This window comes from Taudactylus pleione, unplaced genomic scaffold (assembly GCF_031769625.1).
Source record: "Taudactylus pleione unplaced genomic scaffold, aTauple2 ptg000305l, whole genome shotgun sequence".
NCBI classification, from domain to species: Eukaryota; Metazoa; Chordata; class Amphibia; order Anura; family Myobatrachidae; genus Taudactylus; species Taudactylus pleione.
Window position 1 is genome coordinate 6,376,933 of NW_028284706.1, and position 288,358 is coordinate 6,665,290.

Consider the following 288,358-nt stretch of genomic DNA (forward strand, 5'->3'; position numbering starts at 1 on the left):
AATACTTTATCTTGAAATATTGTTCTAGCTAGTGTATTTCAGGAACATAACAATGAATTCACCTTAATGGCAATTGACTCTCTGTAATCAAATCTAAGTCTATTTGTCTATGAGAATAAACTACACAATAGATTAGAGGCCCATCACCAGCTAATGTGTAATAACTGCAGTAGGTAATATATTTTAGTCAATATGTGCCAGCATCCATATCTTGTTTTTGTTGTTATAGGGTTGTTTCAGGCACAGGTAGCCAACATCTAACAATATAGTCTACAGAGGTGCACACCATGACTTTAGCTTAGCCCCTAAATGTAATGCTTCTGTCTTAGCAGTACTATTGCATGCAACAGATCCATTTAACATTATGAACTGTGAAACATGCAGCATTTGCCAGAAACACAAGTATACAATTTGAACCTAGCAGCTGATTTGAATGTCTTTCTAGGCTTTTTAAAAGTAAATATAAATTGCTCTTTATTGAACTCAACATACACCACAGGTTGGTACGAGAACTTTTTATCAAGAATCACATAATAATAATAATAATAATAATAATAATAATAATAATAATAATAATAATAATAATAATGATAATAATAATAACAGACATGTTACACCTTTATTATTTGACATAGTGTCATTTACTATTTTATAATACAGTAGGCAACATATTGTAAGGAAGTTGCATTTTAACCAAATGAAGGAAGAGCAACTGTGGTGTAGTTCACAGCAACCAATCAGAAATGTACTTTCTTTGCATAACTTTGTTGTTGATTTGTGTTTATATAGTCTTATGGATTATTATTAATAATCAGCATTATTCATTCAGTTTCTTCTCTTTGTGACATTAAGGGACCAAATCAATCAGGGTCCATTGAGACCCGCGTTAACTTAACATGGATTTTCTAATTAAATAGAAATAGTCACGGCCGCAGGTTTTTACCCATGGTGACGCTAATTAAGGGACTAGTTGATTTTGAGCTTAATTGTGTTTATTTGTGTTTTGTAAATGTGGCATTTTTTCACATTTGTATTAGCCTTTGTAATCACTGCTTAAATTTTTAAAGATTTCTTGACACAATATAAATGTGTTAAAAGAAACAAATTTAAAAGAAAAAGTGTATAAAGAACATAAAGTATAAAGTTACAGATCTGTTATCTTTTAAAACTAATAGTGCAGTCTTATAAGCAGAATAAAATGTTCACAATGTTATATCAGTTTTATTTGACAAAACTGTCCTGCAGACTTATTATTTCCTACATTTGTATTTACAGCACAGATTATAATTCTTAGAAGTAAAAAACCATGCCAAGAAAACTTATTAAAAAAAAAAAACCTATTTAATTCTATAACCTGGCATATTTTCATACAGCCTGTTTACCTTACCTTTACTTCAGTAGTCACTTCTCACATATGATTAAGGATTCATGTGTAATGAAGATAAAATAGTGGCCTTAAAGTAAAACATTCACCGATCAGTAGAGTAGCCGAACCTGTCAGAGGAGAAATACAACATGTGCACTCTACCTCTTTTAGCCTAAGGAAGATGCTTAGAGAATGTGTTTCATGATTAAAAGTGACCTTTATTTTACGCAAGAAAAAGTCTAACATTTTTCACAGGACCCTAAAGCCATACTATATAAATAGGTTTTTTTTTCTAAGTTACATTAAAAGTCACCTAACAAGAATGTATTGAGTTACTCTTCAGTGAATTTACACAGAATATTTAATCACTTAACTGACCTATATTTTTTCTAAAAATGTCCCCAAAATTGTCTATTTTGTAATATATCATGTAAATACTAGATAATTAAATAAGATTCAATATAATTTTAACAAAATTGATGATTTGCTAATAAAATAGTACTGAATAAAGTTTAACTCGCTAATGATTATGCAAAGAGGAAAAGAATGGCAACATGTTTTGGAATTTTTTTTATACAGAATAAAAAAATCCTTAGGGGTATTGTGATAGGATCAAATTAGTGGTGCCCTCTTCTGGGGGAGATGGGCACTTACAAACACACAGCAGCCAGGAAACAGCACACCTGTCCAGAGTTTCCGTGAAATTAGCCAAAGCTAGTTTATTATGCACAAAAAGAAAAACAAACCTGAAATAAAATCCTAACCCATATGGGCTCTAACTAAACATAGAAGTTCCCTCTCTCATCAGTGGTAGGACTTAATGCCCCTTCCACAAATATAGGCACATGTACAGCACTCACTGTCATGAAATAACAACATCTCTTAACAAGCCTGCTGCCTCTTTCCCTAGGTAGTAAGACACTGTATAAAACCCTTGACACACTTTTAACAGCCTCTTAAAGGTGCAAGTGCTAATTAGCCTGTTCTCCTGCTAAAGATCCAAAATGGTCCTAATGGATGGAGCCCACCCTCACTCTCCATCCATAACCCCAGGAACCCTTAACCAGCTTTTACTAAATCCCACACACTATCAAGACTGATTTGCAATCACAGACATTTTTCTGGGGTTTCTAATCTATATAGGTCAGAAACCTGAGACAAATATCTCCCATGTATGACCTTACCAGTGCTTTTGCCACAAGCCCCCCCCCTTTGTTTTGACATATAGGGAGGAACAATTGCAGCCCCCAAACTAAAAATATGAAACACAGTGTCTGCATTGGCCAGTTGGCACCTTGCCCTGTGTTCCACTGAAAATTTAAAGTTCTGTAATGCCAAGAACCATCTTGTTATTCTATCATCACTTTCTTTGTTTTCCAACATCCATTTAGAGGGGGCTTGATTGGTGATCAACCTGAAGTGGCATAGTTTCTCTCATGGACATTAAACTTTCTGCTTAAATAAATAAGAGGATGCACTTCACACTCTTGGTTCTGGGAAAGGGCCACACCTATCCCTACATCTGATGCATCAGTTTGCACCACAAATTCACTATTAAAGTCAGGTGTCTTCATAACTGTTTGGGTATACAATGCTACCTTCAACTCATGAAAAGCCTTTTCTGCTTCAAGATTCTATTTATCAATAACATTATGTTTGCTCTTTGTAAGGTCTGTCAGTAGCACAGCAATGGTGTCAAAACTGGGTATAGACCTATAATACCCCATGATTGCTAAGAATGCTCTCACCTTTTTCTTATTCAGGGGTCATGGACAATCTTGTATTGCTTCCATTTTATTAAGTTGGGGCTTTATCAAACCTCTGCCACTGATGTATCCTAGATACTTTATTTCTGCCATTCCTAAACAACATATTTTGGGGTTGGTTGTCAATCGTGCCTTATAGATGAAGTCCAATACTGCTTGTAAAATGGGTAAGTGAGACTCCCAATGAGGACTATAGATGACTACATCATCCAAATGGCAGCAGCATACTGTCTATGGGGCCTTAGAATTCTATCAGTCATCCTTTGAAAGTTGGTGGGTGCCCCATGTAACCCAAATTGCAACATCTTGTATTAGCACAACCCTTGAGGTACAGAAAAAGCTGTCTTTTTTGGCATTATTTGTTAATGGCACTTGCCAATACCCTTTGATTAAGTCTAGAGTGGTTAAGTACCTTACTGTTCCTAGTCTTTCAATAAGTTCATCCAACCGAGGCAGGTAGGAATAGATATCGAACTTAAACACATTATTCAACTTACAGAAATCATTGCAGTAGTGCAAACTCCTGTCAGATTTTGGGATGAGCACAATGGGACTTGACCACTCACTATGTGACTCCTCAATTACACCTAATTTTTTTCTTATTTCTTTAGACACTGATTCCCGTTGGGCTTCTGGCATTCTATAGTGCTTTAGGATAACCTTAACCCCTGGGCCAGTGATTATGTCATGTTTATTGACTGAGGTTTTACCAGGTAAGACAGAAATAAAACTCTATTTCTTACAATAATTTTTTCAGCCTCCTGCTGGTTTTAGCTATTGTAACTATGGAAACCACTGGTACTGAGGGTACTGGAGTTGACTGATTGTCTGTAAGCTGCACGTGCATCTAAGTCGCACAGCACGTGTCAAGGTTACATTACCGTAGCCGCTAACAGTACATTTTACTCAGTGTTATTGACAATCAGAGAGCATTTGGTGAGGTAATGGTGAGTGACTGCTATCCCATAAACAACAAATATGGCTCTGGCATCTCAGTACACGCAGTCATTCTGAGTAGTCATACTCTTGTGCTTCATAATCCAGAAACACAGAGCAGAATAGTAATAAAGGTGCCCTAATCAATCATTATTACTCTGTTCTGTGTTTCTGGATATACTTTTTGTAGCTGGCAGCAGCAACCCTCCACAAATACAGTCATATTGGTACTATAACATCTACTGAGGCTATCAATACAACCTGTGTGATTAACCGATTCTCTTTCTCTCCAATAGTCATAGGGTTACACAGAAGGCCGATCATTGGAGGACCTGCCACCATTGCCACGTCTTTGTACGCTGTTATATGGATTTGCAATGCTGCCTGAGGGCATCTCAATGCAAATCCCAGCTGTGACATTTGCAGGTTTCTGCACAGCAGCTGCAATGGCATTAGTGTACATCTTTGAGTCAGGCTCATAGCCATTAAAGGGTTTAGAGAATTAGAGAAGATGAAAGTGTTGAACTATAATTAAAATGTGTTATTTTCACAGACAGTTTGAGGATATTACAGTACAAAATACATTAATTAAAAAGAGGGGTATGGAGTAATGAGACAGTCATATTAATAATGATATCTGATGCCAGAGAAGTTAGGAGGGGGGAATATACTGTATATTTACAATTCTTCCAATAAATAGTCAGTCACATGTGCAAGAAGTTTCCCTTTATTTACCGCACCAACAGAAATTCATGCTACAAATAGACAACAGATATTTTGTTTTTACAATGGACATAACATCTGAAAACCTTCAACTTTATAAGCATTTTCCTGTTCAATAGAGACTACAGCTCACAGGCAAAAATACCATAATATATATATATATATATATATATATATAGTCGAAAAACAATATACCATAGCTATCATAATGTCTTGTGCGAAGCAATAGAATAGACTGCATATAATATAATATAGTTTAGATTCTGAGGAATGCCATTACAACTCAAATTTATAGTATTACAAACTAATTAATTCTCTATTTTAGATTGTATATAGATATTACCAGTTGCTTCAGAATTCACTGTATTGAGTGAAAGCAAGAACTTAGCATGTAAGACATTACAATGCCTTTTTAACACTAACATATTAATCATGGTATATGTTTTAATCGAATTTGTAATTAATGAGACATGTATCAGTTATTCCTTTATATGTTATCCATATGCCTACTATGACTGAGCGTATTTTATTTCATTGCTCAGTGACAAATAGTGCTCTAAGCCATAAAGCAATGTCATTTTATTTTTTGGATTTTTAATATTGTTCTCCTATTACCAGGTTTGTTACTATCTTATACTATTGCTGGACAACTAGTCTGCCAAAGTGTTCCAAATCTTCTGCTACTGTATACAGGGCATTCCTAACACATGGAACAAAATAAGAACGTTATTAAAAAGGAAATGTATTCCATATACATTGTTCACAAGACTCTGTTAATTATGACTCTTGCTTGTGTTCTACTGTACATACATGGATTACAATAAAAATACTTTATTACATAATAAAATGACCTTAACTTCTAATATGTCTTTTATAAAATGAAATGAATGCTGACACTTTTAGTATACCCTATAGCAAGGAAGAATATGACATTTTACTATAAATTCTTTTGTTTGATTTGGCAAAAACAATAGTAGTAATTGATTTAGTGATTATTGAAACCCTTGGGAAATCCATCAGGGCCCAGCACAACAACTTCCTCAGTTGTAATGGTTGTTTTGGCAGAAACTGATTTAATCTTGGAGCAAGTGTTTTTAACATTGGCAGATATTTCTGTGACTGTGTTGATCTTGGCTCGTTCACTGCAGTAGGCCTCAGGATTAAAATTTTCTGGGTTTGGACTTGTGGTTTCAGTTGTTGTAGTCAGAGTATCTGTTTGGTTAATAAAAGGTTCTGCATCACCGATATGAAATAGGATTGACATTGGAAAGATTAAGTTTGTAGTTTTAATGTTAATTTTATTAGCACTGATGATCTTTATCTCAAAATTTATAGTGGAGATTTCATTTATTTCTAAACTTTTTACCTCTTTATTGTTTATTAATTGCGATAAAATATGAACACTTATTATACTTCTACTACGTACTGCTGTAATGGTTATGCTCTCTTCAGTGTAGACTTCTGTTGGTCTCACAGTGCTGGAAAGAATAGTTGTGTTGGTGGTTTTTGAAGCAACAGGGTTAGCTGGAACAGTGATAGAAGTTGGAGAATCTCTGTTAGTGGTCAGAGCAGCTGCAGTGGTGGTTGGAATAGTGATGGTAGCGATTGGACAAGTGTTGGTTGTTGAAGGAGCTGTGTTAGTAGACTTAGCAGCTGTGGTTGTATTAGCAGCAGTGGTGGTCTGTGCAATGGTGCTGGCGATGGATGAAGCAGCAGTTGTGGTTGAAGGAGCTGTGCTAGAGGTCTGAACAGAGGTGCGAATGCTTTTTGCTGGAGCAGTGGTGGTTGAAGTAACAGAGGTGGATGGTGTTTTGGTGGTGTTTGGAAGAGCTCTGCAACCCTTGAGAAATCCATCAGGGCCTAAGACAACAACTTCCTCAGTTGTAATGATTGTTTCGGCGGAAACTGATTTAATCTTGGAGCAAGTGTTTCTAACATTGGCAGATTTCTCTGTGACTGTGTTGATCTTGGGTCGTTTACTGCAGTAGGCCTCAGGATAATAATTTTCTGTGTTTGGAATTGTGCTTTCAGTTGTTGTAGTCAGAGTATCTGTTTGGTTAATAAAAGGCTTTGTGTCACCAATATGAAATATGATTGATGTTGGAAAGATTGAGTTTGTAGTTTTAATGTTAATTTTACTAGTGCTTATGGTCTTTTTTTCAAAATTTATAGTGGAGATTTCATTTATTTCTAAACTTTTTACCTCTTTATTGTTTATTATTTGTGATAAAATATGAACACTTAATATACTTCTACTTCGTACTGATATAAAGGTTATGCTCTCTTCAGTGTAGATTTCTGTTGGTCTCACAATGGTGGAAAATATAGCTGTACTGGTGTTTGTTGGAGCAACAGGATTAGCTGGAACAGTGATGGAAGTTGTAAAATATGTGCTATGAGCAGCTGTATTGGTGGTGGTGGTGGTGGTTGGAGCAGTGGTGGTAGCGATTGGATAAGTGGTGGTGGTTGGATGAGCTGTGTTAGTAGACTGAGCAGCTGTGGTTGTTTTAGCAGCCCTGGTAGATGCAGCAACAGTGGTCATCTGAGCAACAGCGCTGGTGATGGATGAAAAAGCATGTATGGTTGGAGTAGCTGTGTCTGTGGTCTGAGCAGTGTTGTGGGTGGTTGTTGATGCAGCAGTGATGTTTGGAGCAGCAATTGTAGTTGGAGGAGTTAAGTTAGTAGTAACAGAGACAACACTGGTGGTTGTTGGAACAGTGTTGGTAGTTGGAGAAGCTGTGCTGGTGATCAGATCAGCTGTAGTGGTGGTTAGAACCATGCTGGTGGTTATTGGAAAAGCAGTTGTGGTTGAAAGAGCTGTGCCAGAGGTCTGAGCAGAGGTGCAAGTGTTTGTTGCTGCAGCAGTGATGGTTGGGGCAACAGTAGTGGATGGAGTTGTGGTGGTGTTTGGAAAAGCCCTGCAACCCTTGGGAAATCCATCAGGGCCTAGGACAACAACTTCCTCAGTTGTAATGGTTGTTTTGGCAAAAACAGATTTAATCTTGGAGCAAGTGTTTTTAACATTGGCAGATTTCTCTGTGATTGTGTTGATCTTGGGTCGTTTACTGCAGTAGGCCTCAGGATAATAATATTCTGTGTTTGGACTTGTAGTTTCAGTTGTTGTAGTCAGAGTATCTGTTTGGTTAATAAAAGGTTCTGCATCACCGATATGAAATAGGATTGATGTTGGAAAGATTGAGTTTGTAGTTTTAATGTTAATTTTACTAGCACTGATGGTCTTTATCTCAAAATTTATAGTGGAGATTTCATTTATTTCTAAACTTTTTACCTCCTTATTGTTTATTATTTGTGATAAAATATGAACACTTAATATACTTTTACTTCGTACTGCTGTAATGGTTATGTTATCTTCAGTATAGACTACTGTTGGTCTCACAATGGTGGAAAAAATAGCTGTGCTGGTGGTTGTTGATGCAACAGGGTTAGCTGGAGCAGTGATGGAAGTTGGAGAATCTGTGCTAGTGGTCAGAGCAGCTGTAGTGGTGGTGGTTGCAGTAACAGTGTTGGTGGTTAGAGCAGTGGTTGTAGTGATTGGAGAAGTGGTGATGGTTGAAGGAGTTGTGTTAGTGGACTGAGCAGCTATGGTTGTTTTAGCAGTGGTGGTGATTGGAGAAGCAGTTGTGGATGGAGGAGTTTTTCTAGTTGCCTGAGCAGTGTTGTTTTTGGTGGTAGAAGCAGCAAGGGTGGTTGCAGGAGCTGAGTTAGAGGTTGGAATAGCAGTGGTGGTTTGATAAACAGTGGCAATTGGAGGAGCTATGCTAGTGGAAAAAACTGATGTGGTTGTATTAGCAGCAATTGTTTTTCTAGTATCAGTGGTAGTTGGAGGAGCTGAGCTAGTGGTAACAGCAGCAGTGCTGGTCTTTCTTAGGCCAGCAGTATTCAGAACAGTGGTGGAAGTTGGAACAGCTGTAGTTGGAGAAGCAGTGGTGGTTGCAGCTGCTGTACTAGAGGTTAGATCAGATGCTGTGGATGGAGCAACAGTGATGGATTGAGAAGAGGTAGTGGTTGTAGAAGCAGAAGTGGTTAGAGGAGATGACTTAGTGGTCAAAACATCTGTGGTTGTTTTAGCAGTAGCAATTAATGGAGTAGCAGTTGAAGTTAAAGGTGCTATGCTAGTAGACTGAGCAGTGGTGCAGCTGGTAGGAGGATTAGCAGTGGTAGTTTCAACAACAGTTGAGTTAGTGGTAACAGCAGCAATGCTTGTGGATGTTGGAACAGTGGTGGAAGATAAAGATGCTGTGCTTGTGGTTATTTCAGCTGTAGTGATGGTTAGAATAGTGGTAGTGGTGGTTGGAACAGCATTGGTGGTAGAAACAGTGGAGCTAGGGATAATTGGAGCAGCAGTTGTGGTTGGGGGAACTATGCTAGTGTACTGAGCAGTGATGCGGCTAGTAGTTGGAGCAGCAGTGGTGGTTGTAGCAGCAACACTTGTGGTTGGATAACCTTTGTTAGTGATTAGAGAATTGGTGGTGATGGTTTCTGCAGTGGTGGTGGAAGGAGCAGTAGTGGTTGCTGAAGCAATAGTGGTTGTTGTTGATGTTGTGGTAGTCACAGCAGCAGTGCTGGTGATGGTTGGAGATACAGTGGAAGTTGCAGCAGCAGCTGTGCTAGAGGTTAGAGAAGCAATGGTTGGAGCATCATTAGTGGATGGAGAAGCAGAAGTTGTTGGGAAAGCAGTGATAGTTGAAGGAGCTGTGTTAGTGACAAGAGCTGCTGTGCTAGTTTTAGCAGCAATAGCAGTTAAAGCAGCAGTGGAAGCTGGAGGATTTAAGCTAATGGTAACAGCAGCAGTGCCAGTGTTTACTGGAACAGTGGTGGAAAATACAGAAGCTGTGCTTTTGGTTATTTCAGCTGTAGTGGTGGTGAGAATAGTGTTATTGGTGGTTGGAAAATCAGTATTGGTAGAAAAAGTGGAACTGGGGATAAATGGAGTAGCAGTTGTGGTTGGAGAAGCTATGCTAGTGGACTGAGCAGTGATGTGGCTTGTAGATGGAGCAGCAGTGGTGGTAGCAGCAGCTGTGCTAGAGGTCAAAGCAGCAGTAGTGGTAGGAGCAGCAGTGGCAGATGCTGATGCATTAGAGGTAAGAGATGAAGTGGTTGATGGAGCATCAGAAGTTAGTACAGTGGTGGACTTTAAAGGAGCTGTGCTGCTGATCAGATCAGCTGTAGTGGTGATTAAATCAGTGTTAGTAGTGATTGGAGCAGCCATTGTTGTTAAAGCAGCAGTAGTGCTAGTGATCTGAGCAGCAGTGATGGCTGGAGCAGTGGTAATGGTGGTGGTTGTTGCAGCAGCATTTGTGTTTGGATAAGCTTTGCTAGTGATTAAAGCATTGGTGCTGATGGTTTTTGCAGTGGTGGTGGAAGGAGCAGTGGTGGTTGGAGCAGTAGTGGTTGCTGGAGTAATAGTGTTTGTTGGTGATGCTGTGGTAGACACAGCAGTGGTGCTGATGGTGTTTGTAGAAACAGTGGAAGTTGCAGCAGTATCTGTACTAGAGGTTAGAGAAGCAGTGGTTGGAGCATCAATAGTGGATGGAGAAGCAGTAGTTATTATGAAAGCAGTGCTAGTTAAAGGAGCTGTGTTAGTGACAAGAGGTGCTTTGGTTGTATTAGCAGTAATAGCAGTTGAAGCAGCAGAGGCTGTTGGAGGATTTAAGCTAGTGGTAACAGCAGCAGTGTCAGTGGTTGTTGGAACACTGGTGGAAAATGGAGGAGCTGTGCTCGTGGTTATTTCAGCAGTAGTGGTGGTTAGAATAGTGTTAGTGGTGGTTGGAACAGCAGTTGTGGTAGAAATAGTGGAACTGGGGATAATTGGAGAAGCAGTTGTGGTTGGAGGAGCAATGCTAGTGGACTGAGCAGTTATGTGGCTGGTAGTTGGAGCAGCAATGGTGGTAGCAGCAGCTGTGCTAGAGGTCAAAGCAGCAGTGGTGGTAGGAGCAACAGTGGAAGATGGAGATGCATTAGAGGTAAAAAAAGCAGTGGTTGATGGTGCAGCAGTAGTTACAACAGTGGTGGACATTGAAGAAGCTTTGCTGGTGATCAAATCAGCTGTAGTGGTGATTAAATCAGTGTTAGTAGTAATTGGAGAAGCCAACGCTGTTGAAGTGGTTGATGGAGCATCAGTAGTTAGTACAGTGGTGGACATTAAAGGAGCTGTGCTGCTGATCAGATCAGCTGTAGTGGTGATTAAATCAGTGTTAGTAGTGATTGGAGCAGCCATTGTTGTTAAAGCAGCAGTAGTGCTAGTAATCTGAGCAGCAGTGATGGTTGGAGCAGTGGTAATGGTGGTGGTTGTTGCAGCCACATTTGGGGTTTGATAGGCTTTGCTAATGATTAAAGCATTGGTGCTGATGGTTTCTGAAGTGGTGGTGGAAGGAGAAGTGGTGGTTGAAGCAGTAGTGGTTGGTGGAGCATTAGTGGTTGATGGTGATGCTGTGGTAGAGACAGTGGTGGAATACGGAGGAGATATGTTTGTGGTTATTTTTGCTGTAGTGGAGGTTAGAATAGTGTTAGTGGTGGTTGAAACAGCAGTGGTGGTAGAAACAGTGGTGCTAGGGATAATTAGAGCAGCAGTTATGGTTGGAGGAGCTATGCTATTGGACTGAGCAGTGATATGGCTGGTAATTGGAGCAGCAGTGGTGGAAGCAGCAGCTGTGCTAGAGGTCAAAACAGCAGTGGTAGTAGGAGCAACAGTGGCAGATGCAGACACATTAGAGGACAGAGATGCAGTGGTTGCGGGAGCAGCAGTAGTTACAACAGTGGTGGACATTGAAGGAGCTGTGCTGGTGATCAAATCAGCTGTAGTGGTGATTACATCAGTGTTAGTAGTAATTGGAGATGCCAACACTGTAGAAGCAGCAGTGGTGCTAGTGATCTGAGCAGCAGTGGTGGTTGGAGCAGTGGTAATGTTGGTGGTTGTTGCAGCTACATTTGTGGTTTGATCAGCTTTGCTAGTGATTAGAGCATTGGTGTTGATGGTTTCTGCAGTTTTGGTGGAAGAAGGAGTGGTGGTTGGAGCAGTAGCGGTTGGTGGAGCATTAGTGGTTGTTGGTGATGCTTTGGTAGTGATAGTAGTGGAATCCGGAGGAGAAATGTTTGTGGTTATTTCAAATGTAGTGGTGGTTAGAATAGTGTTAGTGGTGGTTGGAACAGCAGTGGTGGTAGAAACAGTGGAACTGGGGATAATTGGATCAGCAGTTGTGGTTGGAGGAGCTATGCTAGCAGACTGAGAAATTATGTGGCTGGTAGTTGGAGCAGCAGTGGTAGTAGCAGCAGCTGTGCTAGAGGTCAAATCTGCAGTGGTGGTAGGAACAACAGTGGCAGATGCAGATGCAGTAGAGGTCAGAAAAGCAGTGGTTACTGGAGTAACAGTAGTTACAGCAGTGGTGGACATTGATAGAGCTGTGCTGGTGATCAAATCAGCTGTAGCGGTAATTAAATCAGTGTTAGTAGTAATTGGAGAAGCCAATGCTGTTGAAGCAGCAGTGGTGCTAGTGTTCTGAGCAGCACTGGTGGTTGGAGCAGTGGTAATGCTAGTGGTTGTTGCAGCTACATTTGTGGTTTGGTAAGCTTTGCTAGTGATTAGAGCATTAGTGCTGATGGTTTCTGCAGTTTTGGTGGAAGGAGAAGTGGTGGTTGGAGTTGTAGTGGTTGGTGGAGCATTATTAGTTGTTGGTGATGCTGTGGTAGTGACAGTGGTGGAATATGGAGGGGATATTTTTGTGATTATTTTTGCTGTAGTGGTGGTTAGAATTGTGTTAGTGGTGGTTGGAACAGCAGTGATGGTAGAAATAATGGTGCTAGGGATAACTGGAGCAGCAGTTGTGGTTGGAATAGCTATGCTAGTGGACTGAGTTGTGGTATGTCTGGTATTTGGAGCTGCAGTTGTCGTAGCAGCAGCTGTGCTAGAAGTCAAAGCTGCAGTGGTGATAGGAGCAACAGTGGCAGATGCAGATGCATTAGAGGTCAGAGATGCAGTGGTTGCTGGAATAGCAGTAGTTACAACAGTGGTGGACATTGAAGGAGCTGTGCTGGTGATCAGATCAGCTGTAGTGGTGATTAAATCAGTGTTAGTAGTGATTGAAATTGCCATTGTTGTTGAAGCAGCAGCATTGCTAGTAATCTGAGCAGTAGTGGTGGTTGGAGCAGTGGTAATGGTTGTGGTTGTTGCAGCTACATTTGTGGGTGAATAAGCTTTGCTAGTGATTAGAGCATTAGTGATGATGTTTTCTGCAGTGTTGGTGGAAGGTGGAGTGGTGGTTGGAGCAGTAGTGGTTGGTGGAGCATTAGTGGTTGTTGGTGATGCTGTGGTAGTGACAGTGGTGGAATACAGAGGAGATATGTTTGTGGTTATTTCAGATGTAGTGGTGGTTAGAATATTGTTAATGTTGGTTGGAACAGCAGTGGTGGTAGAAGCAGTGGTGCTAGGGATAATTGGAGCATCAGTTGTGGTTGTATAAGCTATGTTAGTGGATTGAGCAGTGATGTGGCTGGTAGTTGGAGCAGTGGTGGTAGCAGCAGCTATGCTCGAGATTAAATCAGCAGTGGTGGTAGAAGCAACAGTGGCTGATGCAGATGCTTTAGAGGTCAGAGAAGAAGTGGTTACTGGAGTAACAGTAGTTACAACAGTGGTGGACATTGATGGAGCTGTGCTGGTGATCAAATCAGCTGTAGCGGTGATTAAATCAGTGTTAGTAGTAATTGGAGAAGCCAATGCTGTTGAAGCAGCAGTGGTGCTAGTGTTCTGAGCAGCACTCGTGGTTGGAGCAGTGGTAATGCTAGTGGTTGTTGCAGCTACATTTGTGGTTTGGTAAGCTTTGCTAGTGATTAGAGCATTGGTGCTGATGGTTTCTGCAGTTTTGGTGGAAGGAGAAGTGGTGGTTGGAGTTGTAGTGGTTGGTGGAGCATTATTGGTTGTTGGTGATGCTGTGGTAGTGACAGTGGTGGAATATGGAGGAGATATTTTTGTGATTATTTTTGCTGTAGTGGTGGTTAGAATAGTGTTAGTGGTGGTTGGAACAGCAGTGATGGTAGAAATAATGGTGCTAGGGATAACTGGAGCAGCAGTTGTGGTTGGAGGAGCTATGCTAGTGGACTGAGTAGTGATATGTCTGGTATTTGGAGCTGCAGTTGTCGTAGCAGCAGCTGTGCTAGAGGTCAAAGCTGCAGTGATGATAGGAGCAACAGTGGCAGATGCAGATGCATTAGAGGTCAGAGATGCAGTGGTTGCTGGAATAGCAGTAGTTACAACAGTGGTGGACATTGAAGGAGCTGTGCTGGTGATCAGATCAGCTGTAGTGGTGATTAAATCAGTGTTAGTAGTGATTGAAATTGCCATTGTTGTTGAAGCAGCAGCATTGCTAGTAATCTGAGCAGTAGTGGTGGTTGGAGCAGTGGTAATGGTAGTGGTTGTTGCAGCTACATTTGTGGTTGAATAAGCTTTGCTAGTGATTAGAGCATTAGTGATGATGTTTTCTGCAGTGTTGGTGGAAGGTGGAGTGGTTGTTGGAGCAGTAGTGGTTGGTGGAGCATTAGTGGTTGTTGGTGATGCTGTGGTAGTGACAGTGGTGGAATACAGAGGAGATATGTTTGTGGTTATTTCAGATGTAGTGGTGGTTAGAATATTGTTAATGTTGGTTGGAACAGCAGTGGTGGTAGAAGCAGTGGTGCTAGGGATAATTGGAGCATCAGTTGTGGTTGTATAAGCTATGTTAGTGGATTGAGCAGTGATGTGGCTGGTAGTTGGAGCAGTGGTGGTAGCAGCAGCTATGCTCGAGGTTAAATCAGCAGTGGTGGTAGAAGCAACAGTTGCAGATGCAGATGCTTTAGAGGTCAGAGATGACGTGGTTGCTGGAGCAGCAGTAGTTACAACAGTATTGGACATTGAAGGAGCTGTGCTGGTGATGAGATCAGCTGTAGTGGACATTAAATCAGTGTTATTAGTGATCGGAATTGCCATTGTTGTTGAAGCAGCAGTGGTGCTGGTGATCTGAGCAGCAGTGGTGGTTGGAGCAGTGGTAATGGTGGTGGTTGTTACAGCAGCAATTGTGGTTGGATAAGCTTTGTAAGTGATTAGAGCTTTGGTGCTGATGGTTTCTGCAGTGTTGATGGAAGGGGCAGTGGTGGTTGGAGCAGTAATGTTTTTTTTAGCAGCAGTAGCAGTTGAAGCAGCAGTGATAAATGGAGGATTTAAGCTAGTGGTATCAACAGCAGTGCTTGTGGTTGTTTGAACAGTGGTTGAAAATGAAGCAGCTGTGTTTATGGTTATTTCATCTGTTTTGGTAGTTAGAATAGTTCTAGTCGAGGTTGGAACAACAGTGGTGGTAGCAACAGTGTTGCTGGTGATAGCTGGAGCATCAGTTGTCATTGAAGGAGCTATGCAAGGGGACTGAGCAGTGATGCAGTTGGTATTTGGAGCAGCAGTGGTGGTTGTTGCAGCTGTGCTAGAGGTCAGAGCAGTAGTGGTGGCTGGAGCAACAGTGGCAGATGGAGAGGCTGTAGAGGTCAGAGAATCAGTGGTTGCTGTAGTAGCTGTAAATGGAGCAGTGGTGGAAGTTGAGTGAGCTGTGCTAGAGGTCAGAGCACTAGTGGTGGCTGGAGCAACAGTGGCAGATGGAGAGGTTGTAGAGGTCCGAGAATCAGTGGTTGCTGGAGAAGCTGTAAATGGAGCAGTGGTGGAAGTTGAGTGAGCTGTGCTGGTGGTCAGAGCAGCTGTTGTGGTGATTAAATCAGTGTTAGTAGTGGTTGTTGCAGCCATCGTTGTTGAAGCAGTAGTGGTGCTAGTGATCACACCACCAGTGGTTGATAAAGCAGTAGGGGTGGTTGAAGTGGTGATGGTGGTTTTGGTGGTTGGAGTGGTGGTGGTAGTGGTTGGAGTGGTGTTTGGAGTGGTTGCAGTGGTGGTGGTAGTAGTGGTGGAAGTGGTGGTTGTAGTGGTTTGAGCAATGGTGGATGTTGTAGTAGTGGTTGGAGTGGGTGTAATAGTGGTGGTAGTAGTGGTTGGAGTTGTGGTGTTAATAATGGTTGGAGTGGTGGTAGGAGTGGTGGTAGTTGGAGTAGTGGATGGAGTGGTGGTAGTAATAGTGGTTGGAATAGTAGTAGTAGTGGTTGAAGTGGTGGTAGTGTTTGGAGTGGTGGAGGTAGTGGTTGGAGTGGTGTTGGTAGTGGTTGGAGTGGTAGTAGTAGTGGTAGGAGTGGTTGTGGTAGTGGTTGTAGAGGTGGTGGTAGTGGTTGGAGTGGTGGTTGGAGTGGTGGTGGTAGTGGTTGGAGCTGTGGTAGTAGTGATTTGAGTGGTGGTAGTGGTTGGAGTGGTGGTTGGAGTGGTGGTAGTAGTAGTTGGAGTGGTAGTGGTTGAAGTAGTGGTGGTAGTGGTTCGAGAGGTGGTTGGAGTGGTGGTGGTAGTAGTGGTGGGAGTGGTGGTAGGGGTGGTGGTGGTAGAAGTGGTGGTAGGAGTGGTGGTAGTGGTGGTTCGAGTGGTGGGAGTGGTGGTTTGAGTGGTGGAGGTAGTTGTTGGAGTGGTGGTGGTAGTTGTTGGAGTGGTGGTAGTAGTGGATCGAGTGGTGGTGGTAGTAGTTGGAGTGGTGGTGGTAGTGGTTGAAGTGGTGGTAATAGTGGTTGGAGTGGTGGTTGGAGTAGTGGTAGTAGTGGTTGGAATGGTGGTGGTAGTAGTAGTGGGAGTAGTGGTTCGAGTGGTTGTCATGGTGGTCGAAGTGGTGGTGGTTGGAGTGGTTGTTGTAGTGGTTGTTCTGGTAGTTGTGGAGGTGGTTCTGGTAGTTGATGTGGTTGTGGAGGTTATAAATGGGGGAGATATTTCTGCAAAAAAATAAAAACATAATTAAAAACACATTATTTTGTATAATATATGTTAGTATTAATGCTACAGAAATATTGGGTAACTTGAGGTAAAATTAATAAATAATGATTCATCACATATCTGTTTTTTTCTGTCTTGATTACTCAGTGTGGGCATTTATGTAACTGGAATATATATATGAATATATATATATATATATATATATATAAATATATATATAGTAGCCACATGAAATAGGTGGCACTCACAGTCTCATAAACAGAATACCCCCACCGGAGGGATTTTAATGGGTCAACGTTTCGAGGTGCAGTTCACCCCTTTCTCAGGACAACAAAACATGTTGTCGAAACGTTGACCCATTAAAATCCCTCCGGTGAGGGTATTCTGTTTATGAGACTTCGAGTGCTGCCTACTTCTTGTGGCTACTGTTAATTTGGGGTGCTGTCCTCCTTGGAGGGCACAGGAGCAAGTTAAGGCTATATGCCTCATCACACAGGAGTGCCGGTGCATTGTATATATATATATATATATATATATATATGTATTTATATATATATAGTGTCTGTGGTCCAGCATTCACACCTAATATCATGTTGGGGTACTTCTTTAGAGTTTCCACTGAACTGTGGGTAACCCAATGTGAAAGGAAATCACATCCACTATACTAAGAGATAAAGGCATTTGCCAGACTTTTGAAGTTAAAGACATCCATTAAGCTTTATTAGCATGCACATAATCCATAGTTGCCAACATTTTGGTTCCACTCTGGAATCTTTGTCAAGGCTTCATAAGAATACAAAAGACTAAAACAGAAAAAAATAATAACAAAGAAATGTCACATAAGGCACTGTAATGCCTCCCAGGCCCTTATATGGTTATATTAGAACTTAAATGTCAATATGCAACGTACATTGTGGTATGTGTAACTAAAATAATACATCAAATCACATTTACCAAATATCAAATGAATATGCAAATGAGATGGAAAACAGCCTGTATCTTGGCTAGAATATTAGCAAATCAATGCTGAACTTCACTTACTGTATGTAAAATATGCTTAAATAGCATACATCAGCATATGTTAGCTAGAGTGAAAACTCATTTATGTAGCAAAGGCATACTGTATATTAATATATGCTAGCCAGAGTGTACAACCACTTATATAACAAATGCTCAGTTAGCACATATTAGCAAATGTTAGCCAGAGTGTGATGAAATCATACAAATAACAAGTAGTACTAAAAACAAAGGCTAGTATAACAAACAAGCAATCCATAAGAATTAATTAGTGTAATCAGCATTGTGTGATAACATGTATATATCAGTGCAATGATCTATTGAAAACATTGCTTAATAGATGACAACACTGTATATTTAGTATAATACATCACCAATGTGTATAGATTGCAAACAAAACTAATAATAGGGAGCATAAGAATACATAGGAAGAGAAAGAGCATAACAGTACATGGGGAGAAAAAATGAAAATTTTCTTAAAAAATACATATACCTGTGGTGTTGAAAAGTGTGTGTGTATGCTTGCATGGCTGTGAATGACAGGCTGCGTGTATTCAAACCAGGGTAAGCAGTGTTCTCCCCAGGCTGTTTTCTGCGGGCGCATTGACCGGCAGAAACAGCCTACCACCGGCACTTTTCCCCGCTGACTCCCACTTTGGAACGCTGACCTCTGAAGTGACCGGAGGGTAAAGAAGCCTCTGATCTCTTCAGAGGCAAGCGTTCCCAGTGATGCACTGCGCAGGTGATGTCATGACGTCACCAGCAACGTGAGTAGCCTGCCCAACGTGCCTGCTGGATCTACTTAGATCAAGTCAGCGTGAGGCAATGGGAGTGGGAGAGCGAGCGGCGAGTGGCCAGCAAGTAAAGGTAAGTGCTGGGCTGGGGCTGGGGCTGGGGCAAGGACCAGTCTGGGGATCTGCATAAGGGACCAGCCTAGGGGCACTGCATAAGAGACCCTTTAAACCTGGGGGCACTGCATAAGGGGCCAGCCTGTGGGCACTGCATAAGGGACACTTTAAACCTGGGGCACTGCATAAGGGGCTAGCCTGGGGTCACTGCATAAGGAACACTTTAACTTTGGGGTCTCTGCATAAGGGGCAAGCCTGGGGGCACTGCATAAGGGACACTATTAAAAGCCTGGGGCACTGCATAATGGGCCAGCCTGGGGGCACTATTAAAGCCTGGGGGCACTACATAAGGGATTAGTCTGGGGGCACTACATAGGGGCACTACTTCAGCCAGGGGGCACTGCATAAGGGTAAAGCTAAACTACAGAGGCAATGCATAAAGGGGAAAACTACAGGGGGCACTGTATATAGGGCACAAATACAGGGCACACTGCAAAATGGGCACTTTTGACTGAGAGCTAGTGGGGGAGCAGCCTGAGACCTGTCGGGCTGGATTGGTAAGGGAGATACCACTTTTCCGGCACGAGCATAATTGCGAAAGCCCCCACCCGGCTACTTTTGGATGCCACATGGCTGGAAAAAATTTGTATGGTGTTTTTCCCCTTCAGATTTGGTACCTGGAAGTGACATACTGTAAGTGAGGGTGGAACTGCAGTTTTCTGCCCATACTGTCCACCAAAAGAAGATAGTTGTCCCCTTACTGGCTTTATACACCTGCCATGCTTCAGGCTCAGTGGCTCGCTTCGCTCACCACAAGATTATATTCCCCGTCTATGTAGATGTATGGAATGATGTTGGACAGTCACTCATGACATCATGGTCAATCTACAGAAGGGGATCTAGCTGTAACCTTTAAACCAGCCATAACAGGAAGTGGTCACAAAACAGGAAATGTAGCTTAATTTATTGAAAAGTGCTTAAACTGCTTAATGTGACTGGCTTGTGAATAAGGGACACTACTCAATGTTATGCACTATCACTATGAAGATTTTTTAGAGTCACTTGTTATTATACTGTTGCTAGTTAGAGTGAAAATGAAGGAACAGGAAGTGGGGCATCTGAAAATAGTAAGTGTGGCATGTGTGTAAGAGGAAGTATATGACAGAAAGTGTGGCAAAACCATGTCCAAAAACAGGAAGTGTGGATAGGATCACACAAGTGCTGAAACAGGAAGTGGGGCTATGTTCTTACATGCATGACCGCTTTCGTGGTATATATGACTTGGTGCCCTTGTGGCCTGTGTTATATAGGTCAAACCACCAGAAAGTTCTGAGATAGAATGGTCTTGCACAGGTCAGCAATTAATCTGTCTCTTGCAGGTAGGGATATTGATCAGTCAGTAGCACAGCATTTTAAAACTAATGTCATACTCTTGCGGGATTAAAATACACTATTACAGATTATGTGCCAGCATCTCCACAGGGTGGAGATAGATACAAAGCCTTGCTTTTAAAGGAAGCAAGGTGGATCTTCAGATTACAGACCATGATCCCTAAGGGCCTTAATGATAAACTCAATTGGAACAGTCTATTATAGATATAATATAGTTAATACTTGTTGATCCATTGATGTTTTTTTCTTGATTTAGATAATCCATTTAACATGTTATATGCAGTGGGTTTTTTATGTAGTGAGATGTGCACTTTTCTCACAGTAGAGTGAGATGTGTATATGTATATGCCATTTTTTGGTACATGTTATCTTTATGGTGTTATTAATATGTACTGTTTGCCATCTTTCCCGCTCCATTCAGCTCCGACACAGCCGAGGTGGCTGCTTCCATGTCTGGACCACAAGCTGGTTGGTTGCTTAGCAACTCTGGCTCCTGCTTCCTGGAAGTACGTCATCAGATGGCATCTCAGTTTTGGCACAGAGAGTTGGAAGATTGTGGCTGAATACAAGCTGCATGGAGGATATACAGTATATGGTGGGTAAGTGTATGTTGTTGTTGTTATATATATTCTATTGGTGTGTCCTGACGAAAGGGCGTGAGCCCTGAAACATTGACATTCGAGAATACACTTTCTCTTTTGCATCTTTAATTGTGTCCCTGAGTGCCATTTTTTCCATTTGGAGACTGCATTTATTATTACAGGCACCGGGACCAGATGTCTATAAAGGAGTGCCGGCAGATTTGGCATTGCATAAAAATAGTGTTGCTTGTGTACAAGTAACATCAGTTGCAAGGCACCCAAATAAAATCTTTTGTTGGATGTACTTATACCTACAGTATGAAAATACTCTTTCTTCTGTTTGACTCGCATACCATATGAATTTCAACAGCTAAATCTAAAAGAAAAGGATGAATACTGGTGATGTACATGCTGAGACGCTGGACATTGCGGGCTGTCACAATTTTAATATACCAGCTTGTGAGACTTTTAGTTTTTCAGCTGCAGATGTTGAATGCTTCATTTTTAAACATGTCCTGAGTCTTACGGATTCAAAGCATAATGTGGAGGATATCTATCATCAACTTTTTAAATTAAGGAGACATGAGATGGACTATCTCCTACATGGAATATCACTGTCTAATTATGTAAGAAAAAGAAAAATCCCCCGTGGTTTTCGCATTCGTAATGTACCGACCATTGGCCCACATAACCCCGATTTCATCAGAAAGTGGGTTGGCGTATTAAATAAATGTGCTCTTGACCTGATGGTCTTAGCAATTGAAAAAGCAGGGTGTGAGTTGCAAACCACGAGATATAAAATTAAAGTATATGAGCAAGATCATAAAAGAGTTCTTGAAGATGAAGTTAATCAAGTCATGTTAAGGAAACTGGAACAATAATGTGACCAATACAAAAATGATCTGGTCAAATTCAAGAAAATTAAGAAATACACTGTAGACCTGGATTATGAGGAAAATCGGGTATATAGGTCGTTGATGGGCGGCACTACTGATAGACGTAATCAGAATCCACCACGTAAACGCAGACCCTGGCAATCTGGGAGATCATCAAGGACTCTATTTATTAACATTATTTTTACTAAAATAATGTGAAAAAGGTGTTTTCACACTCTTTTCACATTATTTTAGTATCACCAACAGTTACTAAAGGGCAATTGGAGTAGAATTCATAAAATTCTATTCCAACCCCTAATTTTCAATTACTTTTAGTATGCAGATCGCATTTCCCATAATTGTAATGGGAAATGTGATCTGACCAAAGTTACTAAAATGTGAAAAAATACCGGGGAAAGCCCTGTGATAATAACGCCATCTGGAGGTGGCGTTATCCAGGGTCTCCCCCAGTTACTGAACTCCTTCTCCACTCTAACAGGCAGAGCCCGTAGCCAGCCCCAGTAATCAGCTGTGTGGTCTAAACAGACCACACGCTGATTCACTGTAAAAAAAAGAAAAAACAAAAAGTAAAATAAAACAAACTTACCTGAGTCCAGGGACAAGAGTTCGGGGCTCCGGTGATGTCCTCCCTCTGGTCAGCTGGTCTCCTATGCTGCACTGGGGCCCAGTCATCACCTGACAGGGTCCCAGTGCAGTATGGGATGTCAGCTGACTGGAGTGATAGAGGACATCACCAGAGGCCCGATAACTGCAGGTAAGTGTAATTAAGGGAGAGGGGGTTGCGGGGGGAAAGGGGGGTCACAGAGGTCCGCAATTGCGGGGAGCGGGGATTAGCAATGAAGGCAGGGCTTGGCGACAGCGGGGGTAGCAGCGGCAGCCGGTCGGCGCATGCGTGGGGCACTTGTCATGGTATTTTTTTCGAAAATACCGTGATAAGGCTCCAGAGGGGGTTCACAGGGACAGAGCTTTCTTGCATGCTCTGTCCCTGCAAGAGATTTGTAGTAAATTCCTGTTATATTGCCTGAATTTGCAATGCGAATTCAGTCGGTAATATCACACTGCAATCTGCATTACAAATGCGGATTGTAGTAAATAGAGCCCCTAAGTCACAATCGTGATCAATCACATACTAGCAATACTGACAGTGATTTTTTTTTTCAGAATCTGAGGAAGCATCTACATCGCAAGGAGTCCCTTTAGGACGGGCTCTGTCAGAAAGCAACAAATCTTTAGAAGATCTATCATCCATCGAGACAGGCAGAACCAGAGGGGGCAAAAGAAACCCGTTGAGGAAAAAATGGTAGTATTTAATCTATCAGAGAAAATTCTAACTGAAACTGAAATTCAAGTCCTGAACAAAGGGCTATCTTTTGTCCCTACTAACTTGCACGGCGACTTTATCTGGAAAATTGATCACCATAGATAGATAAAAATACAGAAACAGATCCTTCCAGAATTTACCAATTTTTGAAAAAGGGTTCTAATTCTACCTGTGACCCTAGTTTCTATTAATCCTTCATTAAAGATCTTTAATAGACTATTGGATGGAGCCATATCCAGGATTGTGGCATCTACTGTCAAAGTCAAGTATTCTTCTACATCAGAGGCAACTGCTTTGCGTGATTTGGGAACATATTAAGACATTGTCATTAGGCCCGCCGACAAAGTGGAAGATATTAAAGAATATTGCTCTGAAATTGAATGACAACTTTCTGACACAGATGTGTATAAATTACTGAGATTAGTTCCTAATAAAGTATACAACAGGAATTAAAACAGATTTTGGACACTGCCGTTAAGAATAATCAGATGTCATCAGCACTAGCCCAAATATTATATAAAGAACATCCTAAGGTGCTGGTAGTATACATACTTCCCAAATTGCACAAGGACAGTACAAAGCCCCCGGGGGGACCGATTATATCGACTTGGGATTCGCTGATGCAACCTGTTGCCCAATTCTTGGACTTCTTATTACAACCTTTTTTACCTTTGGAGCAAACATTCCTTAAGGATACAACCAGTTTCCTGAAATTGTTGATGGAATTAAAGTAGATAGCAGCTGGTACTATTTTATGCTGCCTTCATGTAGGTAGCCTGAACACCTTGATATACCTTGATACCTCATGCTGGAGGTCTACAAGCTATGAGAAATTTTCTTCATAAATATCTAGCTCCTACTATGTTGGACCATGTCCTTTTTATGACTCTTCTAGAAATGACCTTATACAGGAACTATTTTTTGCATGATGGGCAGTACTTTTTACAACTCCGTGGATGTGCCATGGGATCAGCCCCTGGCACCTACATATACGAATATCTTTATGTTTAAACAAGAACATCAGATGTTTTTGTCTCACCCTGAAATTAGGTGTTTCATCAGCCTATACATTAGATACAGTACATAGATGATGTTTTTTTCCTGTAGACACGGGGGTTGGAACATTTTGAAGTATTGATGAAGGAAATTAATTACCTAGATCCCCCATCAAATTATCTTATGTATGTAGTGTAGAGTCAGTGAATTTCCTGGATGTAAAAATTGATGTGGTAAATGGTCAGTTACAGACAGATGTATTTTACAAAGACATATGTAGGAATACATCCAAAATTCAACATCCTCTGGCCCTGAAAAAGGGTTTACCTCTGTCCCAAATGATGAGAGTTGCTCAAATAATGAGCGATGAATCTGTGATTTCTGATCGACTACATTAATTAATTATTAACTTCAGGGATAGGGGTTATGACCTCAAATCACTAATTGAACATAAAGCACAGGTCTTATTGATGCCAAGGGCTCAATTATTACAGTCCAAACAGAGGAACCAGGATAACATTTTACCTTGGTCAAGTAGCTACACTGTGGCTAGCCCGGTAATCGGACATGCTACTAAGGCTTTATGGCCTATTGTGTCCTCTGACTCTACCTGCTCTTAGGAATTTAAAACCCATTACTGATTTTAAGAGAGGACGTAATATCAAAGATTGTTTGGTGATCACTGATATCACTGGCAGAGGCATACTGAGACGCCCAAATGTGTATATCCAACCACCAGGTTGATACTACATGCAAATATCTAGTACCTAGCAGATCATTGAAACACCCCCACACACAGAAAAATGTTGACATTCTCTATGTTCTTACATGCATGACCGCTTTCGTGGAATATATGATTTGTTACCCTTGTGGCCTGTGTTATATAGGTTAAACCACCAGAAATTTCTGAGATAGATTAATAGCTGACCTGTGCAAGGCCATTCAGTCTCTTTCAGGTAGGGATATTGATCAGCCAGTGGCACAGCATTTTAAAGTTAAATGTCATACTCTTGCGGGATTAAAATACACTATTATAGATCATGTGCCAGCATCTCCATGGGGTGGAGACAGATCCAAAGCCTTGCTTTTGAAGGAAGCAAGGTGTACCTTCAGATTAGAGACCATGAGCCCTAAGGGCCTTAATTATAAACTCAATAGAAACAGTCTATTATAGATATAATATAGTTAATACTTGTTGATCCATTAAATTTTTTTTCTTGATTTAGATATTCCATTTAACATGTTATATGCAGTGGGTTATTTTATGTAGTGAGATGTGCGCTTTTCTCACAATAGAGTGAGATGTGTCCATGTATATGTCATTATTTAGTACTGTACATGTTGCCTTTATAGTGTTATTAATATGTACTGTTTGCCACCTTTCCAGCTCCATTCATCTCTGACACAGCCGCAGTGGCTGCTTTCATGTCTGGACTACAAGCTGGTTGGTTGCTTAGCAACTCTGGCTCCTGGTTCCTGGAAGTACGCCCTCGGATGGCGCCTCAGTGTTTGGCACAGTCAGATGAAAGTTAGTGGCTGAATATAAGCTGCATGGAGGGTACATATGGTGGGTAAGTGTATGTTGTTGTTGTTATATGTATTTTATTGGTATGTCCTGAGGAAAGGGAGTGAACCCTGAAACATTGACAATGGAGAATACACTGTCTTTTGCATATTTAATCATGTCAGGACCAGATGTTCAGTGTATAAAGGAGTACCGGCAGATTTGGCACTATATATATATATATATATATATATATATATATATATATATATATATTATCTGTGGTCCAGTACTCACACCTAATATCTTGCTGGGGTGGTTCTTTAGAGTTTCCACTGAAATGTGGGTAACCCAATGATAAAGGAAATCACATCCACTATATGTAGAGAAAAAGGCACTTGCCAGACTTTTGAAGTTAAAGACATCCTTTAAGCTTTATTAGCATGCACATAATCCATAGTTGCCAACATTTTGGTTCCACTCTGGAACCTTTGTCAAGGCTTCATAAGAATACAAAAGACTAAAACAGAAAAAAATAATAACAAAGAAATGTCACATTAGGCACAGTAATGCCCCCCGGACCCTTATCTGGTTATATATTAGAACTTAAATGTCCATATTCATCATACATTGTGTTATGTGTAACTAAAGTAATACATCAAATCACATTTACTAAATATCAAATGAATATGCAAATGAGATCGAAAACAACCTGTATCTGGGATAAAATATTAGTAAATCAATGCTGAACTTCACTTACTGTATGTAAAAATGCATAAATAGCATATGTCGGTATATGTTAGCCAGAGTGCAAAATCATTTATGTAGCAAAGGCATATATTAGTATATGTTAGCCAAAGTGTACAACCACTTATATAACAAATGCTCAGTTAGCACATATTAGCATATGTTAGCCAGAGTGCGATGACATCATACAAATAACTAAGTACAACTAAAAACAAAGGCAAGTATAACAAAAAAGCAATCCATAAGAATTAATTAGTGTAATCAGCATTGTGTGATAACATGTATATATCAGTGCAATGATCTATTGCAAACATTGCTTAATAGATGGCAACACTGTATACTTAGTATAATACATCACCAATGTAATATAGATCGCAAACAAAACTGCAGTAATAAATAGGGAGCATAACAATACATAGGAAGAGAAAGAGCATAACAGTACATGGGGAGATAAAAGGAATATTTTCTTAAAAAATACATATACCTGTGGTGTTGAAAAGTGTGTGAGTCTGCATGCTGGCATGGCTGTGAATGATATGCATGTATTTATACCAGGGTAAGGTATATTTCCCCTTCAGATTTGGTACCTGGGAGTGACATAAGTGAGGGCGGAAGTGCAGTTTTATGCCCATACTGTCCACTAAAAGAAGATATTTGCCCCTTAAGGGCTTGCTATGCGTGCCATGCTTCAGGCTCAGTGGCTCGCTTTGCTCACCACAGATGGTAGTGAATGATGTTGGACAGTCACTGATGACATCAGGTTCAATCTATGGAAGGGGATCTAGCTGTAACCTTTAAATTAAACCAGCCATGACAGGAAGTGATCACAAAACGGGAAATGTGGCTTAATATATTGAAAAGTGCTTAAACTGCTTAATGTGACTGCCTTGTGAATAAGTGACACTACTCAATGTTGTGCACTATCACTATGAAGGTTTTTCAGAGTCACTTGTTATTATACTGTGGCTAGTTAGAGTGAAAATGAAGGAACAGGAAGTGGGGCATCCAAAAATAGGAAGTGTGGCATGTGTGTAATAGGAAGTGTCATGAACTGTATGACAAGAAGTGTGGCAAAAACATGTCCAAAAACAGGAAGTGCGGATAGGATCACACTAGTGCTAAAACAGGAAGTGGGGCTAGGATCTCACTAGTGTTAAATAAAAATACCAAATATTAGAATTAAAAATTGTAGGTATAAAATGCATTATCGATAAAGAAAGTCTAAGGGCTAGAAACAATCCATAAACAATGTTTTGATGGTATAATCTAACAAATGTAACTCATTGACCAAATACAAATAATAACAGTTCAAGCGCTCTTTCTAGGTACAGTATGAAGGATAATTAGTCCCGAGATGATGTAAGTTAGTCTCTTGAATATGTACAAAACAAAGTTTTTAAAATATAGTCACTTTTCTAAAGCCTCTACATTTTTCATTTGAAATTCCAGTTTTGTATGCTTCTATTGAAATATATGATTCTTTATATTGAAATATCTGATAACCTGGTTCCTCCAATAATAAACATTTTAGTTCATTACTACAGCCCCTCAGTGTTGCACACCTTGAAAAAGACCAGTGAATGGTTGAAACGTGTTTGTGCATGATCCTGAAGTGCTGCTTTCCTGAATCCATTCCTAGGAATGTACTTGCTCAATAAGGGGAGCCTCAATACCCCTATATGTGTCAAATGGTACCTTTCATAAAAGGACTCTGATGGTACGTGGCCATTTTTACTGTGTTTTTATTACATGAGTAAATGTTTTGGTTTTACACTTTTGTGTCCCCATATCTTGTCTTTCATATGTCTATTCTGCTATCACGCTGAAACTGAGGGGCTATAGTGTTGAACTAAAATTCATATGATTCTAGGAACCAGGTTATCAGATATTTCAACATAAAGAATCAGATATTTCAACACAAGCATACAGAACTGGAATTTCAAACAATAAACGTAGAGTCTTCAGAAAAGTGACTATATTTAAAAACTTTATTTTGCAGACATTCAAGAGACTAACTTACTGTACATCATCTCAGGACTAATTATCCTTTGTATTGTACCTAGAAAGAGCGCTTGAACTGTTATTATTCTTCTTTGGTCTATGAGTTTATTGTAATTGGTGATATTCACATTGGTTTAAGCTGCCTTTTGGTGCATGGTGCAAACGTGTACTCTTCTTCAAATAACACATGTAACTGCTTGCTTCAGGAAAGATTTTTTTACATAATGATGCAGAACTTGTAACTAATGCCAATACATATAATTAATTTGTAGTGGTAATTTTTAGAGATAACACAGGGGGCCAGGGTAGCAAATAAATTAGGATTTATCAAACACAAATATAGGTTATATAGCAGACCAATATATATCACATAATGACTATTACAATATTAATAACTTATCAATTGTACAACAATTAAAAAATAAATTATCGAAGCATCCGGAGTGGATGTCTGATTGCTAGGCTCCTGAATGCTTCTAAAATATAGCCTTTCTGGCACCCCTTGGGCATATTGTTGGGGACTCCCACTGGTGCCTGACCATTCCCTGTTATCTGCAGCTATTGGTGGACCAAAACTACAAAGCCAGGAGACACCTCTTGTATTTTTGTGCTGCTAGCAGCCTGTCCACCCTGTGATTGGAGTGCATCACTGCCGCTGATCAGGATCTGACCCCTGACCCCCACCTGCTCGCTGCTGTTGGTGGTGCTGCTCTCTTGACACTGCCACTACTCCCTCTTACCTCTGTCAGTCCCAGTGGTGGAACACCTTGTAAACAGCTGAGATCCCTGAACACATGTGGCTGTGGCACCCTGTGGTCTGCCTGAAGTGTTTGTGGAGCCACTGGATCTCTGACTCTCTTCTCTGGAGCCCCACTGGGTGAGCATTGTAGTCTGCAGCTCCGGTCTGGCAGGGGCTCTCTGGACTGCTTCTGGAGCCACCTGTGGCTGCCCTGTCATCCGGCAGCCATCTTGCAGGTCAGAGGGGAGGTGTAGAAGGCTGCTGGGAGCTTTACAGTAAAGTTCCCCTCCACTGGGGACAGGATATTTCCCTTATAGCTGTTTGGGGGACCCCCAAGGTGTCCAGAATACCTGCACTCCATATACAGATGTGTCCACATACACCTTTCTAAAAATGATGCCATGGCTCTCAATTTGGCATGACATCAATTCTCATATGTTGTTGTGCCATGCTGTCTGCGGTGCAGCAAAAGTGCAATTCATACTTTCACCACTGGGTGGCCAATGTATCATGTAATTTAGCAATTAATAGTGTTACACCTATATAGCAAAGATACAGTAGTGGTCTCCTTTGGATTTTAATAGAGGGAAAATGAGGAGTGTTGAGGAGTGTTTAAGTTAAGGTGCAATATGCATTTGCGGCTAAATCACTATACTAGCTGCTGAAACACTGTACTAGCACCAAAAAAAACTGTCACTAGGAATCTGTCATCAGTTCCTGAAAATCCACATTCTGTACTTCCCATCCACCAGTATTGTGGTGTAGTGGTAAAGTCACTGCACATCACACTTGGCAGTTAGGGTTTGAATCCCAATGTAAGCATTTTTATTTTGCTACAAAAATAAATTTATATAATTCAATATTATAATATCAATAATATTATTGTAATAACAATAAAACTTTTTAGAATAATATATTTAATTTAGAGAGTGTGAACATGGCATGTGTGGGTAGGGATTTCTTAGTGTAGAAATTTCCCCTTGAAAATATGGCTCAATATTTCAAATACTGAGCCATAAAATCACATTTTAGATAAACATAGAAAATAATGCTTTTAAATATGGCTCCATATTTCATATACAGTACTGGTTCTAGATATAAGTTATATTTAAAAAAACTGGCCAGCAGTAATTTACAGTTTGTTCATATCCTTTTTCAGAATAACCCTGCCCATTGTATATATGTACTATACATGTACTATATGTTTATGTCCTTCTCCAGGTAAACCCTTTGCTTTTCTCAACACAGAGGTGGAGGGAGGAGGTATTCATTTGTAAAGGCTGCACATTTTACATAGAAAACAAATCAAGTTTTCATTAGCCCTCCCCCTGTGGTTTGTTACTACTCATTAATGTTGCCCTTTGTGTCTAGAGACACTTTTGTACTTTCGGTCCCTCCCTTCCTCCAAAAACTGTACTCATTTTCCATGGTTATATTGTACATTCATTGACCAGTAATGTAGCTGGAAGCACAATGTTTTGTTTTCCACTTTGTTATTACAGTAAAGTATTCACAGTATGTCAGTTGCTATATATATATATATATAGAGAGAGAGAGAGAGAGAGAGAGATGTGCGCCAACCCTCATGTTTTGGTTTTGGTTTTGGATCTGGATCTCCCCTGGTTTTGGATCTGAATCTGATTTTGGATTTTTTTCCTTGGTGTTTTGTGTTTTGGTTTTGGATCTGGATATTTTCTTAAAATATCATAAAAACAGTTAAAATCACAAAAGGGGTCTGTTTTTTTCCTACACTATTATTAACCTCAATAACATTTATTTCCAGTCATTTCAAATCAATTTTAACCACTTCACAATATTATTTTTTTCATCTAGTTAAGGCCAAAAGGTTGCATCCAGCTAGCTGGCTGACTAAGCTAAGTGACACAGTAGGTGACACTAACATGTTGCAGTTCATCTTCCAATTTCCAACATGGATACAGTGTGTTATACAGTGTGGGTTGGATACACCAATAGTGCACTTACTGTGACAGCAGTGTTGGCATAGCAGGGTTGCTGACGGTGTCCACAGTACATGGAATGGCAGTGCATTGGTGCTGGCAGTGTCCTCAGTGAAGTGTACAGGCAATGTCAGCAGTGCCAGTGGTGTCTTTAGTGCTGGTTTGCTGGCTGCATTGGCATTGCAGGGGTTGCTAACGGTGTCCTCAGTATGTGGATTGTCCATGCTGTGGTTCTGGCAGTGTCCTCAGTGAAGGGTACTAGCAATGTAAGCAGTGCGGGGGAGCCAGCAATGTCCTCAGTGCAGGTTTGCTGACTGTGTTGGCAGTGTAGGGGTGTTCTCAATGCAGGGTGCTGGCGATGTCAGCAGCGCAGGGGTGCCAGTAGTGTCCTCAATGTAGATTTGCTGGCTGTGTCAGCAGTGTGGGGGTTGCTGGCGGTGTCCTCAGTACATGGAATGGCAGTGTTGTAGTGCTGGCAGTGTCCTCAGTGAAGGACACCAGCAATGTTGGCAGTGCTGGGGTGCAAGCGGTGTCCTCAGTGCAGGTTTGCTGACTGTGTCAGCAGTGCAGGGGTGTCCTCAATGCAGGGTTCTGGCAGTGTTGGCAGAGCGGGGGAGCCAGCGGTGTCCTCAGTGCATGTGTGCTGATAGTGTAGGGGTGCTGGTGGTTTCCTCAGTGTGGGACTGCCGGCAGTGTCAGCAGTGTGGGGGTTGCTGACGGTGTCATCAGTACACAGGGCAGCAGTGCAGGAGTGTCAGCAGTGGTGGTGTCAGCAGCGGGGGATGCTGCCAGTGGGGTGCCGGCGGTGTCGGCAGCGGGGGTGCAGGCGGTGTAGGGCAGCAGGGGATGGTGGGTGCCATCTTCTTTTGCTTCCTGTGTGCATATAAATGGGGCTTAACGCTGATTGGCTGATAGCCATGACACTCTCAGCAAATCAGCGTTAAGCCTGCTAAATACAAAACCTTGTGACCCCTCAACCTGGGGGGAGGGGGAGAGCTGCTTGGAGTGTGTGCAATAAGAATAGGACATAAAAAGACAATTTTGAAAGTACTGTACCAATGTTTTTAACATTAATTACAAAACATTGTTTACACCTAAACATTGGTTCTGAAACATCGATGTTAACTGATGTTAACCAATGTTTCTATTTTCTAAAGTAAAGTACTGTAACTGTAGGTACTTAAACATAATACACTAATAAACTTCTGAAATCATACTTATTTTATGTTGGCTTACAGTATGTATAGTCCCACATATATCACTCCCTCGGAATGGTGCTCTTTGTACCTGATTCAGAGATTTACACTAACCCGATGGTTAGCGCACATCTCCAATGGTGGGAGGACTGTGCATGCGCAGCCATCTGACTGCAAATCCACTTGCAGTGTCTCCCGGCCGCAGCCTGATTGACAGGTTGTGGTGTTTTGGAGGTGGAGCAGGGATGTTCCCTGCAGCGTTCCCGGAAACAGTTGCATGTTGCCCCTGTTTTCCAGGAGGGATGAGACCAGAGTCTGTATTGGTGCACGCAGACTTTCTGGTTCGCAAGCTGCCAGGACCCATCCAGGCTGTGGGAAGCTTTAGCTCCTGTAGCCTGGCCTAAGGAACATTGGCAACCATCAGTCACAATTGTTCTGATGGTGACACCAGGCTGCGGCCTCGGTCGCAGAGCTGAGATCACGCATATGCAGCAAGGAGGTGTGCAACACCTCCTTCTGCATTTGCATTTTAAATGGACAGAATTGCACAGCTGCTTGTGTGCGCTTATGTGCAGTTCTGCAATTCCATCCAGGCCCTTTGTGTTCTTTCCCTTTGTGTCCTTTATTTACCTCAAAATGATGAGAACAATAGGAAACAATCAAAGGCTCCAATTTATTAATGAGTTTTATCACCAAAACAAGTCATAAATGTCACTGTGTATGATAAATGTTGCTCAAGCAAATCAGCTCCCAACTGTCACTTTTCTAACAGTTGACAGTTGGGAGCTGATTGGCTGGAGCACCATTTATCATACAGGGTGAAATGTATCACTCATTTTGGTGATAAAACTCGTTAATAAATGAGGCCCATAGTGTAGTATTTTAAAATGATTGGGACACCGATGATGATGATAAAATGATGAGGATACCATTAGCAACCCCTGCACTTCCGACACAGCCAGCAAACCAGCACTAAAGACACCACTGGCACCCCCACACTGCTGACACTGCCGGTACCCTGCACTGAAGACACCTCCAGCACCACAGCACTGCCATTCCATGTACTGAGGATACCATCAGCAACCCCGCTCTGCCGACACTGCTGTCACAGTAATTGCACTATTGGTGCATCCAACCCACACTGTTTAACAAACTGTATCCATGTTGGAAATTGGAAGCTGAACTGCCACATGTTAATGCCACCCACTGTGTCACTTAGCTTACCTTTTGGCCTTAACTAGATAAAAAAAATAATGTTGTGAGGTGGTCAAAATTGATTGGAAATGATAAAATGTTATTGAGGTTAATAAAACTGTAGGAATAAAAACAGGCCCATTTTTTGTTATTTTTTAGTTTTTATGATATTTTAAGAAAAAATCCAAATCCAAAACCGACAAACAAAATACCAACGGAAAAAATTCCAAAACCAGATTCAGATCCAATATACTGGAGCCATAAAATCACATTTTAGATAAATGACATAGAAAATAGCACTTGGAAATATGGCTCTATATTTCATATGCTAAAAAAGAAACTGTTGCTATATTTCTAGCTGGAACTAGATGTTCAGCAAGCAGGAAAATGATATACTTGTGAGCAAGGTAAGACCAAGGGTTGGTGGTGGGGTTTGGGGAAGTTGAGTATAGAAAAGCTGTTGCTGTGTTTTGGGTAGGGGAGGAGGCACACAGAGCCAATGCAGCTACGATCAGAAAGGATTATAGAGGAGGAGAGCTGCTGCTATAACAATGCTGTGGGTGGGGAAGGGGAGCACACAGAGCCAATTATGGGGATTGGGGGAGGAAAGCTGCTGAGTGTGTGCACAAGACATAGGATATCAAAAGAAAACATAGGAACTGAAGTACCAATGTTTTTAACATTGACTACAAAAATTGTTTAAACCTTTAAGTAAGCTACTGTACCTGTAGGTACTTAAACATATAATACACTACTAGACTTCTAAAATCATACTTATTTAATGTTTATTTTATAGAGGCTTGCAGTTCCAGCAGTTCAAAAAAACAGCAGCACTCAGAGGACTTAAACATTGCAAAACTCATTTATCAGATCTGTAAAGACCTGGTACTTCTTAGCCAGCATACTACAAGCAGACCTCCTGACACAGTCAGAACCAGAAGTCAGAACCAGTGTACTTGTGCGAGTGCATGTATGTTTAATAAAATGTTACTGTCTACAGTGTGTGTGTTCTGTGGTTTTTTAATATTGCTTTTGCTGTGGAACTATGGGTACCAGCAAGCCCGTAATGTACCAGCATGCGGGGGAGTCTTGCTGGGACCTGCAGTTTCATGGCAAAAGAAAATATTTATAACTATTTGAAATGTGCTACACTACACTCTCGACCTACCCCTGGATAGGGAGACCCCTTTATTGGGGTAGGGTTGGCTCCAGGGGTATCGGCGTCCTGTGCTGGATAGGTAAAATGCACCCTTGTAATGTCAGGCTGGGGGTGAGCCCAGCACTTCATCACTAGCTGAGGTTCCCCCAGCCTTCTCCTTGCACTGAATGGATGCTGCCTGCATGTGTGCAGCATCCATTTAGCTACTCTGGGATCTGGCACCACCACACAGCTGCAGCGGTGGCGTTGCCCAACCTCCTGACCTGATCACCCATGGGACACTTCAACCCATGGGTGGAACAGCAGGAAAGTGCTGTCCCACTGAAAGGAGGATATTGGCAGGGGTGCACCCTCTATGGGTTGGCACCCCTGTTTGACCGCACTGGTCGAACACCCCAAGAGATGGCCATGATTAAGGGGTCCTTAGCTCCCCAGTGATACCCAGCCTGGCCTGATTAGCAGTCAGGGTTAATGCTTGACTGGGGGACCTAGTGAAAGGGCTCCCCTGGCTGTAACATTAGCCCCCTCGCTAGAAAAGTCTGGTGCTGGTTCTAAATAATACAGGGGGACCCTACTCATTTTTCCCTCTGTATTTCCAGAACCAGATCAGTGCCCAGTGCTAGTTGCGCACTGCCCCTGTGTCGTTTGTCCCCCGTATTTTTGCAACTAGGGCTGGTTCTAACTAGTCCAGTGCTTGTTGTGCTTAAGTACAGGGGACCCCTATGTAATTTGTCCCCTGTATTTAATCAAAACCAGCACTGGGCTCTTTTGTGGAGGGGGAGGCATGCCATTTTTTATTTATTTGTTTTCACAGGTTTTTTATTTTTTTACCACAGCAACACAGACGGGTCTCTGTGATACCGTCTATGCTCTGTGTTAATGACCCAGATGCATGTAGTATGGATCTCCTGGTCCATGCGTACATCTGTGTCATTGAAATACATATCAGCACAGAGGGGTCTCACTGATCCCATCCGTGCTTCTGTGTCAATGTTCAAAAGTGTCTCAATACACAAAGGGCAACATTAATGAGTAGTAACAAAAGACAGGGGGAGGGCTAATGAAAATGTGATTTGTTATCTGTCTGTGGAAAATGTGCAGCCTTTACAAAATGAATTCCTCCCCCCTCCCCTCTGTATTGAGAAAAGCAAAGGGTTTACCTGGAGAAGGACATAAACATATAGTAAATTACTGATGGTCAGTTTTTGAATTATACTGTATATATATTGATTAATAAAAATTTATTTTTGGAGAAAAAATAGGTTTACATTGAGATTCAAACCCTAATTTCCTGGTGTGATGTGCAGTCACCTTACCACTACCCTTTAACACCTACAGGGAAATACTGAAGTCTTTTACCTCTTACATAGTGAAAATGAACTGAAACTGAGCTTCTGTTCTAGATCCAGTTAGAAATATAGCAAGTTTTTTTTCAGCATATGAAATATGGTGCTATATTTCCAAGTGCTATTTTCTATCCTGTAGGACCTTTTACTGTATATGTAGACAAAGTATGCAGGGAATTTTGTAAGTCTGTCTATCACTGCAATTGGAGGCAGCTTACTGTATAGGATCTTCCTCTCCAGCTTTCTACTTAGGCAGCCACAGTATACTTTTCTAAAAATGCCACCTGCTGTCTGAAAAGTGGTACTACACTATATTTCACCCTCCTTACACATGTCCCGACATGTATATCTTGGCAGGGCCGGTCAACGGCTCAATTTTCACAAAGGTGTATGTGGACACATATGTATATATATATATATATATATATATATATATATAATTCCCATTGCTCATTTAATAGCTTCAACTATAAGGATACCTCTGGAGTTGGAGCTCCCTTCTGTGGCTACTGCACTAATTACATCCTACTGTTTTTCATCTATATTTTTTATGAAGTGACAGTATTTTGGACACAATATGTACCTAGTAGTCCTTTACCACCTCCTCATGTTCTTTGATATCTGAAGTGCTGTTTCACCTGCTTATGGAAATCTACTTCTGAACCTTAATCTCTCGGGATTTCCCCTGCAGTATAAATATGCTGTTGGGGTGAGTACTATACTGATGGCCTCCTAGTGCCACTATGGGGATTGATGGCTGAAGATGTCCAATACATTTACCTTTATACTGTATGTAGCTGCTATTACTATTTGTAAACCCTAGAGCTGATATTGCATAACTTGTGGACATATCTGCTCACTGCTATGATATTTTCTTTTTGTCAGCCCTTGCCACTGCTTGTGGGTGTTCCACTGGATTTGAGTCTATTCAACTGTGTGCGCTCTCCCAAAGACAAAGACTCTGTCTCTGGTTATACATTATCTATGGTATCGCCCTGCAATAGTACAATTTTTTCTTTATTTCATGAGTCGAAGGATGCAAAGATGATCAAAGGGCATATTTCATACTTTGGAGTCGTCATCTTGTACCGATCTTCGTCGCTCCATTTATTCCCAAAGACACTCTGATATACATGCATCCCCGGGTCATCTTTCACCTATGGCATCTGAGACACATGCTGAGATGGTAGAACTCTCTGTTGTTTCTTCTCAAGATGAGCAACCTGATATTCAAAATATTTTCCACCTTCTCAAGTCCCTACCCACTAATGCGGACATACCTACCAAGGCGGATTTTACATCCTTGGAGGGCAGACTACGTGAGGTGGTGCACTTGGAGGTCACCAAACTTAAGACAGTGTTGGTGCATCTGGGGTCTCATGTTATAACCATTGAGGAATGTGGGGAGGCAGCAGACACCTTCCAACATACTTTGGTCGACACTTTGAAGTCTCAGGCCACGGAGATACAGAACCTGTGGGAACACTTGGAAGATCTTGACAGTAGGGGATGCAGAAACAATCTGAGGGTTCTGGGCATTCCTGAGGATATCCCTTACCATGGTCTTCAGGATGTTCTCACTAAATTGTTCAACAAAGCTCTTGGACAAGATCCCAATGAATCCATCACTTTTGATAGAGCCCACAGTGCACTGCACCCCAGGGGCTTGCAATCTGATTGTCCACGAGATGTCAGTTGTTGCCTGCATTATTTAACACAAAAAGAGGAAATACTCCACAAACTTCGGAATGCAGATGGCTTGAAGTTTGATGATCAGCCCATTCAAGTGTTCCAAGATCTCTCCTGGCATACCCTACAAACCAGGCACAATCTGAAACCGTTGACTGATACTCTATGGTCTCACAACATTAAATACAGATGGGGTTATCCATTTAGCCTCACAGCTACTAATGAGGGGAAAACATTCACCCTACATTCTCCTGAAGATATTCTCCCTTTCTGCTCAAATTTGGGATTTGCACCAGTCCAAGTTCCATAGTGGCAGTCTATTCAAACTCGCCTTCTACCTCCGAAACCTCCCCCAAAGATGGCTCCTCTTCAAGTTGCAGGAAGCTCTTCTAGATCTCAGAGATGACATCATCCTTAGTCACCTTCATCTACAGCATTTCCGACCACATAGTCTTGACCGTAGGATGCCCCTTGTCCTTTTTTGCTTGTTCTGTAACCCTGATTATCCATGTATTGACCCTATATTGCTTATTTGCTAAGACTCTCATGACACTATAGTGGTACTGTATCTGTGGGGAAGTTGACCTGCCATTGTTGCTCCTATTCTGTTGGTCACGTGAGTATAGCTCCCTTGTTGGACGTTTCTCAACCTTCGATATTGTAAGTTTAGTTTAGGTCCCCATTTCTTTTGTAACTATAGTGTGCACTTTCAACCATCTGATTTAATTTGAACATTACAGGCGCTATTTTTGTTGCCTTATTGGGGTCCACTGTGGCTAGAAGTACCCTCCTTTTTAGGGTTTAGATATCTTTGGGGTTACATTATTGTAATTTTTTTTGCTTCTGCTGATGTTGATTAGATGTTAATCTAAAATTCTTGGGTTTACAAGTTCTCTTCTTTCTAGTGAATGTGCTACTGTGTGTAGTTTACTTATAATATGTACAATTATTCCAATTTATGTGTCAGTGTTTGATATGTCTGTCCCCTGTTGCCCTCTTAAACTGCCTACAGTGGTCCTGAGCCTAGCGGTGGGACTGGTTTCTTTACCACTATGCTGCTCAGGAGCAGTATTTTCTTGATTCTATTTTCTTGTTTCTTATATTTTAATCTCTGGTTTTATTTCTCTGTTCTTCATGTTGCTTTTTTTTCTTTTCCCTACTATTATATATGCCTCATATACCAGGGTCTGGATGGATGATGTTAGTTCTATTTGCTATACTGATTTTTTATTTTTCTCTGCCATATTTGAGATAGTTCCAAATTACTGTTTTTATGTGTGCTGCCTTTTGACCAATCTATATACACCTGATGGCTACTCTAAATATTGTCTCTGTTAATTTGAAGGGCCTCAATATTACTGAGAGACGATCACATGCGTTATGGGGGTTAAAAGCAGAAAATGCAGACATTGCCGTTCTACAAGTAACATTTTAAAGAGGGAGCTGCTCCATCTTTCAGGAATAGAGACTTCCCATGTGGATATTTTTCTTACAACCATGTTGACAAAACCCCTGGGGTAGCAATCCTGTTTGCTCGGCAAATCTCTATTACTGATATTGTTTGTAATCAATTGATCCCTGGTCGAGGTCTTTTTATAAAATGTAAAATATCTGCCCAGGCATTTACTTTTGTAAATGTTTATGCCCCAAATACGGACCAACCAGCTTTTTTTGATAGGGCGCTTAACCAAATCCAGACACATACTTAGGGTAATTTGGGGTAGATTTAAATTTGACACTAGAACCCTTTTTAGACTCCTCTAACTCAGAACCCAGATATTCAGACAAGTTTCATCGTAAGGTTAAGAAATGTTTACATGATCACCAGTTAGTTGACATTTGGCGCATTCAACACCCTTCCACATGGGACTACTCTTTTTACTCACACCCCCATTAGGTCTATATTAGACTTGATTATCTTTGTATCTCCCATATATTCCTTCAGCTTGCTATATCTTCCACAATAGGCCATATTTCCTGGACAGACCATGCCCCCATTTCATTGAAATTTGTTTTACCAACTTCCAATTCTATGTCTTATAACTGGCAGTTAAATGATCTGATACTCCAAGACTCATATTATAGACAACAGATTATAGAGGCAATTGATGATTATATTCTTATGAATGATATCCCGAGCACATCTAAAATCACAGTTTGGGAGGCACATAAGTGCATTATATGATGGAAACTTTTACAATTAGGGGCATTCTTGAAAAAACAATGTCTAGCTTCCAGGGATGACTTGTTGCAGTAGATTCAGGCTCTTGAACTCCTTCACAAGTCCTCCCTTTCCACTGAAGTTCTTAAATCCCTAACGATTGCCCGTATTGAACTACATTTGCTTATGTCGAGTGCCATCAAGTTGGATGCCTGGAAATGAACATAGGCCATTATTTTCTTTGGGACAATAAACCAGGCAAGATGCTGGCTAAAACTCTATGTGCCCAGCGTGCAGCTACATTTGTTGCCCAAATAAGTCTCATTCTTGGTCTGTCTGTAACTCCACAAAGGAAATAGCAGCTGCTTTTCAATCTTATTACTCCCAATTATATAATTTGAAGGACCCGGTGTCGGGAGTAGATGTGCAGTCTTGGAGGAATGCCATTAAAGCGTACCTGACAGAAGTGGGTTTCCCTACTCTTTCTGTGATGGAGATGGAGGCGTTAGAGAAGCAGTTTACTTTGCTTGAGCTGGAGGGGGCTATAAAATTAACTCCGAATGGTAAGAGCCAAGGTCTGGATGGTTTCTCCATCGGATATTATAAGACGTTCCATGAAATGTTATCACCTTTAATGCTTAGGGCTTTTAACGAAGTTTCTGAACAGTCACCTTTTTCCTCCCAGTCTCTTCTGGCTCATATCTCAGTTATCCCTAAAGAAGGGAAAGACCCAGCTCAGTGTTCCAGCTACAGGCCCATCTCCCTGTTACATGTTGACTTGAAGCTTTTTGCCAAGCTCATGGCCAATCATTTCAAATTGCTTCTTCCTACCCTAATCCACTCGGACCAGATGGGATTTGTTTCTGGCCATGAGGCCAGGGACAATACCACAATGGTATTAGATTTAATTTATGAGGCCTCTCATCAGAAGACCCCAGCCATTCTTCTTTCAACAGATGTGGAGAAGGCCTTTGACAGTGTGTATTGGGACTTCTTGTTGGGTATGCTGGAACATTTAGGTCTGGGACCAAAAGCATTAAAGAAAATTTGGGCTCTCTAATCAACCCCTTCAGCTCATGTGAAGATCAATGTAGACCTGTTGGAACCAGTTCTGATTGCTAATGGCACTCGTCAGGGCTGTCCTTTATCTCCACTGGTTTTTGTGTTATGCTTGGAGGCCTTGGCAAGGGCCATTCAGCAGAATGATCATATTATGGGACTAAATGTTGGAGATAAGGAGCACAAAAAAGCTCTATTTGCAGAAGACTTCACAGCTGTAGTAACTAATCATTTAACATTGTTTCCCAACCTTCTGACTAAGTTTAGGAGTTTTGGAGTCTTATCAAATTTTAACTTATCTAGATCAGTAGCTTTCAATCTGACAATGGATCAAGCCAGCCTCTGAGATGTACAATGTGCATCCCAGTTTTCATGGCACCCAAACACAAATTAAATATATTGGGGTGTTATTACATAAAGATCTTTCCCAGATCTTTTCTTCCAATTTCCCCCCGTTGTTGGCTAGTCTTCAATCAAATCTTCTTCCCTGGCGCACCAAGAGGATTTTGTGGATGGGAGGATAAGTGTCATTCAAATGAATATCCTCCCTAGAGTTTAATATCTTATGCAAACACACCCTATTGCAATTCACAACCTTTCCATCTAGTTCCCACCCCCTACTAGGCCCTACCATTTATTGCTGGCATTGCTTCCGTTTGCAACCAAATCTTTCTCCCACCCTTTCCCGTCTTACTCCATTATTTGGGAATCCTACTTTGCTTTCCCACCAGGAGTTTAGAAGAATGTGTTTCAGCTTTGGCTATCACATAGGATCACTAAGGTGAACCGATTGCTAGAGAATTCAGGTATTTTGTGCCTCCCTTCGATTCAAGCTAAATGGGATCTACCCAATTAAGAGATATGGAGATATCTTCAAATTAAACATTTTCTTCAGAATTTAGGTCCCCCCATGGGTTACTGTCATGGGAAGATTCCATTTGAAAATATGTGTACTTTTCAGGCGTACCCCTTGCAATCTGTCCTCCATTTATAACATTTTGGTACAACCCACTTTTTCCACTAATCCCAAATTTACTCGTGATTGGGAAATAGATTTACAGGGTTTGGTGGGAGAGGATGATTAGCAATAGATTTTCAATAATACATTCTCTAGCTAGTCGAATATGCTGGTAATGGGAACATAATAAAATTCTTTCCCACTGGTATCGCTGCCCCAACCTATTAGCTAAAATGTATCCTGGAGTCCCAAACAATTGCTGGAGATGTAAGATAGCAGTAGGAACTCCTTTACACATTTGATGGGAATGTCCCCTTATTTGGCCTTTTTGGAGTAAGGTAATAGAAACAGCTAGTTTCATTATCCAGGAAGATTTACCTTCATGTCCCAGTTTTTGATTGCTGAATCTTCTTAGGAGACCTCAAATACAATATAAAAAGTCACATCTTAGACATATACCGAGTGCCTCAAATGCAGTTATTCCAGTGCACTGGAGATCATCTTCCAACCCACTATGACTGAATGGTGTGCACATTTGGACCATAATATATCTATGGATGACCTTATACTCTCTTTATCAAACACCCACCAAGATTGTACAACAATATGGTACCCATGGCTGACATATAAAGAATTGGAACAATATAAATCACTGTGGGGTTGCGGGAGAGGTGCATACAGACACGAGAATAGTTCTCAGCTTTCCTACATTATTATGGCAGAGAGAGAGATTTTTGGTTATAATCTTATATATTTTATTTGACTATGGTATCAACCCTGGAACAGAGGTTTCCTTTTTTTTCTCCCCATTCTATTAATTTTTTGTTTTTCAAAAATATATTCACAAACATACAGTATACTGACCAAATGATGGGATTTGTTTAAGGTCAAGCTTATGTCATATTTGTTCTGCTGAGTTGCTCTGCTTTGTATCATTGTTCTTCTTATTTTATTTTTATTTTATGATATGCTGTACTATCTGTATTTTGTGTTAATATTCAATATATATAGTTTGCAAAAAAAATTTAAATTATCAGAGAGAGAAAAATATTTTTATATTTTTATAAAAATATATTGTAAGGATTATTTTCATTAAGTCCTCTAATCAAAAAATCCATTTACTTTCCTTGCATTTGAGTGCTAGTGCGCGAACACCTCCCCTATCATGCGGGGGTATCCAGTCTATGATCTTACATTTTAGAGATGCAATTTGGTATCCTTTCTTAGCAAAATGTATTGCTACTGGTTTTTCAGAGTCACCATTTTGTATAGCATCGTATGGAGGTGCGATGATTTGCCATGCATTCAAGCATATATCTCATAGTGAGGCCGACATAATATAGGCCACAAGTGCAGATTAATATGTAAATAACATTGTCTATTTTACAGTGTAGTCTCCATTTGATGTTAATGTTTTTACCACTGTGGGGGTGGGGGAAACTGGGTCTCGGAATAATGGCACTGCATGTAATGCAGCCACTATAGTTGAAGCATCCTGGTCAAAACTGCATGAGTTCAATGGTTGTTGTGGTTTTGTCTGCATTCATGGTAGGTTGTAGCAACATCTGCTTAACATTGGGGCCTCTCTTGTAGGCCATCATTGACAGATCTATTTCACGGAAAGGTAGGGATGGATCATTCTTTATAATAGGTCAATATGTTTTGATTGACCAATTTATAATATGGGATTTATTGTCAAAAGTTGTGACAGAGATTTTTAATTCTTTTTAAGGGTCTTGGGTTGGAAAAATGCATGCCTAGCTTTCTGTAGGCATTTAGTCAAAAGATTCTCACTATAACCTTGCTGTATGAATCATGTTGTCATTTCTGCAATCTGTACCTCCTGTCTAGATGTTGTTGAATTGTTCTTGTAGTACTGGCAAATATTGTGATATCAGGAGTCCATATTTTAAGGCAGGCCGATGATGGCTGGAGACCATCAAGCAAGTGGTATGGTCCATAAGCCTACGGTACAGTGTTGTATCCAGCTTTCCATCTTGCTTGTATATTGTAATATCCAGAAAATGTATACTAATGCCTGAGATACTCTGTGTAAATTTGATTGATTCATCAAGTAGCTTCAATTATGTAACCATGCTGCCAGAGAGTGAACACATTGTCAATTAAATGCTTACAAAATAGAATAAATTGGCCATAGATAGGAAAATAATTTTGTTCCTTGTAGATGGCCATGTAGAGGTTTGCTTATAAGGGGCCAGGTTCAACACCATCGCAGTTACTGATCGTTGTACACAGTATTCATCTTTGTACTTGAAATAGTTCAAGTTCAAAATGAGCTCTGCTAAATTGAGAATGAGCTGTGCTGGAGTATCATTAGTCTCATTTTTGGCTATTGCTTGTTTTATGGTGTCAAGACCACCTACATGTTGTATTGTTGTGTACAAATAAGTTACATCTAATGTTGCCAGTAAGGTACTTTCAGTGATACATATGGTACTTAATTTTACCAAAAAGTCACCGGTGTCCCTAATGTAGCTTGCACTGGCTTGTATAAGAGGCTGTAGATAATGGTCTACAAATATTGCCAAAGGTTGTAGAGTGGAACCTCTTGCTGATATTATAGGTCTACCTGGTGGATTGTTTAATGTTTTATTTATCTTAGGGATAGTGCAAATAATCAGGCATTAGGTTTATCCTAGAATATCTTACCCTAGATAACAGTACATTTCACCTTTATTAACTAATATCACATTAGAAGGCTGTGGTGGGCTCATCTGATCTATTATTTTTTCACTGGTTCTGGTGGATTACTGAGGGACTACTTTCACTAGACATACCATATGTATGTTTCCTGTGATCATTGAAATATTGCATCTTAATATGTGTACTAGGTAGGGTGGTACTTTGATGAATTATCTATTTCAATTGTGCATATATTTATAACTATACCCCCAGCACCATATGCACGGTTTCTGTGATTAGTGAAGTATCGTATGTGTACTATTTAGGGTGGCATTTCGATGAATTGTCGATTTCAATTGTGTATATCATTAGCAAATATTTATAACTATACTTCCAGTACTGTCAAATAGACCTGGATATAGTGGATCACTGTTAATAGATATAGTGTATCATACACTATTAATGTTCTTATTTGTCTATGCTGTCTTTGTATAATGAGTTGATTTCGAGTGTCTATGTTTCATTTTAAGAATTTAATAAACTTTAGTTTTAATATCAACATCAATACATCTATTTTCAGATATATTAAATGGGTAAATATATGGTAGTCTGTCTGCTAATTGAGACATTAATGTAAATTTCACATATGATCATGATCTCACTTAGATGTAATCAGTTTGTCCTATTTCTCCTATACTAATTTTGTAGCCATCAATACAGCACAGGAGTGTGCCCTGATAGGAGTCTTTTCTTTTTTTTTTTTTTTTTCTCTCCTCTTCTAAACCTTGATAATATTTACTCCTGGGATGCACCTCCAGTTTTTGAAATATACCTAGATACGTGTATCCAATAAATCTATAATTAGATCGTTAGAATTAACTGTTTTCCTGTGCAATCAATCTTCTTCCCCTTTTCCTGTATGACCAGACTTTATCCTGCCTGACTAACCATGCATTCTTAACATTTGGTCAATGTGATTTCATGTATTTTAGTTATGCATAAAATAATTTATGTTGCATATTGACATTTAAGTTCTAATATCTAACCAGATAAGGAAGGCATTATTGTGCACTTCTTTGTTATTATTTTTTTATGTTTTAATCTTTTGTATTCTTATGAAGCCTTCGGTTCTGGAGTGGTTCAAGTGACTAACATGCTTCTGTGTATGACTGTGTGTGATCAGATAAACACCTTTTGTATCAATAAACAAGTGTAAAATAAATAAGTGAATAAGGTTTAACACTACCAATAACAGAGTAAAAAACCAATCACAATTTATTCTTACATATAGTTGGTAAGAAGACTATATGGATGAACTTAAGACAATGCTGGTATATGGCCTAAACAGCGGGATCCTGAATAAAGAGGAGTTAGAATATTTGATGAAGACCAATCCCACTACCCCCATTTTCTATTTCCTCCCAAAAATCTATAAATCCAATGCAGAACTGCCAGGGAGACCTATAGCGGTGAGGATCGACTCAATGACCTCACACCTTTCTGTATATGTGGATGTATTCCTACAAAAATATGTTACAGAATATGAAATCATACCTAAAAGATACTATGAGTATTCTACAATGTGTACAAGAGATCCAATGGAAAGAAACATACGGATGGGTAACCATTGATGTACAAGCACTGTATACATGCGTAGAACATAACAAAGGTATAAGTGTGTGTAGAGAAGCTTTGGGAATGGATGATTCCATCAGTGCCATACTTTAAAAAAATGTTATGTGATCTTATGTCATTTATATTGAACCATAATTATTTAGAATTTGTAGGTGAGTTTTACTGCCAAAATTGTGGGACAGCAATGGGCACTATTTTTGCTCACAGTTTTGCTAACCATTTTATGGGGTGTTGGAAAAAAATGATGTGTATGAGAACAATACATTTAAGAAGAATATCATATTATATAAGAGATATACAGATAATAATTTAATTTTCTTGGAAGGATCTGAAGAGACTTTTAAACAGCTTTTAGTGCACATTGCAAACAATAATATGAATTTGAAATTTGCATTCCACTTTAGTACAACATCAGTGGAGTTTTTGATCTGATTTTAATGGGTAAAGAAGATAAGATTTGAACAAAGAACTACATTAAGGAAGTTGATACCAACAGCTATTTACATTACAAGAGTTGACACTTAAAGAAATGGAAAGAAAATATACCAATTCCATAGAATTAAAACTCAACTGCACCATGGAAGAGAAATGTGAAGAACAGATCCATGTATTCACAGAAAGATTAATGGAAAAAGATTATCTAGTAGAACTCCTATCAAAATCAGCAAACAAAAACAAAGGATTTGGATAGAAAAGAGCTATTTAAATATAAAACTAAGGTCTGTTGAAAGGACTTAGGCCCTCATTCAGAGCCGTACGCTCTGAGCAGAGCGCACGCTCTGAATGAGGGCCGCCCTCCATAAAAATGGAGCGTCCTCCAGGATGCTCGTATAGCTGTGGGTCACCACCCACAGCCTATACGAGCATGCAATTTGATGGCCGCGATGGTCGTGACCATCGCGACCATCAAAACTGCGAGCCGGAGCCTGCGGTTGAGGTTTTCAACCGCAAGCCCCGGAGTGATTTTGGCTCTATCAGAGCCAAAATCACTCCCACTGACATCACTAGTGATGTCAGTGAGCTGGCTTCTGATGGGAGGCGTTCCCGTGGGAACGCCCCCGTCAGGGAGGCACGCCCCTGGCACGCCCACCAAAGGGGGCGTGCTGTCAATCAACATCGACAGCACGCCCCCTTTGATCAGACACAACGAGTGAAGGACATTCCTTCGCTCGTCGCGTCTGGCGCATGCGCACAACGGAGCTCCCTCCGTCGTGTGCATGCTCAGTGCAGAACATCGACCCACTTGCAAGCGGACAGCCGCTCGCGAGTGGGTCTGAATCAGGGCCTTAGTCCCCTTCACCACTATCTACAATGGACATGAGAAAAGAGATCCTTACATAAACATTGGCACATTCTTCTGATGGAACCCATACTGAAAGAGGTACCTGAAGGACACTCTGGCACCCAGCATGATAAGCAGCACAGACCCCAAGTGCAGTGAAATCCTACTAAGGTGTTTGGGTTGCTATAAGTGTGGGTGAGATATGTACATCCACAAAGGAAAGCTTTTACAAATTTTAACAACTCCAGATAATTTAAGATCAAACATTATATGAACTGCAATTCAACGTAAATTATACATCTATTAGAATACAAGCGTGGTTTGAAATATGTAAGAAAGACCTCTTAAACTAAGAATACAGGAACACATCTGAAATATTAAAAACAAAGTGGAAGGACATTCAGTTTCAAAACACTTCAGCATGCAGCATGGGTCTAACCTGGAAGACTTAACATTCAAGGCCATAGAACAAGCCACTCTAGGTGAAAGAGGGGAGATTTAGGAAAAAACTTTTGAGGTGAGAGATGTATTGGATTTTTGAATTAAATACTGTACCTTGGCCCCACATGGCTTTAATGAAAGCTATGAGATATCTCTCTTTTTATGATGGATGAGTTGGAATGCATATTTGGTATACATATGTACTTACTCGATTTTGGAAGCTAAGCATAATTGGGCCTGGTCAGTACTTGGATGTGAGACCTCCCAAGAATACTACAGTAGGTTCTGTAGATACTACTGGACATATGTCAAAGGGTGTACCAAGGCATTACTGTCTATGAAGTGGCTAAGTGAGATCGCCAAGAAAGAAATGCATGCATTTGAACTTGAATACCATATATGAAGCCAAGTACCCAAGTCTCAATTTCCCCCCTCCAACCTCCTTTTTTCTTAGCTCTTTGACTTATACTTTTTTGATGTTTATTTGTACATTAAAATACCCTTATTTCTTGGCTTTTTGATTTTTTACTTTTCTGATGTTTCTATTTACATTTTATATGCATAAGGATTTAGGATATTTTTGTATTTAATTGTTAATGGCTATCAGGCCAGTTTAACAATATATATTTGTACCCAACTACTGGGCACTACTATTTGCAATACTATACACCAACCTAAAAATAATAAGTAAAGGAAGCACTGACAATTGTCTTTTAATCATAGTGAAACATGCAGTAGCTGTGGAAAAACCTAAGCTGTGGGTAATTGAGAGAGAAAACACTGCCCGGGAAATAAATGAAAATCGAGAAAAAAAGGGCAGATGTAAATTATCAACTATATCCCTGTGCAGTACATGAGAGAACAGTAAAGGTGATGGCCAGGAGGACCTCTGTGGTGGAGGGACCAATCTGAACAGCCTGTGAGAGAAGGGCAGATGTGACCTAAGGAGGAGAAACACATAGATGGCTACAAGGAAGCGCAGGCACAAGAATGTCTAGAAGATGCTGAGAGACTAAGCAGAAGAGTCCGGACACACATGAGTGTTCACACAAGACTGGGCGGATGTGATGTCACAGCCAGGCAGATGTAATGTTAAGACCCAAAAGAAGGTCCCACAAACATGAATACTGCATGTTCCCTTAAACGGTTTTGAACTTAGTATTATGGGGGACAGAAGGTATAATAGGCTGTAATTTAGCTAAACAATATGTGTTTGTAGTCAATGTCCTGGTCACTTGGGAATCAGAAATGAGGTCATAAGTGGACCAAATGATGTTCAATCAGTTCTGATACTGGAATAAAAATATGAGATACCCCATGGCTGCAGTTCCCCTGGATGAAGTCCTAGGTGGATGAAACACATTGGGAAGCTGCCTCCTCTTGACTCATAAACTACTTACACCGTAACCAGATACTGTATGCATTGACTTTTTAGATAAACTTTTTGCTTTTAAAACCTGCTTAAAAAATACCTCTTTCTGTTTTTAATATTATTGTGCTATGGATTTATAAGCATTAATTGCTGCCTATCAAAATGTATTTGTCACCTTAAAAGTTACATTTGATGGTGTATAGTTACTGTATGCATTTTTGCATAGCATTTAGCACTTTTTTTATATTTTGTACATTCATATGCAGAATAAGTGGCTACCTGTTAGGGGTGAGTTGAATTATACTGTGACTTATCTTTTAGTTGATTATAGTATTTTTATTGTGTGTTTTTACCAACTATATGTTAGAATAAATTGTGATTGATTTTTTTACTCTAAGTTATTGAGGGTAATTAACCTTATACACTTATTTATTTTATACTTTTTTATTTATTGATATCATATCAAAATACATACATTTGGTCACTGTTGCACTTTACCATATACACAGGGGTTTATCTGATTATACATGGTCATACACAGAAGCACATTAGTCACTTGAACAAATTCAATCTATTTTAATTTATTGGCATACAACCCAATGCTTTATCCCAATTGGTTTAGCTGACACCCACTAATCAGAGGGAGTGCAGTTAGAAATAATTTATATACTGTACATAGATATATTACAATAAATGACAAAAGGAAGTCCATGGGATAAGACATTACTCTATCCGGATGAAACGCATTTGGTGTATCTGCTGATCCTGTTCAGATAAGCTGTCATTTTCTCTAAATCATTGTACGAGCAGCCTCATATTTATAAGTATTGTCATTATTTGCAAAAACCATCTGCACTATGTATGTTTGTTTTCTCTTGTATGTATCTGTCAGAGTTTATTAAATCTATGAAAAACTACTCATTTTTTGGAAGACCTCTTGTGGACCCTTAATACTTTGAGATAAGCCCAATTTTATTATTTATATGGTACGGGTGGTGGTGGTGGTGGATCCTGACAAAGAGCTTGGCCGTCCTTCAATTAGATTTTCCAATGCACCTATACATTCTACAGACTTTTGATTTTTGAAATTCACTTTATATTGATGTTATATATTCTAGACTTTTGTTTTTTTGTAATTCACTTCATATTGTTGTTGTATACAGTTTTTCAGTGCTAATTGTGTTTTATATATATATATATATATATATATATATACACACACACATACACTGGATATTGCTAAATATTGTACATTTGTGAGTACTCTCTGGATTGGAGCCATTCCATACACACACACATTATATATATATATATATATATATATATATATATATATATATATATACACAGTGTTTTGGTGTTTTGGATACAATAACAAAGGGAAACAAGTATCAAAGGCCACAAATGGAGAGTTTTATGAGTACAGAGTTACCATTATAGAAGATAAGCATACATTATATTTATTTTATGTTCCCTAAACTGTTTCCCTTTGTAATCCAAAATAAAAACCCTTGTTCAATGTGCTGATGGGGGATCATTTGCATTTGATTTAAAGCTTGTTGTGGAACCATCCTGCACAGTACATATCTGTGGAATACTAAATGGATACCAAGAGACCTTTTGGAAATATATTACTACATGCTATAATTATAGCACTATCCAGTACGCCAGGCCTGGCTAACCTGTGGCTCTCCAGCTGTTGTGAAACTACAAGTCCCAGCATGCCTTGCAAGAGTTTTAGCATTCCCTAATAGCAAAACTGTGGCAAGGCATGCTGGGACTTGCAGTTTCACAACAGCTGGAGAGTCACAGGTTGGCCAGGCCTGGAGTATGCAGTCCTTATTCTATTTGCCACAATACCTGTGTAATAAGTACTACACTATATTATATTTTCACTTATGGGCTTGTATGAGCTCCTCTAAGGTTATCCAGCTGATGAGATCCAGAGTCCATTCCATTCAGTGTGAACTCTGTAAATTGGAATTCATATAAGCCTTAAAGTGTTTTCTTTTGGTACGCACATTTGATTTGAGCACCAGTTGCCATTTTGTTTGACATTATTACAGGGGCATATTTTTTTAACCTTTTTTCATATATATGTATATGTTTTCTTATTGGATGGAATTGTCTTTAAACTGTTTGACTTAGATTATGCTTGTTAAAATATGTTGCTTATGCAAATATACCATACAGTAGATACAATTTTGCCTGAGTACATTGATTCCTAAGATTATTATATTTTATAGTATTAAAGTGCAAGGAATATTAATCATATTGCATAGACGCAAAGTAAATAAATTCTTTGTGGGGCACACTCTATATTTGTATTTGTGTATATTTAATACATTACTTTTATTATTGTCCCTCTAAAAACCATAGCAATATAAATTTTACATAAAAATTTAACAAACGATATTGGTGTGTTGGATATATATCTTCTACATAAGAAAGTATTAAACCATAAGGGTGTTGTTTTCTTTCTTATAGCTTATAAGGGCATGTAATCCCTCCTCTTTTAATTGACAATGTTGAGTGATGAGGTATATTTATCAAATTTCGATTTTGCATTTGATTTGATGTTCTGTTTAGCTCACCTCAAATTGAATCAAATTGAATGTACAAATCCCTAATCAAATCCCATATTTACTAAATTGAAATTGATTTGGTTTGCTTTTGAACAGTGATTTGATGTTCGATTTTTGTCACTGATATGTGCATGCATTAGGGATGTGCATCGACCCCCATATTTTGGATTTGGATCTGTATCTCCTTTGTGTTTTGGATCTGGATTTGGTTTTGGCAAAACTGCCCTTTTGTGTTTTGGTTTTGGTTTTGTATTGCTTTGAAAAAAAACATTAAAACAGCTAAAATCACATAATTTGGGCCTGTTTTTGTTCCTACAGTATTTTTAATCTCAATAACATTTATTTCCAGTCAATTTTGACTACCTCACAGCTCAAAATATTGATTTAATCTACTTTAGGCGAAAAGGTTGCATACAGCTATCTGGCTGACTAAGCTTAGCGACAGCAGTGGCCAGCACTAACATGTGGCAGTTCAGCTTCCAAGATGGCACAGAGTGGCACTGCAGTGGTAGACAAGATGGCAGTTTAATGAACTATATGACCCCTAGGAAGTTTAAAAACCAAGAATGTGTTAATTAATCAAAAACTAGGTCAGAGACCCGAAGGAATTGGAATACGTTTATGGGCTGAAGACAGGGAAAGGACGGAAGTATTGATTAGTTTTTAATTTATTTTTTATTTTAATGTTTTGATTCTTAAGAAAATTTATGAGGGAAGATCAATGTAGGATCAAGTTCTAAAAGACATCTTTGATCTTGAGAAGGTTTTTTCATTTTTATACATCTAACAGAAATGAGGTGGCCTTGCTTGTGAAGGTGCTGCTAAAAACATATTGTAAATAGATGTTTACGTTGTACTCAGGAGGTTGTTAGGGATAATGGGACCAAAACTTCCTGTTTACATCAGAAGAGAGTGGCTGAACTAGAACTCCCAGCATCTGTGATGTTTGCTGGGCCTACTGGAAGTTATTTGTCAACAACAGATGGCATGATTCACATTAGCTCAGCCTGCTTTATGCACTGTATGTACGATGTAAATATGTATGTATGTGACTAATATACACAACAATTTTTTGTATTAAACATATATTTGCACTTTATTGCACACATCCTGGAAGGAAGATGCTCTGTACTGCTGCTCATATTTGCACACCCCATCAACTTGGAGGTTAAGAATTGTTTTTTAAAAAAAATGAAAGGGGCATACAGGAGATGCTGTCTGTGGCTATTACAATTTCTGGACATTCATAAACTATAAAATTAAAAATGTCAGACAGCAGTGCCCCAAACAGCACATAATGTAAAGAAAAGAGGTGCGATAAGAAATTGTCCTTGGGTCCTCCAACCCACCCTTATGTTGTATATATGATACAGAACATTCACAGTTTAACAAACCAATCACTTCAGTGACAGAGACTGTCACTTGTGGCTGAAATGATTGGTTTGGTTGGGCCCCCATAAAAAAAGCTGCCAATGCGAAGTGGACATTGGTGGCAATGATCCCATACACAAAATGACTTTACAACATAGGTAAGATCAGATGTCATCATCATCATCATCATCACCATCAGTGTTTACATCCTCTTCTTTACAAAATATTAATTTGTCCCTGCTGGAATGTATTTATTTACTTAATTGCTGGTAAAGGTCTTCCTTGTGGAATTTGTAGTTCATTTTGATGAACATCATCTTTTCCACATTTTGAGGAAGTAACCTCCTACACCGATTGCTGACAAGGTTCCTGGCTGCATTGAAAACTCTTTCAGAGTGCACACTGGAGGGTGGGCAACTTAAGTAAAGCAAAGCCAGATTGTGTAAGGGACTTTAAATTGCTTATTTTTCCTGCCAGTAGTGAAACAGTCTGTCTGACATGCCTATTTGGATGCTATCCCTAAATAATCAACAACCATTCTCTGAATGGTGACTGCATCAGACAAAATCATGGTAGACATGACTAATTACAGACAGTTCTTTCATAACCAACAAGATGCCATTAGGTTTTGCAGACTAATCTGGATCACGAGCACGGGGTCTCTTATTAAAATTTAGCTCTTTCCTGGCAGCTGCAGAAACTGAAGGAGGAGATGCTGCCCTGTCACATGCCGCTTGAGCTGACAATGTTTTCACCAACAGCTCTTTGCATCATATTTGTGTCCATCAGAAAGAAAGACACAACACATGACTTAAACCTAGGATCAAGTGTGGTCGCCAAATTTTAGTTATCTGATTTCAAGAGATCGATGACCCTTGGATCCAGATGAAGCAAATGAAGGGGTTGATCTACAAGTCCTACATACTTAGCAGAATTGCTCCATTTCAGCTTCTCCTTCAGATTCTCCAGCTGATTTTGTAAAAGTCTGACTGACTCAAGCTGGCAGTGTCTGAACTAACTTCACATGTGGCAAGTTCAAAGGGTTTGAGAACCTTGCACAACACAAAAATGATTCTCCAATGCACTTGACTAAGGTGCATTTCCACTTCTTTCACTATGTCATAGGCTGTTGTGTTGCCTTAGATGGCCTTTTGCTATTACTCCATCCGCTGAAGCATGTAGAGGATAGAATTCAACCTAGTTACTACATATTGCTTCAGCTAATAGCAGGGAAAATTCAACAGTACTTGCTGGTGCTGCAATCTTTGACATGCAGTTGCTGAATGTCCTGGGCCACCAAGAGCATCTCCTGCATGCCCCTGTCATTTAAAAAAAATGCACCACCAAATTTATTGTGTGAGCAAAACATGGGACATGTTTGAATTTGCCCAGATGTAATGCTCTCACAATATTGGTGACATTGTCAGAAATGACAAATCCAGAGGAGTATCCAAATGGTGTAAGCCATTTTGCAATGATTTCCCTGAGTTTGTCTAAGAAGTTCTGAGCAGTATGACTGTTAGTAAAACCAGTGATACACAGAGTAGGCTGCTTCTGAATGAGCTAGGAATTAATTAGATGCTGCTGCTGTTTCCACTGTTGGAGGCAATACACCTACCCCATGGGATCTCACAGTCATGTAATATTTAGCGTGCCCTGTCCCTCTTGTCCACATATGTGTAGTTATGTGGACAGTGGGTGCAATGGCATTTCGGAGGACAATAATAAGGTTTTTTTTAATGTCCTTATACAGACTGGGAATTTCTGTTCTAGTGAAGAGGAATCTAGAAAGGGCATGGTAGCAGGTACACAGGACCTAAATTAACTGTCTAAAAGCCACAGCATTAATGGTGAATGCTGGATGCATATCTAACACCACCATAGCTGTTATGGTATCAGTAATCCTCTGTGCAACTGGGTGACTGCTGTTTTACAGTATTTGTTCCCCCTTGCAAAGGATTTTTTGACAGTCAATTGTTTTGTTAAACTACTAAAAGTAGTATTAATCCTGGTCCCCTTTTGGGATGAAGATCCACTCACAGCAGCAACAGACGTAGCACTGAAGGATCCTTCTGAGGAATCATGGATAGGAGAGGAGTTAGTCATGCTCATGAAATTGTATGCAGCAAGACTACTTCTAATCATGATTGAGGATGTTGATAATGCAGATGGTGGTGGTGGAGATTGCAAGTGTTTGGATTCTACAGAAAGAAGGAAGCAGCTAGGTGATGCTGGACTTTTTTATGCAGTTTCTGAATTTTGCGAACACTTTGGAATTTGATGATTTTTCTGCAAGTTACGTAACATGGAGGAGGTTCATAGGTTGTTACGGTCCTTACCTCTACTCACTCTTGCTTTGTAATTGTTACAGATGACTTTATAATTTTTTTTTGTATTTGGGTGGAAATAATTCCACATATGAGAAGTTGATGTTTTTGTCTTTTGCCCCAGAATAACAATGGTCTTTTTCATACCATGGGCAACAACTGTTGCATGATTTACACAAACAACATCCTCAACATCAACATCCTCATCATCCTTTTTAGTGCCAACTACAGAAATATCCTCCTCAGCCTCCTGGTGCACTTCCACAGCAGCATCCTCAATTTCTACATCAGCATGTTGACATGTGCTGCTCATCCCCACTTTTGCAGAGGGCACACAAAGTGTTGGAAAGGTCAGGCTCAGATTTGGCAACCATGGATACCCTTGGACTCTCCTCTGGGATCTGTGACTTCTCAGCAGACAGTTGGTTCATGTGCCTTAGCAATTTTAAATTTTTTGACATTTCTAGAGGGAGAAGGGCTTATAACATTCTATTATGCAGAACCCCCAGTCATAAATAAATGATCATTTCCTTGTCATTTCATGTAGTACATGGAATATTGCCAATTTTTTGCTGCTCTGCAGCTAAACTTAGCTTTTATTTGTTTTTCTTTAAATATTGCTTGTTTAATTTTAAATGCCCTGACTTAAACCATTGGCCATCAACCTTTGTTGATTATGTTTATGGCCTTGTATCTTCATCATGACTGCTGGCAGCAGCTGCAGCACTAGTATGTGGTTCTTTCTCTCCCCTTATTTGATCATCCTCCATATCAACAAACTTACACTGTATTCTGACTGGCAGTGTCAATGAACAATCATATTTGTTTTACACTGGGGAAGAGCACCACTGTACAAGGCAGCAGCCCCTTGATGAACAACACAGCACCCCTTTATGGAGAACAAGCACTCCTGTGGAGCAACAGAGTGTGAATGGACCACCTGCAGAGTCACAAATACATGGATAATAAACTGTGGCTTTGCCTGCAGTGTCACCGAACAATAATAGCGTAGCTACTAGCTGCAGTAGCAAACACAAGAAAATCAAAACAAATCTTTTAATGTGGTATGATAATTATATTTAAATTTTATTTTTTAAACTCTGGAGAAGAGCACCTCTGGATTGACAACGCACCCCTGGATGACACAGCAAACCTTTATGTACTGCAACCTTATCCCATTGATGGACAGGACAACACAGCAGCACCCCTTTATGTACTGCAGCTCCCCTTTATGTACTGTAGTCCCCCTATATGTACTGCATCACCAGCCTGACAACACTGCACCCTTGTATAACAGCAGCACAGACCCCCAGCCTGACAATACTACATCCTTGAACAAAAGCAGCACAGACAGAGCACGTCTGTTCTGTAAACTCTCTACAGCCGGAGTGAAAATTGCATCAATCACCGGGACCAAGAATCAAAACCATGAGAATCCGACAGTGGATCATATTAGAGTTAGGTGGGAAAACTCAAACTGTACTTGGAACCAAGCTTGAATTGCGAAGTTCGGGTGGGTCCTGTACTCTGAAAACCAGATCCACTCATCTCTACCAGTAAGATATAGCACCACGGGAGGAGGGTTTAGATAATTTACTCAAAATTTTATTTTGCGGTATCTGAAATATAGTGGGACCAGTATGCATCAGGGCAAACCAATGTGTAAGTTGGAGAAAATAAATAATGTATAAGTTGGAGATTATAAAAATATGACATTTTAAACTGCATAGAAAGTGAGGCGAGTGCTGCCCATATTTCTCTATGCATATTGGTTTGCCACATAACCTAGGAGGACACTTTAGTATGATAGCCTTGAACCCATTAGGAGGGCTGACAGGGGGGTGCCTGGTCCAAAAAAAAAAAATATCAACACTCTGTTACTAAGCAAGCTGACTAGCCCCTGAGGAAAACTGGACGGAAGTTGAAACGATCGTAAGGCTCATGTCAGCTGATGCTGCGTGTATTTTTCTTTTTCATGTGAATAAACCCATGGATTCATCTAAACGTCAGTGCTGGTTCTTTTTGTCTACTTTGTGGGCTATCAGCTTGCTTAGTGACAGAGTGTTGATATATATATATATATATATATATATATTGCACAAGTATCCGGCACTCCATGTAGTTTAATACTTAGCTGGTTGCCCACACTTCCTCATAGAATACCATTCCATGTGGTGTGGCACTCCAAGCATACAAAAAATCACAGCTCAGTTGGTTAAAGTGATCAATGTTTCAATGCTAAAACAAACATTTTCTTCAGGACAATAATACATACATTTGTCCTACCTTATATAAGCATGAAGACACCCAGTGCACACATGCAGCGTGGCTGGAGCGGGACCACGCACCCGACCGACGGTGCATCCTTGATGACTTCATCACGTCACACTGCCAGTGAACCATCACCATAGTTACCAGATACTTAAGTAAAATGAGAATAGATACATGAGGACACAGCATTCGCATATAGCAAAAGACAAATACATAATACTATGTTATAAACAATCATATAGCAACTGCAGCAAAAGTACATAAATATTATATACACACTATCTCAATCATTGCATTATATATTCAAGGTCTAAATAGATAAATCCAACATAATGACTATAAATAGAAGGTACATTTATAATAAGCACCTACTCTATCATGGACATGAACTTTTGAAATAATTATAACAGCCTATCATATATACATACCACAAGGTTATTACAAAAATACAACAAGACTCAGTTATACATTAAGTCCCCCTGGGGCTAACATAGTTAAATGAAATATCCACCATGCCTCACATTCGATTAGTTTATTAGATATATTACCTCCCTTTTAGATGGGGGTATATGATCGATCATACAATATTTGAGTGAGGATAACGTATGTTTTGCATTTGCAAAATGTTTCACTACAGGTTGTGCACTCTTGCTACCATTGATGGCAGCTCTAATAGTGCTTCTATGTACAGCCATCCTTTCTTTGAATGCCCTCTCGGTCTTCCCAATATAAGAGAGACTGCAGGGGCAAACACTTTGATAAATTACATAGTTGGAATTACATGACAACTTATGGTGTATGGTGTATTTTTGTCCAGTATGTAGATGATAGAAACTATCACCCGGAATCAAGTATATACAAGTGACACAAGTACATATTATACATCCTGATTTGCCTCTAATGTTCATATCTGCCTTGGGAACAGTGATCAACATATCCGTTTTTACCAAAATGTCCCGGATGCTACTAGCACATATGTAGCATGACATAATCCTAGTAATCTGTAAATTTAATTCAGGGTATGATTGGTTGATGGGCCAGAGCTTTTTAGAGGTTTTATTAATGTACCCACTATTATGATTGAACTGATTAACCCAGGGAATAAATGAAGATTTGTTTTTAGGTTGTCCCTGTTTCAGAATAGTGGTTCTATCCATACTGAGTACATGTTTTTTTCGTATCTTCAAGATAATTACAATCATAACCCAGAGCTATAAATTTAGAGATCATCTCCTCCATTTGAAGTTCTGCTTGTAAATCATCTGACGTTATACACCTAATTCTCAATAGTTGGGAAAATGGGAGGCCGAAGATCAAAGGTTTATGGTGGCAACTATCAAAACTCAGTAGATTATTTCTATCAGTATCTTTCTGATACATGCTAGTACTAATAGTTCCATTTATGACAGAGATCTTAACATCTAAGTAATTAACATAATTATCACTGATATTCATAGATAGTTTAGCCGGACTTGAACTAGCATTATGTTTGTCTATAAGATCTATTAAAGCTTGTTTAGACCCCTTCCAGAATAAAAGCAAATTGTCTAAATAACGAGTATGGAATACAATATTATCAGCAAACTCACGATTATCGAAGAATAGACTTTGCTCAACTGTAAACATTAATATATATTAGCATATGATGGGGCTACACTGGACCCCATCGCACACCCGACTAGCTGGAGAAAGAAGCTGTTATCATATAGAAAAATGTTATGAGTGAGCACCAATTTCAATAGCTCAATAACAACGTGGACATCAGGTCCCTCGTATAGAGGGTGATCTTTCAAAAATGTTTCTGTGGCCCATAGTCCCTGATCATGTGGAATGATAGTGTATAAGCTCCAAACATCCAAATTACAGAGCCATATATTATCGTCAAATATCAGATAATTTTCTAAGCAACGTTGCTGTATCCAAGAGATAATAGGGATGGCTCTGAATGCATGGCTGCATGATGGAATCTAAATATATTGATGCTGCCTGCAATATTGAGCCCCTTGCGTTAATGATGGGACTTACTGGCGGGTCTATAATGGACTTAGGGATTTTAGGTGTACAATAAAATACTGGAAAAAAAGGAATCAAAGCATTGCGTAATGATTCACGGATGTATCCATGTTCTACTGCACAGTCCAAGATGTAGCTAAGTTCTTTCTTGACTGCATCCATAGGGTCCACCTGGAGTTTACGGTATGTTAATTCATCATCTAGATGTATGTTAACTTGATCTTTATATTTGCATAGGTCCTGGATAACCAACGTGCCACCTTTATCAGTTGGCCGGAATAAAAGTTGTGTTTTTTTAAATAGTTTGATTAAAGCAGAATGTTAATTTTTAGTTAAATTGTAACGTGGGGAGGGGCAACATTGCTAAGTTATTGTCCATTTTGAAAATTGTAACAGTCTCATGAAGGTTTTAATGGAGGAGTTAGTAGACAAAGGGTCAAATGTTGACCTATGTTGGAGCTTCTGTAGTTGCGGCGGTTAATAAGCAGTGGCCGTATTAGTAACTACTGGAGTTTTAGAGAAATATTCTTTGTTTCTCAATTGTCTACTAAGAGTAAATTGCTCAATCTGCCACTGTAAGGGATCCATTTTAACCATAGGTATAAAGGATAATCCCTTACTCAATACTGACATTTCTGTATCAGTTAGTTCATAGGTGGAATGGTTAACTTTTAGTTCTTGTGTGGCAGTGGAGGTTTTCTTCCACAACCTTTGCCTCTTGCATTGGCCTCCCCTTCATGTATAGTACCTCCTCCTACTCCTTCCTGTGACCTGGTTATAACACCTAAAGTGTGTACTTGTCGTTTAGCTCCCCGTTTAATTGCCAGTCTTTCATAATCACTTTCAGATGATTTATGATCATAAGTAGAATCAGAATCATATCTTTGAATGTGCTCTTTTCTAAAAAATGGTTTCCTACTCTCATTGCTGTTACTTGTCAATCGATAGACTGTATGTAATTCATAGTCCGTATCAACTTTAATGCATTTTTCTTTCTTATATTTAATTATGTTACATTTATATAACTATACTTGTGCATTCAATTTGTCCAGCCATTTAGTATCAGGATCATTTTCCAAAGTGGTTTTATGCAAATTATCAAATGTAGTATTTTTTAATTTTATTATATCAAGCTGTTTAGTTGATTGCTCCATGATGAGTAACATAAGGTCAAATGAGCATTTATTAAGTATACCCACCCATCGCTTGCAGAAGGTTGGATCGTGTTTACCAATGGTGGGGCTATTCTTAACTCTTAAGCCCCTGGGTATTTTCTTAAACCATGGTAGAAATAGTAAATTTCCCATTTCTTATATTTCAATATGTCATGGTACAAATCCTCCACAGCAGTGGGTTCCAATTGCTCTGATTGTATTTGCCCAAAATAGTTTCAGCTTCTGATTCAGAGTAAGAATGTATATCCCCTATAGGGTATATAGTGTGTGTATAGCCCATGCCATTTCATCCTTATACAAATCCATAATGATATAATCCACCATACAAAACCACACAAATATGTGCAAAATGATCTTTGTGCAAAGTTGGTAGTGCAAAATTAGCTGTGCAAAATAAGCGGTGTAAGTCCAGTAGCACTCATAAGGGTCACTGGCATTAATGTATACACAGTGACCTGTGCAAAATGATGCTGTATAGCAGCAAAACACTTAGCAGGTTTAGAAAAACTTGGAAAAAGTGCTCATAATTATAAATACTTTAAAAACAACAGGAATAAGTCACTGAATGAAACAGAAACATAGAGTAACAAGGTGCCTTATTCCTGTTGTTCTTAAAGTATTTATGATTATGAGCACTTTCTCCAAGTTTTTCTAAACCTGCTAAGTGTTTTGCTGCTATACTGCATCATTTTGCACAGGTCACTGTGTATATATTAATGCCAGTGACCCTTATGAGTGCTACAGGACTTACACTGTTTATTTTGCACTAGCAACTTTGCACAAAGATCATTTTGCACATATTTGTGTGGTTTTGTCTGGTGGATTATATCATGACAGATTTGGATAAGGATGAATGGCATGGGCTTTACACACACTATATACCCTATAGGGGATATACATTCTTACTCTGAATCAGAAGCTGAAATTATTTTGGGCAAATACAATCTATCAGAGCAATTGGAACCCACTGCTGTGGAGGATTTGTACCATGACATATAGAAATATGACTATTATATGAATATATTGACTATTTCTACCATGGTTTAACTCGTAGCGATTAAAATAGGGCTAAGAAAATACCAAGGGGCTTAAGAGTTAAGAATAGCCCAACCATAGGTAAACACCATCCAACCTTCTGCAAGCGATGGGTGGGTATACTTAATAAATGCTCATTTGACCTTATGTTACTCATCATAGAGCAATCAACTAAGGAGCTGGATTTAAGAAAAGAAAAAATTCCTACATTTGATAATTTGCATAAAACCACTTTGGAAAATGATCCTGATACTAAATGACTGGACAAATTGAATGCACAAGTATAGTTATATAATCTTAACATAATTAAATATAAGAAAGAAAAACGCATTAAAGTTGATACAGACTATGAATTACATACAGTCTATTGATGGACAAGTAACAGCAATGAGTGAAGTAAACCATTTTTTAGAAAAGAGCACTTTAAAACTTATGATTCTGGTTCTACTTATGATCATAAATCATCTGCAAGTGACTATGGAAGACTGGCAATTAAACGGGGAGCTAAACGCCAAGTACACACTTTAGGTGCAATAACCAGGTCACAGGAAGGAGTAGGAGGAGGTACTATACCCGAAGGGGATGCCATGCAAGAGGCAAAGGTCGTGGAAGAAAACCTCCACTGCCACACAAGAACTTAAAGTTAACCTTTCCACCTATGAACTAACTGATACAGAAATGTCAGTATTGAGTAAGGGATTATCCTTTATACCTATGGTTAAAATGGATCCCTTACAGTGGCAGATTGAGCAATTTACTCTTACTAGACAATTGAGACTCAAAGAATATTTCTCTAAAACTCCAGTAGTTACTAATACGGCCACTGCTCAGTTATTGCAGCAACTACCGAACTCCAACCTAGGTCAACATTTGACCCTTTGTCTACTAACTCCTCCATTAAAACCTTCATGAGACATTTACATTCCGAAATGGACAATAACTTAGCAATGTTGTCTCCCCCATGTTACAGTTTAACTAAAAATGAACATTCTGCTTTAATCAATCTATGTAAAAAATACACAACTGGTATTTCGGCCACCTAATAAAGGTGGCGCATTGGTTATCCAGGACCTATGCAAATATAAAGATCAAGTTAACATACATCTAGATGATGAATTAACATACCGTAAACTCCCGGTGGACCCTACGGATGCAGTCAAGAAAGAACTTAGCTACATCTTGGACTGTGCAGTAGAACAAGGATACTTCCGTGAATCATTACGCAATGCTTTGATTCCCTTGTTTCCAGTGGTACCAGTATTTTATTGTACACCTAAAATCCAGAAGTACATTATAGACCCGCCAGGACGTCCCATCATTAATGCAAGGGGCTCATTATTGCAGGCAACATCAATATATTTAGATTCTATCATGCAGCCATGCATTCGGAGCCATCCCTATTATCTCTTGGATACAGCAACGTTGCTTAGGAATTTATCTTTTTTACTGATATTTGATGATAATATATGGCTCTGTAGTTTGGACGTGGGGAGCTTATACACTATCATTCCACATGATCACACACTATGGGCAACATAAACATTTTTGAAAGATCACCCTCTATACGAGGGACCTGATGTCCACTTTGTTATTGAGCTACTGAAATTGCTGCTCACTCGTAACATTTTTCTATATGATAACAGCTTCTTTCTCCAGCTAGTCTGGTGTGCGATGGGGTCCAGTGTGGCCCCATCATATGCTAATATATATATGTTTACAGTTGAGCAAAGTCTATTCTTCGATAATCGTGAGGTTGGTGACAATATTGCATTCTATACTCGTTATATAGATGATTTGCTTTTATTCTGGAAGGGGTTTAAACAAGCTTTAATAGATCTTATAGACAAGCATAATGCTAGTTCAAGTCCGGCTAAGCTATCTATGAATATCAGTGATAATTATGTTAATTACTTAGATGTTAAGATCTCTGTCATAAATGGAACTAATAGTACTAGCATGTATCAGAAAGATACTGATAAAAATTATCTACTGAGTTTTGATAGTTGCCACCCTAAACCTTTGATCTTGGGCCTCCCATTTTCCCAACTATTGAGAATCAGGCATATAACATCAGATGATTTACAAGCAGAACTTCAAATGGAGGAGATGATCTCTAAATTTACAGCCAGGGGTTATGATCATAATTATATTTAAGATACTAAAAATGTATACACAGTATGCGTAGAACCACTATTCTGAAACAGGGACAACCTAAAAACAAATCATAATTTATTCCCTGGGTTAATCAGTTCAATCATAATAGTGGGTACATTAATACAACCTTTAAAAAGCTCTGGCCCATCATCCAGTCAGACCCTGAATTAATATTAGGATTATGTCATGCTACAAACGTGGTCGTAGCATCCGGGACATTTTGGTAAAAATGGATATGTCGAGCCCTGTTCCCAAGGCAGATATGAATGTTAGAGGCAAAATAGGATGTATAAGATGCAGTGGCATAAGTTCATCCCAGACGCCCGGAGGCAAATTATAATTTGGTGCCCCCCTATCACAGTCACTTACACTGTAATGAAGCAATTCGTATGCAGACAGGCTATAGATAGACGAAGGCAGCAGCTGATGGTCTGACATGGAGTTCTCTACTAGTGTATGGTGGCTTCTCAGGTGCCGGGAAGGGGTGCCATGTATTGGGCGGCCATAACGGTACACTCCAGGTACATAGTTACAGCCCTAAGTGGGGTGAATATGTTGTGGACAAAGGAGGAGGTGCCCCTTCAGTGCTGGCGCCCGGCGGCAGGTGCCTCTGTTGTCTCCCACAGTTCTGCCCCTGATAAGATGTACTTGTGTCACTTGTAGATACTTGATTCCGGGTGATAGTTTCTATCATCTACATACCGGACAAAAATACACCATACACCATAAGTTGTCATGTAATTCCAACTATGTAATTTATCAAAGTGTTTGCCCCTGCGGTCTCTCTTATATTGGGAAGACCAAGAGGGCATTCAAAGAAAGGATGGCTGTACATAGAAGCACTATTAGAGCTGCCATCAATGGTGGCAAGAGTGAACAACCTGTAGCGAAACATTTTGCAAATGCAAGACATATGTTATCCTCACTCAAATATTCTATGATCGATCATATACCCCCATCTATTTGGAGGGGGGGTAACAGATCTAATAAGCTATTCCAATGTGAGGCACGGTGGATATCTCGTTTAGGTACCTTAGCCCCAGGGGACTTAATGAACAACTGGGTCTTGTTGCATTTTTGTAATAACCTTGTGGTATGTATATATGATAGGCTGTTAGAATTATTACAGTAGTTCATGTCCATGATAGGGTAGGTGCTTATTATAAATGTACCTTCTATTTATAGTCATTATGTTGGATTTTTCTATTTAGACCTTGAATATATAATACCAGTGATTGAGATAGTGTGTACATAATATTTATATACTTTTGGTGCAGTGGCTATATGATTGTTTATAACATAGTATTATGTATTTGTCTTTTGCTATATTCGTATGCCGTATCCTCATGTATCTATCTCATTTTACTTAAGTGTCTTGTATCTATGGTGATGGTTCAGTGGCAGTGTGACGTGATGAAGTCATCAGGGATGCGCCTTCGGTCGGATGCGTGTGTGCACTGGGTGTCTTCATGCTTTTATAAGGTAGGACGAATGTATGTATTATTGTCCTGGAGAAAATGTTTGTTTTAGCATTGAAACGTTGATCACTTTAACCGACTGAGCTGTGATTTCTTGTATGCTTGGAGTGCCACACCATATGGAATGGTATAAATATATATATATATATATATACATACATACACACACAGTATATATACACACATATACAATTATATGGACAAAGTATTTGGCCACACCTGTTAATTTTTTAATTGAGGTGTTTAAATCAAACCCACTGCCACAGATGTATAAAATCATGCACCTAGCCATGCAGTCTCCATTTGTAAATATTGTAATACAAAACGGGTTATTCTGAAGAGCTCAGTGAATTCTAGTGTGGTACTGTGATAAGATGCCAGCTTTGCAATAAGACGGTTTGTGAATTTTCATCCCTACTGTATATTCTACTGTAAACTGTAAATTATATTATTAGAAAGTGTTTAGGAACAACAGCAATGCAGCCATGAAGTAGAAGACCACGTAAAATCACAGAGTGGAGTCAATGACTGCTAAGGCACATGTTGGGTAAAAGTCACCAATGCTCTGCTGATTACATAGCTGAAGAGTTCCAAACTTCCACTGGCATTAATGTAAGCACCAAAACTGTGCAGCAATGGCTGAATGGAAAGAGTTTCCATGGCCGAACAGCTGCATGCAAGCCAAACATCAACATGCCTAGCGGTGGATGGTTTGGTGTAAATCACACCCACACTATCATTGTGTCTTTGAGCCATTATTGGAAGGTGAAAGATGTGACCCTCCAGTCCTTTGGCAACCAAACTAAAATCATATCTGCTGGTGGTCTGTGTAGCAGTGGAAACATGTACTGTGGAGTGACAAATCATGCTTCTCTGTTTGGCAGTCAGAAGAGTGAGTATGGGTTTGGAAAATGCCAGGAGAACATTACCTACCTGACTGCATTGTGCCAACTGTAAAAAATGGTGGAGGAGGGATACTGGTATGGGGCTGTTTTTCAGGGTTTGGGCTAGGCCCCTTATCTCCAGTAAAGGGCAATTTTAATGCTTCAGCATATCAAGGCATTATGAACTATCTATGCTTCCAACTTTGTGGCAACAGTTTGGGGAAGACCTTTTTTTATTCCAACATAACAGTGCCCAAGTGCACAAAGTAAGAACTATAAAGAGATGGTTTGATGATTCTGGCATTGAAGAACTTGACTGGCCCACACAGAGCCCTGACCTGAACCCCACTGAACACCTTTGGGATGAACTGGAATAAAGATTGTGAGCCAGGCCTTCTCGTCCAACGTTGTGCCTGCCCTCATAAATGCTCTACAGAATGAATGGGCACAAATTCCCACAGAATCCCTCCAAAATCTTGTGGAAAACCTTTGAAGAAGAGTGGATGCTGTTATAGTTGCAAAAAAGGGGACCAACTCCATATTAAAGTCTTTGTATTTGAAAACAATGTAATTACATTCCCTGTTGGTGTAATGGTCAGGCATCTGAATCAGTGCTCAAAGTGTGCTGGTATGCAACAGTATTGCATACCGGCACTTCAAGCACTAAACATTTACTTTTTCCACAGCAGAACCGAGGGCGGATGGCCAGAGACAGGCAGAGCCATGGGGCAGATATACCTTTAGGAACTTAGGACTGCACCAGCCAGGAGGCAGGCAGAGGATACTCCCCAGGCACAATCAGAGTGGCCGCCCAGTATTTTCTGCCTGTCCCCCGGACACTGCTAGCGATGTCCAAACCATGCTCCACTGACCATTGCCAAGGAGTTTCTAAACATTGAATGGTGGATAGCATCAGCCATCCACCAATCAGGGAAAACTGTAGTAAGATGAGCTCACACAGGGAAAAACATGGTAGGATCTGCAGTTAAGCAGATCATATTGTTTGCAGTTTCCAGCCTTAGAGGGGTATTCAATATGGGAGCGAAAAGTCCATGCTGGACTTTTCGCTCCACATCGGAGAATTTTCTGGGATAAAGTATCGGGCGCGCGCCTGCTTTATCCCTGTATTCAATATAAAACCTCCGAAAACGGAACCTGGCGAAGTGGGATTTGCGTAAAAAAATTAATTTTTCATGGAAAAAATTGTAGGACCCCCCTAAAGTTGTAAAAACATGGGGGATCACAATGGGTCCCCCCGTTTTAGCCTGCAAATGAAAGTCGGGGATTTAAACAGCTGCGGCAGGTGCTTTTTTCCCCACATTGAAGAAGTGATGCAGAAGAGCACTTAGTTTATTTTTTTCATTTTTCTAAGTGGTCCCATCAAATTTGGGGTACATGAAAATTGGTACTAGCATATTTTGATGTCCCTAAAGTAAGTTTTTAAAAATTCTGCAATTGTGCACCTGCCGCTATAAATCTATTCTAGAATACACCGGCCGCATACCTGCAGAATACCCTTGAACCTATTTCCCTAGTTAGAATTTACCTTTCTCTTGCAAGGTCCTAGACAGTGGCATGCACCCGCAAAAAGAAGCATGATTTAGTGTGGAAGGAACATGGCCTTACAGCACATAGGCTATCAGTAGCACCATATAATGTCGATAGTTTTGGAGTGATCACCATGTAATGTAGAGAGCATTACAGTCACCAAATAATGTACATAACATAGTAGAGAAAATCACAGTGACCACCATTTTAACTATTTCCTTTCACAGTTAGAAAAGTTAGGGCCATTTGCATGCATTTGCCCACAGGCTAAAAGTTTCCAGCCAGCTACTGGTGGAGGTGTGGATTCATCACTGAGCTGGAAAACCACATGCATCCACCCAATACACTGATGCTACTCACAGGCTGTCAGTCACAAAACAACAGCCCCTAGTTCAGCCCCTAAAGCCAACTGCAGGAGGGAGTGAAAAGAGTAAAGGGTGAGAAATGGAAGGAGGGAGTGAGAGGTGCAAAGTGTGAGAGATGAAAGTATGGAGTGAGAGAGTGCAAAGAGTGAAAGATGGAAGGAAGGAGAGATGGATGCATGACATGTCCCTGTTTTGAGTGGCCACACCCCTCATGAGATATAGACACACGCCTCAGGTCACAAGGATATGCCCATTTTTGTGTGTCCTCAGCTTATGCACACAGAATATCTCCACAGCCCTGCTTTAAAATTCCCACTTCGACCACTGGTCTAAATATATATATATATATATATATATATACACACATATATATATATATATATATATATACATTTAATATGGCAAGGGCTCTGCTGAAGATACATAAATGGAAGGGTGGGTGAGTATATGCTGCTTACACCCGGTGACTGCATAGCGGACGGTGCAGCCACTGGTGGCCTGGTGACGGGCTGTCTCTAGCAAGGCTGATGCGGTGCAGGAGGGGGGGAGGTGGTCTGTGTGCTTCTTCTGACTATTTGCCCAGTGGCTGCTGCTTCCTCTCTGCAGCTTCCGGATTGCCTCTAGCTAGGCATTTGTGGTAGTAAGTGGCGGGGATGGAGAGGGGTTCATGAAGGACAGCAGGCTGTTAACTATTTTCCCCGTTGGCTTCTCTATCCACTCTGCAGCTGCCAGGTGTTGGATCCATGGGACTGTCTTCTCTAGCAAGGTGGCGGGGAGTAGGGGTGCTACAGAAGGACAGTGACTGTATTTGTCTGTTTTCGCAGTTTCTGCTCCTTCCTATCTGCAGGTTGTGGGTGCCACTGGGCTGTCTCTAGCTAGGTGGCGGGGGGTGGGGTGCTAGAGGTGGACAGCGGGCTTTTACTTTATTCCCTGGCTGCTGCTCAATCTCTTCTACAGCCACTGGATGGGATTGTGCATCTAGCAGTGATCGGGACAGGGGATAGAGCAATGGTTGCAGAGGGACCAAGAGGTCCCTCTGAGATTGGCGGCTGCTGGAAGTTAACTTCCAGCAAGCCGCCTACTGGACATTTCTGACTGGTTGCATAATAGATAGATAAATGGTAGCGCCATTAGCCTTTCTCGGATCTGAGATACACCAAATACACATATAATATAACAATATATTTAATTGCAATAAAAAGAACAAATGCTTTAAAAAACTATTTTCTTATTTAGTAAAATGACTATAATCATCCTGTTCTGGTATCATATAAGGTGCAATACCATCATTAAAAAGCTCAGTTCTCAACAAATTATAATTCAATGATATACCAAAATCACCAAATTCTACATGCAGAAAAAAAATATTAAATTAAAAAATAAAATTAAAAACTAAAAAATTAAAAATGTAAAAATCAATTTGTAAAACTTCCACAAGTACAAATATATGTGGAGCATCAACTGTACACTCCACAATTATGTGAATGAGAGTCTCTGGTTGTCTCTATTATGTTCCTTGTTCTCTGTATGAGGTATGGAATACAAAGACGCAAGTGTGTATATCAATGTTACACTGCAATCACACAATGTATCCAATCAGGGTTAATCCTAGCCACTCCTTTGCGGATCTCCAATACTGTTCTGCTGGCCCTTAATGGGCAGCTGCTCCAGTAAAAAGTTCCTATTGAAAAGACAAAAAAGAAAGAAAACTCCCTCGTTAGAGGCACACTAGGTCATGTATATTGTTAAAAATTAACTTTTATTATAGCACTTAAAATAAGTGGAACCCAAAAAAATGAATTATAAACTCCTTGATAAAGAGGAAAAAATTACACAGCTATGTCCTGTGGAATATACTCATATATTTTCTAGAAGTGTCTATATGTTTTAATAAGTAGACAAATAGTGAATAACAAATTGGATAATAAATGAAAAAATGTGTATATGCCTTACGAGTGTATCAAAACAATACACATGCAAGGTATATATGGGATACGACAATTGTTTAAATTAATAGGATAGACACATATAGCAGCATTAGTATTAAAGTGCTAATGCATAGCAATCCATCTGGTGTGTGCAAAATTACAAAAGTGCAATCATATGGACAGGAAAAACCATAACTTTTGTTAAATGTAAAGTGCAGAGTGCAATAAATATATATAAATAATTAAAAAAATTTGCCACAATAATAAATATTGAAACGGTGCAAGATATTAATCGTGTATACATAAACCGCATAATATGCAAATGCATATACACATCAAATCAAACGCCATTTAATTAGTATGCGGGTAGAACAGCGAATCAGAAAAAATATTTTTCCAAATATATAGCAGTAATTGATCTTTATACTGCTGATGTAGTCAGTCTGTTATGTGCAGAAAGACACACCATGCAACCACTAATGGATCTAGATTACTAAGTGCCAGTTATTCATAAGACAATTAAGAAATGAAAAATGACAAATATATACCACATCTGAATATCAACCATTGTCACTTAATGCATAAAGAGAAATATCTTATCATATGAGTACATTATAATGCAATATCTTATTATGTTAATAAATATGATTTGATGCAGGCAGAAATTTTGTAAAGAAAAATCATAAATATCAATCATTAATAACAACATAAATAGCTGCTTAAATAATGCAATAGCACCATGCATATCACTATTAATTGCATGAGGCATCCCTCAATATGTTTAATAATGTCCTCGGATAGAGAATGCTAAGAAATGAATTATGGTACTTGTGTACTTAGAGGAGCAGAGATCTACTTTTTCCAGTCTTACTTGTTGCATTGGGCTGGAAATGAGATTCCCTGCCCCAAGGCACAGTGAAGAAACAATAAGATACTATCTCTGCTGTCAGATGCGGGCAGTGTGCTCACCCTGTTGCCATAGCATTGCAGGATTGAGACACATAGGCGGCATTTGATGAGAGTCAAGTGGAAGACAAAATAGACACAGTAGCTGTCAGCAGAACAGCGGGGAGAGGGTGTGCATGCCTGAGGTTAGTATCCATAGTGTAAGGAGTGCCCGTGCGCACAGTGACTCCCTCTGGAACGTGGCCCAACATAATAAGATATTGCATTATAATGTACTCATATGATAATATATTTCTCTTTATGCATTAGGTGACAATGGTTGATATTCAGATGTGGTATATATTTGTAATTTTTCATTTCTTAATTGTCTTATGAATAACTGGCACTTAGTAATCTAGATCCATTAGTGGTTGCATGGTGTGTCTTTCTGCACATAACAGACTGACTACATCAGCAGTATAAAGATCAATTACTGCTATATATTTGGAAAAATATTTTTTCTGATTCGCTGTTCTACCCGCATACTAATTAAATGGCGTTTGATTTGATGTGTATATGCATTTGCATATTATGCAGTTTATGTATACATGATTAATATCTTGCACCGTTTCAATATTTATTATTGTGGCAAATTTTTTAAATTATTTATATATATTTATTGCACTCTGCACTTTACATTTAACAAAAGTTGTGGTTTTTCCTGTCCATATGATTGCACTTTTGTCATTTTACACACACCAGATGGATTACTATGTATTAGCACTTTAATAGTAAATGTGTCTATCCTATTAATTTAAACAAATGTCACATCCCATATATACCTTGAATTTGTATTGTTTTGATACACTCGTAAGGCATATACACATTTTTTCATTTATTGTCCAATTTGTTATTCACTATTTGTCTACTTATCAAAACATATAGACAATTCTAGAGAATATATGAGTACATTCCACAGCACATAGCTGTGTAATTTTTTCCTCTTTATCAAGGAGTTTATAATTCATTTTTTTGGGTTCCAATTATTTTAAGTGCTATAATAGAAGTACATTTTTAATAATATATGTGACCTAATGTGCCTCTAACAAGGAAGTTTTCTTTCTTTTTGTCTTTTCAATATTAGCTTATTACTCCCAGGTAGCACCTAGTCATTCACCTCAGACTTTGGAATCTTTCCAAAACAAATCTCTCTTATTTTGCGAATATATCATTCACCTACCTGTGCTGCCCTCTTCTCCCACCATTCCCCTTCCCTTCATACTTGCCAGTAGAAAGTTCCATAAGAAAATAGTTAAAATATTGTGGGAAGAGCCGCAATTCTTTACTTACCACTGCACACAGAGTGGTCAACAGGACCAGACTTAACAATTACCGTCAACACCCGCTGTCAGTAAACGTGACCGAGGAGTCACTGCACGTATGTGTGCTCACTCACCTGGTATTTGTAATCAGCAGTGGACACCAGGTACCGTTGTTATTCCTGCTGTCGGCAGGATGCTGTGCTTTGAGTTAGCCGGTCACCAGCTCACTAAGTAAGGGTGAGGGTTGTGCTCACAAGATTGTCCACTCACCTAATACTCACCAGCAGTATGTGCTGGCTTACAGTCCCACAGTCACGGACTCTGAATAATATCCAGATGGATAGTAACCATAGGGCAGGCAAGCACAAGATAGAGTCCAATAGTTGGTATAAAAGCCAGTATATATGTCGGGAGGATGGTTACGGCAATATCCCACACAATCTTTATAGCTTCCTCATAGCAACAGAAGTCCAGACTAAATCTAGGGACACCCTTAATGCATTTTTTTCTCTGTAAGAATTTCTTCAGAAGGATCATATGCAACCATGTCAGAGAAAGCCCAGCCTGGTGTGATTGCATCTGATGCAAACATGCTTGGCAAGTGGTTAAAATGCTGTTATGATATGGTCCATTTGCACAATAGTATTCTTTGAGTCTGGGTTCAGTCAAAACTAAACCTTACTGTGTCACATAGGGCTCTTTTTTTACTAAAGTAATATGAAAAAGGGTGTTTTCACACCTTTTCATATTATTTTAGTTTCACTGAAATGTATCAAAGGGCAATTGGAGCAGTTTTCATTAAAAACTACTCCAAGCCTATTAATTTGCATTTATTTAGCAAGCAGATCGCACTTCCCATAATTGTAGTAGAAATCTGCTTGAAATTTACTAAGGAGGAGCGGTCCCTGGGGGGTGACTGTGGATGGGGGGTAGCACATGTGCGGAGGCACTCATAATGTATTTTTTGTAAAAAATACAGTGATAATTGTGCTGTGAGGATTCGCAGGGACACAGCTTTCTCATAAGCTTTGTTCTTGCTTTATAATATTGATACATTCTCGTGATAACTTTAAGTGAAATTATCACTCTACACTCTGCATTAGAAATGCAGATTGTAGTAAATATGGGCCATACAAAGTTTAAGATGTAAGGTTAAAACACAGGAGCATATGCAATTAGCCGTGAAAAGTCGGCAAAGTTTTGCCTCCTGGACTTTCTGCCTACATCGCGTGTTTTTGGCAAAAAGTAGTTTTGTGCGCGCGACCACTTCTCCCCCAATACAATTCCAAAGGACACGAAAACGGGACCCGGCGATACTCAAACAGGCAAAAAGTGCTGTCAGTTTTGGAGAAATCAGCTTGCCACCCCCTAAAGATGCAATGACATTGGGGATCACTATAGATACCCCCAAATAGCCCTGCTGAAGGTATTTGGGGTACTTAAATGATATCATTAGCTGCTATTTAGCGTCTTTGCATAAGTGGTGAAGAATAGCATTTTGCATTTTTTTTGCAGAAAATAAGTAGTCCCACCAAAATTGGGGTACATGAAAATTGGTGCTACCATATTTTAAAGTAGTTACCCCCTGGAGACGATTTCACTAGTTTTTAACTTTATTCCCCAACTTGTTTTTTTTCGTCCCCCAAAACAAAAGTTTTTGGGGTGTTCTCAAGAATTTTTTAATTTTTTTTATGCACTTTCCCTTTGGGGGACTGTCCCAAGGGTGCTGGGGAGTTTTCAGAAGTGTGCACCTCAAAACCGCAATTCTGCACTTTTTTTCAAACCCTATTCATAGGCGAATCTTTTTCACCAATTCCAATGCACTGACTTTCCGCATCGGCGAAAAGTCTTTGGAATTGGACACGGAGATTAGTTTTCACCTGGAAAATGACATCACCAGCGAGAACTTTTTGCCAAAAACGGCTTATCGTGGGTAATTGAAAATGCCTCAGATGCCCAGAGTTGAGGTTGCCTCGTCACTTCTGCTGTTTGCTGTCATGCATATAATTACAGCACCTTGTGTTCCCAGGTGCCCAGGTGGTCTCCCATCCAAGTAATAACCAGGCCCAACAATACTTAGCTGCCAAGATCAAACAAGATTGGGCATATCCAGTGAGGTATGGCAGTAGGAAAGCATAGGACAACAAATGAGAGAGTATCGATTGTCACCACTTTGGCAGAAAATGGTAGTGTATGTTCTTCTACTATCCAATGTTAAATGCTGGCTATTCCTGTTACTAACTAGAGCATTGCAGGAATCATTTTCAGCAAATTGGATGAGAGAGTACATGAAACAAGTACATATATTAGTAGAATATCAGAAGTAGAGCTGAACTTTCACTTTTTCTTTTTTATTGTTATACATAGGGCCTGATTCAGCTTGGATCACAGGTCTGTGTTCGCACACACCCGCTCTTTGTGAAAATATGCAAATTAATGAGATTGTACAGAGATCACAGCACTATAAAAAGATGCCTACTATCTTAAAAAACCGCCCACTTCCCATTACATACAACAAGTCAGCGAAAACATTTGTAACATTGAGTAACATCGGACCCATACACAAAGTTATGGTTGAGCTTGACATAACTCACATCCTGCAAATCTTCCTGTCACTATGTAGACCTCAGGCTGCATATGCCTTCGCAGGGGATTAATTATGCACCTGTAATGGCGTTTAAATGCACAGGAATGCCTGCATTCCTTCAAACACCCCCTTCTCCTCCCCTAAAGGGCACTTCCTATCAATCATTTCTCAGTGGCTCTGCGTATCCACTGCATTCGCTTTTGCAATCGCAGCAGCCATTTAGCATACAGGAACTGCGGTGCATACGCATGCGCTGAATGCAAACATCAACCAGTTGCATGTGAAAGCAGACTTACGAACTAAGCTGAATCAGGTCCATAGACCCCACAATAAGGTTTAGTTTTGACTCAACCCAAACTCACAGAATACTATTGTGTGAATGGAACATATCATAACAGCATTTTAAGACTAAGGGACCTATGTATCAAGCCATTTTTTACGTAAACTTATGCAGTTTCTACATAATTTTATGTAGTGACTTCTGTGAAAGACTTCTCCTAAAAGCTGGGTATATAACTTGTGAGGACAGCAGTTACCACAACCACTGTACCTTCGAGTTCCCCGTAGTACATAGCAGGGATATGTTTATTAAAATGAGAATATCCCGGCAAGTTAGGTAGATAATAATCACGACTGGTCTGTGATTATTAGTTACCCAACTGTACTCAACTAGTTGTAGAAAATGCTGTGTAACTTCAATATATTGTTATATTGTAATAGTATAAGCTTTTATAACTGTTACAGATTGATATGATACACTTTTTTTGATGTAATTTCAAATGTATATTTATTTTGGCAATACTTGTGCCTTGCAGTTTTGAAAATTGTAGCTGTGCCGGCTTATTTCAGAAGAGGGTAAATCTTTTTTAGCCCTCTTAATTTATGCTATGAGAACAAACAGGCAAGTAAACATTTTGCTGAAGACATACTATTAACATTGGGGGTCATTCAGACCCACTCGCGAGCGCCAGTACGCTCGCAAGTGGGTCGATGGTCCCCACTGCGCATGCGCACGACGGAGGGAGCTCCGTCATGCGAATGCGCGAGACCCGGCGAGCGAAGGACTTTCCATCGCTCCGGGTCTCGCACCAAAGGGGGCATGCTGTCGATGTTGATTGACAGCACGCCCCCTTTTGGTGGGCATGCCGGGGGCGTGCCTTCCAGACGGAGGCGTTCCCATGGGAACGCCTACCATCTGAAGCCGGCCCCACTGACATTACTAGTGATGTCAGTGGGAGTGATTTTGGCTCTGATAGAGCCAAAATCACTCCTGGGCTTGTGGTTGAGAAACCCGACCACAGGGTTTCACTCGCAAGTCCGATGGTCGCGATGGTGAAGACCATCGCGACCATCTTGTTGCACGCTCGTACATGCTGTGGGTGGTGACCCACAGCTATACGAGCGTCCAGGAGGACGCTCCATATTAATGGAGGAGGGCCCTGATTCAGAGCGAGCGCTCAGGTCAGAGCGTCCGGCTCTGAATCAGGGCCATTGTCTGTTATAAGAGTAGGGATTACACTCAATTATAACCTATAAGAAAGGAAACAAAGACACCATTATGGTTTAATACATTCTTATGTAGAATATATATTGAATACACCATTATGGTTTCATTGATTTTTATGTTGAATATACTGCATATTGCCATGGTTTTTACAGGTACAATAATAAAATTATGTTTTAAATATATACAAATATAAAGCATGCCCCACAAAGAATATTTATTTGTGTCTATGCAATTTCAGTAGTTGATTACTTATAGCAACTGGTCGCTGGTTTTCCCAGACTTTGGTATATCTACAATAGAACATATGGCAATTATGTTGGTTTAAACAGATTTGACATAAAAAAATTATGTTTTGAACATATGCAGATTCCTCTGCAGGTATTTGAATAGAACAACAAATATATCAGAAAGCCTCTTCAAGAGCCATAAACCGATTATATTAAACAGCCATGTCTTTGCTGTCTGTTAAATGTTGAAGAAAATTCAGAAAGCGCTAGCAATCCATGGTTAATTTTTTTAAAAGAACATAATTCAGATAAAATTTTGATGAAACAGGCCACAATTGAAAAATACTAATAGATACCCCCAAAAAAATAAATAAAATGGATTGTCTAACCAGTCCATGCATAATGAATGGTTTGGCTCCTCAGATTGAAGCAATAATATCAATTTTTTGTATATCAGATCGATCAGTTATTTGTTAGTTGGAAATGGTATGTAGCAGTTCACTGAGTGATAACACAATGCCCCATCTTCGCCAGGGATTAAACAAGTGTGTAGCTTATTTAAACAGAGGGCTACTATGACTACAATGTTGCTTTCACCACATCCTCAGTAGTAGCACATACGTCCTCAGTAGTTGCACATTGATGTACCTCCAAGCTGCTGGTACAGTCCTAGAATTCAGCTTTCTCTCTAGGGTTAAGTGTCCAACTACTGCAAACAGTTTCTCAAAGACATGTATAGTTAAAACCAGCTGGTGCTTCCTTGTGGCAATGGCACATATCCCCACCACCACAACCAGTCAGAGGCTTTATCAAAGTGTATTTTCACTGGTCCCGGATGTCTGTCCTTATACCTGCTCGCCTTCAGCTTGCACATGTGTGATACCCCAGTGCGAGTAGATTCTATATAAAATGTTCTTATATGTCTTTTAAAAGGGTATTACAATTATATGCTGTTTTTCCTATAAGACTGAGTGGGGGTTCTGAATTCCCAATATGGTAACAGGGAGCTCACCCTTTCAAATGGCCCTACACTTCAGCTGACAGCTCTAAACAACCCCTTATCAGCGGCTGTGTAAGCACAGAGAGGCTCTATCAGTGTAGGCTGCACAGCCCCACAGAACAGCTGTAGGGACAGAAAGCAATAAAACTTAACCAGTTAATGACAGAATGTTCAGAGTGCAGGTCAGACTTTAATTACACTGCTCACCTTATTACAGTGTCCCTGTATACTATAGTAGCCTGTAAAGGACTTTCTGGTACAGTATAGGACAAATGCAGGCAGGTGAAGACAGACAGCACAAACTTTGAAACACTCCTTAGGAAAGCCATTGAAAGAAGCAGCATAAGTAAAGCTATTAAGCAGCTATCTCATCACTGCAGGCAGGAAAAAGTTTGCTAAGTCAGTATATACTGTCATAGTAGGATTACCTCCAGCTGGAGGAAACTGGATGTGTCCTTAATTTAAATTAGCCCGGGCAACAGTCTGCAGCATGCCGTCAGCCAATGCTTATACAACCAACTAAAGTAAATTAATGTGCACCACCTCTACCGAACACGCAGGAATATATTTCTGGCAGTAATTTATCTGTATTTAGGTAGATAGGAAATTAGAGTTCTGAGAATACTTAGATAAGAGAAGTGTTTTGTGAATCTTGAATGTAAATTGTTCTCATACATTCATCCCTGTTTATAGTAGCGTATGATATACGTTTAATTATATGTGCTTGTTGTGTTAACCTACTTGACTTCCCCAGTATCTCCACTTTGCTGTTCTCATCATTGAAACGAGTCCTCAGCCATTCAAGTGTTCCAGCGAAATAAAACCTTATTATTCACAGTGTGATTTACTAGTAAATGTACTGATTGGAAATTTATATCTTCTGAGTTTTTCTCATTGTGTGAAATTGCCTGATTAATAAATTCTAACTCTTATTTGAAACTAAACTGGTGACCATCTGTGCCTGTATCTCCTCCTTACCTCTCTAAACCGAGAATGAGAACCAAGAAACCCAAGATCTGGTGAGAGTTGAGGCACCATCTAACACAACACTCTAATTAATGCAAAGTATGAGTTTGGGGTACCACACATGCACAGTGTGTTTGATTTGCAAGCCTCATTTTTGCTGTGGACCGCATGCGCGTGTGCAGACAGCTGCTATGCATTCCACAGCTCTTTTTGTGGTTTGCACCGCCCAGCATCAGCACACAGTTTAGGCTCTAAGGAATTCCATCACTTATTGAGCATAGGTGTGTCTCCATCATATATAGCTGTCTAAGATAACTGTTATAAAGTGCTTATTTCCATTTCAATAGGTGTGTACATATTTAGTATTTCTTGTGTATGGTGAGGATACAATCCAAGATGTTTCACAGTGCTTATCTAAAATATTGCACTGATATGTCTTACTTTAACAGAATAAGAAAAAAAAATAGAAGTACTTTATATAACAAAAATTAGGAAGGATAAAACAAAGGGGAGCAATCCAATAAGAAAAAGGATATCAATCATCTCTTGGAGAGTTAGATAACTAGGTGTAAAAATATAAGGCTAAATAAATACTAAATAACTCAATAACTGTATTCTAAATGTAGTTAAAAAGGGTTGGGAAAGGAAATAAGAAATATCATGGTTGTAATCTAGAAGTATTATATTATAGATCAAAATATAGCAATTCACGACAACAATCACATATATACAAACTTGCTTAGTTTTGAAAAAGCATTTCAAGGGAGATTATAAAGTAACACCTTTGAGTGAGGCAGTAAAATGGGCATGTACTTCTGTATTTGAGAGGCGTGTCATGAAAGTGACACATCCAAATGTAAATTAGCCTCAAAGCAGTTAGTAAGATCTATATCAGGGACAGTGCCAGATTAAGGTCTGCATGGGCCTGGAGCTGACATTTGAGAAGGGCCTATTGTGTGCTTCCACATGAGGTGTGACCCACAATGTGAAGTGGAGGTATGACTAGTGAATGAGGGTGTGACCACTTCTGCATACACAGTGTAGCGTGTTGCATATCTTTGCAGAGGCATGCTTTTTTGTATTTGGAGAAGCTGAAACTGGTCATATATAAAAATATATATGTTAGAAATATACATATTTGTATATACACACACACACATACATACATATATATATATATATATATATATATATATCAAGGGTGTCGGAATGATTTTATGTTGGGTGGCAACAAAAAATCATTATAGCACCCCTTCACCTCTCCTCTCCTCCCTATCTCTCTGCTACCTGACTGAGCAGCAGGCACCTGGCACAGACGGTCAGGGGCTGTACTTTATAGAAATATGCTGCACAGCCTCTGCACCCCACAGAGGAAGAGATGTAATGTGCTGTGTTCCAATTTACAGACCACACATTACACTTCGTCCTCCATGCGGTGCACAGCCCCTTACTGTCTGCGGCCTGTCACGTTTGGGGGGGAGAGGGCGAGCCGCGCCCCACGCCCATGATATATATTTATATATATATATATAGTAACACTCGTTGGACCGGCAGTCCGCTGGACTATATGAAGAATTAATCCCGTGCCCGCAGAAAATAAATGTAAAAAGTAGCACACACTGCGGCACTTGGAGATTTAAAGAATCATTTAATGTGTTCCTCACACATGAATGACTGACGTTTCGGAGCTGCACGCCCCTTTGTCAAGGTGAATAGAGACAAAGGGGCGTGCAGCTCCGAAACGTCGGTCATTCATGTGTGAGGAACACATTAAATGATTCTTTAAATCTCCAAGTGCCGCAGTGTGTGCTACTTTATATATATATATATATATATATATTATATATACACACACACACACACAATCAAGAACAGCACACACTTAATGAAAAAATGTTCAGGTGCTGAAATCCCATAATGAATAAATATAACAATATCCCGTGACAGCAAAAAAAGACCAGCACACCTCTTATTATATGCAAAAAACTTTGTAATCACTGTGTGATATGTATCAAAAAATAACAGCTTGGCAAATCCAATAATGCATGTCACAATGTACACAGGCAACATGTTTTTTACATATAATGGGGTAGATGTATGATAGCGGCACTTAATGTGCCGCTATAACGCTTCCCGCTTCGCCTCTTTACCGAGGCGAAAAAGGGAGCACTACCGATGAGATGTAAGAACATCTCATCAGCCAGAGAGGGGGAGCGTTAACTCCCCCCTCCGGCGCTACCCGCTAGAGACAACAGCCCTGTGTCTCTGTCCCGACCAGCTCCACTGAGCATGCGCGGGATCTCGCAAGTATCGCGAGATCCCCGCGTGCAGCTCGCAGCTCTGGAGCCGGCAGCAGCCCCAGCAGGGACAGCACTGTCCCTGCTGTGGGGATAGGCTAGCGCCAGGCTGTAGCTGTCGATAATGACAGCTACAGCCGGCAGAACGGTCATGCGGTATGACCGTTCGTACATGGCCCTGCCGCTCGGCGTTGCTATCTTGTAGATAGCAGCGCTGATAATGGCGGGAGCATAGCACCTCTGTCATTTACCGCTCAGACCTCCGATCATACATCGGGTAGAAGCGGTATCAGCACACTTAACGTGTGCTGATACCACTTCTGGACTTCATACATCTACCCCAATATGAGGTGTGCTGGTCTTTTTTTCCTGTCACAACGGGATATTGATATATATATATATATATAGATAGAAATATATATATATATATATATATATAGATATAGATATAAATAAACACATATATATATATATATATATATATATATAAATATATACAGTATATACTGTGTATATATAGATATATAATTTTGTTTTGTTATAAACAATAGATTTTCCAGTAACTTACGTTTTTACTTGAGTGCAAGTAACCACCACCCCATGGAGCTCACCTGAGGTGGGGGGCTGGCGTGGCTCAGAGTGGTTAGGGGAAGTTAATGAGTCCTGCGGTGACCATATCACATTACAGTGGGGGTCGGAGAGTTCAACTTGTAGGCTGGCCACCAGCTGCCGCGCTGTGCATACTGCACATCAAAGTACTGAGGTGGATGTGAAGAGAGGAGCTGGAAGTGGAGGGCAGAGCCCCAGGGGCTGTCAAATTTCGGCGGTGAGCAATAACTAGTTAGGGGCTGCCCGATCCCGGCCGCCTGGGCCATGGCCCTACAGTAAGAAAAGTTGTCGCACATAGGTACTGCCACTGGGTGGTACTTATGTGATATCACGTGGTGCAGGGAGGGAGGGCTTGCGAAGCCCTTCACTGACAATTACTGTACACTGTTTGTAATGCACGGCCGTGACATGATTGCCGAAAATGGAGCTTTCCTTGGCGGGCAGGGGTGGTCTGGTGGTAGGGTTTGTAACTGCTGGCAGCCGTGACAGGAAAGCATTTTTTTCCTGTTAACGCTGTCAGTCTCCTGTGGGCCTATTTTCATGAGGAGGCCTGGAGCTGAAGCTCCACCCGCCTCATTGTTAATCCGGCCCTGATCAGGGAGATTGTTAGACTCTTCAGTTAGTCCCCCTGACAATCACAAAAAGTTGGCAAATATGGATATATATCATCAATCAATTACAATACATTTGTGCCAAAAATAATCAACAGCCGGCAGCATGTCCCAGAGCGACCTCTGGTGACAGGCTGATGGCTAAGAAGATTCTGCAGTCAAATATACTTAGACATAGATGATCATCATATGGTGAATATTTAGATGTTTATAAGTTCAATCATATAATTTAAACCATGGAGTATCAAAGAACCCAATCTATATATCCAGTATGATTCTCATCTGCAAAGCACCCTGAATCTATCTCCTCTCCTACTTGTTAATGTGATCTGCTCTATTGCCTGTCAAAGTCAAATACCAAAATGTAATGAAGTACAACACAAGAAACAACTTTCTGTACGTTTAAATCATATTTTATATTTTTCTATAAATCTAAATATTGTTTTTCATTTATCACGCATTGTTATATATTAGTGTTTATATTCTATACGAACGTTTCACAATTTCCAAAATAACAGTATGTAAATATAGCACTGCAATTAAATATATTTGATTTTGTAAGCGATCACAGATTTGTGATCACTTATTTTATTCAACATTGTTTGTAGTTACAGCTTGTTTGGTAAATGCATATGCTTTCCATAAGAACCTGTTTTTAACTGTAAACTGTTACCCGTCACCTTCCCACTTTGAGTGGCGAGCTCCTGACGACATAAGCACACATGGATACGACAATGATGACAAGCAAGATGTTACCTCAACTCTGGAAGACAGTTTGAAAGCTTGACCAGTTGCATTGTTTGACCTGTAATCTATTGTGTAGTGACCAGTTTATCTAAACTGTAATATGTGTTACTAAGGCTACTCCTGTATTGTTTGCTGTGTATAAATTATACCACACTGACCCTGCAAGTCAGTGCGTTCTGAATTAAAGCGCATTGTATGGGCGGTACTCTTTGTATTTCCTTATGCAAATAAATCTTTTGGACTTTGGAACTCCAAGAACCTGAGCGGACTTCACAATTATTTTATTTTAATATGCCTTAACAGATAATTTCTTCAAGAGTTCTCACTTTGGGAATCTTATTAATGTTTCTCCAGTGTTCCATAAATCTTGCATGTAATGTGCGAGTCTTCTGACCCACATATTGTTTTCTGCCACCACACTCTATTTTACACTAGCTGAAGTACCCGGCATTGCCTGGGTTTTAATCTTAAAGTTATTAAGTTAGGCATCTGTGAAGGAATTAAGATCTTATTCCCATAATGGCCACTTAGGAAGCCATCTTCAGTCAATGTGTATATTTGGAGGATTAGGTTTTCTTTGCTTAGACTAGATATTAAATCAAGTCAGAATATTTACAGTATGTTAATCAAAAGTAATTATCCTTTGATCTACAGTACCTTGAGGATCAGACAATAGATCTATTTGTTCTCTACAACATGTTCACTTTGGTCAAGTCATTTGTGGAAGTCTAAATATGCTAAGTCATTTGGCAAGGCCTCATTGCAATTTAATATTCAAAAACAAGAAGGCTATTATCATGAAGTCTTAACCTAAATTATGATTCTAGGTTTCATTAGTGTGAATGCTAATTGGTTTATTTAACAAAGTTGTGTCTCAATAGAATAGAATAAGGGTATTCCTTTGAAAAGAGTAATTTATACATACCTTAATGTACAGAACAAAGAAAATACACAAAGGTTATGCCAGTTTAAAGCATACCATGAGAAAAGCCCAGGTAGAAAAGATTAGGGGTATAAATATGAGTTGCAGTAAGGAAGAGGGAGGTATGGCGAGTATATGAGCAGAACAAGATGGACAAGATGGAGGCCAGAGGAACAGAGATGGTAGATATGTATTCTCTCTTATTTGGTGTTTACTCCCCTGAATATATATTAGGTATGTGATCTATGTACCATGCAATGTTCACTATCTCAAACACCCCAAAGTACCCTAATACTAGATCATATCATCTCTCTCTCTCTCTCAATAAGAAACATTTCTACACAAACACACACACTTATAGTTAAAACATATTGTAATATTGAATTGTAATTGACAATGTGATCATATTGTTTTACATACAATATACAGCATGTGAATATTATAAATTAAGCAATTGTTTCTGAAATATACTTCCCTACTTTATTTCATACTTGTTTGTAATCATTCTTGAATGAATTATCATAATGATTTAAAGATATATTTCTTGGGTAGAACCTTGCAAGTAGGTTATTAAATGATTTATAATTAATTATTAATTATGATCTATTATCAAATGATAAAAATACAGGAGTACATTTGCTTCAATGATATGATATTAGTAGAATAAAAAGGAGAAAATGAACTACAACCTTTTACCATCCTTTTACAGCATGCCAGACCAATTGCCACAACTTTGTAAAGTTTTCCTCCAAATCTGTCCAGTGGAAGGCCCAATACAGGCTCTCCAGATCAATGTTCTTCCCAGTGTACACCAAGTGGAGGTCCAACTGGGACCTCAACCCCCTAATATATCTTCTGAGATCCAATATTACCACTGAGTTTTTGTACAAATTATGTGATGTTGTCCAAATCCATCCAGTGCAAGGCCCAGAATAGGTTCCCTGAGTCAAATTCCTGCCGAGTGTACTCCATCATTAGGTTCAACTGGTATTCTAACCACTCCATTAGGCATCCCAGACCAATTGCCACCCCTATGTAAAGTTTTATCCAAAGCCATCCAGTGGAAGGCTCAGAATAGGCTCAAAAATAATGTTAAAGTTCTGTCCAGATTCCCTGGGTCAAAGTTCAGCTCAATGTACACCAACAGGAGGTCCAACCAGGACCTTAACCACCTAGTACTGTATGTCTTCTGGGATCCAATGTTACCACTTTGTGAAGTTTTAATCCAAATCATTTTCCATCCTTTGGAAGGCTTAGAACAGGCTATATAGGTCAAATTTCTGCCCAGTGTTCACCAATGGGAGGTCCAACTGGGACCTCAATCCCCTAGTATGTATTCTGGGATCAAACGTTACCACTGTGAAATATTTGTCCAAGTTATGTGATGTTGTGAAAATCCATCCAGTGGAAGGCTCAGAACAGGCTCCCTGAGTAAAATTTCTGCCCAGTGCACTGTGCCGTGAGATTTGTCTGGGAGTCCAACCACTCCATTAGTCATCCCAGACCAATTGCCACCACTATGTGATGTTTCATCTATTTCCATCCAGTTGGAAGGCAAATAACTGCTTCCCTGGGTTAAAGTTCTGCCCAGTGCCCCCGGGCTAATGTTCTGCCCAGCATACACCAACTGGAGGTCCAGCAAGGACATCAAACCCCTAGTATGTCTTCAGGGATCCAATGTTACCACTCTGTGAAGTTTTTATCCAAATTCTTCCAGAGGAAGGCTCAGAACAGTTCCCCGGGTGAAATTTCTGCCCAGTGTACACTAATGGAAAGTCCAACCAGGACCCTAACCCCCCTAAAACCTGTGAAGGTAAATAGAGGTATGCCCACCTCCTGGCACAGTCAGAATAATGGAATAATGTAAAGATAAGGTGCCGTGAGACAATGATACTTTCCTTAATAGGTGATTTACTTCTCTTGAATGCAGTTAAAAATTCATATGTGAAAGAAAGAAATGGATATATATATATATATATATACATATATATATATATATATATATATAGTGTGTGATAATGTAAAAACAAATGTTCTTGCAATTTAATGAAATAAAATAGAAACAATAAAAGTATGTCCATGGTTTAGGTTGATATTCAGTACACATATAAATTTTCTGTTATTATTTTTCTTTATTGCACTGAAGTACAAGTATAATTTTTCTGTTATTATTTTTCTTTATTGCCCTGAAGACAGTGTCATTATTCAGTACATGTAACACTGTCATTGTGTACTTACCATTATTGTTTGGATTTTTTTCTTTTTTTCTTTTTCATACATATTTTCTGTTTTGGGATATCACTTTGTTTCTCACAGTGCAAACTACTGATATTATATGGCAATTTAATATATGCATTTATCACTACTCCAAGGTGTACTATTCTTTACCTAGCATATCTGCTAAAACCAATATGAGTTAACATACTTGGGATAAAAGTCCTCCCAAACATAATCCTCTTAGTTATATGGGGACACAGACTTTATCACTATCAGCAATGTCTATATATATGTACTGATATTTAATTACAATATATATCCCTCACTCAACTACAGGGGACACAGATTTCAAAGCTGCTGGATTAGCCTAATAAATCATCTTTCTTAGTTCTCATAGTTTGGTTTCTTACAATATACAATTGTTTCTGACCGACTATCATTTATGTATATGTCGATCACAACAGAGATCTAATTAAAAACTACTATAGTTTGCAAGATATGTACTGTATGAAGTAATCATATGTGCCTTCCTGTAGATTGAATTAGGGTTAATTAGAATATTCATTACCCTTAACAGGAGCTGATTACTCATTGAATTTTTATCAATAATAAATAATAATACTCATTTACACTTCAAAGGACGTTTATATTGTTCTTTTTTATCCTTAGTAGATTTTTATGTTATATCTACACATCACTCTCTGGGGAGAACTTCCTTTTAAAGGTGTATATTAAACGTTACGTTTTATTCATACTAATCATTCCATCATCATCCATATATAAACAATTATCTGTCATAAGAGTGCCCCTACAAAGGCATATTTGTCCTTTTCATCTGATTCTAGCAGAAAGTACTTTTATATATGCCAACCTCTATCTGGGGTGGTGGGAGAGGGAGATACTGTTCAGTGAGTTCCATGATACATATACCTGACATATTCTATTGTACTGTCGAAGCTGGATAATTGGCTGAGACAAGATCAGTTTAAAATTGGATCGCAGCGACGCCATCTTGCGACTGGCCGCAAGACACCATTTTGGAAATGAGATCGCAAGACGCCATTTTGCGAATGGCCACCTAAGCGCCATTTTAGATAAACTCACAATTTAGTACATGTGGCGATATTACTATTAGCATCATGCGATTGCATCTTACACCATTTCTCATGCACACATTAATATGCACAATAGCGCTGTTAACTAGTCGCATATTAGCGAATGCATAAGATTCTGTATGAAAACGCCAAATATTAGCTTCATGCACATGCATCTGCCCCAAGTTAACTAGCGTCTTTACATCAAATCCCACATACTCACACATTACATATTCACATACAAGGTTCCATAAGCTTTAAGGTATAAGATTCAAGTATGCACATTTATTATAATTGTTAGGAAATAAAGATTATTTTGTAACTAAGGTTTTATATGTGATAAGTAAGCCATGTTTGGTATTATACTAATGCATACTCTACTGCATACAGTATTCCGGTAATATCGATGGAGAGATCGCAACATGCATTCTCAACTTATGGACCGCAGAGACTTCAAGCAACAAAATGTACATTATATGAACAACTGTTAGGATTTGCATGAGGTCGGAAACCAGAGACCACCAGTTGTTAGAGGCTGGATTGTGTCTATTTGAACCAACCTGTTAAATGCCTTGTAACATATGCACTCTCTTTTAGGACCAATGGTATTAGCAACAAACTTCTCTATTGTGTTGTTTATTTCTGGGGGGTATAAACATGTGTGCTCTGACCCTGGGTTCCTAGTCTTCATGCTGAATGCTGATAGACGGGGGTTTCTTGCTGATGCCTACATCTGGACCAGAGAGCGCTGCGTATGTATAACTGTACTTGGGTCTGTATAATTTCTTTGTGTTAAAGATTATATGAGGATCATAGCATGTAACTGCAGTACTTTTACTTGAATAATACTTTGTGCTTTGGAACCACAGGTTCTAGGTCTGGAGTCTTTATTTACTGTATGACTGCATATGCAAAATAGCGTAATCCTTAGAGGTTTATAGGAAGGATATTAGAAGGTATAGGCAGTGGTATTCATCAGGTTCAAAGGCAGTATCATTAGTTCCGGGCTCGTACTGAACTCACTTACCCACTCACATGGCACTTACGGTTATCGATTTCTCACCAAAGGGTGGAGTGGCCACATGCAGGGTTCACCTGCAACCGCTCAGTGCTGAGAGATCGCTACCCATTTTCGTGTGAGCCAGGGATGCTGACTAGAATGCAGGGACAAGAGAGGAAAAAGTTTGTTTTCCTTTGTTGATAGAACCTAACATTTAAAGGGTGCCGCAGTATTGAACACACGGCTGAGTCGCAGTTTTGCGCACAGTAAAGACACACTTTTGTGTACGCAGCTAAAGGTTGTCATACGGTTGTATGGTAGTCGCATTATTGTGTATGCAACTAGTCGCACAATAGCGTATACGTACTTCCGGTTGTGCTGCCACGTGTTTGAACAAAGCCGTTGAGGTTTACATTCTTTTCAATTGTTGTCAATATCTGGGTTAACGTGTTTTTTTCTGCACAGGAAAAAAGTGTGTAACTGAGTATTTGTTGGTAGGGGTAACTTGTTCCCTAAAGTTAGAGGTACCATATGACCTTTAAGGGCTAAGTGCTAGCCGCTCAGTAAGCAGCTTACCGTTCTAAACACAGTAGCAGGTGTACATGTTGTCTTTGTTGTAGAGAGGTGCGTGGAAGTAGCCGACTTAAACTTCCATAGGTGTGGAAGTTGTCTTCTTAAATCTTATCCGGGTGTGTGGAGTAGCCTTCTTCAAATCTTCACAGGTTGGTGGGCACTGTCGTTTAAATCTTCCACATGTAAGTGAAAGTATCTTGACTGTCTTTCACCAGTTTAAATCTTTATTGAAAAATGTAGGAGTTGTCTCAGAATGGGAGCCATGCAAACAATAGAGATGTTAGACAATGATGTGCTGCTAATGGAAGCGCCGTTTGGATTGGCCCATGTATTATGCATACTAAGTACGGTACTTATGCAATAAGGTATTGTGATGTATGGTTTAAAATGACGATGAAGAGTGTTAGACTGTTTCCCAGAATTGGTAGTTTTGATAAAGATGTATTAGATAATGTCTGGGATCATATCAGTTTGATGCGCTCCCGAGAGAAAAAGGTCAAATATTATGAATGTTTAAAGTTGTAGCAGCATGAAGGGGAAGCATGGCTTAAAAATGCACAAGCGACGCAAACTAGCGTTGCAAGCGCATTGCCAGAGAATACATCCGCAACGCTGAATTGCTATGCGGGCGAATCGCAAAATGGCGCGCACATGCAGCAAGGTAGAGTTGCGGAAGGTATTGCCAGCAGTTCACGTGCACCACCCCCACCTTATGTGGATGGAGGTGCAAGTACAGTTATCAAAAATACCCTTAAAAATGTAACAAGCAATTTGTACCCTCTCTTAAGCAACCATAAGGAAAATGTTTATGATGTGGATGATGAGCCTATTGTAATGTCTGCCATTTCCCATGTTGTACAAATGGTAGATGCTATGCCACGACAATCATGAGTGGTGCTGCCATCTCCATCGGTAACAGCAAGGGAAGTGCTAACACCCTCTGCACCCATAGAGAAAGTTGTTAATACCATACGTAGCAGCAACAGATTAAACCCCCAGCCAGGTAACAAGGTCAAAGGTAGCAGCGCTACCGGTCTGCATCCCATTCGGACAATAACTGTTCAGAATGGAAATGCAGATGCAAACGGTGTAGTACCCATGAGTGAAGTGGTAACGCATTGTCCTTGGACAAGAGCAGAACTAAATTCCATCATAAATGATTTCCCCAATCCCAAAAAGGAACTAGCCAAATGTCAGAGATTTTTGAGGAATTTTTGGGTAGTTCTCATAAGCCAACTAATAATGATTGGCGTGTGGTGTTAAGGGCCTGTCTACCACACAATACTGACGTGATAAAATTTATCACAGATTGTTTATTGGATGGTGACGTTCCCTTAACGGACCAAGTAAACCAAGGTAACATTTCCCGCATTGTAACTCAATTGGGTATATATTTTTCGGTAGTAGTTAACTGGAACAAAATGTTCACCATAAAGCAAAAGGAGAGTGTATCTGCAGAAGAGTATTGTGACCGAGCTCTGCAGGCTATCACCCAGTACACTGGGATAGAAGATATTAAAGATAGCACTCACCACAGGGGAATGATAGTCACGGTACTCATGGACGGTCTTAAGGAATACTTAAAGACTCGGGTTCAGACCTCACAACCTGGCTGGAGGGGAGTCACAATAGATACACTCACAGAATTTGCCATAGAACATGATAAGAACATCTCAAAGAAGAGAGAGACCCAGAGCGAAAAACAAATGGCTGTCAGTATTCAAGCTCTGGAAGGAATGACGGTAACATCACAGCCAACAGACACACTTGCATCTACACACACACCTACACCTGAACAGTTATATATCCACACTAATCCCACGCAACAACAAACACAGCTCTATTCTACTAACCCTACACAACCACAGGTCCCACACTACTCACAAACTTTATATCGCCCACAATTCCCTTATCCTCCATATCCCTACCCATATCCACCACCTTTTCCCCCTGCTCAAACCTCACAACAACCAGTGTCTTCATCCGATCCATGAATATGTTTTAATTGTAAACAGCCAGTACATTTAAGTAGAACCTGCGGAGTAAAAAGGGTAGGACCCCAAACCAGAGAGTACCTGGATATCCCCATAAGGGATATGCACAGAGATCAGCAAATCTCCAGCAAGCACCAGCTCCAATTGTGGCTGTTAATGCTTTATTGGAGAATCATAGCCAACGCTAGGGGTCAGATCATACCTGTAGTCTACAGATAGTCAGGTTAACGGGAAGTACTAGGGAAGAACCGGTCATGATGGTTGATGTAGCTGGTACCGCACGCTCTGTGCGACCGGCTCTGAATGAGGTCCTTAATCTCTTCCTCAAAGCCCGATCGTGTCATACACACAGAGGAATCAGAGCAGGCTTTCCTTAATCTTAAGGATAGTCTGACCAAAGCACCTGCATTGGGAATACCTGATTATGAAAAACCTTTTGATTTGTATTGTACTGAAGCCGATGGTTGTGCTGCAGGTGTCCTTACACAAAAACATGGTGATGCCAGTAGGCCCGTAGCATACTACTGTGCCCAGTTGGACACTGTGGCAAGATCACTCCCCACCTGTTTGAGAAGTGTAGCAGCTACCGCTTTATTGGTGAGTAAAAGTGAGGACATAGTATTGGGTCATGATATGATTGTATACACTCCCCATGCTGTATCTGCTCTGCTGAACTCTGCTCAAACCAGACACATCTCTTCGGCTAGGTTTACCAAGTGGGAACTAGCTCTAATTGCACCTGCAAACATCACTGTTAAACATTGCAACACGCTGAACCAGCAACATATTTACAATATGTACAACATGATGTACAAAGGGTGGAAGGAGGCGAGTTGCTGGTGGAGGGTGAGTTCAGCAGACATAATGATACGCACGATTGTATGGAATATCTGAATCAGGCCTTTACTGCTAGACCTGACATACACGACACACCTTTAGAGAATGTAGATGTGACTTTTTGCATGGATGGGAGTTGTCATAGACAAACAGACACAGGTGAATTATGTACAGGTTATGCTGTTGTAAATGACACAGACATCATAGAAGCCAAACCTCTTGGTCCTCCTCACTCAGCCCAAGTGGCAGAGTTAGTAGCACTAACTAGAGCATGTGAAATGGCAGCAGGCAAATCTGCTAACATTTACACTGACTCAAGGTACGCGTTCGGGATGGTGCACGATTTCGGGGCTCTATGGCGTCTGAGAAATTTTATGACAGCAGCAGGCACACCAGTTGCACATTCCCGACACATAAAACATCTTTTAGAAGCAATCCAACTGCCCAAAGCGGTGGCAGTAATCAAGTGTAAAAGCCCATATATGTGAGGATGACCTGGTGTCACTGGGCAACAACAGAGCCGATGAAGCTGCAAAATGGGCAGCAGGGTTAAAAATATTTTCTCCCACTGAAAAAATTATGTCTTGCCAAACAATTGATATGCTGAAATTAATTGAGATGCAAAATTTGTGTTCAATTCAGGAAAAGTCCACTTGGAAGTCCAAGGGGTTTGGGCAAGAGCCCTCTGGGCTCTGGAGGGACAGACAAGGTATGTGCAAGTTGGTGAGAGCATACTGGTGCGAACCAGGTTTTTCTTCACAAGCTGAAAAGATAGCAATGTCCTGTCTGACCTGCTTGAGGAAGAACATAGGGAAAGCGATCCCTACCGAACCATCCCACATTCCACCGACTGATGGACCTTTCCAGGTGATACAAATAGATTTCATCCAATTACCACCCTGCAGGAATCTTAAGTATGTATTAGCGTGCACTGATGTATTTTCTAATTGGGTTGAGGCCTACCCAGCGGCCACTAATACTGCTGCGTTTACTGCCAAAAATATAGTAAAGGAATTTGTATGCAGATACAGTATCCCTAAAATCATCGAGAGTGACAGGGGTACTCATTTCACAGGTGATGTTTTTCAAAATATGTGTAAACTGATGGGTATTAATAGTCGACTTTACACCCCCTGCCGACCGCAAGCCAGTGCCAAGGTAGAGAGGATGAACGGGACTATTAAAAATAAGTTAAGTAAAATCATGGCAGAGACTGGACTAGGTTGGCCAGAAGCATTACCATTGGTCCTGCATAGTATAAGGACCACTCCCAGGTCCCCTCTAAATCTGTCTCCCTATGAAATACTGTTCGGTAGACAAACTCATTTGATTACAAGTCCACAGGAATACTTGAAAGGTAACAACGAGGTAACTGTAAAGTATCTTATATCAATGAGTAAGCAGTTAAAACAACAGCAGCAGAAACTGAAATTGTTGTCCAATGATATGCCTGAAACTAAATGTTATGATGTTGAACCAGGAGAATATGTTATGATCAGAAATTTCTTGCGTTCAGGTTGTTTGACTGATTTGTGGAAAGGTCCGTACCAGGTGCTGCTGACAAGTACTACATCTTTGAAGGTGGCTGAGAGAGATACCTGGGTTCATTCCACTCACTGCAAAAAGGTCAACCAACCGGTGGAGAAATGAGTCAGAGACAAGGCTGATAGCGTGAACCTGTCGCTCGTCAGCTTGTTTTCGGGAGGATTGAAAAGGTCATAGTGAGATACCTGAACTAAAAGAAATCTGCAGGTCTTGTTGTGGCAATGGACAGGCCTGCTGTGTTCATTTTCATATTCTCTTTTAGAGTGTTCACCATCCTGGTCGGTTCGGGAATGTCCGGTTTCTGTGAAGGGGGACCGATTGTGGAGAGGGGAGTTGATGGCAGTGCTGATGGAGTGGAGTCAGAAGGAGTGCAATGCCAATCAGGGGAGTGTCTGACCAATCTTAGTACTGTTATTGTTAATAGAGCTGTTATTCCGGATCCTCGGGGACGGTGTGGAGGTTTATCATCTGAAGTTTCCTGTATTTGTGAGTTTTGTGGGTCCCTAGTTGATGAGAATTGTATCCAACGGTGCCAGCCTAAATATAACCCGTACTGGGGTGGGTATCCTTTAGAGGATTATCATAGCATGGTAGGCAAAGTGGTAAATCAAACTGATTGCTGGGTGTGTTCACATGTGCCACAGGGACAGCATAATATAGGGTTGTTGCCATTTCCACTGAATATCACAGAAATTTTAGAATTACAGAAAGGGAAAACATTGGATGGAAAATTCCTCTCATCCAAACCACCTCATTTCAAACTCTATCAATTCCAAGTAGATAGATCACTTTTGTGTTTAAACATAACCAACCCCAATAAACCCGGGAGTTGGGAAGTGACAGGAAATAATCAGATGATGACCTTCTCACAAAGAGCTGATAATGAGTCCATAAACCATGATCTGTTACACTCAACTAAATCTAGTGGGATACATTTTAGGTACCGGTAGGCATTGAGTTCCACAAAAGAAATTATTGGTAAGGTGCCAGATTGTTACTGTGCTAAAATAATACAGCCAGAAACTTGCATGTACCAGATGGAAGACCCAGAAATAGGATTATTTGCAAGGGAAATGTGCTTAATGATAATAATGCATACCATTCCTTATGTTCTCCCTGATAATGTATATTTTATATGTGGAAGAAAAGCGTCTCTCCCCGAGTTCAGAAGGTTTGTGTTACCTGGGAAGAGTAGTCCCAGAAGTAATGACCCTCACACATGTTGAAATGCTTGGTATACATAAAAACACACCATCACCATATCTTCACACACAATATGAACACAGAGGCTAACGAAATATGATACCTGGTGATGTGCACAAAGCCACTCAGTTAATTAGTGAGACAACTGGCTTTCAAGTTTTAGTCGCATTGGATCCCACCAGGATCACTCGGGGTACATTAAACTTTAGACATATTCTGGAACTTGCTAAATTGATAGATAATATCACCAAGATGTACGATGACACATTCAGGTATACAGGGAGAGAATTGCAAGCATACAAGAAAGAACTGGTGCAACACAGGCTAATGTTAAATTATTTAACTGCTGTTACTGGAGGGTACTGCGTAACTTTGGCCACCCAATTTGGAGTAAAATGTTGCACCTATTTCACCAATGATACCAGCGACCCCAAGGAGGTGATAGACCGAAAGATGGATGAAATTCTGCAGCTAAAATGGGAATTTCGTAAGAACCATAATGCTTCAGTGGCTGAAGTAGGGGAGAAGATAGAAGGATGGGTTTCATGGCTGAACCCAGTGAAATGGTTCTCAGGTCTAGGGGAATGGGGCCAGGAAGTGATCGCCAGCATAGGCAAATTCTTAATCCTTATACTGATTGTCATCATAATAATATGTGTCCAATGTGTTCCTATTGTGTTGAAGTGTGGAAAATGTAAAAATAGAGTAAAACGAAAGAACAAAATTATGATGGTGGTCAGGATGAATACGAGGTAAATACAGAACTGCATTACAACCCTGAACTAGGAAATACCATCATTTAATGTATTATATTTAGACCTGCATAGAATGTATTATTGAAATGTTATTTTAAAACACCTCAGATAATGTAAATTAAATTTCCCCTTCAAGACTGCCTTTATAGGACTGGTGTATCCCCACACCTTTCACATGATCTTCTAAGATCTGCGGTGTGACCCTGGGTTCCTAGTCTTCGTGCTGAATGCTAATAGATGGGGGTTTCTTGCTGATGCCTACATCTGGACCAGAGAGCGCTGCGTATGTATAACTGTACTTGGGTCTGTATAATTTCTTTGTGCTAAAGATTATATGAGGATCATAGCATGTAACTGCTGTACTTTTACTTGAATAATACTTTGTGCTTTGGAACCACAGGTTCTAGGTCTGGAGTCTTTATTTACTGCAGGACTGCATATGCAAAATAACGTCATCCTTAGAGGTTTATAGGAAGGATATTAGAAGGTATAGACAGTGGTATTCATAAGGTTCAAAGGCAGTATTGTGAGTACCTAGGGTACATAGATGATATCCTCATATTCTGGGATGGTGTACAACATCATTGTGAGACATTTGTTGATCTTTTGAACATGAATGATTTGAATTTAAAACTTACCATGGAAAAGAGCCAGACTGAAATCAACTTTTTGGACCTGACGATACAAGTAGGAGAAGAAGGAGTGATATCTACAGATTTCTATAGAAAAAGTACTGCCACAAACAGTATACTACATAGTAGCAGTAATCATCTACCAGCAACTGTTAAAGCCATTCCAAAAGGGGAATTGTTGCGTGCCAAATGAAATTGCTCACAACAGGACACATATGAACAAAGCAGTAGACAAATATATGAAAGACTAGAAATGAGAGGCTACAGTAGGAGAATAATCAAAAAATCAGTTAAACAAACTAAGAAGTACCCTTGAGAATACCTCTTGATACCCAAAGTGAAAAACCAAAGAGAAGAACCAGTCAGGTTTGTTGGGACATACAATAGCCAATGGAAACAGATAAATCAGATTCTTCAAAAACACTGGCCGATCTTACAAACAGATAAAGATCTGGCCAGAATATTACCACCAAGAGTCCAAACAAGAGAAGATCACGGAACTTGAAGGACCAACTTGTCCAAAGTCTTTTAACGACAATTAAGAATCCTCGCTTTAACAAAAAAGGTTCCCACAAATGTGGTAATTGTAAATCATGTGAATACATGATACAAAAAGAATGTTTTGTTGACAAATATGGTAAAAAATGGATAATAATGGATTATATCGACTGCAAAACCTCCGGAATTGTCTACTATCTGGAATTTCATTGTGGAAAAAGTTATATAGGGAAAACTATTAGACCCCTAAAGATCCTAAAGATCAGGATTTTGGAATACGCAGGTACTATCAGAAATGCCTGATCAGACAATCAAATTTAAACCATTAACTCCTGTGACAAGACATTTTCATAAATACCACAATGGTAATCCTCATGGTTTGAAAGCATTTGGCATGAGAAAAAATAATTTTGGAATTCGGGGAGGCGATTTAGATCAATAATTGCTTAAATGGGAAACTAAAATGATCTTCCTTATGGACTATATGTGCCCAAAGGAATGAATGAATGTAACAATTACATTGCATTCCTCTAAGAATAAGTTTGAACCCCTTATACTTATTTAAAATCTTGATCCTTGAATAACATTACTAATGATGTACAGAATTTGGACAATACCACTATGGATGTGGTTCAATAGTCTTACTGAATAATAGATGAATTCCTAATATATAGATTTTATTTAAAAAATCTGAACCCCCTATATAAAAGGATAGGATAATTATCCGGAAATCTATTATAAATCCTGACCCTTGAACAACCATTATATAGTGCAATCAGATATCGACTATCACCACTCTCTTTTTATGTTATTTTTATAAGGAAACCTTAGTTAGAGTAAGGACTTAGAACAGATCAAAGCACAAACAATGCACCAACTAAAGTTATACACCAATTACTCATCCTAACATCTCACATGTATCACACAAGATCACCATATATTATAACATATGTCCATCCTAGCTATACACTAAGCCCTTATTTTTTTTATCACATTTGATTGGTATTTATTATCAGATTTTTTTTCTCCTTACAAGTTTTCTTTCTTAATTATAATTTAAGCTCATTTTTGTTCTTGTAACACATATTAATTTTACATATTGTAGTAGTTATATTTATATATAACACACGTATCATGCTCAATTAATAGAGGATGAGGATACACGGAAGTATTCACTTAAGATTCAAAAATAATTAAACTGCAGAGACTTTTGTATAATAATTTATATTTATGGATTCTTATATTATGGGTCTCAATATAATATATTTTTTACTAATAATAACAATCAAATTAAAATATATTATTAAGGTAGTATTATTAGAAGATCAATTTAAAAATATAGTAGCCTTTAATGAATTACAGTAATTGACTTATATTTGGGTTATGGATTCAACAATTATATTAATGATTTTTCCACTATGGATAAATATATGAATTCACATGTATGTATATATATATATATATCTATATATATATATATATCTATATATATATATATATATATATATATATACATATATATATACATATATATGTTGATACACAGAGAAGTGCTGGTGCCAACTTGGAGTTGTTTAGAGGTTGTATTACAATATATATATATATATATATATATATATATATATAATATACGTACTCCCTTAGTGTAAAAAGGTGTCAGATGAGCCCAATGTAATAGGACTTGTGGAAGAGCCCTTAATAGTGGAATGTTGTCAGTGTATTAGGTGGTGAGCGACTGGCATATGTTAGTGCAATTATTTGTGAGGTGTGCAATTTATCCAGCAAACATAGTACGCAGAATGTATAAGTTATAGATAACTAAATATATCTCAATTTAATAATTAAATTAAATACATAAAACATACATACAAATAGATACTACTAGTGTGAGGAGCACAGGTTGTGCTGATGAGTTAATTATCCACAATGTGCAAAAAGTGCTAATAAATATTATAAGATGATGCTAGATGCAATTCACACATTTAAAAACAAATGGAATTCATATATTTAAAATAGAAAGTAACACAGAGGAAGCAATATGTAAAAACAAGTAAAAAGTAATTCTAAAAAGTTCCAGACTTGTTTCAAAAGTATAAGAAGTTTCTATACAATATAGGACCTCATTCAGAGTCGGTCGTAAGTGGCCGCTCTGTCGTACGCCTAACGACCGCAAAGCAATCGCACGGCCGGTCAGTCGCAACCAAAGTGACGCCCATACGTGAACAATTCACCTCCTCTAGCTAGTGAGTGATAGCAGCTAGCAATCGAGTCAATCATTGTCAGTCGTTGTCAGTCGCTGTATGTTAAATTTCTTCTGATGGTTGCGGCCGCTTGTGTTGAGTGCAAATTACACCAAAAATTAACAAAAAAACTCATAGAATAAGCCATCCCCATGAAATGTATTTATTCTTATTATTCGCTAATGCAAATGCAACTGAATCAATTACGAGCCAATTAGCAGTGTTATTAGCAACAACAAACAATTTTTAGTTGCTTGCATTGTGTGGCACAAAATAGAAACATCAAACAGAAAATCAGTCACATTTGATAGTATTGATTGTACTCTGGGGCTTGAGAGAGCACATACCCAACCTCAAGCTGAACGATCAGTCAGGCCTCTAACCTACTCGCAGAGTGATGTTTTACTACTTCTGGCCTTCTATGTTGGTCGCAGCAGGAAATTTATGTACGCCCCTAAAACGCCCTGAAAACGGTGAGGAACGCCTGCGTTTTTAGACCACCACCCCCGTCAACACCCAAAAACGGCCTTTCATGTCAATCAACTCTCGGAGGCCACTTCCTGCTCGTAAGCCGTAGGATCTACAGCATTTTGGATTGCAAAGCCTCGTACGCACATGTGCACAACTAACCGTGCGCATGCGTGGCTTGGAAACATTGGATGCGTATGACCAAGCGGCCACTTACGACCGACTCTGAATGAGGTCCATAGTACTTATCTGTAATAGTTCATTCAGGCAATAGCTGCCTTTGCCTGAATTAACTATTACAGATAAGCACTATGGGCCTGATTCAGAGCCGGACGCTATTTGCGCTCGCTCATTCAGAAAATAGGGGTGGCTATTCAAATGAACCGTTCGCTCTTTGCGGTCTGTTCACGCCTCTATGTCTGAACGAGTGAACAAAACTTGCGGTCGTTTTTTGAAAAAATACGCCCCCTGGCCGCTCGCATCCTACGTCATGTCCACTCTTTATTAGATTTATCGAGTACATCGACCAGGGTATGAACTGCTCGCTATTCTTGTGGTTGGTTTTTGCTACCACAATTTTGCGAGCAGTTCTGGCTATAAAATAACCCAGTGACGTGGTCAATGACACTGCTGTATTAATTATGCACACCGTTAAAACGCCCGTTTTGACCTTTAAGCACGCCTGCGTTCAGATCTCCACTCCCCATTTTCAAGCACCTTCCCCTGTTACCACCCACATACGCCTCATTCTGTCACTCAAAATAGCAGGCATTCGCTATTTAGCGAACAAACGATTTTCGGCCGCACTGAATGGTTCGCGCATGCGTATTACGATCCATTCGCATGCGCAGTTGGGCGAACATTGCTCGGAGCGATCGAGCGGCTCTGAATCAGGCCCTATATTCCATAGAAATTTCTTATACTTTTGAAACAAGTCTGGAACTTTTTAGAATTAGTTTTTACTTGTTTTTACATATTGCTTCCTCTGTGTTACTTTCTATTTTAAATATATGAATTCCATTTGCTTTTAAATGTATGAATTGCATCTAGCATTATCTTATAATATTATTAGCACTTTTTGCACATTGTGGATAATTAACTCATCAGCACAACCTGTGCTCACACTAGTAGTATCTATTTGTATGTATGTTTTATGTATTTATTTTAATTATTAAATTGTGATATATTTATTTATCTATAACTTATACATTCTGTGTACTATGATTGCTGGATAATTGCACACCTCTCAAATAATTGCACTAATATACTTCAGTCGCTCACCACCTAATACACTTACAACATATATATATTTCTCTTTTTACATGTTTTTTATACATTGGTTTTGTGTACATAGGCCCTCATTCAGAGCCGCTCGCAATTAACGCTCGCTCGTTCATAAAAAGGGGGTGGCTATTCAAATGAACCGTTCGCTCTTTGCGGTCTGTTGCCGCCTCCATGTCTGAACGAGCGAGCAAAACATACGCTCGTTTATTAGATAAAAACGCCCCCTGGCCGCTCGCATCATACGTCATGTCCGCTATTTATTAGATTAATCGAGTACATCGAACAGCGTATGAACTGCTCGCTATTCTTGTGGTTGGTTTTTTCAACCACAATATTGCGAGCAGTTCTGACTATAAAATAACCCAGTGACGTGGTGAATGACGCTGCTGTATTAATTATGCACACCCATAAAACGCCCGCTTTGACCTTTAAGCACGCCTGCGTTCTGATCTCCACTCCCCCTTTTCAAGCACCTTCCCCTGTTACCACCCACATACGCCTCATTCTGTCACTCAAATTAGCAGGCACTCGCTATATAGCGAACAAACGATTTTCGGCCGCACTGACTGGTTCGCGCATGCGTACTAAAAACCGTACGCATGCGCGGATGTGCAAATATCGCTCGGAACGAGCGTACTGCCGCTTACGAGCGGCTCTGAATGAGGGCCATAATTTGTTAGGGTACAAAAATGCACATATGTACTTGGTATTTAATCAGAATTGATTTTCCGGTGATAATAATAATATATAAAAATAAGATATGACACTAAGGATGGGATCTATGTTTTGGATTGTTAATTACATATAAAATAAGAAACTGTATATCAGTGAATCGATAACACCAACCTATAGCGGTACACGAATTTGCATGCAATTTACATATAAGGGCTATGATGGGCCTATTTTAAAACACGTATATGGTGCAGAATAGCAACAACAGCCGGTAATCGGATCCTGAGTTGCGACTGGCTAGAGTAACCATATGACCTGTTTAGCTATGTGGATTAGTTTGCTTATGGAATATAGGGCAGCAGGAAAAGGCAATCTGGTCAGCCTTGACAAAGCAACTTACCAGCGAAACGCACGTTGGCGGCATTCTCACTGCTAACATGAATTATATCTGATTTATGACTTTGTATGTCTATGTGTGTTGATATAGCGGCCTCGCAATCAATGGAGAGCTGCACATAGCAGAGTTATATGTAGCCATTTACCACAGATTCTATTGACAGGGTCTATACTGTTTATTCACAGAGTTACACTGTGACATGAATGTAAAACATAGTGGATATCAGTACTGTGTTGAACCTCTTATTATACCATGGGAAAGTTTCAACTTATGATTTTCTCTCATCAAGCTACATTATGATACAAACGTGATACATTCTGTTATAGATACTAATGTAACAGTTCACTAAAGGGATAGCAGAATATATCACTACACTGAAAACAACAGGCAGATGATAACTTGTATTCATAGAGTGTTATAATAATAACATCCAGTTACAATAACAGGGAATTGTTATTATTTATTACTAGGTGAACCAAAGGCTACATTGATAGAACGCATTATAGCTGCTAGTACAGGTATATACTCAATATATATATGTACTATAGGTGATAATATTTGAATTAAATAAAATCCAAGGTACTTTATAAAATATTATCACCTACAGTACATATAAAGCTATGTATGATTGGTATGGATTACTATTATTAACAATATAAACCAATCATATTAGTGTATCTTACCTACAAGTGCCTTTTAATATGGAAAATTTTCACCTAAAAAATTATGCTTTAATGTACCAATACACCTGTTAAACACACACCAGACCAATTTGCTTGTTAAACTAATCAATAAATACGCAGTGAGACTTTTTGTTTTTTAATCACAATTGTCTTTATTTTAAACAATTCACTCATTTATGTTTGTGAATATATGCCCTTATATTTCGCTGTCAAAAACAATAATTTTTAATAGTACAAATAATAAAGGTTATATTTTATTTTAGTGCGCCATCTAAGACAACACCTCTTTTCTCTGTTTTGATATTATTTCCTATGTAAAGTTGTCAACAGCAACACCCCCAGGATAATATTATCAAAAAAATCACCAACTGCGGATTTATATGGGGTTATATCTCAGAATAATGAAGATAATAATATTACTGGTGCAGTAATCAACTCTATTTCTCTTGTACATAATTGGTGCAGCCCCTGGCTCAGGAATTAATAATTGGTGCAGCCCCTGCCTGAAGAATTGATAATTGGCACAGCCCCTGGCTGAAGAATTGATAATTGGTGCAGCCCCTGGCTGAAGAATTGATTACTGGCGCAGCCCCTGGCTGAAGAATTGATAATTGGTGCAGCCCCTGGCTGAATTGATAATTGGTGCAGCCCCTGGCTGAAGAATTGATAATTGGTGCAGCCCCTGGCTGAATTGATAATTGGTGCAGCCCCTGGCTGGCTGAAGAATTGATAATTGGTGCAGCCCCTGGCTGAAGAATTAATAATTGGTGCAGCCCCTGGTTGAAGAATTGATAATTGGTGCAGCCCCTGGCTGAATTGATAATTGGTGCAGCCCCTGGCTGGCTGAGGAATTGATAATTGGTGCAGTCCCTGGCTGAAGAATTAATAATTGGTGCAGCCACTGGTTGAAGAATTGATAATTGGTGCAGCCCCTGGCTGAAGAATTGATAATTGGTGCAGCCCCTGGCTGGCTGAGGAATTGATAATTGGTGCAGTCCCTGGCTGAAGAATTAATAATTGGTGCAGCCACTGGTTGAAGCATTAATAATTGGTGCAGCCCCTGACTAAAGAATTGATAATTGGTGCAGCCACTGGCTGAAGAATTGATATTTGGTGGTGCAGCCACTGACTGAAGAATTGATAGTTAATAGTTAATTGTTGATGCAGCCTCTGGGCTGAGTAATTGTGGAATATATAGCTATGATTAGGAAGGAAACCGTATTGCAACAGCCTTGAGGCCTGGAACTTTGGCAAGTTGCAGCCATTACAGCCTTGAGGGCTGGTGAGGAGTGATGACAGGTGGCCTTTGGGCCATGAAGCAGCCTTAAGGGCTAAGAACTCTTGGCTGAATGTCACTGTTGTACGACTTGTGCCATTGGGTTGACACTACAAGCAGCAATTGGTTCAGAATTTTCTTTAAAAAAAATGAAAGGAGGCATGCAGGAGATGCTGTCTGTGTCATAAATCATAACATTAAAAATGTCAGGCAGCAATGCCCCAACCAGCACATAATGGAAAGGAAAAAGGTGCAAGATGGCATTGTCCTTGGGCCCTCCAACCCACCCTTATGTTGTATATAAAACAGGATGTTCACAGTTTAACAAACCAATCACTTCAGTGACAGGAACTGCCACTTGCGGCTGAAATGATTGGTTTGTTTGGACACCCCACAAAACAAGCTGACAATGCGAGATGGACATTGGTGGCAATGATCCCATACACAAACTGGCATTACAATACATTAGATGTCATCATCATCATCCTCTTCAGTGTGTGCATCCTCCTCTTCTTTACACAATATGAATTTTTCCCCGCTGGAATCCACCATTACAGAGTCAGATGCTTCTGTATTTTTGGTACTTAAGTGCTGGTAAAGGTCTTCCTTGTGGAATTTGTAATTCATTTTGATGAACATCATCTTTTCCACATTTTGGGGTAGAAACCTCCTACGACGTTCACTGACAAGGTTCCCAGCTGCGCTGAAAACTCTTTCAGAGTACACAATGGAGTGTGGGCAACCAAATTGCCTATTTTTCATTCCAGTAGTGCAATGTACTATCTGACATGCCTATTTGGATGCTATCCCTAAAATAGTCATCCACCATTCTCTGAATGGTGACCGTATCAGCCAAAGTCATGGTAGACATGTCATTAATTGCAGGCAGTTCTTTCAGACCCAACCAGATGTCATTAGATTTTGCTGACTGATCTGCATCACCACCAGCAGTGGGTCTCTTAGGAAAATTTAGTTTTTTCATAGCAGCTGTAGAAACTGAAGGAGGAGATGCTGCCATGTCACATTCCGCTTGAGCTGACAATTTTTTCACCACAAGCTTTTTGCATATTTTCAGATTTATGTCCATCAGAAAGAAAGACACAAGGTATGACTTAAACCTAGGATCAAGTATGGTTGCCAAAATATAGTGATCTGATTTCAAGAGATTGATGACCCTTGGATACTGTCGAAGTGAATGAAGGGCTTGATCTTCAAGTCCCACATACTTAGCGGAATCACTCCATTTTAGCTCCTCCTTCAGTTTCTCCAGCTGCTTTTGCAAAAGTCTGATGAGGAGAATGACCTGACTCAAGCTGGCAGTGTCTGAACTATCTTCACATGTGGCAAGTTCAAAGGGTTTGAGAACCTTGCACAACATGGAAATTATTCTGCACTGCGCTTGACTAAGGTACATTCCCACTCCTCTCCCTATGTCATAGGTCATAGTGTAGCCTTGGATGGCTTTTTTCTGCTCCTCCATCTGCTGAAGCATATAGACGGTAGAATTCCACCTATTAACTACCTCTTGCTTCAGCTGATGGAAGGGCAAATACACCAGTTATTGCTGGTGCTGCAATCTTTGACACGCAGTTGCTGAATGTCGAAAATGTCCAGAAATCTTTCGTGCCACCAAGAGCATCTCCTGCACGCCCCTGTCATTTTTTAAAAAATGTTGCACCACCAGATAAATTGTGTGAGCAAAGTTTGGGTTTGCCCACATGTAATGCTCGCACAATATTGCTGGCATTGTCAGAAATCACAAATCCCAAGGAGAGTTCAAGTGGGGTAAGACATTTTGCAATGATTTCCCTAAGTTTTTCTAAGGTTCTCAGCGGTATGCCTCTTAGTGAAACCGGTGATGCACAGAGTAGCCTGCCTCTGAATGAGCCAGCATTTGTTAGATGCTGTTGCTGCTGTTTGCACAGTTGGTGGCAATACAACTACCCAGTGGGCTGTCACAGTCATGTGATCTTTAGTTTGCCCTGTCCCACTTGTCCACATATCTGTGGTTAAGTGGACAGTGGGCACAATGGCAATTCGGAAGACATTAATAAGATTTATTTTAATGCCATTGTACAGAATGGGAATTGCTATTCTAGAGAAGTGGAATCTGGAAGGCACATTGTAGCGGGAACACAGGACCACCATTAACTGTGTAAAACCACTGCATTAATGGCGGACACTGGACGCACATCTAATACCAGCATAGCTATTATGGTGTCAGTAATTCACTGTGCAGCTGGGTTTATGCTGTCATACTTGTTCGCCAATGTAAGGGACTGTGTGTTAGTCAATTGTTTTGTTGAACTTCCTGAACTACTAAATATAGGCTTCTTCCTGGTCCCCTTCTGGGATGAAGATCCACTTATAGCAGCAGCAGCAGGCATAACACTCAAGGATCCTTCTGAGGAACAACGAATAGGAGAGGAGTCAGTCCTTATGATATTGGATGCAGGACTACTTCCGATCATGAATGAGGATGTCGATGATGATGCAGGTGTTGGTGGTGGATATTGCAGGTGCTTGGATCCAAATAGAAGGGAACAGCTTGGTGACACTGGACTGATGATTGTTGATTTTTTTATTGCCAAAATTTCTGTACACTTTCCACTTTGATGAATGCGCTTTAAGTGATGTAACAGGGAGGAGGTTCCAAGATGGTTATGGTCCTTACCTCTACTCACTGTTACTTGGAAAATGGTTACAAATGGCTTGGCAAAGGATGTCCGGAATTGGATGGAAATAATTCCACACATGAGAAGTTGATTTTTTGGTCCTTTGCCTAGGCATGGCAACAATGGGATTTTCCCACCATGGGCAACAACTGTTGCCTGATTTACAGTTTTTACACAAACATCCTCGCCATCAACATCCTCATCATCATCAACATCCTCATCATCCTTGTTGTTGTCGCCAACTACATAAATATCCTCCTCATCCTCCTCGTGCATTTCCACAGAGGCATCTTTGCTTTCTATGTCAAGAGGCACACAAATGGTGGAAGGAGGAACCTCTTCAAGTACAGTATTACTAGAAAGGTCAGAAGCATACATGGCAACCACAGACACACTTGGACTCTCCTCTGGGATTTCTGATTTTTCTGAGCACACAGTTGGTTCTGGTGTCTTACTCATCTTAACAATTGTAATTTTTTTGTACCTCTCCTACCATCAGTCATAAACACAGACCAATGCCTTATCCATTCCTTGCCACTTTGTGTAGTGAATGCCATATTGCCAATTTTTTGTTTCTCTAAAGCTGACTTAGCTTTAATTTTTTTTTGCTTTAATAGGGTAAAAGTTGATTTTTTTAAGCTGACTTTTTGGCCTGACTTAAACCCTGGTACATTGTCTTTCATAGATGACGTTGACAGCCTTGCATCACTATGATGACTGATGCCGGCAGCTACAAGACTGGTATGTGGATCCTGCTCTCCGGTCATGTGACTGTCCTCCATACTCACTACGCACACAACCACACACAAAAAAAATTGTTGGTTTTATTTTTATTATTTTGGGCAGCAGCCGCTTGACAGACAGCAGCACAGCACCCCTGTGCAGCTATGCCAATGACAGTGACAGCCAAGTGTGGCTGACACACACACAAAAAAATTGTTTATTTATTTGTTGGGCAGCAGCCCCTTGACAGACAGCAGCACAGCACCCCTGCACAACTACATCAATGACAGTGACAGCCAGGTGTGGCTGACACGCATACAAAAAAATATATATTTTATGCTTGGGCAGCAGCCCCTCGGCAAACAACAGCACAGCACCCCTGCACATCTATGCTGATGATAGTGACAGCCAGGTGTGGCTGACACACACACAAAAATTTTTGTTTTTTTTGGGGCGGCAGCCCCTTGACAGACAGCAACATAGCACCCCTGTGCACCTAAGCCGATGACAGGTGTGGCTAACACACCACACAATTTTTTTTTTTTTTAACATTGGGGTGAACCCCTGAAAAGAGGCAGCAGCATCTTAACAGACAGCAGCACAGCACCACTGCACTATTGACAAGTGTGGCTAACAGTGATTTTTTTTTTTTTCACACTAGCGGTGGGTGAAGAGCACCCCAGAAGGACAGAGCACCAACTGGACAAAGCAGCACAACAGCCATCCAGCCCCTATGGACAGGACAAGTACAACAGCCAGTCCCTATGAACAGGACGACAGCCAGCCAGCCCCTATGGACACGACAACAGTCAGCCAGCCCCTCTATAGACAACAGCCAGCCCTTATGGACAAAAGTAGCCAGCCCCTATGCAGAGTGTCAGTGTGTAATTAACAATAACTCAACAGCACATCATAGCTCCCAGCTCCCTCCCTCTTTGCTCTACACAGCTGGAATGAAAAATGACGGCAAATCACGGGACCTTTATCGAATCCAAAACCCGCGAGAATCCGACAGCGGGATGATGATATTTCACCTTATTTTCAGATCCCAGTCAGTCGGAAAAAACCGAGCCGACTCGTATCTGCCTCGGATTCACGTAATTCAGGTGGGTTCAGATCTCATTGAACCGAACCCGCTTATCTATATTTAATAGCACCAGGTTCTTCTGTTTTTCCATGTTTTTTTCTATGAAATGTGTTGGAATATTTTAACATATTTGCAATAATTCAGTGACGGAATTTTTGAAATTTGATAAGTGAATGTAGCTAATTTAGTCTTTGAAAAAGCAGCTATGTACTAAAAGAAAGTACTTAATTCAGGAATAAAGGAAAAATAAAAGTTGCTCAAAGAGGAATACAGTACACAATGCACACCAGCCCAAACAATTAACAATTTGATATGTGGCCTCATACACCTGCAGTATTATATTTTTGTGGTCTTGCTTTTGCTTCTTATACAGTATGCCATGCCTAAATGCATCATGCTGTACTCAGAGCATGATTCAGAGATTTACACTAATGCATTGGCAACTGCGATCACTAACAGAGCACAGTTGCTAAAATATGCTAATGCCTTCCAAAGTTTAAGGACCCCATACATCAGAGATGGATCGCCACAATCCTGCAATTAATCCACTGGTCGGAAATGCAGACCGGCGGACATTGATGTTCTCTGATCTGTCCCATAATTGGTGAAATTCTACATGTCAAATTGCACAGATGTGCCAATCACAATAATTTTTTGATTGTGATCGGCAAATCTGTGAAATCCAACATGTTGGATTTCACTGTTCGGCATCTCTCGATCGCCGGGATCCAGTGATCCAAATCTGATGTATGGGGGCCTTTAGCAGGGCATAGGGACACCTACTGCTGCCTTCTTATATCCATCTGACAACCTGCAATGTCATAAACATAAGTAACATTGATGCACATCAGGCAGTCATGAAGCAGGTAAGTCAAGTCTGACCAGATACAAACACTTACTAAAGTGAGAGTTTCTAGAAGAGATGTTGCCTATAGCAACGTATCATATTCAACTTAACATTTATCTAGCACCTTCTAGAAGACAATAGCTAGAATCTGATTGGTTGCTATGGGCAACATATCCATTTCTAAAAACTCTCACTTTCGTAAATTTACCCATCAGAGAGCTCTCATTCTGTGAAGATGATCACAACGGCTATTTTATGCATGCTATGAAGTGGTGTCTAAACAGTCAGACACACCTGCGTTATTCTGACCACCCCCCCTTTCCACCTCCAAACAATGACTACCAGTCACTCACTTTGCGAGGGATTCCTATGTATAAGTATAATAGCAATGCAATTGTTACACATGTGCAATGCTGCATTCATGCATGTGCAACAGCAAACAATCGCTCGTTTTGCAAATTATCGGTATTGCGTCTGTCTCTGAATCAGGCTCTAAGTCACAGCATAACATGCTAGGCCACAAGAGAGTGTAATATCACTTTTAATCCACCAGATGGCATCTTTCCAAAATTACAGCATACTGTGCATGATGCAAATGGAATCAGTATGAATGACTGCCAGCCGCAAATCCCTACAGCGGAAGCCTGGCAGGGGGAGAAGATCCCGAAGCGAAATAAGGTAAGTATAACTAACCCTATTCTACTCCCTGACCCTAACCCTTCATTATGGGTGCCTAACCCTAACCTCCACCCCAAATGCCTAACACTAACCACCCCTAAGTGCCTAACCCTAACCCCCCCTTTCCCGCAGCCTAAACCTAAGTCTCCCGGGGGGGTGCCTAAGCCTAACCTCCCCCCGGGGGTTCCTAACCTAACACTGCCCCCCAGCAGCTGTCTGCACCCGGCGCCCGGCTTACCTTTGATTGGTATGCCGGGTGACGGGCTCCCGGCATAGGTCTAATGACAGGCGTCGGGATATTGACGCCTATCAATTGTACCTTGCCGGGATTTGAGAGTCTGGAAGCCGGTGGTTGGCATTGTGACCATTGGCTTCCTGACTGCATCCCATGCAAACAGCTAATGATAAGGAATAAAGTGGTGCCAAAGCAATCCAGTCACAAGGAAGCAGCCATCATGTAAGCATCTTTAATGCATGGACTGCAGCTACCATTTACTGCATATTAATGCATTGCTAATATTTCCCCTATTATTTTTTGCGACAATTTGCATAAATATATCCGAAAAATGTAGCAGTATAATAAATATGTGTCAATGTCACTAGTTGTGAATATGGCCATACTGAATGTCCAGTTCACTGTTGTAACCACACTTTGACCAATCAGTATGGCTCCATTCAATTCAATGGAGAGTGCCCTCAAGTGATCTCTGATTAGCAGTGGAGTCCTGAAAGGGACAAGGGCCCTCATTCAGAGGCGGTCACAAGAAGCGAGCGCTCGTTCTGAATGATGGTGGCCACTCCTTTTTTTAAGTGCGGCCTCCTGGTCGCTAGCTAAGTTGTAGGTTACCACCCACAGCTTAGCGACCAACCAGGGTGATGTTCGCGAGGGTCAAGACCATTGCGACCATCGGGGCTTGCAATGAGACCCTAAGGTTGGGGCTCAGCAACCGCAAGCACCAGGGAGCTTCCTGCTCTGATCGAGCAGGAAACTCCCCACTGACATCACTGCTGATGTCAGTGCGGCCGCCCACAAATGGCAAGCGTTCCATCAGGAACGCCTCCGTTTGTGTAGCCACCCCCCGCCCCGCCTACAAAAGGGGCTGAGCTGTCGATCAACATCGACAGCCGGCCCTTTTGTAGTGAGCTCCGGAGCGAGAGAGTTTCTCTCTCGCTCCAGGGCTTGCACATGCGCTGTGCTGACGCTGCGCGTGCGCAGGACCAAAACATCGAGCCAGTTGCGAGCGCTCAGCACTTGCGACCAACTCTGAATGAGGTCCAAGGTGCACATATGAAATGTTTTTTTTTAGCAAGGACCCCGTAAAATGCCAACTGTATTTGGAGTAAAGTGAACATTTTCCTTTTGATTGTGTGAGTAATAAATTGCTTAATGAGGGTGTGTGGGGGAGTCTTTATGTGTGATCTTATCTTTCTTTTATTATTATTGTTTATTTAGTTCAAAGTGTATCAGACAAAACAAATAGATGTGTCATAATTATATGTAAGCAGGTTCAGTTCTCTGGGAGCCAGACCCACCCGAACTTCCAGATCCGAGGCAAGAACCAAGCTAGTCACGGGTTTTCCTACCTGACTAGGATCTGAAAATGAGGCAAAGTGCTTCATCCTCCAGCTGTCAGATTCTCACGGGTTTTGGATTATATAAAGGTCCCCTCGATCGGCACCATTTTTACTCCGGCTGTAGAGAGTGAAGCTAGCAGACGGAGTCAGTCACTGTCACTCAGTGTGTGTGACCAGTCCCGACTGGTCACACACACTGCTTGAAGGCTGCTGCTGTTTTGTCAATAAAGGAGCTTAGGCTGCAGTATACAAAGGGGGGCTTCCTTCAGTGGGTGCTGCAGTTGCTGTGTCACTTGTCCTGTCAATTAACTGTGGCTGCTGCTGTGTTTTTGTCCTGTCCATCAAGCTAGTGCTGTAGTCCATAAAGGGGTGCTGTGTTGTCCAGGGGGGGGGTTGTCTGTCAATTAGGGGTGCTCTTCCCCAGTTTAAATAAAAATAAAAGTACTTTTTTTGTGTGTTAGCAACTTAGCAGTGCTATTATTGTACGGTGACACTGCCGCAGTTTATCGTCCACGTATTTGTGACTATGCAAGTGGTCTGTCTGCACTCGGCAGGGATGCTTTGTTGTGCATAAAGAAGGGCTGCTGTCTGTGTTGTTTATCAAGGGGCTGCTACCTCATTCAGGGGTGTTCTTCCACAGTGTAGAAAAAATAAAAGTGTTTTTTTTTAAGTGTGTGTTAGCAACTTAGCTGTGCTATTATTGTATGGTGACTACTGCCACAGTTTATCATCCAAGTATTTGTGTTTCTGCAGGTGGTCTGTCTGAACTTGGCAAGGGTGCTTTGTTGTGCATCAAAAAGGGGTGCTGTCTGTGTTGTTCATCAAGGGTCCGCTGCCTCATTCAGGGGTGCTCTTCCCCAGTGTAAAAAAAATAAAAGGGAAATTAAATTAATAATATCAATATCAATCCAAAAAATATATATATTGTTTTGTGTGTGTGCGTTACCAACTTAGCAGCACTATTATTGTTTGGTGACACTGCCGGCCAGACCACAGTTTATCATCCACATATTGTGATACTATAAGTGGTAGCACAGTGTGTTATTCTTATTCATAAATAATTAATTTGGTAGCGCAGGCAGTCTAATATTCAACTTTTCACTTCTTTCCTCAATTGTGAATAAATGATTAGTCTACACGTCAACTACAAGATCACAATAACGTGCTAAATAACATGCATTATATATAAACCATAATGACATCACTGTAAGTGGTAGCACAGTGTGTTATACTTATTCATAAATAATTAATCTTGTGACACCGTAAGTGGTAGCACAGTGTGTTATTCTTATTCGTAAAAAAATAATCTTGTGACACGGGCCCTCATTCAGACCCACTCGCGAGCGGCTGTCCGCTCGCAAGTGGGTCGATGGTCCGCACTGCGCATGTGCACGACGGAGGGAGCTCCGTTGTGCGCATGCGCGAGACGCGATGAGCGTAGGACTTTCCTTCACTCGGAGTGTCTCATCAAAGGGGGCATGCTGTCAATGTTGACTGACAGCACGCCCCCTTTGGTGGGCGAGCCGTGGGCGTGCCTGCCAGATGGAGGTGTTCCCAAGGGAACGCCTACCGTCTGAAGCCAGCCCCACTGACATCACTAGTGATGTCAGTGGGAGTGATTTTGGCTCTGATAGAGCCAAAATCACTCCTGGCCTTGCGGTTGAAAAACTCAACCGCAGGCTTTTGCTCGCAGATTCGATGGTCGCGATGGTCAAGACCATGCGACCATCATCCTGCACGCTCGTATATACTGTGGGTGGTGACCCACAACTATACGAGCGTCAAGGAGGACGCTCCATATTAATGGAGGTGGGCCCTGATTCAGAGCGAGCGCTCTGGTCAGAGCGTCCGGCTCTGAATCAGGGCCACTAAGTGGTAGCACAGTGTGTTATTCTTATTCATAAATAATTAATCTTGTGACACTAAGTGGCAGCACAGTGTGTTATTCTTATTCATAAAAAAATAACCTTGTGACACTAAGTGGTAGCACAGTGTGTTATTCTTATTCATAAAAAATCTTGTGACACAGTAGGTCATTGATACCACAGTGTAATATTTAAAATTGGTACAAATTGATGTGTGTTGTATTCCACTTCATTCATGTTTGTTGATATGGAGAGCGATCAGTTGACACTTGAAAGGAGAGCAGGAACCACATACTAGTGCTGAAGTTGCTGCCAGTGCCACCAGGCATGACAATACTAGTCCATCTGCATCATCTACTAAATTTGATGCTCAAGGGCATACAGGGCTTAAGTCGGGGCATCTAAAATAAAGAACCAATCTTTTAAATAAGAAAACATCAAAAGGAAAGAAAGCTGCAAAAAGACATAAAATTGTCAATAAGCCAGTTTCACCACATGAAGTGGCAAGGAAAGGCTAAGGCCTTGGCCTATATTTATGACTGGTGGTTCTGCCTCTTATGATGATGTATGCACAAGTAAACATGCTGACATAGATGAAAATCCACTCCCTGCAGTAGCAGCAGGCATAGTGCTCAAGGCTTCTTCTGGGACAAATATTTTTTGTATATTCCTCCCTCATAAATTTGCTTCAGAATAAAAAAAATTTAATTAAATAAAATTTACTACCAATAAACCCTATCTGTCCCTGAATTCAACTATATACATAATCCAACTCCCTCAGGCCTTTTCAATAATAAAACATTCCTGATATGCCATGTTGGAAGTTGAACTGCCACTTGTTTGTGCCGTCCACTGCAGCAGCTTAGCTTAGTCAGCCAGCTAGCTTGGTGCAAATTTTGGGCCTAAACTGGATGAAAACAATATTGTGAGCTGTGAGGTGGTCAAAATTGTCTGGAAACGAGTGGAAATTAATGTCATTGAAGTTAATAATACTGTAGGAACAAAAAAACAATTATGTGATTTTAGCAAAATTTATCAATTTTGAAAAAAAAAAACAGATCCAAAACCAAAACACACAAGGGGCAGTTTTGGCAAAACCAAAACTTGGGGATCGGCGCACATCCCTTAATATAACATATTATCTCTCAAGAACCGATTTGCTTCCGGGTATGGTGTATCATTGCCAGTCCAAGGTGTATCATATAGCACTCGCATATCACATATATATGTACCAGACTATTAGGGGAGTGATGCAGCAGCCTAACAGAGCCCTGACATCTGCAGATATTGGAGAAATAGCATTCCATCACCCTAATTCAGCAAGGATCGCAGATGCGAATGTGTTCCCAGTCGGCTGATTGTTACGCACTGCATATGCATCAAAGCCACAGTGCGCGTGTGCTACCACTGAACTCCGATCACACTGCATACAAGTCTGAAGATTTACAGTAAAAAGGTAGACAATATCTAGATAGATTTCTTTGTAATAGGAGTTCATCATATCCAGTTATTTTTTAGGGTTAGGTTTAGGGTTAGGTTTAGGGTTAATGTTAGTCACTTAGCAGAGGGTTAGGCACTTACCTCAATGGTCAGGGTTAGGCTCTTACCCCAACGGTTAGGATTAGGCACCAGGAGGGAGGGATAGGCACTTAACAGAGGGTTATACACAAGAAAGGATGGTTAGGGTCAGGCACTTACCCCAACAGTTAGGGTTAGGCACCAGAAGGGAGTATTAGAGTTAGACACCAAGGGGAAGTTTAGGGTAAGGGTGAAGATGAGGGTTAGAAAAAAAATGTGTTGACCATTTTTGTGTCCATTTTCATGCCAACAATTTGACCATGTCGACCATTTGTACCTGTTGACCTTCTTACATGTTGCCCTTTAGTGTTGACCTTTTGTCCCTGTTGACCTATTGACTGTCTAATATTTTGTGTCTATCTAGACATTGTCTACCTTTTTACTGTAGATCTTTAAATCCACACTCTGCGTACATGCAGAGCAGGGTAAAACATTGCACAGAGAGTGACAGCCAGAGAGCATTTAGGGGTGGTGATGAGGGGGTGGTCGGAGAAAAGCAGGCATGCCAGGGCATTTGCATGCCATTACAGGGATGTACATAAATTTATCTCTGTGATGGCATAACCAGCTTGAGTGTTCACTGCGTACAAGAAAGTTAGGAATTTAAAAGTGAGGTCTGACTTGCTGTAGTTGTGCATGTGGCTCCGATGTTACTCGATGTTAATGATGTTTTGCAGATGTTTTGTAAGGATTGCAAGGTTTTACGGATGTGAGAGAGGGGAAGTGGGTGTCTGCTTGTTGTCCATGTGAATGCTTTGCGATTGCAAATATTAACATACTTTCGCAGCAGACCTGCGTACACGATTGCACCCGCAATCGCATCAGCACTCCTTGCTTAGTGCCTGATTCAGCACAGATCGCAAGTGTTAATACACATGCAGATGGCCAATTGTTGCGTACTGTGCATGCATATGCATTGCAGTGCACATGTGCAAACTCTTCAATGCAATCAAGCCTTCCATCACAGTGAGTATGCAGACCCATCACAGAGTGATTGACAGGAAGTACCATTGATAGCTGGTGATGGAAGGGTGGTCTACAAAATGCAGGTATGCCAGTGTGTATGACTTTGAATGCTGTTACAGGGGCATGCATAAATTACCCACTGCGATGGCCAGAGCCAGAGCTCTCACTTCGTACAGGAACCAGAGTAATTTCTGAGTAAGGTATGACCTGGTGTAATTGTTCATGAGGCTCTGAGGTTACCAATGTTTTTGCAGACATGCAAGGTGTTACGGATGTGAGACAGAGGAAGTGGGCATCTTTATTTTGTGCAGCGGCAGCATTGCGATAGCAGTTATCATATTTTTGCAGCAGAGCTGCATGAACTATTGCAACTGCGATCACAACTGCAATCCATACTGAGGGCATGGTTCATTACAGATCCCAACTGCATATGCATTAGCGATCGTGCACGCAGTTCAACAACAATAGTATGCTAATACATTGTTAATACATTGCGATCACAACACTACACAGGGACGCCCACTTTACTTTACACACATCTGTAATACTTAGCAGAATAGCAAAACCATTGGAACAATTGAGTACCATCGCAGCCTCACGCACAGTTGTACAAGCTCTGAATTGTTAACAGCTATGCATGCTATGAGACCTCATGCTGCGTAGGCTATCACAGTGGATAATTTATACACGCCCCTGCAACAGCGTGCAAACATACTGGCACGTCTGTGTTTCTCCGACCATCCCCCCATCACCACCCACAAACGTCACTTCCTGTCAATCACTCTGCGATGGGTCTGCATAACCTCTGCAATTGCAGTGCAGATTGCAGTGGCTAGCTTGCACACTGTGATGCATATGCAAGCACAGAATGCAACAATTGGCTGATAGTGTGCTTAATTGCAGTTATGATCCATAGTAGGGGTGTGCACCGGCCACTTTTCGTGTTTTGTGTTTTGGTTTTGGATCTGGATCTTTCTTCGTGTTTTGGATCTGGATTGGTTTTGCCAAAACCACCCTTCCGTGTTTTGGGTTCTGGGTTTTGTGTTTTGGATCTGTATTTTTTTTAAAAAAAGCATAAAAACAGCTAAAATCACAGAATTTGTTGGTTTCTCTGCTCCTATGCTATTATTAACCTCAATAACCTTAATTTCCACTCACTTCCAGTCTATTCTGAACACCTCACACCTCACAATAGTGTTTTCATGTCCAAAAGGTTGCACCGAGGTAGCTGGATGACTATGCTAAGCGACACGAGTGGGCGGCACAAACACGTGACCCATCTAGGAGTGACACTGCAGTGGCAGACAGGATGGCAGTTAGAAAAACTAGGCCCCAAACTGTACATAATGCAAAGAAAAAAAAGAAGTGCAAGATGGAATTGTCCTTGGGCCCTCCCACCCACCCTTATGTTGTATAAACAGGACATGCACACTTTAACAAACCAATCATTTCAGCGCCAGGGTCTGCCACACAACTGTGGCTGAAATGATTGGTTCGTTTGGGCCCCCACAAAACAAGCTGGCAATTAATGTGTCCCTGCACAAACTGGCTCTACGGAGGCAAGATGTCATCCTCATCCTCCTCATCCACCGATTCCTCACCCTCTTCAGTGTGTACATCCTCATCCTCACAGAGTATTAATTCGTCCCTGCTGGAACCACAGGTCCCTCTGTACGTTCTGGAGGCTGGTCTCCCTGGAAGAGTTGATAATTCATTTTATGAACATCATCTTCTCCACATTTTGTGGAAGCAACCTCCTACGCCTTTCGCTGACAAGGTTCCCGGCTGCACTAAACACTCTTTCGGAGTACACACTGGAGGGGGGGCAACCCAGGTAAAATAGAGCCAGTTTGTACAGGGACCTCCAAATTGCTTCTTTTTCCTGCCAGTACAGGTACGGCCTGTCTGACATGCCTACTTGGATGCTGTCACCGATGTAATCCTTTAACAGACAGACGCACGCTTGTCGCTGCTGCTTTGAGGATTCAAGTGCGGCTACAGCCCACACAATTCACAAAGACAGAAAAAAAAAAAGAATATTTTTATTGTTTGTGGAGCACACTTTGAGGGTTACACCACCCTTTAACAGACAGACGCACGCTTGTCGCTGCTGCTTTGAGGATGCAAGTGCGGCTACAGCCCACACAATTCACAAAGACAGAAAAAAGAAGAAGAATATTTTAATTGTTTGTGTAGAACACTTTGAGGTGTCACCACCCTTTAACAGACAGACGCACGCTTGTCGCTGCTGCTTTAAGGATGCAGGTGCGGCTACAGCCCACACATTTCACAAAGACCGAAAAAAAAAAGAACAATATTTTAATTGTTTGTGTAGAACACTTTGAGGTGTCATCACCCTTTAACAGACAGACGCACGCTTGTCGCTGCTGCTTTAAGGATGCAGGTGCGGCTACAGCCCACACAATTCACATAGACAGAAAAAAAAAGAACAATATTTTAATTGTTTCTGTAGCACACTTTGAGGGTGTCACCACCCTTTAACAGACAGACGCACGCTTGTCGCTGCTGCTTTGAGGATGCAAGTGTGGCTACATCGCACACAAGTCACAAACACATTAAAAAAATAGTTTTTTATTTTTTGGAACACTTTGAGAGTTACACCACCCTTTAACAGACAGACGCACGCTTGTCGCTGCTGCTTTAAGGATGCAGGTGCGGCTACAGCCCACACATTTCACAAAGACCGAAAAAAAAAGAACAATATTTTAATTGTTTGTGTAGAACACTTTGAGGGTGTCACCACCCTTTAACAGACAGACGCACGCTTGTCGCTGCTGCTTTAAGGATGCAGGTGCGGCTACAGCCCACACATTTCACAAAGACCAAAAAAAAAAGAACAATATTTTAATTGTTTGTGTAGCACACTTTGAGGGTGTCACCACCCTTTAACAGACAGACGCACGCTTGTCGCTGCTGCTTTGAGGATGCAGGTGGAATCTAGACGGGATTTGGAACCGAGGACACACTACCTCCATCAATTGTCTAAATCCCACTGCACTAATGTCGGATACCGGACGCACGTCTAACACCAACATAGCAGTCAAGGCCTCAGTTATACGTTTTGCTTCAGGATGACTGCTGTCGTACTTCATCCTCATCGCTAGGGACTGTTGGAGGGTCAATTGTTTAGTAAAAGTAGTGATGTTCCTACTTCCTCTCTGGGATGATGAACAACTCCCAGCAGCAGCAACAGCACTAGGAGGAAGAGGTTCTTGATCTTTCCCTATTTTATTTTTATCGGAGAAAGTTTGGTCCTCCATTTATGTTATATTGATATATATACGTGCGGCTAAAGCGCACACAAACACAGAAAATATTATTTTATTTTTGCTGGAGAGTAGTGCACTTTGTGGGTTACACCACCCTTTAAGAAATGAGCCAGCCGGCTCTTTACTTATGGGACACAGGCGCACGCTTGGCGCTGCTCCTTTGTTGATGCACGTGCAGCCACAGTGCACACAATTCACAAACACAGAAAATAATTTTTTTTTTGGTTTGGACTGGAGTGTACTTTCGGGGGTTACAGCACCCTTAACGGTCAAGCCAGCCGGCCCTTTACTTATGACACAGGCGCATGCTTGGCACTACTTTGTTGATGCACGTGCGGCTACTGCGCACACAATTCACAAACACAGAAAATAATTTTTTTTTTGGTTTGGACTGGAGTGTACTTTCGGGGGTTACAGCACCCTTAACGGTCAAGCCAGCCGGCCCTTTACTTATGACACAGGCGCACGCTTGGCACTACTTTGTTGATGCACGTGCGGCTACTGCGCACACAATTCACAAACACAGAAAATAATTTTTTTTTTGGTTTGGACTGGAGTGTACTTTCGGGGGTTACAGCACCCTTAACGGTCAAGCCAGCCGGCCCTTTACTTATGACACAGGCGCACGCTTGGCACTACTTTGTTGATGCACGTGCGGCTACTGCGCACACAATTCACAAACACAGAAAATATATTATTTTTTTAGCACTTGGGGGGAGCACCCCTGATGGACAGAGCACCCCCTGGACAACACTACAGCACCCCTTTAGGACTGGGACACTGCACAGGACTTTGGAGTGGACACAGCCCCTATGGAGAACTGACTGCACAACACAGTCCAGCCAGCCCCTATGGACTTTGAAGTAGTGGACACAGCCCCTATTAACAACAGCAGCACAGCACAACACAGCCAGCCCCTATGGACTTTGAAGTAGTGGACAACAGCAGCACAGCACAGCACAGCACAGCACAACACTACTCTGCACTACACTACACTACACAGCCCAGCCAGCCCTAACTCCCACCCTCCCTCTTCACTGTCCACAGCCGAGTGAGAAAATGGCGCCGACGCAGGTACCTTATATAGGATCCAAAACCCGCGAGACCCGGAAGGCGGGATGATGACGTTTTGCCTCGATTTCAGGTCCGAGTCAGGCGGGAAAAGTCGAGCCTGACTCGGATCGGCCTCGGATCGGGGGGGCTCGGGGGGGTTCGGATTTCAGAAATCCGAACCCGCTCACCCCTAATCCATAGTGAATCAGACCCTTAGTCTGTTAAGATAATACAAACAAGAGTAAAGGGGTAGAATGTGATTGTGTGGGCACTTCCAAGGTCAGAGCGAGCCTAAATATGACTGTGAGTACCCTAGTAAAACTCACAGGGATGTCAATAATAGCAATAGAAAGGTGTCATAAATAAATGGTGCTAGCCCAATAAACCATGCAAAAACATTTACTAAAACATGAGTTATTAAGCCACAAGTGCATACATATAAAAATAAAATGAGTATAAGTAAATAACAATTAATATGGCAGAGAATCAGGCCAGAAACAAACATACACATAAGGCAGCTAAATATGCCAGAAATCATCATAAAAAAGCCTCTAAAATGAGAGGCTGAGAGGGAGGCTGAGTTCTCCATAAATAAAAGCAGTATTGAGAAAGCTTTAAAAGTTGTGACACATAACAAAAAATGAAGAAGTTCCTACCACACACTGTGAAGAAGAGATGCAGGTGTTAGACAAAAAAGCATGCAAAGGCACTGGTTCCGCTGCATGTGGCTCCTAGGCTTTGCCAGTGGTGGTGTGTCTTTCGCTGCATCAATTGTCCAGATAGCACGGGGGTAATCCAACGCATTTCGAGATGCTTCCTGGTCTCTTTCTCAAGGCCTATACTTACCCGTGCTTGTGCTGGTCCTATTTATACCGGATGGATGACCAGGCACTGGATCATATTCCCAGATCCTGTGTGCATCCGTGTTCGTCGCAGAGAGATGACATCAATGCTAATGAGCCAATGGTGATGCACACAGGAAATGTTGTTCATTGTTATGGAGAAAAACTGTAACCAGCAGTGTCTCTATTACTAGAGGACTATAAAAGAGAAGTCTTTAGACAATTAGCAGATGACACCACCTATCAAAAACTGGAAAATTACCCCTCATGAACATCGGTGGCAAAAATCCAAGTCCTCTCTTCTGGGCCATAGCCCTTCCAATCAATGAGATATTGAAGTCGCCCATAATGACAGCGAGAGTCCAGGATCTTTTTCAGTTTGAATTCTTGTCCACATTGAGTATGGACACTAGGAGACTTGGGGATAACTCTCTGGAATTTGTTCAAGATTAACGGTTTCAAAAGTGACACATGGAAAGAAGAAGGTAAAAACAGAAGGTAATTTAAATTTGACAGCCACAGGATTAATCATTATTTCTACAGGAAACGGGCCAATAAATCGCGGAGCAAACTTCATGAATGGAATCCGAAGTCGGAGGTTCCGAGTAAACAACCATACTCTGTCACCAAGTTGGAATTTTGCAGTGGCCCATCTCTTTCGATCTGCAAATTTTTTGTAGCACACAGAAGCCTTCAGCAGCGAGGAATGCACCTTACCCCAGATAGCTGTGAGATGTTAAAGAGTATCTTTAACAGCTGGGACGTCAATAGCTGGTAGCAATGGGAAACCAGGCAAACGAGGGTAACAACTGTACACAGTATAGAATGGTGTATTCTCAGTGGAGGAGTGGTAACAGTCAGCAGGCAAACTCAGCCCATGGCAGAAGCTCCAGCCAGTCATCTTGAGAGGATGAGATAAACAAGTGAATAAACTCTTCAAGATCTTGGTTCACCCTCTCCGTTTGCCCATTAGTCTGAGGATGATAGGCCATAGAATACTTGAGTTTCACTTGAAGGCCTGAGCATAGAGATCTCCAGAATTTAGCCACACACTGAACTCCTCTATCTGTGATAATTTCTTGGAGAAGGCCATGTAAATGAAAAGTCTCTTTAAAAAGAGTTGTGCAAGCTGTTACGCATATGGCAGACCTGTTAGGGGAATGAAGTGAGCCATTTTAGAGAACCTGTCAATGATGACCCATATGGTATTGTGACCCTGAGATGGTGGTAATTCCATAATGAAGTCCATAGATAAGTGGGACCAGGAGTGTTGAGGAACAGCCAATGGATGCAGGAGACCAGGAGACATTCATCTAGAAATCTTATGTTGGGTACATTTAATACAGGAAGCAATGAAGTCTTGAATGTCAGCTTTCAGAGTAGGCCACCAATAGGATCGTTGAATAAACATGACAGTCTTCTCCACACCAGCATGTCCAGAAAATTGAGAGCATGAGCCCAATGGAGTAACTTCTTACATAGATCTTGTGTGATGAAAGTCTTTCCCCATGGAGGGTCAGGAGTGAGCTTAGTAAAAGTAAATGACGTGGGATCTAAGATTGGAGGAGAGAGTTCCTGGACTTGATCTTTTTCTGAGTTCAAAGAGCGAGATAAGGCATCTGCCTTAGTATTCTGAGGACCAAGACGATAGGAGAGTTTAAAATCAAATTGAGAGGAAAACAGCGCCCACCTGGCCTGTAGGGGATTCAAACAGCAAGCTGTTTGTAAATAGGGCAAATTCTTATGATCAGTGAAGATTGAAATGGGGTACTGAGCCCTTTCCAGCAGATAATGCCATTCTTCTAGGGCCAGCTTAATTGCTAGCAGCTCTTGGTTTCTGATGGAGTAGTTCCTCTCTGCAGGTAGGAATCTAGAGGCATCAACTTCCAGAATGAAAGGATGAGTCAAATCAGGTTGTTTCTACACTGGTGCTGGATGTAGGCTTGTTTCAACTGATGAAATGCAGAGGTAGCTTCTGGAGACCATATACTGGGGTTTTCTCCTTTCCGAGTAAGAACTGTAATAGGAGCAACCAGGGAAGAGAATCCTTTGACAAAATTGTGATAGTAGTTAGCGATGCCTAAAAATCGCTGAATGGACATTAACGTGGTAGGCAATGACCAGTCAAGAATGGCCTCTAGTTTCTGTGAATCCATTTGAAGTCCAGTTCCAGAAATTATGTATCCAAGGAATGGAAGGACGAAGTCTCAAACGTGCATTTCTCCAACTTGCAGAAAAGCAAATTTCTTCTTAACCTGAGAAGAACTTCTTTGACCTTGGAGCAATGTGACTAGAGATCCTGAGAGAAGATTAATATATTGTCTAGGTAGACTACGACAGATTTGTAGAGAAGGTCTCTAAAGATCTCATTAACAAAGTGCTGGAAGACAGCTGGGGCATTGCTGAGGCCGAAGGGCATAACCAGATATTCATAGTGCCCATCCCTGGTGTTAATTGTAGTCTTCCATTCATCTCCATCACGTATGCTTATCAAATTATATGCTCCTCTTAGATCAAGCTTGGTAAAGATGGAGGCACCTATCACTCTGTCAAATAGCTTGGTTATGAGCGGAAGCGGATACCAATTCTTGATGGTGATATCATTAAGTCCATGGTAGTCAATGCAGGGGAGAAGTCCACTGTCTTTTTTTTTACAGAAAAGAACCCCACTCCGGCTGGCGAGTTGGAAGGATGAATAAACCCTTTCTCCAGGTTTTCTTTGATATATTCAGACATGGCTTGAGTATCAGGCAATGAGAGGGGGTAGATCCGTCCATGAAGTGGAGTCTTTCCTGGAAGTAGGTCAATGGGACAGTCCCATTCATGATGGGGAGGAAGAGTGTCAGTACCCTGCTTACTAAAAACATGACAAAAGTCTTGGTAAGCTTTAGGGCGACCTTCTAATGGTTTCACAATAGTTTCATACAGGAACCACTTGATGAAGACAATTCTGAGAGCAAAATGGACTCTAGGAGGTAATCTCTAAGGAAGCCCAATCAATATGGGGATTATGTCTTTGAAGCCATGGGAGGCCCAGAATTAATTCATGAGTGGCTTTAGGAACCACAAGATAAAACAAACTTTGTACGTGGAGCGCCCCAACTTTGAGCATCAAAGGTTGGGTGCAACGCGTAATTCTTCCACCAGCAATTCGACTACCATCTGTAGCAATTAATGACACTGGATGTGGCAGCCATTCGGTAGGAATGCGATGTCTGTGAATAAAGTATGCAGTGAGGAAATTACCGGCAGCTCCTGAGTCAAGCAGAGCAGGAACACTTAAATAGACCTGGTTCACCTCCAATAAAGCAATAAGGGTAGGATCAGTTTTCTTATGTGATTCCATGGATACTCCTAACTTAACCACTCTATCATAAGTTAGGAGTGGGCATTTCCGAGACAGGAATGACAAGACTTGAGATAATGCTGCAGAGAGGTGCAGTACAAACATAGGCCCTCATTCAGAGCCGTACGCTCTGAGCAGAGCGCACGCTCTGAATGAGGGCCGCCCTCCATAAGTCTGGAGCGTCCTCCTGGACGCTCGTATAGCTGTGGGTCACCACCCACAGCCTATACGAGCGTGCAGTTTGATGACCATCGAAACTGCGAGCCGGAGCCTGCGGTTGAGGTTTTCAACCGCAAGCCCCGGACTGATTTTGGCTCTATCAGAGCCAAAATCTCTCCCACTGACATCACTAGTGATGTCAGTGGGCCGGCTTCTGATGGGAGGCGTTCCCATGGGAACGCCCCTGTCAGGGAGGCACGCCCCCGGCATGCCCACCAAAGGGGGTGTGCTGTCAATCAACATCGACAGCATGCCCCCTTTGATCAGACACAACGAGCGAAGGACTTTCCTTCGCTCGTCGCATCTGGCGCATGCGCACGACGGAGCTCCCTCCGTCGTGTGCATGCTCAGTGCAGAATATCGACCCACTTGCGAGCGGACAGCCGCTCGCGAGTGGGTCTGAATCAGGGCCATAGATTTCCTAAACGTCTTCTCTGATGTTCTTCAGTGGTCAGCCAGGAGTGATTCACTTGCATGGGCTCATCAGGAGGAGGAGAAGAAGTAGTAATATGTGAAACAGGATGACACTTGGCTCAGTCGAATCGACTTCTCTCTATGACTTGCTCTCTGTGTCGCAGGTCGACTTTATTACACAGAGAAATCAGACCATCCAATGAAGTGGGCAATTTTTGGGAAGCTAGATCATCTTTTATTCTCTCAGATAACCCATTCCAGAAAGCTGCTGTTAAGGCATCTTCATTCCAGCTTCCGTTCTGCCATATTAATTGTTACTTACTTCATTTCATTTTTATATGTATGCACTTGTGGTTTAATACCTACTATGTTTTATTAAATGTTTTTGCATGGTTTATTGGGCTAGCACCATTCATTTATGACACCCTTCTATTGCTATAATACAAACAAGGTTTAAGAAGGGAAAATTGCCCATGCATTCATCTTGCTGGTTTACCTATTATAATATTGTGGCTACAGTATATACAGTACAGCATTTGAATATCCCAGAGGATACCAACATCTATTATGCTTGGAGTTAGAGCCCACAGTTCTCAGACCACCCACAATAATTCTACTGCAAGTATGTAATGGATGATGTTGTATCTTTCTTACAGACAAAGTATGCTAATAAACAGTAAATAGAGAAGGTCACTTAACCTCTATATTACACAGACCTATTATGAATACATAGAAAGTTGAATAAACTGAGTCAGCCAATATGACCATTTATTATCATGGAAGACAAAACATTGTAAACTGTCGTACTCCAGAAGTAACCTATTACACATGTAGTTTTAAACATATAGGAGTCACCTATTAAGCATTTGGTATTAAACAGATAGTTTTATGTACCATTACTGATAAGGTACAGGTAATGTAGGTGTGAATGTGAGACTAGGATATAGAAAGTTAGGTTATAGACTGTAATATACAGGGTAGTCTAAACATATTGTTATACCCAGTGGGATCACCTGATAAGTTGTATGCCAGTAGATGTTATCAATATATATCATTATTCATGTCTCCACCTCTGATATCTAGTTTAATTTTTTACAGGCCGTATGCCTTGATCTTTTTGCCATCATTTCTTTCGGTCACATAAATGTGTCTTGCAACTGATGTTAGATTTTTTTCATACAAATTGGTCTTTATCAGCATTTGTATTATTGCCCATATATTCTAGAATATGAGTTTTCAAGGTACTTGAGGTCACCCAAATATACTTTATGCTGCATTCACACTTCAGGCAGCATATCAGTACATTTCCAATATACAGATTACAAGGTACATTTCCCCTCCTCTCCCTATGTCTTGGCTTGTTGTATAGGTTTCGATGGCTTATTGCTGTTCCTCCATTCGTTGAAACACATAACGGGTGGAGTTCCACTCTGTCACAGCATGCTGGGTTCCTGATCCCTCTTACTGGATCTGGCTCTGCTGGCTCCTTACAGGGTCAGTGAATCCGCAGCAGGGAGAAGTCCATCAGCAACTGCCATGGGGATTAATTGCTTGCTGGCAGCAGGCAGGAGGTCTGAGGCCTGCTTCTGCAGCTGTTTACTGTGGTCACTACACCCATAGGGAGGAGTACACCATGCTGTATTTAGTTTAAAGGGCCAGATATGCTTAGGGTGTAGTCACTAGAGCACTAATTATGAAACCCCTCCTATATAAGATTGGCTCTGAGTACTATTCACTGTTAGGCTCCTGATCCATACTCCTGCATTCCTCTTCTCTAGAGATCCCCACTGCTTGTTTCTGACCTTGACTTTGCTTCTGACCTGATTCCATCTCCTCCCTGGTACTGTGCTTGATAATTCCAGATTGACCTTAGTAATTCTCAGTGGCCTGTCTCCACCTGATTCCTGGTACCATATAGTCTGTTTGGTTCTGACCCAGCTAGTCGAATATGCTTTGATCAAGTTATAGAAATACTCCTTTGTAAAAATGGAGATGGAATTCCTGGGATACATCATTTCAGGTTCCAGTCTCTAGATGGATCTGGATAATCTTTAAACCATTGTCAATTGGTCTCATATAGTGGGGTTGAAAGTGAAACAATGCTTCTTTGGCTTCTGTAACTTCTATCGGCAGTTCATCTGGAACTACTTGTTTGTGGCAGCTCCCATCACAACTCTCACCAAGAAGGGTCAATATAGTAGTGTATGATCTCCTGAGGCAGAAGAAGCATTCACTCATTTAAAAGTATTTAATCTCAGCACCCATTCTAATAAATCCTAACTGTGACCAGCCTTTCTTCTTGGAAATGGATGCCTCTACAGTTGGTTTTGGGGTGGTGCTCTCGGAAAAAGAAGACAAAGGGAAGTGTTACTCTTGATGTTTTTTATTTAACAATTCTGAGCTCCAGAGAAGAACTATGCCATTGGTGATAAGGAACGTTTAGCCATCAAGGTGGCCCTTCAAGAGTGGCGCTATCTGCTAGAGGGGGAAAAGTCCCTTGCCACAGGTTTTACTGACAACAAAAAGCTTATGTACCTAAAGACAGCTCACTTTTTGAACTAAAGTCATTAGGGTCATTATTCTTTGAACCTAGTGATAACCGGGTAGCAAAAACACCAAAGCTTATGCCTTGTCCCAGGCATTCTGTTTCACTGAGGAAGATGGGAGGGAGATAAGCCTATCCTGGACCCTTCATGTCTTATAGCTGTAACCAAGGTCAAAATTCCCATGAGAAATTCATTTGTAGCACCTGACCTCTGTGCAAAGTTACCCCAATGGGCACTTTGTTCACACTTTACTGGTAATGTGAGTGTGAAGAGGACCCTGGTGTTAATCTTCAGGAATTATTGGTGGTCTACTGTCCATTAATATGTGAAGGGCTTTGTGGCATCCTGCACTACCTGTGCTCAAAACAAGATACAAACTCACTCTTCCTCAGGTCTCTATGTTCACGATCAGTGCCTGATCATTCTTGGTCCAATATCTCCATCAACTTTGTGACAGATTTACTATCCTGCCAAGGCTTCAATACTATTTGGGTGGTGGTGGACAAATTTTCCAAGGTTGCTCACTTCATTCCATTAAGAGGCTGAAGCATTTATAAGGGAAAGGTTCAGAATCCATGATACATCAAGTCATTCTCCATTCTTCATTGAGTACAGTCTACAGTACATCATGTATTACCAGAGTTGTCAGCTTATCAATCGGTATCACTCCCAGTAGTTCAAAGTACTGTGAACCACTTCCTTAACATATGGAAGGAGGAAAAGTAGAATCTGTGCAAGGCTTCGTCACAGTACAAAACTTTTGCCAATAGAAAGAAGAGGAAGTTTCAGTTGCTGAGTCTGGGTGATAGTCTGGTTATGAAACAAACATCTGCACCTGAAAGTGCCCACCATGCATTCTACATCCAGATTAATTGGTGCCTTCCAGACCTATCAAGTGATTAATCCAGTGGCATACCGGTTGAAAATTTGTCACTTTATGAATACCTAATTTGTTCCATGTCTCTCCTCTTGATTCTCAGTTATCAATCAGTTTTCAAACTCTTGTAATCCTCCTTTGGCTATTCCAGTAGATCACCAAGAGGAATATGAGGTGAATCAAATCCTGAATCCAAGAGTGTCTCGAGGCACAGTTCAATTTCTAGTGGACTGGAAAGGCTATTTTCCTGAAGATTATTGTTGGATCAAGACTTTGGATATTCTTCCACCTCAACTGCTTTGGAAATTTCAGCAGATGTTCCTCAACAAGGTATTTGTGGGGTGTTTGATGCCCACGCATAGAGGTGGAGGGGTAATGTCACAGCATGCCGAGTTCCTGATCTCTCTTGCTGGGTCCAAAGATACTGTGATAGTAACTCTGCAGTGGAGGATGTCATTAGCATCCACCGTGGGGATCTCTTGCTTGCTAGTGGTGGGGCAGAATGTCCTAGGTCTGCAGCTGTTAATAGGGAGGCATGTGGTGTGCTGTATTGAATTTAATGAGCCAGGCACTCTTAAGATGACATCACTAGGGTGCCAATTTTGAAACACCTCCTATATAAAATTGGCTCTGAGCACTATTTAGTGCCAGAGTTTAGGCTCCCAATCCATACTCCAGCATTGCTTATCTATTAGGATTCCCACTGCTTGTTCCTGATCTTGGCTTTGTTTCTGGCCTGACTCAATCTCCTGCCAGGAACTGTGCTTATTAATTTCAGACTGACCTTGTCTATTCTTAGTGACCTTTTTCCATCTGATACCTGGTACCATATCACCTGTTTGGTTCTGATACGGTTTGTCAACTATGCTTTGTATGCCTTCTTAGTACATCCCACTACACTTCAGTGAATAGGGATCAGTGACTACAGAACCTAGTCAGAGGCTGCAAACTGAGTGTTGGGCACAGCTAAGTACAAACCTCCTTGCAGGGGTCTCTGGAGAATATCACTGACATGTTATACTCTGCATCTATGAATTGGGTCTTAGCCAATCCTAAAATACAGACAAGCATTCACTATCTATCCATGAGTTTGTGAAATCACCTGGACACTGCCTCTTGCTTCAGTATGGGAAATGACAAATTCAACTGATCTTGCAATTGCTGCAATCTTTTGTTGAAGAATGCTAAAAAAAGTCAAGAAATGTTTCTTGCCACAGACAGCATCTTCAGAATGCCCCTTTCTTTTTAACCATCAAGTTTATTATGTGGGCAAAACATGGGAAGTGTTCAAATTCACCCAGCTGTAATGCTGTTACAATGTTACAGTACATGCATTAATGGAAATGACAAATCCTGAGGAAAGTCCTAGTGGGGTAATCCATTTGCTATGACATCTCTGACTTTTTCTAACAGGTTGACATCAGTGTGCCTCTTAATGAAGTTGGTGATACAGAAAGTAGCCTGCCTGTGAATGAGCTGGTGTTGTGTTTTGGATGCTTTTGATGTAAGTGATATACCCACCCAGTGGGCTGTCACAATCATGTAATATTTTATTTAACCAATTCCACTTACTCACATATCTGTGGTTAAGTGGATAGTGGATACAATGGTATTTTCAAGGCCAATAACTAGTTTCCTTTTACCATCCCAGTACAGACAAGAAATTGCTGTTCTTATAAAATGGAATAGAGATAGAATTTGGAAGCAGGGGCACAGGTCTTCAATTACCTATCTAAAACCAGATGCAGATATTGGAAGCGGATCTAATGCTAGCATACAGTAGCCTTCATGGTTCCAGTGACGTGCTGTGCCACTGGATGGCTGCTTTCATACTGTCTTCTCTTGTAAAGTATTGTTTCCCAATGAGCTAAGACTAGTTTTCTTGATCTTCTTCTGGAATGAAGATTCACCTCCAGCAGCAGCCCTACTGCTCAAGGATTCTTCTGGGGAATCCTGGTTAGGGGAGGAGTCAGCCTTCACAAATGGGATACAGGAGGAATAGGTCTGATCATTAATGAGGAGATTGATGATGAAGCTTTTGGAGGTGAATATTGCATAAATGGGAACTAGCTAAGAGCTGGGAGCTAGCTGATGCTGGACTGCTTGTTGTTATTTTGCCAGATTGTTTCTGAATTGTTCAAAAACCTTTGCATAAATTTGCTGTAAACATAAAAGGGTGGAGGTTCCTAGATGGTTAACATCCTTACCTCTAATTATTTTAGCTTTACAAATGCCACAGATGGGTTGACATTTGTTGTCAAGATCTGGATAAAAATAATTGCACACATAAGAGGTGGATTTATTGCTCTTATGCCCATACATGACAATGGCCTTCTTCTTATTGTGGGCAAGAACTGCTGTCACTGGTGCCTGACATACACAAACAAGATCCTCATCATCAACATCCTCAGAAATTGCATCAGCTACACATATATCCCTCTCAATCTGTTGAACTTCCACCATAGCATCATCAATTTATATGTCACTATTTTTACTTGTGCTGCTTATCCCCACATTTGCAGAGGGTGCAGAAATGGTGGAAGAGGAAGGAGGCTTCTCTACGAGTACAGTATAACAAATGTCAGACTCACACATAGCACTCGTGGACACCTTTAGACACTCTTGAGATATTTGTGACGTTTCTGAACACACAGTCTTAGTGGGGTTTTCTTGTATTGATTTAGGTATTTTAAATTCAACCCCTTTTCTAAAATCTGAGTGAGAAGCTGGTGCATCGTCATATGAGGTTACAGAAGAAGATGCCTGACTGACAGTAGTTCTACAACCACTACTTGCAAATATGCAAGGTCTGAGCTTTTCCTTGCCATTGTGTGTGATGTATGGCAAGCTGGCAATTTTATGTTTTTTGGCAGTAAACTTTAATTTTATTATTAGAGTTGATGTTTTTTTCTTTACATTGTAAATATTGTTTTGATTTCAAGAGCCCTGTCTTATATCTTCTATGCTCTTGAGCAACAGCTTTGGTAGATTTTAAATACTAGTGTCATAATGACTTGCAGAAGCTGCAGCACTACCACTTGGTTGCTGTTCCTGCTCTGATTCATATCAACTCACAGTATTTACATTAATAGTGGAATGGCACCTACTGAATTTTTTTAATACAATCCACTACCTGAACATGCACAAGTTTTAGAACAAAAAAGTTTAGTTTTTTTTGACAAATGATGCAAGTTCACTCTACAACTCACAGCACTTATATTAACAGTGCAAAGGCAAATACTGAAAACTATTTTTTAACAGTGTGCTGCCTGAACACTCACAAGTTTTAGAAAACAAAGAATTTTTTCTTCAGCAAATGACACAAGTTCACACAGCACCTGAATTTAACGGTGGCATACTGGAAGCCATACACAGTCTAACACAGCCACAGCAGCGCTTGTACTCCACAGCCCTACACTAACGCAGTCAATAGTGCTGAACTCCACGGCCCTTCACAGTCTGACAAAGCCACAGCAGTACTTCTACCCCACAACCCTTCACTGACACAGTCCTTAGTGCTGCACCCCACAGCCCTATACAGTCTAACACAGCAACAGGAGTAGCTCCACACAGTAGAGTTTGCACACCACAGCCCCTCACTGACACACCCAATAGCACTTCTTTGACAGTGCTGCAGGCCAAATTCAGGTGGGTTTGGTTTTCAGAAAACCAACCCCACTAATCTCTAATATAATATTTATTGATGTGTGTATATATTTATTGATGTGTGTCTTTATAGAAACAATTATTTATTCCATTTATTCTATACAAAAGTGCAATTTACAGCAGATGAATATATGACATAAATACTGTAATATCCTTGAAGAAGTACGGGAGTGCCATCCTTATCTTTTCACATTATATATATATATATATATATATATATATAGTGATATGATCGGGGTAGGGAGTCCCTCTCCTGGAGTAGATGGACACCTGCTTACACACAGCAGCCAGGAAATAGTAATCCAGTCATGGATTTTTATACAAGCTGGTCGGCACCAGTTTTTATTGTGCAACATCAATAATCAAATAAACAAACATAAAATAAATCCTAACCCGTCTGGGCTCTAACTAGACAGTAAGTTCCCTCACTAACCAAACACTGAAATTAGTTCACATCCACAGTACCTTCTGGTTTGTAGCAAACGGTGTCTCAGAGCAAGCTAACCTGTGAGCCTGCTCTCCCAGGTATGAGACACGCAGCCTCAAGTAAACCTAGCTAATCACAGCCATTTCCATGTGCAAGCCCTAATGATCTGCTATCAGGCTGAAAGGCCCAACACCCAGAGTGGCCAGTGGATGGAGACCTCCCTCTCCTCACATCCACACCCCCAGGACCCATTCCGGCTTTTCACAAAAGCCAACATTTCTAGTCTGCTTTGTCCAACAGACTTCTCCTGGGGTTTTTAAAACACATAGGACACGAATCTGGGACAGATATAGAAGCCATTCCGCACTTCTCCAGTACTTCTATCACAATATATACATACAATCCAAATATCATGCAATACTCAGAGACAAATAAATCCAATACCCTCACCAGAGGGATTTTTATTGTGGGTCGATGTTTTGGGGTCTTCACCCCTTCCTCAGGACAACATATTAAACAATCACACTTACCCCCATCCCTCCATATAAGACCATGTTTACCTGGCCTACGTCCAGAAGTCACACTTCCAGACGCGGCAGCTTCGCAAAACCGGAAGTGACATCACCCAGCCGGGAATTGGTGCCATGGAAACCTGATAACAACATCAGGATAAACATACCAAAATACTTGCATAAAAACTCATCATAATGTGCATTGCATGTGCATCAAAGTGTATACATCAATTTCTATAAGCTCAGTGTAAATATGACATTAACAAAAATACTCTCATCTTTTATAAAAACTGTGTGAAAACACCTTAAAAACACTTATTTATTAAAATATATATAATTATAGGCATGGCTACCCTGTAATAAATAGAACAATCTGTTAAGTATTATAATGAAAGGATATATGAATCTATTACTGACCGAGAATCACTGCATCTGTGGAAAGCAAATACCAGTGTGTCATCAACTGGTGTAATACTGCCCTCTAGTGGACTAAATGTAAAAATAAGTGTATAACATCACTGAACTCATATCTTATAGAAACATAACTTATATATCAAGAATCATCATTTTGTAATAAAAATAACCACACTGGTCAATTTAAGTTGATTCATAAAAAAATAATCAAACCTAAAGATTCATTGAGACCATGAGGGGAGGATGTCTCTAGTCGATGTATCCATCGTGACTCTAATTGAAGTAATTTCTTACCCATATCTCCACCTCTGAATGTTTTAGGTACATGGTCGATAATCTTATACCTTAAAGTGGCTATATTATCTTTGAATTTAGAAAAATGCCGGGCCACTGGTTGCTTACTGCTGCCAGATACCAAAGCTGCTCTAGTAGCCGATTTATGTTGTGCTATTCTAATTTTAAACTGGCATTTGGTTTTACCGATGTAATATAAGCCACATTGGCATATAATAGCATACATGACAAAATTCGTGCCAATGATTTTATATCTTTTACCTGAGTATGATCACCCATCAATAATTCATAAGTCTATGAAATATTGATGTGAGATCCCACAGAGACATGTAAAAAAGAGCTGGAAACAATATTTGAATCAGCAGTAGAGGAGGGAATGATTTCTTTAATCATTAAAAATAAATTGAATGTTGCATATCCTGTGGCACCTATATTTTACACATTGCCTAAGACTCAAGGACACACAGAGGCCCCCGGGGAGACCGATCATCTCAGCCCTGGGGTCTGTGTGTGAGCCAGTGGCCATATTTTTGGATGCGTACCTACAACCACGCATACAAAGTATGTTTACTCATTTAAGAGATTCCAACATGCAACTTAACAAATATGTGTGTATGTATGTATGTATGTATATACAGATCTGGCCCTAGGCATAGACCAAACAGACATTTGAAAGGCCTAGGGGCATGCATTCCAAGGCTAGGGCCAACTCAGATTGACATTGGGCATCTGCTATAGCTGCCCTACCATGTTTGGTGCTCTCAGATTAGCTCGGATTGGGTGGCAGCTCATACAGCCAGAAGCAGCGGGAGCAGGGACAGTGGGGGCAGGGTTAGGTCTAAATTCACAAAACTTTTATGTCACATCTAGCATCAACCATGTGGGCAGCACACAGTAACAAAAATATCCACCGGAGAAGGGCTGCTGCACATGGGCCTTTGCAAAGTCCAGCAAGCTGTGCCTGTCTGTAGGGAGCCACACAGTGCCAAGCAGAGCATAGAATGAGAAGTGCAAGCATGGTGTTGTCAAAATCTTCAGAGTCCAGGCAGGCTGAGGTGACATTATTAAATAGAGACAATTTCAATAACGGTAATACATTGGAAGCAATTGACTCTTTTGTCTAACCTAATTACTGTGGATCATCAGAAGGTCTCTGTGCATAAGGATTTTTTTAACCCTTTTAATCCTCCAACCACTGGCCAGTGTTTTTGTTCATACCAATCTAATACCCTGACGTTCAGGACTAAGTATCAAAACAGGAGAAATTTACTTATTCCTATCTTTGCAACCAAATAACACTGCAAACAGAAACTGTTAACAATATCTGGCATTCTGATTAGAATTGGCAACATAGTTGCTGTTCAATACGATCCTGACATAGAGGACAAACAGGGTTTTGAATACTGTTTTTTACTTTTATTTATTTTTCTTTGTCCCTTTATGTGTTTTTGACCCATTTATCAATGCACCAGGTTTTGTACTGACTTGTATTTATGTTTTAGTGTCTATACAAACACCCATATCTTTATTCTGTGGTTATAAAACATTCCTGTATTGGTCTTTCTTCTATTGTTTTTCAAAGCGATCCTTTTTAGTTTTATATATTAAATTGATGTTTTTTACATTCCATTGCTCAGCAAATTATTTAGGAAGATTGATTGCATATCAATCATCTGTGGTACATTGTGTTCTTTAGAGGTAGCACTCCTCAACTGTGTTAGGCTGAGGTGACAGTTTTATTGGCCGGGTGAGTTCTGTGCAGGGGGTGTGAGGGGTTGAGGTGTGTAATAATGTTTGGCATACTGTGTAAGGGGCACTACTGTGTGGCATTATGTGTATAAGGGGGCTATTACTGTGTGGCAGTATGTGTACAAGATGCACAACTGTGTGGTGTAATGTGTATAAAGGGCACTACTGTGTGTAGTAATGTGTATAAAGGGCACTACTGTGTGGTGCAATGTGAATAAGGAGCAATATGGTGTGGTGTAATGTGAATAGTGGATACTACTGTGTGACGTATCTTGAACAAGGGGCACTACTGTGTGATGTAACGTTAATAAGGGGCACTACTGTGTGATGTAACGTGATTAAGGGGCAACACTGTGAGGCTTAACATGTATTAGATAAAGGGGTACCTGTGATTTTAAAAGGGTAAAATGTGCCCTGTCCTGTTAGTGCCGCCCCGCCAAAATAGCTTGCCCTGAGAGCCTTCCCCACCAGTGGGCCTCAGTGTCACACAGTTGGGAAAAGTTGCGGTGACCGATCAACATTGGGTGAATAGACGCCATGCGCGTGGCATCTATTCATCATGTGGGGAGAGCTTGGGGGAGTGTGATGAATTGGGGGCAGGTTACAAGGACATGCTCCCTCACCAATCAGTCACACCCCCTTTGAGGCATGCAGAAGATGCTCTCCCTGCGCTCTGCCCTTACCACTATCTAGCAGGAACACTAATATTACTGTGTGGTGTAATGTCAATAAGGGACACTGCTGTGTGACATAACGTGAATAAGGGACACTGTTGTGTGACATAATGTGAATAAGGGACACTGCTGTGTGACATAATGTGAAAATGGGACAGTATCCTGTGATATCATGTAAATAAGGTTGCATGACTGTGTGGCCCGAAGGAATGCCTGCCGTTTGTGGACGGCCCTACTGACATCATTCATGATGTCATCATACTGGCATCATTCATGATGTCAGTAGTGAACTTCCTGCTCTATTAGAGCAGGAAATTCACTCAGGCTTGTGGGAACCGAGACCCTACCATAACGTTCTCGTCGCAAGCCAGATGGTCGCGATATTCGTAACCATCGCCAGGCCGCTCACAAAAGCTGTGGGTGGTCACCCACAGCTATGCGTGCGGCCTGGAGGCGGATTTTTTTTTTTTAAATCTGCCCTGATTCAGAGCAAGCGCTCGCAAATAGTGAGCGCCTCTGAATCAGGCCCTTAGTGTGCCTGGAGGCCAGTGTCTAGACCACAAATCTCTAAGACTGTTTGTGGAAGTCAGGCCAGAAGGCTAGTGTCCAGATCTGCAAGCTAGGCAAGGAGAACCACAAGAGAGACTTTGTGTGAAGGCCAGGAGGCCAGTATTTATATATGTAATAGATAGGACTGTGACTTTGAGAGACTTCAGACTAGCTGACCATAATAGTCAGGGTTCAAGAAGTGAGTTAGTGCCCTGAATGGGGGCTAGGTGTTTGTTATTTCGTTCCTGAAGGCTGACAGTAAAGCTTCATTTATTTTAATTTAAACTTGAAACGCTGCATGTGTACCCTCATTATGCACCTAGGCACTGCACCACTGACCTCTCTACTGATTTAATTACGCCACATTATCTATATATATATATATATATATATATATATAGATAGATAGATAGATAGATAGATAGATAGAGATATATATATATATATATATACATATATATATATATATATATATATATATATATATATACACACACAGTTATTCAGGACAAGTGTCTAAGTATCTCCATGGTTAGGGAAGTGAATGCAGTTAAATAATTGTATATCTAAAGGTGAAGCTGGGGGAGCTTCCTTGCAAATTACTTGCATGATCCCCAGATACAGTACACGATGGATTAGCAGCACTAAGTAGTAGGATCATCAGCTATCCTGTAAGCACACCCTGATTTGTATCTGAATCTACAATTACCAAAGTTCCATTAATGACTATTTGAATTGTATATTATTATTTACTAGTTGGGATACCCAGCATTGCCTGGGTTAAAGACTAGAATCTGAAGTACACCTTTATTTGTTTATATTGTCCTCACCTACAACCACTTTCCATTGATCCTGAAAAGGACCCCACTCTTTTCTAACATGCATGCAAACAGTGGTGTAACTACCATGGATGCAAGGTGTGCGGCTACTATGGTGCCCGAGCTACCTCTGTGGCCTGCCGTACCCCTTCGCCCAGTCACACAAACAAGGTGGGCCAGTCCAGTCATGGACATCAAGGGGGGCCTGGGTGTCAGCAATGTTGATTTAGTGCTGGTCCGCTAGCTGGTTACAGCTGGCGCACTGGCAGGCAGTTATTGAGAGACAGCACCGCTGGTCGCAAGGCAATCAAAGCTCCTAGACTGGCAGCCAATCAGCAGTGGTGGCTTCTGATTCACTGCCATTCCACGAACTCTGATTGGCTCATGACCGGTGCCAGATTCAAATTGCTCCAAAGCTGTCTGTTCATGTCTGCTACTTCCTTAATGAGCTTGTGGCCTGGCCCCAAATCCACACCTGATGGCTGTTGATGGCACATAGGGGGAGGCAAGAGGCTGCTGGAAGAACATGAGGAGGTGAGTTGCTGGGCAGGCATAATGTGTAAGCACTACTATTGTGTGGAATAATCTGGAAAGGGCTTTACTGTGTTGTATAATGTGTAAGGAGCATTAATTTGTAGTGTGAGGGGCATTACTGCATGGCATAATGTATAAGGGGCACTACTGCTGGATGGCATAATGTATATAAAGGGTACTACTGTGTAGCATAATCTGAATGGGCTTTGTGTGGGGCAAATGTATGTGTTTTTTTTATCTCTGGTGGAGCCCAATTAAGTTCTTGCTATGTGGCCCACTAGCTTATAGTTATGCACTTGCAATCAAACACAGAGGCTCTGGATTTAACATGAATTTGCATGTGTCATCAATTTTCCTCAGACTGAGTTTAAAATTATACTTTTGCAGCTTTTTCACAGACTGACAATTTCTAATGGAGACAGCCCTGGAACCTGTGTAATGTAAGAGTGTCCCAATTTTTAGTGATTGTGAGACAGTGTGTGGCCCTGACAAAATTGAACCCTGGACAAAAAACTTATCCTGGTCAAACTACACCACCATGCCAAATTTGGTAGAGCTACTATAGGTACAAAACTCTGGCCGTGCATAAAGGACAAAAAGACGCACAGACAGACACAATTTCTCACTTATTATATAGATGTCTACTGTATTTCATTGTTTATATTGATATTATTTTTTGTTTTATATAATGTAAAGTCTATGGTTCCCATAGTATAAATAGCAGTGAGTGTGCAGGGTAAATGAATTGTAGGTTTTAGGGGAAGTGGAAGGTAAATAAAGTTGAGAGTTGCATAAATAAAGGAATTGTAATTATTGTAATTCTAAAACCAACCCACTACTCCTTGGTCCAAAAAATACAACCCAAGGTCTGGTTGCAAAGACTGCCAGAAGAAGATCAGACATTGGATGATGATAACCCTTACCTAAGAACATTCATTGTTCTGCAGAAGGTGAGCCAGGGTTACAATAAATGAACATTAAAAATATTGCAAAGTGCAGGGTTTTTTTTAACAATTTTTTCATAAAAGTAGCCTAGATACATCTACCCCTATGCCCCTCACATCTCTTAATTAGATTTCATATTTTCTTTCCCTCCCATCTACACAAAGCATTTTTCCAGGTGCAAATGTTATACCCAGTGCTTGCATTTGCTCCTATATCTAAATTAGCCACAATGGGTGTAATAATTGGCGAGTTATGAATGTATACAGTATTTTAAGAAACAATGTACACCTAACTGTAAAATATTAAGAATTATTTATATATCTGTGACATGTAAAAAAGCATTTTGTATACAGTCTTGTGTTGCTATATGGTACTGTATGCTCCCTATAATTTTCAACAAACAGTTAATTATTCCATATATATCATTGCGGCACAAATACAATAATGTAAAGCAATGTTTTTATAATGAAATTAAACTCACCTGTGCAATAGACATCAGACTGCAAAAGTCCTGCAAACTTGTACACATAATACCCTCCAGGACAGGCTTTTACTGAAATAGTTGGTCCTGATGTGCAGCCCGATAGTGAATTACTGAAAAGAGCAACTGATGTCACACCTTCGCTTATAGTTGGGTGGCTACTTATACTATAGGGCTCAAGGGAGCCACATTTTAAACTTGCAACACAGCCCTCCCTCATTCTTAGGCCACCTTTGTAGCGGAACCAACCAAACTTATCTTGGTCCGAGGAGAATCTTCCAACAGAGTCCATACTGTAAAGGCAGTTTGAACCATCCAGCTCTTGGAAATTTACACAAGGATCAGTGCATTGAAGTTTGCCATTACTAGTTTTTACACAATCTCCACCAAAGGAACAGGCACTTGTAGGGCATGCTGGGTTAGTAGGCTCATTACACTTGTATATGCCATCCAAATTCTCACAATCGGATGCAGTGAGACATGTGTTCAATGAATCACTACTGCATTCATCAACATCGGTGCATACCTTATTTTTATTATCCCAGGAATACCCTGATGGGCAGCATTTAAGGCTGGAGCAAAGTTTCACTAGTGTGCAATTCAGGCCATTTCCGACATAATTAGCATTGCAGAAGCAAACTGCGTAGTCTTTTTTCTGGTTGCAAGCACTTTTCATTGGGTCACATTCATCACATGTTTTTACATCTGTGAAAATAAAAATCATAGGCTGTGTAAGATACTCATGGGTATATATGGAATACAATTAAGATTTTATACTAGGTACAGTTGTACAATCACATTGTATTAAGTGTCCCAGAACAAAGGAACAGAGCATTACAAGTTTTGATGTGGAATATATAACAATTTTTTTTCCATGTAATAGCACTTAAAGAAAATGTGTGAAAAAGCTAGAAAGAAAGTGATATGAAATCTGTTAAATGTGACATAGTATCTCTAAAGGTGCCCATCCATTAGAAGACATGAAAACGACTGCACGATTACGACATTGTAATCGTGCAGTCGATTGTCAGTCTGTGATGTGCCTACACTGAGCGAGCAGTCATTCAGTGTAGGCACATCAATCATTTCCTAACATGATGAACCTCACGTTATCATCAGGTTGTCCAGCATGTTCGCCCGATGATAGATGTGTAAACGACCAATGGGAGCGCGCATCGCTGGTCATTTAAGACATTTTTTGCAAAGAATTTGCAAATGATTTGCAAACAATTTATGAACGATTGAACGATAGCGATATCGTTATTGTTCAATCGCTCAATAAAATTGTCTAGTGAAGGGGCACCTTAACACTAAGGACATGATTTAGAGATGGATGCAATGCAGATATTTACACAGTTGGTTTGCTACTGCTCAAAAAGTCTAGAAAACTCTTACTGTGCAGGCATGAAGCAATGTGTAAGGTATTGCTTACACTTTGGAATTAGTATGTGATCCCTGGATGTATCAGTGTGATCAATGGGAGGCAACCTAAAGTGAACACAAAAAGGATTAGTTTCATGGGCCTGATATGGACGTGTCACAGGCGTGTCTCAGAACGCTGCTGCATTCCCAATCCAATGCTTCAGAGGCCATGTCTAGTTGGAATAGAAGTGAGTATCTAGCCCCTAGGCTACTGCAAATGTAAATGCTACAAGCACTATTGCATCAGTGTTGGTGTGTTTATAGACAGACCACTTAGCTTGAAAAGCTCAAACAACATGCTTTTCTAGATGAGGAAACCCAATACATTTATAATAAGAACAAAGATTATGTATTTACTAAGGAGGCAAATACTATTAATAATTCTGTTATGGAAGCAATATTATTCATATATAAGAAGACAAAACTAATGTTTAATTTTTCTAACAGAGCATTATCATTTGTTACATTTATTGAAGGACAATATTACTTTATTGGCAATTGGTGTAAAATGTATTTAGAACTGGGGCAACATTTCCAGTTGGATCCTGACCAGGTTTTAGTGGGGTTAGGGACCCAGTCAGACCTGCCATTGGTGTACGCTGGGCAGAACTTTGTCCTGGGGAGCCTGTTCTGAGCCTCCCATTGGATAGATTTTGATGAAAACTTCATAGAATGGTAACATTTGATCCCCGAAGACATTATAGGGGGGTTGAGGTCCCAGTTGGATCTGTTGCTGTACTTTGGGCAGAACTTTGACACAGGGACACAGGGCAGAACTTTGACCACGGGAGCCTGTTTGAGGGCTTCTACTGGATGAATTTGGACAAAAACTTCACATAGAGGTGGCAATTGGTCTACTTTGCCTAATAGAGTAGTTGAAGTCCCAGTCAGACCACACGGAGGAGTGTGCTGGACAATATATGTACATATCAAATGATATACTTATTATAGGGGGGCTAGATAGTCCACAATGATTCAATATACAACTTAATTGTAGTGGCAGATACTTAATTACAAGAGCAATTCAGTAATGCTCTGGTATGGGGACAGCTGCTTTGAAATGCAGCTGTCTCCCTGATCTGTTATACAGCTACAGTGTTACTTACAAGGAAGGTGCTGGCAGACTGCACATGCTTGACATGAGGTCATGCATGTGTACGGCCACAAGACACTCCTCTTAAATAATCTGAAATCCCTCTTTGCAACCCCAGACCTCCATTCAATAGGAAGAAGCAGAACTCTGGTCATCAAGGCCATCTGAAGATAGCATTGGTTTCCACAGACAAACTCAGAAAACTTTCAGTTTTCAGAGTTTACTGAATATCAGGCAGCCCCATCTGTCCCCTAAAAATTAAAGAGGAGCAGTTTTTTCTGATGAAAACCGAACACACACAAACTTTGGGGTTTAGAGTCAAACTGATTCCCAGCTCGGGACACTTTGGAGGCTTTGAATTAGACCGAGTCCCAGCTTGAGTCTTCCTACATGTTGGATCTCTGGGCCCGATTCAGACCCACTCACTAGATGCGTTCGCATGCAGCCAAAGTATGCAAATCCTGCAATCACACAGCAAGGCATTAGTGCGCCCACTATGTCTTGGCGTGAGATCGCAGGGTGTATTTAGATGCCTACAAGTCTGTATTAAGATGCCCACTTATGCACGTCGACTCCAGGAAGTGTATGCAAACATCGGTAACATCGGAAGCGTTCGCAGCACTTGTGGTTGCTCATACCCTACCGCAAGCACTGCGAGTGCTTCAGAGTGAAATTCAGCCATGTGACGTGTACTATGACGCTGCGTCTTAATTATGCATGCCTCTTAAGACGCTCAGACGCCTGCATAAGCACAAACACACATCTGTTTTCATCGACAATCCTCTGTCACCTCCCATAAATGGCTTGTTCTGTCACTCATTTAAGCGAGCTGGCTCTGCGCAGCAAGCATACGCTTCCCAATCGCATGGACTAGTTCACGCACTGCGATGCATACGCATGTGCACATTTTGAACCATCGGCAGCTAAAAGCGAATGCAGCCTAGCGAATGGGTCTGAATCGGGCACTCTGATCAAAAAATCAGACCTTGCTTGTTTTTGATTGCATGCAAGTCCCTTCCTTATGATTTTAGGTGACACATTTGGTCAAAATTAACTGGAAATGATTGGAATTGCATTATGTTATTGATGTTAATACTACTGGATCAAAATCAGATTCAAGTTAGTTGTTTAAATAATTTTTAAAGAAATCCAAAACCAAAACTGAAACAAAACCTAAACACTTGACGGTGTTATATAACCAAAACACTATGATGATTTAGAACAAAAACCAAAACACAGATGTTTGCACAAATGTTTACTAATAACAGGCCAGTTACTTAGCATTTCTGCATGTATAATGTTCCCATTATATTTATAAGTAAAATCATTCCCTGATCCAAATACGTTAATCAAGCAAACATAATGTCCTAATTTTGATTGCGCTCTGTGGCATGTGCATGTGTGTGTATATAAATATATATATAAATATATATATATACATATACCTTAATCCAATAAAGGAGAGATCAGCACACCATATAAATGCAGCAAAAAATTGGTTTATGTAAAGTGCATGTAAGCCAAAACACCCAGCATCCAGAGACAATGTTCAGTCACATATTATAAAGTGTATTAATGCAAAAAAATACTCATCAATTTTCCAAAGGAGCGCACACTGGAGCCATTCTTGGCAGCAAAACCACCTAGTGTATGGACAGCATGACGACCGTTTTGGTGCTCAGAAGCACCATCATCACGGGGCACAACACCAACTATATATATATATTAGGGGTGAGCGGGATCGGATTTCTGAAATCCGAACCCCCCCGAGCCCCCCCGATCCGAGGCAGATCCGAGTCAGGCTCGACTTTTCCCACCTGACTCGGATCTGAAATCGAGGCAAAACGTCATCATACCGCCTTCCGAGTCTCGCGGGTTTTGGAACCTATATAAGGTACCCGCGTCGGCGCCATTTACTCACTCGCCTGTGGACAGTGAAGAGGGAGGGTGGGAGTTACGGCTGGCTGGGCTGTGTAGTGTAGTGTAGTGTAGTGCAGAGTAGTGTTGTGCTGTGCTGTGCTGCGCTGTGCTGCTGTTGTCCACTACTACAAAGTCCATAGGGGCTGGCTGTGTTGTGCTGTACTGCTGTTGTTAATAGGGGCTGTGTCCACTACTTCAAAGTCCATAGGGGCTGGCTGGACTGTGTTGTGCAGTCAGTTCTCCATAGGGGCTGTGTCCACTCCAAAGTCCTTTGCAGTGTCCCAGTCCTAAAGGGGTGCTGTAGTGTTGTCCAGGGCGTGCTCTGTCCATCAGGGGTGCCCCCCCAAAGTGCTAAAAAAATAATATTTTTTGTGTGTTTGTGAATTGTGTGCGCAGTAGCCGCACGTGCATTAACAAAGTAGTGCCAAGCGTGCGCCTGTGTCATAAGTAAAGGGCCGGCTGGCTTGACCGTTAAAGGGTGCTGTAACCCCCAAAGTACACTCCAGTCCAAACCAAAAAAAAAATTATTTTCTGTGTTTGTGAATTGTGTGCGCAGTAGCCGCACGTGCATCAACAAAGTAGTGCCAAGTGTGCGCCTGTGTCATAAGTAAAGGGCCGGCTGGCTTGACCGTTAAAGGGTGCTGTAACCCCCAAAGTACACTCCAGTCCAAACAAAAAAAATATATATTTTCTGTGTTTGTGAATTGTGTGTGCAGTAGCCGCATGTGCATCAACAAAGTAGTGCCAAGCGTGCGCCTGTGTCATAAGTAAAGGGCCGGCTGGCTTGACCGTTAAAGGGTGCTGTAACCCCCAAAGTACACTCCAAACCAAAAAAATATATATTTTCTGTGTTTGTGACTTGTGTGCACTGTGGCTGCACGTGCATCAACAAAGGAGCAGTGCCAAGAGTGCGCTAGTGTCCCATAAGTAAAGAGCCGGCTGGCTCATTTCTTAAAGGGTGGTGTAACCCACAAAGTGCACTACTCTCCAGCAAAAATAAAAAAATATTTTCTGTGTTTGTGTGTGCTTTAGCCGCACGTATATATCAATATAACATAAATGGAGGACCAAACTTTCTCCGATAAAAATAAAATAGGGAAAGATCAAGAACCACTTCCTCCTAGTGCTATTGCTGCTGCTGGGAGTTGTTCATCATCCCAGAGAGGAAGTAGGAACATCACTACTTTTACTAAACAATTGACCCTCCAACAGTCCCTAGCGATGAGGGTGAAGTACGACAGCAGTCATCCTGAAGCAAAACATATAACTGAGGCCTTGACTGCTATGTTGGTGTTAGACGTGCGTCCGGTATCCGCCATTAGTGCAGTGGGATTTAGACAATTGAAGGAGGTAGTGTGTCCCCGGTTCCAAATCCCGTCAAGATTCCTCCTGCATCCTCAAAGCAGCAGCGACAAGCGTGCGTCTGTCTGTTAAAGGGTGGTGACGCCCTCAAAGTGTGCTACACAAACAATAAAAATATTGTTCTTTTTTTTCCGGTCTTTTTTGAAATGTGTGTGCTGTAGCCGCACCTGCATCCTTAAAGCAGCAGCGACAAGCGTGCGTCTGTCTGTTAAAGGGTGGTGACACCCTCAAAGTGTGCTACACAAACAATTAAAATATTGTTCTTTTTTTTCTGTCTTTGTGAATTGTGTGGGCTGTTGCCGCACTTGCATCCTCAAAGCAGCAGCGACAAGCGTGCGTCTGTCTGCTAAAGGGTGGTGTAACCCTCAAAGTGCTTCAAAAAATAAAAAACTATTTTTTTAATGTTTTTGTGACTTGTGTGCGATGTAGCCGCACTTGCATCATCAAAGCAGCAGCGACATGCGTGCGTCTGTCTGTTAAAGGGTGGTAACACCCTCAAAGTGTGTTACACAAACAATAAAAATATTCTTCTTCTTTTTTCTGTCTTTGTGAATTGTGTGGGCTGTAGCCGCACCTGCATCCTTAAAGCAGCAGCGACAAGCGTGCGTCTGTCTGTTAAAGGGTGGTGACACCCTCAAAGTGTGCTACACAAACAATAAAAATATTCTTCTTCTTTTTTCTGTCTTTGTGAATTGTGTGGGCTGTAGCCGCACTTGCATCCTCAAAGCAGCAGCGACAAGCGTGTGTCTGTCTGTTAAAGGGTGGTGTAACCCTCAAAGTGCGCTCCACAAACAATAAAAATATTCTTTTTTTTTTTTTTCTGTCTTTGTGAATTGTGTGGGCTGTAGCCGCACTTGCATCCTCAAAGCAGCAGCGACAAGCGTGCGTCTGTCTGTTAAAGGATTACATCGGTGACAGCATCCAAGTAGGCATGTCAGACAGTCCGTACCTGTACTGGCTGGAAAAAGAAGCAATTTGGAGGTCCCTATACAAACTGGCTCTATTTTACCTGAGTTGCCCCCCCTCCAGTGTGTACTCTGAAAGAGTGTTTAGTGCAGCAGCGAAAGGCGTAGGAGGTTGCTTCCACAAAATGTGGAGAAGATGATGTTCATAAAATGAATTATCAACTCTTCCAGGGAGACCAGCCTCCAGAACGTACAGAGGGACCTGTGGTTCCAGCGGGGATGAATTAATACTCTGTGAGGATGAGGATGTACACACTGAAGAGGGTGAGGAATCGGTGGATGAGGAGGATGAGGATGACATCTTGCCTCCGTAGAGCCAGTTTGTGCAGGGACAGATTAATTGCCAGCTTGTTTTGTGGGGGCCCAAATGAACCAATCATTTCAGCCACAGTTGTGTGGCAGACCCTGGCGCTGAAATGATTGGTTTGTTAAAGTGTGCATGTACTGTTTATACAACATAAGGGTGGGTGGGAGGGCCCAAGGACAATTCCATCTTGCACCTCTTTTTTTTTCTTTGCATTATGTACAGTTTGGGGCCTAGTTTTTCAAACTGCCATCCTGTCTGCCACTGCAGTTTCATGCCTAGATGGGTCACGTGTTTGTGCCGCCCACTCGTGTCGCTTAGCATAGTCATCCAGCTACCTCGGTGCAACCTTTTGGACATAAAAACACTATTGTGAGGTGTGAGGTGTTCAGAATAGACTGGAAATGAGTGGAAATTAAGGTTATTGAGGTTAATAATAGCATAGGAGCAGAAAAATCTACAAATTCTGTGATTTTAGCTGTTTTTATGCTTTTTTTCAAAAAAATACAGATCCAAAACACAAAACCCAGAACCCAAAACACGGAAGGGTGGTTTTGGCAAAACCAATCCAGATCCAAAACACGAAGAAAGATCCAGATCCAAAACCAAAACACAAAACACGAAAAGTGGCCGGTGCACACCCCTAATATATATATATATATATATATATATATACATATATATAAATGAACCAATAGATGCTAGCACTCCAGTGTATATTCAAACAACTGCGCCTGGGGGCCTTTACTGTATGACAGAGTTAATCTTCGAAAATGTTGGCATGTTAATGCTGTTGTGAGCATGGTTTATTACAGCAGATTAGCCGAGAGTGGTGTCCACTCTAACTTTGAAGTGTATATTTTATACTGTATATACATATATCAATTCAACAAGCAGCCCTCAGGGTTTTGAAAAACATGACAGACACCAGTCTATGAAGAGGGCAACGGGGTAATGTATTGCTCTTCTTAGTGAGTGCCAGGTAAATGTTGGATTATATATATATATATATATATATATATATATATATATATATTAGCTGCCTACTTTTGAAAACCACTTTCAGGGAGATTTCAGGTGGGAGTACTATGGGCATATATATTTCTATAAACTGAGACCCTAGCTCCCCCACTGATATTAATATATCCCTGCCCTGCCACATTCACATTAATAGATCCCACCTCACACACATTCACATTACTAGATGCCCTACACACACACATTACTAGTTGCCCTACACCCACACACATTACTAGATGCCCTACACACACACACACACACACACACACACACACATTTGCATTACTAGTGCCCTACACACACAAAAATTCAGATTACTAGATGTCTGCTGTCACACTTTCCTAAGCCACAGAACAAATCACTGGTAGAAATAAACTAATTAGGAAGCAGCCAGAGAGATGTGACCGATAACACAGAGGGTCTGATTCAGAGCCGGACACTATTTGCAGACGCTCGTTCATAAAAAGGGCCTGGCTATTTAAATTGAGCGTTCGCTCTTTGCGGTCTGTTTACGCCTCTATGTCTGAACGAGCGAACGAAACATGTGCTCACTATTTTGAAAAAAACGCCCCCTGGCCGCTCGCATCATACGTCATCTCCGCTATTTATTAGATTAATCGAGTACATCGAACGGCGTCTGAACTGCTCGCAGTGCTTGTGGTAGCATTATCCTACCGCAATCATGCGAGCAGTTCAGACTAAAAGACAACCAAGTGACATGGTCAATGACGCTGCTTTCTTAATTATGCACACCCTTAAAACGCCCGTTTTGACCGTTTGGCATGCCTGCGTTCGGATCTCCACTCCCCGTTTTCAAGCACCTTCCCCTGTTACCACCCACAAACGCCTCATCCTGTCACTCAAATTAGCAGGCATTCGCTATTTAGTAAGCACACGATTTCCGACTGCACTGACTGGTTCGCGCATGCGTACTACAACCCATATGCATGCACAGATGTGCGAACATCGCTCGGAGCAAACGAGCGGCCGCTTACGAGCGGCTCTGAATCAGGCCCAGAGACATCAGCTGATGGTGGACTACAGCTCTCAGCATGCCCAGTCACCAGCTGGGAGTTGTAGTGTAGCAGCATATAGTGATTTATGTCCTTATAATCTACTGTAACATATATATATATATATATATATATATATATATATGTGTGTGTACAAAATGGTAAAATTCTGCTCTCTACACTATAGAAAATACAGCTTGATTAATATGTGGTCCCCACCACACTGAAATGCAAAATCAACAAAAAATATAAACCCAGCGCAAAATCAATTAGGGTACTGTATAATGTCCACTTATGTATAATGATCAAAAGTCAATAGTCCATTTATATCACAAATCTTCTTTCAGCATGTATCTTCTACCAAATTCATATAACTTTGGAATAAACGTCTTTCTCCCGTCTCTCCGTTTGGAACTTTATGACTTGTAATAGCACCAACTGCATTTATTTGATTGAATGCATTTGTGGCCTACAATACATAGGCAAAACAAAGAGGAAACTCAGAGACAGGTGGTCTGAACATTTGTGCAATATTAGGAAGGGTTTTGATAAGCATTCTGTATCACAACATTTTAAAGAGATACATAATTGTTTCCTATCTAATATTAAATTTATGGTTGGTATAAAAAAAGTAAACGGTAATTGGAGAACTAAAGGAACTGAAAGAGCATTAGCCCAAGCCGAAATGAAGTGTATATATGATTTTAAAACATTGGAACCTAAAGGGTAAAATAATTATATCAAGTGGTTTCTATGAGCTTTATGATTGGGTTTTATTGTGGATTTTTAAATAGTTTCTCCAAGCTTGTTTTTATGCTTTTTATTTTATTACTCCTCATATATGTAATGTATGTGGTATTACTAAGTGTATATTTGCTGCTGTAATGTTTTTTATTAAGTTTTTATTGGTATGTAATTGCTGCTTTAAATATGCAAATTAGCAGTTTAGTCATACACATAAAGTTCTTCCGGATTTAAGGATGTGTTTGATAATATGTCTGCAGAAACCGGATAATGACATAATGATGCCATTTCCGGCTTGAACTGCAACCTATGAGATTGTCAATCTAATCAATATGCTACTTAGCCAGCTGGCACCAATTTGTGAATTGGATGGTGCCAATATATACTATTGTTTGGCAGTTGATCTGGCAGCTTGACAAAGGGCATTCTGTTGACTGAAATGTTGCTGTTTATTTTGTCTTGGACCAATGTCCTAATAAACACTTACTGCAGGTGTTTTGTATTATTGACTGGAGTGCCATTTGCTTCAACTTTGTATTTCCTTAGCTTGGCCCCCGAAGCTACTGATATTGTTTTGGAGTGTCCATTTCCTTGATATATATACAGTATATATACAGTATATATATATATATATTTTTTTTTTTTTGTGTGTTAACAAATATATCAGTACTCAAGGATTGAAACCACGTTTTCATGTAATAAAATTTTTACGAGGACAGTTTGCAGATAAAAAAACAGTCACTTTAAATGTGCTCCCCTCTACCATGTCATTTTGTTTCCACCCGCGCGTCTAGCCGGTGGGCATGGCCAGATGACATCACCACATGTGCACCAATAACGAGAGCCGTTACTAGACTTTTTGGTGCCCTGTGCCAGAAAGAGCATTGGTGCCCTCCTATTTTTCAAATAGTGACATAAAGCACCAGAAATAGGGGCATGGGCTAGGGCCAGGGAAGAGATAGGGGAGGCCAGTAGATGCTGGGGATAAAAATAAGAGGCAGCTACAAGTAAGAATTATAATAAACAGAAAATTGACAGGCCCAACCAGCACCCCCTGCCCTGTGATGTCATGGCACTGGTCATACTACCCTAGTTACGGCCCTGCCCATAACCATCCAGTAGTTACAACAAGATGCTTAAAAGGATGTAAATACACTTATACCAAAAAAGCTATGTAAATTACTTAATATCTTAAGCACATGCTGATGCAACATCTTAGCAAAAAAGATAGTAGAGTAATACATATATTTAAATCTTGTATTCTAATAAATTACTATATCTAATATGATAGTGCTGAAACAAAGTCCTAATAGAGACATCTAGTGGCCATAATAGAGAGTATCAAAGAGAATGGTATAATAAGCAAATAATTCTATTGTTTATTAGAGATTAGTGGGGTTCGGTTTCAAGGAAACCGAACCCACCCGAACTTACCTGATTTGAATGGATTCGAGCCGGGACTTGGATCTTCCTGTCATTTGTAGATTCCAAAATGCAGCAAAACATAATCTTCTTGGTGTCCAGACCTTCCAAAATTTAAGCGTGGTGAGGATTAGACAGTTGCGCATGCCCCAAATAAGGGGGTGTGCACTATCTGCAAGGGTCATGGCCTCATGGAATATCCCACGCCCACAAACAATGCCTCTGTTTCTGTCCATGCTGGGGGCTTGCCCAACACTCCAGGAGCTGCTGGACAGTCCCGCAGCCCTCACAAGAGCCAGCACTGTGTATCTGGATGACACACTCAGGCACGCACCAACCAGTCACCGCTGCTCAGATATGCAGAGCAGCAGTGTTAGCAGGTCCTCCCCAACCCCCCCCCACCCGTAGGAAACTGCGGCCTGTGGGTTGGACAGCGGTACAGTGCCTCTAAAACAGGACTGTTCCGCTGAAATCAGGACGGTTGGGAGGCATGTTGGTGTCTGATTTGGCATTTTTTGGATTTGATATAAGTGCCTCCCACAGTAATTAAAATGCCATTTGACACAGGACCGCTGGACGTGTTGGATGCAACTTCTATAGGAGGATTGAGGACCCAGATAAGTGGAGTGAGGACCCATATGTCCTTTAGTGTAATACTGGCCAAGCTAGTGCTTGATGTAGAGGAAAACTTTGCTTTTTATTTTTAAAGTGCAGGAACATATATATATATATATATATATATATATATATATATATATTTTCAAATATACATACATATAATAGCCAGGCCCCAACACTACTGGTACACAAGTTCAGTACTTTTGCTCTGGTGCCCTTCTAGAGGGTTGGCCCCCTCACAATGTATAACAAAAGGTGGTACTCAGAGTCTTCTTAATCAAACAGTGAACCCCATAACAAGGTGTTTAATAGTTCAACGTTTTGGGAACTGTATCCCCTTCCTCAGGACAGCATGATGTTGATGTTGTCTTGAGGAAGGGGATACGGTCCCCAAAATGTTGACCTGTTAAACACCCTGTGATGGGGTTCACTGTTTGATTAAGAAGACTCGGAGTGCCGCTTTTTGTTAAACATCATTATATATATATATATATATATATATTAGGGATGTGCAGGCTCGGTTCTACTCGGTTCCGTTCGGTTCTTTTTACCGAATCTTATTGGCTATCCAAAACTCGTGACAGCTGAAACCCAATAAGATCCGGTAAAAAGAACCGAACGGAACCGAGTAGAACCGAGCCTGCACATCCCTAATATATATACATATATACACACACATCTTACACTAGTACACTACCCTTCAACATGACCTCTTCAATGCTCTCCTCCTGGACTTCCCACCTAAATTATGAATGCAGTCACCTGTGTTGAACTAGGTCAGGGGTGTCCAACCCATGGCTCTCGAGCTGCATGTGGCTCTTTCTGTGTTGTGCAGTAGTTGTAATTGCTATGCTACTGCAACTATTATTGCTGGCCTTTAAAGTGATCAGAGGCTAAAGAAGCCTCTCATCGCTTCAGAGGCCAGCGTTCCCAGTAACATAGTGTGCGGGTGATGTCATGACATCACCCACGATGTGAGGATCCTGCGCACCTGCTGGATCCAGCAGTCAGTAGCATTGGGAGTGACAGCAGGAGTTCTACCCAGAGTGAAGCCCAGCATGAAGTCAGGTAAGTACTGGGGGTACTCCATAAGGTGCACTACTTTAGAGGGCACTGCATAAGAGGCTCTACTACAAGGGCACAACTACAGGGGTAACTGCAAAAGAGGCACAACTACAGGGGACACTGCAAAAGGGGCACAACTACAGGGGGCTCTGTATAAAGGGCACTGCTATAGGGGGCAATCCATAATGGGCACTACTGCAGTTGGTATTACATAAGGGTCACTACTTCAGGAAGTCCTGCATAGTGGGCACTACTACTGGGGGCATTGCATAAGGGGCACTACTACAGGGGTGTGACACAAGGTCATGCTCCTGCAAATGTCATACCAAAGGCGTGCGCACAAAAATGGGACATGTCCTAGATATGATGTCATCTCCAAGCTTCTGCTCTTCCTATGTAGTGTTAACGAGACCTGGGTCACCCGTTCACACTGTACCAAGAGCCAAGTTGAACACATGTTCAAACCTTCTTATGACCATCAGGGCTGCTGACAGCTTTGCTGGGCCCAGGTAAAAATAAAATCTCTGCGTCAGGGGTGTGCAGGTGTCCAGCAATCACTCCCCCCCACATATAATGCCAGGAGACAGAGAACTGACTGCTGCTGCCTCGCTCCCTAACCCAGCACACAGCGTGACAGCAGCATGTGTGTTGGGCTGAAGAGAGAGGCTGTTGTAGTAGCCACGGTGGCGAGGGAGGGGGCAGGCTGCAGGACCCAAGCCTGCAGCCTGCCCTGGCCTGGTTAAATAGTATCCACTCCCCCCTCTCTCGCCACCCCTAGTGACCAGGGTTGAAATGTCGGATATCTCTACCTGGCATATTTCAACCTGTCCCTTTCTCACTGCACAGTAACCTGGGTTGCTGTGTATTCACATGCAGTTACCCAGGTTATTGGAGCAAGAGTGAAAGGGTATAATTGACTGCTCACTAGTGTGATGTGCATGACATGAGTTGATAATTGAAATGATTGCTTTAATGTACTGGCTGAATCACAACAGGTCGATCTGCTAATGCATTGTGACAGTATCACCAGAGATGGCATTGGTGACCAACAGATTCTGTGTGGCATTGGAGTGATCCTCCCACATAGGGTAGAAATACTGAGTTGTGACACACCTGGTGCTGCCTTGTGGAGAGAGCTCAGGTGTGGGCTGATGAGAAGACAGACCAGTCAGGCTGCTTTTGGAGATGGTCTTTGTGGGACTGTGGCAGCCAGAGAGCCCAGGGAAGCTAAGTAAGCCATTGGGGTCCAGGAGGCCTGTGTCTGGACATTGCAGGAGGCAAGGTGGGACCATAAACCTCTCAGACTGTGTGACATTTAAGCAGCTGGGCTGCAGGCTGAGGAAGCCAGGGTCTAAACCTGGAACATGCTGGGAAGGCCACCAAGACTGACTATGTTGCATATCTGTGGGAGCCAAGCCAAGCCTGGCTGGAGCCAGCAATAGACCTGCAGAGAAGCAGGCAGAGATTTTATTGGCAGACTAGCTGCACCTTGATAGAGAGTGGTTATGAAGTGAGCTAGTGCCTAAACAAGTGCTAGGTTGTTTGCTATTTTCTATTTCTGTTTCCTGATTTCCATGCTTGAAGTAAAGCACCATTTTTGTTTATTTTACTGGAATCCCATGTGTGGACTCTAATTCTGCACCTAATCACTGCACCACTGACACCAATCTACCGAGCTAATTACCCCAAGTTATCACATCATGTTTAGCAGACTATTATAGGAGACATAAGTTGTGTGAATAACCAATAATAACCATTCATTGTTTTTTCCCAAATAATACCAATCATAAATGTCCTAGAGGAGTTAGATTCATGGTCGTCAGCAGGGGGTGGACAGACGGGACTGACGTCCTGGACTCGGAGAGAGAGGGGGACCCAGGTGAAAGGGTGTGAATTTGAGCTTGGTGTTTTGAATTGAAATGGGCATGGAGCGGCCTCGTAACTGCTCTCACCGCTTATATGGTTAACTGGAGAATCACACCTAAGCGCCACTAATAGAAGCCCATATCCATATACTGTATATATAAACAGATACTTATCTTTCCAAAATAATTTGTTTCATCCTGATCACGTCTTTTCAGATGGGAATGGTGATATGCTGTTGCTTACAATGCACATAAAAACAGAAAATAAAAAAGAGAAATCTAGTGCATATTGTTTGTATTGGTAATATTTTAAAACATTCCCTATGCTCCCCTATATTATCTTTGAGATGAGGGGTTTGAAGATGGAATTTACAATGTTCCCCTGTATTTTCAATGCACCTTGAAAATACATTCATGTACACGATGTTATGAAGAAATACAATGTTCTCCTGTTTTTTCTATGCACCTTGAAAATACATTCATGTACACAATGTTATGAAGAAATACAATTTTAATGAGAACTTTTTGTTAAAACATGATAGTCTTATTATGAAGATGAGGATATTGGAACAAACGGGGTGCAAGTGAGAGCAGCTAAAAAAATCTCTACCAAATCTTGCCCAAATACAAGAAAAATTAAAACATTCAATACACAAAGTAGGTAGTGTTCTTAAAAGCGGCAGGTAATTTTCAGTATTTATTCAAATACACAAAAGACATCAAAAACACAAATGTAGGCACACAATCCAAAAAGGTTAGGGGAAGCAGAATTTTCACAATATCCAGGCACAATTGTTAATCACTATGGTACATTATGTATAGAGCCGTCCGAAACAGTCTCCAAAAAAATGTACTAGAGTACCGATCTCTTACCACCCCCAAAATGTCCTTATTGGTGATGCACAAAGTCCTCTCATAACCAACGCGTTTCGATCTATTGATCTTTTTCAAGGTGTAAATGAGAGGTGCATCCTACCTGTCTATTTGAATAAATACTGAAAATTACCTGCCGGTTTATTTGGAGACATAATAAGGAATTTTTTGGACATAAAGAAACCTTAATGTGCTTCATGCTGTGTTTGTCCAAGTGAGTTGGGTGCGTGTTCCAGTATTGAAAAGATACCTTTATGCATTTTTCCCTACCATTGTTAATGTGAGTAGGGTACGTCTAACCCTTACATCTGGTCGTATATTGTGCCCAAATATAAGGAAAAGATACCTTTTGGGGTTTAAATATATCTATTTTCATGTGAGTGTGGTACGTCACCTTCCCATATAGAGAAAAACCACTTCCCATGAATACTTTGTGTATATGAAAACATCAATGAACTTTTCAGATCATTCTACACAGATATCCCTTTTTGTCTCTTTTGTTTTGTATATTGCCTGAGGAGGAATCTTTTCAAGAGAACAACAAGCCTAAAAGGACTGTTATGAGTATATTTTAATTCTAAATTTTATTTTATGAGCGCTTTTAAGAACACTACCTACTTTGTGTATTGAATGATAGTCTTATTATGCCCATCCATCCAAAAAGATTCGCAATTGCATATAAATACACCAGCTATGGTGAAGCTGGACTCATACCAGAATCAGGTCGATAAACAAGCCCATAGTAAGCTTAGAGGATGTTATATTCCTGGGAACTCTAGCCAACCCTCAGGTACTTTTCTCCAAACCGATTCTTGGATATGGTCCCGAGGGAAACATTGTAAATTCCATCTTCAAACCCCTCATCTCAAAGATAATATAGGGAGACATAGAGTATGTTTTAAGAAATTACCAATACAAACAATCTGCACTAGATTTCTCCTTTTTATATTCAGTTTTTATGTGCATTGTGAGTAACAGCATATCCCCATTCCCATCTGAAAAGAGGTGATCAGGATGAAACAAATTCTTTTGGAAAGATAAGTATCCATATATATAGGTGTGATGCTCCAGTTATACATATTTTCAGTTAATTGCAGGAGTGGGGTACATCCTATTGGGGAATCTGACCCTAGCAGCCAAGGCACATCTATTGAAGCACCTTATTCTAATTAAGCTCTCACTGCTTAGTCACATCACACACATCCTGCTCTGCCACGGGCAGGCATGATCACCTGCTCTGAGAGGGAGATGGCCCAGAAGAAGCTGAACTAGCTGCACCAGGCGAAGTTGAACAAACAGCACCAGAGTATTCTGTTCTGTGTGGCGCAAGGATGACAAGTACTGCGCTGACTGTGCAGCTACAGGTAAGTCCCATGGGGCCACAGGGGCCCAAACTCCTGCCATGGTGCTTGTCACTACTACTCCCAGCACCATCATCCTGCTGTGATGTAACATATGCTGCAGTGTGTAGTGTCCGGGCTGTCTGGTGCAGCTGCTATGGCAGTTCGGTGTATTCACCCATCTAGCTGCATCCCATAATCAACACACACCCACAAACCCCTGCCTGTCATCTCCACACATTGTTTGTCACTCAGCTTGGCCTGATGTCCATGATCTGATATCCCCATACAGTGCTGGGTCTCCTTTCTGCGTATATCACTGGTAGTGACATGTTGCAGTGCTGGGGCTGGTCACCACCTCTATTCTCTATCACCATGTGAACATGGTTCCTACAAAGAAGCTCAAATAGCTCTGTATATTCTGTATGTGATCTCTTGGTATCAGAGTCACCCCACCCCTCCCAAAAAAAGGTTTCTTTAATCTGGTAAACTTTCTTAATGCTGCCATACACCCACTGTTGCTCCACCCACATTATTCACAGCTCCACACCTCCCTCTTTCCTCCATCCATCTTCTTAAGGGGGGCCCTGCCTATTTTGTCAGTACCGGGCCCCACAATTTCTGATGGCAGCCCTGGTTAGATTAACTAACTACAGGTAATTGTGACATGATTATATGAACAAGTTCACCATGAATTTATTTGGCACAGAGAGGTCGTTTCTTTTTCCCTATCAAACTGCCTTAAATTGAGGAACAATAGTAATTAAGGGAATATATATTTTTGCAAATCAACTCATTTTAGAAATACAATTGTTGTGTGAAGGGGATAGGACACAATTTAACTTGTATATAAATAAAAATTTCCTATTTATACTGGCTTTCAGATTTAATATGTTTGTATTGGTATCTTAAAGTATTTTCATTTATTCTAGAACCTGAGGTTCTTTTCTCTTTTTTTAGGATTATTATTACCTATTAAAAGTTATGTTTTAAATTTTGTAAAATTATATCATGATTATTTTGTTACAAAGTGTCCCCCAGTAAAATATTTTTTTGTCTCGTTTTTGCTTCTTTGAAAACCAGATTATGCATTGCCTACAGATGCTCATGCAGTGAGTCAGTACCAACCAGCTACCTCTGGTACAACCAACACCACCTCCTGTGGCAGTCATTTAAGCTGGTGGTGCATCTGTACCAATATAGATTCCAAACCCCTCAAAATTTGAAGGGGATTCCAAAATCTTTTGGGCTTTTCTGAATCAGTGATTGATGCAGTTCATGGTTCTGGCTGTGAATTTCCCCTTCAAGAGGTGGCTAATGTCATATCACTGCTGTCCGTACAGGCCCTAGCATGGGCTTCACTAGTGTGGGAGAGAAATGACCCTCTGGTCAATAGCAATGCTGATTTCATAGCAGCTATCTGTAAAGTCTTTAATGAACCCAAATTAGTATCCTCCACAGTATTGGGTATTCTGCAACTAAAGCAAGACAATCTGACTGCTTGACAGTACATAGTGCAGTTCTGAACCCCTGCCTCTCAGCTGCGGTGAAACAACAAAACCCCTGGTAGCTGTCTTTATGCAAGGGCTTTCTGTCATAGCCTAATTATTTTGTAGATCTGGCTCGGGACCCCTGGGACTAGCCGGCGTGCATGTCAGATGAGATGGCTTGATCCAACTCTTGATCATGAGTTAAAACTGGTAGCTAGATACTAATTCTAGTGTAATAACCACAGACTTGTGATATGCAAGAATGTTAAACTGGATCTGAGGTGAATACCCAGTCCACTGGGCACTCCCTCACCTAGTGACCTCAGGAGGTCAACCAGAACAGGGATATGCTCCAAAGACTAGAGTGATCCTGGAACTCAGAATAGCATAGTACTGGTAGATAGGAACTCAGAACTCAGAACAGGAATTGGTGCATGGTTCCAAGATGGTGAATAGCTAGAACACTGTAATGCTGGCAAAGTGAAAACACAGCAGCAGGAGAGCAGCAGGTCTGTGCGCAGCATGGGAGCTGCAACACTGACAGAATGGGAACACAGCAGCAAGTGGAAAAGAGGATGCTAGCATGGATGCTGCAGTGCTGGTAGTTGGTCTTATCCCAGGAACAGATGAATAGCAGGTCTGTAGCAGTGTGGATGCTGTGATGCCAGCAGGTGAGCGATACTCAGTGAATTATGATAACTAGCTGGAATCAAGAAAGTAGCAAAGTGTCACAGGTGACACAACACAGGATACAGAGTACTCCTGGAACCTTGAACTATCTGGTTTAGGAACACTTTGTTCAGGCAAAAGGTTGCACATAGCAGTTAGTTTAAATAGGGAGTGGTCTCTAGACATTGGGCTAACAGACCTGGTGACCACAACAGATGCAGCAATAACACAGGGAGGCATCCTTGTGATATTTTGAGACAGAGATGAATGAATGTTTAATTTAAAATGGAATGTTTGGACCCCAAAGCCTGACACTTTCAAAGCAAATCAAAGATGTGCTGGTGTCCATAGAGCTGCCAATGTCCCTAGACAATTAAATATCCTTAGGTAACCAGGTAGACCTTCACCAAAAACAAAGGGCATGGGAGAGTGACCAGTTATGGTGCTTCAGCTTCAAGCCCACTACTCAATTCACAGCTCCTGTTGATCATCCTGAAGAGCCCTTACAGATGGAAAAGTCACCTCTCCCTGCCACAGACAGGGAAAGGAGGTTCATGTACAAGCTGTGCTTGTACTGTGGCAAACCAGTATACCTTCTCACTGGTTGTTCTAAGTGCCCAGAAAACAAGAAAGACTAACTGATTAAGGGGTGGTCAGATTATGTGCCTTTTAGCACACCCCTAAAGAAAAAGCTTCTTCCCAGTTTTCATTCCATGTGACCCCCTGCTTCTAGGGAAAACCTCTGAAACTTTCAAGGCCTTTCTGGACTCTGGCACTGATGGCAACTTCATCACACCCAAGAATATTCAGGAATTAGGATTTCCTAGTGTGCCTCTTCAGACTCCATTCCTAATCATCAGAGTGGATGGAAATAAACTTCCAATGGCTACCATTCATTCCAGGATTTCAAAAGTTACCGTGCAGACTATTTCCTTCTATATACTCCCATCAGCTAACAGTCCAATCATCCTAGGTCATCCATAGTTAAGCAAGTATGCTTCCACATTAGACTGGTGTGAATGCCATATGTTATAATGGGGATCACAGTGCCATCAGAGGTGCTTGTTGAAAATCCAACCTTAACATCATGTCATCCAGCGTTTGAACATCTCTCCACATGAACCTCTTCCAGCTCCGTATCAGTCTATCAGGGATACTGTATTTTCAGAAAGAAAGCTATCGAGACACTATCACCTAATAAGGAGTGAGATTGCACTATAGACCTATTACCTGACAAAATTCTTCCGCGTGGAAGAGTCTTTCGTCTCTCACTTCCATAATTCCTGGATGTATCTGAATATATCAAGGAGAACCTGGAACATGAGGGTTAAGACCTTGAATCAATTACTGGGGTTTGAACGCTATACCAATCAAGAATCGGTGCAACCTACCTCTGATCTTATGTTCAATCAAATAAAAGGGGCACAATTTTTTTTTCCAAGCTAAATCTCCACAGGGCCTATGATCTGATTAGGATCTGGTCTAGGGATGAGTAGAAGATGGACTTCAACACTCATGATGGTCACTATGATTACCTGCTCATGTCTTTGGAAAACAGCAGGTACATTGCTAAACCAAAAGCACATGAATAATATCTTCCGAGACCTTCTATAAGAACATGGTAGTATATTTGTATAACATTCTACTTCTATGAGGCTGTAGCGAGTCATTGCAAGCACGTGTTAGAGGTACTGTTATGACTCCAGAATAACCAGCTCTTCTGCAAGCTAGAAAAATGTTCCATTGAGCACAAGGAGCTGGCATTCCTAGGATACATAATTTTTGCTTATGATCTCCAAATGGACCCAAAGAAACCCTCAACCATTGTCAAATGAACTTGTCCAATTGGGTTGAAGGTGATACAATGTTTCCTGGAGCTTCCTGGGATTCTGCAACTTCTAAAACACTGCTCTCACCAAGAAGGGTCAAGATACTATGGTGTTTCCTGCTGAGGCAGAAGAAGCAATTGACCGTCTAAAGCAGCAAATTATCTCAGCAGCAATTTTAAGGCAACCCAACTGTGACCAACCTTTCTTCCTGGAGTTGGACACCTCCACGTTTGGGGTTGGAGCAGTGTTTTTGCAAACAGATGAAGAAGGGAAGTAGTGCTCTTGCGGCTTCATTTCCCATTAGTTCTCAGTCCCAGTAAATAATTATGATGTTAGAGATAAAGAACTGTTAGCCATCAAGCTGGCCCTGCAAGGGTGGGAACATCTGTTGAAGGGACAATATTTCCGGTGGTGGTTTGCACTGACCACAAAAACCTTGCATACCTCCAAACAGCTTACTGTCTGAACTATTTTCAGTCCAGATGGTTATTATTCTTTGATTGTTTTAACCTGTTTATCATCAACCGGCTGGGTAGCAAAAATATAAAAGCTGATGCTCTGTTTCAGGCATTCAGTTCAACTGAGGAGAATGAAGTATGGGAGGATATTCATAATGAATACTGTTTGCTTTATAGCAGTAACCAACAAGGTCAAGATTACTATGAGGATAATGTTTGTAGCACCTAAACTCTGTGCAAGCTACTTCAATGGACACATTTGTCTCGCTTCACCAGTCATGCATGTGCTAAAAGAACCTTGGAACTTATCCACAGTGTTTACTATGTTCAACGGTTCATTAAGATGTCAATGATTTTGTGGCAGCCTGTTCTACCAGCGCTCAACACCAAGTTTTGCAGCACTCTCTTTCAGGTTTTCTGCTTCCACTGCCAGTGCTGATCATCCTTGGACTCACATCTCCATGAACATTGGGACAGATCTGCCTTTTTGCCAAGGTTTCAATACTATCTGGGTAGGGACTTTACTTTACCTTCGACTAAAGGGTTTCCCTTCAGACCCAAAATTGTCAGAAGCATTCATAAAAGAAATATTTAGGTTGCACGGGTTCCCCAACGACTTTGTCTCCAAGTAAGGGGTAAAATTTACTTCTAACTTCTGGAGAGCACTATGTATGTGCTTTGGTTTCAACCTGAGCTTCTCTTCAGCTTACTATCCTCATAGTAATGGACAAATGGAGTGAGTAAATCAAGATCTGGAGAAATTTATTTGGATTTGCATTTCTGCCAATCAAGATGAATGGGTCTTCCTGCTACCACGGGCTGAGTTTGCCCACAATAATCTGTTCCATGAGACTTCTGGTCACTCTCTTTTCTTCATTCAGTATGGTCTACATTATGTATTACCAGAATTGACAGCCTATTTGTCAGTATCATTTCCAGCCATCTGTTGTAGCATGGACCATTTCCTCAACATCTGGAAGGAGGCAAAGAAGTGACTGTGTAAAACCTCATTACAATAGATGTTGGCTGATAAGAGTAAGAAGATTCCTTTGCTGAATCCTGGTGATAAAGTCTTGTTATCAACCAAACATTTATTATTGAAAGTGCGCACCATGCAGTTTGCTCCTAGATTCATTGGTCCCTAACAAATCTTTCAAGTGATCAATCCACTGGCATATCGTCTGAAGTGTCCTGACACACAGGATACCTAATGTGATCCATGTCTTCCTGATCAAACCTTTCAAATCATAATTTCTTGAGACACTTCAGTTTTTGGTGTACTGGAAGGGATATGGTTCTGAGGAATGCTTATGGGTCAAGGCCTTAGATAATCAAACACAAATTTTATCAGAAGTTCCCTGGAAATCCATTTGTGGGATGTTCAGTAACCCTCCCCTCGATGGGATGTAATGTCACAATGTGCTAGATCCCAGTGCTTACTTATGAGGTTCAGCAGCACTGGTCAACATCAAGGCAGTGGGCAGGCAGTCCCCACTGTAGTTCCCAGCTCTCCCTCTGTTGCTGGCTGCTTCTCCTCCTCATGGCTGCAGCTCAAATAGGGCTTCATGCGCTGATCAGAGATAAATTAAAATGGACAGATGCTCTTATATTGATGTCACTGTGGGTAGCAATTTTGAACTTCACTATATAAGGAAAAGCCTGAACACTTCTCCTTTGCCAGAGAATAAGCTCCCAAACCATACTACAATGTTCCTTTTCACTAGTGATAACTACTTGTCATTCATGACCTTGGTTTTGCTCCTGATCTGATTCACATCTCCTATCTGGTACTGTGCTTGGTATTCTGGATTAACCTTGGCTATTCTCAGTGACCTGTGTCCATCTGATCCCAGGTTCCATATTATCCATTTGGTTCTGACATGGCTTGTTGACTATGATTGTACACCTTACCACTTCTCTCCAGTGTACACCAGCACCTGTACTAGGGAACCAAGCCAGAGGACCGCAACCTGCATGTTGGATGTAGCCAAGTCCAAATCTCATTGCAGGGGTCCCTTGTGCATACCGCTGGCATGTTGGATCTGTGCCTCTCTACTGGGTCTTAGTCAATTCCCATAAACATGCAAGCATTCACTATCCATCCATGAGTTTGTAACAGGAATTGGCCAAAGTAATCAAATATTCTGAATTGCATAATGTCTTTGACTGGCTGATGGGAGGTGCACAAGGTGGATTGCAACGAGGTAACACAAGGATTTGACATGTAATAGATTAGACTCATGAAATGTGTTGGGAATGTTGACAAGTGAAATTGTTAATAGAACAAGACATACTAACAATAATGAACATCTTTTCCCTTTAGGGTTAATCACACAGCCAAAAAATTGGCAGAAGGCTTATGTTCCTCAGAACAGGTGGCCAGTGGAGAAGGCAAATCTAAAAGAAAGCCCACATTGCTCAGGAAAAATGTTTTTCATTATTCATCTACTCATCTGATAAAGGTAGAAATCCAAGTGTTACAAAAAGGGTTATGTTTTGTACTCCACACCACCTTTTGATTCCTTCCTTTGGAATAAATAAATATTTAAATTACAAAGACAATTAAGAATTAAAGACTACTTTGTGAGGGAAGCAGTCGGGAAGCCGCATGTTGCAATGCCAACCGTCAGCTTCCCGACTGCTTAATCCCGGCAAGGTACAAATGACTGGTGTTGAAATCTCGATGTCTGCCATTAGACCTATGCCAGGAGCCTGACACCCAGCTTACCAATTGAAGGTAAGCCGGGCGCCGGATGTGGACAGCTGTGGGGGGGAGGGTTAGGCTAGGGGCTCCCGGGGGGGATTTAGCATTAGGCACCCCCCGGGGGGTTAAGGTTAGGCTAGGGGAAAGGGAGGTTAGGGTTAGGCACCCCCGGGGGGAGGTTAGGCTTAGTCACCCCCCGGGAGACTTAGGGTTAGGCTGCAGGGAAGGGGGGTTAGGTTTAGGCACGTAGAGGTGGGTTAGGCACTTGGGGGGAGGTTAGGATTAGGCACCCCCAAAGGACGGTTAGGGTTAGGGGGGGGAATTAGCTCAGTTATACTTACCCTAAGGACAATCGAGATGTCCTCCTCTGTCGGGCTGCCGCTGTCGGGATTAGAACCGCCGGCAATGCGGCCGGTGGTTAATCATACTGATTCCCTCTGCGATCCACACTTAAAGAAACTGAGTTCTTTTCCAGAAGAACTAAACAAATTATAATAAAAATTTGATTCCCAGTCATCTAATGTGATTGGTTGATGCAGCGGGTATACTATGAGAGACTGGCTTACAAATGAATTGCAACAATTTGACAAGACCAGAATTTAAAGCCCTTAGAATAAAAAGGAGGATATCATTATCAGAACTGCAGACTATGGTGGTTACATTGTAATGCAGGATCCAGATCATTATAAGAGGGAAATATGCTGTCAACTTTCACAAAACAGCACATATAGGCTTCCACAATCCGAATCAACAATGTGTTTTAAGAGGGAAGTGGATAGGTTACTACAAAGAGCAGTAGATAATGTGGTTATTACGTCCCAAATATAGACAGCACATGTAAAGAATTTCCTATCAATCCTTTACTGTACACAGTACACAAGGTGCACAAAGATATAAAAAATCCCCTGCATAGACCTATCAAATAGCCCTAGGGATCTCTATTCCACTCTATTTCAATTTACCTGAATACATATCTACAGCCCTGTGTCCAGAGGGTTAAATCTTTCCTTATAGACACCAACACACTTTTGTTAGCCCTTAGAGAAATTAACAATATTCATAGGAAAAACAGAAAGAGGGGATGGCAATGTATAGATGAGCAATCTGTGCAGCCATCCTCTCTGAAACAAGTGTCCAAACAGTGACAAGACATTTTGCCACTGCTGGTCATACTTTTACATCTATGAGACATACAGTATTTCATTCTCTTTGACATTCTCTATTCTTTCAAATACTGTAGATGTCTCTACTGGGACTTTATTTCAGCACTATGCATATTACACATCGTTATTTATTAGTGCACAAGATTTACATATATGTACTCTATTATCTTTTTTACTAAGATGCGTTAGGATATACTTAAGATATTAAGTAATTTACATTACACGTTTTTTATAAGTGTATTTACTTCACATGGAATGATGTCATCTAGCCACGCCCACCAGCTAGATGCACAGGTGGAAGCGGGAGGACATGGTGGATGGGAGCACATTTAAGGTAAGTGCTTTTCATCTGCAAACTGTCCTCATGGAAATGTTATTACTGTAATTTGAAATGCTGACTTCAAGGAAGTGTACTTGTCTCCTTTCAATCACTGAGTGCTGCAATCTTTGTTTGCATGCATCTCCACGCTATACAGTCTGCTACATAGAGGGAAACAGGGTGAATTCCTTTTAAAGAAAACAGTGAGTGCCAGATAAGATTGTGCAAAAATAAAATTATATATATATATATATATATATATATACACACACACACACACACACACACTGTGTATGTACGTGTCTATACATATATATATATATATATTTATGTATATATACAACTTCAATAAAAAAGATAGGCACTCAAAGGCATGATTTATGATCCAAAAAAAGAAGTGTATTCTTAAACTTCAACGTTTTCGGGACTCCATCCCCTTCATTAGGACACACTTAATTACAGAGTGTCCTGACGATGGTGCTGGTGCCCCGAAAAGTTCCATAATACACTTATTCATTTTTTTTTTGCATCACAGTATATCGTGCCTTTGAGTGCCTATCTTTTTTTATTGGAAATGTGCATGCTACACTGATATGGACACTGAGGCCAGATGTTTAAAAATGTGTGTGAGTGGCAGCAGTTTTGAAACAGTGTGTGTATATATATATATATATATATATATTGAAACAAGTCCCGCACTCACATCTATAACAGTCACAACATCGGGGTGCATTCCAGCCAATTTGATCCCATCCTGGGGTGTTAGGCAAAATATAGTTATCCAGAAGGACGCACTCACCAAGGAGACTTTCAAGGTAGTTTATTCCAGCATCAAAGTAATGTGAAGGTAATAGGTTCTAGTAGCAGCATACAATTAGCAGCGACGTTTCGGTCCAATCAGGACCATTATCAAGCCAGCAGCATATCACAACAACCTTTAGATATTTCAATGGCATATCCTCTGTCCTGTTCCTCTGTCCTGTTCCTTGTCTCCTATCTTGTCATAACCATATACTTGTGCTTTTTCATCTGTGTTCCTGGTCGAGTATCTCCCAGTCTGCTGTGATCATAATCTGAGGGCTGAATCAGAGCTGCTCGTAAGCAGCCGCTCGTTCGTTCGGAGCAATGTTCGCACATCTGCGCATGCGTATGGGTTTTAGTACGCATGCGCCAACCAGTCAGTGCGGTCAGAAATCGTGTGCTCGCAATATAGCGAATGCCTGGTAATTTGAGTGACAGGATGAGGCGTTTGTGGGTGGTAACAGGGGAAGGTGCTTGAAAAAGGGGAGTGGAGATCCGAACGCAGGCGTGCCAAACGGTCGAAACGGGCGTTTAATGGGTGTGCATAATTAACAAAGCAGCGTCATCGACCACGTCACTTGGGTGTCTTTTAGCCAGAACTGCTCGCATGATTGCAGTAGGAAAATCCAACCACAAGAATAGCGAGCAGTTCATTTGCCTTTCGATGTACTTGATTAATCTAATAAATAGCGGAGATGACGTATGCGAGCGGCCAGGGGGCGTTTTGTATAAAAAAAAGTCTGCATGTTTTGTTCGCTTGTTCAGACATAGAGGCGTCAACAGACCGCAAAGAGCGAACGGTCAATTTAAATAGCCTGCCCCTTTTTCTGGACGAGCGAGCGCAAATAGCGTCCGTCTCTGAATGAGGTCCTGTGGCCCAGCCACAATACCAGCCGTGTGTGGCACAGCCATGTTCAACTGGGAACACCTGTGTACAATCTATAATCCTGATGTGCTCTTATAGAGTTGTTTACTGTGGATGTTGCAATGTGATCCTATGGAAGTGGTGAAGTGGTGAAGGGGGTGAGAGAGCCTGCACCCTAGCCACATTTGTCCCAGCTTTGATACAAAGGAGAAAAAATGCCAGCACTAACGCATATCACTATATTCTAATAGATACAGTCAAATGGACAGTTTCTATTATAAATCATGCATTTATTACAAAATACTTGACAGAATTCATCTAAACGAGAACAACGAGGCCCCTATCGGTCAGATTTATGGAGCACCGTATAAACATTATAAATCAGAATAGATTGCATAGTGTCTCATGGCAGTTCCTTAATAAATATGATAGTAATCCGACAAGTCTATCAATTGTAAGTTTAGAATGCATTCCTCCTATGGAACGTGGTGGCAATAGATTTAACAAATGATGCTGTAGAGAGGTGTTCTGGATGCTTAAACTTAACTCTCTTCACCCGGATGGATTGAATGAAACAATATAATTGAATTCAGTAATCCAGCACTAAGCTTAATTTTATTCCATTACTTTAATCGATGTGTCTCTACTTTCTAGATCTGAACTAATGTGGCCTGTCCTTTCTTCTCTCCCTTTTTAAATTATATTGTATTATTATTATTTTCTCTTTCTAATGATGCCAATTTTTTATGAAGGATTAACATGTTACACTTTAAATGTATATTTTTTAGTGTCACGGATATAGATAACATTGAGATATTTACATTTTTTTAAAAAATCAATATCCTATTAGAAATATGTGACTAGTGATCGTCTGACTATATTGAGAAATCTATACAAACTTACCTATTTCATTTGGAATCAACATGTTTAATTTAGGTCACAAGATCGGGAACAAACATGTGTTCATAATTATTTATATGAGGTGATGCTCATATGTACCCTTATCCGATATTAATTCCTTTTGGCTTATACAATTTAATATTGTGAAGTTTACAAACTTCATCTAATATCTAATTTACTTACTTGTTTCCCTTAACAACGATGCTCACTAATGAAAATGAATATGACATGGTAACCCTTCAATTGTTTATCTGTAACATGAAAGTTTAGTGGTTCCTTTAGTGACATGTTACTCACGATCACATGATTCGCGATCACATGATTTTGCTCAGTAAAGTAGATCATGTCATTTCATCTATCTAAAATGAACACGGCTCTTCCGGGTCAGGTGATCGGAAGGGATCACGTGGACGGACCCCGTACACTGTGCCTAATTACGATTATACTTATAAGACAATGCTTATCTGTGGGTGTTTTTTTGTCTTGGATTTTACATTTTTTCTGACTAAGTAGGATTGCCTTGATATTTGTTTTAGATTTTGAGCTTTAATGGATGGTTTCTGTGATTGTTTTTAATTGAACACAGATGTGACTAATTAAAGGATCTGTATTAGGTTTATAAAGACCATTTGGGAGCGAAATGCATTGAGCGCATCACTGCATAATTGCTATTGGACCTACCACCTCAAACTCCCTCTATATTCCCATTCATGACTTGGACTTAATTACCCTCAATATTGGCAGCTATAAAGAAACTTCCAGAGGATCCAAATCAGCCTGGATATTTGCGGTCAATACTGCTAAGGACTGTATGAACTCTGTGATTCTTGAACCGGTAACTCTCTGCTCCTCATTTGGGTTGTACAGATACAAAGGAGTTTCATTAACTTTGAGACTCAATAGTTTCTCTATGTGGGGGTCCTTATGCAATCTATCCTATACCCAATAGGTCTATTTAATTGTTATTCATATATGTTCTCATTTAGATGAATACTGTTAATTATTTTGTAATAAATGCATGATTTGTAATAGAAACCATCCATTTGACCTTATCTATTAGAATATAATGATATGTGTTAGCGCTTGTATTTTTTCTCCTTCATTAAGTATTTTAGTGAGGTTAGGGGTTGACACCCTCTTATACTAGCTGCTCTCAGACAGGGCTTTGGCTTTTATTACATATTTTCCAGCTTTGTTACCAGCCTGTGGTCCAGCCATGTTACCAGCCTGATTCTTTGCCATATTATCAATCATCTGTACCTCAGTCTACAGTTCAGCTGCACCATCTGTAGCCAGACACTATTCCTATCTGCAGAATTACCATCCTCACTGGCAACAGGGAACTGCCCTTCCTGTTGTTCACCTGCTGGTGTATTAGTTCTCACCAAGTCCATCGTTGGGTATTCAGAGTCACCTTTGCTCAGATCGAGATTGCTAGCTCAGGTATGTCCCAATTGCATACTAACTGTAACCTGAAGGTGATAGTAGAATAAGCCCACACAGACCTGGCTGCAGCTTATGTACCAGTGTGCATATTATGGGCAGCACAGATGGTGTAATGGTAGCATTACTGCCTCACAGCACTGAGGTCGTTGGTTCGATACCCACTACGGCCCTAACTGTGTGGAGTTTGTATATTCTCCCTGTGCTTGCGTGGGTTTCCTCCGGGTTCTCCGGTTTCCTCCCACACTCCAAAAATATACTGGTAGGTTAATTGGCTCCTAACAAAAATTACCCCTATTGTGTGTATGTGCGTGTGCATGTGGTAGGGAATATAGATTGTAAGCTCCACTGGGGCAGGGACTGATGTGAATGGCCGAATATTCTCTGTAAAAGCGCTGCGGAATATGTGTGCGCTATATAAATAACTGGTAATAATAATAATAATAATATTCAGTCGCTAAGGGATCAACAGGTTGGTGTTATAGGTTGAAGATCTCACTTAGTGAATCTGTGGGTTTATCTTGCATCACACTGTAGTGTCATAACCAAAGTTCGGTGTAGGAGGAATAGATGTAGGTGCCACAGGGGTCCTGTTCCTGCAGACAGAGGTGGGTCACATGTCCCCAATGCATTTTAGCCAGTATGCCTTTATCAACGGTAATGATTTAGACTGGAAACATGAGGTAAATGCCCGATCAGAAGCTCTGTGGACTTCTCCTGTGTGTCTCTTTTGTTGTCATGGTGATGCCACCTGTGTGATAATGATGTATATGTCCCAGGGTATTTAACTAATATGGGAACACTTGTGTACTGTCTATAATCCTGATGTGCTATTATAGAGATGTTACAGTTGATGTTGCAATGTGATCCTATGCATGTGGATTTAGAGTATGGAAAGTGTGCAGGTGAAGCGGGTGAGAGAGGATGTGACTGGGAAAAGAAGGGGGGGGCTGAGGTGAAGAGAGTTTGGAGAACCGATGTGTAAGGAAAATAGTGGTGGTATGTGAGGGAGATGTTTCAGTTTTGCATCAGAGCATGGATAATAAATACTGTGCGAATGTTGTCGAAGCTGGATAATTGGCTGAGACAAGATCAGTTTAAAATTGGATCGCAGCAACGCCATCTTGCGACTGGCCACAAGACACCATCTTGGAAATGAGATCGCAAGATGCCATTTTGCGAAAGGCCGCCTAAGCGCCATATTAGATAAACTCACACTTTAGTACATGTGGCGATATTACTATTAGCATCATGCGATTGCATCTTTTACCATTTCTCATACACACATTAATATGCACAATTGCACTGTTAACTAGTCGCATATTAGTGAATGCATAAGACCCTGTATGAAAACAATGAATATTAGCTCCATGCATGTGCATCTTCCCCACGTTAACTAGCGTCTTTACATCAAACCCCACATACTCACACATTACATATTTACAAACAAGGTGCCATAAGCTATAAGGTATAAGATTCGAGTATGCACATTTATTATCATTGCTAGGAAATAAAGGTTATTTCGTAACTAAGGTTTTATACGTGATAAGTAAGCCATGTTTGGTATTGTACTGATGCGTACTCGCTCAACAGTATTCTGGTAATATCGATGGAGAGATCGCAACATGCATTCTCGACTTATAGAACGCAGAGACTTCAAGCAACAAAATGTACATTATATGAACAACTGTTAGGATTTGCATGAGGCGGAAATCCAGAGATCACCAGTTGTTAGAGGCTGGGCTGTGTCTATTTGAACCAACCTGTTAAATGCCTTGTAACATATGCCCTCTCCTTTAGGACCAATGGTAATAGCAACAAACTTCTCTATTGTGTTGTTTATTTCTTGGGGGTATAAATATGTGTGCTCTGACCCTGGGTTCCTAGTCTTCATGCTGAATGCTGATAGATGGGGGTTTCTTGCTGATGCCTACATCTGGACCAGAGAGCGCTGCGTATGTATAACTGTACTTGGATCTGTATAATTTCTTTGCGCTAAGATTATATGAGGATCATAGCGTGTAACTGCTGTACTTTTACTTGAATAATACTTTGTGCTTTGGAACCACAGGTTCTAGGTCTGGAGTTTTTATTTACTGTATGACCGCGTACGCAAATTAGCTTCATCCTTAGAAGTTTATAGGCAGGATATTAGAAGTTATAGGCAGGGGTATATAGAGGTTCAAAGGCAGTATTGTTAGTTGGGGCTCGTAGTGAAGTCACTTACCCACTCACACGGCACTTATGGTTATCGATTTCTCTCCAAAGGGTGGAGTGGCCACATGCAGGGTTTACCTGCAACTGCTCGGTGCTGAGAGATCGCTACCCATTTTTATGTGAGCCAGGGACGCTGACTAGAATCCAGGGACAAGAGAGGAAAAAGTTTGTTTTCCTTTGTTGATAGAACCTAACATTTAAAGGGGTGCCGCAGTATTGAACACGTGGCTGAGTCGCAGTTTTGCACACAGTAAAGAAGCACTTTTGTGTACGCAGCTAAAGGTTGTCATACGGTTGTGTGGTAGTCGCATTATTGTGTATGCGACTGGTCACACAATAGCGTATACGTACTTTCGGTTGTGCTGCCATGTGTTTAAACAAAGCCTTTGAGGTTTACATTCTTTTCAATTGTTGTCAATATCTGGGTTAACGGGTATTTTTCTGCACAGGAAAAAAAGTGTGTAACAGTGAGTATTTGTTGGTAGGGGTAACTTGTTCCCTAAAATTAGAGGTACCGTATGACCTTTAAGGGCTAAGTGCTAGCCGCTCAGTAAGCAGCTTACCGTTCTAAACACAGTAGCAGGTGTATGTGGTGTCTTTGTTGTAGAGAGGTGCGTGGAAGTAGCCGACTTAAACTTCCATAGGTGTGGAAGTTGTCTTCTTAAATCTTATCCAGGTGTGTGGCGTAGCCTTCTTTAAATCTTCTCAGGTGTGTGGGCACTGCCGTTTAAATCGTTCACAGCTAAGTGAAAGTATCTTGACTGTCTTTCACCAGTTTAAATCTTTATTGAAAAACGTAGGAGTTGTCTCAGAATGGGAGCCATGCAAACAATAGAGATGTTATACAATGATGTGCTGCTAATGGAAGCGCCGTTTGGATCGGCCCATCGTATTATGCATACTAAGTACGGTACTTATGCAATAAGGTATTGTGATGTATGGTTTAAAATGACAATGAAGAGTGTTAGTCTGTTTCCCAGAATTGGTAGTTTTGATAAAGATGTATTAGGTAATGTCCGGGATCACATCAGTTTGATGCGCTCCTGAGAAAAAAAGGTAAAATATTATGAATGTTTAAAGTTGTGGCAGCATGAAGGGGATGCGTGGCTTAAAAATGCCCAAGCGACGCAAACTAGCATTGCGAGCGCATTGCCAGAGAATACATCCATGACGCTGAATTGCAATGCGGGCGAACCGCAAAATGGTGCGCACGTGCAGCAAGGTAGCATTGTGGAAGGTATTGCCAGCAGTTCACGCGCACCACCCCCACCTTATGTGGATGGAGGTGCAAGTACAGTTATCAAAAATACCCTTAAAAATGTAACAAGCAATTTGTACCCTCTCTTAAGCAACCATAAGGAAAATGTTTATGATGTGGATGATGAGCCTATTGTAATGTTTGCCATTTCCCAGGCTGTACAAATGATAGATGCTACGCCACGACAATCACGAGTGGTGCCGCCACCTCCATCGGTAACAGCAAGGGAAGTGCTAGCACCCTCTGCACCCGTAGAGAAAGTTGTTAATATCATACATAGCAGCAACAGATTAAACCCCCAGCCAAGTAACAAGGTCAAAGGAAGCAGCGCTATCGGTCTGCATCCCATTCGGACAATAACTGTTCCAAATGGCAATGCAGATGTGAACGGTGTAGTGACCAATAGGGAAGTGGTAATGCATTGTCCTTGGACAAGAGCAGAACTAAATTCCATCATACATGATTTCCCCAATCCCAAAAAGGAATTAGCCAAATGTCAGAGTTTTTTGAGGAATTTGGGTAGTTCTCATGAGCCAACTAGTAAAGATTGGCGTGTGGTGTTAAGGGCCTGTCTACCACGCAATACCGACGTGACAAAATTTATCAAGGATTGTGCATTGGATGGTGACGTTCCCTTAACGGACCAAGTAAACCAAGGTAACATTCTCGCATTGTAACTCAATTGGGTATATATTTTCCGGTAGTAGTTAACTGGACCAAAATTTTCACCATAAAGCAAAAGGAGAGTGAATCTGCAGAAGAGCATTGTGACCAGGCTCTGCAGGTTATCACCCAGTACACTGGGATATAAGATATTAAAGATAGCACTCACCACAGGGGAATGATAGTCATGGTACTCATGGATGGTCTTAATGAAAACTTAAAGACTCGGGTCCAGACCTCACAACCTGGCTGGAGGGGAGTCACAATAGATACACTCATAGAATCTGCCATAGAACATGATAATAACATCTCAAAGAAGAGAGAGACCCAGAGCGAAAAATGAATGGCTGTCAGTATTCAAGCTCTGGAAGGAATGATGGTAACATCACAGCCAACAGACACACTTGTATCTACACACACACCTACACCTGAACAGTTATATGCCCTCACTAATCCCACGCAACAGCAAACACAGCTCTATTCTACTAACCCTACACAACCACTGGTCTCACACTACTCACAAACTTCATATCCCCCACAATACCCTTATCCTCCATATCTCTACCCATATCCACCACCTTTTCCCCCTGCTCAAACCTCACAACAACCCGTGTCTTCATCCAATCCATGAATATGTTTTAATTGTAACCAGCCAGGACATTTAAGTAGAACCTGCAGACTAAAAATGGTAGGACCCCCAAACCAGAGAGTACCTGAATATCCCCATAAGGGATATGCACAGAGACCAGCAAATATACAGCAAGCACCAGCTCCAAATGTGGTCATTAATGCTTTATTGGAGAATGGTAGCCAACTAACAAAGTCCACAGAGGTTACTATTGGGCCGTTGCATACCAGGCATTCTTTCCTTCTGGCTGCTGTGGCTCCTACTAACCTACTGGGTAGAGATTTGTTATGTAAGATGGGATGTGTCATATGTTGCACACCTGATGGTGTATTTCTAGATATCCCAGAGAGAGTTACGCACGAGGTGCGGGATATGTTGGACACTCCCCAAAGGATAATGTATCACTCTACCAGTTTAAATGAAAATCCATCTCAGGTAGATCAAATGAAGTCCCAAATTCCAGATTCCCTGTGGACTAAGGATGGACAGGACACTGGATTAATGGCAAACGTAAGCCCCATAATGGTAAATTTAAAAGGCGGAAGGCAAGCTCCAAAAATTCCTCAGTACCCACTAAAACAGGAGGTAGAATTAGGGGTTTTTCCAATAATTGAGAGATTATTGCAACAGGGAATTTTAGTTCGTACAGCTAGTGTAGCCAACAGTCCCATCTTTCCAGTGAAGAAGAGCGGTGGGAATGGTTACACAAACCATTTCACTGTCATTGACCTCTGTTCTGCTTTCTTCTCTGTGCCTCTCCACCATGACTGTCAGTATCTATTCACATTTACATACAGAGGTGTGCAATATACATGGACTAGGTTGCCCAAAGGTTTCATAGACAGCCCCAGTATCTTTTCCCAGGCATTGCACGACTGTTTACAATCTTTTCAACCTGCAAATGGATCTGTTCTAATTCAATATGTGGACTATTTATTACTGGGTTCTGATTCGTTTATGTCATGTTTGAATGATACTAAACTTTTGTTGCTTCATCTCTCGCATACAGGACACAAGGTGGCTAAGGACAAACTACAGCCATGCCAATCCAGAGTAAAATATTTGGGACAATGCCTAACCCAGGGGTTAAGACATCTCAAAAATGATAGAATCCAGGCCATACAGAACATGACACTGCCGCAGAATCAACAGCAAATTCGTACCTTCTTGGGAATGTGTGGATACTGTAGAATGTGGATCTCAGGTTTTTCTGTTTTGGCCTTGCCTTTACAGGACTTAATCTGTTCCTCAAATCCAGATTGTGTCATACACAAAGAGGAGTCAGAGCAGGCTTTCCTTAATCTTAAGGATAGTCTGACCAAAGCACCTGCATTGGGAATACCTGATTATGATAAACCTTTTGATTTGCATTGTACGGAAGCTGATGGTTGTGCTGCAGGTGTCCTTACACAAAAACATGGTGATGCCAGTAGGCCCGTAGCATACTACAGTGCCCAATTGGACACTGTGGCAAGATCACTCCCCACTTGTTTGAGAAGTGTAGCAGCTACCGCTCTATTTGTGAGTAAAAGTGAGGACGTAGTATTGGGTCATGATATGATTGTCTATACTCCCCATGCTGTATCTGCTCTGCTGAACTCTGCTCAAACCAGACACGTCTTTTAGGCTAGGTTTACCAAATGGGAACTAGCTCTAATCGCACCTGCAAACATCACTGTTAAACGTTGCAGCACACTGAATCCAGCAACGTATTTACCATATGTACAACATGATGTACAAGGGGTGGAAGGAGACGAGTTGCTGGCGGAGGGTGAGTTCAGCGGACATAATGATACACTCGATTGTATGGAATATCTGAATCAGACCTTTACTGCTAGACCTGACATACATGACACACCTTTAGAGAATGTAGAAGTGACTTTTTACATGGATGGGAGTTGTCATAGACAAACAGATACAGGTGCATTATGTACAGGTTATGCTGTTGTAAATGACACAGACATCATAGAAGCCAAACCTCTTGGTCCTCCTCACTAAAGAGCATGTGAACTGGCAGCAGGCAAATCTGCTAACATTTACACTGACTTGAGGTATGCGTTTGGGGTGGTGCACGATTTTGGGGATCTATGGCGTCTGAGAAATTTAATGACAGCAGCAGGCACACCAGTTGCACATTCCCGACACATAAAACATCTTTTAGAAGCAATCCAACTGCCCAAAGCGGTGGCAGTAATCAAGTGTAAAGCCCATACATGTGAGGATAACCCAGTGTCACTAGGCAACAACAGTGCCGATGAAGCTGCAAAATGGGCAGCAGGGTTAAAAATGTTTTCTCCCACTGAAAAAATTATGTCTTTCCAAACAATTGATATGCTGAAATTAATTGAGATGCAAAATTTGTGTTCAATTCAGGAAAAGTCCATTTGGAAGTCCAAGGGATGTGGGCAAGAGTCCTCGGGGCTCTGGAGGGATGGACAAGGTAAGCCACTAGTCCCCAAGGCATATTAGCCCAGCCTGGCTGCAGCAGCACACGGTCTGACTCATCTGTGAAAGCAAGGTATGTGCAAGTTGGTGAGAGCATACTGGTGTGCACCAGGTTTTTCTTCACAAGCAGAAAAGATAGCAATGTCCTGTCTGACCTGCTTGAGGAAGAACATAGGGAAAGTGATCCCTACTGAACCATCCCACATTCCACCGGCTGATGAACCTTTCCAGGTAATACAAATTGATTTAATCCAATTACCACCCTGCAGGAATCTTAAGTATGTATTAGTGTGCACTGATGTATTTTCTAATTGGGTTGAGGCCTACCCAGCGGCCAATAATACTGCTGTGTTTACTGCCAAGAAAATAGTTCAGGAATTTGTATGCAGATATGGTATCCCTAAAATCATTGAGAGTGACAGGGGTACTCATTTCACAGGTGACGTTTTTCAAAATATGTGTAAACTGATGGGTATTAATAGCCGGCTTCACACCCCCTACCAACCGCAAGCCAGTGCCAAGGTAGAGAGGATGAACGGCACTATTAAAAATAAGTTAAGTAAAATCATGGCAGAGACTGGACTAGGTTGGCCAGAAGCATTACCGTTGGTAGACAAACTCATTTGATTATAAGTCCACAGGAAGACTTGAAAGGTAACAATGAGGTAACTGTACAGTATCTTATATCAATGAGTAAGCAGTTAAAACAACAGCAGCAGAAACTGAAATTGTTGTCCAATGATATGCCTGAAACTAACTGTCATGATGTTGAACCAGGAGAATATGTTATGATCCGAAATTTCTTGCATTCAGGCTTTTTGACTGATCGGTGGGAAGGTCCGTACCAGGTGCTGCTGACAAGTACTACATCGTTGAAGGTGGCTGAGAGAGATACCTGGGTCCATTCCACTCACTGCAAAAAGGTCAATCAACTGGTGGAGAAACAAGTCGGAGACAAGGCTGATAGCGTGGACCTGCCGCTCGCGAACTTGTTCCGGGAGGATAGAAAAGGTTGTAGTGAGATACCTGAACTAAAAGAAATCTGCAGGACTTGTTGTGGTAATGGACGGGTCTGCTGTGTTCATTTTCATATTCTCTTTTAGAGTGTTCACCATCCTGGTCGGTTCGGGAATGTACAGTTTCTGTGAAGTGGGATTGATTGTGGAGAGGGGAGTTGATGGCAGTGCTGATGGAGTGGAGTCAGAAGGAGTGCAATGCCAATCAGGGGAGTGTCTGACCAATCTTAGTACTGTTATTGTTAAGAGCTGTTATTCCGGATACTCGGGGATGGTGGAGGTTTATCGTCTGAAGATTCCTGTATTTGTGAGCTTTGTGAGTCCCTAGTTGATGAGAATTGTAACCAATGGTGCTAGCCTAAATATAACCCGTACTGGGGTGGGTATCCTTTAAAGTATTATCATAGCATGGTAGGCAAAGTGTTAAATCAAACTGATTGCTGGGTGTGTTCACATGTGCCACAGGGACAGCATAATGCAGGGTTGGTGCCATTTCCGCTGAATATCATGGAAATTTTAGAATTACAGAAAGGGAAAACATTGGATGGAAAATTCCTCTCATCCAAACCACCTCATTTCAAACTCTATCAATTCCAAGAAGATAGATCACTTTTGTGTTTAAACATAACCAACCCCTATAAACCCGGGATTTGGGAAGTGACAGGGAATAATCAGAGGATGACCTTCTCACAAAGAGCTGATAATGAGTCCATAAACCATGATCTGTTATGCTCAATTAAATCTAGTGGGATATATTTTAGGTACCGGTATGCATTGAGTTCCACCAAATAAATTATTGGTAAGGTGCCAGATGGTTATTGTGCTAAAATAATACAGCCAGAAACTTGCATGTACCAGATGGAAGACCCAGAAATAGGATTGTTTGCAAAGGAAAATGTGCTTAATGATAATGATGCATACCATTCCTTGTATTCTCCCTGATAATGTATATTTTATATGTGGAAGAAAAGTGTATAAGTGGCTCTCCCCGAGTTCTGAAGGTTTGTGTTACCTGGGAAGAGTAGTCCCAGAAGTTATGACCCTCACACATGTTGAAATGCTTGGTATACATAAAAACACACCATCACCATATCTTCACACACAATATGAACACGAAATAGGATACCTAGTGACGTGCACAAAGCCACTCAGTTAATTAGTGAGACAACTGGCTTTCAAGTTTTAGTCACATTGGATCCCACCAGGATCGCTCGGGGTACATTAAACTTTAGATATATTCCAGAACTTGCTAAATTGATAGATAATATCACCGAGATGTCCGATGACACATTCAGGTATACAGGGAGATAATTGAAAGCGTACAAGATAGAACTGGTGCAACACAGGATAGTGTTAAATTATTTAACTGCTGTTACTGGAGGGTATTGCGTAACGTTGGCCACCCAATTTGGAGTAAAATGTTGCACCTATGTCACCAATGATACCAGCGACCCTAAGGAAGTGATAGACCGGAAGATGGAAGAAATTCTGCAGCTAAAATGGGAATTTCGTAAGAACCATAATGCTTCAGTGGCTGAAGTAGGGGAGAAGATAGAAGGATGGGTTTCATGGCTGAACCCAGTGAAATGGTTCTCAGGTCTAGGGGAATGGGTCCAGGAAGTGATCGCCAGCATCGGCAAATTCTTAATCCTTACTGATTGTCATCATAATAATTGGCATATGTGTCCGGTGTGTTCCTATTGTGTTGAAGTGTGGAAAATGTAAAAATAGAGTAAAACGAAAGAACGAAATTATGATGGTGGTCAGTATGAATACTGAGGTAAATACAGAACTGCATTTTAAAACACCTCAGATAATGTAAAGTCTCAAATTTCCCCTTCAAGACTGCCTTTATAGGACTGGTGTATCCCCACATCTTTCACATGATCTTCCAAGATCCGCGGTGTGCGTATAATAGTAGTTTTATGTCCCCACTCAGAGACACATTATTGATCGATTAAGAACCACCTTGTGCCATCCCATAATAACACTAAATAGTATATAAATGTAAGCCTAAATTATATTTTAAAATCAGATTGTGATAGCATGTTGTTCGCTATCAAAGGGTGGACTGTCGAAGCTGGATAATTGGCTGAGGCAAGATCAGTTTAAAATTGGATCACAGTGATGCCATCTTGCGACTGGCCGCAAGATGCCATCTTGGAAATGAGATTGTAAGACGCCATTTTGCGATTGGCCGCCTAAGCAGCATTTTAGATAAACTCACACTTTAGTACATGTGGCGATATTACTATTAGCATCATGTGACTGCATCTTTCACCATTTCTCATACACACATTAATATGCACATTTGCTCTGTTAACTAGTCGCATATTAGTGAATGCATAAGACCCTGTATGAAAACGCTGAATATTAGCTCCATGCATACGCATCTTCCCCAAGTTAACTAGTGTCTTTACATCAAAACCCACATACTCACACATTGCATATTCACATACAAGGTTCCATAAGCTATAAGGTATAAGATTCGAGTATGCACATTTATTATCATTGCTAGGAAATAAAGGTTATTTCGTAACTAAGGTTTTATACGTGATAAGTAAGCCATGTTTGGTATTGTAGCATACTCTCTCAACAGTATTCCGGTAATATCGATGGAGAGATCGCAACATGCATTCTCGACTTATGGACTGCAGAGATTTCAACAAAATGTACATTATATGAACAACTGTTAGGATTTGCATGAGGCGGGAAACCAGAGATCACCAGTTGTTAGAGGCTGGGCTGTGTCTATTTGAACCAACCTGTTAAATGCCTTGTAACATATGCCCTCTCCTTTAGGACCAATGGTAATAGCAACAAACTTCTCTATTGTGTTGTTTATTTCTTGGGGGTATAAATATGTGTGCTCTGACCCTGGGTTCCTAGTCTTCATGCTGAATGCTGATAGATGGGGGTTTCTTGCTGATGCCTACATCTGGACCAGAGAGCGCTGCGTATGCATAACTGTACTTGGATCTGTATAATTTCTTTGTGTTAAAGATTATATGAGGATCATAGCATGTAACTGCTGTGCATTTTACTTGAATAATACTTTGTGCTTTGGAATCACAGGTTCTAGGTCTGGAGTTTTTATTTACTGTATGACCGCGTACGCAAATTAGCTTCATTCTTAGAAGTTTATAGGCAGGATATTAGAAGGTATAGGCAGGGGTATATAGAGGTTCAAAGGCAGTATCGTTAATGTAAATATACGAAAATTATATTCAAATTCAGTCATGCTCTATGTTTGCATAAAAAGTTATTTTTTTGTGACATGCATCCATCCTTAATTATTAAAGTCACGCCATGCAATGGAGATGTAACTCATGCTGCAGTAAGGCCTATTTCGAGCCGCCATATTGTCAGGAATTAGTAAGGATCAGGATGGCAGGACACAGGATGCAGGATGTCAGGACGCAATGTGTACAATACAATGTCTATTGCATTGCTTTTTAGCATAAAATTGAGCTGGATAGCACAAAGTAGCATAAAAATTCCAGGTGGTGGGAAGTTGAGAGCGATGTATTGAATTCAGTAGAGTTTATTGAACGTCAATTGCTCTGTCTTTATTTAATGCTGGGTGTGCGTCTTCTGGCCAACATAGATACCTTTTATGTATTTTTATAAATGATAGAACTCACACACCAAGTGATTTATTTTAATTCTGTAATGAAGATTTTAAAAAAAAAAGAGAAAATATTGATGACCAAAATGCCAACGTTACCTTCTGGGTCTTGAACATGGGACGCCCACTCTGTAAGGCACTCATCTTAACCACTTGCCCACACATGCCAGCCATATCAAGACCCATACCTGTCGTGTATGTTATGTGTGTGACTTTACTGCAGGGAATGTGTGCAGTATCGTATGATGTCAATAGCAGCTTATAGTCTAATGAAGCTGGATGTCATAATAAGGAGATGAAGGGATGAGTAAAGTGTGGAGCAATGCTTAAAGTTGAGCAGAGTACTTTAAAAGTTTTGAACCTGAAATGTTCTGTCTTTATGACCAGGCATCTTTACACCATGTATTGACAGTATACAGTACGGCTGGCCCATAATACAATAAGTTTGAGATAGGTATAATCAAATATGAATTTGCCATTATACCCAGTGTGAGCTACTTGAGAAAAGCACCATAGCTATTGTATTCGTTTAGGCCACTTTGGGTTAATGTTCCTTTTTTCAGAAGTTCATTATTTAGATCCCCTTCTTGAATTCCTAACTTTATTTTTTTGAGTCCAAAGGCTTTAATCTCCTTGTATATTCCCCTGTGAGTTAGGTGTAAATGTCTAGCTACAGATGTTAGCTTCTTCATTCTCTGTGATTTTTTGGCTGCATTCCAAATATTCGGTAATACTGGGTTTGGGATGCGCTTCGGGGTGGTGGTGGTGTTGTGGGATATAGGAGGTTTTAATGATGGAGAGGGGGAAGGTGTGAGGACAGAAAAAGGAGGGAGGGGGGAGAGAGAGAGAGGGGGGGCCAGGTGTGGATGGTGCTGCACCATACAGTAGGGGTACCTGATCCTACTAATGGATAGATATGGTAAGATTGGAAGGTATGTGTGCTACTTGGTTGTGTGTGTGTGTATTGGTGGGGAGAGGGTGGAGGGAAAAAAATGGCTGGATGGATGGTGGAAGAAACAAATACATTTATTTGTATCTGTGTGTGCACATATAGGGTGGTAGTTGCTCAGTAGGAGGCACAGTGCTCCTGGAAGATAAATGTCTCTTAGATGGTTTGTGGCAGCACACACTGCCCAGTTGTTGGTGATTTGGGGTGACAGGTCATATCCACAGTGTGGGGAGTAGGGTCAACCCTTTCAGGGGGCTCCTTGACATGCGGTCCTGACTACTTCCTGACTACATGCTTCCCAACTGGACCTATGGTCGACAGACTTCTGAACTGGGATGCCCTGTTGGAGGTGATCAGGGGTGCTCCCACTTTGTGGTGTCCCGCACTGGTGAGGAGAAAGGGTGCTGACCTACTGGTAGGTGCCCAGGTCCCACCTACCGGGTGGTGACCACTGTCCGAAAGAATGCAGCTGTTTACGTCAACTTGTTTGTGATTGGTTTTGGTGTGGATCTTGTGTTCTTTGATGAAGATGTGTAGCACCAGCGGCGCTTAACCGGACGCTGGTCCCCACTCACACCAGCCCCAGCCTCTGCTAAATTACAGCGCTGCATGTGCTCATCACACCACCGCACGTAGCACAGGTTTCACCTGCACTGCAACCACAGACATGAGCCACTGATACAGTGCATGTCCCCCACCGCGGCATCATACTGGACTTTGAGAAGATCTGATCCCACACCAATGGACCTGGGCACCTACCAGTAGGTCAGCACCCTTTTTCCTCACCAGTGCGGGACGCCGCATAGTGGGAGCACCACTGATCACCTCCAACAGGGCATCCAAGTTCAGAAGTCTATCGACCATAGGTCCAGTTGGGAAGCATGCAGTAGTCAGGACTGCATGTCAAGGAGCACCCTGAAAGGGTTGACCCTACTCCCCACACTGTGGATACACCCTGTCACCCCAATTCACCAACAACTGGGCAGAATGTGCTGCCACGAACCATCAAAGATACATTTATCTTCCAGGAGCACTGTGCCTCCTACTGAGCAACTACCACCCTCTATGTGCACACACAGATACAAATAAACGTATTTGTTTCTTCCTCCATCCATCTAGCCTCCAGTATTTCTGTTCTACCACAACACATCCACCACAACACACAGCCATCTGCTCCCCCCAACCTCCCCCAATTTTTTTCCCTCCTCCCTCTCCCCACCAATACACACACACACACAACCAAGGAGCGCACGTACCCTCCAATGTTACCATAGCATTCCTAATATTGCCAATATACTCTAGAATGCGTGTTACCAATGGTCTAGTCATAATGCCGACATATCTCTTACCACGTTTGCATTCAAGGCAATAGATGGTCCTCACTGTGTTGCAGTTGATATTGTCTTTGAGTTCCACCTTTTCTCCATATTGGTCATACGTACTGTATATTCAGTCTTTCTTATATAAGTACAATCTTTGCACGCACCACACGGATATGATCCTTTCATTTTCGGTTACATTTTTTTGTTTTTTCATAGTGACTTCTCATCAGTAGGTCGGAGGTTGGTTGATCTTCTCCATCTTACTGATACCTTTGGCTGTTCCAGTCAGCCCAGATCATTGTCCAACAAGACAATCAGCCAATTGTCCTGAATTACTTTATTGCTCCACAAATCTTACTGATTTTGTTTTTCCTCTTTTCTAATATTTTTTGGGAAGATCAAGGTTTCTCTTTTGATGTTGTTGGTAAGATAGATAGCCTTCTTGATGCTCCTGTGGCTGTAGCCCCTCTCTCATAGTCTCTCTGTAAGTTTTCTATATCTGATCTTAAAATCGGTGCTGTTAGAGCAGTTCCTTCTTAAGCGTAGAAACTCTCCCTTCGACATATTGCAAACTGTAGGTGGAAAATGGGAGCTACTGCTGTGTATTGTAGGAGGCTGTTTGTCGCAGTACTTTTCCTGTGTAGGTCTGTTTTGATTTCATTGCTCTCATCCCTTGAGATTTTTAAATAAAGAAATGTGATTGTGTTATTAATGATTTCTAATGTCAGTTTCAAGTTGAGATTATTCTGATTTAAACTTGTAATAAACTCCAACAGTTGTTCCTCTGTCCCCGACCAGACCAGGAGGATGTCGTCTATGTACCATAGCCATGAACTGACAAATTGTGTAAGGTCCTCATTTCCTTCATTGAATACCAATTTCCGTACCCACCAGCCAAGATAGATGTTGGCATAGGTGGGAGCACAAGATGAGCCCATTGCTGTACCATGAATTTCTAAAAATAATTGGCCAGGACTTCCGGTTGGCGGGGCACCCAGAGTGGCCGCATTTTTCATGGGCTCCAGTCTTTGATCATCAAAATTGCTTTGTAACTGGTTCTTATCCTTCAGACTTACCCTACATTGTGGGATACAGCTGCCTCAACATCTTGGTGGGTATTTTGGATTTGCACACTGAGTCTGGAGACCCTTTATCTACCCCGGAGTCAAGTCTGTAACAGTGCAGGCATTTATGAGTGCCCCATGCTATCTTAGGGCGCGAAAACTGGGAGAGAAATAGAGCTTGTTGTAAATCTGCCCTTTCCCTAATGGACTAATCTTGGAGAGGTCTGCGATTGAGACTCCCTTGTTCTATTAGCGCTGCTGGACTTACCTCCTGAGACATTGATCCTTTTTGGAGTGTCCTTTGTAACCAGCAAGCGTCAGATCTGGCTTTGATGTGATTGCTGAATTGAGTCTTGCCTGGGGTTTCTTGCCCTGCCTTTCATCGAGCCTTCTGCAAGTTATCTCTGAAGGTGCTCCTGTGGAAAACCCTCAGCGATGCTGATCTCCAGCTCTGAGAGTGGTCTCTGGGAGCTGAGGGGAGACTGGGTCCCTTCCTGCGGATGGTCCTGCTATCCATTTTATATAGACCTGTTCCTCTGTGCCAGCCTTTGAAGTAACCACTTACTACACTTTCCCACACACTGTTTCTCTGCATCATCTTCATCCCTGCTTTGGTCGAGACATTTCTTCTGTGGCTGCTTTGGCTGGGTCTGCTGCTACCACGAATGCTGCACTACATATGTCTTGACTGGGTATAAGCTGCTTCAATTATTGCTGAGACAGTCTGCGGTAGCTGGGGTTCCAGGACCACAGTGAGGAAATCGAGTAATTCCCCTAGCAAGAACTTTGCTTATCTTATTACTGTTATTTGTTTATATCATTATTATATATTGTTGGCCCTCTTTTTGTACTGATAATCTGCTCTTTTACAATTTACTGCATGAGTCTGTTTTGTTTCGTAGCTCAGTGCTCTTCAATTGTATATTATAATTTACAAGTAAGGCTTCATATTGCCATCTAGTGGAGAAACCTTTACTTGCAATCTGTAGAATATTCAGTGTTCTATAATACTGTATTTGGTAATTTGTGAGATCTATTTTTCCCCCTCACTCCACTACCTTCCTATTTTGACAATAATAGAGCTCAAATAATCCATATCAGACACTAAAGTCTTTGCTACTCAATTGGCAATGGAGTTATCGAAGATCCTTATTCCCTACCTAGATGACTGGTTTAATCGCTTGTAGTCTCTTTTACAACTTCCCAATATTTTGCACTTTTTAGTTTTGAGAGGAGCCCTGCTTCCCATTCTTTTGCATTTTCAGACTTAGATTGTGCGCTGGGAACATCACCAATGTATGATGCACACACTTTGTCCCAGGGGAATGGAGACAGTGGATATAATCCAAATTTGACTGCTCTCTGCTCTCTAATGTTTAATTTACCTGATAAGCTGTTGCATTTGTTTATTAGGAAGAAAACAGTTCAAAAGCCACAATTATTTACTTGGAATCTAAGATTACCCCCTGCTGTCTATATACCACAGCTGTTTCAAGGCCCCCTAGGTGATGTTACATAAATGACATGTTATTTACTCATGCCTTTTTGTCCTCTTAATATTACACCGCTCACCTATACTAGCTAGTCTGACTATGACAATTGATTACTAATATTTTTACTGGTATTAGGTTTTTTTCATGTTTGTCCCCTACTCCCCGTTTCCTGTGTTGTTGTTTTTTTAAAACTCTGTATAGTTTGTCCTTGTGAACTATCAGTACTATTCTCACATCAGTTATTCTGTATGTACAACTACAGCTACTTTTGATGGGTAAAGCTAGGCAATAATGGACTCTGGGCATGATTCAGAGCTGAACGCTCTGACCAGAGCGCTCGCTCTGAATCAGGGCCCTCCTACCTTTTTTTGGCGTGTCCTCATGGACGCTAGCATAGCTGCGGGTTACCACCCACAGCTATAGTGAGCGTCCATGATGATGGTCTTGACCATCATGACCATCGGGCTTGCGACGGAGACCCTGCAGTAGGGTCTTGCTGCCGCAAGCCCTGGAGTGATTTTGGCTCTATCAGAGCCAAAATCACTCCCACTGACATCACTAGTGATGTCAGTGGGGCCGGCTTCAGACGGTAGGCATTCCCATGGGAACGCCTCGGTCTGGCAGGCACGCCCCCGGCACGCCCACCAAAGGGGGCGTGCTGTCAATCAACATCGACAGCACGCCCCCTTTGGTGCGAGACCCGGAGCGACAGCTTGGCTGTCGCAGTCCGGGTCTCACGCATGCGCACGACGGAGCTCCCTACGTCGTGCGCATGCGCAGTGGGGCAACATCGACCCGTTTGCTAGCGTCCTTTGCTCGCGAATGGGTCTGAATGACCCCCTCTGCCCATATTACTTTTATTTTATTTTTATCAGTGATTGTTATACCCTATATTTCCCTTTTGGGGTCATATTATAGTTAAATTCAAGTCATATTCCAGACGTGGGCTGCACTAAAGTGGTGGCTCATGTCTCACCCGTTAATGGTTTGGAAAATTGGAAAACTGAGGCATTTGAAGTATTGCATCACAATAAGGGCCTGATTCAGAGCCGCTCGTAAGCGGCCACTCGTTCGCTCTGAGCGATGTTTGCACAACTGCGCCCGTGTATGGGTCGTAATGCGCATGCGCAAACCAGTCATTGCGCTTGGAAATCGAGCGCTCGCGAAACAGCGAGGGGCTGCTAATTTGATTGACAGAATGTACTGTTTGTGGGTGGTAACAGGGGAAGGTGCTTGAAAACGGGGGAGTGGAGATCCGAACGCAGGCGTGCCTAACAGTAAAAAGGGCGTTTAATGGGAGTGCATAATTAGTAAAGGAGCGTCATCGACCACGTCACTTGGTTGTCTTTTAGCCTGAACTGCTCGCAGTGATAGCGGTAGGATGAACCTACCACAAGCACTGCGAGCAGTTCAGATGCCTTTCGATGTACCCGATTAATCAAATAAATACTGGAGATGACGTGTGATGTGAACGGCAAAGGGGCATCATTACAAAATTACGAGCACATTTTTTGTTCGCTCGCTCAGACATAGAGGCGTCAACAAACCGCAATGAGCAAGCACTCATTTAAATAGCCGGCCCCTTCTTTGGAACAACCATCCACAAATAGCGTCTGGGTCTAAATCAGGCCCTATGTCTCTATGCTAACCATTTGTTAAATCTTTGTTTTCCCTCTTGTTACTTATGTGGGTATCTATTATTGCATGTTGCACGTTATGTGTCTTCTCATGTGTCAAACTGCTTGAGAGATTGCACCTTTATTATAACTGCTGTATACCTTTCTACATGTTGTTTGCATTATTTTTATCAAGCTTGATGATTATTCTGATAAATGCTTCAATAAAAAAAAAAAATAATAATTGGCCAGCAAAGGTGAAATAGTTTTTCTGAGTATGAATTCCAGAAGAAGAACAGATGAAAGTCTCCAGCATCCTCCATTTTTAGGAAATACTGTTCTGCTTAAGTCCCCCTTTCATGGTTAATACTCATGTAGAGGGATTCAACATTGAGTGAAACCAGGATGATACCTTCTTCTATCTTGATCCCACTTAGTTTACATAGGACAACTGCCGTGTCTTGTAATTAGGAGTGGAGACTAGGTACATGTTTGGGAGATGGAGATCCAATAATTTACTTGCCTGTCCTGATAGGCTATCTATGCCCAAAACAATTGGTCTTCCTGGAGGTTTATCCCTATGTTTATGCACACGTGGCAGAATGTAAAATGTTGGAAAATTGGGATTAGTCACCCCCAGGAATCCATGTTCTTGCTTATTGATGACCCCATTCCTAAATACCTGATCAATCATTATTTTATACATAAGGAGAAAGTTGTCTGTCAGGTGAAGTAATAGGTGTTTGTAGCAGATAGTGTCTGATAACTGCCTATGTGCTTCCTCCACATACATTTCCCTCAGCCAGAGGACTACATTGGCCCCCTTGTCTAAGGGGTCATCCCAGGATTAGATTTCCTTTAGGGGGTTTCTTTCTATATTGGTTAAATTGCCACTAAAGATGTGACCTCTTTTGTCAGGAAAGAGTAATTTGTCCAATTCCCTGAAGACCAACTCCTTGAATATTCTTACCTCAGGACAAAGCATCTCTTGAGGGAAGAAGGTAGACTGTTTTATACATTTCTGTCTGCATTGTGTTATATGAGTCATAATAGTCATTGTCATATTTAATGTTGTGTCCAGTAGTTCTTCAAGGGTATCTACTGCTTCACAATCTTTCTCATTTAGATGTTCCATAGGGTAATGTATTTGAGAAGTTTCCTGGTCAGATGGTTGATCTTGTGGGAATCCTGTCTGATTTGTATTTATTTCTACTAGTTGATCCAAGCTTTTATCCTTTGTTCTATGATATTTGTTCAATAAAAGTTTACGATAGAATAATTTAAGATCTTTCTCCCAAGAGAATCTGTCAAAGTGACAGACTGGTGAGAAGGACAGACCTATACTTAATATTGATTTTTGTTCATCTGTAATTGTTCTTCAAGTTAATGATCAGCAGGGAATCTGTCATTTGAGGGGAGGTTATTTCTGTAAGCTCCTTGACTGTCGCTGGGGGGCTGTGGAGTCCCAGTTTCCCATGTCCCCTCTATTTCTTTCAGCTCTGCCATTTCTTCCTCATCAATTTTGATAATTCCTTCTTGATCCTTTGGTTGCCCCTAAAAAAGGAACTGCATTGGCATACGCTTCTAATGAGGAATTTGAGTTACATCTCTAAAATTATTCCTCTGTTTCCAATGAATCTATTTCCAAGAAACTGTATTGGTATGTAGAGTATACACAAGAGTGGCTCATTTATTTTAAGCCGGATTTTCAGCTAGACTGAATAAGTTCATCCAGGATGGGGTTAATATTGTGGACACCTTTTCACATCATAATAGCATGTGTATACACTTCTTAATAAAACCATATGGGATGTTGCAGATGCAACTGAATATGACTATAGAGTTAGAGACTCTTATTTACAAATCTGCTTGAACACTGATAAAGATAAAAATATAATTGGGATGGGTTTTTAAATCAAATATTGCTGCTGTAGTTTTTATATTGGATATTTTATTAGCCTGGAAGGAAACAAAACAGATTACATATACCTGATTACTATTGAGATTGTGTATTGTTTGTATACATTGTATGTGATTACATTTCTATTTTTATTCATTTTTATATAGTTCCAACTGATAATTATTTCTGCTATTTTTCAAATAAACATTCTTTAATTAGCGCAGGAATGACACCTAATTAGTAGTAGTTCTTTTATCCTTTTTCTGTACTCTCATCGGCACTGGTCTGCAGGAGCCAGACACAGCACTGCCAACAGCAGATGCAGATTGTTACACTGTATTAGCGGATCACTCGATACACTCATCATTTCTCCTGAAAGCAGATGTATGATTGTCATAATGCAGTTTTTTCTATTATCTTCTACTTACTGTGAATTTTCTTACTAAATATAACTGCCACTTCAGTGTAAGAGCACTCATTCAACATTTGATACCAGGAGCAGATGATCAAAAGCAGAATCTCATTTCTCTAGCTGAGCAGTTATTTTTATAAATTTTACTATCTACCTCTATGTAATTAATAATTAATAATAATAATAATAATAATAATTATTATTATTATTTTATTTATATAGCGCTTTTCTCCTAAAGGACTCAAAGTGCTTTACATGTACAGTACAAAATACAAAATAATCTTAAACAAGGGACATTAATGAAATGCTTGGGTGAATAGGTAAGTCTTGAGTCTATTTTTGAAGGTTTCCAGAGTGGAGGCCTCTCGAACTGTTCGGGGAAGTGAGTTCCAAAAGGTTGGAGCCACAAAACTGAAAGCTCGACCCCCAGACGAATTCCGTGAGATTCTAGGTAGTTAATAGTCCTCCATCAACGGGTAATCGAGTGGGACAGTAAGGAATCAGAAGCTGCTTCAGATACCCTGGGTCATGGTCATGAAGGGCTTTGTAAGTTATTAATCCAATCTTGAAAGCAATTCGCCATCTGACAGGCAGCCAGTGAAGCGAGTAGAGAATGGGTGTTATGTGGCTGGAATGGGGCTAGTTGGTTAATAGCCTGGCAGCTGCGTTTTGTACCATCTGCGAGTGGTGTAATTCTTTTGCTGGGAGACCGAGGCAGAGGGCATTGCAGTAGTCTAGGCGTGATGATATAAATGCATGTATGACTTTAGGCAGATCTTTTGAGGGATTTAAGTGCTTGATTCTGGCTATGTTCCTCAGATGAAAGAATGAGGTTTTGATTGTGGCTGATACCTGATGTTTAAGTGTCAAGCCACTATCCAGGACAACACCAAGATTCCGCACATGTTTAGTGTTTTGTAATTCTGAACCCCCAAGTCCTGTTGGTTGGCTATGCTGTAGCCCTGTCCTGTGACCTATCATAAGATCCTCTGTTTTATCAGGGTTCAGTCGCAGCCAACTGGCACTCATCCACTCCTGAAGCTCAGCTAGGCAGCCATTTAGGGTTGTTATTGGGTCCTTTGTACCTGGAGCAAAGGACAGGTAAATTTGTGTATCATCTGCATAGCAGTGGTAGACCAGGCCATGATATCTGATTATTTCACCCAATGGTAGCATGTATACTGTAAAAAGCATGGGAGATAGTATAGAACCCTGTGGGACACCGCATGGAAGTGACACTGGTGATGAAGAGTTTACTCCATGTACTGATATGTATTGAACTTTCATTGTCATAACAATCATATAAGAAATGGATGGTATTGTAATAATTACTATTCATGAGACAAGTGTGTCTGGTGATTTGAGTATACATGTTCCCACATACTGATGATACATATTAGGAGGTGACATTATTATTATTATTGTATGTGAATTATATATTTATTATTATTGTATGTGAATCACCCCTGGAACATTTGTTGTCTACAGTGGGACCTGTTACATGCATTACTACTAAAATAAGTTTTTGGTGTAATATACAATATAATATGATATTGATCCATATCTGTTTATATACTGCGCCATCTGAATATTTGAAGTCACATAGAACTTCTTATTCAGAGACTAAAAAATACTAACAAATGAATGTGACAAATGATACTGCTCTGGAGTAATCATATATTTTCATATAATTTTTTCTCTTTTCTATATTTGTGGATTAGTAATGGTGTGTATTGGTTGTGTAATGGAATATAATTAATAATAACATTGTTTTTAACTGATTTAGTTAAGTTGTGCCCCAAGAAAATACAGTTCCTTTTCTCTTTTTGTCCTTTCTGTAAGTAGTGTCTTGTGCTGCCTAGTCCTTGTGTATGATCAATAACAGTATATAATGATTTGACATTGCTAGTTGCTATCCAGTAATCTGGCTGCCAATTATTCTTAATTCTTTATTTTAATTAGGTGATTAAACACCTTCCTACAGAATGAACATCCAGTAATACTGTTGTTATCACCTCAATAAAATACACAAGGATCAAATAAACCCATCAGGACAATCAATAATTTCTGGTATAAACTCATTGATAGCCAACCTCTCATAATACGCAGACACATATTTACAGGATCTAGTTAAATAATTACCATCATACATTAGGGACACAATGGACATACTCATTATTGGGCAAACCATAGATTGCAAGTTGGATTACTGGATAGCAACTAGTGACGTCACATCATTATATACAGTACTATTATTGATCATACACAAGGACTTGATGGCACCAGACACTACATACAGAATGACAAAGACATGGATCAAGCTCAGGCTGAATTCATCATGACAATAACAGAATTCATACTGCAACATAACTACATTTAGTTCAACAATACAGGCACCACCCTAGGATCAAGGGTTACATCGAGCTACAGCATGCTAATCTCTTCATGGGCAAGTGGGAGGAAGAGCACATTTGGTGTGGGCATAGCTTTGGTGAGAACCTTGTCCTATAGTAGATATATATTGATGACATATTCATCTGTAAGAGCACCATACAAAACATTGACAATAATAATCAGAATTTGATATTTTCAACACATAAGTCAGGACAAAGTAGCATTTCTTGAATTTGACATCTTCATAACTGAAAACAAGATGCACACCAAAACATACAAAAAAAATGTGGACGTGAACAGCTATAGACTCTCCACCAGTGGACATCACAAAACATTGTTGACTAACATGCCAAATGGTCAGTTTGGGAGGATTAGGAAGAACTGTTCCAGACTAGATGATTACATGACACCAACAACTGAGCAAGCTATTCATCAATAAACTCTATGACCCTATGCTAGTTGAACAAGTGTTTACCGATATGGTGGCACTAGAAAGACAACTGCTACTCAAAAAGAAATAAATTACAATTACAGATGAAAAAGAACATCTACAGTAAAAAAAATCAGCCAATAAAATAAAGCAAATACTCTGAAAACATTGGCATATATTATTACAAGAAGCTGATAAGGAACCATATAACACCAACATCCTACATACAGACCACATAACCATTAATGAAACTAAGTATCAAAGGATTCCAGTACTGTGGCAAGTTTGGGATTTAAGACTATACAGAATAACAGTACAAAGAAACATTTCCATTCCAACACAGTGAATAAGACTTTCAAAATCAACCACCATGTGAGAAAAGAGGTGTAATATACCTACTCAGATGCAGAGGTGGTCAGGAATATATAGACAGGACAAATTGGCCCCTCAAAATCAGAATGTATGAACACCTATGAAACATTAGGATTGGTTACGATAACCATAGCGTGTCCAGTGTCCAGACATTTCAAAGAGGTATACAAAATCAGACCCTTCAGCTTTGTTTTTCATAGCAATAGAACAACTATAAAAAAACTGGCGAGATGCGAACCATGCGGACATACTGGACAGAAAAGAAATTAAATGGATTTTCACTCTTCACACAAATACCACAAGAGGCTTGTACATAGAATTTAACAATAGTGTATTTATAAGATAGGATGAGCTCTCATTCAATAAAGGCTACACCAGGTATTTATTCAGCCAATATCACATCATGATTATAGCTTATAACAGGGCATACAACACTAGTATCCTACATAACAGTTTCTCTATGTACATATAAAGGGAGTAAAACAACCATATTACATTATTAAGATCTGTCAATAATTCAACAATAACAAATGGGATGAATACCTTAATAATATGTTCACCACACCATTTCTAACATATGCAGCGTCAGTCCGACACACAAAAGTTAGTTTTACAATATAGATGCATACGCATGTTTTTCCTTACCTAAGCTATATGCATCATACATATTACTGTAACATTATAAAGTAGAGACATCCAACTCAGTTCATATATTGCTGAATGATGCCATACATATAAGACCATCTTCCACACACACACATACCCCAAAACATAAATTGATATAGCTTCATTACCCCTGCTCCAAAGACCAGACAATCATTGTACCCTTTGAATACATACACCCTTTAATAATTAGGGATGAATGCATTTTACATTAAATATAGTTGTTTATGCAAATACCGGGCCTGATTCAGAGCTGGACGTTCTGACAGAGCGCTCACTCTGAATCAGGGCCGGCCTTCTGTTTTTTTACAGCGGCCTCCTGGCCGCTCGCATAGCTGTGGGTGACCACCCACAGCTATAGTGAGTGGCCAGGAAGATGGTCGCGATGGTCAAGGCCATTGCGACCATTGGGCTTGTGACGAGACCCTTGTGGTAGGGTCTCGTTGCCGCAAGCCTTAGAGTGCATTCGGCTCAAATGGAGCTGAAAGCACTCCCACTGACATCACTTGTGATGTCAGTGGGGCCGCCCCCAAACGTTAGGTATTCACATGGGAACACCTCCATTTGGGCAGCCACTCCCCCGGCCCGCCCACCAAAGTAGGCATGCTATCACTCAACATCAACAGCATGCCCCCTTTGGTACGAGACCCGGAGCGACGGTTTGCCCGCCGCTAACTGGGTCTCACGCATGTGCACAACGGAGCCGGCTCCATCATGCGCATGCACACTGGGCCACCATCGACACACTTGCGAGCGCTCAGTGCTCACGAGCGGGTCTGAATCAGGCCCACAGTACATGACTGCTTTTGAATATCATTATGTTATATTGACATTCGTACAGTGTTTATTATGTTGCTCTGATACAAAACTGTAACATCCCCCTCATGTACCACTACTATTTTCCTTACACATTGGTTCTCCAGACAGTCTTTTCCTCCCCCCTTCTTTTCCCAATCACACCTTCTCTCACCCCCTTCACCTGCACATTATCCATACTCTAAACCCACATGATTAGGATCCTCTATAATAACACATCAGGAGAATAGACAGTACACATATGTTCCCACATTAGTTAAATACAAAGGAACTAAGGCATGTACCACATATAGCCATCCCTCTCCAGTATATATGTAACCTTGAGAAAGACCTACTGGTTGAAAAGCATTGGAGACACGTGACCCACCTCCGTCTGTAGAAACAGAACCTCAGTGGCACATACATCTATTCCTCCTACACTGAATTTGTCATTATACAGAAAGAACATGATCATTATCTACACATGAGTACACCCCCCAGGCTCAATGGGAGATGCTCCTGTCCAACAACATCGACATAGGGTCCAGTACAATGAGACCCCAGCAATGGGAGTAGCCCATGCCCCATTGAAGATCTGTGAATCAGTGGTACAGGACTGTGGAAAACCTCATAATGTTAAGGGCAGTGTGGGACGTCACCATTGCACACAGCCAAGTTCTACTAGACATCACTGACAACTTCCAGATCAGAGATAGGGGAATGTATGTCCTAGCTAGATATATGGAAGCCTTAGCAATGGTTGACTCATGTCCAAGTACTACTTAGATCAACAGAGCTGGAGACTGTGGGGGAGATACAGGGAGACGCAACCATTGGATTGGGTACAGAGGATGGCAATCAGCAGATGTCAACCCACTTCCCAAGCAGCTCATACTGTTTGTGGTACAGTGTGAGTGTAAGGACAAACATCTCATACCCACACCAACAAGGTTGTCATGCAATAGTGTTAGAAGGGAGATGTTGGCACAATGTGCTATATGGAAAGAGGCACCCTAAAGGAGCCTGATTATGTGACCTGCAACCTTAGGTGCAACTCGCTCCATATGGTACGCCTTAAGTCGCACATTTCAGTGTTGATCGTAAGAAAACGTATTGTGTCACTGGAAAAAGTCATAGTATGTAATACAACTTTATGTCCACCAGGTGTCGCTTTTCCTAAACTATACTGTGTATGCGTCAAATAGCCAGTGCATTTTCTGTTTCACTGCCCGATGATTGGCTGGCAGAACTTGTGATTCTGTACACTATACTACAGCGTTTTCATCATGGAATGAGAGCTATAGATGAATGAATTTGAAATCATTACAGTATGTGTGTGAGTCCTGCACTTTTTAAAAATATATATTTTCTTTATACAGTATTTGTAGTTCAGCCACCAATTACTGTCCGGACATACTGTACTGTACAGTATTTATTGTACGAGATTCTGAGACAGGCTTGGATCTTTAGTCTCACTGAAAATGGACACTGCAGTATTAACCCCACGCAATTACACAGTAATAAGACGCAAGTCTGCATCTGGTGCAAAACAGCCAGAGGCATTGATCTATGTGATTTTGTAATCAATATAAATGAATATTATTTTATCTACAATATACTGTATTTTTTTATGTAAGTTTTGCACTGCACTGCCATGTTTAACTTGTGTGACATCTTAAGTGTCTGTGGCTTAGTGGTAAAGGTGTATGCTTCACATAACCTTCACCTGGGGTTCAATAGGGTATTGAGTTATTTAATTTTTTAATCAATATTATTTTATCTTCCATGCATATATTACTTATTTAAATTTTAGTTTCACCCTTCATGACTATGCAAGGCCACAGAAATTTAGCTTGGCCACTATAGACATGCACAATACAGTAATTTTCAACAGCGCAAGATGAATTAATGTTGACTGTTATTGGGGTTCAAAGGTGCACCCACAGCTTTCAATAAGACAAGATTAAATCCTGTTCAGTACTGTTGGGGAACTGGGTTGAACTCATTACATTGCTTTACATCTTCCCCTACCCTGCAAATATCATGATGGGGATCAGATGCACGTGGCAGGTCTCAGACACATGCGCAGTGTGGTGGGGTTCAGGGGCTCAGATGCACCCAAAGCTTTCAAAAAGTTGATATGAATTCATGTTTACTACTGTTAGGGTACTCTGTTGAGCTCACTACATTGCTTGAAAACTCACCCTACTGTACAATGACAGAAACCCATACAGTGATGGGGTTCAGACTCATATGGCAGGTCTCAGACACACACGCAGCGTGGTGTGTTCAGGGGCTCAGACGCACCTATATCTTTCAATAAGACAAGATGAATTCCTGTTGGGGTACTGTCTTGAACTCACTACATTGCTTGACAACTCCCCCTACCCTGCAACAACAGACACCCAAACAGTGATGTGGGTCCAGACAAACATGGTGGGTCTTGGACGCATACGCAGCATGGTGGGGTTCAGGGGCTCAGACCCACCTACAGCTTTCAATAAGATGAGATGAATTCCTGTTCACTACTGTTGGGGTACTGTGTTGAACTTACTACATTGTGTCACAGCGCCCCTACCCTGCAATGACAGACACCCCATACAGTGATAGGGGTCCAGAAACAAATGGTGGGTCTGAGACACACACACAGTGTGGTGGCGTTCAGGGGCTCAGATGCACCTAAAGCTTTCAATAACACAAGATGAAGATCTATTCACTACTGTTGGGGTACTGTGTTGAACTCACTACATTGCTTCACAATTCCCCCTACCCTGCAATGACAGATACCATACAGTGAAGGAGTGCTTATGCACGTGGTGAGTCTCAGATGCACCCACAGCATGGTGGGGTTCAGACGCACAACAGCATGGTGGGGTTTAGGGGCTCAGATGCACCTACAGCTTTCAATAAGATGATATTAATTATATAAGGATTTTCCTTACAGTATACACATTATGCCACACAGTAGTTAGTGCCTCCCAAAACTTTCTCCTCTTTCTGTACATTATGGTGTTATTTCATAACAGATGATGAAGCACTCACCTCATGAACAATCTGTGACAGGGCAGGGATGGGCTGTCTGATTCCACACATTCGTGCCTGTCAGGACTGCGATTATTTCAGTACATAAAGATAGACTACTTTTGCCAAAGTTCCATCGTGGTCATTGGAGGAGCTATCCTGCTTGCTGGTATGCTTCTCATTCAGGGGATAGAGTGTTAAAGTGATCATCTGTTTCCAAGGTGTCGTCAGGTTGTGAGATTCCTAGATCACTCATTATTTCAAACCTGATTCCATTTGGGTCACATGTACTGAAACTTCCTATGGATCACAGACCTCTAGTATAAAGTCTGTTTACTAACTGTGTTTTAGTGTCTGTGCAACGTTACTTTCAGGTCTTTCTTGGACTCCTGCCAGATCCCTGCTGTGCCTGTGGGTTGCTGTGGACTTTGCTATATCACCGCTAATGTTCCAGCTAAACTTCTGATGCCAGTTACCAGCCGCAGTACAGAGTCCAGCATTCCTATTGCCTAAGTATTGCTTACTGCTCCACCACTGTGGTTTCATCATTTTACTGAACTATTTACTTTGCCTGTTGTTTTTCTGTTCCTGTGGATATTGAAATCATCCTTGTTACAGTTGTCAACTGCACCGATACAGTATTAGCTCTGCATCATGGGGCTCAACCCCTCTCCAAACCCTAGCCATGCCACAAGGCTCAACCCTGCTCCGAAATCTCATCACATCACAGGGCTCAACCCTGCTACAATCTTCTCTGCATCACGGTGCTCAACCCCGCTCTGAACTCTAGCCACGCCGCAGGGCTCAACCCTGTTCCGGAATCTCATCGCATCACAGGGCTCATCCCTGCTTCAACTTTCTCCGCATCACGGGGCTCAACCCCATTTGAACCCTAGCCACACCACAGGGATCAACCCTGTTCTGGAATCTCATCGCCTTACAGGGCTTTACCCTGCTCCAACCTCACTGCATTACAAGGCTCAAGCTTGCACCACAGGGCTCGGCCCTGTCCCAGATCTATATTATTCTGCAGGGCTTGCTCTGCTCTGGATTTCCATTACTACAGGGTTCTACCCTGGCTAAGGTCCTCAATGCCATCCTGAGGGGATAGCCTCATACTGGACTCGGAGTTCCCTACCACCTTAGTTCTTATATGTTAAACCTTTACACAACAGGAGATATAAATATGCAAGGCAGTCGCCTATATCTCAATGTGATATTGCTTCCGGACATAGGGTTTTCTTCCTTTTCACATATACTGGATGGAACTCACCATGGGAACTTAACTGATGTATACTAAGCAATTTCTTTCATACTTTCTTATTCTTTGGACGTCATCATACACCTATTATAAAGCCTGCTGATAAGGGGGGAGGTGTGGTCATTATGAATGCTGAAGATTATAACTCAGAGATCATTAAACAACTAGGTGATTCTGTCACCTATAAAAGACTAAGGGGTATTCCGAGTGTGGGGATTTCAAAAAAATTAGAGACCTTCCTTGTGTTATACACTAGTAAGGGTGTGATCAAAGAGAATGAGAGATCATTCATTAAAATTGATAAACCATCTATCCCGGTCATTTATGGTCTGCCAAAGATCCATAAAACTCTCAGCAAGCCACCCTGTAGACCTATAGTCGCAGGCACCAATTCTATACTTTCTAATCTTTCGAAATTCATTGATTCAATTCTACAACCCATAGTTAAAAAACCCTCAGCATATCTTAAAGACACAAAAGAAACCATAAACAAACTAAAATAGATTACATGGAGGGAGGGCTATTGGTTGATAACTGCCGATGTTACATCCCTCTATACGATTATAGAGCACCAATTGGGATTAGAGGCTATCAAGTTCTTTTTAGATCAGAAACCCCTCACAGAGGTGCACAAGAATTTTATACTGGAAGGTATTGGATTGGTCCTCAGAAATAACTTTTTTTGGTTTATTAAACTTTATTGATTCATTCTATTTGCAAATGCCAGGTACCGCGATGGGCACTGGACTGGCACCGAGCTATGTGGGTGTTTTCATGGCCTTCTGGGAGCACAGATCTGTGTGGAGTGGCCATGGGTTCGGTGCCAGTCTGGTGTCCTGGATGCACTACATCGACGATGTTTGTTTTGTCTGGCAGGGAAGTAGGGAGTCATTGGAACAATTTTGTGTCTATCTCAACGACTATATGTATAATATTAAATTGAGCTTTTGTGTAAGTGAGACAGAGGTTAATTTTCTGGATCTCACTGTATACGTGGATGAGGGATCACTTAAGACTAAAAGCTATAGGAAACCTACTGACTGCAATTCATTTATTAATTTCACCAGTAATCACCATGTTATGGTAACTGGCTAAGAAGTATCCCTTTCAGCAAATTTCAACGCATTATTCATAATTGCACTGATAGAAGAATATTCGAGTTGCAAGCATCCGATTTAGGTAAACTATTTATACAGAAGGGATATGGCGAGGAATTGGTGAAAAAAGCTATTACACTAGCCCAAGATCTCGATAGAGATCAAATCCTTAATAATGTTGGTAGTAGTGGAAGGCAGAAGTATATGGGAATACCCTTTATTACAAAATAGTCATAGTCAACATAGACAGGTAGAGACTATTATTTCAAAACATTGGGATATTTTGTTAAGAGACCCGATAGTAAAGGGACATATTAAAGAATGTCCAGTATTTATTTATCGCAAACCAATAACATTCATAATGCGATCATGAAGAGTTTAACATCTAAACCAAAAGAAATAATGACAAACACATCTAAAGTTTTTTTTTCGAAGTGGAGAATGCATTATGTGTAGACTATGTAAAAGTAAGGAATCTCACATCAAGGAATATAAATCAACCTAGACCAACCAAAAATATATGATCAATGATTTTATAACCTGTCACAGCAAAATTCTGTGTGTATTTGTTGGAATGTGTTAGTGGTTCACAATATGTTGGCAGGATGACCCGCATGTTAAAAGTGAGACTGGCAGAACATGCCAGAAATATTAAAAAAGGGCTTAGCACACATAGTGTATCACTACATTTCCAACAAAGACACCAATGTGATATCACATAATTATCAACATTTTGTGGGATTAAAGTGATCCCAGTTAATTGGAGAATAGATAATAGGGAAGAACAGCTTGCACAAGCAGAAATTAAACAAATGTATTTACTTAGGACATTGACCCCTAGAGGTCTTAATATAGAATTCAAAACTAAGTGGTTCATGTGAAAAGGTGTACGTGTTGGTTTTGTATGTAATTATTCTAATTTTGTTATCACTTTTTCTTCTCTTTTATGTATGTTGGAGTAATACCATCTCTAATTACATGATTATGGATTATGTTTCGACGTAAAGGAGACCCCTTGCTATGATGATTAGCAATAGTTAGGATAAGTTACTACATGGCAACACTCTGTATCCTTCTGATACCCATCCATCCATATCTAAATGGAGGATATTGTCTACAAACACGAAAGAAGGATGGAACTTATAAGCCAAGATTGCGGGGATAGATGTCCGTAAAGCTCACGTCCGCTGATGCGGCTCAGTCACCGGATGCAGTACATGACACGCATCGAGTTCCGGTCACGGAGATGATCACTTCCGGTTTTGCCATGTGTGTGTTGGGAGTGACGGAGGAAGCAGCTGGTTGTTCGGCTTCCGGGTTTGAGTGTCCGGAGTCTTGAGAAACAGTTCCAGAATCATCAATAATTATAGTAAGATGTGGGTGTTGAAATTACCTAATAAGGACTTCCGCTAGGCAATACAGAATATATGGTGAACATGAGGACTGTGTTCCATTCATCAATTGGAGTAGAGGGATGGATTTTTCCCCCTCATTTTGGGTATCACCAATGATTGTGTCTGACTTATGTTTTTTATTGTTTTTATGTAACCATTGTAAAATGGAGTTTCTGTTATCCATTCACTATGTATTTATTGTTTAGAGATACATTGTAAGGAATGACAGATGGTAATGTAAGGGTTTATAATGAGGTTTTTTAACATGTAATTGTGATTATTGGATAACGATCTTATTATTGCTGTCCATAAGAGAGGGGTATATAAGGCCCTTCTCAGACTCCTTGTTCCACATCCTGAGGAAGGTCCAAGTGTCAAAAAAACGCATTGATTGTGGAGCTCTAAGCAGGGACTGAACCACAGGTGATACAATTTTGTTTTTCGGATGTTCTTCATATGATTTTCTCCAATGGATTACTTTCGGCTGGAGATATACCTCTAATTTTTTAGAGTGTATTGAGATATACATATGAACTGAATTACAGACATTGCATTGCCACCTGTGAGTTTCACACTGCTTTTTGTTTTTATATTTTTATTTTACTTTTTATCCATTGTTGTTCAATTTTTTATGGTTCTTTTGGGAGCAAGAAATCTTTTTTTATGAAGAATACCATTATTGTTTACAAATCTCTGTGAAAAGTGTTTTTTTTAAAGAAACCTTGATGTGTGTGACACAAGGGGGATAAACGGTGAGTGTGTCCAGTGACTCCTAGAAGTATGATGTACTCCAAAGAATAAGAAAGTGTGAAAGAAATTGCTTAGTGAACGTCAGTTAAGTTCCCATGGTGAGTTCCATCCAGTATATGTGAAAAGGAAGCAATATGTCCGGAAGCAATATCACATTGAGATAAAGGGGATTGCCTTGCATATTTATATAGAAAGACTGCGCTATTGACACTATCTCCTGTTGTGTAAAGGTTGTATATTCGGTTGTTTGGGTGTAACCTGAGATAGGACACAGCTGCAGTCTTTGGTTGCGAGTTACTATCATTCTATTTTACTTTTATCCTGTGCTACTCAGTTTCATGAAAAGGTAATTCCTAAGACCACCCCAGTTTATTGTGCCTAGTAGGCCTGCCTCCCTCCAGGAGTCTCAAGTGTCAGCAGCCGTGACAGTGCCCCTTATTCATGTTATGTCATACTGCACCTTATTCACGTCTTGGCCGCAACTAGGTATGAGCAAGTGGTGCCACTCCACACAGAGGCTCTGTGGGCAGCATCGTTACCACCCCAAGGCCAGTGCTTCTGGCTTGCAGAGTGCCTGGGATGGCACCCTGCAGTCAGAATCACTACAGTAGTGCCGCTCTTAGTGTACTTTGGATGCTACAGACACAACCTGCTGGCCAGAGAGACTCTACAGGCACTGCAGTAGTTTCAAGGGAAGGCAACCCCGCCACCTATACATGATGTCATAATGTCACACATAAAGGGGCAAGCACTGGCACAGGGCAATGTGAGCCCCAGCTATGGCACTGATTCTCATTACTGTACATAACACAGTAGTGTCCCTTATTCAGGTTATGTCACACAGCAGTGCACCTTATAATAGTCATGTCACTAAGTACTGTAGTGCACCATATTCATGTTATGTCACAGGGTTCTGAACTTTAGATAAACACTGTCTAGGTTGACATTGATTAGGTCGACATCACATAGTCGACAGGCATTAGCTTGATTGGGACAAAGGTCAACTGGGACTAATGGTTGACATGAAAATACATTGACATGGACAAAATGTCAACAAAATCGTTTGGTCACTACAATAATTGTCGACACATATGGTGGGTTGACTCTGCTTTTGATAGGTTTAGGTTTGTTAGGGTTAGAGTTAGGCACTTACTGGAGGGTTAGGGTTATGTACTTACCAGAGGGTTAGGGGCTAGAAGGGACAGTTAGGGTTAAGCATCAGGGGGAGGATTAGGGTTCTGTTGAGGGTCATATAACAAATTTTAGACCATGCCAACCTTTTTTGTGTTGACCATTACTATGCCGGCCTAATTACTGTTAATGGGTCATGGCAAACAAGACCCATGTCGACCAATAGTGTGTCAACCATGAGTCCATGTTGATCCTGTCGACCATGTGGGGGTGACCTAAACACTGTCAGTAATTGTCTGTCCATTATCCCACACCCTACAGTACAGTGTGTCACAGTAGTGCATTTTATTCATGTTACTATTGATAGATCATAATTAATCTTCTGTGGGTAATCACCAGCCAAAGCTAATTTATTGTATGTCAGACCCTTGTGTTGCAGAGTATACTCCGGAGATAGAATCAACACACAGTCAGTATGGTGTTCAAGATTCTTCTGACTATATTTACATGTCATGCAATAATATAAAGCACAGTGTTCTCACATTAGCAACATGAGTATTTTCACACTTCATCACAATACAGCAGTCATTGTTAGTATTCATTTCATTATTATCTATAACAAGGGAGTGAATTGTTAGCAAGAAAGGGAGGTGAGCATACATAGGCTGACAAACATCTGCACATTTCAAGGTTCTTTGAAACTCAAAGGCTAGCAAAAATCATTCTCTATAATATTCTGCAATTCAAAGCTTATGAATAACTTTACAGGCAGAGATCATTCATCTTGTTACAAAATGGAGTCTTATATGGATAGCTTAATAACAGATTTATCACTATATACTTTAATTACTGTAACTGTACAGTAATACTGTACTTACTATGCAAGAACCGCTTTCTGAGCCTCTGGAGACGCGGGTCACCTCTGTTTGCCAGATTGCTCTAGCGTCACTAGAGCGAATGGATGATCCGATCCTGGTCCAGTCTGTCCAGTATATCACATTCTTATAAGCCTGCTCCTTCTGTTTATTATTGGTGAAAGGCTGGTCCCACCATTTTAGGAGAATGAGGAGCTCAATGGTGGAAATAGCCTCTGCCTGGCAGCTATTTTCCCAGACTGTAGGATGCAGGGAGTGTAGGACACAGGAAACACATTACAGCGCAGGATGCACACTATGACACATGGTGCAGGACATTAATGAAGTGCAATGTCCATGCTCACAGCTGGTGTCAGTACTATTAGCTGTATCTACTGTATCTTTGTGCAATTGTTTAGACATGAACGGTAGGGGAAGTGCAAAGCCATGAAGTTAAGCAGAGCCGTAACTAGACTTTTTGGTGCCTTGTGCCAGAAATAGCATTGGTGCCCCCCCTTATTTTTTAAATAGGGAGATAACACCTGAAAAAGGGCCATGGCCTCATGGAGACGGGTCAGGGAAGAGATAGGGTAGGCCAGGAGATGCTGGGGATAAACTGGGCAGGATGTACTAAAGGAAAAATTTGGTTAAAACACAGTTTTCTGGGTTTTTACCGCATTTCCATATGTACCAAGTCCTGGCCACCCTTTTTTCAACACGGAGGGTAACGCCAGAAAAACCTGTGGGCTTCTTACCACTCCGCTCCCAACGGTTTGCTGCCACCTCGTCGCCCCGCCATTGCCCAGCACTGGCCCCCACTCACCTGCACTCCATTGTCGCCGGCCCGCGCTCCTCCTGGGTCATCCACCTTCTCCTCCTTGTAATCTTCTTAAGGGTGTAGGGAGGAGGAGGAGGAGCCCAGGTCTTCCTGCAAATGTGACCAGCAGGAAGCTCCCGGTGCATGGAGGGGACGGGGTCCCACGGAGACCCCGTCACCTGGCGTCGGCTATTTCGCAAAGGACAGCTCTTATTGCAAGAGCTGTCCTTTGCGATACTAATCGCATATGTTAGTACAAATGTGATTAGTAAGGTTGCAGTGACTGGCTGAATGGTCACCGCAACCTTAGTACATCCCACCCACTAAGAGAAAGCTACAAGTGAGAATGATAATGAACAGAAAATTGACAGGCCCAAACAGCGCCGTCTGCTCTGCGGTGCCTGTGCCATGGCACAGGTCGCACTACCCTAGATACAGCCCTGAAGTTAAGTTACACTGTTGTAAATGAACCTCAATAGCATTTCATAAACATGTAGTCTAGGGAGAGGGCGGGGGAAGGTGAACACAGTGACCTAATCATGATTTTTTTTAACCATTTGCATCCCTTTCAAAAGCTGCTATGAAGACTGATGATCATGAAGTCATCTCCTTTTACTGAAATTGGTTTATTGATTTTATTGTTATAATAATGATAATAATAAAAATATGTCTTCCTTTCAAAATATACTATTACATGTAAGCACAGTACCCCCATTAGTGAACAGCAATTCATCCTGTCTTATTGAAAAATGTGGGTGCATCTAAGCCCTGTCAGAGCCCCTGAACCCACCATGCTGTGGGTGCATCTGAAACCCATCACTGTATGGGTATGTGTCATTGCAGGGTGGGGGGAGTTGCGGAGCAATATAGTGCCTTCAATACAGTACTGCAACATTAGTGAATAGGATTTCATCTGGTCTTACTGAAAGATAAGGTTGCATCTGAGCCCCTGAACCCCCCACGCCTGAAACCCGACATGTGTGTCTGGACCCCATCACTATATGAGTGTGTGTCATTGCAGGGTGGGGGGAGTAGCGGAGCAATGTAGTGCTTTCAATACTGAACCGCAACATTAGTGAACAGTAATTCATCTTGTCTTATTGAAAGCTGAGGTTGCGTCTGAGGGTCTGATTCAGAGCCGGACGCTATATGCGCTCGCTCGTTCAGAAACAGGGGGTGGCTATTCAAATTAACCGTTCGCTCTTTGCAGTCTGTTGACGCCTCTATGTCTGAACGAGCGAACAAAACTTGTGGTCGTAATTTTGGAAAAATTGCCCCCTGGCCGCTCGCATCATACGTCATGTACGCTATTTATTAGATTAATCGAGTACATCGAACGGCATCTGAACTGCTCGCTATTCTTGTGGTTGGTTTATCCTACCGCAATCTTGCGAGCAGTTCTGACTAAAAAATAACCAAGTGATGTGGTCAATGACGCTGCTGTATTAATTATGCACACCCTTAAAACACCCGTTTTGACCTTTTGGCACGCCTGCGTTCTGATCTCCACTCCCCGTTTTCAAGCACCTTCCCCTGTTACCACCCACATACGCCTCCTCCTGTCACTCAAAATAGCAGGCATTCGCTATTTAGCGAGCACACAATTTTCGGCCGCACTGACTGGTTCGCACATGCGTATTACAATCCGTACGCATGGGCAGATGTGCGAACATCGCTCGGAACGAACGAGTGGCCGCTTACGAACGGCTTTGAATGAAGCCCTGAGTCCCTGAGGCTGACCATGCTGTGATTTGAAATCTGGATCACTGTTATGAAAAGCAGTCACCTGAACCACAAGCCCATAGGGGCTTTCACAGTTGTTGTCATGAATGGTGGAGGAGGTACAGTATGAACTGAACATGAATTAATTTAATTTTATTTAAGGCTGTGGGTGGGTGAACACCACTATATTTGCAGTTGTAACACACTCATGTGAACTCATTATCTGCTAATGTATCAGTCATATACTGTATACTGTACAGCGGTTTCAAGAGCAAACTACAAGTAAATGATTAAACACAATCCCCTAATAGTGGTCAATTTTTTGGAAAGCTGTGGGGCACCAAAACACAATTATAGTACTGTACAGTATGTGTACCCTATAGCATCCCATTCAACAAGCTTCAGCAATATTATTAAAAAGATTAGTTGTAGTAGATGTGATAGATGTCTTGATAAAGGCCTACTACAGGCCGAAACACGTTGACAGTACCACGAGTGTGAACAGCTTTTGAGTGTGAGTTGGGGTATGCCTGCACCCTCTACAATGAATAATTTATATACTCGACCTAAAACTGTACTACACATTCCTTTTTTTTATGTTTTTTATGCTATTTATGTACACTGGAGGATAAAGAAGGAAGAATTCTCCAGACTTTCACCATGGACACATGTGCTGTTTCAGGAACGCAATAGTTCATATATTTTATTCACTAGCGCCTTCTTTTTGAGTCACATTTTCCCTTCTTGTTTGTTCACTTTTTTGTATTGAAATTTTGAGAGATTTAACATGCTGAATCATTGTATAGGCTGCTTTTAGTTTTGCGCCATTCACTAGGGATTTGCAAAGAAATTTTTTACAGCACTGATATAGTACATACTGTAAGGTGAAAAAATTTAATTCAGAATTGCAGGCGTTAAAAGTCTAAATATTATGTATCTCTAATGTGAATAATGATACATATGCCCCTTACTCCCAAGTGTCTATTCTGCATAGTCAGTGCTTTCTAATGTAAGTAGATAAGAGTTCATATATTTTGAATAATATGTTAATTTAAAAATGTATATTTCTGTATACCAAGATTCAGATAAGCAGTTCATAGGCAGCAATGTGGTTTATACTCACTTGAAGTAAATTTTGAAAAAGTGACTGGAAAAACAAAAGAAAATTGGGATTAGTTAGCAGTACAAATACTGGATTCACAAATGAAACAGAAATGATCTTTGAACAGACACTAAAAGGTTAGCTACATTTCCTTAACCCTCAAGGTAAATTACATACAGTACCTGGGGTTTGATTGTGAGTCACACACAGTATCGATGCCGCACAAAGTTGTCTGATGTTTTAGGCTTGTGTATGATTGTTAGTGCTTAGAGATGCAGAACAGAATCAGACACAGTGTCTGTGAATTTAGTGGGCACTCCTTGACAAGGTAGTGGCTAAGCAGGTGCGGGAGTGTTACAGGTGTGTCACAGTAAGTGGCTGCATTTAAAGACACAACCGCTCACACAAGTGGCCATGTTCAGACTGAGAAACTGCACCTGACATGCAATTGTGTGTCTAAAGATGCACAGAGACCATTTGCACTACCACAAGATGTGCAATTGGGCATCTCAGTATTCACAAAATCTGCCACAGCATTAAGATAAGTATGTCTGTGGCAAAAGATGCAGCTTCGAATTCTTCTGTGTGACTGAGAATTAGCCTGCTGGTGTCTTAAACTGCCTAGTCTACTAGATTGTAACCCTGGTGCTTTACAGTGCCCAAACATTTACCCAATCTTCAGCCAACGGTTTTGCTTAGGTGTAACAAAATCTAGTCTTGCATTGTGCATTGGAAATGTCGTAGTTCAGATGACAACACGTAGAGAATGCTACCATGGGTCTGACACCTGGACATTTCTAACTTTTCAATAAAGAACATTCAAGTTCCAACTTTACCTTGTTTAGTTAAGAAAGATTTTATTACAGCACATTCGGTAAAAATGATGCACCAGCAGTTGGAACCAATATACAGTAGATCTACCAAAGCCCAAGAGATGTGGAATGTGTCCACTGACAAAAGACTGAAGGCATCATACTAATGTAACATGTATCACAAGCCGATGTGCATGAAACGCTGGGCAATGATTGTTCTGATTGGTTTGAATGACAAAATCTATTTTCTTCAGTTGTAATTTTGTGTTTAGAACGTATAGTAGCCATGTATATTGCACCCATTGCTCAATAAATGTTATTTTTCTGGGTGCTATGGATTTTTCATGGTACATGTATCACAGACCCAGGTTAGCTCTTATGAAACTTTTTTTTATAAGGTTAGCTTTCTAGGAATATATCAAACAGACTGATGTAAATGCTCTTGTGTAATGTATGCAATTTAGAGGGGCAGTTAGTGAGATATACAGTATTATATAAATGATTATAAATGGATCAGGGTAATTGAGTTTGAAATGTGCTGTCATAATTGTAGGTGGATTTATGAAATATAATGTCCCAGTCTCAAACATGTCACGGGTCAACACAAGAATAACAAACAGCCAATAGCATCTCTGTCATTGACACAAGTGGCTGACAGATGCTGCCATCCATGTCTTGTGAAGAGTAATAGGTTTTAGTCAGTTAACTTAACATCTGTTTAAAAACAATGGTGTATAGACAGACATACTGTAGTTGAATGCTCAACTTGCTGAATCTCACTATGAGTGGGCTAAGGAGCTTGAGAACTCCACCAAGTTTTATGTCTGCCAGCAAGGAACAACAAAGTGCAATTATAGTGGGCTAAGGAATATAATTGTTGATACTTGAGAAAAAAAGTGAGCAATTCTCATCATTATTCCAGACACTGGTCCTGTTTCAGAGGTGGACACAGTGGCAATATTTGTGCAGTTGAGTGATTATTTGCTACTGTGTTTGGTCAAAAAGTCAGAGAAAACTCCTATGGTGCAGGCAAACCACTGAATGTATGCAGAGATCTTGGCTGCAAATGGAGAAACATGTAATAGAGCTGGTGGCAGACAGCCAGGGGAGTTCCTGGGAGATGACTGGGAGGGGGCTTGAATTGAATGCACAAAAAGACCATCTCATGTGTTATGGGAGTGTCAGGGCATGTCAGTGTAAACAGCTGCATTCTCAAATGCAAAGTCACAGCTATTTATGCCATTATAACAAAAAATTCAGAAGAATACAGTGCGCCAACCATAGGGCATCATAAGTGTAGACGGTGGACTGTTTGAGTCCACTGGTGGATTTGCACTGTCCAGAGACATTCAAAGTGGGCATTTCAGGTCTTGCAATGTCCGCTACTCACAAGTACACAACTGGAAGGCTGAGATTAGCAAAGATGTGAGGCCAAAGTTAGTAGAGGTAGTGACATTAACCATCTAGGCACCTCCGTCCTGGTGCGTTATTTGCAGTGAGTTAATGCAACTTATGTACCAGAATTATAATGATTTGTAAAATAATAAGACAATCTAATATCAGTTATTATTACTACATTTTATTTATAAGCCACTACACGTGGTCTGCAGCGCCATACATACGGCAACAGTACAGGGTACACAGAACATTACAATATAGTTACCGAAACATAACAGAGCACAAGTAACAATTAACACCACAATTCTCAGTACACAATACAGGTGGGAAAGTGAAGGCTGTCATTGAAGTGCTACAGAAGGGGGCTGTGAGAACAGGAGGAAGGAGGACCCTGCTCCTAGGAGCTTACAATCTAGGGGAGAGTGTAGACAGTTAACATGAGGTGTGACCATGTGGATGGGGACCTGAGGGCAGGAAGTAGGCAAGGTACAGATGGTGAGGTAGGAGGGTGGGTGAGCAGTCTGGTAAAAGTGTTATGTGGTGGAAGGGTACAATTTGATAAAAAGGTTGTCTTTCAATGCACGTTTGAAGCTTAAGTATATAGGCTATATTGTTAGAATATGTTGCCTATTTATGTTTAAATCAGTCCTTTGAATCAGTCCAGAAAAACAAGACATATTGGGCCCGATTCACAGAAGCACGCAGTGTCGATGCCGCAAACTAGCGGGCGATGGTTTTAGTATGCACATGCATCCCAATGTTTACAGACAGGATACATAGGGGTATATTCAATTTGAGGCAAAAAGTCAGTGGTCGTACTTTTCACCATCATCGCAGTTTTAGGAGGGGATAAAGTATTGAGCGTGTGCCTGCTTATCCTCGTATTCAATCAGGATCCGGCAAAAACGGAACCCGGTGCTAAGGTAAGTATCATAAAGTCCTGTCACTTTAGGGGAAATCAGCCTGTCACCCCCCCCAATAGATGGTCTGACATGGGGGATCACTATGGGTACCCCCGATTTGGCCTGCTGAAGGTAATCAGGGTTTTTAAATATCCGCAGCATGTGTATAAATGTGTCTGTGAAGAAGTGGTGAAGAATAGCATTTATCTTTTTTTTTTTTAAATATGGGATACATGAAAATGGGTTAAAGCATATTTTTATGTCCCTTCAAAAATCCATCTGCCACAACCACCCGCATTCTAGAAAACACTTGCCACATACATGGGGACCCCCCCTCAGGCTATTTTGCTAGATTTTAAGTTTGTTCCCCAACATTATTTTTTTTGCCGCCAAAATGATAGTTCCATTTTTGGGGTGTCCTAAGGAATTTTTTTTTTTTTTTTGACACAGATTACATTAAGGGGACATTCCAAAGCCTGCAGGGTATTTTTTTTTGTTCTGCACCCCCAAACCCCAATTCTGCACTTTTTTTTGCCACCTCTGCAGTGGTGAATACTTAATCCGATTTTTTTACTAAGACTTTTCGCACCTGCGAAAAGTCTTTGAAATTGAATATGGGGATAAGTGAAACTGGCGGAAATAACGTAATCGGAGATAAATTATCGCTGATAACGGACTTTTAGCCCCATATTGAATATGGCCCATAGAATGAATTTGGATGCAGAGAGAGGCCATTTCAGTGGCCATTTCCGAATAGTAACAAGGGGATTGGCTAGCCAGATGTGGACATATCACAGTCAGGAACTACTGTACATCTTAAAATGCAAATCAACTGACCTCAGCAGCCATGTTCTGACAGAGAAACTGCACCTGTCACAGTGCTGGTACAAACTTGGATGGTGCAACTGAATGCGGCTGAAAATGCATCTATATACAAGCAGAGGTGGATCAGTGTCACAGCCAGTGGGCATCTGTGTATAAATGGCACTGGCTGTGGCATTAGCATAAATATGTAGTTGCACTGCGGCAAAAGGCACAACTGCATGTGCAATCGTGTGCAGCTCTGAATTAGGCCCATTGACTAAGACACAGGTTCTCGGTCCTCCTGACCCCAAACAGTGCATGTTTTCCAGGTCTCCTCACAGAATCACAAGTAAATATATTGGGCCTGATTCAGAGCCGGTCGCTATTTGCGGTCGTTCGTTCTAAAACAAGGGGTGGCTATTCAAATGAACCGTTCGCTCTTTGCGGTCTGTTCACGCCTCTAAGTCTGAACGAGCGAACAAAACTTGCGGTCGTTTTTTGGGAAACTACGCCACCTGGCCGCTCGCATCCTACGTCATGTCCGCTATTTATTAGATTAATCGAGTACATCGACCAGGGTATGAGCTGCTCGCTATTCTTGTGGTTGGTTTTTGCTACCACAATTTTGCGAGCAGTTCTGGCTATAAAATAACCCAGTGACGTGCTCAATGACGCTGCTGTTTTAATTATGCACACCCATAAAACGCCCGTTTTGACCTTTAAGCACGCCTGCGATCGGATCTCCACTCCCCATTTTCAAGCACCTTCCCCTGTTACCACCCACATATGCCTCTTTCTGTCACTCAAATTATCAGGCATTCGCTATTTTGCGAGCACATGAATTTCGACCGCACTGACTTGTTCGCGCATGCGTATAACGATCCGTACGCATGCGCAGTTGAGCAAACATCGCTCGGAGCGAACGAGCGGCCGCTTACGAGCGGCTCTGAATCAGGCCCATTATCTCCTCCTGTGGATCTTTTAAAATGTGTAAGTGAGTAATGACTACACCTGTGCATCTGTTAGATGATCTGGAAAAAGTGAACTGTGTGGGGTCCTGAGGACCAAGGGCCTGATTCAGACCAGGTCACTAAGCCGCAATCGCATGCTATGGCCGATAGTCGCCCTTCTGCACATGCATATGTGTCGCAGTGTGCATGTGCGAGCCAGTCACTGCAATTGGGAATCGTGGGATTGGAATAGACAGACTGAGCGCTAGTTTGTGTGACAGATAGTGCCGTTTGTGGGTGGTGTCAGGGAATTTTCTATAAAAACGGGGGTGTGGACGTGTGAATGCAGGCATGCCTGTGTGTTCTAATGGCGTTTCATGGGCATGCATAATTAGCATGGAGGCATCATTGTACACGTCACCTGGTTGTACTTCAGCCTGCAGTGATCGCAGTGCTTGCGGCGGGGTAGGGTCTACCTCAAGGGCTGCGTGTAGCTCCGATGGCTCTCGATGTTACCGACTAATCGTACACTTCCTGGAGATGACGTGTGCTAAGAAATAAAAGTGGGCATCATTGCGTGCGTTCACTCTGCCATCTCTCTCTAAGAAATAGAGGGCGTCCTTAAGCCTGGCCGTGCGATCATGGATTTTGCATACCCACCCCTTGACAGCTGCGAAAAGTGCTGCGTTGCGTCCGGGTCTGAATCGCCCCCCCAGGTTTGAGAACCACTGGACTAAGACATATTTCATAGGACCTGATTCACAGACAGATACAGCTGTTGTCTGTAAATATGCTAATACTGCAGGAAGAGTGTTATGTAATAGATGCCTCCTGTAGGCTTCTGTAATCAGGTGCCCCAACCCAATGGTTTGTGCGCAAACCAGTGCTGGACACAGGACACACTACACAGAATCCCTGCTTTACCGGAGTTACCACACCCAGCTGGACACCAGCTGGGTGTGGCAACTGAAGGAACAGCATGGCAAAGTGGAGTGCGATCTGAATGAAGAATACCCTGGATGATGTCGACAAGTCATGGTGATGGCCAGAGCCGGCGCTAGGTGTCTTTGCACCCAGTGCCATCCCGTGCTTCCCCTCTGCCCGCTCCTTCCCTGCGTCCTCCCCCATAAAAAAATACCTGCAGCAGGTGGGTGGAAGGCAGGGTTTTTTTTCAGTCGGCCCCGACTCGGCGTCCCTGTGTGGCCGCACTAACAGAACGTGTCAGGAGCCGGCCCTGGTGACGGCTGTGTTCCTACAGTTTATGTGAGTTGTACGGCGACCCCCAGCAGCAACATGAAGCAACAGCAGGCACCTGGAAGGGACCGCTAACTTACCACTGTGTCATGCTGTAGCTGAGAACGGAATCCTATATAATTACCCCACAGCGGTGACTGTAGCACTGTAGTATACTACTCTACAAACACAAATCCCGAGTAACAACACCTTTGCTTCTGTATGGCTCACAAAATATCCATTTGGGAATTATCATGACATACCAGTATTTCCAGTAGGGGTATTCAAGAGTGGGCTATTACTGAACATAATCAAACTTCCTTTACCATATCCCCTTTCCTCAACATCCCAACCCCTATCCTAGTGTATTGTTTCCCCCTGTTTGTCGTGCCCTGATGTACTAACTCTTAATAAAGTTATCTTAAATTGTAACCATTTTATCTGATAATTATTAATTTATTCTTATATATACCCACATTGTTCATATAACATTTGATCTATTAACTGATTTTATCTTATTTATTTTAAGACTGATTACAGAAGTACACATATTTGTACATATATATTTATTGTGTCATGAATTACCAAACTTGCATACAGATACAGATAGAAGTTTAGCATTATTTATTAAATTTTAATACATTTTTATAATTATTAGCACATCTGGTCTGCGCTTATACTATAATTGTTAATCATATTGAATCTAAGGAAGATGGTGACTCCCCAGTATAGCAGTCCCAAAATATCCATTCAGACCCAGTTACTATACGGTCACTGCAATACCCTTTTATTTATGATCACCTCACTGATCCCAATATTTTTTTCACATCTATGAAACATTGCCACACAGAAGTGGTAGATAGGATGGCAGTTTAGTAAACTATAAAAATATTTGTCGTCTATGCAAAAAGACAGTCACCAATGCCACAAACAGCAGATAATGCAAAGAAAAGAGGTGCATGATGAAATTGTCCTTGGGTATTCCTACCCACCCAGAGGAGTATTTATAATGGGTTCAGGGTGCACACGGGCCCCTGGGTCCAGGGGGGGCACACCACACACCCTGCACCCATATGTTTTAATTACTTACCCCTCCGAAGTCCGGCGCTCGGCTGTCTCTCCAGAGAATACACCTGAAAAATGGCTTCCGGGGCATTTTTCTGGTATTCTGCGCATGTGCACCAGGGAAATAACCCTAGTGCAACCTGCGCATGCGCTGTAGACTCTGGGCACACTCCAGTGCCCAGAGCTTACAAATACTGTGGCGCTGAGCGCGTCCTCCACTGCAGAGAGAGGAGGGGCCCCAGACAAAGAGTGCACACAGGACCCCTCCTCTGTAGAAACCCCCCTGTACCCACCTTTATGTTGCATATTAAAATGGACCTCCACAGTTTAACAAACCAATTACAGTGACAGGGATTGCCACTTTTGTGGTGAAGTGGATGGTTTGTTTGGGCCCCAAGAAAAAAAGCTACCAGTAGGCCTAATTGGTAGCTTGCAGTACTGCTAATGATCGGCATAAGGCAGCAAACAATACTTTTAATTATCTCTTCTCTACAGGGACAAATGTTGTCATTGTCATCCTCCTCCTCACCCTCATCAATGTTAACCTCATCTTCACACAACATTTACTCATCCTCACTGGAAACCACCATCACATAAATTCTGTACTTTGATGTAATTGATGGCAAAGGTCTTCCTCGTAGAATTTATATTTAATTTTGATGAACAGTTTGTTCAGTGTAAAATATGTACAGTATTTAAGGAAGAGAACCTTGCTTAGATGTTAACCAAAGATTTGATATCACATTCACTGAATACATTTCTGGGAAAATGTGGTCTGGAATGTATTTGAAATATTAATGTGTTATGTTATGCTTGATTATTCCTTTTTTTATTTTGGTTACAAAGGAAGCACTTAAAATGTGGTACAGTATGTCTTGTATTATTGAACATAGAAACCCTTGAGCGATGGTGGTGTTGAGAGAGAGCGCCTTGTGCTGTATCTGTCTGGCAGAACTGGGACCCCAGACTTACAAATGTGTGACTTGTGACCTAGTGCACTACTGGGCATGCCCAGCCATCTTCAGCTAAAACCTGTCACAAAACAGGGACTTAATCACTCTTATCCAGTTCGGTGGTGCATTACCAAGGGCGGTCACTCTGTCTCAGTGTGCTGTCAATCCATTCCCTGAGGTTCAAGAGTATAGCCATGTTGTCTTTGATCAGGTGAGCACCAGTGTCCAGTCTCTGCAAGTCTCCTTCACTACTCACATGACCACCTCATTCTGTCCCTGACAGGAGCATCCTTTTTAAGCATGCACCTGACACTAGCACCTTGTCAGAACAATGTGGTTCTTTATATTCCAGTGATCTCACTCACTTGTAAGTAAGTGCTACCACCGATCCACTGCTTGAACCTGCTCTGTTGGATTCCTGCAAGCTGCTGCCTCTGAGTCTTCTCTATCCACTCTGCAACACTGCACTGTATACAACATCCGGCCTATACCTACCTACCAGCCTACGTTCAAACACTAGTCGCAGTCCGGGACCAGTCCAGTCCTCTACTGTTTATCCAACCAGCCCCAAGCCAGCTCAAGCCTGAGATCCCTCTCTGGTTTGCTATTGTTATCTCCAGTCCCATTCTGCTTGAAACCTGCATTCTTACTTCAGCTTGCTGCTATTATCACCAGTTACTCTCTCTGATCCTTTTCCAAATCAATCCTCCAGTACTGCTCCAGCTTCTCTGCTATTACCTTTGGCCCTATTCCGGTTCTAGTCTCCAAATCCTCTCCAGCTTCTCTGCTGTTACTGTACCTCCAGTTACATTCTGGTTCAAGTCCTTCCACTCTTGCTACTTTGCTGTTACTCCTGTCCCATTTCAATTTAAGTCTCTGGTTACATTCCGGTTCTATGTCTGCATTCTCTGGTTCTTATCCAGTTCATATACCATCCAAGTCTGTGAGCTATTCTGAGACTCCAGTCTACTTGTATTCTGGGCATTAGACCGACTTTCCTAGTGCTTCTAGTGCCAAGTCTTCTGTAGCAGTGACCTCATCTATTAGCAAGCCCCCTGAGCACATCAATCCTGCTCATTGCAGGTTCAAGTTGACTTTATTCTCACTGTACTTCAATTTACTTCTGTAGTGCATTATATTGTATTTTATGCTCAGCTTTGCAACTCCTGATCTACTTTGGGACTCACTACCCTCAATACCACTGTAAGCTCAATTAATGGTGGTTGTTGCTCTTTGGGTCCTCTCTCATGATGAGTTTGCACTACAGCATTCATTCCATGGGTGCTGGACCTGAACTCTTTCTTTGGGATTTAGATTCCAGTGACCCAGTTCTGATAATCTTTCTGCATCATCTGTTAGCAGATTCCAGGCAGGCTACTGATCACATGAATTACTTGCTGATTTGTGCTTTACTTCACCTCCATTTACCTGTACTGCCCTTGGGCCACTGATCTAGTTCTTGATTAATGAAAACATTCTTGGTTTCTATGGGGTCGTATAGTTTTTTTATACTGCCAACCTGTCTGCCACTGCTGTTTGGCAATAGTTCATAGATGTGCTATAGTCTTTTAAGTTGCCATGTCTTGTGTCGCTGCTCTGTTGCTTAGTTTAGCCAGCACTTAGCCAATATTGGTGACCAATATTGTGATATTGGAGGTGGTCAAAATTGACTGGAATGAATGGAAATAAATATTTTTGAGGTTATCTGTAGGATAATACAATAGGAACAAAAAACAGGCCCAAAATACATGATTTTAGCTGTTTTTATAAAATTAAAAAAATATATACAGATTCAAAACTAAAAACTAAAATCAAAACACAGGGGTCCACACCCACACACATCTCTAATTAGAATTATTTGGGTATGAAGTAATCTGATATCACCCAAGATACATTTCTTGTGGAAAATCACTTTATTCCACCATTTGGAGATAAACTTGTAACAAAAAATAAAATGTTGGGGATATGCATTGACCGACTAGTTCTTTTTATCAGGTCTCTGGGCCTGATTAACTACAGTACGCAATATTGTGTACGCACACAGATCAACTGGGATAGTATGCTAATCCATTGCGATTGCAATGCAATCTCAGCACAACATATGGATGCCCACTTTACCTTACACACATCCGGAATATTTAGCAGGACTGCAAAAACATTGATACGATTCAGTACTTTCTCAGCCTCATGCACACCGATAACATTTGTCACAGGTTATATGAACATTGGGCCTGATTCAGCATTGTACACCATTAGCATTGCTGTTGAATGTAGCAGTCAGAGATGCAAAACTTTGTCTGAGTATGCATCTTATGTAAAATGTAAATAGATGCCTCCTATTCAGTACACAGCATTAGATCACTCTGCGTGGCTATTAGTCATCAGATTTTAACCTTCAGGTTATTTAGGATGGCTTGTGTTTTCATGCAGCTGAAGCCAGTGAAGCTGCATACAAGGATGCAGCCACTGGCATCAGCACACAATGAAAATTGGGCCGAAATGTGCCTATTTTCTGGGATGCTGCCTGTCAATCAGGCTGTGCCATTTGGGCACCGAGGGCTCGATTCAGACCTGTTCGCTTGATGCGTTCGCACACACCCAGTGTATGCAAATCCAGCAAAGGCAGACGATTGCACGGCAAGGTATTAGCACGCCCACTATGGCTTGGTGTGTGATCGCGGTGTGTATGGACACACCCACGAGCCTGTCTTAAGACGTCCACTTATGCACATCATCTCCTGGATGTGTATGCAACCATTGAGTACCATCAGATGCGATCGCAGCACTTGCGGTTGACCATACCCTGATGCAAGCACTGCGAGTACTTTAGTGTGATGTGTACTATATGACGCTGAATCTTAATTATGCACTCCTCTGATACGGCATTAAGACGCTCAGGCACACCTGCGTTCGCACCAGCACTCCCCCGTTTCCATCGACTTTCCCCTGTTACCACCCACAAATGTCTTGTCCTGTCACTCATTCTAGCAAGCTGTCTATGCACAGCAAGCAAAATCTTCCCGATCGCTTGGACTTGTTTGCGCACGCGCACTGCGATGCGTGCAGATGCGCAGATTGCAAACACCGGCAGGCTGCATGTGAATGCAGCCTAGCAAGTGGGTCTGAATTGGGCCCTGTCATGCTTGAGGTTTGGTTTGGGCTGGACAGGTGTGGGAAAGCCCATGCAATTTTTGGGGTTCCCATCAACTTTTGCAGGAGTATGTATGTGCAGATGAGGTGCCACTGAGGAAACTGGAACCGAAGAAATTGGAATGGATAAAGTGGCAGCTCTTGAGCCTCTCAGAGTAGATTGGACGTTATCCAGCTCGTTATTCAGTTCTTGGAGGAACTGTAAAACCTGACCCTGTGACGCCTCTTGGTGTTCTAAGACTAGGGAGGTGTGAATAAACCTGCATGGCTTGAGCCAGGAATTCCTCATGTATTCCTGTGAGGAGGTAGAGGAGCTGCACAGGATGATGGGGGCAAAGACGAGAACAAGAATAGAATGTTTTTATTAAACAGCAGGTTGGAATGAGAGCTGGAGATGCTAATACTGAATTAAAGAAAGTAAATGGATTGGTGGGCCTGAGTCAGTATGGACAACTATTGTGATCGCAGCTCCGAAATCACATGCGGATCCACTGCGAAAAAATGCTAATGTTTGTAATCGCAATGCTGTTGGAGCCTAACATTAGGATGCCCACATCCCCTTACACACATCCATAATACTTAGCAAAATAGCGAAAACCATCAGTAAAATCGGTCCCTCACACAGAATTACAGCAGCCCTGACCTTACTTAGAAATTGCTAACTTCATTGAACGCAGTGAAAGGAGCTGTGTATGGCTTCGAAGTGGCTAATTTATGCACGCCCCTTTAACGGCACTCAAACGCACTGGCACGACTACATTTTCCGGACTACCCCCCAACAACCCGAAATGGTCACTTCCTGTAAATCACTCTGCAATGGGTCTGCGTAGTCACTGCAACTGCAGTCCGATAGCAGTGAGCCTTTTGCGCATTGCAATGCATATGCAAGCGTAGAATGCAACAATCGGCCGTCTACATGCATATTCTCAGTTACGATCGGTAATGAATCAGGCCCTGGGACCGATGATGCTGGATTGAGAGCTGGATGTTAATTTAATGATTTGAAGAACTTGATGGATTTGATTCCGATGTTAGAGAATTTAACTTAATCGGTTTGAGAGAGATCAAAGAAGTATACCCGGCGCTCACTATAGATATGTTGAGGGGGCAACGAGGCCCAACAATGGATTCCCTTATATCCACTTACAGTAACATACAAGTATAGAGAATGTGTATGTTCTAGAGATGTGCGCCGACCCCCGTGTTTTGGTTTTGGATCTGGATCTACCCTGGTTTTGGATCAGGACTGGTTTTGCCAAAACCTCACCTCCGTGTTTTGTTTTCCTGTTTTGGTTTTGGATCTGGATTTCCTCTTAAAAAAATCATAAAAACAGCTAAAATCACATAAAATGGGCCTGTTTTTGTTCCTACAGTATAATTAACCTCAATAACATTTATTTCCAGTAATTTCCAATTTCAATTTTGACCACCTCACAATATTATTTGCTTCATCTAGTTAAGGCCAAAAGGTTGCATCTAGCTAGCTGGCTGACTAAGCTAAGTGACACAGTGGGCGGCACTAACATGTGGCAGTTCAGTTTCTAATATCCAACTCGGATACAGTGTGTTATACAGTGTGGGTTGGATACACCAATAGTGCACTTACTGTGACAGCAGTGTCAGCAGAGCGGGGTTGCTGACGGTGTCCTCAGTACATGGAATGGCAGTGCTGCGGTACTGGCAGGGTCCTCAGTGAAGGATACCAGTGATGTCGGAAGTGCAGGGGTGCCAGCGGTGTCTTTAGTGCAGGTTTGCTGGCTGTGTCGGCAGTGTGGGGGTGCCAGCGGTGTCTTAGTGCAGGTTTTCTAGCTGTGTCGGCAGTGCGGGGGTGCCAGCGTTGTCTTTAATGCAGGTTTGCTGCCTGAGTCAGCAGTGCGGGAGTGCCTGTGGTGTCTTAGTGCAGGTTTGCTGGCTGTGTCAGCAGTGTGGGAGTGCCAGCGGTGTCTTTAGTGCAGGTTTGCTGGCTGTGTAGACAGTGTGGGGGTACCAGCGTTGTCTTTAGTGCAGGTTTGTTTTGTCTGTGTTGGAAGTGCGGGGGTGCCAGCGGTGTCCTCATTGCAGGTTTGCTGACTGTGTCGGCAGTGCAGGGGTGCTGGTGGTGTCCTCACTGTGGGAGTGTCGGCAGTGTGAGGGTAGCTGACGGTGTCCTCAATACGTTGGGCAGCAGTGCCGGAGTGTCGGCAACAGTGGTGTCGGCAGCGGGGGATGCTGCCAGTGGGGGTGCCAGTGGTGTCGGCAGCAGGGGGTGCCAAAGTTGTCAAGTGGCGGGGAATGGCGGGCACCATCTTTTTTTCTTCCTTTGTAGTGATTTCAATGGGCTTAATGCTGATTGGCTGAGAGCCATGCCAGACGGCTCTCTCAGCCAATCAGCATTAAACCCACTGAAAACAAAACCTCGCGACTCGACAGAGGGGTCACAAGGTTTTACCTCAGGTCAGGGATCGCCCCGGATCCCCGAAATTCGGGTAGGTCCGGTTCTCAAGGAACCGGACCTGCTCATCTCTTGTATGTACATGTAAGTGAACATATATATACACTTTTAGCCTGTGCCCTCTCTGAGTGAGAGCAAGTCACTGGTGGCCTGCGCCCTCTCTAAGTGTAAGCCACTGGTGGCCTGAGAAAGATGTTGAAGAAGTGAAGAACTTAATTGATATGAGTCCAATATTAATGAATTGATGAAATTGATCAGTTGGGACTGATGTTGATGTGTTAAGGAATTTAGGAGCTCATTCAGACCCGCTCGCTAGATGCATTCACTTGCTCCCAGCATATGCAAATCCAGCGCACGCCCAGCAAGGCAGGTGATATCATGACAAGGCATTAGCACACCCACTATGTTTGGCATGCTATCACTTTGTGTATGCAGAAGCCCACCAGCCAGTCTTAAGACGCCCACTTGCGCACGTTATCTCCTGGAAGTGCATGAAAACATTAGTACATCGAGCACCATCGGAGCGCTTGAGGTTGACTATATCTTGCCATACGCATTGCGATCACTTCAGTGTGAAATACAACCAGCTATGATGCTGCTTGTTAATTATGCATGCCTCTGAAATGGCGTTGATACACTCAGGCACTCCTGCGTTCGTACCTTCACTCCCCAGTTTCTAGTGGCCTGCCCCTGTTACCACCCACAAACGGCCTCTCCTGTCACTCATTCAACTGGGCTGTCTATGCTCGGCGAGTGAGCACTTCCCGATCTTTCGCAGTGGTTCACGCATGCGCATTGCGATACATGCGCATGTGCAGATTGCAAAAATCAGCTCCTTAGGGCCCGTTTCAGACCCGCTCTCTAGGGTGCGTTCGCACATAGCCTGCATATGTTTGCAGTGTGTGCATGCAGTCTATGCGACCGCGAAGCGGTCGCCCCCTAAGCATAGACCTCTCACTAGATTGATTGACAGGACGAGCCATTTGTGGGTGGTGACAAGGGTTGGTCGATTGAAATGGAGGAGTGGTGATGAGAATGCAGGCATGTCTGAGCATCTTAATACCGTTTCAGAGGCGTGCATAATTAAGACAGAGCATCAAAGTACACTTCACATGGTTGAACTACACACTGATGCACTCACAGTGCTTGCAGTAGGGTATGGTCAAACACAAATGCTGCGTACGCTTCCAATGGTGCTCGATGTTACCGATGGTTGCATACACTTCCTGGAGTTGACATGTGTAAGTGTGCATCTTAAGACAGGCTGGTGGACGTCTAAATACACACTGCAAACCCATGTCAAGACATAGTGGACGTGCTAATGCCTTGCCGTATGATTGCAGGATTTGCTTACTTTGGCAGCTGACGGCTGTGAGCGAATGCACCTAGCGAGCGGGTCTGAATCGAGACCTTAATTGATATGAGTCTGATATTCATAAATTGATAAACTTGGGGTCTGAATCAGAAAGGAACGCAACCATGAATGCAATAATGATTATACACGCAGTTCAACTGCAGTGGCAAAAGCAGGATTTCTAGAGGGGGGTTTCCAAATGCTCGAATTTAGAGTGAGTGTGGCCAGTCCAGAAAGAGGGCATAATTAGTACTTATTCAGCTTTAATATGTGTCATACAAAGTGTATTAAGTGTCATAATCCCAGCTTATACAGGACCAGCGATCACAGTAACCCATTAGATGTGGCAGTAGGTCCATTCTGTCTGAGCTGAATGTTTTTATTTTAGATGTAGGCACCACTCCAAGAACATGCAGCACTAGTAAAATTCTATCATATTACTATTTCTATTGTGGTAATGATGTGGGCTGGGAAGGGGGGTTTCCAGGCAGATGGAAACCCCCCCTGCGTTTGCCTATGAACTGTGATAGTATGGAAATCCATTGCAATCATAATGCTGCCACTGCAATACATAAGGACGTCCACTTTACTCAGCACACATCTTTAATGTTGAGCAGGACTGTAATACCATTGGTATAATAGAGTACCATCGTAGCCTCACACACACACTTGCACAAGCCCTGACCTTTCTCAGAAATTGCTAACTTCCACGCATGCTATCAGACCTAAGGCTGCGTAGGGCATCACAGTGGATAATTTAAGCATGCCCCTACAACACCATTGAAATGTTCTGGCACGCCTGCATTCACCCAACCACCCACGTTAACACCCACCAATGGCACTTCCTGTCAATCACTCTGCGATGAGTCTGCACAGTCACTGCGATCGCAGGCCTGATTGCAGTGGCTGGTTCATGCACTGCAATGCATGCGATGCATACACATGCGCAGAACACAACAATAGCCCTATTGCATGCTTATTAGAAACTACGTTCCTTGCTGAATCAGGCCCTTGATCGGTTGGGACCAAAGTTGATGAACTGAGGAACTTAATGTCCGATGTTGTGAATTGATGACATTGATTGGTTGGGATCGATTTTGGTGAATTGAGGAACCTAATTGACATGAGTCTGATGTTGGAAGTATCGGCCGATGGTAACTGTAAGAACAAGTCTCAGTAGTAAAAACCAGACTGGTGTACAAGATGGAATAGGAGACTTGTTTACCAGATATAGGAACTGGATGGACTGGGAGCCTGATTCAATACGGATCGCAACTGCGATTGCAATAGCAATTACGCACACAGGGCCTGATTCCGACACGCTCGCAAGCGCATAGCGCTCGCAAGCGGGTGGATGGTGGGCCAGTGAGCACGTGAGCCCCAGAGCGAGCGCAAAAAGCACTCTCTCTGGTGCTCACATCCAAAAGGGGCAGCTGTCGATGTTGATAGGCAGCCCACCCCGTTTGGAAGGCGGGGAGGGGGGGGGGCTGGGCAAACAGAGGCGTTCATGCAGGAACGCCTGCCGTTTGTGGGCAGCCCTACTGACATCACTCGTGATGTCAATAGGTGGACTTCCTGCTCTATTAGAGCAGGAAGTCCACTGGGGCTTGTGGCCACGAGACCCTACCATAAGGGTCTCATCGCAAGCCTGATGGTTGCGATTGTCTTGACCATCATGACCATCACCTGGCCGCTCGCATAAGCTGTGGGTGGTCACCCACAGCAATGCGAGCGGCCGGGAGGCTGCAATCTAAAGAACAAGCGCCCGCCCTGATTCAGAGCAAGCGGCTCTGAATCAGGCCCACAGTCTCATTGTGATAGTATGCTAATCCACTGTGATCACTCTTCCTTCCCAGCACAACATAAGGACTCTCACTTTACCTTACACACATCCGTAATCCTTACCAAGACTGCAAAACCATTGGTAACATCAAGTACTATCGCAGCCTCACGCACACTTGCACAAGCTCTGACCTTACTCAGGAATTGCTAACCTCATCGCACGCTGTTAGTACACAAGCTGCGTATGGCATTGCAGTGGATAATTTATGCCCGCCCCTGCAACGGCATTAAAATGCACTGACACGCCTGCGTTTCGCCGACCACCTCCCCGTCACCACCCTCAAATGGTTCTTCCTGTCAATCACTCTCAGACGGATCTATGTAGCGACTGCAATTACAGTCCCGATTGCAGTGGGGTGTTTGCGCATGCACACTGTGATACATACGCATACACAGATCACAATAATCAGCTACTTGCATGCGTAGTCGCAGTTGCGATAGTTGCCGAGGGACCATTCATAAACAGAGTACCTGGGAGCTCAGCACTGATATGTAACTTCAGCAAGAAGCGACGCCATCCATGTCCCCAGGGATTGGATGCTGTGATCAGCTGTTCTGGGAGCAGCGCTCTGAGGGGAGTAAGAGCATCAGATGACAGAGTCCAACATAGCTGCACCCATACTGTTGTTTAGGAGGGAACTCTGGCATACAGCCTGTGTACCATCATGCTGGGAAGACACGCTTTAAGTCCAATGTTGATGAATTGAGGAACTTCGGGTCAGATTCAGCAAGAAACGCAACTGCTAATACGAACACAATCGGCTGATTGTTGGAGACCCATCGCAGGGTGATTAAAAAGTGCCATTTGTGGGTGGTAACGGGGGGGTGGTCGGCAAAATGCAGTTATGCCAGTGTGTTTGAACGCCATTGCAGGGGCATGCATAAATTAGCCACTGCAATGCCATACGCAGTCTGAGGCCTCATAGTGTGCAATGAAGTTATCAATTTCTGAGTAAGGTCACAGCTTGTGCAAGTGTGCATGAGGCTGCGATAGCACTCAATTGTAATGATGGTTTTGCAAACTTGCTAAATATTATGGATGTGTGTGAGGTAAAGTGGGCGTGCTTGTGTAATGCGGAGGCAGCATTGCGATCACAATGAATTAGCATACTACTGCAGTTGAATTGCGTGTGTAATCGCTATTGCATTCTCAGTTGCAATCCATAATGAATCAGGCCCTTATTTGATATGAGTCTAATGTTGGAAGCGTTGGATGAGACTGATGGTTGGAGATATCAGCTGGAACCGATGGTGGCTGTAAGAACAAGTCTCAGTGGTAAAAACCAGACTTGTGAGCAAGATGGTATAGGAGACATGTTTACGAGACATAGAGCTCGCAGTTGGCCAATTGTTGCGTACTGCGCATCACAGAGTGTTTGGCAGGCAGTGACCATTTGGGGGTTATGACGGGCGAGGGGAAACGCAGATATGCCAGTCCGTTTTAACGCCATTGCTTGGGCATGCATAAATTACTAAATTCTTGAAGAATCACTTCATTAAGCCACACCCTTTACATGGGGACTTGCGACCACTGTGGAAATTCTCCCCGTTCTGCCCACTTCACTAGGAAGTGGGCAGAATGTGGGAGGAATGCCTGCTCTACCGTGGGTGCGGGGGGTACTGGAAATATTGGGAGCCTCCCGCCACTTCGAGGAGAATGGGCATGTATGACATCAACGTACATCATTGTACTAACGTTGCTTGCAGTGACTATTTATCCGCAGTGTGACTTTCAGTCAGGAAGTGCATGTGGTAGGTAACGGGGCAGTGGCAGAAAAATCGCCAGTGTGTCAAGATCATTTTCGGGGCATGAAGCAGCCTGTGTCTGTGATCCTATATGCAATAAAAAGATCTCTTATGTCTCAGTAAACAAACAGCATTTTGCGTGAAAATATGGTTACTGAGAAGGTTGACTATAGAAGGATCTGCGAGAAATGCTGCATCTTTGTATGTATATGTTTGGATTTTCGAAGGTGTTGGTGGGCATCTACATACAAATCCTAGGTGTATGCAATATCTGCATATTTATGCACAGCATAGCATACTGTACATCTCTGAGTCAAGCCCACAGTTTCCACATATCTGGTATTCTAAAGTACCCTCACATTGGCAGATCCAGTTCCTTTATTAAAAGTAGAGATGTGCACTGACCCCCTGTTTTGGTTTTGGTTTTGGATCTGTATTAATTTTCATGTTTTGAATTCGGTTCTGGTTTTGCAAAACCACCATCATGTATTTTGGTTTTGCATCTGTATTTTTTTTTTATTTAAAAACAGCTAAAATCATGTAATCAAGCTGATGCGAACTGGCTGGCTAAACTAGTTTAGCCAGCCACCAGCCCTTGACCATAATTGGTGAACAATATTGAGAACTGTGAAGTGGTTAAAATTGACTGGAAATAAACATTATTTAGATTATTAAACAAAAATAGACCCAAATTACAAGATTTTAGTTGATTTTATAAATTGAAATAAAAAGATCCAAAACCAAAACACATGAGGGTGGTTTTGCAAAACCAGAAAGCAAAGATTAATCCTGATCTAAAACCAAAAAACAGTTGTCTGTGCACATCTCTAATAAGAACTATTTGGGTACAAAGTAGAGATGTGGGAGTTCGGTTTTACTCGGATTTACTCTGTTCTTTTCGCCAAAATGATCACAAGTTCGGATTTATTTTATTGGCTATCCAAAAAACGTGATAGCCGATAGCCAATATGATGCAGTTTTTGAGATCCGAACATATCTGAGTAAAACCGAACCCTCGCATCTCTAGTACAAAGTAATCTGAAACCACATAAGCTACATTAATTGTGGAAATTCACTTTACTCCCCCATTTGGAGCTAAAACTTGTAACAAGAAATGATATGTTGGCAGTGGGCATTGACCGACTAGTTTTTTTTTCTGGTCTCTATCTATTTAAGGGACTTAGGGCCTGATTCATAGACGGACGCTCTGAACAAGTTTTCGCTCTGAATCAGTGCGTTTTTTTTTTTGTTCGGTCTCCTGGCCACTCGCATAGCTGTGGGTAAACACCCACAGCTATTGCAAGCGGCCAGGTTGATGGTCGTGATGGTCAAGACCCTTGTGGTAGGGTCTCAAGGCCGCATGCCTCAGAGAGCTTCTGGCTCTAATAGAGCCGGAAGCTCTCCCACTGACATCACTGACATCTAATAGAGCAGGAAGTCCTCTACTAACATCACTAGTGATGTCAGTGGGGCCGCCTCCAAATGGCAGGTGTTCCTTTGGGAATGCCTCCATTTGGCCAGCCACCCTCCCAGCCCGCCTACCAAACGGGGCGAGCTGTCAATCACCATCAACAGCTCGCCCCCTTTGGTGCGAGACCTGGAGCGATGGAGCACTGTCGCTAGCCGGGTCTCGTGCATTCGCACGATGAATCCGGCTCCATAGTGCGCATGCCCAGTTGGCAAACATCGACCCTGTTGCGAACACTCAGCGCTTGCGACCGGGTCTGAATCAGGCCCACATTTTGTTATTTTTCTGATGTTATCTCTTTAAATTAAAACAATCAAGTCAACTGGTCTGATCATTCTAATGGCAAAAACTGCATGAGTTTATGGATTCATCGTAATGGCTGTCAACAATTTGGGCATTGGTGACAATGTAATGGTGTTTTTTTTAGATTCATAGCTCGCATTAGGGTCCTTATTCATTGTCGCTCACTGTTTGCAAGCGCTCGCTCTGAATCAAGGCGGGGATTTTTTTTTTCGGCCTCCAGGCCGCTCGCAAAGCTGTGGGTGACCATCCACAGTTTTTGCAAGCGGCCTGGCAATGGTCGCGATTATCGGGTTTGCGAGGAGACCCTGTGGTAGGGTCTCAGCTCTCGCAAGCCTGAGTGGACTTCCTACTCTAATAGAGCAGGAAGTCCACTACTAACATCACGAGTGATGTCAGTAGGGCCGCCTACAAATGCCAGGCGTTCCTAAGGGAACGCCTGCATTTGTGCAGCCACCCCCCCTCCCCACCTACAAAACGGGGCGAGCTGTCAATCAACATCGATAGCTGCCCCGTCTGGTAGCGAGACCCGTTGTGATGGAGCTGCCCTTGCAGTATGGGAGGTGGCGCATGTGCAGTCGGGACCATCAACCCGCTTGCAAGTGCTGTGTGCTCGTGAGTGGGTCTGAATCAGGCCCTAGGTCCCTTTATCCATGTAGGATAATATTTGTCACAGGTTATATGAACACTGGGCCTGATTCAGCATTGTACGCTATTAGCATTGCCTCTGAATGCAGCAGTGAAGCTAAAATATGTTAATGTCTTAGGATGCAACTTGTGTAAATAGATGCCTCCTACTGAGGACAGAGCATCGGATAACACTGCGTGACTATTAGTCATCAGATTAACATTCAGGTTATCTAGGATGGCCGGTGTTTTTATGCAGCTGAAGCCAGTGAAGCTGCGTACAAGGATTCAGCCACTAGCTTCAGAATGTACTGAAGCCGATGACCGTTTCACCACAAGCTTTCTGAGCCTTGAGAAAGCCTGTGGTGAAACGGCCGTCAGCTTCAGTATGGTTCTGTTCATTTTAAAGATCCCAACTGTGCATGATAATATGATTTAAACAATGTCTAATCTGTCCAGTGTGATGATGACAAATATATGCCTACCACTACAAGTGGAACAAATACGGATATCCACAACTCTGACTATTTACTTTACATGCCAAAGAAATCAAACAGAATTTTTTGCGTGGAGGCAAATTCAGGTGTTTCCATACACTAAACTGTTGTTTGGATTCCTGACCATAATGATGAATCCGCAATTCGTTGTGATATCATTATGTTTTATATATTACGCATGTTATTTAGCACTTTGTTGTCGTTTTGTAGTCGGTGTATAGACTAATAATTTATTCATGATTGAGGAAGAAGTGAAAAGTTGCATTTTCTTATTGCTAATTTTTTGTTATTAAATTGTAAATATGTGAATATTATACTGTGTTTCCACTTAGTGTCACAATACGTCTATGAATATTACACTACGTTTCCACTTAGTGTCACAATATGTGTTGATTATTATACTGCATTTCCACTTACAGTGTCACAAGATTTTATATGAAATCGAAAATAATAACACACTGCGCTACCACTTAGTGTCACAAGATTTTTTATGAATGAGAAAAGAATAACACACTGCGCTACAACTTAGTGTCATAAGATTTTTTATGAGTAAAACACTGCGCTACCACTTACAGTGTCACAAGATTTTATAGTAAAAGAAAAAAATAACATGGCGCTACCATTTACAGTATCACAAGATTTTTTATGAATAAGAAAAGAATAACACACTTCGCTACCACTTAGCACAGTATATTCATAAAAATATTGTGACACTACCACTTACAGTGACTCACAATATGTGTTGAATATTTCACTGTGTTTCCACTTAGTGTCAAAACATTTTTTCTGAATACACTGCGCTATCCCTTACAGTGTCACAATACGTGTTGAATAAAACACTGCATTTCCACTTAGTGTCACAATATGTGTATATTACACTGTGGTTTCACTTACAGTGTGACAATAAGTGTATGAATATTACACTGCAGTCTGACCGGCAGTTACACAGTAAAAGAAAATATATATATAGTACACTGTGGTACATCACAAAAAAAAATTATATTATTTAGCTTTTATTAGCTTTTATTTTTTTAGCACTGGGCACCCTTGGATGTATAGAGCAACCCTGGATGGACACAGCAGCCCCTGCCCTGGATGGACACAGCAGCCACTGACCCTGGATAGACACAGCAATCCCTAGATGAATACAGCAGTACCTGCCCTGTATGGCACAGCAGCCACTGCCCCTGGATGGACACAGCAGCCCCTGGATGGACACAGTAGCCCCTGTCCTGGATGGACTAAGAAGCCACTGACCCTGGAAGGACACAGCAGCCTCTGGATGGACACAGCAGACACTGCCCCTGGATGGACACAGCAACCCCTGATGGAAACATCAGCCCTTGCCCTGGACAGACACAGCACCCCTGGACAGACATAGCACCACTGGACAGACACAGCACATCTGTTCACCATACTCTCCGCAGCCAGAGTGAAATGGCACCAATGACTGGGTACCTTTATAGTATCCAAACCCAGCATCGGAAGCATGATGTTTTGACTCATTTTGGTATCCAAGTCTGGTGGGAAAACCCAAGCCGAACTTGGGTGGGTCTGGTTCTCTGAGAACTGGGCTTGCTCATCTCTAATTAAACTGCATAATTTTGCAGTGTCTGGGTGCGTGCATGTGCAAACTTGTGATCCATGCTGAATCAGGCCCAAAGCCCACTGTTTACACATATCTGGTATCTTAAAATACCCTCACATTGGCAGATCCAGTTCCTTTATTACAAGCAGATGTGTTTTGGATCAGTATTTTCTTTAAAAAATGCTGAAATCAGCTAAACTTATGTAATGTGTGCCTGTTTTTGATACTACGGTATTATTAACCTCAATAACATTAATTTCCATTGAAATATGAGCACCTTAAATCTCACTATATTATTTTCACCAATATTTCCCAAAGGCTGCAGCAAGCTGGCAGGCTAAATTAAGTGACAGAGCAGCAGCACAAATGCACAACAGTTTGGAAGACTATAGAACATCTATAAAACATTGCCTCCCAGCAGTGGCAGACAGGTTGGCAGTTTAATAAACTATAAAAATGTTTGTTGTCTATTTAAAAAGACAGTCACCAATGCCACAAACAGCACATAATGAATTGTGCTTGAGTCTTCCAACCCACCCTGATGTTGTTATTTAAAGGGACAGTTTAACAATCCAATTACTTCAGTGACAGAGACTGCCAATTTTGTAGCTGAAGTGGTTGTTTTGCTTGGGTCCCCACAAAACAAGCTACCAATGGGCTTAAGTAAAGCAAAGCGAGTTAGTACAAGGGCCTCCAATTTGCCTTTTTTTTCCTTCCTCAAGTCTGTCTGGCACGTCTATTTGTACACATTAAAATAATCCTCCACCATTCTATGGATGGTGACCATTTCAGATTCAGTTATGGTAGAGGTGTCACTAATTTTGGACAATTGTTTTAGACCTGACCAGATGTCAAAATGTTGTGGTGAGGAATTGAACGAGCAGACGTCATCGTGTCATGGGCCACTTGAGCTGAGAATTTGGTTGCCAGAAGCACTTTACATCTGTTAAGATCTGTGTTAGTTGGTAAAAAAGACATGTCGTACAACTTAAACCTAGGATCAAGCATGGTCAACAAATGTAGTGATCAAATTTCAAGATGTTGACAACCCTTGGATCCCGTTGAAGCGAATAAAAGACTTGATCTACAAGTCCGAAATACTGAGTGGAATCACTTGAACTATTCCTTTAGTTTCTCAAGCTGCTTTTCCAAAAGTCTAATTGGGGAAATCAACTGACTCAAGCTGGCAGTGTCTAAACTTACTTCAAATGTGACTACTTCGAATGGTTCCAGCACCTTGCACAAAACAGAAAGTATTCTCCATTGCGCTGGCCTAAGGTGCATTCCCCCTCCTCTTCCATATCATGGCTTGTTGTTTCGGTTTGGATGGCTTGTTGTGTTCCATTCATTTGCTGAAGCATATACAGTAAAGGGGAGAACTCCTTCATCTTACTACCTCTTGCTTCAGTTGGTGGCATGGCAAATTGAACTTTTCTTGTAGGTGCTGCAATGTTCTACTTGCAGTTGCTGAATGGCAAAAAATGTCCTACATTTTTTTAGGCCACAGACAGCATCTCCTGCATGCACCTATTATTTTTAAAATAATTCTGCATCAAATTGATGTGTTCAATTTCGCCCAGCTATAATGCTCTCACAATATTTGAGGCATTAACAGAAATGACCAATCCTGAGGAAAGTCCAAACAAGGTTAAGTAATTTTGCTATGAAATCCCTTAATTTTTGAACAGGTTGACACTGGTATGTTTCTTAATGAAGCCAGTGATACAGAAAGTAGCCTGTCTGGTAATAATTTGGCATTTTCTGTTACCTGCTGCTGCTGCTAAAGGCAACACACCCACTCATTGGGCTGTCACAGTCATGCAACTTTTAGTTTCACCACTACTGCTTGTCCACATATCTGTGGTTAAGTGTATAGTAGGTACAATGGCATTTTGTAGGCCAATAATAAGGTTTTTTTTATATCCACGTACAGATAAGGAATTATTTTTCTGGTGAAATGGAACCAAGTTGGAAATTGGGAGCAGGGTCACAGAATCCCAAATTACTCACACACATTGCTTTAGTGATCCACTGTGCAACTGAGTGACAACTTTTATACTTGCTTCCTCTAGCAAAGGATTGTTTAAGTGTCAATTGTTTTTTGAAACTAGTACTAGTAGTCTTCTTTGTCCCCTTCTCAGAAGAAGATCCATTCCCAGCAGCAGCAGGGCTATTGCTCAAGGATTCTTCTGAGGAACCCTGGATAGGGGATGATTCAGTTATCCTTAGAAATTTGGATGCCTGACTACCTCTGATCATTAATGAAGAGATTGATGATGAAGGTGTTGGCAGTGGAGATTGCAGGTGCTGGGATTTGATAGACGGGAGCTAGCTGATGCTGGACTGCTTGCTATTATTAATTTAGCATAATTTTCAGATTTTACCAAAATCTTTTCATGAACTCAATGCAAATGATGTAATAGGGAGGAGATGGTTATCATCCCTACCTCTACTGCTACAGATGCTTGGAAACGGTTGGGTAATAATAATTCCACACATAAGAGATGGATTTTTTGGTCATGCCCAGGCATGACAATAGCTAATTTCTTATCACAGGCAAGAACAGATTCTACTTGTGCCTGAATTATACAAATAACACTCTCTTTATCAATATACTCATTAATAGCATCAACTACAAAATTTCATATTTTATTTTTAGAAACTTAAAATATTGTTTTGTTCAGATGCCCTGACAGAAAGTCTCTATGCCCTTGAGCACCAGCTTTAGTACAATATATATTGTAAGGACTATTATCATCGTGACTTGTGGCAACAGCTGTAGCACTAAGACTTTTTTGATGCTCCTGCTGTTCTATTGATTGTCATGATCCATATCGACTAACAGCATTGATATTATTAACATGGTGGCCCTTGACTTACTGAACGTTAGTGTTCTTAACTTTTCTTAAACACAGTATCATGACTTACCAGAAGTTTTTTGAATGAAGAGAATGTTTTTTTTATTTTTTATAAAACAACTTCCCACCAATTGTGATGCCCTGCCCAAATATTAATAAGGTGGTGGCCCTTGACCTACTGACTGTTGTTATTAATCACAGTATCATGGCCTGCCTGAAGTTTTTTGAACACACAAAAATATGTTTGATTATATAAAACAACTGGCCACCCACTATGATGCACTGCGCAGAAATGAAAAAAACAGTGGTCTTTGACCTACTGACAATTAGTGTTTTTAACTTAAACACAGTATCACGGCCTGCCTGAAGTTTTTTTTAACACAATTTTTGTTTAAATGTATATATTTAGATTTATATTTTTTACACACTGCTGTGACTCACTATAGGAATGGAGGCACACTGTTGTCCAGGCACACTAATGTAATACTGAAATAATACTGTAATACTGTAATACTGCTGCATATATAAACAAACCTAGGAGGAAGGTTGTGTTGGTGTGTGTTTGTGTCACACACCATAAAACAGAGAGTGAACTTATATATGAGTATTTATAATTATTTATAACCTCTAGTCTAATCTATATGTTGTTAGTGTATTTGTCCCAATCTCAACTTCTCAAATCTCCAGTGTCTCTTAACTGAAGTTACTAAACTAAATGAGGTCAGCTCAGTCAGAACACAGGCCTTGATTCAGAGCCGGATGCTCTGAAAGAGCGCTCGCTCTGAATCTGGGCATTTTTTTTTGTGCGGTCTCCTGGCCGCTCACATAGCTGTAGCTGACCACAAACAGCTATTGCGAGCAGCCAGGATGATCGTCACGATGGTCAAGACCATCGCGACCATCGGACTTGCGACGAGACCCTTGTGGTAGGGTCTCGTGGCCGCAAGCCCCAGAGAGCTTCTGGCTCTAATTGAGCTGGAAGCTCTCCCACTGACATCACTTGTGATGTCAGTGGGGCCACCCACAAATGGTAGGCGTTCACTTGGGAATGCCTCCATTTGTGAAGCCACCCCCCGGCCACGCCTACCAAATAGGGCAAGCTGTCAATCACCATCGCCCGCTCGCCCCCTTTGGTTCGAGACCCGGAGCAACAGAGCACCCATCGCTAGCTGCGTCTCGCGCATGTGCACGACGGAGCCGGCTCCATCGTGCACATGCCCAGTGGGCAAACATCAACCCAGTTGCGAACGCTCAGCGCTTGTGACCTGGTCTGAATCAGGCCCACGGCTCTTTCTGGTGGTGCTGCGTGAAAAAGCCTTGGTCAGCTGCACTCAGTACTGTCACATTGCTCCCTCTCCAGCGCTCCTGTGTGAAATGGCGCCAAAATCACAGCAGGAGGGATTTATAATGGATTCAAAACATGCGAAATTCGATGCAGGGAAGATGACGTTTTGCCTCATTTTGGAATCCAAAAATAGCGGGGAGATCTGAGTGCCAGCTTGGATTCACTAATTTGTGAATATTCAGGTGGGTTCAGCTTTGTGAAAACCTAAACTCTTCTCTAATTACAGGTACCATGTGGATTAAATGGCTGGGATAATCATTGCAAAATAGATTACCTTTGATGTCAAGGTGCCAAAAGCATTTTAGAATATATTGTTTTTTTCCCCCATTGTATTAGTTTTAGGTGCAACAGGTGTGAACACTAGATGGGCAGGTTAAAAATGTGTCTTTTTGAGCTGTGGATGAACATCAACTGTATTTCATCAGAGAAAATATAACCATTATGGGCCTATAAAGACAATCATGTATATTGATGTCAGTGAAAAATAAATGTCAAGTTAAAGAAATCGATTAGATTGTCACTGTTGTTATGCATTTGGGTTTAGAAAATGATTAAAAAAATATATTTGGAATTCTGTGGTTTCCACATGTGATACAGACATGTGCAACCCAGATCTATTACAATAGTACTTTCAATAATTATAGTGTCAGGGTGGTAAACATTTTTTTTTGTTTTACCGACCATTGTATACAATTCTACTGACATTTAAAATATGTAATAAAATGAAGGTTAGAAACTGCTTCAGGGCTTATGCTTAATCTATACATAGTTCAAAAGGCAGACTTGTTTAGTGTTAAGATGTGCGTTTTAAAACTGCACCTACATCAGATATTTTAATAACGTTCAATCACGAATTCCAACTCGGGGGACTGCTCTAAACAACCATTTTACATGTGGCTTCTCCTGGTTAAAATTAAGAAGCAACAAATCAATTTTATATGCAAAATTATAATGGCAGTGGGCTGGCAGGAGTTCCAATCAAATGTATTATCACATCCACATTACAAAACTATCAGCAAAATTGTGGTGCAATAAAACTCAGTCAGATAAAATTACATAAAAGTACAATAAAAAATAAAGAATTAAAACTAATAATCATGGCACAAAAAAACTGTTCCGCAGTCTATTATTTTGACACCCAATACACTTAAAACGCTTACCAGCAGGTAATAAAGAGAAGAGAGAATGACACGGGTGGCTAAAGTCAGTAACAATCTTATTGGCTTTCGAAACACACCTTTTAGCGTAGATTTCTTCTAATCTAGGTAGGGATTGTCCAATGGTTCTTTTGGCCGCTTTAACCAGCCTAACTAAAGAACCACAGTCAGAACATTTAGAATTCTCATATCAAACTCTGACAGAATATGTTAGAAGGCTCTCAATTATACAACAGCAAAAATTTACAAGTAATGGCCTTGATAAACCACTTGCTCTATGTTTCCTAAGGAAAAAAAGGCATTGCTGAGCCTCCCCACTAATGATGAGATATGTGAAAACCATGATAACTCATCAGAAACGTTAATTCCTAGGATCTTGAATCCACTAACCCGCTCTACCTCAGAACCGTTCAAAAATAAAGGTCGTGGGGCAATTTTTCTAGTCCTTCTAAAATCTACCAACAATAGCTTATTATCTTCGCCCCACTTGAGTTGATCCACCTCCGTCCTGTAATTGTCCTAATCTCCATCACTGATCAAATCCACTATCGTGGTGTCATCTGCAAATTTTACATTAGAATTAGATGCTGAACTGGACACACAATCTGATGTATACAAGGAGTAAAGGAAGGTACTCAATACACATCCTTATGGAACTCCTATATTCACAATAGTTGGGGATGAGAGCAGATCTCCTAAACTAACAGACTGTGAACGGTCAGTCAAGAAATCCAACAACCAATTACAAACAGACACATCAATACCAATTGCATGAAACTTTGCAATAAGTAAGGATGGTACAACAGTATTAAATGCAGAGCTGTAGACCACAAAGTTATAATATGTTGATTACACAGTAGGATTAAAGTATAAAATAACCTTATCATATTTTGCTTTCCCCATGTGATTCCAACATGTGCAGACCTGATCTACAGTACAACACTGGTAACTGAAAACCACGAACTTTTTTGGTTAGAAAGAAAATCCTGTGCTATATCCATCTCATGACATTAGGACACTGGAACCTCTGACCTTGTGTTATACTACACAAAACTATACATCTTCAACTCCATCCTCTACAGTGAGTGAACATACCCCTGAGAGTCTCCATAAGGAGAGAGATGGCGGTTTAGAGGCCAGTGACCCTGCAAGTTCCACTGCACCACCATCACTGTATAAAAGACAGAGGGCCTGATTCAGACCCACTCGCGAGTGCTGAGCACTCGCAAGCGGGTCGATGTTGGGCCAGTGCGCATGCGCGAGACCCGGATAGCGATGGCCAAGCCATCGCTATGGATCTCGCTACATAGGGGGCGTGCTGTCGATGGTGAGTGACAGCACGCCCCATTTGGTGGGCATGCCGGGGGTGTGGCTGGCCAGACGGAGGCGTTCCCATGAGAACACCTACCGTCTGGGGCTGCCCCCACTGACATCACAAGTGATGTCAGTGGGAGTGCTTTTGGCTCTAATAGAGCTGAAAGCACTCCAGGGCTTGCGGCAGATGAGACCCTACCACAAGGGTCTCGACGCAAACTCGATGGTTGTGATGGTCTTGGCATTAAGCAGGTAGGGTTAGGTTTAGGGTGCAGAAGGGGGGAGGTTAGGTTTAGGAACTAGGAAGGGAGGTTATGTTTAGGCAGTGGGGAGGGAGGGTTAAGGTCAGGGTTAGGCAGAGGTGGAGGTTTGGATATTAGGCCCAATTCAGAGCCACTCGCAAGTGCTGTGTGCTCGTACGCAGTCCGATGGTTGCCCACTGCACATGAGCCGTGAGCGGCGTGCATGTGTGCGAGCCCCGCTGAGCAGCTGAAGTTCAGTTTCTACGGGGCTTGCAACAAGACGGGGTGGCTGTCGATGTTGATTGACAGGTCACCCCGTTTTATGGGCGGGTAGTTGGGGTGGCCGGACATACGCAGGCATTCCCTTAGGAACGCCTGGTGTTTGTAGGAGGGCTGACTGACATCACTACTGATGTCAGTAGTGGACCTCCTGCTCTATTAGAGCAGGTAGTCCACTCGGCCTTGCGGCAGCCTAGACCATACCGTAGGGTCCTGTTGCAAGGCTGATGGTCTCGATGGTCTCCTAGTCACTCGCACAAGCTGTGGGTGGTCTCCCACAGCTTTGCGAGTGGCCTGAGAGAAGAAAAAAAAAACACCCACAGACCAAGCGAGTGGGTCTGAATCAAGGCCATTGACCGATAGGTGTTAGTATCCTAACCCTTTTGGGATGCTGGGATCCCAAGTGTCATACACAAGCTGTCAGAACAATGTGATTATTTACCTTCCAGTGATCTCACTCACTAGTGAGAATGTGTTACCTCCGATCCACTGCCTGAAACTGCACTACTGGATTTCTGCAAGCTGCTGCCTCTTAGTATGCTTCATCCACTCTGCAGCATTTCACTGTATGCTACTTCCAGCATGCATCTTCCAGTCTGTGTTCAAGCACTGGTCCCAGGGTCTGATTCAGCAGAGGATGGATTTGCAAAGCCACACACTAGCAGCTTTGCAATTCCATCCTTGCTAAAATGAGAATTCAGCAGGAGGTGCCTGAGATCTCCTGCGGCATCTGTGATACTAGTGCTGGGACCGAGATTGCAGCCTGGGATCACCATCATGACTATAGTTGGACAGCTGAGTAAGCCTCAGCTTAAACAGGCTGGTATGCAAGGAAAGGAATCAGATCCTAGCTTTGCCACTCCCATAAAACTGGGGTGACATGCCCCTATTTCCCAGAACACAGGACTTCCCTGCCCCAGATCTGCCCTGTAAATGCCTCTGCCTATCAATCAGGCAGAGGTATACAGTCGCCTGCATGCGATCTTACAGTACCCGTTCTGCACATGCGCATATTCTCAATAATCGGGAATCAGCGATCAGCAGTTCAAGCGGCATCAGGCCCCCAGTCTGGATCAGCTACTATTACTCTCACCAGGCTCAAGCCTTTAGTCCCACTTCGGCTGGCTACAGTTATCACTGGCCCCACTCTTTTCCAAGCCTGTGGTCCCATTCTGGCTGGCTTTACTCTCACCAGTCACATTCTGGTTCAAATGTTTGTTTTAACTTTGGCTACTCTACTGATACCTCTGATCCCATTCTGGTCCATGTCTCTGGTTCCACTCTGTAGTTCATTTATGTTCAAGTCTATGGTTCCACGTCAGCAACCTCCACTTCTTATTCTTTTCATCTACCATCCAATTCTGTGAGTTATTCTGTGATTCCAACCACAATGCAATAAAAATCTTATATTTTTATTGCATTGTGGTTGGTTTTAACTCATCATTTTTCATGTGTTGCGCTAACAAATAGACACTCATTCTTTATTACATATCTATACACTGGTGACTAAGGGAAAAATCACCTGTGCCTATAGCTGCAACATTACCCTTACCTAACCTCCCTTACCATCCTAGCCCTCAGTAGCGCACTGCACCATCCACTACACCCACATTCTGTGATTCCAGCCTGCTTTTATTCTGAAGTCTTCTCGGCTTCACAGATACTTTCCTAGTTCTTCCAGTGCCAAGTCTTCTCCAACAGTGACCTAATTTACTAGCAAGTCCCCTGAGTACATCTCTCCGGCTCATTGCAGGTTCAAGTGGACTTTATCCTCATTGTATTTCAGTTTACTTCTGTCTATAATTATATTGCTTATTCTCAGCTGTGCAGCTCTTGATCTACTTTGGGATTCACTACTCACTATACTATCAGTGCCTCTATCAATGGTGTTGTTGCTTTGTGGGTCCTTTCTCATGCTGAATTTCTGCTACAGAATTCATACCAATTGTTGGGGACTGGGTCCTGGACCTGGGCTCTTCCTTGGGGATTTAGGATCCAGTTACTCAGCTCTGATAATCAGTATGCAGAATGTTACCAGATTCCAGGAGGGCTACAGAGTATCTTAATTACTGGCTGCTTTGTCCCCTGAATTCCCAAACACTGGTTCCAGACACTTATCCCTACATTTAGGCTAAGGGGCTGTGTTCCATTTCATTGGTTCCTAGGGCAGACTGGGAACCTTGCAGGCATCACTGACCTCTGGAAGCACTAGACATTTACCTCATTGGTCTCACCCAGGAGTAGACCTCTCATTTTACCACCTTTATTCTGTTACAGTACAACTAGTTTTCACAATCTATGGGTTCTGACTCATATCTAAAAACACTAAACGTGACATATCCTACATACTGACAGAAAATGCCTGAGAGTTTCCGTAATAGAGAGAGACAATGTTATAGAGGCCAGTGTCCCTGCATGTTTAACTGCACCAATGACTACTGTATATAAATGAGTGTGCTCTAATTTGTCTACACACCACATGTGCTGCTCCATAAGTCCCTAGCTGGATCTGGTACTGTACATCCATTATATAAATGTTGTACATACCTGCTGCATTAACCTGGTTTCACCTTGCAAACATGTTTGACCTGGATAAGTTATTTATTGTTTGATTGAGCTCCATCGCACAAAACTGCCACATACACTAATTCTAGGGTCTGCCAATATTGTCCTCTTTTAGGCTTGTGATTGCTCCTGTCACTCACAACTTCTTTGGGCCTGATTCAGATATGCACGCAATTTGAATGCTTTGCCAATGTTCACATAGTTGAGCAATTATTTGCTACTACACATGAAAAGCTCAGCAAACCTCTAAGACACATGAGTTATACAAAGTGCTGTTGCGTTTTGGACAGAAATGGGGAGGCAAAGTGATGGGAATTCCTACGTGGTGACTGGGAGCCTGAAGTGAATGCAAAAAAAGTCAGTCTCATGTGCATGTTATGGGAGTGTGTGGTGTATTAGAGAAAGTGGCTGCATTCTCAGATGCAGAGCCATAGTCACAGAAGCCAATATCAGACTTAGAAACTACCACTGCCATAAGGCTGTGAGCCAATGGTGACATGTGAAGAATCACAGGTGGCGTTGCAGCATGCAGAGAAAATGAAAGTGGTTGTTTCAGTGCTTGCTCATTAAGAAGCAGGCTACTACACTAGGAGAAGGCTGAAACTACAATTTGCATATTATAGTAGCCATAACAGATCCACCTCTGAATCAGTCTCTTTTTATCTGGTTGGTGCTGTGAGATCAACTAGTGCAGCCCCATAAATAGTTGCTGTGTGTAGCAGATCCCAGGGAGTATATTTACTAAAAGTAAATTTTGCTTTATTTTTGGTCGATGTTTGGTCAATTTTTTTGTACATTTTATGTTTCAGTGTTTAATTCACACATTTACTAACAGATGATTGTTGATATTTTTTTAAATGTAAAAAAATCACCTCTAAGTGAATGTGTTATTTAGACCCTGAAACACAAAATCAACCAAAAATGTACCCAACATCGGCCAAAAGTCAAACAAAAATCAACCAAATTTGACTTTCAGTAAATATGCCCCTAAATCACACATTCACTAACAGATGATTTTTGATATTGTTTAAAAAAAATGTCAAAAATCATGTTAGGAAATGTATGATTTAGACCAGTGATTCCCAACCTCGGTTCTCAGGCACACTAACAGTCCTGGTTTAGAGATATCCATGCTTGAGCAAAGATGGTTAAATCAAAGTATCCAAGGTACTAAATAAATCACCTGTGCTCAAGTAGGGTTATCCTTAAAACCTGGACTGTTAGTGTGCCTTTAGGACCGTGGTTGGGAACCCCTGATTTAGACCCTTAAATACAAAATCAACCAAAATTTGACCTGAAGTAAATATACCCCAGGGTGTAAATTTACTAAGAGCTTTTAGAATTGGATACTTTATGTTGCCAATAGCAACCAATCAGATTATAGCTATTATTTTTTAGAATGCACTAGTTAAATCTTAAGAAGAATCTGATTGGTTGCTATGGGCAACATCTCAGCTTTTGAAAACTCTCACATTGGTAAATATACCGACAGGTTTCTAGCAAGGCCTGTCAAATATATTAAGGATGTTGGTATTGAAACTTTATTGTCAAAGGTACAGTCACTCTTTTTATAAAATTTTTCAAACTTATATGGCACAATTGACTTTAAAATATGACATTGTTATACAGACAAGGAGGATTTTTGTGTTCTATTCTAAAGCTGGCCACACATCTAAAGATTATCTGTCCAACTAGCCAACTAGTTGATTGGTTGGAATGAAAATCTGGTAACGTATGGGAGTAAATGACAATCAGCAATTTACTCCCAAACACCAGAAAATGTACACAAACTGTTCTTTGAACAAATTGTTTAGATCAAACATTTAACAAACTTGTCTGAACGTCCATTTTCATCTGTTTTCTGGCATGTAGGAGAAAATTGCTGATCATCATTTACTCCCATATGTTACAAGATTTTCATTCCAACCAATCAACTAGTTGGCTGATTGGACAGATAATCTTTAGATGTGTGGCCAGCTTAAAGGTGCCTATCCACTAGCAGACATGAAAACGACTGCAAGATCACGACATTGTAATCGTGCAGTCGTTTGTCAGTCTGTGATGAGCTAGCACTGAATGAGCAGTCGTTCAGTGCAGGCTCATCAATCATCTCCTAACATGCTCAACCTGATGATATCGTCAGGTTGACCAGCATGTTTGCATGATGATAGATGTCTAAAACGACCAGCGGGCACGTGCATTGCTGCTTGTTTTAGACATTTTTGCAAACGATTTGCAAATGATTTGCAAACAATTTGCAAACAATAGAACAATTGAACGATCATTATCATTCAAACGCTCAACTTAATCATGTAGTGGATGGGCACCTTTAGTAGGCTTACCATACTGTCCCATTAAACCAGGACAATCATGAATTACACAGGTTCTGTGGCTGTCTGACTTCAAGCCTGCATTTCACCTGGTTTTAATCAGCCACAGAACCTGTGTAATTCTCGAGTGTCCCGGTTTAAAGGTATAGTATGATAAACCTAATTCATAGGACCCTTGATATTTTAAATTACAAGAAATAATTTTCACCTGGAGACCAACAGGCACTTATTATTCAATATTGGATAAACTATACTTACCATCTGAGAGACATTCATGTAAGCAAATGGCCAGAACCAGGGCTCCCAGAAAGAACTTAATTCTCTTCATGGTGATGTTTTCTCACTTCTATTAATAGACAGATAAATAGACATATTTGTATTTGATATGAGCAACATTTTGTAAATAATGGAATCATTTACTCATTTTAGATTATTAGAAACTATCTGTAATACTCAACGTTGCCAGACTTTTACTAATTATAACTTTTTCTTTCAGTTTCCTTCATCCATAACCTTCTTTTCATTTCCACCCACAAACTCTCTCTCTCTTCACTACACCGACATTTTCTCTCCATCTCTAATTCACTCTTCCCCACTGTCTCTCTCTGTCACTGCCCCCTCACTCTCACATGTGCTTCTCTGAAACTTGTGGAAGAGGTCATAGTTCATACCAACTGTCATTACTTTCCAACATGATAACATACCTCCCAGCATGATCCATTCCAGGTTGGGCAAAATGCTCTATTCCTGGACTTCCATCTTAATGTAAGATTGCCATCACCCATGTTGAAACACCTTACTTATAAATTAATAGTTCAACACAGGTGATGACAATCATACATTAATAGGGAAGTGCAGGAACAGAGCATGTTGTCCCTCCTGGAATGGGTCATTTATGGAGGTATGTGATAACATAATTTTATTTAGCAATGAGTGGTATAGGCATGAAGCAAAATGTACCAGATGGCACTTTATCAGCTCTCCATGTGTGTGTGTGGGAAAAACTCCAGAGATGCACTTTGTCCAACCTATGTATGACCACTACTTTAAAGGTTTCCATATTTTTGTTCATAAAATAATGCTATTCTGTCCCAATAAAACCTTAAATATGACAGTAGGAATATTTCAATGATAGTATTACATGTAGCATTTTTAGTATTCAATTGCTCAGAATGCACCAATAAATGCACTTACTGTAGCTGAAGTGTAAAGGTGCAAACACACTAGACAATTTTTTAAACGATATTGCCATTAATGACACATCATTACAACAATTTTGTTTATTCGTCTAGTGTGTGCGCACTAGATCATTATCGATGCACGCTCCTGAGGGCCATTAGTGATATCAAAAGTCGCTTGTACTTGCAGTACAATCTGGGGATATCGTTAGCGATGCCATGCTGCCATTTCCGGCATCGACAAGTGTGTATGCATTTACCGATGCTGGCACCCCTGCCAGGACCTGCCGCTGATGATATCGCTGGGTACACACATCGTTTAGTGTGTACCCAGCTTAACATACAAAAGGTTTTATTAATAGTTTGGACAAAACCTGAAGGCCCTGTACAGTAGCTCAGGGCCTGATTCAGATGTGGATGCAATGCCGATATGTATGCATATTGTGCGATTGTTTGCCATTCTGCATGCATGCATGTGTAGCGATTGAATTGCAACCACTCTGACAAATAGGAGTCACTCACAAAGTGAGTGACAGGTAGTTAGCATTTTGGGATGGTAATGGTGGTGGTTAGAAAAAACACAGGCATGTTGGATCACTTAAACACTATTTTCTAGGCTTTCATAAACTACAGTAGCCCCTAGGTTCTTGCTCACAGCAAGAGAGCCCCCTGCGTGCCTGGAGACCTGATATATCTGCAACAGCTTAGATTTACTCAGAAAGCTGATCTGCTTTTGATGTTTCTGATGGTTCCGGTTTTCTGCTTGAGCGGTGGATACGAGATGCTTTTCTGTGGGCGTTTCTAAGCACTGGATGATGAGTGGCTCATTAGCATATTTTAGCAAGTGTGAATTCTTAAGAGGTTGCATCTGAAATGGCGTTTGCATCCACATCTGAATCAGACCTTCTGGTGCAAAATTCAACTCATATTGCAGAGTAGAAACAGCCATGCACCCCTCCACATAGAGCACTATTAAAACATCTAGGGGTAAATTTACTAAATGTCGATTTGGTGGTTGTTTTGAAGTGTGATTTAGCTCACCTCAAACCAACTCAAATCGCATTGTGACAACCCCGTTTTTTTTAAACTTGCCACCCACCCCAAAGGGATGGCGGGGATAACCCCGGGCTATCAGCCTAGGCTAGGGGTGCCCTAGAGAGGGGGACCCCTTTATTGGAGGGGTCCCCAACTCCCCAGGGATCCCTGGCATGGGCTGACTAGTGGTCAGGGCTGATGCTGCAGCTGGGTGAACCGGTGATAGGGCTCCCCTGGCTGTGACATCAGTCCCCCACTAGAAAGGGTCCAGGGCTGTTTCTGTGAATTACAGGGAGCCCCTAAGCAACTGTTTCCCTTTAATTCCAGAACCAGGACTGGTTTCCATAGCCCAGTGCTGGTTGAACTAAGTACAGGGAGACTCTGTACTTAGTCAACCAGGACTGGGTTTGAAAAGTTCGGGGCTGGTTGTGTTGTGGGGGTGGACCTCACATCAATTATTTTAACATTTAACTCTTTATTTGCTTTTTACAGTCAGATGCATGCAGGCATCTCACTGATGTCTGCATGTATCTGTGTTAATTAGACCTGCTTATGCTCAAATCGACAGCATGAATCAGGTCTATTAATTTGGGGAATATAAGTTCGATTTGAAGTCTGATTTTAAGTTCAATTTCAAATCGATTGATAGTAAATGAGGGTTTTGTGTGTTGGTCTATGTCAAAGTACCAATGTTTTCCCGATGGTTGATTTGACTAAATTTCGATTTGAAATTCAATTTTACATTCGATTTGGCCTTCAGTAAATACCCAAATGCAAAATTGAATACAAATCGAATGAAGATTGCATGCCAAATCACTCAAAATGGCAAATCGACCTTTAGTAAATTTACCCCCTAGTTTTGTAATTTTTGCGCATCAGAAATGTTGTAGTATTCCTGGGAATATACAAGTTAAGGCAGGCAGACTGGTGCAAAAGCTCTTGTGTACTGTATGTCAGATGGAATATTTGTGGGACAGGTTTTTTTAAATTATTATAAAGGTTGCATGGTATTAAAAATATGCCAGTGTCCTAGTTCCTGGTATGTCACGGGCAAAGACAAAAATATTCTACAGCCATAAGAATATCTCTCATTAATGAAAGCTGCTATGTCTTGTGAAGACTAATAGGCTTTAGTTAGTCAACTAACATCTGAATAACAACCATGGTATAGACTGTAGAGACAGACATAGCTGAATCCTCAACTTGCTGAACTTAATATACATGGGCTATGACAGCTGACAACTCCACTAAGTTCTATTTCTGCCAGCAAAGGTCAACAAAGTGGAATTGTAGTGGACTAAAGAACATGGATGAGATGTATCAAGCACCTTCTAAAAGAGACGTTTCTTATGGAAACCAATAAGCTTCTATCTACATTTATGAAGTGCATTTTATACATAGATAAGTAGACGCTGATTGATAGCTACAGGCATCTTCTCCACTCCTTAGAAAGTTTGATACAGCTCTCACACTGTAGTTGATGACACTACAGAAAAAAACATTAAAGTGAATAAAAGCATCCAAGTGGTTATCACCAGCCCTATTCAAAACACTGTGACAAACATTAGAACTATTTGGAGTATGAAGTAATGCAATAACCTGATATAATTTAAGTTACATTTCACTTTATTCCTCCAATTGGATCAAGGACTTGGAACAAGAAATAAAATGTTGAGGGTGACTTAACAGTCTAGTCCTTTTTTCTGGTCTTTGTCTTTGTAGGGGACTTTTTTTGTTATCTATAAAACCACTTATCTGTCTAATATTTTTTCTATAAACCGCTCAGAAATTGTTGGGTTTTTTCATGATTGAATCAGGTCAGAAACTCTATTTATAACTTATCCAACACTAATTTAACTAGAATATTTTTTTCTGAAACCCATAATACTATTATGTTGGTAGCCAATATATCAGACTATTGATTATCAGAATACTGTGACCACCAAGACTTTGCATTTTTCAAGTGGCTACTCTTCTGTACTGTCCGCTACTCCTCACCACCCCATCCCCTTATGGGCAGAATTACTACTGCCATGATTGGAGCACAGCTTGTCTGTCACTGGAATGTCTACAAGTGCTGCCTCCTTTCATCATACTGTGACTGTCCTGACCCAGCTCCTCACAGGAAGAAACAAGAAAGCCAGATGGGGGTTGTATTTACAGGGTAGGTAATATGGGGAGGGGGGTCACTGTATAATGAAATATAATATGAGGGTGTTGTGTGTTCTGGGGGAGGGGGGCTGTGCATAATGAAATGTAATATGGGGGTGCTGTGTACTGGGGGTAATATGGGGGAGAGGAACTGTACATTATGCAATGTAATATGGGTGGGGTGTACTGGGGGTAATATGGGGAAGATGGACTGTGCATAATGCAATGTAATAGAGGTGCTGTGTACTGGGGGTAATATGGGGAAGATGGAGTGTGTACATAAAAAGTGGAAAAAAGTGTTCTGCTGAATCCATGCAACATTGATAGTGTACTCAGATGTCACTGCCCTGATGGTTTGTGTCTTTGTTTGGACAATAAATGCACTGTTTTATGCATTATATATTAGTCTGGTGAGTGCCATCATCTGCCAGATTCAGCACTCTCACTGAATGAGATTGCTGTCAATCACAAAATGGTGGAGCTGCTAATTCACAGATTTGTGTACTCAATGGAATTCACACATGCAGTCTATGCAACTGAGGTTTGAGCAGTTATGTGGCTCCCACATCCCACTCAGTGCCCACAATCTTCCCATTCGATCACCACAACATCTCACTGGCTTCAAACATCCTTCTCACTGCATACATTTATCTCATTTAGAATACACCTTCAGCTCCCTTATTTTAAAACTATCAGACTCTGTCTATGCATGTACATTTTCTTCCCCTATATGCCTCCATGCTGCTATATATTCCCCAATCCCTACTGCTGTGTGGTCTCCCAACTGTGCAAGTCTGTGTTCCATCTTTCCCCAACCACACTGCCCTGCATCTGTGCCTTCTCCACAGCCACATTGCCATCTTTCTCTTATCTGTGGCACTCTTTCTTCCTCCATCTGCACTACTCTGGTCCCCCAACTGTGCAACTTTGTCTCCCCCCACCACCTGCACCACTCCATCTTCCTACCCATCTACACAAATCTGTCTTCCCCAATCCCTACTGCTGTGTGGTCTCTGAACTGTTCTAGTATGTGTTCTCTCATCCGCAACAATCTGTCTTTCTCCATTCGCACTGCCCTGCATTCATGCACTCGGTTTCCTTCTGCACCACTGCTTTCCCCTCAGCCACACCACTTTGTCTTCCTTTCCTCTGTGGCACTCTTTCTTCCTCCATCTGCACCACTCTGTCCCCCCCAACTGTGCAACTCTATCTCCTCCCCCCACCCGCACTACTCTGTCTTCATACCCATCCACACTAATCTGTTTTCCCCAATCCCTTCTGTTGTGTGTTCTTTTATTTGTGCTACTCTGTATTCCCTTATCCAAACCAATCTGTCTTTAGCCATCTGCTCTGCTCTGTCTATCCATGTTCATGCCACTCTGTACCACCATCCACATCGCTGTCAACCCAAACCGTACCACTCTGTTTCCCCCATCCGCACCACTGTTCCACCCTTCTGCATTACTTTGTTTCTCTACCCTATCCGCACCACTATTTTTCACCCATCTGCATCGTTTTGGCTACTCTCCCCCCATCTGTACTCCTTAACCTTCCCTCCTCTACATGCCTTTTTGTCTCACCTTTTATCCCATCTGCACAGCTATATTTTCTGCTTTGACCTCAGTTGCATAAACTGCATGTGTGTATTCCAGTGAGCACACAATTCTGTGAATTAGCAGCTCCACCATTTTGTGAGTGACAGCAATCTCATTTTGTGAGATTGCTGAATCTGCAGTTAACCACAGGGTATAATGGCATGCCATATCTGTATTGCGCAAGGAATACGTCCATTAAGGTGTCAGCCTTAATGATCGTAATTTCATTGCTTTTTTTAGTTTGAGCGGCAAAAAAATCTGTATGTTTTGTTAAGTTTCAGATCATGTCTATCAAACCTTAATGGGACATGTAAAACCATAAGGTTTTTTGTCTATGGAATTTCATAGCTTTTTTAAAATGTATTAACTATCAGGGTTTGGGTGAGCAAACCGGGCCACCTGCAGGGGAGAAGGGCAACAAAATGGTACACTAACATAGGTGGAAGAGGGGACAGCACAAAGGAGGTGGTTTGGGATAGGCATGTGGGGTAGCGGCAGCATCAGTGGTACAGGGCAGTGGCAGCAGTGCAGTTCAAAGGGCACCAGCAGGTGACAGAGGGCTCACTGGTAGTGCGCATGCACCTGAGAAAATAAAATCAATAAGTCACAGATGTACAAACGCAGCAGTGAGATCCATCTATGCATCTATGTTAAAAATGAAATGTGTAAAATAAAAAAGTGCCCCCCTAAAGAGTAACCAGCACCAGGCTTTTAACAGCTAGTCCTGGTTATGTTTAAATACAGGGGAAAAATTAAGTAGGGTTCCCCTGTACTTAAGCACAACCAGCACCGGGATAGTCAAAACCAGCCCTGGTTGCCAAAATATGGGAGACAAATGACGTTGGTGTTCCCCGTATTCAGTGCAACCAGCACTGGGCTCTGGGCTCTGAGCCAGTCCTGGTTATGGAAATACAGGGGAAAAATGTATAGGGTCCCCCTGTATTTACCAGAACCAGACTCTCTGTAGTGGGGTGTGATGCCACAGCCAGGGGAGCCTTTCAACGGGCTCCCCAGCCAAAACATCAACCTGACCACTAGTCAGCCCAGGCTAGGGATCCCTGGGGAGCTGGGGACCCTCCAATAAAGGGGTCACCTTCTCCAGGGCACCCCAAGCCCAGGCTGATAGCCCGGGGCTATCCCCATATCCCCAGCACCCCTGGGCAGTAGGTGCTGGGTTGATTGTGTTGTGCAGTGCATATGAAAATATAAATATTGTATTTTGCAGTAGTACTACAGGTCCTAGCAGGCATCCCCACATACTGGCACTTGGAGAACCAAAAAGTTCCAGCAAGAAGGGCATTAAAAAATAAAATACAAAAGAAATATTAAAATACATTTTAAAGTATTTTATTTCACCTGGTGGGTGGCAGCCTTTAAGCTCTTTAACATGGCTGCCACTTCCCTCAGGACTAGTACGGCATCTTCACTTGGAGGGCAGTGGCCTTTCAGCTCTTTTCCACGGCCACCGCCCATCCAGGGCTTCTGCGGCATCTTCTGGGCAGTGCGATAACATCACAAGGCATGATTGGCTCGCGGCGGCAATTCTTGAAAAGGGCATGCTCGGTTCTCACCATTGAAGTCAATAGTGAGAACAACTCATTGGCCAAGAGGCAGAAAGCTCGCCTCTCTCAGCCAATGAGCGCTGAACTGAAATCCCACGTGGAGCTGTCATTCGGGTAGTAGTGATCTCTAAGAACACTACTAATGTACGAGAGTCCATGTATTTCCAGTTTTTTTTTTTGCCAAGACCCTGTCTGAAGAAAACATATCCACGCATAGGAGGAGGTGAGTATGGATTTTTTATTACAGGTACTCCATTGAATTATCTACTTGGAGAAGAGGACAGATTGTCTACAGGGATACTAGGTGAGATAGTGTGTGCATGTGTGAGTACATGTGTGTGCGCGCATGTATGTTTTACTTTTCTATGGTGTGTGTGTTCTGTTGTTATTTTCATATTGCTTTTGCTGTGGAACTACAGATACCAGAAGGCCAGTAATGCCCCACATGCTGATACTTTTGGTTCTCCAAGTACCAGCATGTGGGGGAGGCTTCCTGGGAAATGTAGTTCCACAGCAAAAGCCAATATTTTAACTTTACTTGCACCACACTTTACACAAACAAACCCAGCACCCACTGCCTAGGGGTGCTGGGGATAGCCCTGGGCTATTAGCCTGTCCTGGGGTGCCCTGGAGAGGAAAACCCCTTTATTGGGGGATCCCCAGCTCCCCAGGGATCCCCGGCCTGGGCTGGCTAGCGGTCAGGGGTGATGCTTCAGCTGGGGGGCCTGGTGAATGGGCTCCCCTGGCTGTGGCATCACACCCCCCACTAGAAAGAGTCTGGTGCTGGTTCTGGTTAATAGAGGGGGATCCTATGCATTTTTTCTCATTGTATTTTCAGAACCAGGGCCGGCTCACAGCCAAGTGCTAGTTGCGCTGAATACAGGGGACCCCTACATCATTTGTTACCTGTATTTTGGCAACCAGGACTGGTTCTGAAAAGCCTGGAGCTGGTTGGCTTAATATGGGGGACCAAAACGTCATTTGTCACCTGTATTCAGCACAACCAGTATTGGATTTCCAAAGCCTGGTGCTGGTTGTTGTTTTTGGGGAGGGGGTCACGCCATTTTTTTTATATACCGGTTTTCTTTTATTAAACTTAGGTTTAATGGGTCTCACTGACCCATCCCTGCTTCTGTGTTGGTTTTTTTAAACACAGATGCAGGTATTAAGGATATTCCAGATCCAATCCTGCATCTGTGTGCTGCTACCTATCCTGGGTCCTAACGCCTTCTATACCACTGCCATCACTGCTGCCGCACTGCTGCCACTAACATCCGCTACCGTCCCCGGTTCCCGGCCACAGCTAACACCCGCTAACCCCTAACCCCTCTCCTCCGCATCCTGGCTGCAGCAAACGCCGGCTTCCTTCCCCCCAAACCCGGCCGCCGCTTCCACCCACAAAAGGCAGCCATCTTGCTGCACCCAAGTGAAGCCACAGTGAATACACCTGCTGAAGGGCTCATACTGCAACTGCGCAAGTAATTGAAACTTCCCATCTCAGGGACAGATTTACCGCAATGTAACCTAGGCACCTGGCTAGGGCCCGACGGGACCCAAGGGGCCCGTGGTCGGGTCACCCAAAATCCGGCCCTGGGAAGCAGCCGCAGTCCACATCTAGGTCCCGATGTGGAGACAGGAAGACATTGTCGTTGTCTTCCTTTACTTCTCACTGAGAAGTATTTGCCTCCAGGCGCCAGCAGGGGGAGCTGTTGGCCTCTGTTGGCCTCATGCTGATGGGATTCGAACTGCCGGCTATGCGGCCGGCAGTATTACATACCAATTCTGTGACTCCTGGGCAGCTCTAATACTACAAGCTGCGAGGGGGCTGTTACATACTGTGTGTCCCTGCCCTTAATTAAATTTTTCTGCTCTGCCACAGTGAGCTGTAACAGGGAGACAGGTGAGTCACTTGAGCTTTGTATGGAGGGGAGGAGGGTTACTGTGCAAGCTGCCAATTGATGAGTTTGAAAGGCTCTGCTGAGTGAGTGATGTGCTAGTGATGCAGTGTGTGCTGGCAGTGTCAGGTCAGTGCTAGTGATGCAGTGTGTTCTGGCAGTGTCAGGTCAGTGCTAGTGAAGCAGTGTGTGCTGGCAGTGTCAGGTCAGTGCTAGTGATGCAGTGTGTGCTGACAGTGTCAGGTCAGTGCTAGTGATGCAGTGTGTGCTGGCAGTGTCAAGTCAGTGCTAGTGATGCAGTGTGTGCTGGCAGTGTCAGGTCAGTGCTAGTGATGCAGTTTGTGCTGGCAGTGTCAGGTCAGTGCTAGTGATGCAGTGTGTGCTGGCAGTGTCAGGTCAGTGCTAATGATGCAGTGTGTGCTGGCAGTGTCAGGTCAGTGCTAATGATGCAGTGTGTGCTTGCAGTGTCAGGTCAGTGCTAGTGATGCAGTGTGTGCTGGCAGTGCCAGGTCAGTGCTAGTGATGCAGTGTGTGCTGGCAGTGTCAGGTCAGTGCTAGTGATGCAGTGTGTGCTGACAGTGTCAGGTCAGTGCTAATGATGCAGTGTGTGCTGGCAGGTAGTGTCATTAGTGATAGTGTTGGTAATGCTTGTCTATTGTATAATGGCCACGATTCTGTAGTGTTTGCGGTGGTGATGTTCAAGGGTGTATCTACCCATTGGCCAGGATGGCACTCGCCAGGGACAGCGGCCAAAGGGGGGCGCCACCCGGCGGTGTCACCTGCAGCTATGGGGTAGATACGACCCAGTAGCCACCTGCCTGCACCGGCCAGGGGGAGGCTCGTCTGGGGCACTGAGGGTGCCAGGCCAGGCCCACGATGCTGCAGCTTCCTCCTAGGGGGACAGAGCAGAGACGGAGGTGTTTTCAGGTGAGGAAGCCTGTGTGGGTATGCTGCAGGACCCAGAGATCGGATGCCTGGGGAGGGAGTGTTGGGAGGAGGGCAGCGGCATGGCTCTGACCCGGGACTCTGACAGCTTGAGCCCCGTTGTGTGCCAGGGGCTGGAGCTCCTCCATTGCAGGGCTGTGTCCTCCTATTCCTCGTCCTCTGTGGAGGAGCTGAGCTCAGAGCAGCTGACTAATAAAGTTTTTCTTTAAACAAGGCGCGTGTGTCGTCATGACATCACGTGTGCTGCATTGCTGTACTCACTGAGGAGCCTTCCACAGCCACACCACAGCACGAAGATACGGTAAGTATCTGTGTGGGCTGCGGGGGCTAGATATGGGGGGAGGAGTAGAAAGGGGATGCCTGGGGACACAAAAGAGAGTTGGCTGGGGAGAGAGAAGGGGGACAGGCTGTGGAGAATGAAGGGGGATGCCTGGGGACACTGAAAAGAGATGGCTGGGGAGAGAGAAGGGGAAAGGCTGTGGAGAATGAAGGGGGATGCCTGGGGACACAGAAGGGGTTGGCAGGGGACACAGAAAAGAAAATTCTGGGGACACAGAAAGTGGAAGGCTAATGGCTGGGGACACTGAAGGGGGATGACTGAAGAGAATGAAGGGGGATGGCTGGGGAGACAGAATATAATTATTCAGAAAATTTGGAGGGGGGGGGCGCTAGTCCATTATTTTGCCAGGGGTGCACAGATCTTTTACCTCATAAACAGGGACATACTATTGTGGGCAATGTCCCTGTTTATGATGTAAAAGATCAGGGCCCCCATTTACTAACTAGTTTTATCACCAAAACGAGTGATAAATTTCACTGTGTATGATAAATGGTGCTCCAGCCAATCAGCTCCCAACTGTCAACTGTTAGAAAAATGACAGTTGGGACCTGATTGGCTGAAGCACCGTGTATCATACACAGTGAAATTTATCACTCGTTTTGGTGATAAAACTCGTTAGTAAATGAAGCCCCAAACAAGAAGGGGTTCAGCACTAGTGTGAACACCCTTCTTGTCACCTGGTTCCCTAGTAGCGTCTTTTTCACGGCTGCAAAGAGCCGTGCTGGGCACAGGTGAAGGGGCATGGCCTAATTGCGGGAGGCATGGCCATGCCCCCTTAAGAAAAAATTAAACGTTGTTGCTGTGTGCTGGGGAGAGGGGCATTGCTTGCCCCTCAGCCCAGTGCATATCCAAGGGGGGGCGTGATCAGGATGATCACTCCCCCTCACAGGCAGAGGAGACCACTGCTGCTGCTCTGCAGCAGCAAGCAGTCTCCCTTTGCAGCCCAACACACAGCAACATAGGGAGGAAAATTGACATATAATGTAACGGGCACGAATCAGGAACAAAAATATAGTACATTAGATTGTTTGTGGGAAGGGGGCCCCAAACTGGTATATTGCCTAGGGCCCGTGAGGTCTAAATCCGGCTCTGTCCCATCTATATATTGGCGGATTTGTGAGGTAATAGTTTCAAAATTTTTACTCTCTCAATTACCCAAACCCCAAAAAGCACTAATTTAGAACAATAGCTACTTAATAAAACAAACCCCAAGTCTAAATTCGCCCCCTAACCTGAGGTATGCCTTCACAATAAAAACCTATAGAGAACAGCAGAAAAGTTGTCCTAATAGAGAATGTCAGAAATAAGTGACAATTGTAAATTAAGACTACTCCCAGATCCTCAGTTTTTATGTTTTTTGCCCTGAAATTTTGCACGCAGCACCGAGCGACAGTTCTACCCATCCTTGCAAAATTTCAGCCCTGTAACTCCAATAGATTTTGAGGTGTATCCCCTTAAACACCCTGACCCCCCTTCGAAATTCTCTTTGGAGATTTCTGTTTTTTTCTATTCAGCCTTAATATAAGGGCATGACCGTGCCCTTATAATATATAGCTATTTACCTGGAAAAATAGGTTCAGGAGCTGTGAGTGGACCTACTGTGGGTGTAGTTATAGAAAAACAGTTAGAAATATATATATGGATAAATATTATATATATATATATATATATACACACACCTTATTTACACACACGTACACGCACATGTACTGCATACAGTATTTAGAAAAGAAGGCACTTAAAGGGGACTTTAAAATAAAACTTATCTTATGGAAAATATATTTTGGCCTAGGACATTAGTGCTAAAAAGCAGCAACAAGATGCTTTACTTGCATTCCACACACAGGCTTAGCAAAGTACAGAAGCCCATCAGGGCCAAACTATAACAATTATCCTATTTATCATAGCTATGCCACTAATCTCAATCAGGTATAAGGATCAGAGCAAACAGGTGCCTGAAATGACACCAATATAATTAACAAATATATACTATAAATTATATCATGGTGCTCTGTAAATATAACACTATATATATATATATATATATATATATATATATATATATAAAAAATGAACAAAGGGGGTGCACTCACCAGTCTTCTAAAATGAGTTTTTATTTAATCTTTTTAAAAAAAAAATGTTACAGCATCATAGTAAAGCTCCGACGTTTCGGTCCTAGCCATGGACCCTTGACAAAGGTCCATGGCTAGGACCGAAACGTCGGAGCTTTACTATGATGCTGTAAAAAATTTTTTAAAAAAGATGAAATAAAAACTCATTTTAGAAGACTGGTGAGTGCACCCCCTTTGTTCATTTTTTGTATGCAGGGATACAGGTGATCCCTTTTGGGTGGCTACCCCAGCAATTGGATTTTCAGACGTGAGTGTGGACTAATACTGGACTTTATATATATATGTATACAATAATTGTCAAATAGAATTCTCTGAGTTACCTGCTGAAACCCCTGTCGATATTTATCATAAACTACTTAGATTAAGGAAATGAGAAATTGATCTTAATTTACATGGGCAGTTTCTTTCAGAGTATTTTAGATCAAAAGGGATACCTAGGGGATTTCCTATTGCTAACACCCCCGCCATCGGCCGCAATAATCCTGCCTTTTGTAGCATTAGATTTATTACTCTTGGTAATTAAGGAGGTGGGGCATGAATTAACCATTTTGAAACCTGAGATTAAAACCTTCTCTGACAATTATTATAAATGTCTATCTGATGACAAGACTGAAAAATGGTTTGATAGGTTACAGACTAATCTTGATAATTATAACAGCGAATTTCTTGCATTTAAAAGACATAAACTTGAGACTGTTAATACTGACTATAAACAGCATTCTGTGTATAGATTGTTACTTGGTGACTCTAATACATCTAAACAGCGTAGACCATTAAGATTTATACGCTCAAGGAGGTTTAACAAACCAGACTTTTATTCATCCCAATCAGCGTCTGAGTCTGACTCCCAAGATAGCCTGCCCCATAAACAATCTTTTATAGGGGGGATCAAACAGCAGCCCGTAAGTGGACGAGGCAGAGGGTCAGACCCCACCCAAGAAGAGGTGGATATAAAAAAGAAAGGGTGGAAAAAATAAGCAATTTGTCATCATACCCCTTATCCGACAGTGAAACCTCGTTGTTAAATAAAGGTCTCTCATTTGTGCCACTTCAAAAGCATAGTGATTTCCAGTGGGCGGTTGATCATTATAAAATGGGAAGACAGCTCAGACTACGGGAGTTTTTTAGTGATAAGCAGGAACTCCCCTATAATGACATATTACCGATTCTTAGACAACCAAGTTTATTTGATCCATTCCACTAATTCAAGTATAAGGGCCTTTCAACGACTAACAAATGTTGATCATAAAACGAATTGTAAAAGATATTTTGACAATTTGACGATTGATGAATGCAAGACGTTAAAAAATGTACAAAACAATCATGATCTTGTCATACGGCTCGCCGATAAAGGCGGAGCCATTGTGTTGCAAGATTGTCGATTATGATGCTGAAATTTGTAGACAATTATCTGATAACATTACCTACAAGAGATTAACATATAATCCTACTAATGAAATTAAAAAGAAAGTAGATGTTATCGATGATGCGATCTTACATCGATGGTTGGATGAGACACTCGCTAAATGTTTGAAAGTACAGTTTCCAGTATGTCCCATTTTGTATACACTCCCCAAGGTGCACAAAACATTGGTGAAGCCGCCCGGACGTCCGATAATTTTGGCACAGGGATCAATCTTACAGCCACTGGCTCAATACCTTAATGGCTTTCTTCAGGTGTTTGCCAATCAAATCCCCACATATATCAAAGATACGGGTGGGTGACTTCATTTGCAAACTGAAATATGTGGGTGAGATTTCTCTTTCTACGATGTTTGTCAACATCGATGTCAGATCGCTATATACCATCATCCCGCATGATGACGATGTGGAGGCGGTGCGTAAGGCTCTTGTACTGATTAAGGAACATATTGTGATGCCCCCAATAGAATTTTTATTGGTACTACTGAGATGTGTTCTTGAATATAATTACTTCCTATATAAAGATGGTTTCTTTATGCAGTCATCAGGGACAGCAATGGGGTCGAATGTGGCCCCAATGTATGCGAATATTTACATGCATGTTTTTGAGCAGACATACATCCTCCCCAAGTATGGTAATAAGATCTTGTATTTTATGCGGTTTATTGATGACCTATTTATAATTTGGTCTGGAGACTATGAGAGTGTTGTTACTATGTTGAGAGAACTCAACAACTTACCCACGCCCATTAAGTTTACGTTCATGGCACACAATGACCATGTCAATTTTTTGGATCTGACTGTGTTCAGGTTGGGCATCAAAATTGCCACAACATTGTTTCGGAAGCCAACAGATCGTAATACACTATTATTGGCATCAAGTTTTCACCTGGAACATTTAAAATCTAGTCTTCCCTTTTCACAATTCTTGAGGGTGTTGCGGAACAACAGTGAGGAACAAGTGGCTGAAGTCCAGTTGCATGAAATGGAACTAAGGTTCTTACAACAAGGGTACTCACATAAAATTGTCAAATCCTGCTTGGCTAAAGCAAAGAAAAAATTTCGACAGTTGTCTAACAAATGTACCAATTGTGAGAAATTGAAGAATCGTATCATCTTCTCTAGTTTGTACAACACTCACACCACCAGTGTACAGAAGGCAATTCACAAACATTGGCCAATTATAAGACCTGACACTATGTTGCCATTTAAGGATAAGACTCCCCTTTAATCATTACGGAAGGGTGCGAGTCTCAAACAATTATTGATGAGGCCTACCTTATGGAATGAGCCTTCCAACATGAAGGATATGCACACAGGCTGGTTTCGTTGTATTAATTGCATCACATGTTGTAGTATGATTACTGGAAATTCATTCAAGCATCCACATACTGGCAGGACAATAAAAATTAAGCACAGACTCACATGTACCAGTGAGTTTGTGATTTATATGCTTATGTGTTCTTGTTCCCTGGTCTATATTGGTCTTACAACAAGATCCTTCCGTGAACGGATGGCTAACCATAGAAGCTCAGTGCGACAAGCATTAACTATGGGAACCACCAACAAACCGGTGGCAAAACATTTCTTGGCACAAGGACATACACTTGCCAGTTTACAGTATATGGTCATTGACTGGCAGCCTCCACTAACAAGAGGTGGTGACAGGGAACTGGCACTTAAGCGGCGTGGAGCGAAATGGATATATGAACTTGACACAGTAGCACCTCATGGGCTGAACGAACAAATCTTATTTAATGTATTTCTATAAATCTTTTTAGGGATTGGTGATGTATAACAATTTTTTTAATATTTGTTTCTATGTGACTATGTATGTTTTTTTATATTTTGCTTATCTACAGGGAGTGCCATATCGATTATGTGAGTCTTTATTACATGAACTAGCAGAGGGGCATTATTATGGCTAATTTTGTTTGATGACAGGGAACTGATGCCTCACACTGCGCATCGCGCTATGGGGGTCATTCAGACCCACTCGCGAGCGTCAGTATGCTTGCAAGTGGGTCGATGTTCCCCACTGCGCATGTGCACAATGGAGGGAGCTCCTTCACGTGCATGCGCAAGACCCGACGAGCGACGGGCTTTCCATCGCTCGGGGTCTCGCACCAAAGGGGGCGTGCTGTCGATGTTGATTGACAGCACGCCCCCTTTGGTGGGCGTGCTGGGGGCATGCCTGCCAGACGGAGGCGTTCCCATGGGAACGCCTACCGTCTGAAGCCGGCCCCACTGACATCACTAGTGATGTCAGTGGGAGTGATTTTGGCTCTGATAGAGCCAAAATCACTCCTGGCCTTGCGTCTGGGAAACCCAACCACAGGGTTTCCCTCGCAAGTCCGATGGTCGCGATGGTCAAGACCATCGTGACCATCTTTTTGTACACTCGTATATGCTGTGGGTGGTGACCCACAGCTATACGAGCGTCCAGGAGGACGCTCCATTTTAATGGAGGAGGGCCCTGATTCAGAGTGAGCGCTCTGGTCAGAGCGTCCAGCTCTGAATCAGGGCCTATGTTGCCTAGCAACTTACTGTTGTGGTTTAGCTTGCAGTGATATTCGTATCCAGGTGCTGTTTAGCACAGCCCTTTTCCATGTGACTTTGTAGTGTGAATGTCACAGAGGTTTGCTGCCATATGATTGGTTCTCCAACATGAGGCTTGGAGCTGGTTTGTGCTAGAGGGCATGGCCAAGTGGGCGTGCGTGTCAGCACAGCATGTGCAGTCTCACAGTGATCGATTAGCCTTCCACCTGGTAAGCATTATGTGTGCTATATATGTTGTCTTCTGTGGTAATTGTTGTTACACTTTTCTTATGGCTTGAATAACATTGTGTTATGGATACATCTTGACAAAGGTCTCATATGGGGAACCGAAACTTTGGACTTTACAGCTATATGACACTGGTGGTATGTGAATAAACTGGACTTAATTTTGCTTAATTATGTAATTATGGTGAGTGCCCTTGCTACTCTATTTTTCTACAAATGTATGGACCCTGGATGCTCCATGTGGTTGCATTGAGGTGCACCCATTTGGGCTGACATTGGCTGCAGTGAGTGCGGGCTATTCTGGACTTATATATATATATATATATATTGTTCTGTAATTCATATTGCATTTATGATATAAAGATAGCGACTATTATGCATACTGTTGGTGTTACAATAAGGGAAGGTATTGCGTATGCATCACATGCTGCGTACACTGTGCATTCACATTTGCGTATCGCCATATGCAAGGTGCGTCCACATGGTGTCAACAGCTGTAGGGAGATTTAAAATAGGATTTGACACAGTTTTCCTTATATCTCTTCACTCCCCATACTAGCAATTTTCACATACTTACTGTATGCATGTATATTTATCACTAATTATATATGTCATTCACTTTTAGGTGTTGTCACACCTCTATAAATTACTCTAGACACTTATGATGAATATGTCTCACATGAATATTTCATTTCTATATAAGGACTCTGCACAGGAAATAGCCATATAGCCATTTGGGATATCACATATCATTTACTAGAATGTATAGGGCCCAATTCTCTTTTGCATGCAATGTTTATGCCACATGCAGTTAGCCAATGTCTTTAGTCTGCGCATGCATCTGAGTTGCACTGCGCTGCTTTCTGATTGTTGGTGCTCAGAGACACAGAACAGAATCAGACTTACGTTCTGTGGAATTCATTGGGTTCTCCTGGAGGTAACATAGGAGTGACTAAGCAGATGTGAGCATGTCACAGAGGCGCTGCTGTAAGTGGCTGCAACAAAAGATATACAACTACTCACACAGAAAGTCATGGCCAGACAGAGAACCTGCACCTGCCATAAGGCTGGTGCAAGTTTTGATTGTGCGTCTACAGAAGCAACGAGACAAAAATGAACCACCACAAGATGCTATAAGTGGGGGTCTCAGTGATATGAGCATCTGCTTGTGACTCAGAATCAGGCCCAATTTGTATATACACACTTTTAAATTTACCTCCATGCAGTGGCGGCTCCAGAGGTGGGGCTGCATTGCAGTCCAAAATTCAAATAGGGGAAACACACCAACTGTCATTTCAAACGCTGCCACACATAGATGGCTGGGACTCACTGGCAGTTGGTGTGGCTCCCCTATTTGAATTTTGCACTGTGCTGCAGCCCCACCCCTGGTGCCACCACTGCCTCCATGTGATTACAGGGAGTCTTTTAGTCACATTTTTTCTTTAGGATGTATTTTTCATTTTAAAAACTTCCACTGTTTCCTAATCATTTTGAACCATCACTCTGTATAGCTATTGTAGATGATATTTTATTCACACATACTGTAGAGCCCGAATTAGAGGTGGACGTGTGCCAATGTTTGCGCAGTTGAGTGATATTTTGCTACTGACCATGCATGAAAAGTCTAGGAAACCCTTACGGTGCACATGCAAAACTAGGTGTGTGATGATGGAAACAGTTGTAATCTGCGATTCATGGGTGTTGCTGGGTGATAACTGTGAGATTACCTGAAATGGATGCCAAAAGATGGCATGTTATGGGAGTGTCATGGGTGTAATCCGGAATATGGCTGCAATCCCTTTCACAGCACCCCAGCCACAGTGGCCATATTTTAAGAACGCTATAAGGAAGATTCTGAACATAGACAGTTGCTGCACAAGAGGATGATATTCTAACCGATGATGCACTGATGGTGGAGTGGTCAGATCCACCAGCAGACTTGAGCATTGCTTAGATATGCAAACTTGATGGACCAGTGTTTGCTCAGGGCTTGCTTAGCCCATTGCACATTACTACACAAGGTGAATGCTTAAATTGGCAGTTGCAAATTTTAGCAAATGCGATTCATAAGGAATCACATCCGCACATGAATAGCGTACACCTCTGAATCATACCTAGTTATCACCTAAACAATAATATATGGCTACCATCAATTTAGGGACTATATTTTTATTATCTTTATAATCTTAGATGACCATCACACTTAAGATAATCTATAGCAGCTAAATAATTTGAATGATGTTTAATAGATGCTGGGCATTGTTCCAATATTAGCAAATTAATATTAAGTTAATCTAAGGTTAAGTCATAAAAATCATTAGTTTGGATGCTCAGAATTTGGGAGATGATATTGATACATTCTCACATAGAAATGAATATACTAATCCACACTTACAGTATTCAGCAATAACGCAAGGGAATAAAAATATAGATGTCAACATTAAAGGGAAATTAAACCAACTTTATTCAAATACTAATTTTAATAACCCTGAATTTCTCTAAAATATATATTAATCTCATTATTTTTATTTATTAAGGGATATGATAACAATATCAAAAAGATCAATGTACGATTAATTAGTATAACCAATCACATTATAATATTCTGCAAAGCACTGGACATCATAGATATAAACAGAAGACTATTAATGTTTACTGTATAATTATTATCAAATAGAATACCAATAACTAAACTCACGAAGGAGATTTATAGTTCTCAGTATATTGCAGCCTTTCTGAATACTTGATGCAAATGAAAGCATGGTAAAGATTGAATAGCTATGTGTTCCGTTGATATGATTGCACTGAAATTCTGCTGGTTACCAATTGTGCTTATTAAAAAGATTCCTGTGATGATGTCAATACAGCATAAAAGCTTATACTGTATACCATAAGATTGAATTGCTGAGATACCGTTTAATAGGGATATTCAATCACATTATGGCCCATTTTCAATTTGAGGTGAAAAGTCCATGGCCAGACTTTTGACCATCATCAGAGGTTTTGCCAATGTCAAAGTATCATGAGCATCCCTGCGTATCCCCATATTCATTTCCAAATCGGTGAAACCGGGACCCAGCGAAAAGCAAACAAGTTATAAATTGTGTCATTTTTGGGGAAATCAGGCTGACACCCCCCAAAAGATGCTCTGACATGGGGGGTTCACTATTGGTACCCCCGATTAGCCCTGCTGAAGGTATTTGGGGTCTTTGAATGGTCACAATAGGTTCTATTTAGCGTCTCTGGTGACAGTAGTGAAGAATAGCATTTAGTTTTGCTGATATATAATATCAAAGCTTATCTGTAGATATGTGTCACTGGTAGAGGATTCACCTGTCATACCACACACTACCTCAACGCGTTTCATCTGTTAGATTAGTTATGGACTTCATCTGGAGGATAACAAAAGGTGCCGCTAATGGCTTATATATATACCCAAACCTATTAGCCTTATTAATGGGTGTGTGTACCACCAAAATCGGGTTCCATAGTATGCGTTCCACCATTCAGGAAGTAACCTGGATGTGTGTGCCAACTCCTGGAAGTGAATACTCCATTTTTTCTTTCAGCTCCTACTACATTCAGGAGCCCTAACTTGTGTGTCCCCCGTGGTAGGGACAAGCTGGCGTGCTGGATATGCTGTATCGGTCACAAAGCCGTCAGCTCCAGGTGCCGCAACATATATATATATATATAGAACTGCAGGGTTGCAACTCACAGATGTATACTGTAGGTTATACATTTTATATTTTTTTCACATATTTCTTCAATATTTTATTTTCTCCTTATTATTTTAATACTTCATTCTACCAGCCCTATTTAGGGATCATTACTATAATTGTATACTAGACAAAGTAGTGGTAAATTTAGCAATTATTTATAAATTAATATTGTTGATTACACCCATTTTAAAAGATGTCTAATAAAATTTGGTTTTATCAGTTTTTTATTTGTGGCGACAAGAGTGCACCACATGAGAATGGACTACTTGATTTTTTTTCTTTGTTATATGTACTTACCAAAGTCAGCAGATTGTAACTCCAGTATACAATTGGGTATCGAGTCATATCCCATGTGTTGCATTTTGGAAGATCCCTATATTATATTTTTGTTAAGGATTTATATCATCTTGGTGGGGGATACATTTGGAGTTTATTCATCTAAGTTCAACAGCAACAAGATCTTGAGTAGCACCCCACACTGGCATCAATATAATAATACTTAGTAATTATATAGACAAGGTATTTATGGCTCCCATAAAAATATAGACTTTGCCACTAGCATTCTTATCCTAGTGCAAATCCTCACCCTACAGTATGTAACCTTATTTGAATATTGCTGCCATCTTTATAACTTAAGATAGTACTTAATTTTGAAATATAGTTCCAGAGTATTTTAGGAACATAACACTGATTCACCTTAATGACAGTGGACCCTGTCACCAAATCTAAATCTATTCATCTCTGAGATGAGAAGGATTAAGCTACACAATAGATTAGAAGTCCATCACCAATTTAATAACTATGTAATATACAGTATCTGAGTCAATAAGCCATTCTGGTTCATAGGGTTGATTCAGGCACAGGTAGCCAACATCTACCAATATAGTCCATAGATGTGTACACCATGACTTTGACTTAAATGTAATACTCCTGTTTTAGTAGTATTATTGCATGGAACAGATCCATTTAACATAATTAAATGTAAAACATGCAGCATTTGCCAGAAACACAACTTCACCATTTAAACCTAGTAGCTGATATACTGTATATGTTTTTAAAGGTTTTTTAAAGTAAAACAAAGGATTGCACTTTATTGAACTGACAATACTCAACATACACCACTGGTTTGCATGAGCACTTTATATCAATAATCACATAATAATAACAGACACGTTACACCTTTATTATTTTACATAGTGTCATTTAGTATTTTAGAATATCCAACATATTATATGGCTCTTGCCTATTACGCAACTGAAGGTAGAGCAACTGTGCTGTAGTTCACAGAAACCAATCACACTTTCTTTGTGCAACTTTGAGGTTGATTTATGTTTATGTAGTTTTACGCATTGTTACTAATAATCAGCATTATTCATTCAGTTTCTTCTCTGACATTAAGAGGCCAATTCAATTAGAAACATTAACTCCCATTGAGACCCGAGTTAACTTGAGTCTTCTAATTGCATGGCAAAAAGTCATGGCCGTAAACTTTTCACCAACGGTACCATGGGACTAATTGAATTTGAACCTAATTTTGTTTATTTGTGTTTTGTACATGTGTCATTGCATTAGGCTTATAACTTTTCACACTCCTATTTGCATTTGTACTTACTGATGAAATGTTTAAAAGTTTCAAGACACAATATTTTTATTAAAAGAAACATAACTTAAAGATAGAAAGTGTATAAAGGACATATAACATTACACATCTGTTATTTTTATAAGTAGTAATGCAGTCTTATACGCAGAATAACCAGTACACAATCTAAGTTATCAAACTATGTAATAAATTATATTCTCTTGTTATATCACTTACTGACCTGCAGGTTTAACATTTCCTAAATTTATATTTATAGCATAGGTTATAAATCTTGGAAGTAAAAAAGCCATGCCAAAAATATTATTTAATTCTATAACCTGGCATACTGTTATGCAGCTAGTTTACCTTACCTTTTCATCAGTTGTCACCTGTGACTTCTCACATCTGATTAAGGACTGAAGTTTAAGGAAGATAAAAGAGAGGACTTACAGTAAAACATTCACCAATCATATAGTAACCGGACCTGACAGAATAGAAAGAAAACAAGTTGCACTCTACTGCAATTAGCCTCAGGAAGTTGCCTAGAGAATGTAGGCTAGATCAAACAGTGTTAAATCATTAAGATTGACCTTCATTTTACATAAGCAAAAGTAACATTTTCACAGGACCCTAAAGCCATACTATTAAAATTATGTTTTTTTTTCAAAGTTACATTCTCAGTCATCTAACAAGAATGTAATGAAATATATATGTGTGTTGTCCACAGGTGCACGTATACTGTAGAGTATATCTTGATATGCAAAAAAATTCCTTCAAGAATAAGCTGCTCCTAACAATGATGTATCTGACCAAACACTCTATTCAGACAATAGTATAGTCTGGATCTAAAGTCAATAAATTGTACAACTTTGAAACAATAGTATATTCCACACTTGTGAGTAAACCAGACAAAAGAGCGCTATATAAAATAATTTATTGCATATATATATATATATATATATATATATATATATGTGCGCGCAACATAAAAATAATAACAAAATATACATATACTTAAATAAAATCCACACACAAATAAGGATTTAAAACAAACATATTACAGACTGGTTCAATAGTATATATTCCTCTTAACCCTCTGATAAAACCGCAAGGATTTGCAGTGGAGAAACGCATAAGGGATCCTTTTATAACCATCTGCTGGTTCTCATGCCAACTGTAAAGCGGTCCTGCAACTGATGAGCGGTTCAGCCAGCACTGGAGGTCCATGTATGGGATTATCATAATCAGCGTGTAAAGCTTGAACAACTTCGGGAGTGACACCCGTGTAAATACATCTGTATCCAACTGACAGATCAATATACTTTTTTATACAAGCCGGCCGGTGGTAAAGTATTACCATGGAGACTGACTCGTGAGAACCAGTCTCTATCCCAATTTTTGCAAGAGAGTGCTGTTTGTTTATTATTGGGGCTAAAGTCCACATTATTGAAATTGTGTCAAGGAGAGTGTTAAATGGAACATACTACCTGCTCATCGATAGAGTGACACCTAGTATCCATTCCAACAATATTGCACAATGTGTGACTATGAGCCGTAATATTTCTGGCGATCGGAACAGTTTACCTAAGTACTAACTTAAATAATTTACATTCATACATATAAATGTGTGACAACAAGATATAGTACTATTGATGATCCATAATTACCTTCCACCCGGATGTCAGTGGGAATCAGTATGATATCCCGGCTGCTGATGGTCGGGAGTTCGAATCCCGGCAGCGGCAGCCCGACAAAACAGCAGAGCCCGGCAGCGGAAGCCCGACAGCGCTGGAAATCCCGATCGTGGTGAGGTAAGCATGAACTAATCTAACTTAACGTGCCTAACCCTTATCCCCCCCTCTAAGTGCCTAACCCTAACTCCCTCCTTCCCCACTGCCTAAACCTAAGTCCCCCCTGGGGGTGCCTAACACTAATCCTCCCTCCCCCTGGCCTAACCCTAACCCTCCCGGGGGGGTGCTTAACCCTAAGTCCCCCCCAGTTGCCCTAAACCTAACCCTCCCCCCCACGTCTGTCCACTCGCGGCAGCCAGAAACCGCTCAATTGGGATACCGGGCGCCTGTCTCCCGGCGTCAGGGAAATGAACAGCGTCTAGATATAGACGCCAGTCATTTATCCAACTGCGGGATAAAGCAGTCGGGAAGCCGGCTGCCGGGATTCCAGCAGCCGGTTTCCCAATTGTATACCTGTCAGTGACTGTATTGTGGAACCATATCTATTCATTGGCACATTTTGCATAACGATAATAGGAGACACCTTCTGCAGGGGTGTATCTCCTGTGTCATTTTTAAGAGGAATATATACTATTGAACCAGTCTGTAATATATGTTTGTTTTAAATCCTTTTTTGTGTGTGGATTGTATTTAAGTATATGTATATTTTGTTATTATTTTTATGTCGCGCATATACAGTATATATATATATATATATATATATATATATATATACACAGTATATATATATATATATATATATAAAAAATCAGAAAACCCAGCACTCACCATGTTTAAACACTCACAATGATGTATAAATAAATAAATAATGGGGGTTTGGTTCATGGATTGATCAATGCATTTCAGCCCGCAGCCCACATCATGGGACCCCACTTTTCTGCAGGTCCTACACTATCCGTCACACTGATGGAAACCTGGTAGCTGCTATCACATAGTTTAGACTGAAAAAATGTTACCTGGTTTAAAGCTCACCTGCCAGCTAATGGCTTTTAAAGGTAAGGCAGTCACCTAACATAGTCCTGCTAACTTATTTTTAATGATTATTTTAATAACATTTTAGAAAATAATAATTTTTTATTACTTTTTATTATCCTGGGTACTTCTTATAGCTTTTGTAATTATATATGAATACTGTTTATTTTTACGAAACAAGTATTTATCTGTATTGTTTATTAACCATTATGAAATAACCTAGTTCACTGTATGTTTTATTATTTACACTAGTCCTGTTTTTATGTCTTTATTAGCACTGGCATTAGTCACTTTTGTGTCTTTTGGACACTAACTGTATAATCGTCTTATTCCGTATGTAAATTCTTGTCCATTCTGGAATAGTGCTGTCCAGCAATAATCCTATATTTATTTTGAACCTATCAAAAATGGCAGCCTCCATGGTCTACACAAATATTGCCGCCGGCTTCACATCATTTAAGATATGAGTGCCTGAGAAAAGAGTCACACTAGAGGCTAAAGTGACATCTTGGACGCAACACAATTGCATATATATATATATGTGTGTCCAAAGTCCTGGTAAAGAACAAGACGGCACTCCAAATTTGAATGTAGAAAAATGTGTTGTATTCAAAGTATTACAGTGATAAGAACATCAACGATGTTTCAAAGTCCTAAGACTTTTTCTTCAGGATATATCACAAGATATCAACAGCAAACAAACATAACAGTGCAGGTGTCCTACCTTATATGTACACACATTGCTTCATGTCCTCTCTCCATGCTGCGCTGCCAACGGAAGAGGGGACGGGGCCTCCACGTTCCCAAAACTGGAAGTTATGCGGGTAATGACAGTACTAGTTGCACAGCAACCTCTGATGCCACTGCTCTCCACACAGGCAGTGCAGCGCTGAGGGAATAGACAGCACAGGCATAAAAAATGTGTATATGAAAGACCATGTGAAGCAATCACATGGAAAATAGTGTTACTTAAGTGACGTATAAAAACAAGTAGGGAAAATATCCTGGTATTAGACTATACTTTTTATTCACGATTAATTGTGAATAATCTATATTTAATGCTGCATGGATACACCAGAATCAACATGTGATCACACCTCATTTATAGGCTTACAGCAGCACAATGGAGAAATAGTGGAGATGAACCGCGCTGAGGGCCTGATTCAGAGCCGGATGCAATTAGTGCTCGCTCGTCCAGAAAATAGGGGTGGCTATTCAAATGAACAGTTCGCTCTTTGCGGTCTATTCACGCCTCTAGGTCTGAATGAGCTAACAAAATTTGTGGTCATTTTTTGGGAAACTACGCCCCCTGGCCGCTCGCATCCTACGTCATGTCCGCTATTTATTAAATTAATCGAGTACATCGACCAGGGTATGAGCTGCTTGCTATTCTTGTGGTTGGTTTTTGCTACCACAATTTTGCGAGCAGTTCTGGCTATAAAATAACCCAGTGACGTGGTCAATGACGCTGCTGTTTTAATTATGCACACCCATAAAACGCCCGTTTTGACCTTTAAGCACGCCTGCGATCGGATCTCCACTCCCCATTTTCAAGCACCTTCCCCTGTTACCACCCACATACGCCTCTTTCTGTAACTCAAATTATCAGGCATTCGCTATTTTGCGAGCACATGAATTTTGACCGCACTGACTGGTTCGCACATGTGTATAACGATCCGTACGCATGCGCAGTTGGGCAAACATCGCTCGGAGTGAACGAGCGGCCGCTTACGAGCAGCTCTGAATCAGGCCCTGAGTGTCACTAATAGTGAAAATGGACTTTCCAATATATGATTAATGGATATTACACATGGTAAAATGTCAACATAAATTCTAACACATTTGTTATTAATGTAATTAATTTCAGCTTGGTTGAGATAATCAAAAGATTATTTATTTATAAAAAAAAATATGTATTAAAAAACATTTTAAAGGGAAAACACATTATAAATCCTCAATAAATAAGTCTTTCAAGTACAAATTGCATTGAGAATACCAAATGGGTATTGTATGGATAAATTCCTTCAGCAGCACAGGATGAAATGTAGGTATCCAAATGAATATGGGGTGATTGAATATAATATGTCACTAATGAAAATGGGATCCGGATTAATGTCCAGCTCTTAGTATAATTACCAGCCTCTATTGGATCATCACATCCTGAGTGTAAAGCAAATAGTGCAGTCGGTGTAGTTCCAAAGGGAGAGAGTCCTCTGGATAATGGTTGTAGACGCCGGTCCGGAAAAGATGATAATAGATCCAAGATGGAATGCAGTCAATAGTGGGGAACACCAAACACGTTTCGATCGTGTTTGGCGTTCCCCACTATTGACTGCATTCCATCTTGGATCTATTATCATCTTTTCCGGACCGGCATCTACAGCCATTATCCAGTGGACTCTCTCCCTTTGGAACTACGCAAGCGGCCAGGAGACCATCTTGATAATCATGACCATCGGCCTTGCGACGAGACCCTGCGGTAGGGTCTAGGCTGCTGCAAGGCCGAGTAGACTCCCTGCTCTAAAAGAGCAGGAAGTCCACTACTGACATCAGTTGTCATGTCAGTAAGGCCTCCCAACAAACGCCAGGTATTCATAAGGGAGCGCCTGCGTTTGTCCAGCCACCCCCATACCCACCAACAAAACGGGGTGAGCTGTCACTCACCATTGACAGCCGCTCCATCTTGTTGCAAGCCCCGTAGTGACTGAACTTCAGTCACTCAGTGGGGCTTGTGCATGCCAGATGCAGCGCATGTGCAATGCTGTTATATTGGGATGCTTGCGAGCGCGTAGCGCTCGCGAGCAGCACTTAACGAGCTCCTATGTGAGCAACACAGTTTGGAATTGTCAAAATTCAAAAAGAATAACTTATGCAGAGTCCAGACTGACTAAGAAGACCAGAGAGTCTATCATTGGCTGTCGGGATCCATGCCACAGGGCAATCAAGAACAGAGCCGACCACGCAATTTGTGGTAGCAAAAACAACAACAAAGGAAAGAGTCATATAAATATAACAGCAACAGTGACTTCATGATCAATGACTCTGACAAGTCCAGTTCTTCATCCATGGCCTCTGCAGCACATGTAACAAAGTCAAAAAATGACAATCCTGTATCAAGCCCATTAGGCGGGGTGGAAATAATAAAAAGATCCCTAAACCCACCAACCAACCAGAGAAGGAATTAATCTGTAATTCTTCATCTCGGACTCTGAGTGATATGGAAATTTCTATTTTGGATAGGGGTTTATCCTTTATTCCTTGCAATCCCCACCAGGATTTACCATGGAAAGTGGATCTACATCAATTTGGCTACACTTTTCACATCAAAAAATCCTTTTAGTATAAACCCACAGTGTTGCCAGATCCTTTTGAAGATTTTTTCCGATTACTTTCACATTCAAATTTCGATACGCTTCCTTAAAAACTTTCTCCCGCCTTCTCGACAAATCTGTTTCTAAGTTTGAAAAAGCATCTCAGAATCATCATCACAGTCTAACACGGGAACAGAAAAAAGCCTTGCAGAATCTTGCCAAATGTGAAGATATCATTAAGCGCCCCGCCGACAAGGGCGGGGCCATTTTAATTATGGATTCTATTAAAGATCTCACAGAGATTGATCAACAACTTACAATGCTAGTACTTACAAAAGCCTAGCCCAGGACCCTTCTGTTGAATATAAAAAAGCCTTAGATAATATCCTGAATACAGCCTTACAGAGTAAATTAATAAACAAAAAATTAGTTGATGCATTAACAAATGAGTTTCACTTAGTGCCTGTAATATATACTATTTCCAAGGTGCACAAGGATGCCAAAGATCCACTGGCCAGACCCATTATATCTGCCTATGGAACTTTGTTGCAACCTATTTCACAGTTTTTAGATATTTTGTTTCAGCCATTAGTTATGTATCAACTAACTTTCGTAAAAGATACTGCCCAGTTTTTGTTAAAATTAAAAGAGTTATGTAATATACTGGCTGGCACTATTATGTGTACTCTTGATGTAAAGAATTTGTATACCATCATTCCCCATGATTTGGGATTTAATTCTATGCAGTTTTTTTACAGGTGAATAATTTAACTTTTCTGGATATAGATCTGTTCCTGGAATTGCTGGAATTCACGTTGACAAAAAAAAATTCTGCTCAATAATACATTTAGTTTACAGTGCTATGGGGTACAATGTGGCCCCATCATACGCCAATGTTTTTATGTTCGATCAAAAGCAGCAATTTTTCTTTCTTGACTCCAGCATTTCCAGGCACATAATGCTATATACTAGATACATAGACAACCTGTCAGAACCCAAACTGTATCCCTGTTTAAAGATAAACTACACTTGCCAAGGTTCCGTTGTGGTCGCTAGAGTATCCTTCCGGGCTGCTGGCGTGTATCGCATGGAGTATACAGAGAGTTAAGGTGATCCTCTATTCCTTGGGCATCGTCTGCTTGCTGGGGTCTGTGATTATTTGGTTTTCTAAACCTGGTTCTGTCTGGGTCACATGCTTTAACACTTCCAATGGATTTCATGCATCTGGTATAAAAGTCTGTTACTAACTGAGCATTGTTGTCTGTGCAACGTTACCTTCATGTTCTTCCTTGGACCACGCTGTACTTGAGATATGCTGTGGACTCTCTTTGCCCGGTTCTGCTACAGATGCTTGATGGCAATACAGATCCTAGCACTGCTACTGAACTCTCTGCTGCAATACTAAACCTAACTCTGCTGGTAGTCTCCACTGTACTACTAGCCTAGCTTTGCTGCCGTTTCATGGTCTCTTCATATTTACCTTCAACTAATAGCTGTCAACCGCATCATACAAGTTTTGGACCTCTGCCTCATCTCAGGGCTCAACCCTGCACCTCTTCACTCCGGACCTCTGCCTCATCTCAGGGCTCAACCCAGCAGCTCTTCACACCGGACCTCCATCACATCTTGGGGCTCAACCCCATACCGTATCTTCACTGCACTTCAGGGCTCAACCCTGCACCTTTCCACACCAGACTTCCATCACTTTTGGGGCTCAACCCCAACACCTCCTCATATCGGATCTCCTTTGCACCTTGGGGCTCAACTCCATACCGGATTTCAGTCATGTCCTGGGGCTCAACCCTGCACTGCTCCATACTGGATTTTCAGTTATGTCTCAGGGCTCAACCCTGCACCACTTCATACCGGATCTTTGCCATGTCTTGGGGCTCAGCCCCATACCGGATCTTCATCACCTCATGGAGTTCAACTCCGCACCTGTTAGTTGGTATGGCATGATCTTTGTGCTATATGAACGTTAGTTTTTGCATGGCTATCCTGACACCTGCTTGTTGTGATAATCTGAACTTTGCTTTATGGAGACTTTATGCTTAAGTATCTAGAACTTTTCAGCACAGTCTTGTATTTGAATAAATCTTGTTTTCTTTTAACATTGCATGCCGGTGCTATTTCATGAGAAGGTCATTCCTTAAACCCCCTCAGTTTGTAACACCTGTTAAGCCTGTTTCTCATCAGGAGTCTCAAGAGTCTGTAGCCATGACACAACCTGTTTTTTCTATGGACAGGTTCTGAGGCGAAACTCAATGAGGCTATTGAGTCTATTAATACTCATGATAATCAAATAAAATTTTCATTCATGTGTAGCACATCAGAAATGCAATCTTAGGGATATTTTGGTTAAATCCAGAATTACCACATCCCCTATTATATCTAAGGCACCATTTTCTATTCAAACTAAGAATCCCAGGTGTTACCAATGTGCTTCCTGCATTACCTGCAGGTATTTACAACCAGGTAGCTATTTTAAGCAACCTCATATGGGCCGTAAGTTTGACATTAGACATATTTTGATGTGTTAAATGCAATATGTGGTATACATCATTATGTGCCCTGGTCGGCTCTACTATGTGGGCCAAACAATCCGAACGTTTAGAGAAAGGATGGCACTTCATCGTTCTGCCATTAGGGTGGCACTAGAGGGACGAGATAATGATCAGCCTGTTGCGCAACATAAATTGGCATCCCTTAAGTATAAAATAATAGACCACATTCCTAAAGATATCAGGGGAGGGGATTATGGTAAGAAATTGAGCCAATCCGAATCACATTGGATACATCGATTGGATATGATGGCGCCTAGGGGGCTTAATGAGATGTTGGCATTAAATGCATTTTTTAAAGTGGAATGCTAAGTAATATTGTGGGCATAATGGGATGATAGCATGAACTGCATTTCATGAAGAGTGATACTATGTAATACAATAGGCATGTTAGGATTGCACCATCAGTTGCCATGACAACCCAAGAGATTTCTGCCATTTTCTATGTTGATTAAGAATGTGTATAACTTTAATGAATTTATTTTTAGCATAAGGTATAAGTCGTTTAGCAACACATGTTTTATGAGAATAGACATTAAATAATTATCCTTTAAGTATAGTCTAATACCAGGATATTTTCCTTACTTGTTTTTATATGTATTAGTCACTTAAATAACACAATTTCCCATGTGATTGCTTCACATGGTCTTTCATATACACTTTTTTCTATGCCTGTGCTGTCTACTCCCTCAGTGCTGCGCTGCCTGTGTGGAGAGCAGTGGCATCAGAGGTTGCTATGCAACCAGTACTGTCATCGCCTGCATCACTTCTGGTTTTGGGAATGCGGAGGCCCCGCCCCCTCTCCCACAGACAGTGCAGTGTGGAGTGAGGACATGGAGCAATATGTGCACATATAAGGTAGGACACTTGCACTGTGATGTTTGTTTGCTGTTGATATCTTGTGTAATACATCAGGAAGAAATGTCTTAGGACTTTGAAATGTCGATGATGTTATTATCACTGTAATGCTTTGAATGCAACACTTTTTTCTACATTTGAATTTGGAGTGCCACCTTGTTCTTTACCTGGACTTTGGACATTTGCATGATTTTTCCAGGAAGGTACCTATAATGCTGTACAGATTACCCGGAGTGCCAGGCACTTCAGAATTATATATACTGTGATATAGTCGGGGTAGGGGTCCCTCTCCTGGGGCAGATGGACACCTCCTTACACACAGCAGCCAGGAAACAGCTCACCAGTCCAGGGTTTTCGTGCAAGCTGGTCGGAACCAGTTTTATTGTGCAATATAAACAACAAAATAAACTAAACATAAAAATAAATCCTAGCTGCTCTGGGCACTAACTAGACATGTTATTCCCTCTCTACAAGTGGCAGGGCCTACTGCCTTACCATAAACACAAACACAGCACTTCCAAATAACACAGTGGCTTTGAACAAAACTCAGTGTCTGTTCTTCCCCAGGGTATGTGAGACACTGAACCAAATCCAAACACATTTTATCTGAGCCAGGTGCAACTACTAATCAGCCTGCTCTCAGACTGAAAGGTCCAACACCTGGAATGGCCTGTGGATGAAGCTCTCCCTTCTCTTCTCACATCCACACCCCAAGGACCCATTATCTGGCTTTTACCAAAAGCCAACACTTCTGATCTGTTTGGCATAACAGACTTTTCCTGGGTTTTTTAAAACACATATGACAGGAATCTGGGACACACATGTATGCCATCTCAGATTTCTCCAGTGCTTCCACCACATATCCCTCCCCTTTGTTTCGACCTGTGGGGCAGAACAACTGCAGCTCCCAAACAATGAACACGTGACAAAACACCTGCATTGGCCAGCTGGCTTCCTGGCCTGTGTTCGACTGTAAACTTGAAGTTTTGCAGTGCCAAGAACCACCTTGTTATTCTCCCATTGCTCACTTTGTTCTCTGACATCCATTTCAAAGTGGCATGGTCAGTGATCAGCCTGAACTTACTTCCCATCAATTAGTAAATGAAAGTTGCTAATGCCCACTTTATGAATGTTATAAACAAACTTTTATTTATATAGACACCATATACCAATGCGTCTAGTGATATGGATGGCTATTTTAGACTCTTATATGTCTCCTTTCTGGTAGTAGGAGTATGATGGTAAAATAATCTAATAAAAATTATATATGATGATTAAGTCCTATATGGAAGGATCAAGGTATGTCTGGGTAGCAGGTGTGCCCTTTGAGGGGGTTACCTTTCCGTAAATATATACGGTACCCTTATGTTATAATATCAGCTCAGTATTTGTCCATACCGACTAGTAGCCAAGAAAAAGTCAGCCAATAGGACTGATCCCAAGTGGGTAAATAATGTCCGGGTGGTAGGTGTGCCCTTTGAGGGGGTTACCTTCCCGTAAATATATACGGTACCCTATGTCTAAAAAGACAAGTATGTGTATGTCCCTTTGGCTACTTGCAATGTGCTAGGGAAGTGAGGGTAACCTTATGTAGAAAGGTAGCTCTCCGTATGTGGATATCCACGTACGTGTCCCTGCACTGTCTGAAGCAATGTCCCGGTGATAGAGTGAGCTGTGCAAAGTGTGACTGCAGCGTCCCGCTAGCGGGGCTTACCGGTCGGCGTCTTCACTGAATGTCACGTGTTGCACTGTCCATGCGGTGTGTGGAGGAGGGGAGCAGTGCGGTATGATTTCAATTGCCGCAGTCAGTCCAGCCGGACCACTCGCTCATCCCTCTGCTTCTAATGCACGCTGCTCTGTAGTATGGCAGAGGAGGGTGCTGTTTCCAGCTGTTTCCTGTTAGGAGGATAAGGAGTAGCAGCGTAAGGCTGTGCACAAGGCTCACGCTGCTACTCCTTATCCTCCTAACTGGAAACAGCAGGAAACAGCACCCTCCTCTGCCATACTACAGAGCAGCGTGCATTAGAAGCAGAGGGTTGAGCGAGTGGTCCGGCTGGACTGACTGCGGCAATTGAAATCATACCGCACTGCTCCCCTCCTCCACACTCCGCATGGACAGTGCAACACGTGACATTCAGTGAAGACGCCGACTGGTAAGCCCCGCAAGCGGGACGCTGCAGTCACACTTTGCACGGCTCACTCTATCACCGGGACATTGCTTCAGACAGTGCAGGGACACGTATATGGATATCCACATATGGAGAGCTACCTTTCTACATAAGGTTACCCTCACTTCCCTAGCACATTGCAAGTAGCCAAAGGGACATACACATACTTGTCTTTTTAGACATAGGGTACCGTATATATCTACGGGAAGGTAACCCCCTCAAAGGGCACACCAACCACCTGGACATTATTTACCCACTTGGGATCAGTCCTATTGGCTGACTTTTTCTTGGCTACTAGTCGGTATGGACAAATACTGAGCTGATATTATAACATAAGGGTACCGTATATATTTACGGAAAGGTAACCCCCTCAAAGGGCACACCTGCCACCCAGACATACCTTGATCCTTCCATATAGGACTTAATCATCATATATAATTTTTATTAGATTATTTTACCATCATACTACTACTACCAGAAAGGAGACATATAAGAGTCTAAAATAGTCATCCATATCACTAGACGCATTGGTATATGGTGTCTATATAAATAAAAGATTGTTTATAACATTCATTAGATCTGTTGTCAACTCCACATTTTTTACCTTAGCTACATTTTCTATAATATGATATATAGACAAGGTGAGCGCATGGTACAAAATCTATTTTTATCAGTATAATTTTGTTGGAGACAGGACATCTCCAGTACCAAGCAGCCCCCTAAAACAATAAACATCTTGTTGAGCGCTGTTCACATTTCCCATTTCTAAATGCCCACTTTATGGCCAAAGCTTCTTTGTCAACCGCAGCATAGTTTCTCTCATGTACATTCAATTTCCGGCTTAAGCAACAAAAAGGGTGTTCTTCACCTTCTTTACTCTGGGACAGGATCACTCCTATGCCTACATCTGATGCATCAGTTTGCTAAAAAGCTCCCTGTCAAAATCAGGAGTCATCAGAACTGGTTGGGTACACAGTGCAATTTTTAACCCCTGAAAAGCCTTCTCTGCTTCAGGACTCCATTTAACCATGACTTTCTGTTTACATTTGGTAAGGTCAGTCAGTGAGACTGCAATGGTGGCAAAATTGGGTAAAAATCTCCTATAATACCCAGTAATCCCTAAGAATGCTCCCACCTGCTTCTTATTCAGGGGTCGTGGCAGATTTGAAGTGAGTATGTTAATATTGTTTAGCAGAACACATTTAAAAAAATAAACATCTGTAAAAGTTATGGATACCTAATTAAAACCTTTATGCAATCCTGTCTATACCTTCTAAAATCCTGCCTATACCTTCTAAAATTGTCGCTATTTAGCGTAGTGACTCACATAGTAAATTAATGCTTTCAGACTGTGAATGTGGTTCCAAAGCCCAAAAATTTATTATTCAATATAAAAACAGATGGTTACACGCTGTGATCTAAAGACAATTAGCGCAAATAAATCATACCAACCCAAGGTACAGTTGTTATATATGCACACGCTCTGGGCCCAGATACCGGCATCAGCATTAGAAACCTCTGTCAACAGCACAGCAAGAAGACTCAAGACTGGGGTCAGAGAGCGCACATATATATACTCTTTACAGGGATAGGCAATACAATAGACAAGTTTGACATGATTCCATTGGTTCTTCTTAAAGGTGCTTCTGTTACAGGATAGTTCATAGGTCACTTCAAATGGACACAAACAGCCTCTAACAACCCTTTGTGTCCTTTTTCCTGCTGCATGCTAATCTAAGCTGCTAACATTACAGAGTACATTTTAATGTTTTTAACTCTCCATAGTCCATAGTTTGTAGACGCATGTTGCGATCTTCTCACCGATGATACCGGAAATCTGTGGAGATACAGTGGATCAGTACAACACCAAACATGGTCTGCTTACCATGTACTAAACCTTAGATATCAAATAACCTTTATTACACAACATTAACAATTACTGCATAAACCTTGGATATTATACTTTAATGCTAGGGAACCTTTTATGTAAGTATTGGGGAATTGGGAAAAGATGCTAGTTAGCGTTGTGCGACTATGTGTTTTGTGGAGTACACCATGGTATGTGTTTTGCAGGGATAATCATTTTATATGTTTTAATGACTGTCGGTATTTGTATGGTGAGGACCTTTAACTTCTTTCTATTGAGTGGGAATCGCACGATGCTAAATAATAGCATCACCGTATGTACTTATAATGGCGAGTTTCACTAAAAAGGCACTGGGTGGCCAGTCGCAAAATGGCATCTCATTGCCATTCAGAAAATGGCATCACCCTGATCTAATTTTACACCGATTCTGTCTCAGCCAATTATCTGGCTTCGACAGTCCAACCTTTGATAGCAAACAACTCGCTATCATACTCTGATTTTAAAATTAATTTAGGCTTACATTATGACATATTATTTAATGTTATATTATGGGATGGCACAAGGTGGTTCTCAATCTAACAATAATGTGTCTCAAGGAGGGGACATAAAACTACCCCTATACGCACACCGCAGATCTTGGGAGATCATGGGAAAGATGTGGGGATGCACCAATCCTATAAAGGAAGTCTTGAGGGGGAATAGGGACTTATATTATTCAAGATGTTTTAGAATAACATTTTAATAACACATTTTTATGCATGTCTAAATCTTATACATTATATGATGGTACCTTCTAGTTCAGGGTTTTAATGCAGTTCTACATTTACCTCAGTATTCATATTGTTACTTCTGACCACCATCATAATTTCAATGTTTTGATTCACCTTATCTTTACATTTTCCACATTTAAATACAGTAGGAACACACCAGACACATATGACAATTACTATGATGACAACCAGTATGAGGATCATGAGTTTACCTATGCTCACAATCATATCCTGGACCCACTCTCTTAGGCCTGAGAACCATTTCACTGGGTTCAACCAAGAAACCCATTCCTCTACCTTCTACTCTATTTCAGCCACTGAAGCATTATGGTTCTTTTGAAATTCCCATTTCAGCTGCAGAATTTCATCCATCTTCCAGTCTATCACCTCCTTGGGATCGCTGGTATCATTTGTAATGTAAGTGCAACATTTTACACCAAATTTGGTGGCCAAAGTTACGCAATACCCTCCAGTGACAGCTGTTATATATAGTTTAACACTAGTCTATGTTGCGCAAGTTCTTTCTTGTAAGCTTGCAATTCCCTACCTGTATACCTGAATGTGTCATCATACATCTCGGTGATATTATCTATTAATTTAGCAAGGCCTTGGATATATCTAAAATTTTGTGTACCCCGAGCAATCCTTGTGGCATCCAATGCTAACAAAACTTGAAAGCCAGTCATCTCACTATTTAACAGTGTGGCTTTATGCACATCACCAGGTATCATATTTCTTTTGTCTCTGTGTTCATACTGTGTGTGAAGATATGGTGATGGTGTGTCTTTATGAATACCAAGCATTTCACCATGTGTAAGGGTCATAACTTCTGGGACTATTCTTCCTAGGTAACACAAACCTTCGGAACTCGGAGAGAGTCACTTATACACTTTCCTTCCACATATAAAATATACCTCATCGGGGAGAACATAAGGAATAGTATGCATCATGATCATCAAACACATCTCCCTAACAAATGATCCTATCTCAAGTTCTCCCATCTGGCTAATACATGTTTCTGGTTGTATAACTCTGGCACAGTACCCTTCTGATATTTTGCCAACCATTTCTTTGGTGTTACTCAGTGTATATTAATACCGGAAATGTCTTCCTCCTGATCTAATTTTGCATAACAGTTCATAATTCATAAGCTCACGATCAGCTCTTTGTGAGAAGGTCATTGTCTGGTTATTCCCAGTCACTTCCCAACTTACTGGTTCATTGGAGTTGGTGATGTTTAAAACATATAGTGTTTTATCTGGCTGGTACTGGTGGAGTTTAAATTGGGGTGGTTTGGTATTAAGGAATTTTCCATCCAGTGTCTTCCCTTTTTGCAATTCTAAAATTTCAGAGATATTTAATTGGAATGGCACTAATTCTACATTATGCTGTCCTTGGGGCACGTGAGAGCTCACCCAATAGTCAGTTTGGTTCAAAATTTTGCCCACCATGGTGTGATAATCCTCTAAAAGATACCCACCCCAATACTGGTTATGCTTGGGTTGACACCGTTGGATGCATCTCTCATCAATTACGGACCCACAGAACTTACACATACAATAATCCTCTGATGATAGACTTTCACACTGTCTCCGAGTATCCAAAATAGCAGATCTCTTAACAATTACAGTACTAAGATTGGTCAGACACTCCCCTGATTGGCATAGCACTCCTCTTCTCAACTCCTCTCTATCAATACTGCCATTAGCTCCCATCTCCTCTATCGGTCCCCCGTCACAGAAACCAGAGATCCCTGAACAAACCAGGATGATGGAAACTCTGGAAGAAAATACAACAATGAACACAGCAAACAAGTCCATTGCCGTAGCAAATTTCTTTAGTTCAGATATCTCACTGCAACCTTTTAACCCTCCCGGAACAAGCTCGCGATCGACAGGTCCATGTTATCAGCCTCGTCTCCACCTTGTTTCTCCACCAATTGGTTGACCATCATGCAGTGAGTGGAATGGACCCAGGTATCTCTCTCGGCCACCTTCAAAGATGTGGTACTCGTCAGCAACACCTGGTATGGACCTTCCCAAATATCAGTCAAACAACATGAATGCAAGAAATTTCTGATCATAACATATTCTCCAGGTTCAACATCTTGACAGTTTGTTTCAGGCATTTCATGGGACAACAATTTCAGTTTCTGCTGTTGCTGTTTTAACTGTTTACTCATTATTATAAGATACCTTATAGTTACCTAATTGTTACCTTTTAAATCTGCCTGCGGACTTATAATCAAATGAGGTTGTCTACCAAACAGTATTTCAAAAGGGGACAGATTTAGAGGGGGTCTAGGAGTGGTCCTTATGCTATGTAGGACTAATGGTAATGCCTCTGGCCATCCTGTTCCAGTTTCTGCCATGATCTTACTTTATTGTTTTTAATAGTGCCGTTCATCTTCCCCACCTTGGCACTGGCTTACGGTCGGTAGGGGGTATGAAGTCGACTATTAATACCCATCAGTTTACACATATTTTGAAAACATCACCTGTGAAATGAGTACCCCTATCACTCTCAATAATTTTAGGGATACTGTATCTGCACACAAACTCCTGAACAATTTTCTTGGCAGTGAACGGAGTAGTATTAGTAGCAGCTGGGTATGCCTCAACCCAATTGGAAAACACATCAGTGCACACTAATACATACTTGAGATTCCTGCAGGGTGGTAATTGGATGAAATCAATTTGTATTACCTGGAAAGGTCCGTCAGTCGGAGGAATGTGGGATGGTTTGGTAGGGATCGTTTTCCCAATGTTTTCCTCAAGCAGGTCAGACAGGACATTGCTCTCATTTACTCTTGAGAAGAATAACCCGGTGTGCACCAGTATGTTCTCACCAATTTACACATACCTTGCTTTCCCAGATGAGTCAAACTGTGCGCTGCCTCTGCCAGACTTGGGTAGTATGCCTTGGGAGCCACTGGCTTACCTTGTCTGCCTCTCCAGAGTCCAGAGGACTCTTGCCCACATCCCTTGGACCGCCAGACTGACTTTTCCTGGATAGAACACAAGTGTTGCATCTCAATTAATTTCAGTATATCAATTGTTTTGAAAAGTCATGATTTGTTCAGTTGGTACATTCATTTTTAACCCTGCTGCCCATTTTGCAGCTTCATCTGCCCTGTTGTTGCCCAGTGACACCGGATCATCCTCACTTGTATAGGCTTTACATTTAATTACTGCCACTGCCTTTGGCAATTAGATTGCTGTTAGTAGTCCTTTTATATGTTTGGAATGTGCAATTGGTGTGCCTGCTGCTGTCATAAATTTCCTCAGACACCATAAGGCTCCGAAATCGTGTACTACCCCGAAGGCATACCTAGAGTCAGTGTAGATATTAGCTAGATTTACCTTCCGCTAATTCACATGCTCTCTTTAGTGCCACCAGTTCCGCCACTTGTGCCGAGTGTGGTGGGCCTAAAGGTTCGGCTTCTATAACGTCCTCGTCATTTACCACAGCATAACCTGTACATAACTCTCCAGTGTCAGTTTGTCTACGACAACTCCCATATGTGTAAAATGTCACATCTACATTTTTTAAAGGTGTATCCTGTATGTCAGGTCATGCAGTAAAGGTTTGATTCAGATATTCCATACAATCATGTACATCAATATACCTGCAGAACTCAACTGTTGCCAGCGGCTCACCTCTCTCCACCCTTTGTGCATCATGTTGCACATATGGTAAATACATAGCTGGATTTAATGTACTGCACCTTTTGATGGAGATGTTTGCAGGTGCTATTAAGGCTAGTTCCCATTTTGTGAACCTAGCTGAGGAGACATCTCTGGTTTGGGCAGAGTTTAGCAAAGCAGGTACAGCATGGGGAGTGTAGACAATCATATCATGGCCTAGTACCACATCCTCACTTTTACTGACCAATAGAGCAGTTGCTGCTATACTTCTTAAACACATTGGCAGTGATATTGCCACAGGGTCCAATTGTGTCTGTAGTATGCTACGGGCCTAGTGGCATCACCATGTCTTTGTGTGAGGACGCCTGCTGCACAAGCATAGGCTTCCATACAATACAAATCAAAAGGTTTTTCATAATCAGGTATTCCCAATGCAGGTGCTCTTGTCAGATTAAGGAAAGCCTGCTCTGTTTCCTCTGTAAATGATGGGTTAGAACTGCGCTCTGCTGTATGGGCAGATGGGATGTGAGATGTATTGTTTGTGTCGGGGTGCTGCACCTTCCTAAAAGCAGGAGAACCGGGTCCTGTGTAATGATATAATGGGGTAGAGGGTGCGGAGGGTGTGCTCGCCCTATGGGTGTAATGCTGGAGTAATAGTGTGTTGTGGTCTTTTGTGTTCGATGTTTTTTGTGGAGTGATGGGGTGTAGGGAGGGAAGGGGGTCTAATGGACTGGAGGTGGTGGGTGAGGAAATGAAGACAGAGGCAGAAATGGGGGCCAAAGGGTTTATTGGAAAAAAAACAGTACTAATCCTGTTCGGTCCCAGGCACCCAGGTGGGGTGAGCGATCCACTTGGGGGTGTGTGTGGGTGGAGACTGGGGAGGTGAGTGGACCCTTTTAGGGGGCTCCTTTCCGTGCAGTTCAATAGACCGGCACGTTACCCCTGCTGGACCTTTGGTCAACAGTCTTAGGATGTCTCGGGGGGAGGGGAGTGGTGGGTTGGCAGCGGGTCTGGCGGTTGTGGATGTACACCCTGGCGGCGTCCCGCGCGGGGGTATAACTCTCGGAGTCACTTACCTACCGGTAGGATTTGTTGGTGAAAAAGGCTTGGGCTGCTGGTAGCTGGTGTTAGTTTCCTTTTGCAGATGCGGTGTTGGATGGCTGCTGCGGTGTCAGCGGTTGGAGGAAGCTCTGTGTGTGGTAGTGGCTTGCTGGTGCTCTGTGGGGCTTGGTGCACCGCATTGCTGGCATTCTGTTCCCGCTGCCTGGTGGGTGCCTGCTGGTGTGGATCGCTTAGGGATTGCTGCTGGACGAAACAGCTGTGAGTGGAGCTGGTGTTGGTTGCTCCCAGGGGGCGGTGCGTGTTCGCATGGGTCTAGCAGGTGGAGTGGTGATCAAGAGGGGTGCGAAGGGCTTTGCTAGGTGTGATGCCCAGCACGGCCCTGCGGGTGGTGGGTAGAGAGGGTTCTGGAAGCAGCAAGGCTCGACCGAGTTCTCCGCAGGAATGAAGAGCTCTGGTGTAAGCTGGCTGTGGTGTCAGAATGTAGGGGGTCTCCAACGCGTTTTGGCAGGGGCTCTGCCTTCTTCCTCTGTGTGTATGACGTGATCGGGTTTTGAGGAAGAGACTAATGACCTCATTCAGAGTCAGTCGCAAGCACCGATGCACTCGTTACTGACTCGATGGTTAGTCCTGTGCACACACAGTGGCCACACTGTGCGTGCGCAAGCCCCGGAATGACAGAGAAACTCTGTAGCTCTGGAGCTCATTACCAAAGGGGTGGCTGTCGATGTTGATCGACAGCTGGCCCCGTTTGGTAGGTGGGCCGGGGGGTGGTTTCCAAAATGGAGGCATTCCTTAATGAACGCCTGCCATTTTGTGGGCAGCTGCACTGACATCATCAGTGATGTCAGTGGGGAGTTTCCTGCTCGAACAGAGCAGGAAGCTTCTTGGGGCTTACGAGTGCCGAGACCCAACCTTAGGGTCTCGTCGTAAGCCCCGATGGTCGTGATGGTGATCACCATCGCGACCATCAACCTGGTCAGTCATTAAGCTGTGGGTGGTAACCCACAGCTTAACTAATGAACAGGAGGCGGTCATTCAGGATACAAGCAGCCTCCCTGATTCAGGGCGACTGCTTGCAACTAACGACTGCCTCTGAATGAGGTCCTAAGTCCTGTAATGGCAAGGCCAAAATAGAAAAACCTGGGAGCCACATTCTTCAGTATCCACACATTCCCAAGAAGGTACGAATTTGCTGTTGGTTCTGCGGCAGAGTCATGTTCAGTATGGCCTGGATTCTGTCATTTGTGAGATGTCGTAACCCCTGAGTTAGGCAGTCCCAAATATTTAATCCTGGACTGGCATGGCTGTAGTTTGTCCTTAGCAACCTTGTGTCCTGTTTGTGAGAGATTAAGCAACAAAAGTTTAGTATCATTTAAACATGACATAAACAAATCAGAACATAGCAATAAATCATCCACATATTGTATTAGAACAGATCCATTGGCAGGTTGAAAAGATGGTAAACAGTCGTGTAAGGCCTGGGAGAAGATACTGGGGCTGTCTATGAAACCCGGGGGCAATCGTGTCCATGTGTATTGTACACCTCTGTATGTTAAAGTGAATAGGTACTGACAGTCAGGATGAAGAGGTACATAGAAGAAAGCAGAACAGAGGTCAATGACAGTGAAATGGGTTGCATTGGGTGGGATCTGCATAATAATGACAGCTGCATTTGGCAGTATGGAAAATTGGCTCTCTACCACCTTATTAACCCCTCTAAGGTCTTGTACCAGCCTATAACCCCTCCCACCACTCTTCTTTACTGGAAAGATGGGACTGTTGGCTACACTAGCTGTACGAACTAAAATTCCCTGCTGTAACAATCGCTCAATTATGGGATAAACCCCTAATTCTACCTCCTGTTTTATGGGTACTGGGGAATTTTAGGAGCTTGCCTAACACTTTTTAGATTTACCATTACGGGACTTACGTTTGCCATTAATCCAGTGTCCTGTCCATCCTTGGTCTAAAGTGAATCTGGAATTTGGTATAGCATTTGATCTACATGAGATGAATTTTCACTTAAACCAGTAGAGTTATACATTATACTTTGGGGAGTGTCCAACATATCCCTCATCTCATGTGCAACACTCTCTGGGATATCTAGAAATACACCATCAGGGGTACTATATATGACACATCCCATCTTACATAACAAATCCCTTCCAAGTAGGGTAGTAGGAGCCGCTGCTGCCAGGAGGAAAGAATGCCTGGTATGCAATGGCCCGATAGTGACCTCTGTAGATTTTGTTACAGGATACTGTTGCACTTTACCCATTACACCCATTGCTGGTACTGTCTCACTGGTTACCTGTAAGTTAGCAGAATATTTTATCACTGACCTTGTGACCCCTGTGTCTACAAGAAAAGGATAATTAGTACCAGCTACATCAACCATCATTACTGGTTCTTCTCTAGTACTTCCCATTAACCAGACTATCTGTAGACTACAGGTATGACCTCACCCCTAGTGTTGACTCTCATTCTAGAATACAGCATTTACGGCCACAATTGGAGCTGGTGACTGTTGTGGGTTACCTGTACTCTGTGTATATCCCATATGGGGATATCCAGGTACTCCCTGGTTAGGGGGTCTTACCTTCTTCACCCTACAGTTCCTACTTACATGTACCACTTGGTTGCAGTTAAACCACCTTCTTGAGTGGGGTGGGTGAAAGGATTGCTGTGGGGGTTGAGTGGAAGGGAATGATGGTGGGTGTGGATAAGGATATGGAGGGAAATATGGTGGTTGGGGATAGTATGGGTTTTGTGGAAGTGTGTGATAAGTGGGGTATGGTTCTGTTTGAGGTGATGCAGGATTGGTGAGGATGTGTAGCTGTGCAGGTGCATGTGTGTCTGTTGGCTGTGATTATATAGTCATTCCTTCTAGAGCTTGATTACTAACAGCCATTAGCTTCTCGCTCTGGGTCTCTCTCTTTTTAAGGATCTTCTTATCGTGTTCAATAGCAGATTCTATGAGCATGTCTACAGTGACTCCCCTCCAGCCAGGTTGTGAGGTCTGAACTTGGGTATTTAGGTTCTCTTTTAGACCATCCATAAGTATAGTGACGATCATTCCCCTGTGATGAGTGCTATCTTTAATATCCTCTAACCCAGTGTACTGGGTGATAGCCTGCAGAGCTCGGTTAGAATAATCCTCTGCAGATTCACTCTTTTTGTTTTATGGTAAAAATTTTGCTCCAGTTAACTACTACTGGAAAATATACACCAAATTGAGTTATAATGCGGGAAATGTTACCTTGGTTAATTTCGTCTGTTAAGGGAACATCTCCATCCAATACATAATCCGTGATAAACTTTTTCATGTCAGTATTGCATGGAAGACAAGCCCTTAACACCACTCACCAATCTTTATTGGTTGGCACGTGAGCACTACCCAAACTTTTCAAAAATCTTTGGCATTTGGCTAATTCCTTTTTAGGATCAGGGAATTCATTCATTATGGAATTTAGCTCCGCTCTTGTCCAAGGACAATGCTTTGCTACCTCCCTTGTGGGGACTACACCGTTTTGCATCCGCATTCCCCTTCGGAACTGTTATTGTCCGGATAGGATGCAGACCGGCCGCACTGCTACTTTTGACTTTGTTACCTTGCTGGGGATTTAGTCTATTACTGCTACATATAGGGTTAACAACTTCCTCTATGGGTGCAGTGGATGTTAACACTTCCTGTACTATCACTGATGAAGATGGTGGCACCACTTGTGCTTGTTGTGGTGGAGCATCTAACATGTGTACAGCATGGGAAATGGGAGACATAACAATATGCTCATCATCTGCATCATAAACATTTTCTTTATGATTACTTAAGAGAGGGTACAAGTTACTTGTTACATTTTTATGGGTTTTTTCAACAACTGTACCAGCACCCCCATCCACATTGGGCGGTGGTGGTGCACGTGAACCACTGGAAATACCTTCTGCAATGCTACCTTGCTGCATGGCGCGCACTCATTGCAGTTTAGATCTGCATGTGTACTCTCTGGTAACGTGCTCACGACGCTAGTTTGTGTCACATGCACACCTTTAAGACACGCATCCCCCTCACACTGCCATAATTATAAACACTCATTATATTTTACCTTTTTCATTCGAGAGCGCACCATACAGTTGCTATCTCGGACATTGTTCAATACCTCCTTATCAAAGCTGCCAATTCTGTGAAACTGTCTAACACTCTTCATCGTCATTTTAAACCATACATCACAGTACCTAATTGCATAAGCATGCATAATAGTATGCATAATATGGCGTGCCGATCCAAGCGGCGCTTCCAACAGCAGCACATCATCTAACATCTCTACCGTTTGCTTGGCCCCCATTCTGGGAGAACCCTAAACTATTCAATGGAGATTTAAACTGGTGAAAGACAATCAACATACTTTCACTTACCTGTGGATAAGGACTTACCTGTGGATAAAAGGACACGCCCACAAACCTATGGAAGAATAACCAGGCTGCTGCCACACACCTAATCCCTTTTTAACTACCTTCCAACTGCTAGCTTGTAGGCATTCCAATAACACCTACTCTTTTCAGTGATTTAATCCACTCTCTACCCAGTTCACAATCACAATTGAGCCAAAACTGTGCGGTTCAATTACAATGCTCAAATAACCCTAACTGATCACTGAATACTGTAATCACACTGGGAGCTGAACCTACAACAAAGACAACAACTACACCTGCTTATCTTTTAGAATGGTATCTACTACCGAGCCACTAGGTCGACCCTTGCACATAATCCTTAAGGGTCCTATGATACCCTTAACTAGAGAACTGTTGTCCCTACCAACAAATACTCACTATTCCACACCCTTTTCCTGCACAGAAAAATACACATTTTCCCAGACTATGGCAACACTGATCAATGTATTTACAACAATGCTATCTATCAATATCACTATGCACTCTCAACGGCTTTGTTTAAAACACATGGCAGCAATACAGGAAATACATATACGCTATTGTGTGACTAGTCGCATACACAATAATGCGACTCCCCCTTTTTAACACAAAAAAACTATCGATGAAGGAAAACAAACTTTTTCCTCCCTCGTCCCTGGATTTTCAATCAGCACTCCTAAAGCCACAATAACAGGTAGCAGACTCTCAGCAACAAAGCTGTAGCAGACTTCGAAGGCACAATGCATTCTC

General features: G+C 41.5%; 1 protein-coding gene across 1 annotated transcript; it reads right to left on the reverse strand.

Moving 5' to 3' along the window:
* Positions 1 to 4,787: 4,787 nt before the first annotated feature.
* Positions 4,788 to 242,208, reverse strand: LOC148511544 (uncharacterized). The gene is made up of 4 exons (XM_088442116.1): positions 242,132 to 242,208; positions 206,685 to 206,708; positions 138,579 to 139,287; positions 4,788 to 16,553 (listed from the first exon to the last, which is right to left on the reverse strand). The coding sequence occupies exons 1-4, from the start codon at positions 242,199 to 242,201 to the stop codon at positions 5,777 to 5,779; spliced, it is 11,580 nt and encodes a 3,859-aa protein (XP_088298242.1). The 5' UTR covers positions 242,202 to 242,208; the 3' UTR covers positions 4,788 to 5,776.
* Positions 242,209 to 288,358: the final 46,150 nt, after the last annotated feature.

Coding starts and splice junctions, on each gene's coding strand:
- LOC148511544 (XM_088442116.1), bottom strand. CDS start 242,201: ATGAAGAGAATTAAGTTCTTTCTGGGAGCCCTGGTTCTGGCCATTTGC. Junction 139,288..206,684: donor TTTTTCAAAATTTACTTCAA/GTGAGTATAAAC, acceptor TTATTTTCACAG/ATGTAAAAACATGTGATGAA. Junction 16,554..138,578: donor GATGTCTATTGCACAGGTGA/GTTTAATTTCAT, acceptor CACAACTACCAG/AACAACCACTACAACAACCA.